The 236,872-nt window shown below is 41.0% G+C and overlaps 5 protein-coding genes and 1 pseudogene across 9 annotated transcripts; 3 read left to right on the plus strand and 3 right to left on the minus strand.

Moving 5' to 3' along the window:
- Positions 1 to 32,321: 32,321 nt before the first annotated feature.
- On the minus strand, positions 32,322 to 118,569 carry LOC102778968 (mediator of RNA polymerase II transcription subunit 13-like). Of its 3 annotated transcripts, none has more exons than XM_087843726.1 (32): positions 118,316 to 118,569; positions 116,916 to 117,540; positions 97,976 to 98,213; positions 64,621 to 64,705; positions 61,808 to 61,891; positions 50,953 to 51,098; positions 48,829 to 49,035; positions 47,486 to 47,650; positions 47,222 to 47,378; positions 47,014 to 47,118; positions 46,199 to 46,855; positions 45,859 to 46,072; positions 44,282 to 44,360; positions 44,049 to 44,170; positions 43,739 to 43,835; positions 43,381 to 43,598; positions 41,971 to 42,149; positions 40,399 to 41,324; positions 39,992 to 40,171; positions 39,641 to 39,870; positions 39,345 to 39,543; positions 38,960 to 39,227; positions 38,624 to 38,876; positions 38,352 to 38,540; positions 38,003 to 38,226; positions 37,766 to 37,908; positions 36,180 to 36,338; positions 35,703 to 35,867; positions 35,302 to 35,456; positions 34,812 to 34,976; positions 34,489 to 34,598; positions 32,322 to 34,175 (listed from the first exon to the last, which is right to left on the minus strand). In XM_087843726.1, exons 2-32 carry the CDS (start codon positions 116,985 to 116,987, stop codon positions 34,043 to 34,045), a joined length of 6,324 nt encoding a protein of 2,107 aa, XP_087699852.1. In that variant the 5' UTR covers positions 116,988 to 117,540; positions 118,316 to 118,569; the 3' UTR covers positions 32,322 to 34,042. The 3 variants fall into 3 exon arrangements, with proteins under 3 accessions (XP_087699852.1, XP_087699851.1, XP_087699853.1); XM_087843725.1 differs by having other exon boundaries at positions 117,926 to 118,569; XM_087843727.1 differs by having other exon boundaries at positions 43,381 to 43,595; positions 116,916 to 118,569.
- A 17,978-nt stretch (positions 118,570 to 136,547) lies between these two features.
- mtfp1 (mitochondrial fission process 1) lies at positions 136,548 to 144,732 on the minus strand. The gene is made up of 4 exons (XM_035906873.2): positions 144,614 to 144,732; positions 140,672 to 140,799; positions 139,146 to 139,378; positions 136,548 to 137,686 (listed from the first exon to the last, which is right to left on the minus strand). The coding sequence occupies exons 1-4, from the start codon at positions 144,681 to 144,683 to the stop codon at positions 137,620 to 137,622; spliced, it is 498 nt and encodes a 165-aa protein (XP_035762766.1). The 5' UTR covers positions 144,684 to 144,732; the 3' UTR covers positions 136,548 to 137,619.
- A 9,859-nt stretch (positions 144,733 to 154,591) lies between these two features.
- On the plus strand, positions 154,592 to 160,275 carry LOC148102198 (uncharacterized; annotated as a pseudogene).
- A 27,766-nt stretch (positions 160,276 to 188,041) lies between these two features.
- Positions 188,042 to 195,768, plus strand: lman2la (lectin, mannose-binding 2-like a). Of its 2 annotated transcripts, XM_006788938.3 has the most exons (9): positions 188,042 to 188,288; positions 188,576 to 188,694; positions 190,944 to 191,061; positions 192,763 to 192,845; positions 192,950 to 192,982; positions 193,306 to 193,467; positions 193,579 to 193,693; positions 194,548 to 194,673; positions 194,756 to 195,768. In XM_006788938.3, the coding sequence occupies exons 1-9, from the start codon at positions 188,042 to 188,044 to the stop codon at positions 194,896 to 194,898; spliced, it is 1,146 nt and encodes a 381-aa protein (XP_006789001.2). In that variant the 3' UTR covers positions 194,899 to 195,768. The 2 variants fall into 2 exon arrangements, with proteins under 2 accessions (XP_006789001.2, XP_006789000.3); XM_006788937.3 differs by lacking the exon at positions 192,950 to 192,982 and having other exon boundaries at positions 188,080 to 188,288.
- Positions 195,769 to 198,800: 3,032 nt separating this feature from the next.
- wbp1 (WW domain binding protein 1) lies at positions 198,801 to 208,241 on the minus strand. The gene is made up of 4 exons (XM_006788936.3): positions 207,997 to 208,241; positions 206,806 to 206,908; positions 205,573 to 205,740; positions 198,801 to 204,612 (listed from the first exon to the last, which is right to left on the minus strand). Exons 1-4 carry the CDS (start codon positions 208,057 to 208,059, stop codon positions 204,092 to 204,094), a joined length of 855 nt encoding a protein of 284 aa, XP_006788999.2. The 5' UTR covers positions 208,060 to 208,241; the 3' UTR covers positions 198,801 to 204,091.
- Positions 208,242 to 209,181: 940 nt separating this feature from the next.
- LOC102780299 (ADP-ribosylation factor-like protein 3) lies at positions 209,182 to 213,174 on the plus strand. 2 transcript variants are annotated; one of them, XM_006788939.3, is made up of 6 exons: positions 209,182 to 209,652; positions 210,774 to 210,917; positions 211,032 to 211,148; positions 211,231 to 211,281; positions 211,495 to 211,680; positions 212,876 to 213,174. In XM_006788939.3, exons 1-6 carry the CDS (start codon positions 209,650 to 209,652, stop codon positions 212,924 to 212,926), a joined length of 552 nt encoding a protein of 183 aa, XP_006789002.1. In that variant the 5' UTR covers positions 209,182 to 209,649; the 3' UTR covers positions 212,927 to 213,174. The 2 variants fall into 2 exon arrangements, with proteins under 2 accessions (XP_006789002.1, XP_087699848.1); XM_087843722.1 differs by lacking the exon at positions 212,876 to 213,174 and having other exon boundaries at positions 211,495 to 211,896.
- Positions 213,175 to 236,872: the final 23,698 nt, after the last annotated feature.

A 236,872-nucleotide genomic window follows, 5' to 3' on the forward strand; every position in this document is an offset into this window, starting at 1 on the left:
AAAGCCACGAAGACCATTGCAGCCTGATTTGTTTAAGAGAGCCTGAGTTTTCCCGTGAGGTGTCTCCTTGTGTGTGTGTGTGTGTACGTGCACCTGTGGGGGACAATGAGTCAGTCAACAAGGAAAAGAGACCAAAGATAATAAGGATATATTTAATTGCATGGCATGTTTGGCATAAGTCCTCGGTGAAGTGGCAGCCCGGATGAGACCCACGGCAGACATAGTGCACGCATACACACACAAAATCACGTATGCACGCATTTATCCCTGGAGTGGGTCCCTCCTTGTCAGGCAAGTGGTGCTACGCTTTGATCTTGACACTGTGGGTCAATCCAAGCCCACCTCTCTCTCTCTCTCATCTCTTTTTTTTCTCGCTGTCTCTCTTACACTTTCTCCCTCTCTAGCTGGCTCTGTCTCCCTCCCTCTAGCCGTCTGGATGGCTGGCCCGACGGCCTTGGGGTGTTTAGGTTCTGGAGGTATCCCAATTTCCTCTTCTAATCATGACATCATCTTGCCTAAATAGGTTAAAGATGTGGCCAGGACATTCCCCGCTTCCTCTTTCTGGCTTTGCCAGCCACACCAATAGACTCTATTAATTTTTTGAAAAACAACAGCTGCTGGAACAAATGGAGGAATAATGCATGTAAGTGCTGTTCTGTTGAATGGTTAAAATCATGCACAACTGTACTCAATATGTTAACATTTTCAGAATGGGCTGTTTTTGCATTCTGTTAGTGTTGCGGGGTAAATAAGTTTTAGTGCGGTCCATATTCAGATCATGAGGTAATCCAATAGTCCATCCGTTCATCAGCAGTTTGAAGATTGTGTCCCTCAGACTTGATTAAAGGCTAAGGCTGATTAGAGGTGAAGAGTAGCCGAGGCCTGCCTGGCCTGTCAATAGCTGTTAACTTCACCTCCACCAGCTCAAGTAATCACACCAAGAGTGGCTCATCTGGCTTAGTGAACATCTTCTCTCCTCTCCTCTCCTCTCCTCTCCTCTTCTCTTCTCTTCTCTTCTCTTCTCTTCTCTTCTCTTCTCTTCTCTTCTCTTCACAATTTTTCACCTCTTTGCTACAACACTTTACTACATTAAGTGAGTAATGAGAGAAGCCCAGATTACAATCAAACTCTTCATTCTCTGCCAGGCAAACATCTGTGCTCCTCCATCAAGCCCATTATGAAACAATGTTAGTGGAATGGTTAGATCCAAAAATTCCAGCTGAGCAAAAAAAAAAACTTTAACTTTACAGGATAAAGTTTATATTTTGTGTTTGTGCTTTGGATGAATGCTTTCTTCGAATATCTACATGTTCTTTAATGTATATAATTAAAGCAAAGCAGTGGTGTGAATTGTGTAATTAAAAAACAGGGAAAGACGTGGAAAGTGAACTACTCTTTTTAGCCTCTGAATTCTAAGCCAAGTGAAGAGAAATTGTACATTTTTCCATGCTGCACTCTGATACCTTTGTTGTACTTGCACTGTGTAAACAGAAACCTGGATGCGTCCACAGGTGTGAGATGACTGAATGCTCAAACTTGTCACAGTGTTTATTGTGATTTATTGTGGCTTCTTCTTTTGTGAATACATGCAACTGAATATGTGCAACTGGTACTGCTGGAAGTGACATGCATACTTATTGTTCTCAGGGGGCAGTGTTGGGAAGGTTACTTTTAAAATGTATTCCATTACAGAATACAGAATACATGCCCCAAAATGTATTCTGTAACGTATTCCGGTACGTTACTCAATGAGAGTAACGTATTCTGAATACTTTGGATTACTTAATATATTATCATGCTGTTTACAACTACATGAATGTACTATTGCTGTGATTTATTACTGTTACTGAAGGTCCGCGGCTCCAAACCGTAGTAAAGGGACCTCTGGCTAATACGGTGGGTTCTGTGTCGGGCTCGTAGCTGAAAACTAGCTTTACTTTGTTGTCTGGGTCACTTTGCTAGCGAGAGACAGAGAGAGGCGTTGAAAGGCTGCTCCAACAGAACTTATTGTTTTTGGAGGAAAACACGAACACGGTGTACAGTCGAGTCTTAATAGCTTACTTACAACTGGGCTCGTCAGGCTCTCTTCTTGGCTGCAGTGGTTATTATTATATTTACATGCTTCCAGCTCCCGTTTTTGCTGGATGACAGCTGGTACTTTCCCTTTTTCTCCCCCCCTCGCTCACAGACACATAACGGGTATGGCAGTCCATTCTCCCTGCAGCACGGACTACACTGCCCATGATGCTACATTCTTTAGAGCTATACCTGTAGCATTCTGCCTATTAGCTTAGCACAACAACAACAAAAAGGCCTCTCTCACCCAGGAAACACGCAGAGAGAGAGCGTCACCCTGTAACCATGGCAACCGTAACTACAGAACGTAGCTGTCAAACAAAACCCAAACACTCCTGACCCGCCACAATATGAAACAGGGAAGTACCGCCGTGTAATCCATTTATTTCAACAAAGTAACTGTATTCTAAATACCACCTTTTTAAACGGTAACTGTAACGGAATACAGTTACTCATATTTTGTATTTTAAATACGTAACGGCGGTACATGTACTCCGTTACTCCCCAACACTGTCAGGGGGAAACAAGATACAGTACCTGCCAAAACTGTGGAGTGCTATGACACAGGCTTTTGTCGCAGTCTTATAGTCTTCACTCTTCTGAATAGGGGTTAAAATAGTTGGGGTATTCCCATAAATATTAATTCTACTCTAAAACATGGAATGTATTGTCTGGTATTTTCTGATAATATTTTTTCTCTAGTGGCAGCTTACTGCTTTCAGCCAAGTTTATACTAACTGTATTGCTCTAAAGTCATGCAACATAATTATAAGGAAACTCCTCCCAGATCAAAGAGGAAAAGAAAAGCACAAAGCAAAAGCATAGCAGTTAATTCCATTTCTAGATCTCTACCGGGTTATCTTTGCTGTTTAAGTACTTAGGAAAAGATTATTGGGTTTCAGGGTCATATTTTGGTTCTTTATCAAATTAAACAGGATCAACTTTGCTTGTATCCGAACATCCGGGCTTCATGAAAGTAAGGTCACCTGCATCCTTGAATCCACTGAAAGGTTTCCATCACTGTGAGCTCTTAACATTCCTATCCACCTGTTTCTGCTAATTAAAGAGGGTCTCATGGGCTCGAAGTTGGGAAAGGTTCATATCACATCCTACGCTTGGAAACCTGAGCCCTGAATTTGAAGTCCACAGAGGGCAGCTTTCAACCCAAAGTAGGTCTAAAAGGATGTACAGCTCTTAAAGCGATTTCAGTCTTCAACACTTCTCTCCTGAATCCAGTGTCCTAGACTGTTCATTACCTCCCTGAAGACTTTAAATAAACTCTAGAAAGCGCAACACACATCAGGAAGCGTAAGTAACCATAGAACTCTGTGTTGTCATTTCATTTATATGACAATATCAAGTATCTTTTTTTTTTATCTCTGAATTTCATTCGATTTTAAAAGACACACGCCCAATGATTCAGGTTAGACTTTTATCTTATGCGCATGATTTTATCCACCTTAATGTTGTTTCCATTCATCTCTATACTGCATGTGAATGTGAAGATTTTGACACCAAATCCTGGAGCTGAGTCTTTGTAGAGCTGTGACAGTGTGACACGTTGCGCTGTGCTAATAAATTCTTTACAGCTCTTAACTGCAGGCAATGTGCAAACCATCTTGGAATTATTTTCAGACCATTATCTATAATTTAAACCTAATTAGTTTAGCTTCACTGGTGACTACCTTGAAAGCGTTAGACTATCTGTGATTTCATTATTTACCCTTTTTGTTGTCAATGTTGTTTAAATTAACACCTCTTTAGCATACAAGAGGCAGTAATTAGTCAACCACAAGACTAGTACAAAGGAAACTTTTGAAGATTACGTGAAAGTCCCCCCGTTGAAGGCTAGCGCTGCACTATTTCGTAGACTGGCGAGGAATATGCCACAGTGTGTTTCACATTAGGGAATAAGAGAGTGACACTGTGCTTGAACCTGGCATGTAGTAACATTTATGGTGGTATGAGAGGTGGTTAAAGTCAAACTCACACAGCCGTTTTTCATTCTTTTAACTTTTTCATCTTTCAGCAAAGCGTGCTCTGTGGAGATTGTACCTTTGTGTGTGTGTGTGTGTGTGTGTGTGTGTGTGTGTGTGTGTGTGATTACAATGAGGAAAATTGTTGGTGCCTTAGCAACACCTCTAGGATTTACTAGAACAACACAAACACTTATCCACCAAAATAAGCTCACCTGACATTTGCAAAAGACAGTTTTCTGAAGGCATTTCATTAGAACTATAAACGTACCGTAGGTTTGATGACCAGTTAGCATGTGTATTTGTGCACTTACGAGCATATCTCTGCTTTTATTTGCAAAATGAGAAAGGTGGGAGACGTGGGGAATTGGATTCCTTCAAGCCTGCTGTTCCTAGTCAGTGCGGCTGCAGACAGCTGGGCGCCCACTACAGTTAAGATCAGAGGCCTTGATAACCTGGGCCCTGATTTATGGAGAGCAAGCGGCCTCTGCAATCACCTAATGAGGTAGAGAACGCAGAGTGTTTACATGTTTATTAGACGGCCAAAACCAGCTGGGGACAGTATTTTCCACCTTCTCTGTTCTTCTCCTTCTCTCTGTGTCTTAACAGTTCATTAACAAACTGTTGTTGGAGAGCAAGTGATAGTTGAACCAAACAATAAGTAAGGCTAGCTGATGAAAAGAATGATGGGGGGAAAAAAAACACTTCTTTTTTTATTGCTGCCAGTGAATAGTCGCCTGTGAAGAGACTCTTTCTTTCTTCCAAGTTAGTGTGCCTATTTTGTTTCCACAGCAAAACTGTGCAGCACATATTTTGTTGGTAATTCAGTTCATCTATATATATAAATTTCACCACTGCTCAGTGGAAATGAGATCTTACGATCCCTGCTGCTGGCGAGTCTGTTAAAACAAAAAGGAGGAACCAGCGTGTTAAACTAAGGAAAGATATGCACGTGAATTATATGTGTTTCCACACGCACATCCTCTAAAGGTTATGGTAATAAATGATAAAATAACACACCGAGATAAACAGCAGGGCAAACAAAGACACTTTCCCATCAGCGCCTCCGTAATCCCTCAGCACCTGGGAAAAACTCATTGCTGTCCAACAACGTTAACTCACAACAGATCTCCTTCTTTCTCCTTCACTCAATTTTTTCCCCCCATTTGGCCTTGTAAAACACTCACAAATCAAGTTCACTTTACATCACAGTTTTGTAATTGTTGTTTTTGTTAGTGGGACATGGTTATGAGGGATTCCATTGCTCGTCTTTCACCGAGACATAATCCCTGCTGCTGCTTGATTATTATTGTTCTGGGCTGAGCACAAATGGTGAACACAAGCTAGGTACAGTGTCAGAACCTAACCCGAATATAAAGGAGATCCGCAGGGGCCTGGGCTGTTCTAGAAAGGACCTGCAAGACCTGCAAGATGAAGAGGGCAGTATAATCAGACACACAGCGGCTTATGATTTAAATTTACTTAACAATACTTTTTTTTCTATAGCCTCCTGACCCAGGATTATATTACTCCTCATATCGGAAAGTCTCACAACATTGCAGGAGAAACACTACAGAAATTCATCACTGCGTGTTTGCTGTTGGGCCAGTTTCTGTCACTTACAAGTTTTGACAAATCCATGCAGTGAAAGTTTTTTTTATTCATTTCTACAGTGAATGCTGAATGCATTGAAAATGTTAAGCATGAAGCAGGAATTATGTATTAAACAAAGCATGTGTATACTTCATATAAACGTAATGTCCACTTTAGACCAGCTCAAATATTCGATATCACAATAAGCTAATCACATGGCAGCAATTTAGTGCATTTAGGCATGTAGACATGGTCAAGATGACCTGCTGAAATCTGAAACATCAGAATGTGGAAGAAAGCTGACTGAAAGTGGCATGGTTGGTGGTGCCAAATGCGCTAGCCTGAGAGTTTCAGTAACTGCTGATCTACTGATTGTCCACCAAAACCATCAATAGGTTTTCTTTAAATTTATTTATTTTTATGTTGGGGTTATTTTGTTGTCACATCCAACAACAAAGTAAAGAGAAGCAACAGCTGATCAGCCAGTTTGGGAAATGTCAAGAACTCTTTAAGTTTACTCATATGAACTCACAAAAACTGAACACTGAGTCTTGCGCAAAGGTAGCAAGAGTACAGAAAGGTACAGCACTGAAGAAACTTTATTATGCAAGCAAAAGTGAAAAAGTGCATAATAAAAAAGTAGCTCCTTAAAGGAAAATTCTACCTACCATTTTTATACAAAGGTACCCTTTTGCTATATTAATATAATAATAAAATAATATTAGTACATGAGAATGCCAATATTATTCAAATTTAAACTCTATGAAGGACACATGCAGTGAAGGGAACTTTAAAAAATAAACTATTTTCTGTTGCCTACATTGTAGAGAGTGACTTTGCCTCCTCACCTAAGCAAAAAACTGAGAACAGCACGGGGAGAAGAATCACAGCTCCCAATAATTTCTAATGTGAGCTTCAAAGTACAGGCTGTGATCAGCTGACCTGCTGCTTTTTGTGGATTTAAACAACTGAACAAGATATACACAATTTCACAAGCTATTATGGTGTCTGACCCCTACAAGACACTATACTGTCTATACTGTTTTTACACTAGACAGCTGGGATAAAGTTAGAATTCAGTGAATAAATCCAACCATCATCATCTTAAATGCAAATTCATCTCTGCTACACTAACCTAACACTGACCATGAGCATCACAGCCACTGTGCAACAGTCCAACACAGTGCTTTACTGTGAACTGAAATTACCTGTCACTTTTTAAAAAAGCCACTCCCTTCATGCGTCCTCCTATCCGATACCACTAGCTATTCTGAAGTACCGCAAACCCAACATACGGACCCTGCAGTCCTTCCAGCCCACTTCAAATCCCAAGTATAAATGCTATAGATGATACCATTTAACCAAAAGTAACAAGTCTGAGTAGAAAGTACAGATTGTTTTAAAATGTATGGAGTAAAAGTAAAAAGGTTTTCAGGGAAATAAATACTCAAGTAAAATACTGATACCTGAAAAAGTGCAGTTAACTTCCAACCTCTGGTCTTATGTATACTCCCACCATGTACACAATCAGCTCTTCTGCAGAGAAAATGGTCCTTGGCCTCAGAAGTCAGCAGTTAACAGCCTCTGAGAAGCTCATTGCTTTCTATATTTGATATAACAGACACACTCAGCTACAGTTTACAGGAAACCTGGTAAATGAAAGAAACAATTTTTAAGTTGGGTGAATAGTTGGAGTGCATACCATGTGCTGAAATGCCCTCAGCAGCGCAAGGTGAACAGATGTTACAAGTGTGTAATCAGATGATTGGGCTTTCACGAATTCATGGCAGAGACGGTTTAGGCTGAGCCAATGAAACAAACAAATGCTCGGCACATGTGAATATTCCTGCTGGAAATTGCTGGAGAACTACTTAGCCTCTAATTAAATAATGTCAAGAGTGTCCCAAACTGTTATCAAAGTTTAAAAAAAAAAGGGGGGGGGGGGCTTTTTCTGTCTATAATGATCAATTAGTTTTGCTCATCTCAGAAAATAGTAAAAGAATCCTCTGGATGAGTAAAAGAATGAGAAATATTATGGCAAAGATGCACAAGAATAAAACACATCTCTGAGTGATTTGAATGTGAACCTTCACCTGAAAGAGAAACATGTAAGCAGAGCAGCTGAATGCTTTTAGGGACTCACAAAAACTAATAGCATAATAGATACCCTGCGAGTGGTAACAAAGCTCGATCATCAAAGTCTGTTATCTCGTTTTCTATCTTATCTCTCCTCCTTTGCCCTTAGCTGTCGACCGGCCGGCGCTCCATACAGCCCCAGTCCTAACAAATCACTCATTTTTTATACAATTACCTCCCGCTCCCTTCCTGCGCATGGCTGGGTGCAAGTGTCGCTCCGTCTGCCTGCCCATTGTGTGTTAATTTTAGGCCCATTATTTTCTGTAACAAATGTGCAATGGGCAGAGTCACTTTCACATTAATAGTTTGCACCCAGAGGGGAAGTCTTCCCCCTCATCATGGATCAAAGGTCTTCTCTATTGTATCTAACTTCCTGTTTCCCTTTTTAGCCAATGTATGTTGTTTTTTCTCACTCTCCCAAACTGGACCAAAAAGACTCGAGCAGTTTTGGACATTGCTGTGAGTGAAAAGCACGAGCAGATGCCCTTTAACCCTCTTGGTGATTGCAGGAGAGCTGTCAGGTGAATTGCAGAGCTAGGAGGAGATTAGAAGAGATCATGAAGTGAAAGTTCATGCTGATACCACAGATCCATGAATAGGAGGAAGGTTTGGATGCTATTGTTGTGCTGTCAGCAGAGGTGTCTGAATTTGACAGAATGCATTGTCACCTCTGTCTTAACCCCCACAGACTTGGAGTTAGCAGAGCTGAGGAGCAAAGATTACCCCGACCTTGGTTTTTACAAAGTACGCCTTTGCCAAGTAAAATGCAGGAAAATGCTTTATTTTCATAATCCTTTGTTGCCAGTACCCATTCACCGCGTGGGTGTGAAGTTGAAGCCAAGTGCACTTTTAGTTGAAAGAGATCAGCCTTACATATAACCTACAGTGAGACAGCACTTTCGATTGGTGATTTACTGTGTGTCGTGTCACAGGAAGCTGTACAGTGTAGCAGAATGGAAAGACCCTTACATCGCAAGGCTAAATAAATCTAATTTCATTGTGAACCAGTAACCCAGTAGTTGTTGCCTGTGATTCACAAAGACACGTTAATGGGGAAAAACATTCAGTCATAAGTCATATTTATATGACTGTAATTTACATTGTTGGGAATAGTAGCAGGACATGCCATGACAGTCAATCAGATGATGGCACAATTTTTAACAAACCAAGGTTAATGAAGACATTTTGTTAACAAGTCATCGTGTGGGTGTTCCAGTTCCCGTTCAGATACTTTCATTAGCACACTGCTATGGAGTCTATCTATTATTATTATGTCTGTCACATTTCCCATTATAGCTGATTTAGGCAAATTTTTTTAAGGGTTATGACGTAACCTACGTAAGTGGCCTACTTAACATTCATCTTTGTGCGTGGTGTTAATTACCTTGAAATCCTGGCCTCGTGTTTTATGTAGTTCCAGGCACAACAGGAACTAAATTCTGGGACTTTCTTCCCTCGTGGATTCCCACTTTTATTTTTCACTTTTTTTACTTTTTTATTCCATTGCAATAATTTCAGCAATCTCCCTCCAGGAATTTGCTGACATACATGAGTCCTTATATTGATGCTCTGATTATTATTCTGTCACTAATTCCTTCAAAAACTGCAATGATAAAGTAACCTCAGAGTAATGCATAGGAGGAATACAATCACAACCAACATGACATCTAGTTACACTTCCAAGGTTTCACAGGGGTCTGCAATTTCACTGTACCTACCATGTGACCTGGACTTAATGCCCTATGTATAAATTCCCTATTATTCATACAACAAGTAAATTTCAACTCCATAGTTTTGCCTTAAATAATTGAAAGTTTTGTACTAAATCATAATTGAAGCTTTTGACTAAAACTTTCACATTACAAGCTGCAATTTGCAAATATTTAAAATGTCCAGGAATTTCTGTCTAATGAAAAAGTTGAGCTCTTTTAGCTCAGTGGGCAAGCAGGCAATGATATGCTACATGGCCGGAGTGCAGTGGCCTTTTTTCTGCATGTCTTCTCTCTATCTCTCCCTACTTTCCTGTCTATTTTTACTGCTCCACTAGCCACAAAAATAAAAAATGACCCCCCAAAAAAACGTCTATTGTTAGCTAGCTAGCTAAACAGTACTGATTTTGCTAGGAATCCTCCTTATGCAACCAAGGTTTTCCACACACAGCCGAGTATTATATACAAGATGAACCGTACACAAAACAGTCAGGCTATCTGTGTTTGTGCTAAACAAAAATGAATATAACAAGGAAGCAACAAGGAGACATTTCTCCAGACCTACATGCTATGATAAAGGCCACACACGGGCAGAGTTGCCAACTCCACAGTAAGGAAAATCGCTATTGGCTGTCCTAAAAGTCGCTAGAAGTCGCTAAATGACGTCATCGACTAATTTACATAATTGGTCATGCTAATGTAATTGTAACCTACGCTGTTGGAGAGAGAAATAGCATCGTGGAAGAGAGATAAAGTCAATAAAAAACGTCTTAAATCCATTTATAATTTATATCTTTTAGCAATTATTGTTTTTTTAATGTCACAATTCCACCCCTGCTCCTTTATCCGGGCTTGGACCGGCAAAAGTGACCCGAAATAGGCACTCTGGTGGAGTTACTTTGTGTGTGTGTGTGTGTTTATAAGTATTTTAAAACCTTGTGGTCCACAAAACAACATAACAGTAAAAGAACTGACTGCGTTACAGTCAGTGCGGGAGCAGCGGCTTCGCTCATGCGTGATTCATTTGCAGTTTGGACACATAGGTTTGAACGTCTCCTGCCCTGATAGCAGCTGGGGGAGGACTATCCTCCGGCTGTAAGCGCTTTGGCACGGGCGAGGTGCCCATGGCAGCACCCGCTGCTTATTGAGAGCAAGAGCGATACGCGTTTTCACGTCAAAAAGTCATAAATAAGGCTCCAATACCACCAGAAGAAGTCGCCAGATTTGTCGCTAAGGGGGTCTGAAAACTCGCTAAATATAGCGACAAAGTCGCTAAGTTGGCAACACTGCACATGGGTAAAACTGATTGCTACAGGGATGACCTCCTGTGTTACTGAGGATGAAAGCTGTGCAAGCTGCCGGGAGTTTGTCATCTGTCGCCATGTGACGTGTCCATCTTAATGCAAAATGTCCCCAGAGGAACAAGAAAGGGACTGAGCCCTGCAGACTTACAGAATCAGCGGTTTGCTTGTGATACTTTATGTCAAATAGTCTTGTCTCTGCAGTCAAGGCTGATGATTTCACAGTATCTGTGTAGTGAGTCATAGCTAACTCTCGGCTAGTGGACATTTAAAGCAGTCTCCTCTATTCAGAAGCAGCTGAATACATATTTCTCTATGTAGGCTCTCCATCAAGGGCAGTGCCCATTACTAGGCAGGTCTCTCTGTTACTAAGCAAGTCTGTCCGTTACAAACACAGGTGTGGCACTCCATTTGTTTGAGCTTGGCAAGGTTATTTGGTCTTTGATGTGGTCAGGTGAGACAGGTAAACCCTTACACTACATAAGTACAAAATGATTTCGAGCGAAGTGAAAAAATAAAGGTGTCCAGTTTTATCCTCAACAAATGGTATATATAATGGAGGTCTTAGAATATATTATAGCCCCTACTTTAATGTAGACAAACCACTCATCACCAGTGTTTAGGTGAACAATAACATATTTTTCATAGACATCTTCACCGCTACTGCAATCTGTGTTTCACAGGTTCTCACTGCTTGTGACTGAGTTTTACTTACCTCACAGAAAAGTGCTTTGCATGCAGCCATGTGAGGACTAATAGATGACAATTTCTAAGAAACGTCATGTGTACTACAGACATTTTCTTTCTACACCTTGACACCACCCACAAGGTAGACTTTGACAAATCAATTATGCACGCAGGGTGATTCAAAGACCATACATTTGTTTATTTAACTATAGGTAAATCCACCTGGATGTGAATTTCCTTGACAAATTCATGCAATAGAGCCGGACACTGCCTCCGTCTCAAGCCTAGGTGCACGTCTTTTTGTGTTACCCGTGAAATGATGGGTTGTTATAGCTCCGCTGGGCTCTGCCTGGAATGAGCAGACAAATTGACTTTATCCTTTCTGTAAAGTTCAGGGGTCTGACAAACAGACAGAAACACACAGATGGGGAAGAATATCTCTGAGCATCTGTATGTCATGGAGTTATGGGGCATGTTTAGAGATTACAGAGCAGGGTTGAGACACAGTGGGGGTTAGGGCTGTGTGGAACGAAGCAGACCGAGTAGGGGGGCAGGTCATTGTGCCTTCAGGCAGGTGGGGGGGTAGGCTCAGGAGTTAATTGGTAGTTTGGGGGTTGATGATGAATGGTGGTGACAAGTCTGCGTGGCCAGACCCAGTAAGCCCCTGCTGCATATTCACTGTGTCGCAGGGCATTGCAGCAACTGTCACAGCTCACCACGCCCGAGAGATAGAAGTAGCGAAAGGGGCAGGAAGGGAAACAAAGACAGAAATTGGTGGGAAGAAGAAGTAAAGGAAAACAAGTAGTGCAGAATGACTGCATGCTCTTACCTTTTGGATCGAAGCCATGTGCTGCTACTTGAGGTTTTTTCCCAAGTCGGAGCCGTTAGGAGAGAGATGTGACAGTTTCAAGCTAGCTAATAAGTGTGGGTGAGTGGGTGTGAGCTTCCATAGAAGCATGACGCTTAAGTGACTCAGTGAAGCCCTGTTCCTAATTGTGGAAACTATTGTAGCTGGGGTGCAGGTCACCCCGGGCCCCAGGAAGGTTATACTGGCCCTCTTAAACCTGTTGTTGCCTGGCGCTCACATAAAAATTACACCTCGTAAATATGGACAGCTAGGGAGTGTGTGAAGCAGGACAGGGTCGATTACTTCTCTGAACCTTGCCCTTTGAACTTGCAGTCACCTTGGTCCTGCTGCCTGTTGGGTTGCGCACTCACAGCCTGCATGGCAGACTGGCAGACAAGCAGCAACATTTTTATTGCTTAGGTAGTTGCTTTAGCACTTGAAGTAATTCTCCAGCAGACCAGCTCTGCATTATGTATCCCGTGTCCATATCTGCTTGTTCTGTGTGTCACACTTTGTGTTTCATTTACAACCAGAAAACACAAGAGCCAGACAAAATCCAACCAAAACTATGAACACAGTTGGTGATCTGATAGTTGTGACAAGAAAATCTACTGCATTGCTGCTGTTCAGTGCTTAACAATTTTACTGTGTGATTGTGTGTGTCCTTCCACTCCTACGTGTCACTGCAGCCTGAGCATGCCAGATCTCGTCTGATCTTGGACGCTAAGCAGGCTTGGGTCTGGTTAGTACTGAGATGGGAGGCCACCTGGGAATACCAGCTGCTGTAATCTCAGGTAGCCTTGCTCAGGATGAAGAGTGGAGCATCCTTAAATCAGAAAGTTAGTGGTTTGATCCCTGGGTACTCCAGTCTACATGTTAGAGTATTCATGGGCAAGATACTAAACACCAAGCTGATCTGGATGCAGACATGTGTGTGTGAAAAAGGCTACGTTCACACTGCAGGTGAAAGCGCATCAAATCCGATTTTTTTGACCCTATGCGACCCATATCCGATCATGGTATGACAGTGTGAATGGCACAAATCCGATATTTTCAAATCCGATCTGGGTCACTTTCGTATGTGGTACTGAATCCGATACATATCCGATGTTTCAGAAAGCGACTGCTGTGTGAATGATCAAGTCGCATTAAATCCGTCTTTTACGTCACTGACACAAGACAGACGCCAATTATCAGCGCCGGAAAAGCGCCCGAGAAGACATCGTGAACGCTTCCTGGCCATCCGGTGAAACTGCTGGGAAGACAACGTTGGAGAAACGTGAACATTTTATTTGTACTTTATAATCTGCAGATTCTGACAGAAATCTGCAACTATCCTTTGAAGCACCGCTCCTCTAAAACAGCAATAAGGATAATTATTAGGTTATCCACATTATTATGTAAATAACAAAATAACTTAAAGCAAAAATTGGGAAACGTGAGGTCCAAAGTCTTTATATTAAGGGCCATCAGTCAAACAATATTGTTTGTTCTGGGTCTAAACAGAGCGCGTTGTGTGTGACGTCTTCTTTTGCGCATGCGGGCCGCTTTGAGCGTTCACACTAGAGCGCGTTTGCTGTCGCATTTTATTTGTAGTGTGAACGAGCAGACAAAAAAATCGGATTTGATCAAAAAATCGGAATTGAGCATTAAGACCTGCAGTGTGAACGTAGCCTAAGGTGCTTAGGTGTCAAAAAAGCAGCTTTTATGAATGAAGCTTCAAGAACTCAGAGTAAAAAAACACCATATAAGTGACATTACATTTACAATGTAAAAGATGGATGAAGCTACCATGATGTTACTCATGTTCTGACATGATGAGGAATGGCAGGTTTGTACAGTGAGGTCAAATGCACTGCATCTTAAGAAAACACCACCAAAAAATAACAATAAATCTCACAAAACACAACACAAGTGCTTTTGGGGAGACAATAACATGACAGAGCAGCTGCAGAAGGCATAAGTTAACAGTAAAATTTACAAAATGGAGTTATTTCTTATTCAATAAGACACAAAATGAGTGACTGAGCCCATAAACTCATCACCAACGCTTTCACATAGGTCTGGGGGCAGAGGGTTGTTTTCCCAGAGACTTCCATAGGAACACAAGTGGTCATAAGTATCGCCGCCTGGTGGCCATTAAAGAGAATGCAGAGCAATGGAGAAAGCTAGGGTAAATGCAAAAGGTTAGCTAAAGGTTGTAGCAGTGAATGCTAGTGTTTGCGTCTTTGTTTCTTTAACTAAAACCACAATTGTTCACTAACCATTGCCTTAAGTTAACGAAATAGTCATTTTTGAATAAAAAATACTAAGTTATGTCACAATACAAGATGTTACCACTTTAAAGGAACAGACAGCTGCCACTTGTTATTGCAGCTGGTGTTACCGATGGGGTATAGTCCACAGTCTTTGTTAGTCTGATATTGTTGTAGGGCATATTCATTCAGTTTCAATCTTTCAGTTTCCATCTATCTCGCTCTTCCCATTTTCTCTTTCTTTGGTTTTCCAGGAATCTATGTGGGAACAATAGCTGTACAATTAACGTGAACCAGGCACAAGAGAGCCAGCGTTTGATGTTCCTGTCGAGTGGCCTCCTCGCTGAGGGTAGGAAAGCAATGTTTGTCTGTGCTTGAGCTTCACGGTGTTGTTTTCCTTCTTTCTGAAGTGTGTTAGCTCCCAGATTATTAAAATTCAGGCCATAAATAATAGCTGATTGCCGCTGCAATATGCCAGAAATAATGTTTACAAAGCCAAGGCCCTCATTATCTCCCCAAGCCCTAAAGTAGGAAGACAAGGAGTGGGAGGAAAAAAAAGAGAAACATGCTTTTAGCCTCCTGTATGCTCACTTTTACTCTGCTCTTCTTCACTCTCATGTCCTCATGTACCACTTTCCCTCTGACTTAGTGGGAGGAGAAAGACAAAGCAAGTTAGAATCATGCAGATATCTGACTAATGGTAGCAGCAGTAATGGAAATACTTTCCACTAGTTACCCTTTAAAAGCAAAAATGAATTTATACAGTACTTTAATCTTCAAAAAGGCTTGGGGTTTTTTTGTTTTGGGTTTTTTGTGGGGGTGAATATAGTGCATAATATGAAACAGTGCTCCCAGTACACAAATTATCATTTCTAACAGTTCCATTTGTGGTTGCAGCAGCAGTCTTACTGTTTCACCCCTTAAAAAAAAAGTGAGGAAAAAAATCAACAAAAGAAAAAGTGCCTCTATTGTATGTTGTCTGTTAGGTTCAAACGCTGGACCAGTAGAGTATAGCTAAAGTGATACGCTATTCTTTCATCAGCTTTCCCCATTATTATTGCCCACGGTCAACAGCTGGATGGAGGAAATTGTGCCAAAACACAGGGACAGGTTGTAATGAACTGGCCTGAATGTTCATTTTGGCAAATCTTCCACCTCCAAATTCACATTCCAACCTGCAAACTCAAGGGTAAGATTTTAATCTCTTGTGTGCTTATTCAGTATGCGCTCATTTTCACCCAAATGTGCACTTTGCATTGTCAAACCTGGCTTCAGGGAATTCAGTAATTAAGCAAAGGCAGGAATATACAAGCAGCATAATATACAGTTATAACATATAATTTTTAAAAAGAAATTTCCATCTCTCAGCAGTTAGCACTGGAGGTCAGGTTGTCTACTGAGTACTAAAATGTAAAGGATCAAATTTAAGTCAAATCTATAGATAATTTTGTATCAAATGATCAAAATACGATTGCACACCAAAATGCCGCGCCTCTTTCTTCTGAATTTCATGTCTTCAGACCTGTTTTTTTGCTGGCTTCTAATGGTTGGACATTCTCCAGAGACATCATCGAAAAAGAGTAACACAGTAAAACGAGTGGGGGGGGGACTCCATCCGCTGGAGTGGTTCAGCCAAATAAAACCCATGGACATGAGGAGCGCAGCCAATTTATCTTTAAATGTGGTCATGATGAGAAAGGACATTCAACTGAATGCATGCTTTGTAATTGCACAATGGCCATTCTGGGAGGAAAATATTGGTGAGCTTTTGGTTGCCTGCCCTAGCAACTCAAGAAATAAGCAGTAGCGTTTACATGGGCGTGGAGGCCAAGATCATAGAACCTTTACCCCTAGAAGTGTCACAGGTTGATGTAGCACATTTACACACACAGATAAAATATTTCAGAAATATGTAATGGGCAAAGTTTTGAACATTACTTTAATTTCATAGTAATTTACCAGGATTTCTCTGAGCTGTGGCTGCTACAACAAAGAGAAGATGCAATTTGGAGCCCAGAGAAAATACAAAGCTTTTGTGAATGTTGTGTACTGTGTGTGAGTAAGGGTAGGAATAAGCACGTACACTACGCACACATGCACTGATAAAATACACCAGCATACACTTGCACATTTGCAAACATACAAACAGACTTAATGCATACACTTTCAGTGCAGCGGTTGCAGGTGCTTGTTCTAAATTTAGTTGTATTGTCAGCGTCTTTGATCAGTGGGGCTGCTGATGGAGGGCGGTGAGGGCCATGGTGTGTTTCCATAAGAGATGAGGGAAGTAGACAGAAAGCGTGTCACATGAAAGCTTGTTGCTTTGTTGGGAAAGCAAAGTGGAGGGAGTGTATATGGAAGTGTGAACTAATGGGCAGGATGTTGAACCCTCTCAGGCAAAACATAAACAAATGTTAATCCACACTGATACACGCAATGTCACATGTCCTTCAAACACAATGGAACCAGTTAGGAGATCCACAGAATGACAGACTTCACATATATATATATATATATATATATATATATATATATATATATATATATATATATATATATATATATATATATATATATATTCATTCCTCATTTTCCAAAAATATATTTTTTGCCTTTATTACATTCTTTTTTTTTTTCAATCCAAAGAGTATAAGATTTCTATACTACAGAAAAGCTGTTTAATTGGCACCGTTGGCTGAACACAGGAGGTTTCCCTTCTTCAGGATATCAGTCTTACTCAATGCCATCTAGAACAGATGTCACATAAACATGTGGAAGATGCTGTTTTGCTTGAGTATGGTATATAAAAAAGGCATCTTTGCTTAAACTTTCCTTTTCAACAAGGCTACACTGTTGAAAATGTCACTTTACAGTTAAGTGTTTCACTTGTTATTTTACAGTCTGCTTACTATAATCAATAACAATCAATGCTCAAAAAAAATATGGTACTATACAGCATACATGATTTACAGTACTGTTATTTGTTTGATGTCTATTATATGTTCTTTCAGTGTTCCAACCATAATCTCCTAAATAGTTTATTACTCTAAATTCTGAAAGCATTTCCTCAGCCGTGTACGCCGACTTCAATTTCTTTTCTTTCCTAAACAAGATAAACACTTCCTCTACTCGCTGGACCGCACGGTGCTGTCGTACTCCACATTTTATGAAGATGGCAAGAGATGATTTAATGACGTGGGAGTCTTGGGCATGTCTAAAACTTAAATATAGCAATCTCAGCCATAAACACCGGAAAGCAAATTACATATCCCACATCCACAACTATTAAAGCCAAACACAAATAACAATAACAATATTCTAAATATATGATTTCCATTTTAACGTATAAAATCTAATTTTCCCAAATATTTTATTATACTGTGAAAAAGACATCCTGTCAATATTTATTTATTTTTCTTGTTGGATAAAAGCATTTACAGTGCTTCACAATTTTCCATTTCTATGCTTTTTTTTTTTAGAGAAAAATAATTGTTTTTGCTAGGAATTCAGCAAATTTTGTCATCCGTTTCATCGTAATACTAAGCAGTAACAACAAACCACTTGTTGGCCCAGTTGTTAGGAAACAGGAAGAAAACTGAACTTTTCCATGGAAAATGTAACTTTTTACAATCACACGCTTTTCCTCCTTTGCCCCCAAATGAGACAAGCTACAGCAAATTTTAATGAGAAGCAATCCTGTCACTGTCCTCAGTTGTCCGCATGAAAAATGGACTTTACAGTCAAATCGGTGCTGACAAAGAGGAGAGGGATAACTGATTAAGAAAAAAAAATGCAAAGCCATAAGCAGAGATCATGGGAGCTCATGAATAGAGGTAGAAGAAGTAACTTTCAACATGAGTGTTTTTACTCCATTTTCCATCTCTTTAAGTGTGTCCAGGATTTTCCATTTGGCTGTCGCTTTAGATCTGCTTCTTACCTTCAAAAACTCCTCCACCCTTTGTGGCAGCTAATGGAAATGGTGTGGAGGTGTGTCACTCAGATGGGATAGGTAGGATGGTTATAGTGTCAGAGTGAAGGAGATCCTTCAAATAATGGCTTTTAGCAACAGAAAAAATTATTTCTAGCTATCTAGGTCAAAGTATTGCAACATTATTGTGGCACTTTTTTGTGTCTGTAGCTACAAAGTTTATCTGTGAAAAGTGTTTTTGTGTTTCTGTCAGTGTCTTCCAGCATGAAATTAGAAGTGAGGTTCTGTGAAATAAAGTCAGTAATAATAATGGATTGCATTTATATAGTGCTTTTCGGGGCCCTCAAAGCACTGTACAATTCCACTATTCATTCACACTCACATTGGTGGAGGCAGCTACAGTTGTAGCCACAGCTGCCCTGGGGCAGACTGACAGAAGCGAGGCTGCCGTATCGCGCCATCGGCCCCTCTGGCCATCACCAGTAGGCGGTAGGTGAAGTGTCTTGCCCAAGGACACAACGACCGAGACTGTCCGAGCCGGGGCTTGAACCGGCAACCTTCCAGTTACAAGACAAACTGCCAACTCTTAAGCCACGATCGCCCCACAGGTTTTGGGGAAAAATAGAGCTGAAATGCAATAGGGCGATCGCTGCCAGCTGCAGCTCTCTATTTGCAGGTGAGAGGGAGAGAGGATAAATCACAAGTCAAATGTCAATACGCCATCGGGCAAAATCTTTCAACCTGATGAAGCACACCAATAATCAGATTTGGAGACCCATTTTGGGAGCACGAGATCCGGGGAAAAGGGGTATGTTTGGGTGATGATATGAGCAGAACAGACGGAACAAGGAGCACTTTTTCCTGACTGACAGGCAGCTCCAAACAAGGCTGTTCTTTGAGGGGATAAGGGTGAGGGTGGGGGTGGTGCGTGGTCTCTTCCCCAGACGTGATCCCAGCAGCTTAGAAAAAACACAGAGGAGAAAAATGAAGTTCTTTGTGGAAGACCGAGGATGCACTGGTTGATTTGCGGGTCAGATAAGGGTAGAGAAACTGAGAGTTTGACAGCTGAATTAGTCTTGGCAATTTTTGCAGTATCATACATTCATGTGATTGTGTGTTTGTTGTAGATGCGGTCATCTGAATGTATGTTTGTCCATATTTATGTGCACATTTTGTTTTCGTCTTTGTACCTTCTTTTACATGCTCATTTGAAAGAATTCCTCTTCTTTTTTTTTAAGCAAACACAGACTGTATGCACTGAGCTTTTTCTGTTTATGAATACCCAACCGGTGACAAATGTGTGTGTGTGTGTGTGTGTTAGCGCAAGTATTTGATCTCCTGGTTTCTCAGTCCATACAGACGCAGACATAGAAGCCAGTGTAAACAGTTGCTGCTCTGTCAAGTTGAACGTAGAGCACTTCAGGTGTCATTGCATTTGCGTCAAACTCGGCCCTTCTTATCACACACTCGCCATCGCTCGGTTTGCCTCTGACTGTTTTCGTACATTTTGTAGTAATGTGCATTTACCTGTAAAGACTCCATGAAACGTGAGAGTCCTCGTGAATGGGATTTGTAACAGTTTAACTCATGATCCATCCATCACAGGCAGAGTGTGTTTAGACAGAAGAATCTTTCACACGAGTCATAATATTGTAGAAATTTGCTGTAGTCTGAGCTTCATGAGCGGCTGAACGTAAACCTGGAGAGCTATGCAAATCACCCTGCACTGTCTGCTCCTTCAAGCAAAACTCAGGTAAAACAGCAAGTTCATGCAAAATTGTTGAACTCCTGTCTGCCACGCTATGAGATTTCGCTGTGAGTGTGTATATGTTAAAATAGCCATAGTGTGCACAGGTAAGCACGCTTCATATGTTTTACATATATTAATGCTGTACCAGAAAAGAACATGCCACCTGAGCTATTAACATGATTAAAAGAATTGTTTTTTTATTGGGGGTTTTTGTTGTTGCTTTTTTTAATGCATGCAGGTCCATTAACTGCACCGAATAGTTGTAATTAATTTCTAATCAAACTTTCAAAATATTTGCATTCTTTTTTTTTTCTTTTTTTTAACCAAAACAGGTTAGGACTTTAGTCCAGCAGCTTTTTCTGGCTTGACTATTTAGGCTATTCTACTGACCATTGCATCTGGTGCTTCCTGGCTCCAAATTTGAACCATTATTCTCTGAATTTGAAGTCCAGATTGAACATCTCGTTTAATCTGCTGATTGCTCGTCGCTCGTTGCAGTGCTGTTTAGTGACGGGCGCCGGGAAACTGAAGGCGAAGCCGCTGTCTGAAACTGTGGTAATGCAAAGTAACTGTCCCGCACAGTGACAATGTCAAACAGAGGAAAGGCTTTCATGGTGATGTCAACGGGCCGGCTGTTTGTGCGACTCTTGCTGATCCATTCTATTGAGCTCTGTGAATGAGAGAGCAGCAAAAGCAGGAGGAGGAGGGGGGCAGCAGGCTACTGTAATGTGGAAAACACCGGTGCATTTACAATGAGGGACGTCAATTTGCTGTGATGATTTTCCTGTCTTTCAGGCTCAAATCGCTGTAGCACTTTGATGTTATATATTTTGTTCAGGTGTTTGCAGCTGCAGCGCAGAGTGAGTGCCTTTGTGCCTGTGTGTGTGTGTATGGCAGCGTGTGTGGGAGTTTGTGGCAGCCGACCACTGTACAGTCATGTATCCTGCCGCAGCGGCGCCAGGTAGGGAGCAAGTACACAGTCTGCACCGTGCCGGAGCAGAGAGACAGCAGGCCTGAGTCCGACAGCGTAAGCTCACTTGAACTAAACCTCAGCCATCTAAAATGTTATGAAGACGAGACATCAGGCATGTATTTTTTTTTCCATTCATTCATTCATTCATTCATTCATTCATCTTTATGCTTTAAAGGACTGACCAAAACTAACCGAGCAGCGTAATATCCTAATATTTTTGAGTGATTTGTTTCTGTGCGCGTGCATTGTCATTTCCTGATACTGAGACCTAAAACTTCATTTCATTTCTATTTGAAAACGATCTGGAAGTCAAAAAGCGCCTTTTGCCGTTTGCCCTCTCTCTCTCTCTCTTTTTTTTTTAATTTTTGACAATGTAAATACATTCTCAGATTTTTATTGACTTATTTTATTTCTTATTGTTATTTCAAAAATTCTCAATTAAGTTAAATATTTGTATCGTTCTTGCATGTGTTCGTTTGCTTGTGATAAGTGTCCTATTTTCTAGTGGAATGTTCACATAATTTGACCTAATTTATTAAACAGACCATTTTGAAATTATCTGCGTTATTTGTTTATTTGTTTAAAGGAGTCTGCAATGAAAGCGCGCATGCCCTCCTGTCTCGCAGTTCCCTAGCGCCATGCAGTGGCGGGAAAATATTTTCAATTGGAGTTAATTTAAGTCTAAAACTGTCCTGATGTGATTTATTGTGTCACCTTGTGAAATTCACTCCATCCTCGTTTCTCTCTCTCTCTTTCTCTCTGTCTATTAACCCACTGACAAGTCTAAAAATTCAATCATTTTAAATTCCCCCCTTTTTTTCTTAGTCGTATTGTTGGAAGATTATAAAACAACTCTTAAAATAAGCGATTGTTCAGCGACTTTAAACGTCCGACTCTATCAATTTGACCCAACTTTGATCAAAGATTCAAAAGCGTTTCCGCGCAAAATCCGTTTCAGGCGGAAGACTCTAACAGCTTAATTGGGACTATCAAGTAAAATTGATACAACATCCTCTCGCTCTGCTTAAGATACCTACAGAAAACTGTGACACGTTTTTCTTTCCTTTCTTTTTTTCTTTCGGTCTAATGACCCCTGCAATTTTCTTCCACCCAGACTCATTTGCCGGCAAGAGGAGGAAATATTGCACGGGACCATTTGAGGAGATGATTTTTCTTTGAAACCATTTCTCCAGGTCTCTCCAAAGGGGAGTTTGAAAACATGTCGACCCCAATTAGCGCTTCAGACTTCAGACTGCACACCAGAGTCAACGAGTTTTTGTTTTGTTTTTTCAGCATCAACACAGACTTACACAATTTTAATTTACATTTTCATTATCCGTATCGTGATTATTTTCTACATGCTTTTTGGAGATATTGAATACGATATTGCTTATTGCTATTTGTTGTGTCTGTATATTTTTTAAAGTATTTGAATTAGAAAGCTAGTTTTTCTGAATTAATACTTTTTTTAAAATTGTGCAACAATAATACCTTTGGGAGGTGTATTAGAATCTTAGAACCTGTGCGCTAAACTTCGCTCTTAAACGTGATTTAATATTTTTTTTAACCCTCAAAGCCAAAACAAAATGTAGAATTAAAAGAATTAGACACGGTTTAACATTATCACGACGTCATGGAATAAAAAAAAAAATAAAAAAATAAAAATCTCACAGTTTCCCGACCGAATTTTATTTACATATTTATTTATTTATTTATTTATTAAGAGAGACGCACTATTAAAGTACCGTCACATTTGTTTCTTTCTTTCATTTAGCTTTCTTTCTTCCTTATAGGCCTTGCAAAATATTCCACAATAATGACACTAGATTTATTATTACAGGTGATATATATATATATATATATATATATATATATATATATATATATATACACACATATATATAATACTTTTTTCCCTGAAATTAAGATGGCATACTAGTTAATATAAAAACCCACAAAACACACTGCAATATTGCAGAACCATTTTTGTTTGAAACAAAAGGGTAATTCAAATCACCATTCCTGCACCCTGACTTCTCACCCTGGCTTGGAATTATGTAAGCAAAAGAAATGTGATTATCCATTATGTCAATTTCAATAACGTTTCATCAGCAATGATACCAGTATCATAGCAATCATTTGCCCCAGTTGACTATTAATCATCTTCCATTAGGGTCTCTTACCAGGCTTTCAGAGCGGTTCCAGGATCCCAGTCTATGTTTCAGGATAAATTAGTCATCAAGCCAACCACAAAAATACAATAAGTCACTGTCTTTGTGTTCCTATGTGTCACTCCTGCATACTTCTGTGCAAATGCAGGCATTGATTAAAATATGCTTCCCCACTATCAGGATAGGACATGGGACAGTATCCCAAGGGATCACAAAGGTTCGTGTGGGCAGAGCGACAGAAAGGGGAGAAGGGGGGACTCATGTGCAACACTTTAAAAGAGGCGGGTTCTCCATCTTGCTTTGTCAGGAGGCCTGCTGACATGGGGAAACATCTGCTGCGTAGAAATAGAGACTGATGATTCAAATTATGTGCAGTCCGAGGGGCTGCCAGCTTCCAGAAGATGGGGAATGAAATGGCAGAGAATATGTAGACAGCAATCATTCAACTGAATGCCCCGAGATATGTTCCAACCCTACACAATTCAACTCTTCCTCATACGTGGACAGTAAAAAAAAAGAAGAAGAAGATGAAGAAAAAAATAAAGCGATCCAACACAGCTAAATGTTTCTGTAAAGAGTGAAAAGTCAGAGGATAAGCATGTATGTGTTCACCTAAATTTGGAACACAAAGAATGAGGCGCACCTCAGCTCGCGTGCTTACTGGGACGACCACAACAAAACCGGGATCTGCAGAGCTGTTTGCAGTCTGTCTCCAATAATGCTGCCATTTGATCTGGCAGCTGAGAAGTCTGCCTCTGTCTACTTCATGTTACTTGTTGTGTTGGTCCACTTGAGCGAAGATGGAATTTTTAAGGGCACGTTTCACCTCTTGGTTTAGTCTCCAGCAGCAGCGTGCTGATGTTTTCATGATTAGGATGGCTAAATTAGAACCAGAAAAACCATAATCCAAGACAAAAAGCAAGAGAGAAACTATTAAGTGCCAGAGAGGGGATCAGCTCTTTCTGTTACTGACACCATGCCGATGAGCTTTTGTTTTGAAAGGATGAATATTGACATTGTTATTGTAATTATAATCACCACATACAAGGCTCATGGCACAGGGAAGGACTCTGTTCCTTGACAGCATGCCGTTGTTGTGATCATCAAGGCGACCAGGCACAATATTGGATCTAAGAGTGTTTCATCAAATTTCTCCACCATAATAGTGTTGATTTACATGCGACTGTGAATCCTCTACATGAATAACAAAAGGAAGCTGAAAAGGAGGGAAGCGGGAACGCGTGCTTATAGACTCGGTTTCAGTCATGCTAGTAAGCTGATTTATCTTACCATAAGAGGCAGATCTTAAGAAAATGCAAAGAGAGAAAGCTAATGGATCATTATTATGTGTTCCTCACTCCCTATCTTTCAAATGACTGCAGGGCTTTGCAGTTCTGGCTTTGATTCGCAGCCCATTCTCCTATATGACTTGAGTGGACTAGCTGAGCTAAGACATGATTTCCAGAAGATTGCAGTGTAAGTGCCTCTGGCAAAACCTTTTTATTTATTTGGCACTTGATTTTATCCCACTCTCTTGCTTTTGGGAGACGGGGAGTAATGGAGAGAGAGAGGACGTTTCTTTTTACTTACATTGTTTTGGTTTTAAAGGATAAAAATCACTATGAGATAAACATCACAATAAATATTAATAGCCAATAGTTTTGTGTAGCCATCTTCCACATGCCCGGATTATCAAGTTACAGACCCCTGGGTACAAATATCCGGTGTCCTCTAACCAGTTTGTGTAAGTTGGACCCTTTCATTTCTTCAATAGTTAGACATATCATACAGAAACATGTGGATACTGTACATGTACAGAGAAGAGTTTTCAATAGAGAGCGCTGTGGCTTACTGGAAAAAGAAAAGTAACTTTCACAGTGCACTGTTTCACTAAAATCTTTAAAATGTGTCTGATATGAAATGGAAAATGGAGCAAGCAGAGCTTTTTCACATTTTTAACAGGATAATACTGCATTTAATTTTATTGTCTTTACACACACACACACACCTGTTGTTGTCTCCTCCCTGCCTCTCTGTCTGGTTGTCACCCTGATGATCTCCTTCTTTACTTCCTTTCGGCACCACTTGCCAGGAACACTTTGCTCTATCTGCTACACTTGTGCACAGTCCTGCTGCCAGATGAGTGCTAAAAACAATGATTAATGATAAAGTAAAGCTCAGAGAGCTCTTTGGGGGAAAAGCACACTTTTGGGATGTGACCGGTTATAGAAAAAGAATACACAGAGTTTTTTTCTGATGAAATATGAAAAATAAGACGTATTTCAAGAAATATTCCCTAGAAAATTCTCCTGGTTACCTCCCTTTTTAGTTGTGAGCCGCAGGAGTCCTTTAACTGGAGGGCAAAAATGGCCATTTTCACAAAAGTGGCACATCCATTTTTTGGTGGAAAAAGGACCGCTGCATTCTGCCGATAGAAAAGATATACATACATACATAAGAGAATAAAATTTTAGTAAGTTTATTTATTTATTTATGGTTTTGATCTTGCCACAGTCTACAACTGTGGTGGCCCCCTGGACACATACCCAGCATGCCCATCAGATAATCCAGCCCAGATCCTCTAAAAGAAGAATGTTTGCATTTAGTCTGGTCTAAACCAAACTTGCAAATTGTGCTGTATTTATGTTTTCCTAGAAATATGGTTGCATACATAAAGACAAAAGGTCATAGGATGAAATCATTTCCTACTAAGCATGGAATCTTCCATTTACACAGGGAGTGTTAGTGCACCTATAAATCAACAACGTTTGGATCTGAATAAAGGATTCAAAGGATTTTGTTTTGGCATGCGTGTGTACTCAGATCAGTGTGTAATGACACAGAACTGGTTCAACGTCATTTGCTGTTTGCTTGCATGTGTTTGTCCTTAAATACAATAGTCTTCATCACCGTCTGTATCGTGATTTGTACTTAACTCCAATAACTTTGTCTGTTCTTATGTGTTTTCTTGCACGCATAGTTATGTCTCTGCTTGTCATCTGCGTGTCCTAAATGCTTCCTGATGACGGGAGGTCTCATAGAGGACATATTTTGTGCCACACAGGACATGTTTTGTGCAAATGCATGAGTTGTGATCTCTTGACTAACAACTCTCCCTTGTGGGCACAGAGGACATTGCATTAGCAATGAAAGAGGTTTGAACACCTTTACCTTTCATCACTGCTTCAAATCTTGTTGGTTGTGCCTTCTAGACAAGTCCCATCACATCGTCCGACTGCTCCACATATTAAACACGCACACAATTTCAAACGGATGTCTCAGTTGCAGATGTGGCATTTTGCGAGCAGTCTAATCCACATGCTCTAACAAATACAGATAAAATAGCTCTGAATGTATTAAAACACAATAAAAAATATTGCTCGTGTGTGCCACTTACAAATACAAAAACTAATAATGCACGTCTTAGCTTTGGTTGAATAAAGAGCGGTGCCTTTACCATCCCATTAAAGGTTTCATCATTGTACTGTATTTAACTAAATAATGATTAAAAAGCACGATACTCTACAACCAGCAGCAATGCAGGCTGTCGCTAAAGAAAACACTGCAGTTGCTAGGCAAAACAGGAGTGTATAATTACCAGCGTGAATGGCAGTTTTCCATCAGCGTACCTAACATTGAAATTCACTGTGATTCAGTCCCAGGTGTGCCGTTGTTGCGTGTTTACAGCAGCTTCAAACATGTCTCAGCCAATAGCAGCTGCTGAGTGGAACCTCCTCTTAATAATTAGGTCAAATAATTAATGAAATAATGAAACAATGAGCCTGGAGAGGCCGTGTTTTACATCTCAGAGGCGTTGATAGGGCCTCATCGCCATGCCAAGTGGAGGTTGAAGTGTCCGATGGCTTATTGGTTTTAGGAATCAGCCAGACGCACTGTGTCCTTTTGTGCAGAAAAAGATTTTGTAAAAGAAAAAAAAATCATGAAAGCATTCGAGAAATGTTCTACTATCAGTCAGTAACTGAAAAAGAAATTAGTAACAGCAGTGCTTTCTGTGATGTGATGACTGATGACAAACATCTGTTACAAGATTACAGCTTATCATCAGTGACTGTCAGACTTGTGTGGAAAATGTGACAATGCCAAATGTTTCAGCCAAACACGCAAAAGTCGCATGCCCACGCAAACTCTCGTAGCTGTCACTCTGACATCTGTCAGCCAACAGCTGCGTTAGTTTTGATATTGTAACCAATAAATAACCACCAAAAAAAGGGACAAAAAAGGCAGCGCACCCTTTCCTGTAATTACTGATTATAACCTGTGAATAACCAATGACTCCTCAGCTGCAGATACATATAGGCCGTCTTTATCTTTTATATTGCATAATCTTGCTTAATGGCTGTTCTCATTTAATTCTTGCAACATGGAGTGTCTTTAATTGATATTTTGTTTCCAAATATACAGAATGTCAATTTCAATTTTTGTTTGACCTGTCAACGTTGCTAATTATGAGTTATAATATATATATAATAATATTATAATAACAAGGAGTTCATCTTTTCCTTACTGGCTATCTGTGGTTTCTTTAATCTCACTTGCCATTTTTCTGCACTCACAAATCTTTAGTGCACAGTTCTTATCCTCAGTTTTCTCCTAAGGCTACATGCCCCTCCCTCAGCTTTCTTGGATTGTTTGTGGCACGCAGTTGCAAGTGGATTAATGTCCTTCAAACTTTTATGCCTGACATAAATGACAGATTGTGTCCTCTCTAGTGTTTTGATGTGTGTAAGAGCACACATGGACTGCTTTGAAGTCCGCAGAGCTTTTATCTTCCTCTGTTTAGATTGGCTAAAGTGTTAAGTGGAGTTCTCCTTCGGCTTGAAGGATGTAATGCCCCGCAGTGAGAGATTTACAGAAAGGGAAATTGCAAACTCTGTGTGCTCGTTTTGTGGCCTCTTTTTAATAAAAACTATTTATGCAAATGGAAAGTCTGGAGATGGAAAGCAAATTCAGACAAAATCAGATGTTTCCAAAGAGGCTGCCGTACTAAGTTGGCAGATGTTCTGTCGCTTCAGCGGGGACCCCATAAACAAAAGCTGTTGATGGCTCTTCGATGAGTGTGAGCTGCGCCAAAAGCTGCATTTCCTTGGAGCCATCTGGAAGATGGCTGACAATATGCTTGGCTGGAGCTGGCCGAGCACGGGAGAAAGAAAAAGTGAGGGCACTAATTAAAATGAATGCTTATGATCTAATAAAGAGCAACAGAGCTTTTCAAAAATGCCTTCCCCATTATAATGAACTATTGATGGACAACAGAGGTGTCAGGTCAAAATAAAAAAAAATTAAAAATCTCCTATGTGTTCTCACCTTCATTGCATTTTTTCTGATGTTAACAGTTTATGAAGCAACGTAACCTCAAAAACTAAAATAACATTCATCAGCTGTATGTACTGTAAGTTGATGATGATCTATAGCTCGTGTAGGATCGATGTCAACAGAACAGTAAAGATTTGATATTAACAAACCCCACTAAGCCCATCCTCAGAGAGTGCTTTATCAGGTTGGTAGCTTTTGCACTTATCTATCAAAAAGCAGTATTTGAGAAAGTCTCACTTTTGATACATCAGCAGATTTAGTCGTTTAATCTCATCATCAATAACCGAGCAAACCTTCACACACGCCAGCAGGATAATGATGAATAGTTCTCGGAAAGTTAACATTCCTGGAACTTTTGGTGAAGAGCATCTATAGAGATCGTATCAGTGCTCATTATCCTCCCGTTGGATGGTTGCAATCCTGACCTGTACCACCCACAAGCCGTGTAGTGCTCTGAACCCTCCATGACCTGGTGGGCATATTAAAAGCCAGGCAGACATAAGACCTACCACGTTGTCCAACCCCACAGGACTACCGCCATGACAGACACCAGACAGACCAATAAGGTATCCAAGGAGTGAGTGCGCATGTGCGTGCGTGTGTGTTTGCATTTCTTTCATCAACCATAGGAAGATCAGTAGTGTAAGTAGCAGCTACAAAGCTGCGTGAAGATACAGCCGCCAGCTGCCTCCACTTTAAAAAGAGCGAGCGTGTCAAAACAGCACATGGCTCTGCCCTGCACTCTCACGGGTCATCTCCAGTGACAGGCTGGCTGTAGCACTGGCCCCTCTGTGCACCTCTGCACTGTAAGTGCTTTTTTTCTTAGGACTGGGAAACAGAATGGTCAATTTTTTGTTAAAACACACATTTGCAGGAACGTTTGAATTGCTCTAAGCGCAATAACAGTGCTCTGCAAAGTAGCTGCAGTAGACATAATGATCAGTCATTCTGGTGAACTTTAAATTGCACCCAATTTTTCGCTCATCACATGAACTACTCACATTAGTAGTATTTTCAGCTAGCACACTGTGAGTCAGCCAGCAGCATTACCTTTGTGAACTCTTTTATTGAGCTTTCATATAATGGAACTGGCTGCAAGCACCTATCTGCTGCTATAACTTACTGCAAATAAAGTCATGTGTCGTTCTTAACACATAGCTTTATCTGTCGATTTGTGGAACTGCAGATTTTGTAATACCCCAAACATGTTTTAATGCTTGTTAGTATTCAGTAAAAAGGGGAATAAATACAAATTAAAAATGCTATTTCTGCATCCTGTTTCATGATGACAAGCCAAAATAGATCTTTATTAAGCAACCTTGTGATGTCATGTGGTGCACTGTTGACATAAAATGTAATTGACTTCTAATTGTGTAGCACTAATGTTATGTCAAACCAGACCCTGGCCTCCTTTGTCCAGTGTGTAGGCCATTTGGCTGCAAAAAGGCACTTGGAAAGCCAGATAACAGGTGAATGGCCATGGCCTAATAGGCCATCTGTGGAAAACACATTGCAGTCAATTAAGAGTCCACTTCCTCCAGTTGTCATGGCCATTACACAGCCCCACCACGACAAGTGACTCTTCAGTGGCTTTTACTTTTCAACTACTCGCTCTTTTTCATTCACAATGTCCTCGAGCTGCCCAGTTCCTCAAAGAGAGACTTTTTTTCTAGTTTTGTTGTCCACTATGCTTTTCTAGCTTCTTTTGAAATGCAATTTTTTTTTTACTTAGCAATATTATGTGACCCTGACGGTCAAATACAACCTCTTTCACAATCTCTTTTTCTCTCTTGTCGGCACATATTCTCCCTTCTAGATCATACATAAAAAGCAGAGCTCTTACCTCCCTTTGAGAGGACAGCCTTTAGAATCATTACATGTATCCAATGAGCTAATTTAAAAATCCTTGTCTGGAAATGTATTTACTGTTTTTCGTACGGCCTTCCCAACATTTGACACACAAGCACACACATACACGCATGCACCTTTACAGGCGGCCAACTCTCCCACAATCCTGCATTTTTCACTATTTTCAAAATGTAACTTCATAAAAGAAAGCATCAAACCTGCAGGTTTCAACAGCAACTTTCAGCAGTTTACAGCACATTAGCAAGTCTAATACGACACACCTCGAGTCACGCTACAGTGACATTTCCTTCGTCAGTTCATTTTTGTTTTTGAGTAACACTGACGCAGGACAGTTGACGTGCAGAAAAAGCACTTCTGTAATGTGACAAAATCGTATTGACGTTAATTCCTTTTGCAAAAGGAATTTAATCAGCTCTTGTGTTTGCAGGTGTGAGCTGAATACACACTATAAAACTCGACCGTCTTGTTGAACAGGAAGGGCAGATCGTGCGTGATAGTCAGTCAGCACTGAACCGTGTGTTATTTTCATTTGCTCTAATGAACCAGTCGGTAAACGTCGCTTTCTTCAAAGGTTACTTGTAATCTTATTTCCACGTTCAGTTTTATTTCCAAAGAGCCTGGAGAACTTGTTGTCATTGCGCAGACTTAGATAATCCTTTGGTGTCGTGAAAGACGGATGCTGAAAAACAATGATTCACACCTCTTGTCAGCAGCGCAATAAAAGGCTTATCGCGCTCGTCTCACAGCTTGTTATATGATGCTGTCAAATTATGATTGCTCTTACTGTGCACACACTGTTTACAGCATTTCACGTTTGAGCTGTTGCTCTACACAGACCTACAGCCAGCATTTATGTACGTAAAAGGCTTTGAATCAATGTATATCCTAGTCAGAGTCACACTTCCTTTACCAATTAGTTACTGTAAATGATGAATCCTGAATCCACTGCTTGCCTTTTTTTTCTTTTGATACATTCTGTGCACATGTGCATTTGAATTAAACTAAGCATGATTAAAGTACTCTGTCAAGTAAATGAAGCAGACATAGTCATCAGCCATTCACATTAAATAATTTAGAAGTATATTCAGCAAGTGCAACTGTGAGTCAGCCTGTAACATGACTTTTTGAAACTCTGCCATTGAATTTCGCATTATGAATTCAGGTTGTAGCCGCGCAACAGTTTGGCAACCTGTCCAGGGTGTATCCTGCCTCCCAGATAGGCTCCAGCCTCCCACAACCCCGAATTGGATGAGAAGAAGATGGATGCATGGACAAGGTTGTATATCATAGCAGATTTGGCTCTGCAATTATTGGCACATGTTGGGGCGCTTAATACATCCTTGTGTACCTGAGTACTGTTGCTGACCATGTCCATCCCTTTCTGGTTTCTTTAACAGCTGTGTGATGCCATCATGTTAATATGGGCCAAAATCTCTGAGAAATATTTCCATCACCTTGTTGAATCTAGTCCACAAAGAATGAAGGTAGTTCTGAAGAAAAAAGGGTGTGCCTAGTGAAAAGCCTCGCTAAATATCACCAGTAGAATAAAAAACAGTAGCATAACGTGTAACAACACAACTTTACTTAGATGCAGGACTTGTTTACATTTAACCATAAACTGGATAACCCAAAAACGTGTGAATAGTATGGAATAATGTTTAAAAACATGACAAAAAGTCAATAGTTTGTAGTATTCGGTATTAAAGGACACTGAACACAACTTCATTTGCAAGAGTTTTAATAATTTACTAAAAAAAAGAGTGTAAAAGTAACAGATCTCTCCCACCAAAGTGGATCTGTTTGATATTCAAAGTGATGACAGATGTAACAAATTTTTGCTAACTTGCCTTTGTACATTTGTGTATACTTACTTGGCAATTTAACCTCTTGGCTGTAATTAAATGAGTTTTGCACTGTATACTGTATATCAAAAAAAAAAAAAAAAAGCTCAAAGGGAAAAAATACTTTGATATGAATTAAGTGAAAGTAAACCAACCAGCATTAAATGTACAACTTTAAGAAACTCCAAAAAACACATCTGAAAAGTGTATATACAAACATGCTAGGAATCTAACAAAGAGCAGACTGAAGGAAGCTGAAGAGAGACGGGCCTTTCGAATGGTTTTCTTGACATCATTTAGGAGAGCCAATAAAGTAAAGCATCATTCGGAAATGTTTCATAATCTCGCAATACCGTGGTTTTTTATTGCCTATTTCAAGTTTTTGTTAGGAGAATAGGAACACTTTATAAATATACAGTTCATAGCGTATCTCCTGTGTGAATTTAATTTAACTTAAATAAAAAGTTAAAATGTTCAGCATCTGTAGAAAACAAAAAGAAACTAAAATGCATCTTTAATAAATGCTCAGACTGTGCCCATCCCCAGTAACATTAAGTGCCTGCTTGAAAGAGGTAATATATATTTATGTATGTACACACATATATATAGATATATATATGTATATATATATCAAATTCTATGACATGATATAATTTGTATAAATATGGCGTCTTTACAACTGCATTAAAATGACAAATTTTTATTTCAGATCCCAAGACGATTAATGGTCGAATGGGAACAAAAAGGCCTTGTTTAAGTTTCTCATTTTCTTGTTTTAAATATTAAAAATAAGTCTCGATTCTTTGTAAATGTATGCCATACATTATAAACAACACATGTTACTCGACTGTACAAATATTTTCCATCGTGTTCATATCTACAACACTTTGGAAGGTACGAGGGGGAAAAAAGTGCCATTATCAAATAGTCCCCCCTTCTGGAGCGAGTGGGAGTTGCTCCTCTCAGAGTGAAGGTAAAAGTTTCTGTAACCAACCAGCAACCGAGACACAAGGAGCTCAGTTCTATACAAAAAATGTAAAAACACCTTTGATGTAACAAAGACACTCGCTTGTGATCTCATGTCACTCTGCTGGTTGTAAAACACGCCATGTGGAGTCATGTGACCCTGCACAGAAGTCCCTTTTGACAGTTGAGGGTGTTTAAAAAAGAACCGTACGGAGCTTCTCTGTAAATGTCGTCCACAGATGCTTCAAAACACAGAAAGAGATGCTGCCCATGTGGGATATAATGGTTTGTTTTTAGTTTTTTTCTTGGATAGGCATAGTTGGGATGGATCTGTCCGTGTTCCCCGAAATGTTCACAGACCCATTTCTGAAGGTACACCCTGCACTGGCTTTCCACTGCGTCGCAGCTGAGTGACGCTGCTGTTGAAAACATTTCGCTCTTCTTTTATTCGTTACATTCCAGGAATGGGATTGTCTGGCTTGTCCTGTCCTTTATTTGGCCATCAATCCATGTCTACCTAATAGAACAGAGGAGCTCTGGTGCCCTCTGGTGGTCGGAAAGACGTGTAGGCACAGGAGGAATTAAGCTAACCCTCGGCCCTTGACTGCTGTCCTGGAAGTCTCACAAAAGCTAAAGCATGTTTAGGATGGCATTGTACATCTGGACTAGTATGGCCAGGTGGACGGGCAGGCAGGATTGGCGATCTTGAGTGGCAGGGGTACACGTCAGCCAAGAGAGGGCATTGTACTGCTCCAGCACAAACCTATGAGTGGAAAATATACAGTTTTATCGAGGCGCTAGGTAAAAACTGTTGAAGAGGAAAAAATGTAACTGCTGCTTTTTCTATGAGATCACACCTAATTCTTAACTCATTCTTCACACTGACAAAAATATGCAAACATCTGCATAATTATCAAGGTGATAATTATGAACTTTTCAAGAACTATAAGAAGAAGGCTTCATATTTTCAGGCTTTATGCAGCTTCCTTCGTCTGAATTGTTGGTGCTAATATGAAACATATACATTTAGCACGCTTGTCGATTTCATTAGCATTTAATGCACATAATGAAGTTACCTGAGCACGTCAGAAGTGGTCTTTGAATCCAAGGGGTGTGGGGCCCTCTTAGTCTTCTCTGACACGTTCTCATCTGACTGTGTTATGGAGATGTGGTGGTGGAGAGAGGCCTGCGGGCAAGAAACACAAAGCAGTTTAAAGTACTGAAGCTTGACTGTAATGAGAATCTGTATGACTTTTGGAAGTTTACCTGAAGATTTTATAAACAGATCTATAAACAAATCAATAAATTTGAGGTTTGTGTCTCTCTGAGTTTCTCCCTCTGTCTCCAACCCTGAAAGCTTTACATTCATTCTCAGCCACACTTGTATTGTTGTGGGTACCTTGAGGAAAAGCGGACACTGTTTCTCAGCCTGCGGGCAAGAGGCCCAGAACCAGTGAGGAAGTCCGTTCGCCTGTGCAGTGGAGACGTAGTAGCCCAGAGCCAGCGGCTGCTGCTTTAGCTCCTCCGGGGGATTGTCCCTTGACAGCAAGCGCTCTCCCTGGCTCTGCAGACAGAGAGAATGCCAGCAAATAAATATTACCTTCATTGCAATCTGGGGTCGTGGCATGTACAATTTATTCATCTGTCAACAGGCTATATTTCTGAGTATGTGCACTGACAGCTGTGGGCTGTCTTCCTTAAACGGAAATGCGTACGTTAGCATTTTATGACAGCCAACTCTTCATTTTTTCAACCGAAATAAAACGGTTATGTGTAAACACAGCTTGTTTACATTTTAAAATATATACGACAATCGCTCTTTTTCTTTTGTTACAGGCTGCCACTTGTTTCAAGCCTCTGCACTTTCTTTCCACTAAACCCTGACTCACCCGGGTGTGCTGGAAATGGGATCCCATTCCCATCCCAGATGGAGACCCAGGCGAGGGCACGGGAGAGGTGTTGGGTGAAGAGTGGAGGTTCAGCATTATGCCAATGCCAATGTCATTCTCCAGTTCATCAGGAAAGGGAAGATCAAACATGTCATCTGAGGAGAAAAAGTAAAGTAAATGCATGCTTTACTCATCAACAACAGCAACTATCTGTGGTCATTAAAAGCCTACTCAAAGCACACAGCAGCACATATCTGAAAACTATTTTCAATGTGACTTTCAAAGCACAAGGACGCTTCCTGTTGGTACAAAAACGCACCATTGTATTTATCCAACTGTTCAAGGTCTACTACTAAATAATCTTATTACTCTAGCATAACTGCTATCCTGGGAGGCGTTACCATTATTGTCTTCTGTCTGGTAGGAGCTGGACGCCAGCTGGGTAGTTGAAGAAGTTGGGAAGACTAGAATGTGTGTACAGGAAGCATCCTGAGGTGTGTTTAGCTGCGAGGTCTGCAAGTTCAAAGCAGTGCTGCGGCCAAACACAGAGCCCATGGTAACCGCATCTGGATCCGCATAAACAGAAACACACAAAGGTGAGGGGAAAACTTAGATTATGTCTTGTATTTATTAGCTATTAAACTAAAGTGGTCAGCACATCTTTAATTATTTATTATAGATGAATACAAACATTTGTTTATGTACACTTTTTCTTATTTGCACACTGGTGCAAAAAAATTTCTGTTATTAATCTGTTACTCTGACTGTTGTGACAACTGAACGCTCAAGTGTCCGCTATTATTAGTGCCACGGCCATAAACATGACAGCTAAACTCATAATGTATTATGCTAACTGCTAAAGTGGGTGAGCTACTTACCAGGCATGACCACGAAGGAGCCCTGTGGCTCCAAGGCGACCAGGCAGGCGCTGAGGATTGTTGGAGAGTCAGCAGCTGAAATCCCACATATGCGGCACGCCTCCCTCAGCTGGCGTCCTATTGAGTGGAGGGAGTGCTCCCCAAGGAGTGAACTCCAGTCTAGTAAGAGAGAAAAAGTAGGGAATATAGAGATGTAGCATGAAAAGCCAAGGTTTTAAGAGAGAGCAAGTTATGACATGTCTTTCTATTATAAAACGTGTGTCTATGTGTGCGCGTGTGTTTGTGCACCAGTCTATGACTATATCTGTAATCAGTACAGGTGGGTAACACGAAACTCTCCATTCAAAAGGTCAGAAAATTAAATTACGATAAAAGAATAAAAGAAGAGTTCATCAGAGAAGTCTGTGCTGACTGAATGGCCCAGTTGTCTTTGCTTAAAGCCAGAAACTGAGCAAGTCCACTGAGTCCCAGTGTCCTTTCAGTGGATTATATGGAGCTCAAAAAATTAAACACTTTTCATTCAGAGTACAGCATCGCATCAGTTAAACTTCTGGGATACTTATGTGGTTAAGTAGCAGAGGGGGTTGTTGATCAGTTTCAGCTGATTTGCTGTTAATGAAGTTAAGAACAGGCGCACTAGAGGGGCAACAATGGGACAATCCCTAAAACAGGAATGGTTTTACAGGTGGAGGCGTTTTTGTTGCCTCATCTTTTCTGGGGGTTTTTTCCACTATTTTAGCATTAGGCTAGGGTCAGTGTCACAACTGGTGGCATGAGGTGATACGTGGACCCTACAGACTTTGCATAGGTACGCTAACTTCTCCAGTTGTGTCTCCCAACACAGTCCCAGGAGCATGGAGGAGATTCCGGGAGAAAGGAAGTTACTCTAGAAGATTTGGACAGGGTCGTAGAAGGTCCTTTACCCATCAGCAGTACTGGTATCTACTACTTTGTGCAAGGAGGAACAGAGCCAGAGCCAGAGCCCTACAGAATGACCTCCAGCAGACCATTGATATGAACGCCTCTGATCAAACAATCAGAAACAGACTTCCTGAGGATGGCCTGAGGGCCTGACGTTCTCTAGTGGGCCTGTGCTCACTTCCCTGTGGGGCATGATTGGCATTTCCCATAGAGTACCAGAATTGGCAGGTACACCACTGGCACCCTGTGCTTCCCAGAGAGAGCAGGTTTACCCTGAGCACGTGTGACAGATGTGAAACATTGGGCTGACTATAACATCATTCAGCATGACCAGAGTTCAGTGATGTCCTGGTCCAGGTCTGGATTGTGGAGGCCTTGAACATCTTTTCATTCCTAACACATTGCCCAGTCCATATCATTATAGATATTACAAATAGATATTTTCTCTCATTGAGATCTGATGTGTTTTCTAATTATCAATTTCATTTTTTTCAGCACTGTAATATTGATAGATTTACAGTATGAAGAGTAAAGGTCAGTTATACCCTAAATTAACCCTCAAGACTTTTTACTGATATCTTGCAACAAACACTATTCTACTTCACACTATACTTCCTCTGCTGAAAACTTGTCAGAAAGAACTGAAAATGAGTTGTGTCACTCACCTTTAAGCTCCCCGTGGCCTAGTCGGCCTAATCGACCAATAACAATCCTCCATGGCAGCGATGTCATCTGAATGATGCCAATGCACCACTCCCACAGCTTCTGTAGTCCCATCTTCCTAGCTGACACCTTAGGACGGCGGGCTCTGAAGTGAGAAGAAATCATGAAAAAAGCTAGAAACCGCCATGTCACACCAAACACTATGACAGGACAGGCCTTTCACTGAAACCGTTTCTCACCTGTTCGGCACATCAATGTTGATAATACAAGTCTCTAAGAGCTCTCCTTGCTGGTCAGTGCAGGAAACAAGCAGCCAACGCTGGTCATGTGACAGGCAGTATCCTACAAAGAGCACGTTGTATTTGGGAGGCAGCTCTGCCCATATTTCTCCTGGTTCTGGCTGCTTGGGACGGCTTGGACCAAGCACAAATGGTGGAGTGTACAGCTGCAGTGGGCTGGGGTGCTACATTAAACAATTAGGATTTTATTAAAAAGGGAAGATGATATATATGATATATATATATATATATATATATATATATACTACAGTTACTGAAACCAAACGTATCATTGAACTGTCGTGCTTACCTCTGGACTCTTAAGTACCGAACTGACAGTGGAAACTGGGCCAAAACCAGTCAGGGACTTGATATGTGTTTGCTGGGGTAGTAGACGCCTGCACTGAGAGTAACAAGAGAAGGCCAGGGAGCGCAGGTGTTGCAGGTACAAATGGCTCTCTCCGCTAGCTGGCTGGAGGAGATACTGGCACGGCACCACCTAAAATATAAATGATGCAAAGAAATGTTGAGGATGGCGATCAAAAATGAATTCTGCTTCCTGCCTCGCAATTATTTTCTTACCTGTAGCACCAGTGCGGGTCTTGTTGTTTCAGGCAGTGTCTGCAGCATCTCTGTGTAGCAGCGGAGAAGCCCTAGCAGCCAAATGCTACTCGACTCTACCTCGTCACCTTCTTCCTCCTCCCCTCCATCGTTTCTCGCTCCGCTTGAGCTCAGGAAAGCGTCCACTATGTAAATAACGATAGCTGGTGGGTTGGCATGGCTGTCCACTGAGTCAGCCACAGTGGGGATGCCTATTCTAGACTGCTCGGAAGAGCTGAAAAAAGAGCAGAGGAAACAAGCTTCAGTGTAAATAAGCTGGAACAACAGCTGATATGTTAAAATCATTCTTAATCTTACAGTTCAGGGTTTTCTGCTGGTGTGTTGGCTGGTGGGGTGGAACTAGGAGGTCCTTTGGAGTCACTGGCTCCTCCTTGGATCTCTTCTGTCTGGCCTGCGGTTGCTCCAGTTGGGGCTGAAGCATTTACTGAACTGGCACCACCTGTAGTTTGTTCTCCTTCTTGAGTGGAAGAAGAAGGCTGAGCTGAGGATGTGTTGTTCACAGGCGGCTGGGCTTTGGGAGGTAACAGAAGACTGCTGTCCAATGGCAGGGCAGAGAGCTGGGGGCCTGAAAGCAATAAAAAGAACACATGCTCATCTTTATTCACCTAAGATAAAGAAATATACCGATTCAAAAAGAGAGCTAATGCGATCCAGTTAGTTTACTCTGTTCAGTGATTCTCACCAAGCTGCTGCTTGCAAGCATAAGCATAAAGTTTGAGTTTGTTGAGGTTGTCAGTGTGCTGCTGTCCAACCCAAGGTCCAGTCAACCACTGATCCACATCCAGCTCCTCCAGCTTTTCTTTCTCCACATCTTCTCCCACACGCACGATGCCATCTCTGGACACCTTGGCTAGTGGACGGTGCTTCCCAAGACGGCATGTCTGGAATAGGAGTTGGGAAAAGGACATGAAAGTCTCAAAGTATGTACAAATGAGTTGAAATCGGACTGTGGCTTTTACTGGGAGTTCAATCTCCTACCTCATAAACAGCACTAAGCTCCAGAAAGAAGGATCGGGCAGCAGACAAAAGTGAGGGGCTGTTGGGACAAACCACCATATAAGCAACATCTCGTTGCCCACCGTAAGGTTCCAGCAGCAACTTCTCCCAGAAAGGCAACGCCAGCGGGGATAGTGCCAAGAAGTCCCGCTCCCGGTCATAACCCAGCAGCACTGTAGGAATGGGCAGGGGCTCCGGAGACTCCTCTGAACCTAAGAAAGGAAAACATCATTGTGACATCTTTAAGATATATATTATGGCACAAAATATACAGGTGAAATTCAACACAAAGCACTAGCTGTTCACGTAAACACAAAGAATGCACTGACTCACCATAAGAACCTCTCCCAGCCATCTTATGAAACTGCTGCCAGGTGAGCGGACCCTGAACATGCTGGATGTTTTCCCAGGTCCGTCCTGTTCTCTTTTTCTGGATGGCATCCTGCAGGAAAGGCTGCAAAGACAGCAGCATACGCACCATATCCTGTGACGACAACATGCTCATATCCACCACTTTCGAGACACACGCACATACACACACAGAAAGTGTACAGATGCACAGGCGTTAACAAGATTCTGAACACCAAAGAAACAAAGAAATTATTAAAGAAATAAAAAATACATCATAGTTTACATATAAAAGCAGCCCAGCATGCATAATAAATATCTTAATTTAAGGGATTTATCATAATTATTTATCATATTAGTCGACTCTTTAGAAGCCAGATTGCAATTCTTACCATTAGTGTGAGGCCAGGAGTGGAGAGCGGTACTTCTGACAACAGATAGATCTACTTTCCCTCCTGTGGGGTTATCCACATACTGAAGTCCCTGCTCCAAAGCATTGTAGCAGGCCGTACAGGCATCACTCCCATCTGCCCACTGCTTTTCAGACATCCAGCTCTGGAGCAGTGCCCCTTTGCGGCCGTGGCAGGAGCAGCTCAGGGGGAAATGAAGTGAAGCAAGAGAAGAAATTGGGTGGGAGCACTGTTCCTGTAAAAGGACCATGACCGCAGGAGAGGCAGGCGCTGCATCCTGCGGTCGCTTGGCCTTGGAGTCTCCCATAGTCGGGTCCCGTCTGGAAAGTGCTAACCTCCTCTCAGCTGCTCGCCCTACTTCAGAGGTTCGACCAAAAATGTCGAGCTCGTCCTCCAGGAAGAGGCCTGTTCCGAGGGCCAGTCGCCTGTTCACGATGGCGCTGAAGCCACACATGCAGCGATACTGATCTTCACCAGTGGAATCTGGGATATAAACCCCCACATCTGCTCCTTTGACATTCTGGTTGCAGGCACAAATACAGCAGCTGTCAAAGTTGCGATCCTTGAAGACACTGAGGACAGAGTCTGAGAGGAGGAGGATTGTGTACAGGCTGTGGGCCTCAGGCAGAGACGGGCCCGGCCGAGCTAGGGGCTCTACAGAGCTGAGAGGCAGGCTCGTAGAAGGGGTGGAAACTGGTGAGCTAAGCTCAGTACCATCCTGCTTTACTGAACCCTGTCCAGAGCTTGCAGTGTTAATACCCCGTGGTGTACGTGGAGTTCTTGGGGTGGGCACAGAGAAGCGTGGGGTGGCAGGAGATGGGAGGATGCCAGTAGTGGTACTGGTAGAGGCAGTAGCTCCACTCATCTGCACATAGTCCTGGTCAGCGAGGGGAACACTGGGAATATTTCTGGAAAAAGAATCGAAAAAACAAAAACAAATAGTGAGACAAACAAGATTAGTGTTACTGTTTGGAAGCATCTCTTAAAGGTCGTGCAGTTTGTTCCAAACACAAAAGGAAATCCTCAAAACTAAGTGATATCATGCTTAGAGCACTACACTCTTTCCAGTGAGGCTAAAAAGTGCCCACAAGCCATCCTGCATGCTTAAAAAAACCTTTAAAATGAACTCATTAAGTATCCTTGGTAGATTAAAATCCTTGCCGCCAGGGGGCAGCGTTTCACCAGTGTTGCGATGTTTTGGATGTGTGCTGTACTTTAAACTACCCATTTTCCCCAGCCCCCCCCCCCCCCCCCCCCCCCCCCCCCCCCGGCCATCATTGCAAATAAGAATGTGTTATTAATGACCAACCTGGGTAATTAAAGGTTACAGTGACAGGTACAAGCTAAAACTACTTGAAAGTAGAGCTGGGCCCTAATTCTCTCCAACACAATAAGCGGATGTTCTACACATAAAGTCAAAACAGTTGTGTCTTTGCATTCTGTTGACAGCTTAATTTCAGAAGCTTTAAACTATTTTAAACAGTGATTTATAATTACAAGACAAGCACAAGATGAAAGTCGTTTCACTCTCTAATGTGATAACTGATTACTCACATGTATCCATCCTTGGTGAAAACAGAATTCTGGGGATGCATGACTGTGGGGAAATGTTCCATCTTGGGCAACAAGGACCAGGAAGGACGGTAATAACACTGTTCAGGAATCTTGAGTGGTGGAAGATTCTGGCTGGGTAGGCAGGCTAGTGGAGCAAACATGGAGGAGCCTATCAGCGGCTGGACAAAGAGAGGAATAAATGTTATTTACAAATATAAAGACATGTTTCAATATGCTGAATAAGTGGTTGAAGAGCAGAAGTTGAGGAAAAGCTTCTTTCTACTGTAGGTGCAATTAAAAGGGCTATTTAGAAATCAGGCTTGCAAATAAATTAACTAAGACAGCATTTTTCCAGATTTTTGGAAAAAACAATTCAGTGGCCACATTATTGAATGTGTGTCCCCAGCATTGTTAGCAGTCCCTACCTTGAGTTTCAGAATTGTTGCTTATCTACTAATCACAGATTTTCAAATTATAAATACCTCCTGAAAATCACTGACATGAATAAACCAGTGATTCCACAAAATTAATGCCTCCATCCAGTTCAGTTCTGCTTATCCAGTTCAGGGTCACGGGAGGCAAAAGTCTACAGTCATAAATCTATATGCTAATTTTCTTGAAAAGCATAAATAATTTCTTGAAAGAGCAGAGAACTGCGGTTTTTAGCAAACATCCCCTGTCTGTGGTACTCTGTTGACTATTTAAAGCAACAGGATGGCTTGGGGATTATATTAATATGTTTTTTAGAGCAAACAGAACAGTGACATTTTCTCAGCTTTAGCTGCGTAACTGATATGTTAGCAAGATATTCCTCAGTGATCTTCTGTTTGCATTAGGGACTGCATTAGGATTCTAAGAAACTGTTAAAAGCAGATGTTCTCCTTGAATTATTCACACGTTTAAACATTCAATAACATGTCATAAGAAGCAGGATGATGACAACCCTTATCTGCCTTAGATCACTATGTATGTCAACTCATCATGAAGTCATATTCACTCAAATCTAATATTTATGTATTTCAGTCTTCCTTCTCATATCGAAGCTGCTCTAACAATATGATTTGCTTGGAGTAACTTGCTTGTGTTGTCAAGAATATGCACTCAGTACGGAGCAAATGCATTCATAATGCATATGATTAGCATTCCCAGCTCACCGAACCTGCAGTCAGTACAGCTCTCTAACATTAAAAGGTATTAGTGAAACACTTCCAGTGTGATATGAGCTAGCACCAAGTCAGCCAAGTCAGACATTTAAATAATAACAAGTAAAATGGACAATTTATCTTATTTCCATCCATCTGTGCACTTTTCTAAATTGATGCCTGCTGCAAAAAGCTAATGACATGTTTTCATACTAGAGATCAATTCAGAGTGTCAGATCTAACAATCTTAACTACCGCTTCTCCTCACCTTAATATCCTCCTGCCTGGGACTACCAATGTCATCCTCCACCTCCATCCTGTGTTCAGTCAGCTGGGTGGAGGCTGCTGTAGGAAGGTGGTCAGCTGGTCCAGTGGGCGCAGGGGGCTCTTGACTAGGGGTGTCCCGATAGGTCATGATGGGAGAGAAGGCTGGGTGCTGCTCTAGAGAAGGCGGGGTGGGAAACATCCGCTGGAGATCTGCTACTGCTGAAAAGAAAAAGAGATGGACAAGGAGACACAGAGAGCAGGGGGAGGTAAATAGCTGGTGAGCGGAATTAAGAATATTTAACACCAAACTGAGGGAGCTTTTGAGATTTTAAAACTAGATACTCATCAGAGTGACTCACTTGATGGATAAGGTACTGCAACTCTTCCTTCTTTTCCAATAGGACGATCTTCTGTTGACACTGGTACCTTAGTTGAGTGCTGGTTTGGGTAAACAGTCTAAAAAGTATTACAGGGTAAGTTATGTGACTAAAAACTTTATTCTTTAAAATTCTTAAATCGTTAACTAAAAAACTGTTTATTTTCTAATATGATGTTTGGAGTTTTGTTCTTTTGTTTGTTTGTTTCAATTTAAATTAAAATCAAAAATTACATAGTGTCATACCACTGTTAACATTGTTACAAGAATATAGATAGAACATTATATTTTACCCCCGGGTCTTCATCGTCTTCATCAAGTATGTTGTCTAGATCAGAGATGTTGACCACTAGATCTATTTCTCTGGTCAGAGAGGGATTGGTTTTAGCAGCTCCGTCATCCTGGCCTGATTCGTCTAAAACAACACGAAACATCGTTAGACTGAACAAAAATACTCATGTGTGACATGAATTGCTGTTTTGTAGAACATGTAAATTATGTTTATGTCTGTGATTAGGAACCCCACCTGATTTTGGAGCAGAGTTAAAAATGGACATAGCATCTTTTCCATCAGTTAACGCTCCATTGCTGGTGATTTCTTCTCCCTAGTGGAGGGATTCAAATAAAATGAGAACATTCGCAGGTTATGTTCAGCACAGATTCAATAAAATATGTCGAGAGCCTCACTTCATTATTATAATGTACGCTTTGTGCTACAAAATGCCTCATCCTGATAAAATGCCACATTCTGTAGCAAAGAACACAAAGTATTAGCATTTTAGCATTTTCAATATTAATTGGCAGTTTCTTCCTGTTAAAAGGGAGTTTATTCTTCCCACTGTCACCAAATGCTTGTCATGTGATTGATGCGGTTTTCTCTGTATTATTGTAGAGTCTTTGTCTGATAATTTAAAGTACCTTGAGGCAACTGTTGCTGTGATTTGGTGCTATATGAATAAAACTTTATTGGATTGAATTAAATAGAACCTACTTTGGTATATCTCAGACAAAATGATGGGTTAAAGTTTACTGTTCAGTCTCCATTTAGCTTTTTTTGACTTGTCCACCCTACTAGTGGCTTATCCAAGTCTTTAGCTGCAAAATGCTCTGTTATGTTCACCCTCTGGTTCACGGTTGTTAAACTAATTTTACTACATGAGCTGCATATATTTAAATTTGAACTTAAGTAGAGTAGACTTCTAATAACGTATAAAGACTATAACCTATATACCTTTTTTAGTGTTAGGAAGTGTTTCAGAAGTTCATTCTGGAAATGTTTGGATTTCATGAACTAGTTTTCTAAAACTGGTACACATTAGTGTTTCTACATTTGACCAGCCTTAATAAATTATACAGACATGTTATTGTAGCAAATCAGCAGGATCAGAGAGTTACAGTCAAAGATATACATCTGTAAACTGAACTTACTTCATGTCTAGTCCTAATTAAAAAAAGATTTAATTTAAAATTTTTCTTTCAATTCAAAGGAAATGCCCTTTTTTCACTGTAGACCCATACTGAATAAAATAGAAAATTCTCTATTAATTCATTCTGTTTGTTTTTTTTATGGTGGGTCTATTACTTATTTAGGTGTAATAGACCTGGCAGGTCAGCAGTGAAGTCTATCGGTACGAAAGCTGTAAAAATGACGATGATTCAGATCTCTGGACCCTCAGTTTGGACTTTCATGATCAGTGATCAGTTTGAGCTTGAAAACCAGAGGAAAATCTACATTTATACTTTACGTCTTTGCAGTAGTCACATTTTGCAAAGTGGAATGGATGGCCTGATTTTGACCGCTGGGATGTACCTTTGAAAGCCCAGACCTGGTTGATAACTATGTCTGCTGTTTGGGTGACTGGACAGATAAGATTGATAGCTTTATTTATTTTATTTTTTACTCTAAACAATTACCTGTTTCAGCACGATTGATGGCAACTGTAAAACTAAATTAAACAACAAAGCTACTATGAGACCTCCTTGCATACAAGTGGTCATGCAATCCATAATTAATAGATAAATATTGATTTTAACCACGTTACATTTTCCCTGAATCCAGTTTTTTTGTTTGTATTTGTATTTTCAAACTGTGTGTTGTCCTACCTTGGCCTTCTTGCTGGGTTCTCGCCCTTGACCCTTTAATCTCTTGGAAGTGGAGAAAGTGTACTCAATGTCTCCTTCCTTAAAGTCATAGGGATCGTCCCCATTATCCCGAAGTGCCTCCACACCTGGCTGCTGGAACAGGCCCAAAGTTTGGATGTGTTGCCTCACTCTCTCCTCTGAGATTTTAAATCTCTTGTGCGCCTGTGCGTATAGTCTAAAGGAGACAAAAAAACAAGGTTATTCTTCTGCGTTCTCATGTACCATACAAATGCACTAAATTCCCAGTATTTTCAGTATACTTCCAAATATTATTTCACCAACACTGGTGTAACTCTCCTACCTTTTAAGCGAAGCTCCCTCGATGGTTGTGTCTGTTGTCACTTCCTCTAGTTTATCAATGGGGAGTTCAGAGGGTCTAAAGTCAGTCTTATCAGTCCTGGGAGTCCTGAAGCCTCTCCACCAGCCAGCCCCGCTCTCCCTCTGCCTCAGCAGAGCTGCATACACAGCTGTCTCGCTAGTAATCACCCCCAATCCTGAAGCTCCATCTTGACAGACGGGCATATCCACAGGCCCATCCATAGCCTCTGGGTCTTGTACCCGGGGATGCGGGCTAAGGGTGGGTGGAAGTGGAGATACTGGTGAATGGAGAAGGGACTCGGGGGCTTTTCTGCCATTAGAGTGGGGCTTGGAATACTTGCAGGTTGGCAGAGTGGCCAGGGACTCTATGGGTGGATCCAGCGCCACGAGGCCACCGAGCTGGGGCCCTCCTGGAGAGTCCTGTTCCAGAGGACTCTCCTGTGTGACAGACAGACGATGGTGGAAAGGAATAACAGCTGGCCTCTTGGACTGTTTGTCACCCTTTTCTGTCTTGTCACTGGTCTTGTGTTTGGGCAGGGAGGGAGTGTATAATGATGGGCCAGAAGACTGAGTGGGGTTGGCACTAGTTTGGGAGTTGGCAGCGGACGCAGTGGTCAGATTCGACTTCTGCTGCTTTAACCTGAAACAAAAATAAATAGCAATCTACTTAAAATTCTATGAAAAGACTTCCAACTAAATTATATACCTGAAAAGTCTGTTTTTTAAACGCATCAGCATGAAAACAAGAACACCTGAATCTAACACATTTGGAACAGCTTGGGTGCAATTCTGGAGTACCTAGAGCAGCTGCAGGGTGCTCTCGCTCCCAGATCGTTGAAATCCCACGTGGTAACTCCATTTGGCACTTCCTTTCGAGGCGTTACTTCAGTTGACTGATTCGGTCTGCGGGGAACGAACAGATCCATGAGGGCGCCAGCTCAGCTGCATCGCTGCACTTCAATTATAATCCAGCCGAAGTCAGGGAGTAAACTCCAGATCTACTTACACATGTTGAGGCTGGTTGAGATAGCACTCCCTCCAGGCCTGATGGACCACCTGACAAGTCAGCTTCTTCCCAGAATGCTTTGGGCTGATGCTGGTGATACTCATGCTGCTGTCTGGTGTGGGCACACTCGAGGCCGAGGTTACGAAGCCGCTGTCCGCTGAAAAAAAAGAAAAAAAAGAGTGAAACACCGTCAATGTACAACTGTGTAGTTTTAACATTTCAGCATGTGTGTACAACGCTGCGGCATGTCTGTGTCCCTGTTACCGGAGCATGGCTGCTCTGGTGATGTTGGTGGCGTCAGTGGCACGCTGCAGTGGTTCAGCTCTTTGTTGAGGCCCTGAGCTGTGGGAACAGGTGGAGGCTGCTCCAATGGTAGGTCTCCTTGGGCAATTAGCACGAAAGCAGATGGGTAGGTCATTCTTACTCCACCTGAGAATACAAGAAAAGAGGATCTGCTGTTATAGGATACATTTAAACGCTGGCTTAATTTTTTAAATGGGCACCATTTCTAGATATTGCTAATAATTAGCCTTACATAAATAAAGAGGCTGTATAATGTCTGGTGCTTTTCTGTTAATGTAATTACCCACTTTCGTACTCATCGGTCATGAAAACATAATCAAATCTAAAATCCTTTTGTACTCACTCCTTCGGTATTATTTCTGGCTTTCCTCTTTAGATGCAAAGCAGTTTTAATTGTAATCAGGTCAAACCAAAGCTGTGGAATCAGACTGATTAGACAAAGCTGTTAGAGTAACTCCCCGGGGTTTTCTACCTCAACTTCACTTCACTATTCTTCCTTTCTGTCAGTCCTGCTCTCTCCTCCCCTGCCTTCCAGTCACTTCCTGACTTCTGCTCTTTGATAACTGACTGTAAGGATCATTGCAGTGTAAGCACCTCATCCACTAATACCTCAGCTCAAACTGCCTGGGAGTCTACATGAGGACAGAGGGTAATTAATGTGATGCTGATCTCTTGGTGTTTGCTCTAGTTCCTTCTCATTCTGAAAGAACTGCAGTCCTCTTTACTAAGTACTGCTTTTTGGTAATATTTTATGCAGGATATGAGTTTAATTGCAGACTGACTGCACAGCAAAAGTTTTTTTCCTTCTTTTTTTTTTTTTTGCATTGATTAGGTGACCCTGAATCCTCCCTTAGTTATGCTGCAATAGGCCCAGGGTGCTGGGGGTTCCCATAATGCACTCAGTGTTTCTTCTTCACTCACCTCTTTGACTCTCTATCTGTTTATACACCACTCTGCATTTAATCATTAGTTATTATTATTTTTTGGCTCTCTTTCACACCCTCAGCAGGCCTGTCTCCCTCACCTCACCCCCCAGACAGTCAGAGCAGATGGCTGCCCCTCCCTAAGCCTGGTTCTGCTGGAGGTTTCTTCCTGTTAAAAGGGAGTTTTTCCTTCCCACTGTTGCCAAGTGCTTGCTCACAGGGGGTCATCTCTATATTATTGTAGCATCTTAGCCTTACAATAAAAAGCACCTTGAGGTTAGTGTTGTTGTGATTTGGTGTTATATGAATAAAACTGTACTGAATTGAATTGCATACCATTTTAAATCCAATGTCTTTTTCACCACCATTGCTTTTCCATACCTACAACGACCTCCACCGCCACGTGACTGTTGCGATCGTAGGCCTGGCTTGTTTCCTCTTTTTCCTTCTCTCCACCTCCCTCTTTCTGCTGAAGTACCATGGGGTAGAAGTAGCTCCACTCCTCCATCAGCTTCCGCACTGCTGGATCACTCATCTTATAGGCCTGACCTGTAAGAGTGCCGCTCAGACCGTACGGACTCAGGATCACTGCATAGATAAATTAATAATGTAGAGAAAGAAACAAAGTTCACACATCAGTAGCTCTGAACCATTTTATTTTTTTTTTCTGCATTGATTTTTATTTTCTTTGCACAGCAAACCTTTGGTGATAACTGCAATGCTGAAATACTTACTCTTGGTTTGTGCTATTTATACTTCTACCACTGGTAGAATTGGACTTTTTACACAAGCGAATCTCAACGTTACGTTTTTATACATATAACACACAAGAAGAAGCACCTAAAATATAAGATATTACTTTTAACGAAGCAATCTGAAAGTACAGTATGTAAAATACTTTGTAACCAACGGGATCCTCACTAGGCTATTTAACCTCTCCCCGACTGGTGCCACTGTTCCCACCTGTCTGAAGGCCTCCACTATCATTCCTATCCCCAGAGAACTAGTATAGACAGCCTCAATGACTACAGACCTATAGCCTTTACGTCTGTAGTCATGAAGTGTTTAGAGCAGATAATGTCTCAGCACATCAGAGACTGTCTACCCCCTGTCCTCAACCCCCACTAGTTTGCTTACAGAGCAAATCGGTCCATGGAGGATGCCATCACCATCACCCTTCACAGAGCGCTGAGCCATCTGGAGAACAGGAAGAGCTACATGAGGATGCTCTTTGTGGACTACAGCTTCCTAACCAGCCGGCTTCAATTAGTCCGAAGCTGAACGTCCTTAAAAACAAAGAACTCATAATCGACTTCAGGAGGCACAGACAGGTCCACTCCAATCTGATTATAAAGGGAGAACAGGAATCTGTCTCCACCTTCAGGTTTCTGGGCACCCACATCTCTGCTGACACCAACAACCTGCTGAAGAAGGCCCAGCGGTAGCTGCACTTCTTCAGTGTCCTGAGGAAGAATAAGCCTGACCAGAAGCTGCTGCTGGTCTTCTACCACTCCTCAGTGGAGAGCGTGCACTCCTGCTGCCTGGGTGTTTTGGTAGACAGGGACTACAACAATGAAGGGTGCTCATACAGTGATTAACACAGCCCAAAAAGATCACTGGCTGTCCTCTGTCCCCCCTGGAGGCCCTCGCCAGATCCTCCTCTATCAGGAAAACCAGGGCCATCACAGGTGATAGCATGAACCCTACTCACCACCTGTTTGACCTGCTGCCCTCAGATTGGCGCCTCAGGTCAATCAGGTCCCACACCTCCAGACCCTAACCCTAACACCCCAACCCTTCCACTAGACCATTTGGACTGTTAACAAACACTGTTAACAAAGCCATGGTCTGAGTAGCCCCCATCACTCAGGCCGCTCTATTCAGACCAATTCTTTCTTCTATTGTGTGCCTTTTTCTTGTTTTTGTATATAGGATATATATGTTTATATTTTATTGTGGCTAATCTATTCTATTCTAATTACATAATGATTTTTACAATGCACAAAATAGTGTCACACTCACAAGACCAAAAATAACTATTATTTGTGCATCACAACAAATTTTGCTCATTCATCCAAGCAATAAGCAGTCATGTGTCTTTGTTATTACAACTGTGTGGTAATACTAAAAACACATGACTGAACCACACTGCTGGTCTGAGTGATGTTTCATTATTATAAACAGCATGGGCACAATTGTTTATTCAGAAACAACTCTATGGGCTACCAACAGCGATCACTTTTATTTCACTTAACTGTGGTTTCTTGAAAGTGAAAGTGAAAGCAAAAGCGTTCAAGTGTAAAAGATTCAAATGCTTCCTCTCTACCTGTTGCTGACTTGACAGCCACTGTCATCTCATTTTCCATTAAGGAAATTAAGAGACTTCCATTTTTACATAATAATAATCACACTTCTGTTGGACATATATCGAACATGAGGATTGCTTTGTTTTACATGCATAAGCACTAGAAGAAAAAAAACAAAACATCGGGTTTGTGGTGTTACCCTGTACTGGTGTGACGGAGGTCTGCGCGAGACGGATGTGGTGTTCTGTGATGTGGTACGCAGGCTGGTGCTGGGCAATCTCCACACTTGTGCACACGTTGCTCTCTCCATGGAGGAAGAAGGAGAAGGAACACGACAGGTGTTCGCTGAGGAGAGACGACAGTGAAGATTCAGATGATGGAATCAGGGATGAGCGTAAACAGCGTAGAAATGTGGCGGCACGCTCACTGCGTGTGAGTACGTGTGTGTGAAGTGTGCTGACCACAGAGACATGAGAGCGAGCAAAGGTACACAGCCTGAACAAATAACAACACAGTTCACGCTGTCCATTTTAATTACATGTAAACATTTTCAGTGTAAAGCAATTAATTTTAAATTCAATTACATCATTACGTTACTTGAGACTGAATAAACCCAAAGATTGGATCTTGTAGAAAAAATGTTTAAAAAGTAAAACATGAAGTTGCCTGCCTTTTAGGCCACAGAATAACAAATGATAGCATTTCTGCAAATAGCAATTTAGAGAGCAGCCTCAGAATGGATCTTAGTAAAAGCCCCGCTGAGCTCCACCTTCATTGATCATCTTCATCAGTTACCAGATATGCTCCTTATTGCAGGTATAAATCCTCATTTGCTTATGAGTGATTGTGGTGACTACATGTTTACATTATGCAGCGCTCTCTTTATTACACAGCCTGGGCATAGTTCATCATATTTTTCTTTTTTTTTAATCACAGAGGATAATTGCTGGGGCCTTATTACAATCTATGTACCAGTGGGCGGGCTGGACATCATCTCAAGTACCTCGACAGCTTCACTGATGTATATTTTTAATCTTTAAACTTCCTTGCTACCTTGGTTTATAGATATCAGACTGACAATAAAGTCAGCAGGTACTGTAATCTTCTTGCGATTACCCTGCTGCCTATGCAATATCCCTTCTGCCCCAAGGGAGCTTGACCTCCATTTGAGTCGTAATGGATCATCAAATTCAATAAAATGGCCAGCTCCACAGTCACTCATTTGGGCAGAGCTTAAAACGCAGTCTAGGGAGACGGCCTCCAGATGGCGCTGAATGCACCCTAAGACAGAGCAGGCCAATTTTTTTTCCGCTTCATAAACATTCCTGATGCTCCTGGAGAAAAAAACACACATACCCTCCTAACAGCAGGTGGTTTGAACACAGGTCTGCACAATCACAGGAGAAGAGCAGAGCTGAAGCACATGCATATGCATGCACTGGGCTGCGACAAACGGGCGCACAGGCGCATGTCGCCTCCACACCTACAGGCGCTGCCCCACTGTCTCCCTCACGCACGCACGCACAGACAGACAGACACACACAGTTCATCATCTCTGCAATTCACATCTCTGCAAGACATGACTCAAAATGATTTCAATGTCACTGTCCTCCAACCTTGTCCTCACTGCATCATCCCACCATATGAAGAGCTATATATAGCTGCATGGGGAAGTTCAGGCAAACAGCTGCAAGTCATGAATACCGCTCATGCACATACGCAAACAACTACAATTATCACTGAGGGATCTTTAGTGTCTCAACTCTTACATGCTTTGATTCTGAATGTGTTCACTCTTTCACATAGTTTCAGCACTTGGTTGGATTAGTAAGTTTTTATTTATTTATTTATTTAAATATTTTATGGTCCATCAACTGTCTGATTGGCTGATTGACTCTTGACTGGTTAACTGTACACAGTCCTGCACAAATAAAATAAGGCTGTTGAAGGCTGTTTATTGCCCTCTTATGCTTGTAATTTATTTTATATCATTATTTATATATACACAAAAATATGACTCCCTTAAGGACTCTTATAGACAGCCGACACCTAATCGCAGGGAATCACTATAGAGAAATATCTCTCTTTAACTATCTGTCTGTAACTCAGACATTGATCCAGCATAATTAAGGGCTGGATCCTTCTGATATCTCAGCTCAATTTACTGTGCACTGATACCGACTTGTTCACAATGGGGCAGCCGAGTAAGTGCACTCGAAAAAAGTGAAAACGTTGCAGGGAGACGAGGAAATATTTGCTTGTGCAAAACATGCCGACCGATAAAGCAATCAATGAAGCCAATAACTAGTGCGCAACAATTGCAACAAAGGAACTCTCGTAACGGCAATAAATATGCGATCATATGCAAGTCAGGGAAAAGCAGAACTACAGAAAGAGCATCAAGCTGTAGGGCTGACGCAGCTGGGAGATTGATGCTCCCTGTCCTTTTACAAAGGGCATTTTCCTGCACAGTAAGCGACTGTGAGTGTGTGTGGACGCACTGGGCTTCTTGCATCCTCTGGGGCATTTGTGCAGTCGGCAGGCATGTGTGTGCAAGAGAATGGGAGACAGAGATGCGAGGCAGCTCTCTGTGCTGGGCTGTATGAGTACAGGTATTAATAAATGAAGAGGAGTGATGGTTGAGACTTGCCTAAGGGCTGACAGTACAGGAGGAGAGATAGAGAGAGGAGACAGAGAGAGTGAGAAAGGGAAGGCTGAGAGTGGGATGAGAAGAAAGAAGCGGGAGCGTGAGGGGGAAGAAAAGGGAAGACAGAAGGAGAAGAAGATGGAGAGAGTGAATTAAAGCCGTGCATGGGTAAAATTGAGACAAAAGGGGGGGTGGGGGACGGAAGGATGGAGAGGAAATTAGGAAGACAAGGAAAAGAAAGATGGAGTTAAAATGAGGAGTGAGAGCAAAACAAGTGTGTGAGAGAAAGAGGAAGAAGTGAATAATTCAGCGCCACACTCTGCAATTGCTGCACACATATCGATGAGATCAGAGTTTTAATGGGTGGCTACTGAGCATACTTTTATGGTGAAATCAATCAGGAAATGTAGAGTCAGACAACACAAAGAGACACACCGCACACTGTTTGTGCGGTTTCATGTGCATGTTATGTGCCCACAATAAGAGGTAACGGTATAAATGTAGTTGAAGCGAATGTATTATGTATGTGCAAACATGCAAATGCCTTATGCATGGCATTAAATGCAAGCACAGCTAATGCAACAACGACAACATACGGTCTAAATGCTGCACGCGTGTTTGAAGGGATTGTGTTTTGGCTCGTGTGACAACGTGTGTCTTTTTACCCGATCACAACAGTACCAGCCAGCCAGCAGGGAAGCTGGTTAATGTCTGACATGCATCATGGACTTGACACAGACACACACACACACATCTGTGCATATAATCACATGCACACAAAATAATAATGTTTATCTCGGTTGTTGGGCTGCTCTCATGTCTAACCCAGGAGACACAAAGATAAAGCAAGATTAGATTAAAGGAGATACAAAGCATTAAGCATTACAATCACAATGCGCAAGGCACAAAAGGCTCCTGTTTCCACTCTTAGATGCACTCCCAAAGCCCATGATGTGATAATTATGTTTAGATATAATCAACTGTAGTTACATGCACAAAACACACATATCAGTATTTTTCTTAAGATTCTCTGAAATCTAGAGGGATTAATCTGCACTCATACTGTTTTGTCTGTTACCAGCAAAACTGAGAGTTAAACTAACGGTTACCCTGTTCCTTCTCACAGTCTAACCTTTCCCACACAGTTGCACGAGTGTACACATTCCTCTGGTGCACACAGGCCACTGTGGAGGATGTTTGCACTCCTGTGAGCTCTTGTTAGGAGCGTGTACACACACGCTCCGAAAGTCCTTTCACTGCTGAATTGCTGAAATTACGGCAAACAAATCTAACCAAGCCACCTACCATGCATAACGCATAACAGACTCAGGCGTATGCTGCTGCATGTACAACACCACTATTAAAAGTAACATAGGGGCACATGCGGTAAGTTTGATGTATTATTCAGCAGCCCCTGGTGAGTGGCCTTAGCTAGTGTTGCTATCACAATCTTTGTGTTCAAACAATCCTCAAATGAAAAGGTGTGGTGTAGACAAAAAAAAGCACAAAGATTGATTGATTGTTTGGGGTTTTTTTTTTTTACAGAATCGCTGCAAACGCTTAATCCAATCATTACCAAGTAGCTAAAAAAACTTCAATGTGAGCCAATACAGGCTTTTACTTCATATCTATGATCTAATTAAAAACAGAGGGAAGGGGTCTAGTTTTAGGTTGTTGCTCTGATGTATCACCACCCGCTCTATTGATCTGTATGTTTTTTTCTCTCCTCCTTCTTGAACTCTCTTGCATGCTCTCTGTGGTTTCTCATCTGGTAATATAAGAAATCTGGGTTATTGCGCATCGCATGTTCTCTGCATTTTGTCCATAGGGAGGCTGAACACGCACGTGGAAAACGTTTCAAAAGGAGAAAATACAAACCTCTCAATAATCCAAATGATTAACTTTACAACTTAATACCACACTTAATTCTGGAAATGATACTATCAGTATCATTGTCTGTTAAATTAATAATTTTATGGCTCACAGTGCATTTAGTCAACCAATGAGTCATTGTCTAGACTTTTAGCTAGTTCATGAAAAGAAATAGAGACAAGAACATTAACATAAAGTAGACAAAATTCATGACTGACTGCTGAAGTTTAAGCGATTAAGCTTTAATCGCTTTTGTTGTCAATTTTCACTACAAACAGTTGTTTCAGAGTCATTTGCAAGCCAGCCATTATTTTTCTCCAGTGCAATACTGTACCGTGTAGTAAAATATAATAATTTGGCTCTAAAATAAGTATGGAAATACAGTGGCTCAGAAACAGTTGCATGAACCTTTGAGTTTTTCCTGCATACAAAAATAAATAAATAAATAAACTCAAGCATTGTGGAACTTTTTTTTCCCCGTATTTTCCTGATAAATAGACTCCAAAGCTACAGGAATACTACTGTAATTATCATCTGAACAACAGCTCTGAACTTCCCGCTTCCACAGTCCTGGTCATGTGGTCTAGCTGCTAAATCTTTAACACTCATCTCGGTCAAAAACACAAACAATCAAAGCCTAAGATACTAAAATACGATTTGAAATTTTGCCATTCATTCACTTTTTTGTGCTCGCCCGCGCAGAAATGAGAAAAATCGACAGCAAATTATTGGATGAAATAAGTATGAAGGGAAAAAGTACCGAAAACTCCCAGCAGCTAAACTGTAAAGAGCCGATATAAACAAATTAGAATACAGTGATTTAATTTAAGCAGCTAATTCGCCTGAAATGATCCCACATCTGGGATGCAGACTTCTTCCCAGTTGCAGTTTTACATATATGATCAGTTTTTTTTTTAAACTTTTTTTTCTAATAGCTCAAAAAACAAAGAATATATATGTGCAAAAAATTCAAAGCTGATCCTTTCCCCCACTTTCACATTAGTATTACTCTCCACACAATAATGAGGATAAAGAATGTGTTACTGTGTCTGTTGCAGTGAGGGAGGGGGTGGTTGCATACTTACAATGAAAATAAATTAGGTCATCAGATTGTTTATATTTGTTTTTGGGGGTTTTTACTAACTTGTTTGTGAATGAATGTGACTGAACTTATTTATTTTTAAGCTAGGACTCCATAAAACCCAATTCCAGCCTCGCTCCTCTCCTGCTCATGCAGTTAACCGTGGCATCTGAACTGTGCATAAACATAAACAAAGACTGGTAAATTATTTCACAGGTTAAAACTGAGATGTAGCAAAGGTACATTGAGAATTTTCAGAATGTGAAGGATAAGAGATGACGGGGGGGGGGGGGGGGGGGGGGGGATCTTTTTTCTCCTTTCATTTCTTTATGTTATGTTTTTATTTCTGGAGATTCTGTGACCTTGTGGTGTGGCCTAACACCAGATGTCTGTTGCCTAGGAGATGGCTCATATCTCAATGTCACTTATCCCTGAGGAGAGGAGAGGAGAGGAGAGGAGAGGAGAGGAGAGGAGAGGAGAGGAGAGGAGAGGAAGAGGGGAGGACCTGCAGTGTGTTTTAAAAAGCTTGTTCTGTCAGGTCAGGTAAGAATTTCTGAGATTTAAAAATATATATATTTAGGTAGGTGATGCAGTTTGTGTCTGTTTTATAGCCATGCTACACTAAAATAACCACATTATTTATGCATGAGTATATAACCATTAGTGAAATTAAAGCACCAATATTAACAAGCATACTGTGTACTGCACTTGACATGCATAGAATTGACTGAACTAATGAGAGAGACAGACTCTAATACAACCATTCAGCCGTCTATAGTAATGATTAATTTATGACCCCCTACTTTCACTGAGCCCCACCACACACACTGAGCCTCCACCCCACTCTTCCTCCCTCTCACGCTTCTCCTCTCATGCTCTCCCCTGTAACTCTCTCCCCTCAGCGTCTGATGCAATGCGTTACCAACCCAGAGTGCTTTCCTCTCATTCAGACACAAAGAGAGCAGGAGTGTTGGGTTAAGAAAGGAGGGGTTGACGTTTGTGTTGTTGTTGGTGGTGGTGTTGGTGTTGGTGGGAGTGGGGGTGGGTGGGAGGAGTGGGTTTGGGAATGTTCTCCTGGATGCACCGATTCCCGCTGTGCCCCAGGGACACGTACGAGATAAACACCAGATAAGCCTGACAAAGGCAGCAGCGCCAAGGCGCAGGAGTTGGCATGAAGAGGCAGCATGCCATTGATATTAGCACCAAAGCGCCCCCTGTTGGGGATAAAAAGGCACAGAGTGGAAGTGAAGAGGAGACAAAGGAGGTGGTAACACAGCTGAGGCGGGAGGTCACTGTACGCCTAACTGAACAATGTCCCCCTCATGGCACGAAAACACTGATGGCCAGAGATCTGCAGGGGTTTTTAGGACTCACACTGTCAAGTGTGGGGCAACAGTGCAATTGTGGGAACAAGGGATGGTTTCTGTGTGTGTGGAGAATGAGGGAGGGGGGAGGCTGTGTGCTGGAAGTGAGCTGTGGAGATATGTGGCAAGTGCAGGCACAAAATGTACAGACATCTATAAAACACTTGTATTTGTTTGTGTGAGCGTTCAAGTACATTTCTCTCCGTCTCCGTCTCTGTCGTCCCTCGCAGGACTTGTAATAATTCACAGAAAGAACAAGTCAGGATTGGCATAGCAGGGGGGCGTACCAGCTGACAACATATTCAAACAGAGCTGTCGAACTCAAGAGGAATTACATGATGTGCAAAAGTCACACACACACGCAAATACACAAAAAGCACGGCACATGTTCAAACGCCGAATGTGTGTCTATGTCCATTTACAGTAGGACACACGTAACAGCATCTTCACACCGCCCTACTGCCCACATATAATTTAATTTATCTCCAGTAACGAGATATGTGATCACTGCTAGCTCTACTTACTAAGATGTACTGTTTGCATGGGTTGTTGATTTGTTGTATACTTGTACGTCATTTGTATATTGTACGGTTTTATGGTGCCATCATGGGGTCTACAGAGATAAACGTATAGTTTTGCTAAAATTGGGCATCTTACATTAATATGCAAAAGTCTTGCGCAAACCGTGATTTATTTATATTCTGCATCTAAGGAGCCACTTTCCTGTAAGTTTGTAAAGTGCTCTCCGTGCCTTCTTTGGACACTCATTTGACTCATTATCGCTTGAGTTCTTGTACACGACCATTTCTAGAGGAATGTGTTTTGTTTGTGTTGTTTGCTCGTCAGTCTTTGACACATGAATCATTTAAGCATAAAACAAACACCTAACTCAAGAACGGAGTCAGAATCAGAATTACGTTTTCATGCCAAGTTTGCCTGGTACAGAACGCTGGTACAGAAATAGAATATAGTGTTGAAGAGTGTCTACACATAACCCATTTTGAATTGTATCTTTTGTATTATTTGTATTTTAATAGTACATTTGTATTTTTCTATACAAATGTATAGAAAAATACAAATGGGATTCACTTTGTAGTCTAACAAAGTGAATCCCAAAGAGCAACTTGCTGAAAATTATGCAAATCTTGGCATGGTGTGGAGTGTATTCTTAAAAAATTTGTGGAAACTGGAAATGTGAAGGATAGAAGAGGAAACAGCTGGACTGAAAAACTGTCTGCGGCAGATGAACAGAATCTGAAAGTCATGTTCTTAGGAAACAGGAATAAAAATCCAGCAAAGACCTGACAAGGTACTTGAGAAATGCACCTGACCCTTCAGTTGATCCATCTACTGTTCACTTAAGCCGCATCAGAGATGATCTCAATGAAAGGGTGTCTGTCAAAAAGCCACTCTTAAGGAAGGGAAACAGGAAGAAAAGGCTGGCGTTTACAAAATTACACGAGAAATGGATTAAAAATCAGCGGCAACAGGTCTTTTCACATTTTCCGAGATCAAAACTTTTGCACAGTATATATGGATTATACTGAAATCCACTCACATGAACTGTCCCTGAAAAAAATGCATTTTTTTTTTAAATTTACCACATCATTACTTTGTAGTCGCCCTTTTACCAGAACAAACGCAAACGTATAGCATTTGTACAAAACAGCTGTTACCAGATGTTTCAAATTATTACAAAGTCACACATCAAAGGCTCTGACTGGACTGGAGGATAATAACATTTGTTGGGGGTTTTCTTGTTTACAGCAAGCCATAATACATCACCAGTATAACACATGACCTCAAAAAAAGAGGAAGAAAAAAATGTTAAGAATCTATTGCCGAAGCTGCATGCCTTTATAGCTGGACTCTTCTGCCCTGAATGCATTACCCCACTGGGAGAATTTAAACAGGCCCTTGGAAAGCAAACATCCCCTCTGAAACAAACCTGTACTACTTCCAAACATTTGAACCAGAGGCAGCAAAAGGTTTGCTACACAGTATCAAAGTATCTGGTAGTACGATAGAGCCAAGTTATATGCTCGTGGAGCTCAAGCATGGCCATTCATACTTCATTAAAATGAACCAATAAAGAAACAATTAAATGACGAAATGTTGCTGTTTTTTTTTTCCTTTTTGGTTTTTTGTTTTGTTTTTCCAGCTGAAAGTTCTGAAAACAGACATTTTTCAGTCAGTTAGCAAAATCTTTCTGTTTTATAATTAAACAGGCCAATCAGCTACCAGAACGTTTTCTGTAATTTTACACATTTATTTCTTACAATTTAAGCCCAAACAGACTTCTATTTTTATTTATCACATAGAAAGCATTATTGAAATTGCACTTCTTTTCTTATATTAATGCATCTCAGGGATTAAATGTGTCAATAAACTTCTTTACACTGACAGAAATGGGGGATTTCAGCTCTCTGGCACATGTGAGATCAAACAGAGCTTTATGTGCACATGATGTACAAAGAGTTTGGCATCCCTGACTTAACGTTTCTATTTCTATTTCATTTATAGTTTTTGTTTTCAATTCACTTTAGTTCATTGTCCCTCAGTTCCTATAAAAGTTACTGCTACTTTAGAGTCTTCCCCCTCCTCCATGCACCTCAGAAGCTGCGCCAGAAACTACTACTGAGCCAACACAAGCCCCCAGACCAGCTTCAGTGCTCATTCTAATATGTTATTTATAAGCATTTTAAAAAATATTAGAGGGACGAGCTTGTTATAGAAGTTAAGAGGTTTTATCTTCATATGCACAGTGGAAATATACACAGCAACCTACACTGGGAAAATTGTATTTCGCCCTTCACAGAAAAAAATTCTAAAAATTCTAATGAAAATAAAAATAAATAAGAAACTTTGGAAAAGAAAGTGGAAGTCATACATGTGCAAACAACGAAAAGAGTTCAAAAGACCTGCGCTTGAAAAACTGAGTTGTACCTCAACTTTGTGCAAGTGTGCAAACACATCTGTATAAATCAGTGGAGCAGCAGATAGCAACAGTCACAGTAATACTCAGCAGTCTCATTCAGGAGTCTGATGGCGGTGTCACAAGCATTCACATTCTCTCCATCTTCATAAAATCATTCAGCGAAAAAATCAAAACATCCGCATTCTGAATTATATCTGATTCCTCCATTACTTTATCACCGATACATACAGTACGTTCTACCAGGAGTGCTTTTTGGTACAAAGATGTCACTGCCGCGTCAAGCTTTCTCACAGTGTTTCACAGATATATGCAATACAAGTGACACACACTCCTCGAGATGTCACGCGGCATGCCTCGCTGAGAGGCTTCCACCTGCTCTAAACAGCTAAACCCAAGTTTGCCTCAGCACATCACAGCAGAGTGCACTCGTGTCAGCAACTTTCTACAGGAAGAGTTTCCTGTGCATTTGTTCCTACGTTTGAATGACAATGCAATTTACAACTTAACAATGTCCAAATATATTATATAAACGCATGCATGATTTGTGCGTGTGTGTGCTCATGTGTGTGTTTGCTGCAGCTACGCAATATAAAGCAGATTTCCAAAAGGAGCTGTTTGACAAAGCCACTTACTTATCCACTCAGCGTTTGAGCTCTGCTATGTTAGAAATGTAAAGAATGGTGCCTCCTCACCAGCAGGAAAAGCTGAAGTGGGCTGACCAAGCTGTGTGAGGCAAGTGTAATGGCTGCAGCAACAAGTTGAACTACTGTCATCACACCCACCCCTCTTTTTACTCTGTTTCAGTCTCAGTGACTGTCTCCCACACTGCCTACACAGCGTGATCCACAACCCTTCCCTCACCCTGGGAGAGAGAGAGAGGGGGAGCTGTGAGAACTCAGCTATGCTCTCACCTTCCAACACTGCTCTAGTTTTTAATAGTCTCACACCACGGGCCAGCTGCTGAAACATCAAGGACAGACGACACTACAAAGTGTGACACAGCTATTCGCACAGCCAAGCTGTGTCACGCTTTGCAAACATGCATTTCTCAGAGTCAAACATACATGAAAGAGGAATAAAGAAGAAGAAATCCTATTAAAAGTAACCAAATGAGACGTGTGCATGCACTTTTGTGCCAAGTGTTCGACTTACGTGTTGCCTAAAGACTTCTCCTCCAGCTCGTGCGGCTTGAAGAACCATTTTCCAATCCTCACGAACCCCTTATCCGTCAAACATCTGCAGCGATGAGCAAGAGAGGAAGGAAACCCCAAGGAGAGTAAGAGAGCCGTCAGTTTTCTCTCATCATCAGCAAGCAAGCGATTGATTAACTGCAACATCTGAATAGCATTGTGCGCTTCAATCAAAGCATCAAGTAACAAATAATATTGTTGTAAAGCTGAAAGAGTTTTTGAGTTTGTAAAAGTGATGTTCAGAATGAACTTTAAGGCAGCTGCATGATAGCGTGCAATTTTAATCATTTTCAGCCGAATAGTTTCACAGTTACAATTATTTAAAAAAAAGTTATAATTAGCCAAAAAAAATTGTATTAGCTTTCTAATCTTCCTGTCTTGAGCCATTTTACTTTGGCTCTTTGCTTCTCAGAACTGTCTACTATTTTACTTATTATTAGTAATGCTGATATGTAGTTTGCAAGTGCACAGGGGAAGGAAGAGTAATTTTCTGCTAATCTGTTTCCCCAACCTGATTTGCACTTTTGCACATGGCTTGCCAAAACCACTTCTTTCATCTGAACAAAATATGATCACATCAAAGTTCAGTTCAGTCATCACGCCCCCTGTTTGGCTGTGCAACCAGCCCTTTTAGAAGTTTTTGACTCGTCTCTGTGTGCACGTGCCAGTGAATCCCCCGCTGAAATCTCTGACCGGGGTCAAGGAATTACAGTGATTTCAAGAAGTCCACCTCACTCACCCAGACTCAGCTATCCAAAACTTTCAGTCTCCAGCTGTACCATCTTTGGTGCATTCTGATTAATACATTTTGTCATCTGATCATGCCTTTCCATTACATATAAGCTATTTCTGAGTTTTACAATAATATTCATAAGGAACAGATTACTATAATGACTGTAGGGTATGTATGTCTCTTTTCTTTTCCTAGATTTATTAATCAATCTGGATGAAACATAAACTGGCTGGGGTACCAGGAGCATCAACATCTATACAGCATTTGGGAATTATATTTATAACACTGACATCCTCACAAATTGTGCGTAATTTATGTAGTTACTGATCTCAAAATGAACTGTATCAACATTGCATCTGTGTGTATGTTGTTGTTTGTAAATGCATTTTGGCAAACTATTTCTTGACTGAATTGTGTTGTCACGTCATCGCCATCGCCATCGCATACAACTGCATGCTAAAATGTAAAATGTAAAATGAGGCCTTGCCTTTTTTCCTGTAAATGTGGGGAGTTGATATTTTTCTCTCATTTCCCTTAACTCTATCTTGACACCGCTGTGTTACCAATATCTCAATTTACCTGCAACAGCGACTGCCAAAAACTGCGCAGGAGAAAAACAGCAGGAAAAACCCCCCCAAACACACTTTTAACTTTTTTTAATCATCTGGCAAACTAATCACTTGTGATTATGCTGTACAAAGTGTCGCTATTGCATTTTATTTATGATCATATTTTCTGATTCTGCCCACTGCGTTGTCTTTATTGGAGCCAACCAATACATTCATCTTCCAGTAGATCAAGGGTATGAGGATCATTTATGGTAATAAATAACAATAAAATAGCATCCATCCATTTGAGAGTCGGGATATAAATTTAAATCTATAAATCTGGTGGTTGATGTCACACTTTGATTCTTTATTCAGCAAAACGTCTTTACTGTGATTGGCCGATTTCCTTGTGACACTCTGTCTCTTACAGCTCTTATTCTCATGCCAACTTAACGAGCAGCAAAACAGAGTTATTGTAACATCTTAACTTTTTCATTAACTTTAGCAAAAGTTATATTTCTGTCTTTATGCTATTCAATCCTTTAAATTAAAAAAACTGCTTGTAAAAGAAAAAAACTGAAGTTTTTGATGACAATAATCATAATTAAAATCGGAGCTACAATATCGGCAGCCTGAGACAGAGGTCAGCTTGATCTGCAGAATATAAAAGAGAAAGTGGAACTGATACCTTTAGTGTTGAAACAGTGAGCTATTTAAGGAGTTAGCTTCAAGGTAATAGGAAGGTTAATTCAGCATGCCCCCTATGATGATCACTGATGCTTCACTTAATAGAGAGCAAATATGTGCTGCTTCATTTAACAGATGGCTCTGACTCAGAAAGGAGAGCTTTGGGTACTTGAGCAAGTGATTCAGCACTCAGTTTATAATTCCATTAAGGTGAAGCTCATGCAGGAAAACTAACGCGCTCTGTCACTTTGACTTAAAGTTGTTTTTTTTATTTGTTTGTTTGTTTGTTTGTTTATTTGTTTGGTGACTTTCACAATTCAATTCCCAAAACAGGAAGAAATACACCCCTATTTTGCATTTAGAAGTCGCTGCGTAAATATTTAGGAAATGGGAATCTGAGGACATATTGCACTATTATTTTACCCCTATCACTTTGTTGTTGCACCTTTGAGCTGGGTGCAAAGGTAATAAAAAAAATCTAATCTACATGTGTGTAAAAGGCTGAGCTGGCATGAAGCGACGCTGCTGTGTCAGACGTGAAGCCCTTCTGTGTAAACTCTGGTGGCATTACACCAGCTCGCTGTGGTTCAGCGTAAACAAGCAAAGGCGCCATAAAGCGGGGTCTCCGTGGACACCAGCATGGTGAAATCTCTGTGTTAAACAGGACTGCTCATTATTTGCCTCAACAGGCTACACTTATGGGTGCCACAGTGGAGTTATCCAGCAGTACGCTTGTTGTTAGACACCATTTATTTACATTTGTTTACAGCTCTCGCGGTGGACTGGAGAAAGCGCTGATGGTTTTACCTTTCCAGCAGGTTGTGTATGGCCTTGAACAGAAGGGTTCTGCACTCGTAGGAAAGCCCACACTCCCACAGGCCCTCCTCACCAACTGAAAGAAAAGGAAACAAAAATATTTGTCAAGATTTTTTTTCTTTTTTCTTTCTTTTTTTACTTTTTTGTTAATGAAGATTTGTAGTTGTATCAATCAACCAGCCATGGAGCGACATCCACCAATTTCCAGCATGCTTATCCCTAACCAGTCACAGGCCTAGCTTGCAACTAGCACATCTTTTGCTCATTTGCCTCAGCTCTATCTTGGCACCGCTGTGTTACCCAAATCTCAACTCACCTACAATAGCAACTGCCAACAAGTGTGTAAAACTGCAGTAAACCCCCCCCCCAACGCACACTTTTAGCCTTCAAACTATTCACTCATGATTACCCTGTACATTATTATTTATTATTTATAGCCATTTTTCGGATGCTTTGCTCTGCTGTGTCCTTATCAGAACCAGTCGAGGCCCTAATCTTCAAATAGATCAACGATATAGAGGTAATACGTTCAATTACGAGCCACATGCTAACATGCTGTTAGTGGGGAAGCTGCTCGCTGTTGATAACAACAAACCCAATCAAACACTTAAAATCACCCTCAGCTGATTGATCTGGACATTATAAAGAAGCTAATAAAGGCAAAGTACAATAAAGCAAAGTGATTAAAGTTACCCAGAGCCTCGGTATGAGCATCAAAGCTGGTGAAGCTATAAACATAGTGAGAAATTATGTACACTTGACACTTGTTTTGTTATCTAAATCTGTTGGACCTCTATTTGCTTGATGTAAGGTGAAATCTCTCAAGCAAAGGCGCGTGAGCAGCAACCCATTTTCAGTTCATTTCTTTTTCCAGTAGCAGACTACTTAACTGTATATAAATGTATTCAGTTGTGTAAGTGAATACGTTTTGCAGTTACAGGCATTACAGGCGTATGCATGGAAAAAAGCAGAATTTGGTTTGTATATGCTGTCAGTCATAGTCATTAGAAAGAAAAATCAGTATAAGGAGGTCACACTTTGCAAAAAGATCCAAAACTGGAATCAGCCAAGAAAATTGTGATGTGGCAGCCGTGAATCGGTGCATCTCTAATGAGAAAGTATTACATTACTGTTATCTCAGTAAGTAACGTCATTTACTGTGACAGTAGGACATCTGCACACGCCACCTTGACAATAATAAACAGCACATGGTCAACACGTTAATGAAATTTTGTTTATGGATAACTCTGTCAAAACATGCTGCATGTGCTGATGAGATAATTTACACATCATATTTAAAATCAAGATGATGCCCGTGTGTGTGTGTGTGTGTGTGTGTGTGTGTGTGTGTGTGTGTGTGTGTGTGTGTGTGAAGACAGAGAGTTTCCTCGGCTGTACAGCTGTCACATTGGCTGCAACGACGGCCCAGTCAAACCCCATGCAGTTGTCAGCCCCTGTTAGCCTGAGAGTGAGAGCATGCCTGTATCTATAAAGGCTGACACACAGGCTTCACCCTGCTCAGGTTTTTACATGAATAAAGAGTTTTAACTCCATTCACTTTTCCTTTAAAAACGTGTCTGAAGACAAATTAAGTCAAGTTTGTCTAAGCAGTTTGGTCTGCAGTATGCTGTGAACAATCCTTCTGCCTCCTGATTTCTTTACCCCCCACTCCGGCTCCCACCCAAAACCTACCCTGGCACCAACCCCCACTGCCTTCCTCCCAAAAAAAAAAAAAAAAAGGAGACACACTCTCACACACACACTGTCAAATGCACACACAGCGGCCAGTTAACAGTGTTTCTCTTTGTTCTTTGCCATATACCTGCAGGGCTGCTGGAAGAACTGGAGGATTGTGGGTGGGTGTTGTGTTTGCTTATAGGGTGGTGGCAAACAAACCAAGCATCACAGAAATACACAAGGAAAAAAAAAAGGAATGAGAGACAGAAGCAGAGGCAGATCGCCGGGGGGATGGGTGGCACAAACCCCAGAAGAGGTTTCCTCTTTCTCTCCTCTGTCTCCTTTTTATCTCCTCCCTGATTTTCTTTCTTTCTTTTTTCGCCGTGTCTGTCTTTCTTCATTTCTGTTGCTTTGTTGATATTTCCCTCCTATTTTTTCTTCTTCTTCTTCTTCTCCATACCAGAGTGAATGAAATTTCCTTACTCGCCAGAATTACCCTGTAACCATGGAAACGCTGGCGGTGAGAGCATGGCGCCCTGGCATTCAATTTCAGCACTGGTCCCTCCCACCCCTCACCCCTCCTCCTCCTTCTCCTCCTTTTCTCTGTTCTATTGCTTCCAACACCCCTCCACCGTGCCCCCGCATCCCCCCCCCACTCCTTCCGCCCTCCCTCCCACCCACCCCTCATTTACTCCTGCTTCAGGGCTCAGACAGGAAGCTCGCTCATGCCAGCTCTTCTACAGAGGAGAGAGAGAGAGCGAACACCATGAGCAGAATGCCAAGTCTCCACAAAATCCAGCTCATTAGCTCTCGCTGTCTCTATATCTCCCCCTCTCTCTCCCGCTATTAAAAATCCCACAATTTTTTTACCTTCCCAAACTCTGGCAGTCCTGTACAACCCATCTTCATTTACTCTCCTCATGACCAGCTCCACAACACGCTCCTGACCCCTATTACTCCAGAACTATGTCACAGAGTCCTCAGCCTCACATTTTCCAGCACTTCCACCCAAAAGTCAACAAACTGAGCCACCATCTAAAAGGAAACATTGCCACATTCGCTCCCCTAATGCATGTAATTTTGTAGCTAATAAAAGAGAAGAACGTGTGTAGCAAATCCCAACGGTAGCGCCAGAGTACGCTTTAGATGCCAGAAAACACGCGATTCACACTGGACTCTCACGTTTATAGTGTAGTTGTCAAAGAGCCAGCTCACTGCGCCATATCAACACGAGGTGTGACAAATCACTGTTGCAGGGAAACAAGGTCAGGCATCCACACAAGCACGTGCACGCGCTATTAGTGTAAATATAGAAAAAATGGAGTGTGAAATAAACTAGCAGTGATATCAAAAAGGGGATGAAGAAAATACCATGAAACTGTCATTTCACCAACAGTCGGCTGATGACCATCACTACCTTTCCATTTTTAACTGCCTGTTTTATTGGAGGAGAAACACGGAAGGCCTGATGAAGAAGCACACTGTCAACGCTAAATGCACAGCTAAGTGCAATACAGCTTTACAGCATCATGATCAATCATTCATCCCATCCCGAGCTACAGGGAACTGCATCACGCCTGAAAGATTTTAAAGGAGCTGGGTGCAATCGACCTCGGTCTCCATTAGATTAAACTGACTCATCAGTTTTTGTTTTACTGGGTCTGACTAATTAGCGCTCAGTTTTTAAAGAAGCAGATGCAATTAAAAGCTGTTTTCACATTGATTTACATCTTACACTCACTTCAAATTTATGTCGAAGTAGAAAGACAGTAAAGAAAAATGAGGGGAAACAACTGCAAAAAAAGAGTGTGTGTGCAATCTACCTAAGTAAACAGCAATAATTAAAATTATATGTTTAATGATATGATATATCATGCATGCTTCAGGATCTCTTCATTTTTCATTACGATGCATCCTTACAATAATAGAGAGAAAACCCCAACAATCAGATGACCCTCTATGAGCAAGCACTTAGTGACAGTGGAAGGATAAACTCATTTTAACAGGAAGAAACCTCCAGCAGAACCAGGCTCAGGGAGGGGCGGCCATCAGCCGAGGGTGAAAGGAGGGAGACGAGACTAAGGCTGTGTGAGAGGAACAAGGAGAAAGTATTTTTGCCAGAATCAAGGCTGACTTTTTTTAAACCCTTAAATTCCAATGATGACGAACTGTAAGCTCCAATATAACGACATTCCCTAAACACTTCACCCGCAGATATCATACGACGTGAACAGCATAGCCAAAGTACAAGAACTGCCCATTTAAAGAAATGTAAACTCAACACCACTGTTCATTTGGTCTCTAGCAACAGACGTGCCAAGTGTGAAGAAGAAAAGTGAAGAGCACATAAACAAACAGCGATTCATCTGAGAAACTGGAGGAAAAAGTCAAAAATAAAAATCATGTGGAAAAATTACACAATTAGCAAAGCAGCTGCTGTTAATCATGGCAATCAGGCAATCATTTGCTCAACTGATATCTTTATGAGCGCGTGCGTGGGTGCAAGTCTTTGTGTACATGCATGTAACGTGAGGTAACAGCCACACAAATGCATGTTTATTTCACGCAGCCTTGCCACCCTCAATCCTCGTGCCACAATGCTCTTAACTGCTGCGCCACGTCAAACACAAACAAGCAGTGATGGAACTGGGTCGCCACTACCACTCTGAACACTTCTCCCTCTCTTTTTCTCCATTCCACCCTCCGCATCTAACCCCAGCTTTCCACCTCCATCTGTCCATCAGTCCCTCTTTTTTCTCTTTGTGTGCTCTCTCTCTCGCCTTCTCTTTCAGCTCCTCAGACTGTGTTGCCCTGGCACCACTAGAGGGACTGACCGCTCACTATAACTCTGAGCTAATAAACACAAAGACGGTATTGATCCAAAGTCTGGCGGTGACATCACGCCGCCTTTCATACGGTGACCTTTTTCCACGCTTGAAAAAGTAACACATTACTGTAATCACATTACATTTTGTCTGCAATCTTTCAAATACTGTGGGTAAAGCACATTATGGTTAATACTGAGCTCTTTAATGATCCCTCGTGCTTTGTGAAAACAACATGTGAGCAACTCTGTGGCAAAGATGGGGCTAAAAATGGCAGAGCAATCTACAACTTTCTAAGGTTTGGAAATATGCTGTATAATTCAAATGTATTGTGCAAAGGGACCGAGAACGTGAAGGTTAAAGTGAAGAAGGCTGGATACGCCCTTATTAGTATAGGGATTTGTGCTGATATGTAGACATAATTATTAGCACAAATGTCACTTGGCAATTATGTAACAATGCGTCTCATGACGATGCAAAAGTAATGTAACGAGAAGTGTGGCAGATGACTTCCTCCAGCTGAATTACTTCATGAAAAGAAACAAAAGGTGAGGTCTAATACATGACTTTCTTAAGCATTGTTGTTTCTCCCCCTCCTGCTCTCTGTCTTGTTTTGGATCAATAGCACCAGCAGTTCTGCTGTCCACCGGTGTCTGTGCCGTGCGCACACTATGAGCTCTCACTGGGCAGCGTGTGTGTGTGTGTGTGTGTGTCTGTGTGTGTGTTTATGTGTGCAATTTCACACAAACCCCGCTGCCACTTTACTAATTAGCTGGCCCACTGCATGTCTGAGCAGAGGTTGGTCTCTGTTTACTCTGTGTGTATGTGTGCAAGCATCTATGTGTGTGAGTCTGCAATGCTTGGGTATGCATGGCAACACAGTGTGTGTTTTCATTAATATGAAAGAAAAGAAACATTACAAGGCTGCACAGATGGGGAGAAAGTGAAACAGAAGAAGACGTGGCACAGAGGGGAAAAAGGGAGGAGGACGATAACGACACATCTCAGAAGAGGATAACAAATCTACAAATGCGGGTTGGGGATGGAGGCAGTTTTCATAATTATCCCCCCAAAAAATTATTTATAACTGTTCCCATATTTACTGCGGGTTTTTTTTATCACAGTCAAACTGTTTTACTACTCTTTTTGTAACTATTTAAACATTTTTATTAAAAGAAATAATTTGAACTTTAACTGAACTTCACCCACTCAGCGGACACTTCATTAGGTACAACTTTATTAGGTTTAACTACTTATTAAGGCAAATATTTAATCAGCCAGTTACACGGCAGCAACACAGCACTTTTAGGCATGTAGACATGATGTCCTAATGACCTGCTGAAGGTCAAGGTGAGCATCAGAATGGGGAAGAAAGATTATTCAAGTGACTTTTAATTAGGTAATATTTGTTGGAGCCTGTCAGGCTGGTGTGGATATTTCAGAACTGCTAATTTTCCCACACAACCATCACTTGAGTTTACAGAGAATGGACCAAAGTAGAGGAAATATCCAGTGGGTGGCAGCTTTTGGACAAAAACGCCGCATTGATGCCAGAGGTCACAGGATAATGACCAGACTGCATCGAGCTGATAGGAAGGTAACAGTAACTCCAATAACCACTTGCTACAAGGGATGTAGAAGAGCATACAGTGTGTTGAATGTCAAAGCAGATGTTAGGAAACTGAAGCTACAATTCACACAGGCCCTTCGAAATTAGACAATAGAAGATTGTAAAAACACTGCTGAATCTCACGAGCCTTGAGTTTTGCTGTGACATTCAGATAGCAGGGTCAGAGTTTGGTATAAACAACATGAAAGCATGGATCCTTTTACGACCACAGCGTACCCGTCTTCTGATGGCTGCTTCCAGCAGGATAAGGTTACCAAAAGAGTAAGAATACTGAGAGTTGCATATAGCTGTAATTGAACACAGACAACATCTACAGCGTGTATGTAAATGTGCTGATGTCATGAAATGCTCACAGTACAGTTTACGACAATGCCTGGCAGTCACACACAAGAATAAGCGCTAACGCTTGATGAGGTCTAAAGATGTCACCCAGGAAAATTAAAAGGCTGTGAAAGCGGCCCATTTCAACATGCCTGCAGTGATCTTTTAGATCAGCACAAACACAAAGTTCAATTCTTTTTTATTCATGTATTGATCGGCACATTTAGCCCATGACGCTATCCCACTTCAATTTATTTTTCTCCCCTCTCCACATAAAGGGGAATATTCCAGCTAATAATGTGTGATTTTGTGATATGACGCAGCAAACTTCTATCTTTTATATTTCTTATTTAATACTCACACAGACATCATAACAATAAAAACAACAGTGTGCAGGGAGAAGCCAGATGCCCACAGGGGATTACTAACAGCGCTTTCCAGTACAGTAACAGTAGTTTGCTGTCTATTTGCTGGCTGGCGATGTGGCACTGCTGCAGCATGAGCCAGAGTTCATGCAGCTTATACCCTAAGTATAGTCATAAACAAAGAAAGAGAACTGTCCATCACTGTTCTCCTCTTTTTCCTCTTGCGCTTTATTGAGTAAGCAGATCTGTGAAAACGCAAATCACTCCCTGTCTCCCCCCTCAGCCGCTTGCCCGGAGCCAGCCCAGCCATTCCTATCATTCGCGAGCCCCATTCATTCATAAGGTCTCCTGGTAGATGAAAGGAGACGCAGCACTGGTCCACACTGCCAGAACGTGTGTTTTTTCTTAAGCTGGAGATGAAAACACAGTTCTTAATTTGTCAATTAGGAGGTCACATCTGAGGCATCCAAACCTGCTACAGCTCACAGGTGAGGCGAAGCGAGAACCTGTTGCAGTATTGGAAACTTCTCTTGTTTGTCTTTAGACATACTGTAATTTTCTTGGGAGCGATTAGCATTGCTAATTCTTGGATAATTAAAATATTAAAGAGCCCCTTTTTTCCTCCACAGCTTTTCTGTTTTACATGGTCATTTTTTTTCCCTCTGCATGAGTTTGACATGGTGTGGCTGTCTTATGTAACAGCAGCTAGTTCTCTTCTCCGGCCTACTCTTTCTGGTTGTAGGTGTGCAAATGTGTTAAAATTAGCTGTACAATTTAGGTAGAAAGGAATCCTGCGTGCATTTCCATGATAACTGGCTGAAAAGCAGTGCTATTTTTTTCATTGTCTTCAGTAAGCTACATGATGTGAATGACACACGAGAATAAGATGAGAGGAAATCAGTTAAACAAGCAGCAGCTGACATTAGTGGCACAAAGGCTCGGCATCGTGCAGTGCTTTCTTTTTATCCTTGTAATACTCACATTGGTGCTTTACTGTGAGATTTACACATTTTAAAAGTTATTATGTAATATGCTTGTAGGATCACAAGCTTCAAATCCAGCAGAGGTTGTTTAGATGTGAGGTAACAAACACAACAAGGATTTCTGAAATTAAAAGAAACTTGGTTTCTGTGCTTGCTGCTTGTTTGCAGTTGGGGTGCTTTAGAGATCAACACCAGGTTTCTACTTAGACATTCATACAGCTCACTATGTAACATTACATTTTGTATCAACACACGCACAAAAAAGGAACATATTTCCTTTTCACCTGATTTCAGTTTCATACTGTGCCCTCAATCCCTCACACACTCTCATGATCTAGTGACACCGTTCTCCTAAACCCGTTACCGACACCTGTCACTCCAACGCAACGGACCAGATCTCTAAAACACCCCGCTAACAATGCAGGATTCAGAAGGCGGTAAACAGGAAGCACTGTGGGCTTTTGAATTTTACAGCTTGCAAATTGTTTACAACCTTTAAACTGCTGGCACAATGACTTCTGTTTCCCTTATTCCACCCTAGACAGTTTAGATTTACAACTTCTGGTTAAAGCTTTAATTGTCAGCTGTGCGCTTATCATCATATTTCACTGAATACTGATTGTTTCCCATGAACCTTCAGGTGAAAATAAATTTTAACATAGTATACGACCTGAGGAGAAACACCTTTATGATGTTTGCGTATGCAAATTCATAGGAAGCAGACAAAAAGAAAAGGAATGTACACATGGAAGGCACTCAGACCCAGGAGGTTCAGAGAGGGAGCGAGGGGGCAGCAGTGACAGCTAGGAGGAGGAGGAGGCTCTGAGAGAGTGAGGGGTTGAGGAGATGGGGGGAGAGAGAGATCTGGAATCAATTAGGTGACTGAGCTGAAGTTGCTTGCATAGCTGTGGTGGGGAGTCAGGCGGAGGGGAAAGAGAAGGGACCGGGGTGTGAGTGTTGTGCCATGAGCGAATGTGTCTATATAAACACAAGCTCGCAAAAATAGGTGCAGTATGCGCTTGCTCGTTTTGATTGGACGGCATATCTAACTATGCGTGTGAGCCTTTTTACCTGCTAGCCCTGACATCATCTCTTTAACCAGTAAAGTGAAGCCGCAGTAAAGCCCCTCGTCTGCTGAGCGCTCCGGAGCTAAGGTCAGAGTGGGTCACAAGAACGGATGGCTGGCACAGACCCAGGCCATGTCAACACAGCAGCTCTCACTATTCCCTTACGCAACTTCCCCTCGTTACTTCTGCGTGCACCAGATTCACACAGTGTATTCCTGCGCTGGCTCTGACACTGGGGGAATTTGACTCAACAAAGGAGGGAAAAAAGCAGCAACACTGTGAACTTTGTAGTCCATGTTGTTAAAGAAAAAAAAAAAGAAAAGCCGTGGTTTGTGAATGGTTAAACAAGTCACAACCTCAAGTAACGCCAATTGAGGTTTTTTCACATGATTTCAAAAGCATGTTGTGCAGCGTCACTGATGGCCGGATGTGAACCCTCTGAACAAGAAAAAAAAGAACATCTTTCTTAAGAGTATTTTACAAACCTTGGATCAAGGATAAAATGTCTTTTTTTTTTTTTTTTAGGAATTTGGAGGAAAGGATTGCAAACTGTGACTCAGACATAATCACTTATATAATCATTACAAAATATGTATTAATATGTATTTTCTACTACACTAAACTAAAATAAAGCAAATCCTCACAATCACATATACTATAAACTTTTTCTGTCAATAAAAGCAAAATAAGTTTAAAAAATACACACTAGCGCTGTTTAAATTGGTCAAAAAGTGCCCAAGCTAGGTTGTTTGAACTTGGAGTATGATATGTATTACAGTATTAATATTTTCAAAATGTTACACAGCTACAGTTCAGCGTCTGGGGTGTTGGGATATGAAGTGCTTGTGTACATTAGGTCAGGAATAGATGGTGAAATGTTACAACTGCGGACTGAAGAGGGTTCGGAGAGCCTGGAGCACCTCCGCTGGCAAGCAAAAGGCATATTGATGAGAAGAAGGAAAGTTCAGAGCGCAGAAAGTAAGAAATGAAAGCACAAAATGTGAGGGTTACTGTGTGTGTGTTTGTTTGTTTGTTTGAAGGTTCAAAGTAGACAGTCAAGAAAGTCTGAGTGAAAATTCTCTGAGAAGTCAGCCTCAGTGTGAGCGGCACATTTTATATACTCAACAGGGGGCATGTCGGAAATGGGAAAGAAAAATAATATTAACAGAAACACAAAGAACATCTTTAAATTCACAAACTGCAACCGTACGCTAAAACTGAAAGACGCCAGCTGCTGCAGCTCAGATTTTCTCATCAGCTCAACAAAACAGACTCCAACCCATCACTCATTCAAAGTTAACTGGCGATCGGTTTCTTATGCATGTTTCTACATTTGTCGGCTTCTTGACTTTTTTTTTTTCATTTATTTTTAATTCAGTAAACAAATGGGGCGCATACTGTAAGCTTCTTGATTTATTTATCATCTCACCAGTCAGGCTGGCGCTAATTTGAAGCGATGCTGTGCATGATTCTGCAGCTTTTAATCGGGAAGAGCTTGTCGACACCATAATTTATAATTTACAGGATATTTACCGTATTAATGTAGAGTCAATGGTGCAATCAGAGTGACTGAAGAGGACTAAGCCCAGGCTATTATGTCAACAAAAAGAACAATATAAGATTTACCACTTTATCTCTAATATAACCTGCTAGAAAAAAAATTGGGGTGTAGATGTGCGTTTATAGGTTTAGTGCATTTGTTGGTATAGAGGACAGAGAATCAGGGGAAAAGACTGAAACACAGGCAGGAAATAGGAGATAAGGAGCTGAAAAAAAAGCCTGGTATGTAAAATGCACTTGTGTTGTTGTGTGCATACACACGCTGGCCTCTTGCCAACCCTGACAATCAAAAAAAGAAAAAAGACCCAAGTCTGCGGAGAAAAGCCAACAGATTTATCCCACACCCTTATGTAATTTGACAGTCACTTAGTTCTCTCAAACCAGTACAACACACACACAAATCAGCGGCACACACTAATCTTTTGATGTCTAGGATGCAGACGATGGATGGATGGATGGATGGATGGATGGATGGATGGATGGATGGATGGATGCTAAGCACTAAGTGCCAAGTGTTGTCCCATAAGTCAGTGGGAAATATATAAATGAATGAATGGGATGTGGCGTCCCAACTATTTTTCACGCGCTGCAGTGAAAACACATTTTGTCTCTGTGGACACACATAATGACAATTAGCCTGTTAGGTTTTAGCACAGAATTAAAAGCAAAAAAATAATAATGGAATTGAAAATGAATCCCAATCAAATCTGCACGCGTCGGTGTCTCTGCTGAACCGCATTAAACGACTATTAATCAAGACAGATAAACGCCTGTTTTCTCAAACGTCTGGATTATTCCTGTATTGACTCACAGATTTTTCATCTGCATTTCTGTAAACCTGAATGTTTACCATCAAAACTGGCCTGTTTGAGTTAGCACTTTTACACGATGTCTCTTGCATTCCTTTAGATATCCTACTGCATAAAGAGCAACGCACGGTAACTTTCTCAAGGAACTGTGTATTCAAATGAGAGGTGTTTGTGCACGTAGCTCACTGTGAAGTCTTTACTCAGGGATAATTATTAGCCAAGCATATTATTACACTAATGTGTATTCCCTTCACAATTTCAAGTTTATGGACTTCAGACTGCTGCATGAATAAACTGTCAATCATCTCATCCATGCTTGCCGTCTAATGCATCCTCTAAGAATTAATCCTATTTGGCTGAATACACAGGAAGCAATAGCAACTCTTTCTATCAGCCCGCAGAGCTGAATGCAGTGTTGATGCCTCATATTTACAGTTTGCTCTTCATATAAGCAGATGCTGATGAGCTATTGCACTGTTGGTCTGTGTGACTGTAGCGTTTACACCTAGATTTATGCCTGCTAGCGTTAAATAAAAGCATATAAATGCATAAAAGATACACAGTTCCACAAAAAAAGATTAAATTAAATACCGACATGAGAAGTGGACAGGGCAGAGTGTTAAAGGGGCTGCTTATAATGTTCAGCCTTCAAAGAATTATGACTTTCCTTTGCAGTTGCTCTCAGCTTTACAAAGCTGAAGCTACACAAAGCTGCAGAAGCTTTCTGTTCATTGCTTGGCGTGAAGTGGGTATGGATGTTGGACTGACAGGTCCTGAAGGTTACAAAGACAGTCGAATATATCCCCCTGCAACATCGTGTCAGAGAGCGAGTAGTATTCTGGCAGGTTCAGTGTCCAGAAAACCAATAAATAAATACCTAAAAAAAACAACAAGTTGAAGGTTTGATAAAAAATAAATATTCAGTGCCTCAACAGAAAGGCTTCAGCAGTAATTGAAAAGCACACAACCAGATTACTATAAAGCAGAGAGGCAAAAGTTTTGAAAGGCCTTTGAAAGTGGTTTCATTTTTTTTGCCTGTGCAAGACTCCGCCCTCTACCACCCACCTCGCCCAGCTGCCGCTGTTGTTGAGCTCCGATAATTTATTTATTTAGGTTATTAATTGTGGTGTCAATGGGAAAAGTTGTGGCAGCTCAAATACAGACAAACAAAGGTAGACTTCGAGTCTCCACACCTCTACTACCACATTTACTTGCTCAATTAAGTTTCTTTTTCTTCTTCTGCTAACCAACTAATCTTTGATAGCTGCCCCTGACGGCGAAGCATGCCTGCGCTTGTCCGTGCTTGTTTTAATCCACGCAATTAGAAGAAGGTGAGCTCGCTTTGGGCTCACAAGTTATGGTGTAAAAACCACACACAGCCTGTTCACACCATATCGGGGAAAAAGTTATTGGCAAACAATCAAAAACAATTTGTCTGATGTCCACGGTTTCGCAGGAAGTGTTTGTGAAGTGGGACGCTGGAGAGTGACTGCAGCTGAAGGGGTATTTGTTTGTTGTCAGTAATGCCTTCTCAAGTGCATGAGGTCTGATATTTTGAGAGTTGCTCAGGTAGAGGGAAGCACTGCCTTTTGATCCCCATTCATCCAGGGTGCATCTGCAGACTGTCAAAGTAAGGTGTCAAGCGTCGAGCAGCCAGTTGTGCTGGGATTTGTATGAGTCAAGCATCGGTGCTACAGTAAAGAAAACAGTTTATCTTTTTGTTTTTTTGAGACGGCTGAGGATTAAACAGAAGTAGACTTTGAGTAATGTAGGCATAGTATCATGCAAGCAAGTGTTCATTTATAATGACTTAGTCTGGTGCACGGAAAATAAAGTGTGACAAGCATTTTAACTGATGCCTATTAAAATGAAACGCAGGCAGATTAAAATATAAGAGCATTTAATCTTTAGCACTCGCCAGAGTGGAGAAGGTAGCGATGTAAGAGGGACCATTTCTGTGTGTTGACCCTCAAGTTAAGCCACAGACACTTGAGCACCTCATTAGAAGTGAATGGGCTTCGAGGTGGGAGGCAGGGCAGCCATGGAGAGGCTTAGCGGGCCTCCACAGAGTTTCCTAACTGCCACTAGAGGGGAGGCGAGAGAGTAAGAGTTGGAGAGAGACAGAGACCGAAGCGCTGTCTCTTTCTCTCGAGGATGTTGGAGAAATGGATTGCTCCTCCTCCCTTTCCAGGGAGCATTCATGACAGTATTTGTGCTGGTCCCTTGTCTGGTCCACAGAGTTTAGGAACTTATGAGGAAATATTTCAGTGAAGTATTTTAAAGTACTCTCAGAGATCAATAGTTAGATGGTAAAAAAACAGCCCATCAGCAAATATGCCCGGTCTCTGAGATCATCACACCACTATTCATCAAACTGAATTAAACATCTCAGTGGAGCCACACGAGGGCTGCAGGGACAGAGATGCTCAAATGGGAGCCATCAGTTTACTCTAATGAGTGTCGGATACACAGGAATCAAGTCTTTATTCAGTTTTAACCATTTTCTTGCCTTCATTGCCAGGCACTGAGACGCCACCACTTATCAGCTATCTTAAGAACAGCAGCTTAATTTAGAGTTTATTAAATATATATTGCAAGAAAAAGTGGATGTGGTTCATCATGGACATTGTCGCACTAAAATTACTGCAACCGTCAACTTTGCCTGAAACGGTTGTTCCAAAGACACCCATCTTTTGAAACTACCAACCAAGTCCGCGACCATTCGCCGTCAGCTGCCGCTGTCTTTACACAGATTTCGGTGATTCAAGATGATAATAAAAAGGCAATAAAATGAAGTCAGTCTGCTTTCAGTTAGTAACTGCAACTACATGCAATTTGTTTCTCACAATATGACAATAAACTATCATAAATTGGCGGAAATCACAAATGTTGTTGTCTAAATACACCGAAATTCACATTAACTACTTAGAGTCCACCCAGAAACTCATAAATCTGAAACAGAAATTCCTTCATAGCGATGTAGTTGCTGCAGGACAGCAATTTAACTACAATCAGTTGGCAACCAGTTCAGTTGAGTCCTCATCTACAAAGAGGCACATCACAGATTGTACTCATCGGCACAGACTGGCTCACAGCGACTGCAACATGTTGGCAGTCGACCTTTAGATTTTAAATGAGATCAGAAATAATTTGCAAACCTTCACAAATCTGTCTGAAAGTGATTGCAATTTTATCCAAAACAGTTTAGACATCTTTGTAGAACGTACAACATAAACTATGTAAGCGGCCGATACCGTTGCCAGCATTCATGCTTATGTGTTTCACCTGGTGGTCGTGTCATGCAGTGCGAGGATTCCTTCCATGATCCTCTGCTCCTTGTTTTTGTCTTTTTTCTCTCACTTCTTTGTAAATTCACTCACATCAGTTCTTTCAATCTCTGTCCAGGAAATAATGACATCTGCGAGTCCTTATATTGAGGCTAGGATTATGGTTCGTTATACTGAGGCTGACAATTATTGTGCACTTAATGATCCATTCAAAACTGCAGCGGAAAATTAGCCATTATGTTTATTACTTAACCAGCGCTTTTGGGCCTGCAGCCTTCATCAGGGTCATCAAGAACTATACTGCAGACAGCACTTTAAATATCATGCTGTGTAGGGTATCAGAGGAGCTTGCAGTTATGACGTACCTACAGTTTAGATTTAGCATAGAAGCATAAATCCCCTCTGAGGCCAAGAGAGTTGGCCATGGCAGGAATCATGAGCCATGCATAGCTAAGCTAGCACAGCACAGTGTTAAAAATCAGGAATTGGACATGAGTATAATAGTTTTTCTTTACTGTGCCAGAATTATGATTATAGCCAAAAAAAAGATACACATACTGATGATAAAAAACTACAGCTTGTAAGGAACCTGTGGGAATTCATTTTACAGGCAGTGACGTTATTCCCACCTGATTACAGCAAAGTTTTTTTTTAAAAAAAGCACAACAGTAATAGCATAATATACCAAAGTAGCTAAAAATACTATTTAATTATTCTTCTGGCCGATGTGTAAGTAGCTTATGGGCATTATTGAACACATTCCTAACAAAGAGCACATGTGGAGGTGTTCAGTATCCAAAAAAATGTAGTCTCCATGATTGGTAATTGTTTTAACAACCAGCTCTAGCCCCTGTAGGAGAATCGCAGGCTATTGTGGAGACATTGATTGTCTGTTTACTGCAACAAAATCAGCATTTCTCTGCTTGTGATAAAAACGCCAAGGGAAAAAATCAATTTGGCCATTGCAGTCACTTGATGCAGGCTGAGAGGCCTCGCAAACTGCAGATATCAAAGGCAGCTGGCTCATCGTCAGAAAGGAGGCTCGAAGGAAACAGCAACAGCATTCATACCATCTATTTTAAAATATAAGCATATATAGCTTCATTTTTGAGTCATGTTTGCTGTTAAACAAATTTGGCTTTAGTCTGCACTGCATAATACTCGTGTCCTAAAGCGAAATAGAATTAATCTCAAAAGTCACAATGGAGGAAGATTTGGAGCAGTGCTATTCTTATTTATTTCTTTATTTATTCGAACAAAGCATGGTGTCTTGTTGTTGTTGTTTTCTGCCTTTTGTTAATGATGTTTTCCCCACAGTCAAGTCAATTCTATGCATGTAGTCTAAAATAAAATAAATAAATAAATGAAAACACAAAATTGCCTCACAGAGCTTTAAAATCTGTACAACATAAAACACCATCTACTGTCTACACCAATGCTTCTGACACCACAAATAAACTTTTAATGTATCATCTCAAAGCGCACAGCAGAACACTGAGAGAGTGCTTTAGCTAGCGAGCTACATACCATCATAATATATGTATATATATATATATATATACGGTATACAGAGAGAGAGCGAAAAACAGAGAGAGCTAGCATTAGCTAATGTTAGTTAGCTAATGCTAGTTAGCTAATGCTAGCTAGTGCGAGTTACCTAAATTTGGCAGCAAACTATTTCCATAATATATTGATCATATTGTATAAATTGTTAAAGAAAACATCTGAGATTCTTACCATTTGTTCCAGAATAGTGTTAAATATGTACTAGGGCATTTTTTTTCCTTTGCTTTTTTCCCAAAATTGCAATGCTAGGACATCATGAGAATGCCATTGGTCAATTGCAATGTTGATCCTAAAGCAACATTATTATGGTCATGCAGGAACAACACAAACATATATAGATAGATTTCTTGTATCTTGTATCCATGCATGCAGAAAAGTTAAAAGTGGAGTTTAGCAACTGTTCTAAGTGCCACTGTCTCCTTTTATAGTACTGCCACATCATCAGATAAAGCGCAGCTAAAGTTCAACAACCTTCCTCAACGTAATCATAAAAAACAGATTCTCGGCACAGCTGCCTTTGCGAGGAGTACACTGGTGAAAAATGCATAAACAAAGCTTTGTTGTTTTTTGGGGATTTTTATTAAATCTGCTGTATATTTCATAGCAGCAGCAAACTGTTCATGTCTTTGAGGTCAGATCGAAAAGTTATACCGTGTCCACATTTGCCCAGATTAGTTTAATCCCACAATTCCCTTACAGCCTCTCTTCTTTCTCTGTCTGCTTCTGTAAAACTCCTTCTCCCAGTCTGTCCTTCATTTTGTCTCTCAATCTCTTTTTCTATCTAAGACACACGCACCCACACAACAACACACACACACACACACACACAAAGCTTTCATTCTTTCAGTTTGCGGTTTTTCTTTCAAAACTGAAAGGTTGTGAAGGAAAAGCGTACACTCCCACCCCTTCTCCGTGCAGCTGGGAAACTTCACCCCTACCGTCGCATCGCTCTTTCTCACTCATACTCACACACACACACACGCACACGGGGTGAGGAGGTCACGGGCCACGCCCTGAGAGCCCACAAGGGGAGGAGAGAAGAGGAGGAGGGAAATCAGAGATTCTCTGTCCTTCCCCACAAATTTGCAGACAAGTAAACACGACTGTGGCAATTTTTTCCTTGTTTCCTAACTCATTTTCCCTCCTCCCTTCGTGTGGCGTGTGTGTGCCTCCATCTGTCAAGTAAAAGCCAGAGGATAAAGTTTCTCCCCCCACGAAAGCATGTTTTTCTTCTTTGCGTTTGGAATTTGCAAGTAAATTTGTCCATCCTGTTAGAAACAGTCATAGCTGAAGAACAGACTGATCCTTTCTCACATATTCGAGATAAGAGAGATGTGAACAGGAGGTGTGAAGTGACCAATTTTAAAAATGAGTGTATGTTGTTGTTGCTGGCAGCACAGCAAATAAGAAACCAAAAAAGAAAAAAAATGGAGAAACATGTGCAGAACACCACACCAACTGCATATCTAAAGGCCTAAAGAGAAATCGCAGATGTTCTGCTCTCCCTCCAAACAAACCACCTCTTTTCTTCTTTCTGAAGCATGAATTCCCGTCTCTCTCACTCTCTCTCACACACACACTCACTCCCGCCGTTCCTCCCCTCTCTCACTATATGTATCTCTGCCTTGTCCTTTCCCTCCCTCTTCATCTTCCCACTCTTCCCACCCCTCCTCCTCTCTTTTTCTTGCTCATGTTTTTTTTTCTCCTATGATGGAATTGCTGCTTTCCACATGTGACTCACTTTTTCACCAGCCAAAGCCAGACAGGGGGGAAAAAAAGTCAAAATGCATGAGTCTTATTGCCTCTCTGACTCTAGTAAGTCCCTCTCACTAGGTGAAACAGCATTCCTTAAGGGGCCTCTTACAACCTCCATAGGTCTCCCTCTTTCAGCGAGGTTGTTTCCTATTGAGACATGTGTCAGCCAGCGACCTAGTTCACGATTCGAGCAAAATTTGGGAGGCTAATTATTCACCCCCTCTGTTCGAGTCTCGCTTCTGAGAGCTGCTCCTAAGACAAACCGTGAAGGAATAAAGAGAAGGAGTAGGCCCTGATTGGCAACCGTACACCCACACCTTTTATTTGCCAAGGAACTAAGCGTGCTCGCAGATATTCGCCACCTTAACATCACAGAGAGCAACCCCGAATACAAGGGAGGAGAAAGGAGGGGGGAGCACAACAAAGCTCCAAAAGGAGGAGGGTTAGCAGGAGGAGGAGAGATGGCTAGAAAAGGAGAGCGTCAGTGCATAGAGCTAATGCCAAGTAAAACTTGTTGACACAGAAAAGAGGCTACCAGGGAGTCATTTAAGATTAAAGATAGATTTAATTTCTTTCTTTTTTTTATTATTTTACTGCTTTATTTTTCTCAAAATCAAACAGTTTTAGATGAAGTGACAGCAGATTTCCTCTGCTGTGAGCCAATAAAGTGAAGTTGAGCTTTTGCCTCTAAAAGGACACATTTCAGTACAGTCATATTATTGAATCTATGGTAAAGGTTGGTTATGATAAAAGCAAGCTTTGCAATGTATGAAAAATGTAGCAGGTTACTGTTCTCGCCATGAATATCTCTCTTTGAAACCGCCCCATAAAGATGTCTTTCCACACTCACAGAAGTGACTTTTATCGACTTTCTTTCATTCACTTCCTGTCTCTTTTATTTTACCCCGGCTTAACCCTGTGGCCTTTGTTTCGTTAGTGTTTAACAACCTCCACCTTCGATTTGCCAACTTCTGGCTGCAAGTCGTAAATATCAAGGATTTTCTAAAGCTACTTTTCAGACGTGAACTCTTTTCCATTAATCTGACGGCATCTGAACATGTCGCTTTCATGCCTGAATGCACATCGTAGTCACTTTACCACAAACAGTCTCAACAGCAATCTTACTACAGTGAGTCTAGCCTAGTAATATTTGTGTGTCACTCTGAACTTGGCAGAAGTTTGTTTTAAAGAAAGGCAGACACAAGATTGTGACTGTGCACATGTCTCTCTTACATTCTTTCATCTCCCTGAAGGCACGACTGTTTTGGAGAATACCCTAAACGGCAATAACGTAAGAAATGAGAGGAAAAAAAAAAACACTTTTGGCACGTGATATCCTCTTTCGGTCTTCATCTGCCCGCACTTATCTGGCAGAAAACCTCAAAGATTTACCAAAAAAGTAACATGTTTATTTTCTCCACACAGGTTAAAGTCTGAACATTTTAACATTTTGTCTCCTACATTGGTTCATCAACATCACAAAGACAGCACAAAACAGAGAGTTTGCATTTCTTTAGTGGCCAGAAGCACACAAGCACACGCACACAAAGTCTTCCCCAAAATCCCAGCACACCGCAAAGTTGAGCTTTCCTGGCTCACTTAACCCTGCAAGTTCACACTAAAGCTTGATTTAGACTTATGCTGGGAATCTACATCCTAACTTACGACGTAATTGGAAGCAGCTTTTAGCCCTACGCTGTAACCTTTCACGCCATTCAAGTCATCGCGGGCGGCATCGACGCAACATGTAGTTAGATTTCTCCGGAGGTGCACTCCTGATTAAGGATTAAAAGGAGTTTCGGGTAATGTCGATTATGTCGGTTCTTTAATGCTGTGAAAGGTCAAGTTTACAGGATTCACAAGTAGCGAACTTAATCCCATTTTTGAATTTTAACTGGCGTGAGTCAGTCTTCTTGCTTCCAGCTGATTTTAGAAGTCTTTCTTCCCAGTTTATTAGAAGGCCTGCTGCATCAGACGACAGCAGAAGCCACCCTTGAGCTCCTCCCAAAACAACAAACGAACAATAGCGAAAACTTCATTACGGCAAGCATGACGACAGGATCAATCGACATCTAACAGCTAATCACTCTGTGTTCCTCACGTCAGGTAGCTGTGCTGTCTGTCTGACAATAAGCCACAGTTTAAAAACTGGTCTGTCTGCTTAAGTGTGTGGATGTCTTCTCACAAACACAAAGGATGTGGCTTATTTAATTATCATAGCAATTAAGAAAACTCTGACCTCAGTCACTATGTCACTTGAATTACTGCCAAATCTCCAGAAGAGTGCACAAGATCGAACGAGCGCTGCAAGTTATGCTTTCAGCAGAAAAAATATAAATATATACACCATTTCAAGGGGGTTTAACAAAACCTATGTGGAAAGAAAGCTCCACTTTGAAGCCCACATTATCAGGTCGGAAGCACACTCTCTGCTATGCGCACTGGCACCTGTTTTCTGCGACAGCATTCAACATTCATCCAGGGAGGACTGGTTCATCGTGTTTGCACACAGCTCTTAAAAAATGTTGCTGTGTATGCAGGGATCACTTCGGCACATTGCTGAGCAGGGAGAGCATTGTCGCGAGCTCTTCACTCCTCCTCACTTCTTTATTTTCCACTATACGTTATCATTATGATGATATGGGGAACAATGGCTCGGCTAAAACAATATGCAAAGAGAAGAGACGGGAGAGCAGAAGAGAAAGAAAAGATTATATCTGCTCAATCTTTAGATTTTATATACAGTAATAGATCTGAGTGCCATTGGAGCATAAGGTTATGTATTCAGCTGCTCGCTGCCGTCATTAAAATGATCAGGTGGTCACAGCTCAAGCTAAAAAGTGAAGAGGCAGCACTTTAGGATCACCACCTTGAATCCTGGCTGCAATAATCAGAGAGGTGAAACAGATTCCAGTCGGCTAACAACTGCTGCCGAGATGCACTTCAGCAAAACGCTTAATCTGTCACTGATTCGAAGAGGGTCTTTAGCCGACCGGCTATATTCTGCAGGACACAATAGTGCTATTAGGTATATGATGCAAATATCTGTCTCTGTGTTGGAATGATGGCACAGATTGCACATCTACTCTGAACAACCTCAAAAAACAACACATAATGAAACTACTTGACAGGACACTTTAAACACAGCAGTACTTCCTATTTAATGCAAAATCTTTCAAATGTTTAAAACACACACACAGAGTGGTGCAGTGCAATAAGTTTGCAAGTTCTCATTTTATCAGCGTGGGCTTCCTCCCACAGTTCAAAGACATGCTTGTTCGGTTAATTGGCGATTCTAAATTTGCCTTAGGTGTGGATATGAGCGTGTGTTGTTGTGTCTCTGTGCAGGGTGTACCTAAAGTCAGCTGGGATAGACTCCAGCTCCCCTCACCTTGCGACTCTGAAAAGCAGTTAATAAAAGCTATTCATCACACATTCTTCAGCTGATAAACAACAATTCAGAAAGAATTTTTCCTAAATTGTCAGTATTTCTTTAATGAGACGGCTTTTTTATGTTTAGCCGAAGAGACTGAAACTGTGCAAATACCTGCTCCGAACTAATTAAGTTATCTTATGTAGTTCCAGCAGACAGTAATCTAGTTTGCACATTAAAGAAAAATTGTAACTTTGAAGTTCACACTTGCTGTCTCTTTATTCTTCTCTAATGCAGAGAAATAACAAGTACAAATGTTAGAAATGAGGCAGAACAAGGAACTGTCAAAGTCCATCACTTTTAAAAGACGTGAGCAGTGACAGTTGGAACAAACAAAGCATGTATCTCAGTTAAGGATGACATTTGTTCCATTACCAGTCACCTCATTGTTATTTCAGGTGGGATACTGGTGAGAAAAGCATGCTCCAGTTCATGCTATAGTCAATTTTGAGGTTTTGGGCTACTCTATTCTGAGACGTCTGTTGGATGTTTGTGTAAATTGGAGCATATCTGCATGTTTAAAGACGACATTTCAGAAAACTTGATGAAGTATGTGGGGAGGTTTTATGATGATTCTTGTTGCTTGCATGTTATTCTGTTCCAATCAAAACCTAGAGTGGTTTCACAGTACATCAACAGCTTTAAAGACTGTTATATCCAGTTTTATTACTATCAATATTTATAGAACATCTTATGGCGTAAAATCATTTTTTTTTTAATTTATTCAGTATTTTTAGATTCATGAAGGTGATGAAAAGATATTAAAAACCACTGACTCCGATATGTTAACAAACCAAGAACAAGAATCTATCTGGTTTTTTATCCAGCGTTCAGATTCTTGTTCTGGAAAAGTGAGCACAGCGGTGCATAATTGATAAATAATATGCATCATTTGCACATTAAAACATAATATTGCAGAAAACTAATCATAAAAATTTTTTTTTCTTATTTTATTATATTGTGCCTCGTTCACCTGCAGTGTCTCCCCGTTGAATTCCTCCAATAAAATTATGAGCTTGCTCCACGTGTAAAATGCAAATCCAGGACTGTCAGGCAGAGCTGCGAAATAACCTGGAAATTGTGTATGTATGGCACTCTAATAACTGTGCATTCCTGCCGGCAGCTCCATAACAGTAATAACCTAAATCTAACCTGTATTTCTAAAGCAGGTGGCAAGTGGTGAGGAGGGTTTGTCTCCACAGGCCAGATTATGAGTTCACAGCCAGACGTGGACAGATAGAGGCAGAGGTTAGCCCTCCTTCCTGCTCTCTTCTACGACACACACACACATTTTGGCAACCGTTTTTTCACAGGACAATTACCTTGCGACCTCTGCCAGCCCACACATGCACATACACACTTGTCCAATTACGGACAGAGTAAAGGAATGATAACAGTCACAGTCGAGCAATACACACACACAACCTGTCATGATGGGTATACACACTCCACAACCCCTCCAGCGCCACAAAATATGGCACTCTCTTTCTGAAGGGCACAGCAGCACCCAGCTGCAGCATTCAAACACACGAGACACTAAGACTATCAGACTCCCCGTACACATTTGGCACAGATTTCCCTGTTTCACCTTGTTTAAACCAACTGCCTGCGGTAATGTCCGATTCACACACACTCACACTCTTCTTTCTCTCTGTTAATTTCATTAAGTCTGATTATTTTCTCATAAGCATTTCTACTCTAATCCACTCGTTGGGTCGCGCATCTTTGTAGCAGCAGCCAAACACTGAGCTGATAATGGATATGCACAATTGAGGGTGTTTTTAAAATTCACTCCTGCTGTGGCTCACACATTCACTGGTACTGCAAAAATATGCTGAATGATGCTGATGACATTTGGATGTAAGATAACGTATATGGAGTATATGGTGTATAATTATCTCTCTGCCGCCTTGTTTTTCTTTGCTCTTTCGTTTGTGGTCTCTTAAGATCGTTTCTGAATAAACATGTACATAATTTCCTTGAGACAGTGCGGTGTTAAGTGTTAAGACAGTGTTAAGACGCTCGTCTCTGGAACAACATTCACCCCCAGCTAGGATTGATTCCAGTCAGAGTCTTTTTCTGCTGGATCCCCCCCACCCCTCCAACCTCGACTCCTACTTTGTATTCCCCTCAGCTTTACTACAGTTTCAAGAAAGAAAAGGAAAATTCAGGGTGCTGGAAGTCGTCCTCTTAGTTAAAGCTTAAACAACAACATATAGATTTTCTAGTGTGACTTTCCAGCAGGAGCCTTAACGCCAGGGAAATGCAAATATCATAAATTTGCCTGATTGGGATGCACGTTATAAATATTTCAGCAGCCTCAGATGAAATTATTCCGATCATACAGCATAGATTAAATTGCAAACACCTGCTACACCCGCTTAAGTGAATATCCCTCTAACTCTTCCTCCTGCAATCACCTTGACCACATGCTGTTTTGGTGGCACACCGGAGCACCGCCTATGGTGTTATCAAAGTCATCAGCCTTTCGTTTTCCGCTGCAGAGTGTCCTAACTAGATAACGCTCCACCCACACACCCTCTTCAGCAAATCCATAATCAATCCCATTATAGGTTTCTTTGCCCGGTTGTTAACCGAACACATTTGTGGGCTGATAAAGCAAACTGACATTTTCATTTTAGTGATCAAGCTGCTGCTTTTATACGGAATAATTTGTGACCGCAGCGGCAGAATAATTTGAAATTCATAAGCCCACTGTTAGGGTTCCAAGGTTCAGCGGCTTTACAGCACATGTAACACTTGTTACCGAGTCTTTTTACAATATATATATATATATATATATATATATATATATATATATATATATATATATATGAAAGCCGTGTTTGATATTTTTATGTGTTTGTGCCAGGAGAATGGAAAAACCATGAAAATGTCTCTCTATGAAAGAAAAGAGATCCTAACCATCACATCTGCACTTTCCCTGAGACTGAACAGACCTTCTTTTTTTTATGCTGTAAAACATAATCGGCAGTGAAACAACGTAATTTAGGAGGTTTAATAAAAACTGGGCCATTACGCAGATACAAAGATGTGACTCAGATGCAAGTTTTTTTAAGTCGCAGTGGAGGAGAAGTAATGACTCATCCTCATCCAACTACTGTGGGAAAGTCATTCCACCACAGGAAAGGAAGGAGACTGCAAGGCCACTGCAGGGAAAGGGATAAATAATTAGACAATTGCACCAGAGCAGAAAGCGAGGTGTCTAGGTCACGACCTGAAAGTACAAGTTTTGTTTTTAAAGTCAGTATGTATAGCCACGGCCATAAATAGACACAAAGGACAATTCTGACAGCAGCTGTATGGATGAAAAGAAGGAAAAGGTTAGCAGGATGCAGGAGTGGATACAGTGCGATTTGGGAGCTGTGGCAGGCCGAGATGATTGCTGTGATTTGGGTTAGGCAGGATGGAAGGCATGAACGTGGTGAGGCTGAGAAAAAAAGTGTCATCATTATTGACTGTACTAAAAAGATGGTTGTACACACTCGGTCTTCACCACTTTTTTTTCAATCAAGTCTTTTCAACCACAAAGCAGTCATACCAACCCTGCTTTATTGTCTGAGTAATTCTAAATGTGACATTATATAATTACATAATTCTTAAAACTAATGATAGAACCATAAACTCTTTAGGAAATCTCACAACTGAAATCAAAGACCAGGTAACCCAAAGGGTCGTTTTCACATAGAAATTTATAGAATCCAACAGTCTGGCAACCTTCAGATAGGATGCACTTCGTTTATACATAGTTTATGATTAAATATCCCGTCAGCAAATATTGCTTCATCATAGCTGACTGCATCTCAAAAGGCAATATTTAGTGGTAAGAATGAACAGTTCTCTTTGATGGAGGAAAAATGACTAAATGCATTTATCATAGTTCCTGTCTTCTTATGGGAGCATAAGAAGACAGGAACTATACCATTCGTCATATCTCACGCGTTAGGTTTACACTTTAAAAATGAACCAATCACAATGGACACTGAACAATGACGTTGAAGGGTAGCCTATGTGTTATAAAGTGACGCCAAAGGGAAGTGACCAAGCGTCAGCATGTGATGCACTGGGAATGAGACTAGGTCCTCCTTGCTCAAACAAGTCTAACAGGAATGGCAGGAGGCCCACTAGTGAACCCTGGGTAATGCCTCCATGTAAAAAACATGTACCATTGGAACAGAATAACAATATAGTCGTTCTTTCAGCTGTGCTACAGTAGATCATCTGTCTCCATTTCATCCTATCCCTAGAATCCTCCTCTCTTCGTGTCCTCCTTTACTACATCTATGTCCTTCTCTCTCAATCCCTCCTAACACGCCTTCCCTCTCTTCTCTTCCTTTGTATTTGGCCAACAGAAGCATAGTTTCCACCGGCATCCTGTCGGCCAACTGGAGGCAATCATTGTTAACCCTGGGCCCCATGGTGGGGCCACAAGCCAGTATACTCCTAGTGCCAATCCCAAGCCTGGATAAATGGAGAAGGTTGCATTGGAAGGGGCATCTGGAGTAAAAGCTTTGCCTAGTTGAACATATAGATCATCAATAAATAATAATAATAAAGGAAGTGATTAAAAAGTCCGGGGAGTTATAAGAAAATGAAACCCAGGAATTCACTGTTAATATTTCCAAGACGTGTGACTCCTTGTGGAAGATAGAGCTCTGAAAAGCAATCGCACTAGTCTGAATCTTTCATACAGATTTATACCGACTGTTTAATCGTGAGAAAAACTTATTCCTAAAAAGATTTTCACCCCTGCCTCTTGTGCTCTTGCTTTGACTCCTTCAAATCAAAACAAAACAAAACAGTAAATCTGAAAGCTTTCACTCTAAAACTAGGTTATAAGAGTATAACCACCATCAAATTATCACTTTCATGTAACAGATTTACAGCAAATTTGAGCAAACCAAACCGTTTCTTTGTGTTTTGCTTCAAGAGCGATAAATCACCACTTTAGTTTAAAGACCACATGGGGTATAAGTTTAAGATATTATTTGATGTACTGTCTTGGTTTGGTTGACTAATTACCGTAGTAATTACAGTGGACACAATTTTGACACATTTTTAGCATGCATCCTTCAGAACTGAAACATTTTAACCAGTGCCTCTATGCAGAGCAGCTCTTTACAGGTCTATGAGCCATCACCCTCACACTCTCACTCACACACACAAGAGTGGCTCGAATCATCTGTTTGACACTTGTGATTACATGTGTGAACGTGTGACTTAAAACCCACCTACTGACTGCCAGACATTTTAACCATTTGAACTGATCTTTTCTCACTGTGGCTGTGTAGTGACATGTTGGCTCTCTGTCATGACTTACAGGGACATTTCAAGGGAAGAGAGCCATCGTTAATGTTGCAGATTTTTCTTCCCTCGTCTGGCATATCAAAGGTGGGGAAAAAGACCAACAGAACCAGACAGTAAAATGCATTACCTCGTTCTTGCATTATGACACCTTGACTAATGTGTTGTGATTTCATTCAAACCAGTTCTGTCCCTAATCACCTCAAGGTATATTCAAAAACCAAGTGCTGTTGCCTCTCAGCAAGTGTCTTCTGGTTCCCTGAAATGTAAGTTACACCAAAGAAACATCCACACCAGGTAGTTGATGCTGCTTCATGAAAGCTTCCTGGTTAATTCTGTTTAACCAGGAAGCTTCTCTGGTGCTATTTACAATTACGAGCAATTGTTATCGAGTAATTCATGCAACAATTCTTTTAAAGATGCGACCGCACTTTCAGCGTTTGTAATAAATTATTTCATCACCGCCATGTCCCGCAAACAGACAAAAAAGAGAAGTGTGTGTTTGTTTGTAGCTGCTGTAAAGAGACAGTGGCACACACACACACACACGCACGCACACAGGCTTCTTTGTGGCTCTGTATGAGTATGTAAATCTCTTTGGTAGGTGTTGCTTCTGCTGGATGATCATAAGGTCCAGATTGTGTATTCAGCCACCACTTTGACCATTATGCATGTTTAAGTATGTGCATATGTGTGTGTGCGTGTGTACACGACAGCCTGTGTGTTTGTGTGTATGTGTGTCACTTTCTCTTTGGCTGTGCTGGCAACACGCTGATGACTCAGCCCATTCAGCACACTAATCCTGTTTCCTCACAAACTGTACTCAGCCCACACTGGGTTTTATTATGCTGTATACATTATAGGCCAATGCCGTCTGATTTTAGGACAGCAAGTCACCATGAGTTGAACATGATGCTTTAATGCCTGTCATTTAACCAAAGGCAATACCACAGAGTGCTGCAGTATAGTGAGGAAGTAGAAAAAGATGCAAGGCTGGATCTAACAGTAAGCTGCACATGCTGCTGGGAGTAACTCAAAGCCGCAATTAATTAAGACTAAACAGCAGGTGAAAATATCCATCACTTTGAATAGTCAGAAGCCCATATCGATATATTTTTGAATTGGGTTACTTTGTGTATATTTAAACAAATGAGCTCAGGGGAGTCGGCTAAACCTGTTCTGTTACCTTAGATCACCAGAACATCAAAAATATTAAAAACAGCTACTTGGTGCCAGCCAGTGCCTAGCAGGACAGCCAGAGGAGATGTCTGTCCTGTATCAGAATGAGTTTGTAGAGTTGTCCAGCAGTGGGTTAGAAAATTTAAGTGTGAAAAGCACTTAAATCAGTTCTACTTACGTAGAACATAAACGTTACAGTGTTTGCTTAGACAACAAATGACCAAATATAATTCCATCTATTTTTCAACCCTTTAAGCCAAATGTATATATACAACGGTTTTTGGGACTTCTACCTCATCAGTGTGATTTTTTCCCCAAAACTAACAAAATAAGACATTTTTAGTTAGATGTAGTAAATATGATACAAATTAGAACCAACATTATTATTATTATTATTATTATTATTTAATTTTATCAGATGGGTCAAGAAACACTATTTTCAATTAATTTAATTAGCCAATTAATTCATGGTTCAGGCTTTAAAGGGTTAAGGTTGTCTTAGGTAGTCCTAAAAAAAAAAGGAAAAAAAAGAAAAGATTTTTAGGCTTTTTGAGGTAGTGCTGTACTTCTGGTAACTTGGCTCCACAAGTAAGACAGGCTGCCACTGTTTTTGGCTAGCTGACATTAGGCTTTTCTTAGCCTCAATCTGGGACTTTACAAGAAATACAATCACTTTTAGACACAAATAACTTTGTTATCCAGTTAAATTAATAACACTTATTATAATGTTACAGACGGGCTGGGCTCCTACCTTAAAGTTATCATTTTATTTATAGTTATTAGCCTTTAGCCGCTACCTCATTGATAGCACACCAGACAGCTTAGGGCCCTTTCACATTGAAAGCAGCATGCACGACACTAAATTTGTGTTCAAGTAGCCACTACGCGCTACCTGTACTACGTTGTTTTGTGGCCACTCATGGTCTACACACGTAGTGTATGGATAACTAAACATCTGGCAAAGCGCTTGTGCCTGATGCAACCTTCCATATACCAACACCGCCACTGGGAGTAAACGAGCTTGTGACCACCTGATGGTGGGTTTGCAGCTTTCAGGTAACTGCTAATAGTTAAATGGCTAACACTGACGTATGCACAGGCCAGGTTAATATTTATAATACCTCTTCAGTACTTCAATGTTGCTGAAACTGAAGCTTCATTGACCTTTCCAAGTGTTGCTTAGTGTTGTAAAGGTCAAAGTTCAACTGCTAGTGATGAGACAAAGACGGTAACATTGATATTGACCCATATGGAAAAGATATATATAAATCTTATAAAGTTTGTATCTGTCTTGTGTGAAACTTGTATGAAAAGCATACAAGAGTGAAAACAGATATAAGATCCCTTGAAAAAATTATATAAATGAAACGTGTATGTTTTAGATACTTACTAAAACAATATATGAAAGTAATGAGAAAGTGGCCACTTTCATGAGTAAATCATATAAGTTTTTACTATTTCTTTTCCATATGGGGATGCTGCTGTAAACGAGTTTCTAATCGAACAGTAACTTTTAGTTTTGACAACGAGTGAGTATGGATGCAAATGATATGTTACTTTAGGTTTTTTTTTTAAGCAAAAGATAACATTAAAGGTAAAATCCAATCACTGTACAATTCTGTGTCCCTAAATTATGTTTAATTACTTGACAGTGACTTTCAGGAACGTTTCACCTCAAGAAAGACAATCTGCTTTCTTCTAAATTCTTCTAACACCTACCAGCATGGGTACATTACACGCAACATGCTTTAACAAGATGACTTTCCCAAGATGATGCATTTGTTTAAATGATCTAAGAGTCCTAGCTCCTTGCCTGTTTTTACACTGTTTACAGGGTGCTACAGTTTAGTTCAGCTATTCCAATTAAACTCTACAGTCAGTCTCTTTTTAAGCTGATGCGTAAGGGATGTTAAGCATAATCGTCTTCTTAACCATTACAAGTCTGATATAGCTTCTGAAAATTTGAAGGATGACAACCTCTTTGAGTGGAGCAGCCAGCTAATATAAAAACATGTCAGAGCACACTGCTTTAATATCTGCTGTATGACTCAAAACATAAATACTCTAAATAGCTCTAGCTGTTCCTTCAAATGTGTATGAATAAGTCTTTTTTTTTTTTTAATGAATTCTTGGATTTTAAATTTTGTTATATGAATCTGGAAATCATGTCCATTTGGTAGTAAATCCATTAAAATAAAAAGAGTTTAGATTTTCTTTTCTTATCCATTCGTCCCCTTGTTCCAGATGGGAGTAAGTACGGAATGGCTACAATCTTTGTAGACTATAATGGATTAATCCCAGTGGCTCTAATTATCCCCTCACTTTTCCATTAACACCAAAATAAGTATGACATACATGGTACCCTGGAGATTCAACGTAATAACTTTTATCCCCTATTTTTATAACTGTTCTTTTCAACTGAGGTGAACTTTTGTTTAATACTTTGGTTTACGACTAAACAGCTGCAGCACTAGTGACATTTCCACCAGCCCATATTGTTATTTGCATCTAGTTTGCATTAGCAGTAATGCAAACTAACTGCTCAAGTACAAAGGTAGGCATAGCAGCTTAAGGTCCGTTCAACAGTGTGTTGAATATATGAAGGTGTAAGGCTCGGTCAACTAAGAAGGAAAGCAAGGCGAGCAATGTGATGTGAGAAATCACATGACTTTCGCATGTGACAAAAGTGAGGACAGAAGTCAGAGCAGTGAGTAAGCAAGGCAGAGAAAGAGGCGCAGAAAAGGGAGAAAGCTAAGATCAAGCTTTTCCACTGTGAACAGATATGCAGGTGTGCAGCTTTTTTAAGACTTCTTAAAACACTGATATCCCCTGTGTGTGTGTTACAACTGATTCTAATTGGGAAGAAATCCAGCTTCACTTTAATTAACAATTATCAACCACTTCTTACACCCCAAGTGCTATTTTCAATGCTTAATAGGAATTATGCATAGGAGACCTGTGAGATTTTACAAATAAGAAGTGTTATCATCATAAGTGTATGCTTGATGTGTGTGTGAGTATGTGTAGGCTACATTTGTTGTGCGTAGAAAGAGATCCCACAGCACTAACATTGCTCCAAAACTGGCCTCTATAAGATAAAGAAGTGGAAGTACTGAAAGTCAAAAACATAATCCAGCAGATTCTTACTTCGTAGATTGAGACTACCTGAAACCTGCTCACTTGGACTTAAACAAACAATTGCGAGATCAACCCCTGCAACACAAGGCACTGCTAAATCAAATGGCATATACAGCAAGACATAACAGTGACTATAATAAGAAATAGATATATCAAAGCTCAATGAATGCATCATTTTTCAGTTGTGTGACGCTGTCGTTGTGTTTCAGCACCTTATCAATATAAAAAAATGAAATATTTATAGTTTCAGGATTCAGTTACTCACTATGAGAAGAGTGTATAGACTACAACAGGCTGATGCACAATTAAAGCCATTAACAGGCCATTTGTGAACATAAACAGCCGGCCAACATTGTCACCAAAGCAAGCCTTGCCACTTGGCAGCCATATCTAAACATCTCTGGGTTCTTGTTTGGGTAGTTATGTTGAATCTAATTCAACCTGAATATTTAGAAACAAGTCTACAGTTAGAAAAAATAAGCAGAAATAATAACGTGTGACTTTCGTTGTTGATTATTACATTAACACAATTTTTTAAACAAAACAATGGATGTGTAAATGTGTAAATGAGGCTTTATCTTTTTTTCTTTTTACATAACAAAGATATGATCATTAGATCAATTTGTGCCTTTAAACACATGTAAAGCAGAAAAAATATATTTCAGACTTAAGAAGTAAAAATGTTTCATTACAATTATTTTTTCATTTTGTTACTTACTTTTGCAAAATAAGGTTTTGTAAAAATGCAAATATGTTGTATTTTAGTACATATAAACGTGTTTACACCGTATATAAAATATAAGAAATGTACATTTTGGTCATTTTCTTTCTACTACTCTAAAAGAAAGCCTCCCGAAATCTCAATATTATGAAATGTTACCTTGACTTTCTTTTAAAGTAACATATAAAGACAAATGTCTAACACGTGTTAATGTGCAGGATATATCTTTGCATTGAAAAATAGACAAATAGTAATAAAATTCTTAGAACAGTGACACCACTGCAACAGGAAGAAATCAATAACCATAAAATGTAATTAAAAAGGCTTAGATTGTTATCAGCTTTATTGGACCTTAGTGTGCTAGTCAAAGAGAGTTATTATCAGTGTTTTAGGCTGCCGTTAGCAGCTTGTAAATTGGTGAGGTAATGCTAAAATTTCACGCTCTACATGCTTGTTTTATGGCTTCAGGTAACTTTTTTGCTCCGAAAGCCTAAATGCTGCCACTGTTCTCACTACACTGACTCAATGTGTTTGCGTGATCGTTATCAGCTTTCATAGATCTTCTTAAATCGATGACGATGGGGAAAAAATACCATTTTCACAAAGGCCAGATTATATCGGAGTTGGATGATGTGAGTAGATATAAAAGTGGAGTTTGGATGCTGGCAGTTTGGATAGGGGAGGGGTAGCAATGAAAAAAAGGTGAGTTTTCTCTGTGTCAGTGATGCAAACGTAACTCAGAATATACAGCGTATCTTTCTCTCTTACACATGTTTGTGCAGAGTAAAAGGCTCTCCCCAGCAGCGGCAAAAACATCTGTCAAATACCTACTGCAGTGCCTGAAAGGCCTTTTCACGTCAAGTCAGCTTTAATAGATAACCGAAAAACTGAAATTTTCGCTATCGCTTCCACCTCTACATCCAATATTGTCTTTCCCAGCTCCCGACTCATGTCCTGCTGAACCAAACCCAACGTAATCCCTCTCCTGTTTCCCCGCTTCCACAGGCTCGGTCGATACGTTAGACTTCCACACACGTGCACAGCGAGATAATGCAAATGTTGCTATAAATAGGGACAACAGTGCTGACAGTAGCACTCTCTCAAGTGAGATATCTCGGTGTAATTTTCACCAGCACACGCCGCCACACATAGTCACGCTGGCAAGAAAAATCTACTCGTTTGCTGCGCTTCATCATAGTGATAGTCCTGAAGCAGCATATAAACACTTGAGATGCAAAAGCAAACACAGATATGAGCTATAAGGGGCTCAGAAATAGGACTGCTCCACACAAACCGGATCAATATGCCCTAAACATCTTAAACAAATGTGCAGCCGACTAAACAGCCTGAATCTGCATAATACTCAGGTCTGCTATATGAGAGCCCCTGCGGCTCATGTATAACATACAGGCATTATGCCACACTATGAAACCCTGCGTTATTGTGTATATGTATCTCACACACAACACATATTTCACTACTTCTCTGACAGTTTTTCATAAAATCCACTAAAAGCACAAGAAGACTGTATTCCACATGATAACTCCCCTCTATATAAAGCAACTACAAGCCCGTAAAGCTTACAACCTCAACTTCCAGAGCACAATGGAAGCTGAGGCGAAGACCGATGGGATGGAAAAATAATTGAGATGGATAGAACACAGGAGCGACCCTCATCCTTCATCGCTTTCATCCTCTTTCTCACCTTCCAGCTCTTGATGAATGACACCAGTAAGGTTGGGCTCTTCGCCCCACCAGAAGATCCACAGCTCCTTGGCATCGGGCTTGATTTTGCGTCGCCACACGCACAGCAGGTTGGACTGCACGCAGCGCATGAAGCTGCGCAGAACCGGGTCGTCCTGGGCCGGGGCGGAGATCACGGGCCCGTACTCCCCGCCGCTGGAGAACCTGTAGCAACGCCATTTAATGCCCGTCAACTCCGCCTGGAAGAGAAGAGCAATTAAAAGAACCTTAAATCTTGTATTTGTAATGCATTGTTAATACTTACAGTAAATAATAGAGTCATTTCCCCGTGGCTTCAGTGCAATCACAGTTAAATGCAATGTAAAATAATTAGTTCATTTATAAGTTAATTTAGCAAGTAATCTTTTTAACAATTCTTTAATCATTTCACCTTTTTTTTTGTCTTGTTCTCTGGTGCAAGGCTCACCAAAGCGAACGGATTTGCCGTTTCACGCTTTTTTTTATACTTCTGCATTGAATATTTTTGCATTTCAGGCCAGACATTACAGGATGCTGTCTTGGCTTCAGTTAAAAAGCGACGGTTGGTTTTCTTCTTTTCTATTTTTGACACCGATATGAGTTTATATCAGGAGGAAAATTAACAATTTTGCAGTGTGTTGCACAGAGAGCAATCTACTGCTTGACAACAACAAAACCAAGAAACTGATTGTTCCACGATTGAAAAAAAAAACGGAGGCAAAGACATACACGAACACACAGCAGCAGAGCTGAGCTGGAGCATGTGAACGCTTCTAGATTCCTGGGAATCGTTAGGACACCGACATGACACATTTACACCCTTGGAAATGAATGTTCTTCCTAAATCACGCACAAGAAAAAGTCATTTGGAAACATCACAAACTTTGATAGGTTGTGCACAGCCCAGGATGGGAAGGCTCTGCTGCATGTGATTAACAATGCTCATAATATCATAGGTACCGATCTAGCGAACATCAGCGATATGCTAAATGACAATGCCCAACCCAGCCGCAGCCTGTTCACCCTGCTGCCATCTGGCAAGCGATACAGATGTATCCACTTCCGTGCCACAGAAAGTAGTTTCTTTCCCCGGGCTGTGAGATTACTGATTTCATCCTCCACACTTCAGCACAGATAATAGCTTTACTTTTCATGACTAAATTATTTATTCATTCTTTTTCATTTACCTTTTGTTTTGTTTTGTTTCGTATTTTGTCGGCAGCATAAATGAACTACAGCTGAACGTCTTGCAGAACGATGATTAAAATGATCCTGAGTTTAATAAATGTCTTTTTTTTTTAATCATTTATTAACTAATAGTTAATGTGCAATACTGTTGTAGTGAGGATTTCTAAAAACATCAGCTTCTAAAAAAAACATCATTATATCGAAGATGAATTAAAACGAGCATTATGGATGAACCCATTAGGTGTGGTTTTTAACAGTGACCATATAAATTGTTTTATCACATCAGACATTGCTGATTTAATCAACATCTGCACATGTGCCGTCCATTCATTTTCTGTTTTCGCCGACTTCCTGTTTACACGGCTATAATCGTTGTGTAAACAGTTAAAATTATTTAACGTCTCCCTGTTGTGTTGTTGTAACCTTATTTAATCGATGCTTTCACTCGCCGCTCTCGCCGCTGCTGGTGCTGCTGTAAAGATAGCATAAAGAGTGTGTAACTACTGCAGAGAGACGAGCTGGAGAGTGACAGGGAGACGTAAAGGATGGCCTTGAGTGAAATGCATGAATGAACTACTGCAGGAGTGGCGGCACTGAAATGCAGGCCAAGCCAAAAACGAGAGAGACGTGAAAAGAGGAAACAAGTGTCAGGTTCAATGGTTGGAATCTCGCCCAGCAACTGACATCTTCTCCATTTAACCTAATGAGATAAAGGGTGTTTCTGTCACCTGCTGCAGACTTGCAACTTTGGAAACGTCTCCTCCATCAAAGCCTGACAGGAGACATAATCCTGTCATAATGCTGATTTTTTTTTTTTTTTAGGAGCACACACATAGTGTGGGTAAAGAAACCAAAACACACAAATGTCAGCGATCCTGTGATGATCACGTGTGCTCCGGAAACTATATTCTGATCTTTGTTTGTGTTTTCGTGTTTGCATTCGAGCATGAATGAGCAGAGTGCACAAAGGCATTGTTGAACAGGACAGAGATTTGGCAGGCAGAGGGAAAATCTCCGAGTGTGCTGCGCTGCCCTCTTCTCCTCCCCTGTGTTCACCCAGCTGTGAGGATCATGTTTGGCACACTGGCCCAGGCACCAAGCCATCCAAGGCCAACGAAGGGAAGAAAAATACTGACCCACTTTAACGCAGAGACAGGTAGAAAAGAGCAGCTCAAAGGAAATTAAAGCCTGCGGTGTCTTTGAGTGGGTGAAGAAAAGCAGGCTCTACAGTTGTGATGAGTGTAAAAAGAGGGGACAAGGAGGCTTATAGAAATGTTAAGTGTGTTTGCAAACTGCCGACTACTCTCTGCACCCAAATAAGAAGCTAAAAAGAGAAAGCAAAGACTCTGAGGAAGGGTGTGTATATGCTCAAGTATTCCTAACGAACATATCCACATTACCTACTGGCACACGTCCTAAATTGTGAGCATACAATAAAGTATGCATTTGGCACGCAGGAACATCCTTGCAGCAAAACTAACCCATAATTACGAGCGCGTCCCTTCTATAACGACAGCGCGTGTAATAGAAGATATAAACATTGGCGCTGTGATAAGCTGAGCCCTAAAATTAGCCGTGACAAGGTCAAAGATGCTGTTTGTCCCAAAGCAAAGAGGAAGACATCTGCTTGCACTGCCTCGTCACTCCCAGTCAATGTCAAAAGTTCCTCCACTGTTTGGCACAGCTGTCTGCTGCTTCTACTGCATCAGGAGCTCTGAGATGATGGAAGCAAAGTGTCAGAATATATATTTACAATGGCGGCATACCAGCGAAACGCACGCTCCCGTGAACGGATTCTTCAAACGGCCCTCTTCAGACATGCTCCGCTTAGAAGTCTGCACAGCAATTTATAGCAAAAGTTGGAAGAAGACACCTTAATTTCTGCCAGTATAATTCTAATCAACTCAAGGCGCTTTAGATTTTAAGGTAAAGAGCCAACAATAACACAGAGAAACCCCCAACAATCAGACAAAACCCACTATGTGTGGAAAAGGCTGAGGTTTTATCAAATAATGAACTTTTTTGGTTTGTTTTTTGTCTTTTTGGGCCAGAGTGCGCAAAAAAAGGTGCTGTGTACTTCTCGGCCATGTGGCAAGTGCTGCTGAACTCCTGTGGAGGATTAGCTGTGGCACAGTTGAAGGAAGGGGGAACAGAGCTGCGCTCACACGCTGGCGGGCACATCCAAACACATGCCTGCACACAAACACTGGCATGCACACACACCGCAGCTGTGATGATGTGCAGACCAGAAGTGTTCGAAATAAAAAAAAAATTACAAAAAAATCACTGGCATGCATCGGGAGGCGGACATATTTTCCGACTGATGTCCAGTTATTTTTCAGACGTGACAGCTAAGATCTGCTCATCTATCTGTCTGCGCGCGCGCGTGTGTTTTCGTTCATTTATCGGCCTCGTGCGCGTTCATCAATATTGTGTCCGTGTTTTTCTTTAATATATGAGTTGTACACCGAGGCAGTGATAGCTACACTCTTGCTGGATGATAATGATCTCTCAGCACTCTTCACCTTCACTATCAGACCTCCGAAATCAGTAGTAGTGCTAACAAACAGCGAATTCTCATATTTGTATGAATAAATTACCACTTGTAACACATAAGACAAAATCTGTCAAGCATGTGAATTCAACTGATATCACAACTGAGTCTGGAGACAAAGAGCGGAGCTATTATTTGCTACTCCACTGACAAATCATGGTGCTGAAGAAAACCCAGTCACAAAGGACAACAAAAAAAACGGTTATTTGACTCATTCAAGTATAATTCTGTCATCGCCGCTCTTTAAAGGAATGGGGGGTTAAGTTCCTGAAGATCACACCAAATCAGAGAATGGATTTCAACAACAACAATGTGCTGTATGAGTAGAGCAATTTTGGTGCTAAATGAGGCAAAACTGTAAAAACATGTTATAAAAGAACGGATTACCCAATTGGGATTCGACTCTCATCAATCTGAGAGAAATTAACTAGGACAAAAATGTCCTTTTGTGCCGTCGGCGCACTTGGTTCGACTGTCAGTCTGCAAGCCGGCAAAAAGAGCACAGCAAATGTGTATTTGAAAGCAGCAAATTCCTCATCACCCTTCCGAGTAGAAAAGAGCAAATCAAAGATTATTCCAGGCTGCAGTCTCTGTCTATTTTAAACACTACCACGGGGAGGGGAAAAAGGCAAAGGGGTCAAGAAAAAAGATGGAAAGATTTTGTTTCACTGTCAATAAAACCCTGCACTCCTCCGAGCCCCTTGTTCTCCAGGTTGGCTGGTTCAATTTCTGATTGAATGCAGGACCAAAAACAAAAGCTTTTCCTTCAATTGCTAAGACGGACCAAAGCCTTGACCTTACTCTCACCTCTATTATCTTCCTCGTCTTCACTCTCCCACTCATCTCTCAGCACTTTCTCACCTCCACAGATGCCTATGTAATACATCCCGGCAGGTGTGTCTCATACTTTTTCTCTTTGCCTTTTTTTTTATTTATTTATCCTTTTATGTGTTTTTTGTTGTTTTTTTTTTATTTGTCTAGAAAACACAGCTTTAGCTTTAGCTATAGCTGCTTTAAAATCTTCCCACCATTCGCACAATGGGGTGGATTCTATCTTTTATCTTTGAAAGGTGGTGTCGGAAAGAAATCCAAACTTTAAAGCTGAGAGTTTAAAAGGTATTTCCTGGAGAAAAAAAGGGGTGGGGGGGGCTCAGAATAACAGAATCTGTCTCCAAACCAGAGGTCAGCCTCAGTACACCAGTCCCGCGCTTGTAATCACAAAAATATGGAAGTCAGTGCGTTAATCTTTAGCGCACTGTGCTTGAACACAACATGACTTAAAGAGGAAAAGAGAGAGAGAGAAGTGGATCCCATTTCTAGAGATGTTTGTCATACGACAGCTCAAACAAACTGGAACTCGTGTGCATATGTTGTTTAAAGCCCGGGAGCTTTACAATGAACAGGAAACATTCATTACTCAGATGGCAAAGCTGAGAGGAAAACACACTTGACATAGACTTTTCAGGAACGTCTCCACAGTCTGAAAATATTTTCACTCCCCTCATTTTTCTCTTGAAAACTTGCAGACCTTCTGAATGGACCTCTTGAACTCCCCGAGTAGTACTTTGATGCAGGAAAACACACACACACACTCCTTTGGCCCAACCCTAGAAAAAGAAAGAGCCGTGTACTGACAAAGCATTCAGACATGACTCTGCGGAGCACTTCCTTTCACTTTCAGGACAAACGACTGCCGTGAAAAGCCATAGCACATAAAGCCGCAGAAGACAGAAGAGATCTTTGAAAACACGCGTTTACACCGAAAGTTAAGAGGAAATATATTTAGTCTAGGTCGACTAAATGTATTTGGCAAATGCCTGAGACTCTAACAGGAACGCAGCCGATGTGATCATCTGAGAGGATAAGCGCCTAATACTCTACCAAAGTTGACAGAAAGCACACAGAGAATGTCGTCTGAGAGAGACGCCACTTCTTTAGGAATCTCAGCGCAAGAGCCTCGCAGGCTGACAAAGGAGCCACTTTAGGCGATTGAGAGACAGCTTGGCTCAGCAGTTTTACCTACTCTGGCATATGCCGAACACTTAGTCTGTCTTAGAGTGGCATAGCTTTCTCATCAATGTCAAATCTGATTAGCCGCTTGCCAAGCTGCCAATACTTGGGGTGTGTTCAGATCGCTTGTGATGCCCGTGAGTCTTTAGATAAGACTTGTTGTCTTTATCAGACAAACACAACAGCATCCATCTCCCTTTGATTCAATGTCAGAGGACTTTATTTGCTCTCTGAAAACGGGTCCTCGCCGCTTTAAGTCAAGTGTCTTTTGATTGGCTGCCTCTCGCAAGCAAAAGGTTTGATGAGCAGGTGGGCAGGACTTCTGCGCCTGAGATGATCACAAGCATATCTGCCCTCACTGACATCACACAGTAGAAAAAAGTAGGAAAAAACATATGCTGTATACGAATGAGAAGCAGTGGATTTTGGGTAATCTGGGTATTCTGGGTAAAGCCGTGCGTGTCCCGTTATTTGGTAGGTGTTTGGTTGTTTTAGGACCAGTGATGAACTAGAATCCTCTCCCAGGTGTGTGTAAACCACTAGCTCTGTATCAGCTGGGACAGACTGTCGCATTCCCACAACACTAAGTTAGATAAGCTCTTAAGAAAACACACATAATGTTGTTACATGTAAAATGTGAGATTATTTCACATTGTTTCTTACATATTGTATTTGGGAGTATAAAGATTTTCATGAATGGTACTTGCAATAATTGGACTTTGTTTTTGTTTTCTTGACATGACAGAAATTAGCTGTGCATGCAGAATAAAATTAAGAAACTCCATCTATGGAAATCCCCTTTAATATTTACACGTATTAATTCCCCTCATAGTCATTTTTATGGCATGTGGCTGTCACATTCAGGTCAATGTGAACAAGATCACATCCTCTTATTCTCTTAGAACTGAAAGCATTCACGTTAAAAGCATGCAACTGGGAACGCACTGGATACGTTCGTGAAGGAGTTAAATGAAACAAAATGTAATTTTTTTTCCCTTGGTTAGCCTCAAAATCAATCTTCAAATCAAGAAAGCTTTAATCTGGGGCATTATTGACAGTTACACAATACCTTAGTTTTTCCCTGCTTCAGTTCTCTCCACTTTCACGGCTCTCTTTCTCCACATGCTGCCTGGTTCTCTTCCCTTACATCGTCAGATAAAGAAATAGGTTGCCACTTCTCTGCTGTTCTGCTTGCAGAATGAAATCAGATTCCAATTTTTTTGTGCGGCCTGATGAGGAAGGTCAATTACTGATCTGTTTGGCTATGCTGCGAGCAGACGTAGTAGCTGCCATTCTTTTAGTATTTTCAGCAAAGTAACTGCTCAGTGATTGTTGCAGAGCCACACTTGGTTCTACAGTAGATGTCACAATTTAAAAAAAGGAAGTGAAATCTTACAACTTTAATGACAGTTGTTTTTTTTGTTTTTTTACGTGTGTGTGTGTTTGTTTATCGCTTCAGCGCTGAAATGCTGAAGCAGTCCAACGGAAAATCAAGTGCGGAAATTAAATATGAACAAAGACAACGTGAGCTCTGAGGCTGCGATTGCTAAGTCAACACCGAGAAGGCACCAGTTAGAGGAGCCAGTGGCAAAAATCAGAACAGGCAACGACTCCCCCTTCATCAATTAACCCGCTGAAATCAAATTAACCCACAAGGAGTCGCGCTCCCTTCTGGCATTTTACAACACAAATGAAGAGCGATGCACATTACTGCACTTGCGAGGAAGCGAGAGCGACACCAAAGCGCCAAACAGGTGTAGAAAAAAGGCCTCTGGGACACTAAACAGATGCCTTTCCTCTGCCTTCTGCCACCACCTTTACAAGCCCCTGCAAAACAAGGGACCGTCATTTGATCTGTGCTCTGCTGCAGCATCCAGCCCTGGGAGGTGAGCAAGCCAAGCGACCTAATTAGAGCAGTGAGAGTCCCCAGGGCTGAGTGACGGATAGACCTGCCAATCACGCCGCGGAAAGCCTCCATCAAACCCTGACTTCTCACCTGACACAAAGAGAAGTAGGAGGTAGGAGGAGCAGCGGCGGAAGACCAACAAAGACAGCTGGACACTGCGTACAGTAGCGAAGCCACATCTGAAAGACAAGATCCCCTGCCATTTGCAAAATGAAACAACACAAGCTGCAGCATTAGGCTGCTTTCAAAGCATTAAGGGACAGACTAAAGCAGCGGTCCAGCTCCGACTGAATTATTAACGTGCAAATAAATAAACCAGCCCCTGCTTTACTAGTGTCTCTGGTGTAACTTAATTAACTGTGACAAGCCACGGGGAGGGAGAAATGAGCAAAAGACACAAAAGACAGAAAAACGGAGAATCACAAGAGGAAGAGAGAGAAGTAAAAACAGTTGCTAGGCAACATACAACATCTGTAGGAATTCAGCAAGATATTCAAGTTTGGAGATTTCTGTCTCCAGGGTTACAGTGAAAATATAACATTACAGTACTGTAAAAATCTCAAAATCACAGAGCCGCATGCTGCACGTCCCTCCTGAGCACAGCTACACCTCCCAACACTTCATAACAACCACTGTTAATAAACGCTAAATTGATCATTAATTAGTTTTTTTAATTTACTGTTAATTACATTTTTTTTAATAGTTATTTCCTGTTAATATGCAATAAAGTGTTTACAATATTAGATATTATTAAGCTCAAACTGACATTTATGGCACTTTGTTTAAGAGTGTGTGGGGGTTATATGGCACATATACAGAATACAGTGATATGCCACCGAGGGAGTCTAATACGTGACGCTGGATCTCAGACCAGTCTCACTATTGCTGGGACAGTTGTGTCACAGCTGCAACACCAAAGGCCGCCTTGTGTGGATCTTTGGGACGCCAGTGGCTTTGGAAAAACGGCGGTTTGACACCCTGGGAATGAGCTAGGCTCGCTAGTGAGTAATGACATCTTTATTTTAAAATGAGCAAAGCTATCTGCTAATCATTAACAACTAATTAGAAATTTGTTTTTCATTAAAAATAATATAAAATAAACTGTTTGTTGGCACATTTCAGCACAGTGGAAATTTTAGTCTTTTATCAGATATGATACAAGACATATTATAGGACAGTTCAGTCAAATTAGTCAAATGAATGAACGCCAAAGTCTCAGATTTTATATTGTTAATAATAATTAGCAAGTATTATTGCTCATCATATCACTATTTACAGCTAAATGTTATTTACAATTTCATTAACACTGAACTTACAATAGATTAAGAATATTTGTTATAAATTACAGCATTACTCACCCTTACCCCCCCCCCCCCACCACCACCACCACCACCACCACCACCCCCGCCCCGTACAACTGGAATTCATGAGCTCCAATGTGACTGAACATTACCGTTGTACAGGATTACACACTGAGTTTTTGTGCAGCAAGAATGACTTAAATTGTATTAAAAAAAAAATTACTCAGTGCAGTAATTGTACAATTAGCACTGCATGGAGGCTTTTTGAAATGCCTACAAGTAGTTAATAGTCTGATTGTTCCTGAAATTGGGCAAATGGAGCATAAGCAGTATGAAAAATATCTAATTTGGCTTGTAATTTCCTGCATTGATTTTCCCCCCCCCCCCCCCACAGGGATGCCGTTTCAGATAAAAAGACAGCCCTCCATAAGTCAACATGACTTTTCAGTTGTTTCATCACAGCAGATAAACAGAATTTAAGGAAGGAACCTGGAAAGCACGAAACTGCATGTAGGTGAGTGGGTGGAGGGCTAAGGCATTGCCAGGCCATTAGTATCTCAGTAGGTCACACCTGAACAGGTTCCAACCTGCAACTCACCCGACTGCTGTCTCTAATCCATTGTTTTGCTTACTAAGTGGGCGTGGTAGCCAATCAGAGCTTTTACACTAAAAGTCCTCTGCACTCCAGCACATGCACTCACACAATCTTACGTAATCCCACTCAAGTCCTCCTCGTGCATCCATTCACTCTTTACAACCCGATACAACAACAACATGGCATGAACGCTTTCAGCCCCGTGTCTTCACACTCACTCAGTCCTGTCTGGTAAATATTCCATCAAACCTCTTTGTGCGTCGCTATTACACTGCAATGTCCATTTATTCCATAAAGCAAGCCGGGACTGAAATTGAGCTGTACAAATTTTCATTAGCATTTGAAAAATCATGAGTGTCTGCCTAATTCAAGATGAGAGAGACCGCGCCGTTTGGCAGAGCAGTGAGAATCAATGCACAAACGGTCGTGAATCAACAGTCTGCACATAATGTGTTTGTTCTCATCAAGTACCCGTCTGATTGGTCGCAGATAATCTCTCAATGGAACATGAACACACGATAATTAGAATTTGCAACAGCGCGGCAGACAACATTAATGTTTTCTCTCTCCCCTCTTGTTTTGCAGCTCTAAGAGAAACCCTTTAACCTAAGTGCGCTCTAACAGCAATTGAATCCCAGCCAGCCATGATATTGGCAAAGCTGTCTGGCTTGCAGAAAATATTTGCCCAGTTACAAGCAGGGCAATATCTCCCTTAAAAGAAATTCTCTTTGTCAATTGGCCTGCAGTCAGGTGGAGAGATAGCAAACAGATCTCCCCGAGGAAAGCCCAGCACGCCTGTGTGATGCTACATGAGACCTGCGGCATCATAAAACAAAAGTTTGACCGGTTTCTGGAATATGTCTAACAATTAGGTACCATCCTTTGGAATTTGTGTTGAATCCAGATGTGGAGGAGCAAAGTGAAATTCATGTGTAGCGGAAAACAGCAGAAGTAGGTGGAAATGTGACTCTGCTGGGGATATCTTTATTTTTTTTAGATAACAAATAACAACTTAATTGATGGAAACTGCATTTACTTAGGATCTATAATTAACTACAACGTCAACTTGTTTTAGGAAAGTATGCATGGCTCCTTATTTTCCAAAGCATAAAACATTTAAATCATGGCTTTAATGTATATCAAGAGCTGTTTTGCATCATCCAAGTTACAACCTCCAGGGCTGAAAAATGAAGCCAATGCTGAAGTGCCAAAAACTGCAGTGCCTCCAATGTCCATTTGTGGTTGGCTCTAAAAGCAAGTCAGTCCCCACAGACCCTCATGTTAAAATGTCCAACCTTACAATAGAGTTAAACGTCTTTATAGCGTGGTAAAATACAGCTTTGGTTTTTATAGCTACTTTCCCCTTCATAACAGCTGCATGAAACTGATTTTTATTTATAACTGGCCCATTTAAATTTCATTATGGCTAAAATATATGCATTACTAGAGGTGGGACCACTCTGAGTGGCAGGTAGAATAAGTATGAACTATAGCTCACAGCTGTCTTTGTGCTCTTTTGTACCTTTTGGATTATTTTTAATGTAATTATCATACAAATAATATAACCTACTGTGTAATACACAGTATCCATTTAGTCTAATTTTTTTTTTTATATATATATATATATATATATATATATATGTATGTATGTATTTTTCTTCTGTGAATAAAATGTTTTCTTGTGCAAAGCTAAGAAAATGTTGTACTTTTTATCCCAGTATGACCAGAAAATTGGCAAACCAACACTAAACAATGATGTTTTCAATACACATTTCTCTAAAAGTCTATCAGCCTGTTCGCCAACCACCTACCAAACTTTCCAGCTGTCACGGGCAGCTGATGGCACCAGCTACTGCCCATTCCTGCCAATCCTCCTTCCCCTCTCAGACTTCTGTCGCCCTACACACATGCAGGAGCACCAGCGGGCGCTAAGAATAGAACACAGCTGGCACTGCTGGGTTTACATATTTCACACTCAAGCCACCGTGCTCCAAAATACTCCTGCACCATCCTGTCCCATATCCAGCTCTGGGACCGGCGGCGCTTCCTTCCCTCCCTTCCCGCCCACTCTGCCTTTGAACCGTTCTTCACCTCTGCGGCAGGTCCCTGACAAGCCCTCTGCTCAGATAAGATCCATGACTACACTCGAGAGTATTTACGAGAAAAGGGATGTGTAGTGAAAACAGAAGTACGAGCGAGGCGATTCCCGTCTTCCTGTTTTCGACTCGTACTCTATCCTATTTCTGTAACTACTACACTGCTCATTCACAACTTATTTGAGTGCAGCATGTGTTTCTGACACAGAGCATGCCCCGTCCAGGCAGACAGGTGGGCCACTGCTTGAACAGGACCTATTGCCATGACAAAGGATTCCCTCTGCGGCGGCGGTGGCAGATTAGTGGGAGGTGTCGCACAGAGACTAGGTGAAGCCAGCGCTACCTGTCTGAACTACAAGCGAGCAGCCTGGAATGATCACTCCTTAATGCTGTCCTGGCTTCAGTGTCGCCCTTAAAAATCTTTGTATAAAAAAAGCTGCAGCGCATTTATTTAAACAATGCTGGCATCTGATATCGAATGCCTAGATTAAGGTTTGTTTACTCATCATTTCATCTGACAGATCCTGATTTTGTAATCATCTTTTTCTTTTTTATATACACATAGATTTGAAAGATGCTAAATTTATACTGACAACTGTATGTGTAGACAAGCCTGGAATGACTTAATCCCTTGTGCTATACACTTGCATTATTCTATAACAAAACACACCAGTGGGCAGTTTCTTCCTCCGCTTTTATAATGTTCACCAAGGACAGCGTGGAGTGTCTTCCATTAAAAACACACAACTCCACAGCTTAATGTAGTCTTAACCAAGTTTAACACTACATATGTCGTGGCTAATGTTTCTTAAAGAGAACCATCTCCACAAAAAATTCCTTTTCCTTTTCCTTTTCTTGCTTATTGGGTAATTTATTCTTTAAAAAACGCTTGTGCTTACACAAGGAAACAAGTCATTCTGCGTGCTATCACTGCATGTCTTTAGCTACAGTTTGAAAAATTGTTACTAAAGACTGGTTTATGGCTAGACTCCCATGATTTTGGCGGGTAAATAACTGTGACTGAGACGTGCACTGAGCAGGCCATTTACAGCAGAAGAATAAACAGCATCATGGTGACACTACATCTAATCTATTACTCACATACTCCTGCTCTTTTTGTATGTTTTGCTACTTATTAGACGTAGGGGGAACCTGATGCAGCATAGTTTCACGTAGTGATAGTGTATCGATACAGGACCAACAATCCCAAAAGGGAATTCTCTGGGAATTCGATGAATAAGAGGGATCACCTCATGTACCACCATCCTGAGATAATGTTAGCCAAGGAAACCGAAAAAACATCCAACACCAGCACAATCACTCACACTTTTGATCATAAGGCGATTGGTACATGTCACCTGGTAGGAGGCAACCTTTCTGCAAACAGTTGCAGTCTGACTTGGACTGACTGCAACCGCTCTCAGCAAGATTGTTGAAGGTTTGCAAATAGTTGCAAGTAGGGCTGGGTATCGTCACTGATTTTTAGAATCGATTCAATTCCGATTCACAAGGTCCAGAATCGATTCGATCCACGATTCGATTTAATTCGATTCGATTCGATTCACTTCGATTTGAATATGGGAAATTTTGACAGTCAGAAATATTATAATTCTGATTAGTACGTTTACATATTTTTGTATCTATAAAAAGGAAGCTGACACACACAAGACTTTAACAGAGGTGTGAGCGTCACAGCAGATGCCTTTGTGTCAAAGTAGCTGAAGATAAAACACAGAAACACATGAAGGTGATTTTTCCTGGCCTGGATTTTATAAAAATATTCTGCAGTACATCAAAAACGAAAGAAAACCATTAATCAACACATGAACATTACCTCTGAAGTTACAGCGGTTTTATTAGAGACACGGCTAAGCATTTTGCATTTTGCATAATTTTAAAAAGTTTAAATTTGTTCAGCATTGAACGGCAGAAATTAGGTTTTCTTTTCGGAAGTATATAAAACAGAAAAAAAAAAGTCGGCCGATAGCGATGTAAACAATGGTAGACTTGTGCATAACAAGCAAGCGAATAATAGAGAGAGAGAGAGAGAGAGAGAGAGAGAGAGCGATGTGCATCGTGGTTGAAGCAAAACAGTAAAAGTAAGAGTGAATACTTGACGATGTTTTTGTGAAGCGTAGTTTGGATCTTCTTTTGCTGCTGGTTCGGTCAATATTGTTTGGAGAGACATCAAACTAACAGCTTTAGAATCAGCGCATAAAGGGCGTGAACACAAAGCGCAGACCCGTCGGCTTTCAGCCCCAACTGTGAGAAATTCGACATCTAACTGATTCTGATCCGCGGGCTGCGCTGTGTGTTTAAGTCTTTGTGCAGAATCCGTGTTCCTGCTCTCATTTACTGTTTTAGCTGTTTGGTGATTGTTGAAATTTTGTGAGATTTCACCTGAGATTCTGGCATTTCGGGCAAAATAAATTTATATTAAAAAATCGATTCAGGATTTTAATGAATCGATTTTACGTAATCCAAGCCAGAATCGATTTTAATCGATAAATCGATTATAAAAACCCACCCCTAGTTGCAAGTAGTTTATAAATACAGACTGCAGGCATGTTGCCCTCAGTCTGAATGAATCTTTGTCAATGAGCAGAATTCAAGGGGACTCGACTCAATTGGCTGCCAGCTGGTTGTATTCTGGTTATGTTACTATAGAACAGGAATGTTGCTGAGTGCAATTGTAATAGTTAATAGGGAATTTCTACACAGACAGCAACGGACAGGTGATTTTTGACATCACAATTAAAGTTATCACAGTTAATTGCTCTATCATCAGAAACAGATTGAATGTAACTGCCACCTTATTGTTTTATTCAGTTGTACACTGATATCAGTCTGAATTTTTTATTCATTTATAGCAGGTTCCAGTGACAGCGTTGGTATGCTTGACAATCTAATTTCATTTTGCAGCAAGAGAAAAACTGAATGACATATCTTTTTGGTAAAACAAATACTGACAAAATTTAACTCACAGTTTTTCATCCTGCAATCAGCGAGTTAACTGTCTTACTACAACAGGCAGCCAAGTGGAAAGGCATGCGGTAGACTGAGCTCAGCCGCAGGCTGCCGCTGAGAACCACAACAACATATTTTTTTAGGTGATCATCATTTGCAGATGTTAAATCTCTGAATATCTCAAAATGTTAAAAATCGCAATAATATCTATCGTATTGAGAGGACCGACAATATACTACTACTAATATACGTGACATTATTTGCTAATAATTATTTATTTTTAGAGGTTGTTATGGTAAAAACAAACAAACAACCTACATATATATATATATATATATATATATTAAACAGCTATGCATTTTTCATTCTTAGAGTGTACCAAATACCAAAAACAGTAGTCTTGCTGTATAGTTCAAACACACAATTCAAATGATGCCCAGTTTAACAATTTCTTGGCTCAGCAGACCACGACATGCACACTATCCAACCACCAGCTCTTTTTCATCCCTAAGCAACCTTGCAATATTCTCTACCATTAATAACAAGCAGACGCAAACAGCTTAAATTAAAAAGGCACCGCTCCTGATTACCTGCTTCTTCTTACAAGCCATGGCCACTCACCTGCCATAAATCAAGACACCGCTGTTAATGCTATTCCCTCAGCCTCATCTCTTAGCATTTTTATGTCCACGCCAGACAGTAGCATCATCATTATACAAGCAAGATCTCTATTGGAATACAGTTTGGCTAATGAGCACCTTTTAGTTGATCACATTAGACCTCTACTTGAGGACACTTAATTACCAGTGTTACACTCCACGTGCCTCTGTCGAGGGGGACAGGAGAAGTCCTTTAATTAAGGTCTCTCCATTCCACATATGTTTGCACTGGGATGTAGGATACATTCGCACCCCGGATGAAGGCGACGAGGTCCATGGTGTGTACGCGCACGCAAGAGTGGGAGGACTTTAGTGTGCCCGTGCACTTTTGCGATGCATATGTTTGAGTGTGGGAATGTGGGTGTTTATTTTTCTTAACCCACCCCCCACCACCACCTCTCTTTTTGTGTTGCTGCTTGTGTTTGTGAAAGCATCTCCGGGTGTGTTTGTCTGCCTGTGTGTATAATATGACGGGTGTTTGAAGTTTGCCTCCAGAGTCTGCATGGTTTACAGTGTGCCCAGTGCAAACACACACACACACAGGCTTCCTGTGTTGTGAGGCTCTTAACTGTCTCCTCCTTGCGTTTCATATTCAGGCTGGGACTCAGTCTTATAAGAACCTGCCCAGTCCACAGAAAGATGACTGTTCCCTCTCTCTCTCACTCTCTTTCCCATTACATTCTCCCTCTTTAATTTTCTCTCGTGCTCTGTCTCACTCTTTCACTCTCAGTTTCTCGCTCAAATAGGCTGAGGCTAGCAGTCAGGAAATGCACATCAGTCATAATACTTTCCTAAAATGAAAACAGATTCTGCTTCAGTCCATCAGCCTCTCCCTCTCTCTCTGCTCGCTCCTTTAGCCCAAAACATTCCTTTTTCTCCTATTCTCCCTTTCCTCCACCCTTCCCTGTTTCAGTGCCACTTCGACTTAGCTCACCGTGTCACTTCTTTTTCCTTTCTTTTTTTTTTTTTTTTGCCTCCCACCTAAAAGGTTCTTGTTTGCTTTCTGTCACAGATGGATGATCTCCAGCACACAAGACAGTTGTTTTGTGGGTTGTGTGATTGCAGCAATTTCAAGAATCTGACACGGGCCACACGGAGCTCATGACAGTAATCCTACCATGCCCCCATGAAGTTCCCACATTATGGGAGCTTATGCTTCCTAAGGTACCCTTGTTTTTTTACTGGTGCGGGTTGCAATAACAGTAAGCAAGTCGGTGTGAGCGACAAGGTTAATGCATGCTGGAATGCTGTTTAACAGGCTGTCAGAGCAGGAGCGCTCAGTGATTAGCCACTAGAACACAACCTAGAGGGAAAGATAAAAAAACACAAACATCCCACCTCAGAGCCAGTTTTATTGTCATGAAAAAGAAAAAAAAAACCTGATGCTGCCTTCGACTGATTCATAAAATCAGAAGAATAGGAGTAGCTGGTTCATCTAATCTACAAAGCAATAGTAACTAAGCTTCCACTCTACCTTTGTAGCTTTGTAACAGTTACCAGCTACTTTCCTCCAAATGGTTGTTTCCTGATGTGCTTATAGTTCAGACAGAAAGACCTCATCTCCAGCATGCCTGCATCTAGTGGTGAGTTTAAAAGCAACATAAAGAATGAATGCACTACAGGAGACCTGTGGATGTTAAATGTTATGAGTATTTATATATTCTACATTATGCTGTAGATCTTGTATTTTAAGTTGTATTTGTAGCTTTCTTTTTTTGAGTATATTATATATTTATTATATTGTGATTGATTACCTTGGCCAAGCCTCCCTTGTAAAACAGATCTGATCTCACTGGGACTTCCTGGTTAAATAAAGGTAATAATTACTCTCCTTGTTGATCAATATTCCATCCACTAATCAATAACCGTTTCTGCATTAAAGCGACGCCTGCAGGAAGCAATAAACGTGAATATGCTGAAGTTTTTGTTTGCTGATTCATTTAATCCCCTTCGGGTGATATTAACAGCACCTCAACCTCCACCTCTGCCGCATTTTGTCACATGAGCATCAAAATGCAACTCTTCATTGCTGTCTCTTTGTCTCCATCATCCCCTCTAATCAGGATACTCGGTGTCTCATTAGTGTTTTGTCCCGTCTTGGACTTCCCTGCCAGTGAGCAACCACTTAGGCACCAGCCAGTCATAAATATTCTAAACAAGTCAGCTGATGGATGGTGTCTTTCTCCCTGCGTTTGAAAGGGATGTTCACGATGGCCAATAATGCCACAGCGAGTGAATGCAAGCTCTCTCCCCCGACACACACCCACGCACACACAAGGGAATATCCGCGAATGACACGGTGACAGAGAGGCAATCAATGTTTTCTTTTCTGACAGGCTGACTTCTAGCGTAATGCCAGTATTTCTGTGCAACTGCAATCCAAACAAGCGTCTCAAATAGCTCGAGATTCCCCCCTTTGTTCCAGTTACAGACACCAATATTACTCAAGTACACAAGAAAGAAGAAGTGATGATTCATTTTGACTTTCTGTGCTAACTACAAAGTCTATTCTTCCCCTATCTCCTGTTTTGTGTTGTGCTTTTTAAATCATGTGACATGTGCCCCTGTAACTTCTGTATGTAGTGTAACAGGGTCCCAACTGCTGTTGCAGGTCGACAACCTGCATGATCACCTAAAAAAAAGCCCCCAGGACCCATATGTTGTTGTGGTTCTCAGCGGCAGCCTGCGCCTGAGCTCAGTCTACCGCATGCCTTTCCACTTGGCTGCCTGTTGTAGTAAGACAGTTAACTCGCTGATTGCAGGATGAAAAACTGTGAAAGCACCGCCGCTCGGTTCCCTTCCACCCTCTGCAAAAATGCTGCTGCCTGGAGAGTCAAAAACACCTTGTTTTCAGTGTGAAAGTGCTGCTTCCGTTGTGTGCCTAATACATGATGCTGCCTGTCGAGATCTCTCTTGCTTTGAAAAAAAAATCTCCTGTGAGACAATTATTCCACAATTCTCAGATCTTCTATTTCCAATTTATGAGCTAGGTAGCATTTTTTTTCTAGTAGCGCCATGCATAAAACTATTATTTTCTGAAAATCAGAGGGTTTTTTTGTTTTTTTTTTTGGGGGGGGGGGGGGGGGGGGGGTTGTCGGTTTTTTGGGGTTTTTTTGCTTTATTCTCTGGTTGTAGAGATATCTGACAGTGGCAGCAGGGCTCCTTTCCAAGTTAGTTGCTTGGCAATGCATTAGAGTTCCTGCAAGATTTCCAGTGAAATGATTATTTAAAGGGGGTGGAGGATAATGGCCACTGTGCTCTTCATAGGGAGAAAAGAAATGACTGTTTATCTATTGTTTACTTGCCAGATACATGCAAATACACAAATAATTGACCAGTCAGTTGTGGTAGCACTTGAACCCTGCGTTTTAAAGCGCCACGAGATTTGTTTTGGTTTGAAAATGTGATAGCAAAGTTGAATTATCCTCGTTAAACCCTCCTTTTATGATATCAGGCATACAGTGGTGAAATATGCTGTTTATTCCGAATCACTAACCCGTGTTAATGATTGTCTAATAACAACATCAGCGATTGGTTCACCTTCGTACAGCAGACACACATTAAAGCGTGCCTCCCCACTGTCTTATGACTTGTCCATCACAGCCGCCTCGCGTGTCTGTGACGAACATGATTTATTAATACCGTACCAGAGAGAAGATGTTGGAGTGGCAGTCCTCAAGGCTTGCCCCGTTAGCCACCCAATTCGCCGATGTAGTCATAATGGTCCGCCTTTGGGGTCGTCAGCGCAGGGCATGTCGAAATCCTACATCGGTTATCAAACACCGAGCAGGGGCTGACAAATCGGTTCCCTCACGAGTCTGCCCCCCAAAAAATATAAAAAATAACAATTTATATATAAAAATGAAATTAAAAAAAAAAACAAAACAAGCCGGCTTATAACCTCACAAGAGGTCCGGATAATAGGCTCGGAGTGGTCGGATGGGCGTTTTCAAAAAGAAGTGCAGAATGCATTAAAAAAATAAAAACAAAAAAAAGCCTGTGTTGTAGTGTTGATATATCCAAGCGTGTGCGGGGGATCACAACATTGTTACAATCCAGGTCGGGCGATTCCAAATCTGATCACTGTCAACAGCCGGAGAGCGCACAAATGTATCCATTTCAATCCCGAGGAAGATCCGCCTGTTTCCAAATCAGTCTCTCCGCGGATAGTTTCATCATTAAATGACCGTAATCCATTTGTAAGGGGGGGGGGAAACGACTCCCTTTTCTTCCTCGCTCTGGGAACAGCCTACCTCCTCTCCTCTCCTCCTCCTAAAACAAACAAAAAAAAATTAAAGAGTCAAAACTTCTTGAAATATAATCGCTGCACTGCGAAACAATCAAGTTGAGGAGCACGCAGGATATCTGATTCCGTTTCCACAAGCTGATGCACCACTTGTGATAGTTTTCGAGAATCGCGTGTGCTATTTATAGCCGTCTTTCTTGTCACAACCGTTCCTCTCACAATAATGTAACCCCAGTGTGCGTGAAAACACGCACACACACACACACACACATTCACACACACAAACGGGTGGTGCGGGCAGGAATGTTTAATCCCTCTGTTGCTCTTGAATTAAACGGGAGCGCAGACGGAGAGGTCTCTAAAAAAAGCTTCACCCTCCACACACACACAAACACACACCAGCCAACCAACCAAGTGCTTCTCCGCGGCAGGACGGACAAAGTCGAGCGGGTTCCTCAGTTAGCCTGAATCATGAGTCAAAGCGTTGAGACAAGAAAAAAAACTATTCTTGCAGGGCTCACTCCACCAGCAGGAAAACGACAAACAGGCGTCTGTGCAGACGGAGGTTTGAAAAAATCCTTCCTTCCTTTCAGCTTTGTATCATTACGAAACGTCCTCTCGCGACCACAACAGCCTCAGTCTTGCACACCAGAAAAAAAATACATATATCAGGTAGGATTTCTTTAAAAACGCACAGTTCAAGCAGAAGTGGCCGTCCTTGTCTGGCGCCCGTTGCTGACATAAAGAATATGTTGCATGCTGCAGATATAAAGATATTTGAAATGTCTCATAAAGCACCACCTCGGCATTTAAAAGCGCATCCTCCTGTTTCTCTTTCGCTATTGAATTAAATCCTCAAAGGCGTGTTTGGTTTCCTCGGCGGCGACTCCTTCCTCATTGTTTATCTCTCAGACGGCGTTATTATGCAGCTATGGAAGTGTATGCGTGCGCGCAGCCCGAATGTGTCACTCTCACCCTCCGTGTCTGTTTGTTTTACGCCGAGCGCTGTGGCGTTTCTTCGCGCACGATCGTCCAGCCCACCGCGCATTGTAATGTAATGGCGGTCGGAAGCGTACTACCCGAGACTCGCCTTTTCCATTTGGCCAAGTTTGTACTCACGTGATCAAAGTCCAGGATTACAGTAGTTGAGTGTATTTGATATTAGAGGCGGACGCGACAGTGCGCTTTGTTTCTGTGATCTTTTGTTCTGCCTGAAACGCGCAGTGAAGGGTTATTATTTTACTTATTATATATATATATATATATATATATATATATATATATATATATATATATATATATATATATATCACTGCACGGTGTCATTCTGTGATGCATTGGTTACATAATGTATCTGTGCTCTCACAACAGAGGATGTGACAGAATAGAGGTCAGAATGACTTACTGAGCACACTGTGTTTCATAAGAGATATCTATGTAGGTTAGTCTTAGTCTCATGTGCATCACATACAATCTGAAAACATTTCTGAGGCTTGTCCCGCGCGAAAAAATGAAAATACTCAATAGGACTCAAACTAAAGATTGGGAGTTATTTAGAGTGGTTGTATTCAGGGCCGCAGCCAAGATTTAAAAGACACACAGGTTATCACGAGTCAAGTCCACCATGAACCCCACCCTAGCACCAAGGTCTAAGACGCCAGAACCAAGGTCATGTTGAGTTGGCTGTTTAACTGTATATCTACTTACTACTATATTTCAACTATTGTTTTAGTGTATGGTGTCAAGACAGTTAAATATTTATTTTTAAAAACATCATCATCAATGAATTTTCAAATGTACAGTTTTACAAAAAAAAAAGAAAGAAAACAGTCAAGCACATTTTTTTAAAATTAAGATACCGAATTCCTGTTAGTTATTAAGTTATTCGCCTGGTGGTGAACAAACTCTGGTGAAGGGTGTTTCTTTCATCTCTTTGCTTTTTACAGTTTTATCTATCGGGTGTTATTAATGATAGATCAACAAATAGCTAATATTGGGAGATAATAGTAGCCTGCTGATATTCAGGCTTTCGCAACTGGGCAATAGTTTGCTAAAGCTTTTACTATACATTAAAACAGCATTAAACGTGAAAGTACCTCTGTAATTTGCTTACAGCTTTACATATTCCAAAACATTAAGGCCACACATTTGATAAATGCAGGTTTGAATAGAGATTTGTTGGTTTCCTCTCAAGATCAACAATTGTGTACACGCTTAGCAAATTCTGTCATTGATGCTTTTTTCTTTGTAATATGTGTAGTTATTTTTTTAGCATGAAAATTGATCAAATAAATAATTTCAAAAGAATCTCATGCTATTGTTAAATTTTAATTTCAAATTTAAGTAAGCCAACAAACTCAACCCACCACAAATACTTCGCTCTGAACGGATAATTGGAGGTGAGCTTCCCTCCCTCCAAGACATCTACAGGAAGCGGTGCCTGAGGAAAGCGGGGAGGATCATCAAGGACTCCAGTCACCCCAGCCATAAACTGTTCAGACTACTTCCATCAGGAAGGAGGTTCTGCAGCATCCGGTCCCGAACCAGCAGAATGAGAGACAGCTTTTTCCATCAGACTGCTGAACACGTCATAGACACCTCACCTCCACTACTGGAACTTCAACATTAACATTATGCACTCCACACTGTATATAAATGCCTCTGTTTTGCACATGTCTCAACCAACTCTGTATATTTTTATATATTTTATTTTATTGTTTACTCTATTTAATTTGTAAAATATGTATACACACACACACACACACACGTAGAAAAACATATTTAGTATACACATCCAGTAATGCATATATATTGTACATATATTTATTAGTATCAGATTTAGCCATTCTTATATTTTGCTTGTTTTACGTTATTGTATTTTTGCACAACTCTGTTGCTTGTGAAGCTCGCACACAAGAATTTCACTCACATGTACTGTACCAGTGTACCTGCACATGTGATGTGACAATAAAAGTGATTTGATTTGATTTGATTTGATACTTACTCGGGTTTCCAGGGAGAATACCAGAGACATGAAATTGCCTGGAAATATTCCAATTTTGCTTGATTTAATCTATCCAGTGGAAGCGCATTATAATAATATGTACTGATTATTATTCTGTCAATGCAGTGTACACAAGTTATATTTATATTACAAGTGTACTGTTAGAGATTTTGTAAACTCCATCCATAAACATGCGGTTCAGGTCCTGTGTCAAGCAGTCTCCTTTGAGGCTTAAGAACAAAGCATTATTATGCAGACACTCTTTCCTTGTACTGCAGAGGCCATTCAGAAGTCAGCACATAAATATTTGTGTTACTGCTAGTGACTCACATGCTGTACATACATTATATTTCTTTGGGTTTTCTTTATGGTTGGATATCAAAGTTAACTGGATTCGGTCTTTAATCTTGCTCAGCGGTTACTTAGTTATGCTAACCTGATGCTCTTTTTTTCCCGAAAAGAGTCTTTTCTGACTACACTGAAGTAACTGGGCTGCTCTTGCTCAAAACAGAAGAATATGCAGACCTTTGCATGTGGATCCCCCTAGAGGCCTTAAGATTCAATAGTTACTTTATTTAGCCCAAAAGCTTTTCATCTCTCCGCCCTCAGAAAAATTAAATATGTCATTGAACACTGACCTGATCTGACTTTTTCATTTGGAGTCATATAATGATTTTTAAGTGCTTACACACTGCAAAACCACCTGCCTGTGTATTATTTTCCCTCTATTGAACTGAGATGTTATCTTTAGAGAAAAAGCAGCTGAGGAGGGCCACCAGTGTCTCGCAGCCTTTGTGTGACTCATTAGACGCATTCTAAAAGTGACATATATGAATAATATATATAAAAAGAAATTAGTAATATAAAAAAGTATTTGTAATAATACTAACAATAACTGACTGATGTAGTGTTTTGATTAATGTAATCATCTGAGCGATGACTGTCAGGTGGACACGTGATGCAAACTTTTCACGCAGCAGCTTTGGGAAATTTGCAGCCATCTGAACCTTATTTGAAGTGTATAAACAGTTGCTCAGTGGCACTTCCAGGCTAATCAGAAGATCCTTTCCACACAAGAGACGTTACCTCTAATTCCAGATCTAACAGAGCTATTTATGGATGTCTGTATATTCCCTTTGTTGCCTTATGTTTCCAGTGAAGATCGCAATATGCTGACTTATCTAGTCCATCCTGACACTGGTTCAGTTCTCACATTAATCACCACATACAGCTTTATGTATTTGAGAAAACAGCCAGAAGCTGGTACATATTGCCACAGACCAGAAGCCTTTAGTCTGGTGATTCCTCTTATATCTGCACAAAAAAAAGGGAAAAAAAAGCAGAGAGAGGGCAAGATATGAATCAGATGGATGAGCGAGAGGAGCTTAGCCTGGTGGTTATCGATCCCTTTGCTCCTGGAATGATCCAGAACTCATTTGGACACTTTTCCCCCTTCTTTTGTTCAATACACCCTTAAAGGCTTTGAAGACAGTTTGGCCCACTTGGTGTGAAGCTGATAGGATGAGATGCTATCAGTTTGAATAAATCTATTTCAATATGCCACACATTTCCCCTTTGTCAGGCCCCTGCTGACCGAGGAGAAAGGAAGCATTACTGCTGTGATTAAAGATAATATGTTTGTTCGGACAGTCTGTTTAGATGTGCCGTGCATCCATGTGCGCTTTATTCAGGAAGTGTGTCTCCTGACATGTAAAAGGATGCTTTATATCAGTTGGGACATCAAGTTTTATTAAAGCTCCTAAAAAATGTGTTTGCAGTTCTTAAATATTTATCAGTGATATTAAATATTCATGATGAGATATAATAGCCAAAGTTTAAGTTGGAAAACATCCTTATTAGTAAGATTTTTTTTTCTGTTGCTAATACGCTTGAAAAGGTTTGCACCACATGAACAATGTCAAACAAAGACATTTCCTATAACTGTGAAACTGCTGTGGAGCAAATAAAAGTTGTTCACAGAAATCAGCCCTGTCCCCTGTGATACCAAAACAGCTCTGACTCATGTGGGCACAGACACAGGATCTCCCATGGGAATGTGGGCAACAGAGCCTTTGGATTCATTGGGTGGTGAGATATCTGTGCATCCCTCCTTTTGTTCTGGCAAATCTCGCGGTCACTTGATCTGATCGGGATCTTTGGAGTCCAAATCAGTACTTTGTGCTTTTTGCGGTGTTCCTGGAGGCAGTACTGAGCGGTGTTTATATGGCGCGCTGGGTCACCCTGCTCCGCTGCCGAGGCAGCTGACACTTGGGGAAGGGGCTGCCTTTGCCAGGGTAGGTTAGGTACATGTCAAAAAATAACATCCACATCCACTGCGTTATTTTAGTCACGTTTATAATCAAGAGTAGCACACGGTTAATAACAAATTTGACATGTTAAGAAGCGTGATTGTAAAATATATACTTTAATTAGGCTATTTATTTAATATGAGGGCCGAAAAATGGTCACATAAGGGTGTGAATAATAGAAAAACACCAATAATTGTCATCTTGTTAAGCCACCTCCATAAAACTATTTTCTTCTGCTCATCCAATTTAAGGTTATAGTGGTGGTGGACACCCCAGCTGTCACAGGGCGAGAGGCACGGTACACCCTGGGCAGGACAGCAGTCTGTCGCAGGGCTAATAGAGCAATCCATGCTTTCTCCACACAAATTTCCCAGTCAGCCAGTCAGTATATTAAAACCCACAACCTTCTTGCTGTGAGGTGACAGTGCTAATCACTGCACCACCCACAGGAAATGTATTTTAAGGTTGTGATACAGCTTGCACATGTAGTTGATTGCTTTTGATAAGGCAGAACTAGAGACATTCCTAGCCATGGATTTACACTTCATGAAGATGTTACTCTGAATGTGATTGTGAAAATCAGTTTTCAGGGACAAACACTGCTGTGTTTTCCAAATGTTTCACACAAAGGCCGCCATCCACATTATTATTAATTCAAGACGAGCATATTGCAGGGGATTATGGGCATCAAAGGGAGTTCATCATTCACAGCCAGAGAGGAATGTGTTTCTTTTGAGAATGAGCAGTCGCCTCGCAGTATCTTCATTAGCGATTGATGAATTACCGTGTGCTGAGTTAACATGCACCTAGCAGCAAATCCTCTCGGTAAAATCAGATGGGATTCTCGCCTCTCTTCGTGGGTCCAATACCACTCTGGCATTTCCTGGAGCGCGGAGAGTCTGGCTGAGAAGAATAGATAGTGTGCATTATAATGAACATGGGCTGACACCGCCTCATCCATCATTTCACCCGGGAAAATTATAGCAGTGCCAGAGAGAGAAGGAGAGAGAGGGACTTTAAAAGAGGGGATGTCTACAGGTCTGACTTCTCCTAGGCTGTCATCGGCTCGTTGTTGTTATTGTTTTTAACTGCTCAATCTGATTTTGCTTTGATTCTTAGGAAGATACTGTCTAGCTGCTGGGCTCCACTTCAGGTTACTGCTTATTAACTTGGCCATCATAGGCCCAGAGCCAAATACTCTAAGGACAAACCATTTTAAATGTCTGCATTTCTAGGCACGTTGCATGTTGGTCAGTCACTTGATCCATCACTGGTGTAAATATCTAGAAGACAGTAAAAGCATCGCCATTAGATTTTGCATACACATTTCCTCTTAGAGGATGAATCCTAATGACTGAGACGATACCTTTCCTTTTATTAGTGCACCATCGGATTATTGAAAGCCAGGTGATCAACATTTACATTATCAATTGGCTCAGTTATTTTATACATACATTCATATTTCCAAAAAGATGAATCTTACTGTCTTTATTAAATTGTTTTGTGACTTACCTGTGCAGGTATGAATATGTCTTGGAGAGAGGGCAGTGGGCAATCCTGGAGAGTAAGAAAGGGCTGAGAAATGGAAAAGCAGTGTACAGGGTACTGATTTTTTAAAAACAAGGCTGATGTGCAGAGTAGTAACTACAGAGGGATAAAACTGAGGAGCCATATCGTGAAGCTATGGGAAGGAGTTGTTGAAGCTCAGTTACAAACAGAGCTGACAGTCAGTTGGCTGAGAAAGAGCACTGCAGATGTGATGTCTGCTTTGAGAGTTTTGATGGAGAAGTATAGAGAAGGTCAGAGGAAGCTGCACTGTCTTTGTGGATCTAGAGAAAGCATATTATAGGGTGCCAAGAGAGGAACTGTGGTACTGCATGAGGAAGTCAGAAGTGGCGATGGTGAGGATGGGGCAGCGAGACAGCGGTGTGGAGTGCAGTAGGACTGACACATGGGTTTAAGCTGGTCTGTGCCCCTTCTTGTTTGCTGGTAATGGACAGGCTGACAGATTAGGTCAGGCAGGAGTTTCTGTGGACTGATGTTTATAGACAACACTGTGAACTGTAGTGAGAATAGGGAGCAGGTGGAAGAGAGGCTGGAGAGGTGGAGGCATGCACTGGAGAAAAGAGGAATGAAAGTCAGTAGTCAAGTAAGACAGAATATATGTGTGAGTGAAAAGGAGACAGGTGGAAGGGTGCAAGGAGAAGAGGTAGGGAAGGTAAATGAGTTTAAATACCTGGGTTCAACGATCCTAAACAATAGACAGTGCACAAGATACCCAAAGGAGAGAGTCCAGGCAGGGTGGAACAGGTGAAGACGAGTATCAGGGGTGATTTGTGTGATAACAGCAAAGACTGAAAGGAAAGGTTTACAAGATAATAGAGAGACCTGGTATGATGTATGGCAGAGATGTGAAGATTGGAAATGAGTCTATCAGAGGGACAGCTCACGTGGGCAATTTGGAGACAAAGTCAGAGAGACGTGGCTGAGATGGAGGCAGATTATTTTATTTTATCATATCAAGGGATGCAGATTTTTTGTTTATTTTTGTTTATTTCACTTCTCAGTTGTCATTCTGAGCCCCACTCCATCGATGTAGAACCACCATCATCCATATTTTATTTTCTCTGATGCTTTGGTTTAATGCTTTGCTTTCTGTCTAGTGCCAATTTGCAGACATTAGCATGTTAAACATTGTGCTGTTCCTGCTCAGCGTCAGAGTGTTACCGTTATTATTATGAGCTAGCTTGTGTTAGCATTTAGCTCAAAGTCTCACAGATGCATGGTGGTTGATTCTTCTGTTGTCAGTAGTAAAGCAAATAATTTCAGTAACTGCCACTTACTAATCTTTTAAAGGGTTGCAAAGCTGACGGCCGACTTATGGGAAAAGGTGGCAGTACAGTACAAACAGGTCACCAGGCCATTACAGGGTTGACAGAGAGAGACAACCATTCATAGTCATTCATTTGCACCTAGAACTACTTTAAAATCACCAGTTAGTCATTGCATATAGAAAGGTGATGAATGAAAGGAAAAAACAGGATCCTCTGCTCCATCTGTGTGGGAAACTGGAGGATCTGGGAATTTTGTTTGCATGGTTTGGGTCAGATAGTCTCCTTAAAATGAAGGGTCATTGTAAAAAATAAAAATAAAAATAAAAAAATTAAGTAAATTGCAAACTCTACTTAATGTTCTTGTTGGCCGCCTTTGGCAAACAGCCCTGATTGATTACCTTCATCCAATTATGAAACATCCCTACCCTGATGGAAGTGGTCTCTTCCAGGATGACATCAATATTGCACGAGGAGTCACCGAATGGTTTGATGAGCATTAATATGATGTGGATCTTATGCAACCCAGCTGAATGTCCATGGGAGATTTTAGCCTGATGCGTCAGACAGCGCTGCCTACCATCATTCATCAAAGCACCAAATGAGGGAATGTCTTTCATGAGAGTGATCCTCGTTCTCCCTCCGCTAGACTTCCAGGAACTTTGGAATCAGAGCCAAACCCCATTAAAGTACTCTGGGACTCATCATCTTACCCATGCAGTTCATTCCTGTTTTTCCTTTAATTTGTCCTCATGTGAGGGACTTTGGACTGTGGAAGCATCTACATGTGAGGAAACAGAGCGGCTCTACCTGACCTGCTTGTCTCTTAAACCCACTTTTTTGCAGTGAGGGGACAGCACTGCCTGCATGCTTTAATATTTTTCTGTTTTATTTCAATTTTTTTCCTACTACTAAAGGCAGCACTGTGCCTTTCACCAACAACATCTCTCTGACCCTATGAACCCACTATAATTCATCCTGATACCGGCGCCGATCTCCTGATTACCTTTTTTTCTGAATGTGCAATGAGACAAACTTAAATTACACACCGAAAGTCGAATTATTCTTATTATATGCAAGGACACGGGAGACGGTGTATTTGTGTACCTGCGTGTGTGCTTTTTTCATCTCAGATCTCGAGTGATTCACTCAAGCACGCTGTGAAGACTGTTGTAATGGTGTTTCCGCAGCATATTGATTTCACGATGAGCAGATGATGTCTTTGTAAGATGACTCAAGAGATGGGGAAATTAGATGTTATCGCGCAACAACAGAAGATGAGGAATCATATGGTAGGTTATCTGATTTTTAGAATTACGTCGAGCTGTCACACTCACCGCTGCACAGGGTGTACGCAGCGAGCCTCTAACAATGCAGAGAAGGTGATTAGCACACTCAAGTGCGAGACGGTAAACAAAATATAGATTTTAATTTACATTGCAAATAGCAGCTGCAAAGTTATGCAGGGTAGAAGATAGCCCGGAGGTTAGAGCGAGGCCTTTAATACTCAGCGGCCACTATAGAAACGTGGTTTCGTTGTGGAAGAGTATGGCTGGAGTCATGTGTGGCTCTTTCATGTAGAAAGATTACCACAGATAGTGGATTTGAAGTGACCACGCCAACATTTCCACTTGGCTGCACCCTCTGATGCCACCTGAACAGAATTCAGCAGAAGCCTTCAAGCGCTCTCATACATAATGTATCGCTGAAGGTCTGCTCAGTTCTCATGTTCTCCTAATTCATTTCACAAAGAGAGAACGAGAGAGAGCTCTGCCAGCATACAGAGCACACAGACTGTATCACACGGTAGTGCTTGGCAACACTGATACCAAGTACATACAGGACCAGTATCACTGATACCAAAACCAATATTCTTAACCTATAAAGGAGGTTAACATGGAGGCAAGGAGTGTGTCATGATTTATGAGATTAATCATATGATCAACTTGCAAATTCTGAACAGCTTTCAATGATGACTAAATAACTGTGAGTTTTACTTTCCACAACAATAAGTCGACAAAACACATTTTAGATTTTCATGTGTTTTGAAACTGGGTTTGTTAGAGACCTGGAATGTAACGCGTCTGTTTCTAAAGCACTTTGGATCAACTTCTGTTCTTTTAAATGTGTCATAGGCTATTAATAAAATAGACGTGACGGCCAACAGAAAAAGGTGCAGGCAGATTTCACAGTGTGTCTTTGAGGTGTATTTTTTTCCATTTCCAAAAAGGTAATAATTTATTTAAAACAATTAAGTGAGCTATGCTGAACGTAGAGGATAGAAACAACGTAGCAGTTCTGTCATGCTAGTATTGAGCCAATACCAATACTAGAGTCGGAATAAATACTGAACCACATGAATAAATGGCAGTGTTGTCATCATTTATCAAAATGAAGACCTTTATTTCCCTGTATATAGCAGAATGTAGGTATTTTAATGACACCATATAGATTTCCTAGCTGTAATATCTGATGTTTGTTTGTTTTTAATGATTTAGTGTTGATTGCTATTATTGTTTCACCCCACATTTTCAAATCAAATACTCTCTTTGGACTTTATTTTCAAGTTGAAAATAAATCAGCAACTACACAATAGCAACAATGTGCTAACACCCCCTTCTTCCCCCCTTCAACACTTGTAACAGCTTAATCCAGCAGAGTTCTTCACGCTCTTTGTCTTCACATGTCCAAGAAACAAACTGATATTTATTAGCTTAACGCTCTGTGACACGGCTCTGGCCGTGGCCTTCATTTTTTATGTCGCCTCCCCTTATTTTCTTTTGTGGCCGTGATTTGATGTGCTGTGATTGTCTTTTGTTTCTCTTTTGCTCACAGCATAAAATCATTCATGAAAATCAATCCAAACACGACCCGCTCTTCTATTTTTCAAAACGTAGCCTTCCCCTGACCTCAATAAATCGACCGGCGAACGTTAAACATTTCAGTTGGTGCCCTTAAAATGGCCTTTCCACAAACATAGTCCTCCACTAAAAGGGGGGCACTAAGAGCCGCGTGTGTGCATTTGTGAGAGAGAGTGAAAGAGACAGAGTTGTGTGGCAACCACCACTTTTTAGGCTTTTTTTTAAATGCTTTTACCAGTAGTGGGATATAATTATGGCCCAGTTCTAATCATTTTAATTTTGTCCATTCGTTTTAGTTGATTTTATCTTAAAGAGAACAGACTTTTTTCCTGCACTTTTATCTGAGAGTCAAATGAAAAAACACAGGACATTTCCGGTGTTCAGAGAAATCATCATGAATTTAATAAATGTGGTTTTAAAGAGAGCTATTTCTGTGAAATTTGGTTGACTGGCTATGGTAAATGGGCTGGGTTTTTTTCACTCTTGCGTAACGATACTTTGGCATACAAACCAGAGCAGCCAGGGATCGAACCACCAATCTTCCAATTAGTAGACATGCCCTAACTCAAGAGAAGTCAGCAGTAAATATGTGCTGTGCAACATGCATGGACAGACTTGTAAAAGGCTTCCAACCCCACCACTTCTAGATCTTATGCAGTGTAGCTCTGAAACCTTAATTATCTTGTTGATTGAAACCTATATCATCATTCACTAAACAAGAAGCTGCTTTCCATAGCATCTTATTGTAATTTTCTAACTTTTTCAAGCTCAACGCACACACACATACCACAGCAATGCATCAGCATCCTTTTTCCCTCTTCTTATTTGGCTTTTTACCCTTTATTATGACAGGACATTTTAGATTTAAGACAAAAGCTGGGAGAGAGAGAGAGCAGGAAACAGCCTGGGGCAGATTCACACCCGGGCCTCTCCAATAGCCTTATGGCACATGGGTCATCTGCTCCAGCCAGTGAGCTAAACCGACACCCTCACTTTCAGGCTTTATTGGGCATGACTGCTGCTTTAACTCCAGTCCACCTACTGAGTGTTTCATAGCGCTCAGCAGCACAGTCTCCTCGCAGGCACAAGATATCAACCAGCAGCTGATTGGATTTTAGTTTGTTATCCACATGTAGCATAAAACCTGTGAACACATCTAAGCTTTGTCCAGTGAATGGGCTTCAAACATCGGAGCCTTTAGCAGCTGCTTTTCAAGGGGCAAGCGCGTTAGAGAAACCACACAGAGTGAAAGCTCTGAGCCAAGATGGCGGCCTTGGCAGCCTTCAAGTTTAAGTTCAAACAGGTTATGTGCCTTGTGCATCTCAAAAGAGGGAAAGTCGCACGCCTTACTGTCAATACAATGTTTTTTAATATGGGATCATGAGGAGCTCAGCAAAGTCAATCTGAGACTCTGAGGCAGAAGGTCAAAGCAAGAAAGAAAAGTTTTTTTTAAGACAAGAGGGCCAAAAAAGGTACTCATACTCTTCCACTTTGTACTTACATGGACTGTACAGTTAAAGCAGGAAAAGGGGATTAGGGGAGACGTTATGACAAGAAATGAAGGCATAACACCACTATCTCTGCTTTCAACTCATATTTCAATGGAACGTAATAATGCACATAAGCTCAGAGAGCACGCGCCAAGCAAAAGAGTTTGAGTTTTACCTCGTAGCAAAAGTCACCTAGTGTACACATATAAAGTAAAGATGCTGTACATTTTTAGATGTCTTTCTAATGCCTGACATAATTTATATTTGCCTGGTACCTTCTGTTTATGAGAGGAATGAAGCTGGCCTAAAGGGGAGATAAAACGTGTTTGTTTCGGAAACTCTGGGCTTCATCTAGCTCCAGTATATATTTTTACAGGAATTGCATGAAAGTAACATAATTAGTCCATAGCTGTCGTTTTGATCATGGCATGATGTGTTGCACTTTGAGACCTTTTCGTGTGCCTCACTTTGTAAGACAGGTTCTATTTAAGTGAGGTTTGATGGTAATCAGGCCGGGGCGCGGCAGTGACATTGAACTCAGCTGTCGAAGAAAATAAAATATGGTTAATTATAGCTAATTTATGATTCAGCAGGGGAAGGGCAAATACTTTTTCCGCATAGGCCCAAGTTGGTTTAGATCATCATCATTTAGAAACTGCATTTTGTATTGACTCGCGCTATTTTTGTCTTATATTAACACTTGTTTGACCATATGAAGCAGTTAAATGTGACACGTCCAAAATACTTAGCTTGGACAAATACTTTTTCACGGCACTGTACTGCCAAAGAGCACAGAGAAGTTAAAACCTGAGCAACATTTGGAGTATAAAGAACAGCTTTTATTATCTGATATATATTAAAAAAAAAAAAAAAAAACCCAAAAAAAATACATTCATGGCGACAATGCAGTCGAAACTTGCATTCTTCAAGGTTTTTTTTTTTTTTTGGGGGGGGGGGGGGGGGGGGATTCTGCTTCAGACTGTGTGGATATCAGAGTGGGTTATGGGGGTGTAGAGGAGCAAATGAAAGGCTGGGGAATCATGGAGAAAACACACACACACACACACACACACACACTGAGACATGTGAGAAGGAGAAAGGCAGGTCTTTTGGCCACTTGTGGCCTTCGTAACCCAGGCACAAATCATAGAGGGACATGGCAATTGGAGTGACAGATGAACAATGCTCCCCTTTTCCAGCCCCCTGTGAACAGGCCCATCCATCACAGCGGGGGAGATTAATTCAATTCATCAGTGTTTTGTCTCCATGGGCCCCCTAATGCCACCTGATATTGCTCAAAGGGGACTTATAAATGTTTGTGGATTTGATGTGAGCTTTGCTGCTTGACACCGAATTAAAACATTACTCTTTACTCGTAGCAGTACACAGTTTTTGCCAACAGCCTGCCATCCACCTCTGCCATAATTCTGATCAAGATTAATTCTTATGAAGACAAAATTGTTTGCCAAAGGCGGCCAACAAGAACATTAAGTAGAGTTTGCAAAGAGAGGGGGGCTTTAGTAATGGAAGATTGATGGTTGCAAAAGAAAACACAGGTCAGGTAGATTTTATTAAGGCATTCAAGATGTACAGCACCTTGAGGCATGTTGGCACGAGACTGCCTAAGCTCATTTACACAGTGACCAATTTGTCCTCTATAAGAATGGGCGTTTTTGTCTCTCCTGGCCAGCAAACACATTATTCACAAAGATCTTAATAGAGGCAGAAGCAATGTTTGTGTTAAATTAAAAAAAATAAAATAAAATTTAAATTAGGCTTTAACGGTGCATAAATACAAAGCGCTTAACGCCAGACTTTGAGTCATGAGTCTTATGGACATGCAGCACAACAGAAAATGTCTGCGGTTCAGACATTACCATATGTAACAGAGTACAAGCTCACAATGCAACAGCATGACTGCAATTGTGCAGAAGCAGTTCTTATAGTTAAACAGCTCGAGCCTTATCCAAAAATTGTGTTAGTGATGACACCCAGTGGCTGCAAGATGCACAACAAGCACAGATGACTTTTTTTTAATAAATGTAAATGCTCAGTTGTGATCTGATAAGGCTTCTCTCGAGATGCCGTAGTTCATTACAGTTGAATAGTATCGCTGTGGAGATGCCCGCCTTGTGCACGTGTTACAGAATTGGCATTGGATCTGTAGTGCGTACATAAAAACCCAAGTTCAGGTTTACAAATATCTTGCAGGTTCTATTTTTTGTTCCTTTCCATAAATTGTGGTACAGAAATGTAAAGTAGGAGGCCCAATGCTTAGCAAGAATTGCTGCAAGTTTTCATGGCATAGATTCGTCAAGTTATCGGAAATACTCCTTGAAGACCAACATGAGGGTATCACAGTCTCGCAGCAGCTTAACCCTTGTATGGTGTTTGGGTCTGTGAGACCCGTTTTCATTTTTTTTCAAAAGAAAAATTAAACAATTATTTTTTCAACCTGAAATTCATTGGCTTTGGCTTATTTTCTGTGAAGAACTAATTTTCAATGACCTCATACTGTACCTCCCCCCACGCATTTACATTACATACAAGGTGTTCGGGTCCACTGGACCCAGGTCTAATAAAAGTGTTGAAAGTGTAGGTCCTGTGTTCCCACACTCTGTCTTCCTCCTTTCTGGTGCTGCCGATAGTGTTTTCTTCCCCTCCTGCTCCCACACAAAGTTGCAACATTGTTGAAAATTCAACTATCAACACCGTCTGCTCTTACATTCCCGCACATTTTACCCTCTTTCTTGAGGGATCCAAATTTTATTTTCTCATACCCTGTCCCACCTGCAAATTAGGGGCATAATACTATAAATAAGACTTTGCCAGTGTGGTTCTTTATCACAACTGATCAAGATGGCAAAATATTATCTGCTGCGAGGGCCATCCAATTGATTTTGGAAGAGAGGGGCTTCGGATGATGATGTTAACAAAGAGGTTTCAGAATATTTCACATTTCTGAAAATTCAGAGTCTGACAGTGACTTTGAAGAAGAGGATGAGGTTGAGCACCATTTAGTAACAAAACGAAGACGAGTACCCCATCTGCAGCCAGCTCCAGGACCAGAACAAGCCCACCAGACAGCAAGTGAAGAAATATGGATGTCAATAACTGGTGAAATTGAATGGTCTTCTTGCCCAAGAAATGAGCCACCCTGCAGAGCTGTTACTGTGATAAGCCAGGGCCAACACGGCTGACAGTTACTCATGTGCAGGACATCAAGTCTTCATTTGACCAGATTCCATCCAGAAAATTATTCTGGATTGCAGTAATCTAGAAGGAAGGTGTGCTTTTGGAGAGAGGTGGAAGGAGATGGACCAAATTCATCTAAGAACCCCAAAGGCCTACTTTGGGGTTCTTATCCTTGCAGGAGTTTTCAGGTCCAAAGGGGAATCCACAGAATCCCTGTGGGATACAGAAACCGTCAAGAACCTTTCCGTGCATCAATGTCTCTGGAAAAATTCCACAAAATTTCCAGGATTATCCGTTTTGATAACAGAGACGACAGACCAGCTCGACGGCAGAGAGACAAGCTAGCTGCCATCAGGACAGTGTGGGATAAGTCCCCTGTTTTACAACCCTGGGCCTAATGTCACCATTGATGAGCAGCTGATCCCATTTAGTTGTGAAACACATTGCTTCACGTGTAAATGTGTTTCGTCTTTCCACTCACTCCACTTGATTATAACTGATTTATTTTTTTTAATAACATTTTATAAAAAAAACAAAAAAAAACAACAGAAGCACATTAATTCATAAATGTGATCTAACAAAGGTAAAGGGAAAAAATTAACCACATTTGCTGTTCATATGGCTTGTAATTGGGATGAAGTAAACAGCTGTTGAGTAATTTAACATAAAATTGTTTGATAGTGTTAATTTGGAAAGCCACTCACTCCACTTGATTATAACTGATTTATTTTTTTTAATAACATTTTATAAAAAAAAAACAAAAAAAACAACAGAAGCACATTAATTCATAAATGTGATCTAACAAAGGTAAAGGGAAAAAATTAACCACATTTGCTGTTCATATGGCTTGTAATTGGGATGAAGTAAACAGCTGTTGAGTAATTTAACATAAAATTGTTTGATAGTGTTAATTTGGAAAGCCAAAACTCTAGCGAGTCCGCCAGACCCATGAACACTGGCTGAGTAACAAAAACTGTTAAAATATGAACACCACACAAGGGTTAAAGTAGCTCAGCTGACAAGCAGTTAAAGTGTACCTAACAAAGTGGCATGTTGGCACGAGACTGCCTAAGCTCATTTACACAATGACAATTAAACATGTGCAGCATGTGGGCTAAAGAATGATTTTTAGAGCCTGAAAAGAGCAGACAGTGGTTTGGTGACCACCATATCACTTTCATTATATGTAATCACATTGCTTTTTATAGACTTCATCACTGCCTCATTTTTAGGCACCTAGTATGAACAAGTAACACCGAATCAGGTATGACTTACAAAACAGCAGCGTGTTGCAAACATAATCCACAAACAATTGAAATTAGACAAGGACTTGTGGGAGTTACTACAAAACATTTCCTTTATTTAAGCATAACCCTCCTTCTGAGCCTGATAGTAGATTCTGCCTCCTCTCCAGACACACAGGTAGTAGGCCGTGCTCAGCAATCCCACTACAGACACCAGCAGGATGGCTACTACCAGGGCAATTTTCCACACTGCTGATCCTTCGGCTTTTTTGAAGTCTAACAAAGCAGAAGTGTCACAAATCAAATCTTAAGTGTGCAGGATGACCAAAAGAGGTCATGATTAATGCTGTTACCGATCGTGTTATAGGTACGAAACCTCAACCCACCTTGTTCCCTCACAAGAAATTGTTCTGGGGTAGTTGATTTTATCTGGTCCTTGGCTTCCAGTGTTCTGGCAACTTCTGATGAACTTTCAGGCATGCCGTCCTGGACTGCTACAAACTGTCCATCAGCATCAACATACTGTGGATTCTCAGTGATAAGCCACTCTTCCTGGGTGTACTGAAGCATGGCTGCAAGTAGATACTCAAAAATATAAGCCAATTTATCAGATCCTAACCCAACAGTAGACGCATGCTGCTGTTTTCTTACCTGAATGACCACCAGACACGGCCAAAAACACACACCAAAGCACAAACATGATCACAGAAGCTCACAACCAGCTTTCCCTTGGCTTTTTTAATGCAGCCACCTTATCTACAGAAGTGACATCAGCTGTGTTGTCCTGACTCAATCAAGGCAAATTACAGCAACTGAGCTCTCAAATCACCTGCTTCGGTGTCCTTTAGAGAGCCCCCATTTCAGTAGTTAAACTACACCTCTTTCATCAGAAAGTGACAGTCAGTCAAACAGAAATTGACCACACAAAGAGCAAGTTGTTATGCTGCCACTTGAAACAGCAGAGAAGAGTGTTCTTCCAGGAAGGCCTCGCTCAGACAGTGCATCGTAAAATCCAATATTTTGTCTGAAGTTCAGAGGTGGATACTCGGAGAACGTTAAAGCCATAAATATAAATAACTTGAGAAGCAGGTGTGATGAGATTAAAGCAATCACTGAAACAAACCATGAACAGACACAGATCATTTATTTCGTTACAGCTTTGGTACAGAATAACAGGACTGCTTAATATCAGATATCCACTCTAATGAATGGAGCTTTAACATTCATCACACTCCATATTGTGAACTACAGTAAACGAAAGTTTGAGGTTTGACCTTTTATTTTTTTGTCAGTTAAGGCTGAAACTGTGACTCATTATTCCCGCTTGTAACACACAGTCACACAAATCACACATACATTTTAAAGAACCCCTCCCCCCTCCTTTTTTTGCAGCATGCAAATCAGAAATGTTGAAACTGAATAAGAGCATTTTCACAAGGGTGGCACCGGTACACTTTGTAATCGAGGCAGGCATTTTGACATGTCACAGCAGGAAAAGCACTGGTGTAATCGATGACATCAATATGTCATTCAAGTGTCCCGATTCCCTTTAGCACAGCTGATCAGTACATTAACTGCAAGCAGACTTCAGAGCCTCTACGCTTCCTGGTATTACAAATGAAAATAAGACTAAAATCAGGCTGAAAAACACCACAAAGTAAACGTGCTTACAGTAAGATGATAACATTAAATACTGCACATCCTGGAGATTTGAGTATGTGTTTTAATGGAAACCCCCTCAAACAAAACAAAGCAGTGCTTAGGTGATCTTGTGACTGGCATCACTTCTTTGTGTCACCACGTGAAACATCACAGGCTTTTCCCTCACTGACAAAAATAACACAGCATGACACAAACATGTTAAACAAAAGTTATTGCTGATGGCCTTTACCTCAGTGTTTCAGCTAAAAAAGTGACATCTAATCAAAGTATCGCGCTACATTTTCATCAAAATTTGTGCGCACTCACGAGACGGGAAAACGATGTCCATTTACTGGCAAGTTACTTTTTCCCTTGCATAGTTCAGCATGAGATTCAGCACACGTCTCTTGACGTCTCAAAGAACTATGGGCTCAAAATGTGGTCATAAATACTTTGTACTTGTAAATCAGGATTTGTCTCTGATTGGATTGTTACATTTGTGATTGACATGACATTGACCAATCAGATGAAAGGAAGAAAAATAGGGTCAAAATTCGTACTTGTAACTTGCAGCATTTTTTTTGGCTAAGTCCACGCACAAATCTATTTTACACATACAAATCTTTTTTACACACACACAAATTTTTTTTACACATACAAAACCGATTTACAAGTACAAAATTTTTATGACCACATTTTGAGCCCATAAAGAACTGCTTATAAGCACAGAGTATCTGCATATTTCTGAATCCCTTAAAACGTTTTTAGCAAACCTATTACACTGGCCCTTTGGAAAGTGATCATTCAAAGTCTGATCAATCAGTTTAATCCGAGGCCTACAGGAATCAACACTCTTGGTGCCAGAGAGACATGTAGTTATAGATCTAACATCTTCAGACTGCAGTAAATTACACTGTAGTCCACACTGATCTGGTACTGTATACACAGATGGTTGTAAAGAATGCTTTCACTAACTTTCCAAGTAAGAAAACCCTTTCAAAAAGGACAAAAACAAAGTCAAACTTTAAGTTGGCAATGAATAACAGAATGGCTTTTTGGCCTGTCATTACAGTACCGCTGAATATGGCTAATAAATACAACAAGTGAAGCCTCAGAGTAACAGTTCACATTGTGCTGTGTCTCTATAAGATAACAGGAGTATGGTAAAAATATATATATGTATACCGCTCCCAAAGAGCAGAGGTTCACTGTACTATGTAAAGTACTTTTTTTAACCCATCACACCCATTTAAATATTTTGCTGTCACCACCCAGCTCGCCCCTGAGAGTTTTAAATTCCCCAAAAGGGATATTTCACACAGTCGGTTTTCACTTCTTATCTATCTTAACTAATGTAGTACATTTCATAGTTCTGCAATTAAAAAAAAACTACAGTATTATAGTTTATCTGACTAACTGTGGACTAATGTCATTTCATGGATCCCTTCTTTATACATCAGCAATGGTCTGCAGACAGACTGGACTCCTGCTCAGTTAGAAGGGTGACAGTCTGTCCTCCGTGATCCCTCCTTATTTGTGCTTCTCTTCATCACCGTAGACCTTCCGAAGGCTGGAGTCCAGCAGGTAATCCACTGACCTGCAGAAAACATGGGAGTGAAAATGCTTTTATTTACAATGAAATTATTTCTGGTTCCATTTCCTAAGCAGAAGTGCTGCAAAGAACACTTCTGCTTTCAACGGCTGCTGTTATGCAACGTTTTATCAGTGAGTGATAGCGGCTGAATTTGCTTATAAAGAGAAGGTAGTTGTACATGTAATATTGTGCAGCACCTATATTTTAAATAAATAACCTCTCTTATTTTATCTGCTTTTTTTAACTTACTGAGATTCTTATTCTGTTCTGCTGTATTTTATTTAGGTTTTTACTAATGAGATCCTTTCCTTTATGTTAATCTATTTTTTCTGTTTTAATCAAGTTCTTTATTTGGGGAATCAACCTGGGTAGTGTCAGAAAGGATGAGATTGCCCTTACAAGTGGTGGGGCTTCCCCCCAAGGGAGGGACTCTTTCATTATAGACAAGCTGAAGACATTAGTTGGGGAGGGACTCAGACCAGAGTGGTGCTCCTCTGCACCTACGGGGGGAAGTTAAGGTTGTTGTGGAATCAGGCCAGGATGGCTCCCGTATGCTAGATGAGGTGTTTCAGGCATGTCCACCTGAGGATCCTCCTGGAGGTGGTGGCCTCGGAGAGTTGGTGTGAGCAACTCCGCTCAGACTGCTGCACCTGAGACCAAGTAACTATCAGAAAATAGATGGATATTTAAGGCTCTTTTTTTTTTTTAACTTTGTGTTTAATGTTTTGGTTGTAACAAAGAAATTCCCCAAACTTTGGGATAAAATTAATCACCAATTAATATTCCTCTTTTTTTATTATTAATGACCACTATACATTGTGCTTAGGGTAGTGTAAACTTTTCAGGCTTCATCAACAAGGGATGATATAAAACATTTCAGCTCTTTAAACTAAAAGCTTTAAACTATTTAGGTGTCATTTTTACAAATATTTCTGAATTTTTAGCATGACTTTTTTTTGTATTTTTTGCTTGTTTTTTTTAGGTATTTTAAGGAATACATCTAGCATTATTCTAGTCCAATGAAAAAACAAGCAATGCATTTCTTCTTTCATGTGTCTCACATGTCTCAAAACACCTGGGCCCTGTATATTTTATCCTTTATTTAAGTAGCAGTGAATAGGACATTTGTTGGGGAAAGACAAATCCCATGAAGACATAATACTGCTGAGCCACTAAACGTTTTACAGTAGAAACATTTGAAAAATCGTGTTAAAAACAATCTATTTAAACATATACAACACAGGCTTTAATAAGATTTAATATGATGTCAGTCCCGGAAGGCTATCCACAAGGTTTAGGAGTGCGTTTATCATTCTTCCACAAGCCCACTTGTGAGGTGTTGGAAGATCCATGTTTTATGGACCTTCCTTTGTGCACTGGTATGCAGTCATGTTGGAACAGGAAGTGCCATTGAATTCAATGATTTGGATGAGTGAGTGAATATACTGTAACTTGTGCTTACCTGTCTATTGGAGTGATGATGAAGGGGATTGTAGAGAGACCTATAGCAGTGGTGGTCCACTTGCGGACAGGTAATGGCCACCTCGTGGTCCTTCCTAACAGGTACAGCGACGTGGCACACACACGGTTAATGGTAAACCCTGGGATGATCACGGATGCAAGAGCCTGCCACACAAATGTGTCCACCACTGCCACAGCAACCCTTGTTGTCCTCCCTGGGTTGTCCCCATGGGCCTTGAGACACAGTTGGATATTTGGAAAAATGAGGGTTGTCACAGGTTTTAAACACAGTTAATGATGAAAGTTTCAAGAAGCAGTGAAGGGGATAAGCAAGTTTAGCTGGACTTTTCAATTGAACCAAAAGCTACAAGCAGCAATATAAAAAATGCATTCTCTTTTAGTCTGAAGATCACTTGTACCACCTTTTGCAAAAAATGAAGAAAAAAGTTTCCTTTATTCCTTTCCTAATTCATTTATTTTAAACTATGATCAAATTCAATTTTGCAGTTGCAACTATGAGGTGTTACAAGGAATGCACAGTCTCCCTAGATCTCGTATTAGGTGGACATCATGACACATAGACATTTATTGAGATAGTAAATGTTTGCTTACAGCTGTGCCAAATGGTTATAAGAGGGAAAAAAAGGTGCGCCAAGTCTATGTCCCAAGTTTGGTTTAGCAAATCAGTGGGACAAATTTCAGAATTTTTTGCCTTGAGGTTCAAGAAGAAAAAAGAATACAAAAAAAGAACAATAAGAGGAAAGTAGAAACATGTCTGTGTTTCTTTATGATCCTTTCAGATAGTGGACACTTGTGGGGCTTATAACCCATTAAAACATATATATTTACTTGCCAGTTTTAGTATGTAAAAGTCAAACTGTTCAAATAAAAACACTTATAAAGCACCATGCCTCAAGATCAAATCCATTCCAGTGATCTCGGATCAACTAAGGTCTTTTTCACATCTATGGTTAATTTATTATGGTCCAATTTAGATGATGAGTTCGCAAACTTGTAGCTTTTCTCCGTGGTTTGGTTTCTGTTCACACAGAAAAATCCAAGGGAACTCCAATCAAACTAACATGTGTTACTACAAACCAAGTGAGAATGTCCAGTCTGCTTATTGGCCAGATGTATCTGGGGCGGGAGGAATAAAAGTAAATACAGGAAAGAAAGTGTTGTGTTCTGGACTATTGGAGAACATGAGCGAATTTACATTCATTTTCACAGCTAGTTGCAAGCCTGTACAGACCTTTGCACATCTAAATTACCATGCTGGATCCTGAGCACATGTGACTAGGGCTTGCTTTTTTACGCACAAACTTGCAATGTACACCTGGTAGTTGGTAAATATAGAAGTCAGACAAACACAAATGAATCTCAGCAAGGGGGAAAACGAATTAGAATTCAACTTAAAGTGACTAAAAGGTAAGATGTATTTAAACCCTTTCCTTGTTACATAAAAATGAAAATGTACCCTATAAGGTTTATTAATGAAGATACAATAAACTAATGGCAATATCTTACCACAGCTGCTTTCTTCCCTTTGTCCACGGCATCAGCAGTAACATATGCAGTGGCCACAGCATAGCTGCCCCATACCAAGCTCACTGGCACAAGAGCACGAAAGGCCTCCCCGACTTCGTTGGCATACCCTGTGGGAACAGAGATATAAATGCATTCTAAGTCTGCTTTACATACACAATAGCCTATCAGGTGCTGAAGCTCCAGAGCAGAAAGCTAATTAACAGTTCTAAACTTTTGTTCATAATAATAAAGAATTTATGATATTCAAAATAGAGGATCTCTGCAGTATTTATTTATAAGCTAGATCGCAGGACAGGATACAAATCCTGAAACGAAGGGGCTAATAAACAGCTGTATCTCATTCCATTTCCATTCCAATGATGGTGGAATGACTTACACTTCCTAGATCTTTTATTAAGAAGTCACCTGCGCCATATCCCATAGTACATGAACATCACTGGTACAATTAACACCAGTCACACAGAAGCATTATCTTTGGTTCAGTGACAACAGAACCAGTGGAGCGTGGTGGAGTCAAATTCTGCTGCCGCTGTATGATTACATCAAGGGTACTGCGGGCAAAACTGAAGCTACTGTTCAAGCACTGCCAACATGTCTGTCACAAGCTTTGTGTTTTAACACATCAAAAATCAGCTAAATCCCATGTAATCAAAAATAGTCTGAGTATACACGATGTAGTGCTTGTTTTTGTCTCGACCACATGTCACATAAAACTAAAAGAAAGAGCAGTCAGAGTAGCAACAACTGTATACAAAAGACAGAGGTTACCGAATACCAAGCGATTGATTGAAGTATAGGCAAACATCATGGATTTTCTAATGTTACGATTGGTGTTTTCACAAAGAACATAGGCCACAAGACGACCTTCTACAAAAACCAGCCATGGCAAAAGTTGATGAACTGGAATAAATGCCTTGCAGTCTGAACCAGTTCCAAACACACCCGACAGTGATCACATCATAATAGAAATAAAAATCAGTCCAAACAAGAACTGCAACACTTCAAGTATATGCATAATTGGTTTGGCTGCAGCTTTTAACATAGCTCACACTGGTTTTCAGTCATTTCAAGGTTGTTTTGGGTTTTGGTTTTTTGACAATATCCACACAATTCCACCTTCTTAACCTTTTCCACCTACTAAATTTGCTTTCCTGCTACTTCCTCCACTTACCCAAACTGAAAATGACTGTTTTGACAATCCAGGACTTGCTGAGGCACAGGTGCAAGGAGACACACTGAGACTGCAGTGAGATATCTAAAAAATAACTCAAACTGTCATTTTTCACAACTCATCTCTGTGTATTTTTCCATTTTGATTCTGTCTCCTAAGGTTTAAAGGGGAGAGAGACCATTTGACTTCAGCATCAGCACACAGTTCAAGAGCGTGCATCTCTTATGGTATGGGGGTACATTACTGCCTATAGAACTGGCAGCTGGCACATCTGGAAAAGCATTACCAGTGCTGAAAGGTTTTAGAGCAACATGCTCCCATCCAGACAGTGCTTGCATACTTCAGCAGGACTATACTAAACCACAAACTGTGTCTATTACAGCAGAATGGCTTCATAGTCAAATAGTCCAGGTGCTGAACTGGCCTGCCTGCAGTCCAGATTTTCTTCCAACTGAAAAGACAATTAATGCATCATGAAACGAAAAATACAGCAAAGAAGACCCAGGACTGCTGAGCATCTAGAGTCCTATATCAGACAAGGACAGAACAATATTCCTCTCCCAAAAGTCAAGCAACTGGTTTCCTCAGTTCCCAGACATTTATGGACTATTGTTACAAGAAGGGGGGATGCTCCACAGCAGTAATCATGGCTACGTCCCAAACTCACAGATTTCATCACATGGTACACTTTTTCATTTTAAATATTTGACTGTTACTGCCCAGATCAGCAACTGGATTTGGACCAGAAGGTGAGGGTAACATTAACCAAAAGATAAGAGCCCTTCTTTTTTCTACAGTGCATGCCATCAAATGGTGTACTGATGAGGTAATCTAAGAAAGCACTGTCTAATAAGAAAATATGCCATGACTACTGTTTGCCTAGCAAGACAGGAACGTTAGTTAGAGAGATTGGGTGTGTTTTATGTGCTCACAAGATAAGATAAGCAGCAGAGATAAGGACCACAAATGCTGAAAAAGATAGCAGGACGTGAGTGATAAAAGTGACGTTTAGAGATTTCCATGAACAATTAGTGAGTGCTCACGTATGCAGCGGGGCAATTCTGCTGCATTATTTATTAGCATCAGATTATAAAAGTAAATTGATATTAATCTAGAAGCACATCAGACAAGCCACTGTCTCTTCTAATGCCATCCACCAATAAATAGCCTCCCGTGTTTCACTGCCAAAACACTTTGATTTGGGGGGGGAAAAGTGTGCCATTCAATACTTTGTGGTAACATGCTCAAAATATCTCTAAAACAACCAAACGTAAGGAATTTAGGTAATCTCAAAGGTCATTAATGGATCTTCCTACTAATTTAACTGATTATTTTGTTATAATTAAGATCAGTTAAGTTTGAGTTGGATAACCACCACCTGGCAATTTCATCGCAGTATGGAGACATGTAATATTAATAATAATTTCATGTAGAAATGTGTAATGTTTCTTAACCTCCTATAACCCGAACTCTTCCACAGCATGCATTTTTAAGTTCTCTTTGATATTTGGCCATATTGAAGCCCGATGAATGTAAAAACAAAGAATTACCAGATTTTTTTTTTTTTTACCCGATTTTTGTTTCTAAGAAAAATGAGATCCACATATGCAGATATTCATTTAAAATTTCGATAGAACAGTAGCAGTATAATGTCCTCGTGAGTGGATATCAGGCCCTTGTAGAGCAAAATTGAGTATTTTGGGCTAAATAACCCAAAATGTGATGTCCACATATGTGGACGCCAGGTCCTAGGGGGTTAATGTACAGAATAATATAGCTGGAAAACAAAAAACTGATGGTTAATATTTTTAGGTCACCCTCGTGCTGCCAAAACAGCTCGGACCTGACCTCAGGGGGTGTCCTGTATTTTGTCACCAGGAAATTATCAGCAGATTCTTTGTGTCCAGCAGGTTACTCTGCCCGTTCACCTTGGGAGCTTGGGGAATCTGGACGCTGGGACAGTATCCGCCTCTGTTATTCACGTTCCAGTCAACCCTCAGGTTTTTGTCAGGTGGAGGACTGCTTTTGCCATGAGTGGCATGCTTGACCTTCAGTGCTTTTAAGTTAAAGTCAAAGTAGCATCCACATGAATACCGGCACACATCGTAATAAGATCATTATTGCAGCTGAATTAACATGTAGGTGCTTTCACTGTTGCGGCATATTGACACATACAAAAATGACAGGAATGCACATTACGCCGCATACACACTGCTACTACCGTGTTACTGCTGCCTAGTATATGTTATGAAAGCTGAGGAGGCATGTAGCCTGTGGGAACAGCTGCAGAGTTGATGCCCTTCAGGACTGGTTGCTGCTCGCGCCCTCCCTCGCTGTAATAGCTGGTAGAGATGGGGAAGTAAAGGGAGAAATACACTAACCTTTCATAGGATCACGCGTTGCCGTTTCTCAGTGGTTGAGTCACTGTCTCAACTTGCTCGTCAACTGCCTTCACTGAGTGATTTTAAGGGCTAACCGGGACAACTTCACGCCGTGGAGTTAGTAGCGCACTGCGTCTTACATAACAGTGTGGAAACAAAACCGCGACACTGCCGAGCATACCTTCAATGCTTCAAAATTATACCATGCAGTAATAAAACGACCTTGAACAAGCAACTTTACTATAAATAGATATTGAGGAGAGTGGTTAGCTGCCTTTGCTAACTCCGAGCTAGTTAGCATTTGGTCCACACTCTGTCCTGGCAGTGAATTTAGCGCAAGTAACCAGAAACCAATTAAACAACACATACCCAGGAAGCGGACCCAGGTATCTCGATAAATGTCCACCGTTTTCTCCAGCTGTTCTTTAGTGGGATCCATGGTTTCCTGCCTTCCTTCACACCATGCCCCGCTGCCAAACTCTGAGAGGGGGCGTGGTCTCTTTTACAACATCCACTCCGCCGACCAATCTGCTGTGCCTGCGAGCCAACACAGGGCGACAGCAACATATTACAGTGTAGGTTTTCAGGATTTTCCATGCGATCGCAGAAGGTAATAAAATGTGACATTGTCAGACTATATGCCACCGACTGGCTGGACAGCGGCGTTATTTGTAATGGAAAACCATTCGAGGTTGGCGTATCGATCCGAGTAGGTACTATCGGAAAAGGATCTGCAGTTTATCATGACCTGGATGACTAAGAACCTACAAACGTGGCAGTGTTTCCCAAAGTGTAGGCCGTAAAGGTACTGCATGTGTGCAGTAGTAATAACAGAAATCTAGTTTGAAACTACTCACAAGTTACATATGGGGGGGGGGGCACATTGACCTCAACACTTATAATTGGGTATAGTGGGCATATAACAATCATTAGCAATTTATAGCCAGGTTACCAAGCAGCCTGTTTTTTTCTTAATTAAGTATTGTTCATAAATTTACATGCACAGACCTGCTGTGTATGCTGGCTGCCTTAAATGGAAAGCCAGTATATGCAAAGACTCCCCACACCCAGGACACCACCTGCTTACCTTCAGGGAAGAGATATTGGACCATTAAAACCTGAAAAAACAGACTAAAAAGCAGCTTCTACCCTAGGGCTTTGTCACATATTAGGAGGACATGGGAACAGAAAAGGGAAAGAAGACAAAAGGACACACACAAACACACATAAACACAGGCAGAAGTTGTCAGGTCACCAGTTCACCTCCTAAATCTACTAACCTTTACATGTGCTTTTGTGCTAGAAATGGAGTGTCCACTGAAGACTGAACATACTTAATCTCTACGCCTTGCCATTGATCCCCTTGTGCCTTCATCTAGACATCTAGACAAGAGACATTTACTTGACCACACTCTCACATGCTCTGTACCTACGTCACCATCCCTGACAGCTGTAGCTTGGCCCCTAAGAGGGAAAATCATAAGAATGTGTTACTTTGCAAAATGTACGTAGGGTTCCTAAATCACATATGGCACTGAGGACATTTCTTTTGAATACTTTTTAATAATCCCTTTTTCTGAAATGTAAGAACCTCTCCTGGTTTTAATGGCACTTTGGATTTCCTTACTTTCTGTTCCACTCCCAACCCCAATTAGATGCTGACAAGCTGACACAGTAACATGGAAGAGGGAAAGAAGTTGGCAAGGACTACTAAAATTTTTTAAATGATTTCAAAGGCAATAAACCTAATGCCTAACAATGAAAAATGCAAAATAATAATAGTAATAATAATAATAAAGATAAAAGATGAAGTAACATATGTCTTCTTTAGTTTTTTGTTTATTCCAGATGATCATCCAGATGTCTGGCTGGCTGATCATCTCTAAACATGACTGGGTAGAAAACTGCATGAACACCGTACGGAATATGACAGGTGTGGTTGAACTGCATGAAGTCTCTGAAGTTTCTCTTCTCTTCTGGCAGGACAGGAATGTAGCCTTGTCCTGTGAGGACGTACTTAGAGTAGAACTGGACTGTCACCGGCCTCAGGCTCTTCACCTTTTCAAAGACAAAGCAGTCATTTAGATAAAATTTTAGATATTGTTTGCCTGTAAGAGCACAAAGAGAATTTAGAAATGTAATTATTGACAAAAGTGAACAAGCACTGATAGTGTAATCTGCAGCTGTGGCCAAACGTTTAGAGAATGAGAAGTGTGTTTTTTTTTTCACAAAGTTTGCTGTTTCAGTGATAGTATAGCATAACAGCTGATATATCATATGCTAGCTAGTCCAAATTTTGATGGGAATGTTGGACTTAGCCAATTTTCACAGTTTGAAGGCATTGTCTTGTGTCCCGTATACTGCTTAACTAGCACCAAAATTAACTACTTGTAGCATCAAGTTTTAGCATGTTTTATGTTATCTTGTTTTTTTCTAAGATTAGCATTGTACAAGAACAATTTTACTGGGTTCTAAATTTTTTAGAGGAATATAGGCTGCATGTTAGCTTCTTTAGTTGAAACCTAATTTTTTAAGCCATTTCACAGCTCAATTAGGGTAGGGGTATATAAAAAACGGCCTTAAGCAACAAGTAGTTCTGCATCACACAGCAGTCAGAGAGGCAGATCAATGAGCACTCTGTGTGTCCCAATTCATGGGCTGCACAGGCCGGGTGAGGCTGTGAAATGGGATGGTCTAGCCTTCAGATTTGCGTCACCAGCTGTTCCCACCCTTACCACCTCTCCCCATTGGTAACAGTGGGAAATGATGGATGCCGAAACTCTAATGGCTCTCTTTCTAATCTTTTTATTAATTACAGAGCTGTCCTGGACAGTTTTTTTAAACAATGAGGACACTAGACCTGATTTTCGCCTGAGCCAGGGAGTCTCGGAAAGTGCTGTTGAATCTGATTAAACAGGATCAGACACATGGTTGTGGTGCAACATTTGAGGTCCTTGTTTTTCTTTTCTGGCTGGCAAATGGAGCAGCCTACAGAGTTGTTTCCAGAGTGTTTGCAATACCTCATTCCACTGTTCATCACATCATCCACAGGGTCCCAGAGGAGGTGGTGGCTATTCGCCATCAGGTCACCCCCCTCCCTCAGACCCCTGATCTGCACGACCTAGACGTCGTGTCTCATGGGTTTGCAGGGCTAGCAAGACACAGAGCCTTTTTGAAAGCAGCTGGTGCAATTGACAGCTGCCATGTCTGCATCAAGCCTCCCAGTGGTCCTGATGGTTAGTGCTACAGGCTACCACCTAGTGTCCAGGAACAGAAAATTGTTCCCATCAATAAACCTACAGGCAGTTTGTGACCATAAGGGACGCTTCCTTGATACATATGTGGGCCGGCCTGGGTCAGTGCATGACTCCAGGGTGCTCCGCAACAGCCCACTGTACAGGCAGGCCCATTACCCTCCTCCAGGGCATTTCATCCCCGCAGATGGAGGGTACCCATGTCTCCAACATCAGCTCCCCCTAATTACTCCCTACAAGAGGCCAGTCCAAGGTGTGGGAGCCTGTGCGCTTCAACTCATCATTCCATGGCACGCTCTATTATCCGGTCTTTAAGTGACGTATGAACCCTGCTTCCAGGTCTAAACTACTCTGCATTCATCAAGGCTGTTGTAATTTTGAACATGTTCTAATGCTTTGTATCTTGTTCTATTCAATCTGAACAAGCCCCTAAAAAAAGCCAGTGATCACTGTCGGCCTCTCTTGGTTTTTACTACCACTATTCATTTTAAAGCTCAGTTTTTAAAATCTTACAAGTAAGTACAGCCCAGCCTATGCAGCAGTATAATTCCACGGGGTGGAATGGACAAGTTTAACTTTAAGTGTTTTTATTTTGAATGTGTTGCTGTGTTTTATTAGTTTTTATCTTTTAATATTGTACAGTGTTTTCTTCTTATGGTTTTACTGCATGTTTTTATTGTATTTTTTTGTTAGCTTGTCTTGGAGAGACTCCGCCCTTCCCTGATTACTAACTTAGCACACCTGGGAGGTCACACAGGCCCGGAAACAGCTAATGACAGGACTTCTGTCAGCACTTCCAGTTGAGTGAATGCTGGTGCGCCTGGCTTCCGTTGCTCACCTGTTATTATTATTATTATCATTATTTTTATTATAATTTTTTCAGTTGCTGACAACAATTTGAATCAAGTATCTAAGGTGCAACCCTGTTTTGACTTGTTTTTGCAATATTTGCAGGTTTCTATTTGTCACAGGGTGGAATGGACAAATTTAACTTGGTGTTTTTATTTCCTTGCATGTAGTGCTGTGTTTTATTCTTTGATCTTTTATTAGCTTGTAGTGTTTTATCTTGTGGGGTTATTGCATGCTTTTTGTTTTCTAATATGTGATTTGTTCTGGGGGGATGCCCATTCCACCGCCCTCCTGATCATTAACCTGACACACCTGGGACCAATCAGAGGCAGCGGGATGGTGCCTTATGTCCCTGGGACGGCAAGACCATGGCTACGCGTGTGAAGCACAGCACAGTGGCGGGCAGAGTTAGGAGCTCTGCCCATCCGGGGTAAGTCCCGATCAATCCCATCTAAGACAAGTCTCCGGTGAGATACAAAGAATGGTGACTGCCGCTGCCCCTCTCTCCTTTTTAGTTGGCACCAGAACGAAGAGGCAGACAGGACAGCGACGATTCTGCCGGTTTCTGAGCCGTTTGGACTTTTATGGGATTTTATCTTCGTGGCTGAGACCATTGGATTTTAGCTGTATTATTTTAATGTTTTTAACTTTAACCTTGCCTGGTTCACCTCATATCTCTCAGACTGCACTCAGTTTATCCAATTTAAATCCCACTCTTCAAGTCTCTATCCTGTTTCTGCTTGTGTGCCCCAAGGTTCAGTATTAGGGGCCTCTTTTATTCATTATTTACATGCTCCCTCTTGGTCATATATTTTCCGAAAATATAATACAAATTTTTCACTGTTATGCCGATGACACCCAGCTCTACATTTCTTCTAAACCCAATTCATCCCTCCCACCTACCTCCCTCTCAAACTGACTTATTGAGATTCGATCTTGGTTCTCCTCCAGTTTTCTTAAACTTAAAAGTAATGAAACTGAAGTTTTACTTGTTGGTACAGCCTCTATCTTAACCAAATCCCACAGTTTTTCCATTAACATTGAAAGTTATCCCACCCTTCCCTCCCTCAGTTTAAGAGTCTGGGTGTCATACTTGATAATACTCTTTCATTCCAGTCTCACATTAATTACATAACCTGGTCTGCATACTGCCACTTACGTAATATTAACAGACTCCGTCCCTTCCTTACTCCCCATGCTGCTGCCATCCTTGTCCATAGTCTTATTACGTCCTGTACTGATTCCCTCTTATTTGGTCTCCCTAAAAGGTCCCTTCATAAACTCCAACTTCATCAAAATTCTGCAGCTCGGGTCATAACTTGCACTCCGTCAAGAGCTCATATTACCCCAGTTCTTCAGCAGCGTCACTGGTTGCCCATAGAAGCCAGGATAAACTTTAAAATCTTACTTCTCACGTACAAGTGTATCCATAAATCTGCTCCTTCCTATTTGTGTGAACCTGCTTCATATCGCCACTGTTTCCCGCCCTCTCAGATCCTCATCTGCTATTCATCTTATTGTTCCGTCCGCACATCTTAACACTATGGGGAACAGAGCCTTCAGTCGCTCTGCCCCTCGGCTCTGGAACTCTCTTCCTCCACCCATAAGAAATATAGACCAAGGTTATTATTGTTAACGAAAACTAGAAGTGAAAAAACATTTTCGTTAACGGAAATAAAAATAAAAACAAAAAAAGGAAAACTAACTAAAACTGGAATGAGTGTTCACAAAACTAACTAAAATTAACTGAATTTATAGCAAAAATGTGTTTAGTTTTCATTGATGTGTGCGTGTCATACAGTAGTCAAGGGTGAAAATGAAGTTTAGTTTCCAGATTTTTTTCTTGCTGTCTAATTATGCCAGCAGGTGGCAAGTACGTTAGTCGAGTCGTCTGTGTTGCTGCTCCAGCCACGCGCAGAATCATGTCAGGAAAAGTCGGAAGAAAGCGCCAGAGTCCAATTTGGGATTACTTTGAATATGACTGTGTTTTGGATAAAGCAAGTGTCTTGTAGTGGAAACAGACAAATTATGAGGGACATTTCTAAAGGGAAAAAAAAATCCCACAAACCTTAAAGTGCACTTGAAAAGCTCACACAAGAAGGCTAACCTAGCTTACCTTGAGAAGGTAAGGGAGCACACTCAACCCTCATCCCCAGAAAACAGAAGCTAACCCCAGGCAAGGCAGCGTGATGCATCCCGAGACAACAGGACGGGGATATCTACACAACTGTGTGAGTCAATTACCTTCAAAAAGTTTATCAATTCACTTGAACCAAAATTACGAACACCCGGTGCTGCAAGAGTTAATAGTCTCATTGGGGCCAAGATATACATTTTATAGTTGCCTGGTATCAATGGTTTTTCATCTGCCTTTATTTATTTATTTAAAGAACCCATAGGTCGGAATGTGAGTTGTCTGTCTCTGCATGTTAGCCCTGCGACAGACAGGCGACCTGTCCAGGGTGCAGGGTATGGTAGCTGGAATAGCAACATACCCAAGGATAAGCAGAAGAGAATGACTGATATGATGAAACTGGGATTTTGTTACACTTAATTATTGCAAACACAACTAAAACTATAACTGAAACTAATCAAAACTAAACTGAAACTAAGGATTTTCAAAAAAATTAAAACTAAACTAAACTAGCAAACAATTGGTAAAAACTAATTAAAACTGATATAAAATTGAAAATCTGAAGTCAAAACTAAATAAAAATAAAAACTAATGAAAATTGCAAAACTATTAAAACCCTGATATAGACTCTCTTCCCGTATTTAAGTCACAGCTAAAAACACAACTGTTCAAACTGGCTTATTCACCTTAGTGGTGATTTTATCTGTTGTCAAGTTCTGCTTTGCAATTTTCACTTATTTTATGTATTTTACAACTATTGCTCCTTTTATTAATTTTGTTCTTTGTAAGGTGACCTTGGGTTTCTGAAAGGCGCCCTCAAATAAAATGTATTATTATTATTACTACTACTTAAACACTCGATAGAACGTGCTTTTGGAATGATGAAGATGAGATTCCAGGCCATCTTTCTTCAAGAGTTGGAGGTGCACCAAATCTTTGTACCTCATGTAAGTCATTAGAATATAGTGCCAGTGTTTTCTGAATAACTAAAATAAAATAATGAGAACTTTAGTTTATGTACGTGTATAAACACCTTATTTAAAAAAAATCTGTTGCAGGTCATAACAGCATGTCCTATTCTGCATAACATCTGCCTCAGTGCTGGTGACGTCTTGGCCCTGGAGGATGAGCCCAAAGAAGATGTGCCAGATGAGGGGGAGAGTAGTTTAGAGGCAGTCAGTGGTGCTCTCTGGCAGTACCAACCATCTGTTGACTGTCTGCCCTGGAGGAGGTACCCCTGGACCATGATTATTGTTAACAGGCAAGTATTCTGTTTGTAGTGAATTTTTAAAGTGCTAGAATATTACTTGTTCTATCTTTATTAACAGCATTGTTTGCACCACTTTGTTTTGCATCTTTCTGAATGCATCTTAGTGACATGGCAGCCATCAATTACATCAGCCCTGCAAACCAAGATGATGCAGTGGACGGTGGAAACAAGCTTCCCTAAACACCATCTGGAGACCACCCTATATGATGCTCCACTTACTAGCTGGGGACACAAACCAAGGTGGTTTCACTTGTGGCACCTCCTTCTGAATGAGCTGGACCAAGACCAGAGACTTCCTGCTCAGCCAAAGTTCAGGCCTGGTTAAAAGTAACCATGCTTACTGGGAAACTCCGGTTAATCCTGGACTTTGGTTAATAATCCTGTTGTGTGTGTGTGTGTGTGTGTGTGTGTGTGTGTGTGTGTGTGTGTGTGTGTGTGTGTGTGTTTGTTTTTTTGTTTGTTTTTTTCAGTGGTGTACTTATGTTTACACGTTTTAATAATTGAGTTCAAAATGTTTTTTATGTTGTACATAGTTGGAAAAAAATAATGCAAATAAAGTTTAAGCATTTACAATTATTTTTATTTACAGAACTTTATACGTTTTATTTTTCAACAAGTTTTTCCAGTAAGCCGAACAGCCTGTCCAGTCTCACTCTTGCTTCCTCTGCTCTTCTTTCCTCCATTTCCCTCTGCAATCCCATATCCTTTCTGATCAAATCAAACAATTCATCCTCCCTGTCCTTCTTTCTCTTTTCCCTTGGCTCCAGCTGGCCCTCCTCCTCCTCCTCTTCCTGATCCTGCGCTTGGTTGCCCACTGCTGAACTGGGCCCTGGAGTGTCCTCCTGGATGGAGGCAATTAGGACTGGAGGCCTGGTAGAGGGCCCCTGTCCTAACACCTCATTCATAAGGGTAAATACTGCCATGTAGCAGCAGTGGGCTTCCCACTCACTCCCTCGCCTAACCCTCGATACTTGCAATCCTAATGGCAGAGCAAATCAGAAACAGTACAGGTTACATGAATAAGTTTAATAATTTATAGTTTAAAATACATATTTGAATACTACTGTACTTTTTTGTTTTTAACTTGTCCCATTTTGGGGGAGCCTGCAAAGGGCCCCTGCAGGCCCATCTTCTCAAGAATTGCACTAACAGACAGAAAATAACAGAACACATCAATCATGTTAATCCTTGAACAGCATCCACAGCAAAATCATGTTATTAGTTGTTTATGCTAAGTAACTGTATTTAATGATGCGACACTTGCCGCAGAGTGGACACCAGTGATGCGGTTTCTCAAAAATGATAAAGCTAGCTCGAGAAAAATTAGCAGCAGAAGAAGACAAACTTTCTGAGAGATTAGTTCACTGGAGTGATACAGGATCAGCATTCAATTCTGCAACCTTTTAAAGATCGAAGAGTTCAAATAGCAGGCGATCAAGATTCTCAAGTAAGTTGTCTGTAAAGAGGCAAGAAGCAGCTGCAGAGCTTGCTGCTACTGAAGCAACTCTGAAGATTATGGAGGAAATGGAAAGTGAAAGAAAGACACTTGAAATCCTTGAAGCAGTGAATGCTGAGAAACAGAAGGCATTAGAGCAAAAGCGAAGGGAGCTTGAAAGGCTAGAAACAGTAAAGAGAATGAATGGTGCTAAAGCACGTCTGAAAGTGTACAATGAAGAAGGAAACTCAGATGAAGAAATATCAGACTTGCATGAAAGGAGCAAACGGAGAAATGCCACATCTAAACCGATGAATCAGTTTGCACATTCGCAACTTAATGCAAATGCAGAGACGTTTTATATGTCACAAGCCACCTCAAGGTCACAACCAAGAGAATGCAAACAGGAACATAGTACCACAACATGTTTGCATGAAGAACGAGACAAAAACTCAAGGAAAAGGAAAGAAAAGGAAAGTGACAAGGAACCACAAATGAAAGACATGGAAGACAATAAAGAGAGTAGAGAAACCAAACCCAAGGAAGCACCAAGTGAAGCGATATCAAACCATGTGATTCAAAGTGACAGAAGTAATCTCACATCTACAAACATTCAAGTTTGGTTATCCACAACAAGCAATCCTGAACATGAGATTCTTCTCTATGCTCTTCTTGATAGCCAAAGTGACATGACATTTATCTTGAAAGAGAAGGCAGATGCTCTGGATGCAGAGAAGAAATGTGTGCAGTTAAAGCCCCCGCAGTTAAAGATACTTTAGTACCAATTCAAAGGCTGTCTGGATTACAGGTCAGAGGTTTCTATTCTTCAAGGAGAATTCCTCTTTCTGTGACATACACAAGAGAGTTTATTGCTACGAATTTGAGTCATATTCCCACACAAAGAACAGCATGAGCGTGGCCACACCTAGAGCACCTGGCTGAAGGTGAAGTAGGCCTGCTCATTGGTTACAATTGTTCACAAGTGCTGGTACCCAGAGAAGTTGTGGCAGGAAAAGATAATGAGCCTTTTGCCAAAAGAACAGACCTTGGCTGGACAATAGTTGGAGGAACTAATCCATGTGTTAACTATGGGGACGCTATAGGATGTAGCCACAAGATCATTGTCAAGGAAGTGACACCCAATCAGTTGGTCAAAGAAGACCGAACAGAACAAATGTGGATAGAACAAATAGATTCAATCCCCCCCTGGATGAGAAGGATGTTCTTAGAGTGGGAGGTAGATTAGAGCGTTCAACATTGCATCCACACGTCAAGCACCCAGTCGTCTTACCAAAGACTTGCCATATTGCTAAGTTACTGATTGATCACTAGTATCAGCAAGTGAAACATCAAGGATGGGGCATGACGATAAATGAGCTGAGATCGAATGGATATGGATACTAGGATGCAGTCAAGCAGTATCATCCTTTATCTACAACTGTGGTACAACTTAAGTGCAGGAAATTCAGACATCGAGCAGAAGAGCAAAAGATGGCAAACCTACCAAGTGAGAGAATGGAGACAACTCCCCCCTTCACGTATTGTGGGATGGATTGTTTCGGCCCGTTCTACATTAAAGAAGGAAGAAAAGAACCGAGACGTTACGGGCTTTTATTTACCTATGCTCTCGTGCGGTGCACATAGAGCTACTCGATGATATGTCAACCGACGCTTTTCTGAACTCACTACGTTCTCTTATTGCTTTGCATGGAAATGTAAGTCAGTTGCAATCAGATCAAGGCACAAATTTTGTTGGAGTCAGACGTGAGTTTCTGGAAGCAGTAAAGGAAATGGATCAGGAAAGTCTGAGACAACTAGGCTGCGAGTTTGTGATGAATCCTCCTTCTGCCAGTCATATGGGTGGAGCCTGGGAAAGACAAATTCGTACGATCCAAAGTGTATTGACATCCATTCTGGATCAGTGCGTTACTTACCTCCCTCTTCCTGTCTCCTAGTCGGTACCTGGACTCATCATCCAAACCCTGCCATAGCCAAGCTTCTGGATTCCGGTCAGCTGCTGCTTAATCCCTTTTAGGCAAACTGCCATTCACACCTGCCTGCCTCCCTCCGCACCGGTAAAGGACTCAGTACTCGCCCGGACCTCGCCTCACCTCCACCTCCAGCTTACTTGCCCGGACCTCGCCTCACCTCCACCTCCAGCTTATCCCCGCCTGCGAACAAGTAAGCCATCTCAGCCTATAAAACTCTCACAACTCCTTGGACCATTCTGATTATCCTCTCCTTCGTTTCAGTGACCCTGGTCTGCCACAGTTTCCACCTGCCCCACTCCAGCCCTCAGCAGTTTAATGCCCTGACAGTTCATGCTTAGCCTAAGCCCAGCACTTCACAGACACCACACTTTTGCACAAAGTTTAATCTTGTTTTTGTCTTGAGTATCTAAGTTAGAAAAGTCTTTGGTTCTGCGCATGAGTCCATTCCACTTCATGGGCCTCTGAGCCATAACAGAAATAAATAGTAATTCATGTTTTGTTGATTAGATTTATATGTTTAAATGTGTATTTTGTGCTAATTGTGCAATTAGATGGGAACCTCTGTTCCGTCTGTTGTTGCTAAGAGGGCATGTTTTTGGCTGTCACACTCAGCAAGCTAATTAAGAGAGGAGCCATGAAGTTTGCATGCCTCCAGAAAGTTATGAAAGAATGCTTTTTTTGGATCTTCCCACAATGTAAAGATGAAAGTTTTATTCCCTTTCAGTGAGGCTAATGACAATTAAAATAAGTGGAGGACCTATCTGTAAGAGGTAAGTGTGTTAGCCTAACTATTAGCCTAAAAATCCGTCAGCAGTATTATATGAATCATGATTAAATTAGAAGATTAAAACACACTTACCTAGCATGTTTTGGTTCCTGCAACTGGTCCGTTGGGTTATTGTCTCCCCAGAAACTCTTCCCTTGTGCTTTTGGAAATCTGTTTTTTCGTTTCGTTTTTATCTATTTCCCTTTTCATTTTTCGTATTTCCGTTTTGTTTTGTGATATGCGATCTTTAAGTGTTTACTGAAGCCTGGTTTGTGCATGCACACTGTTATTTTAATTAGTTTCATTATGTCTTGGATTTGTCTGAATTTTGTGCCTGCTCCTTGATCAGTCTTTGCTTCCTGCATGTACAGCTTGTGTGATGATTGGCCAGGAGGGTTTGCAGTTTCTCGAAACATGAGTTGTTTGCTGTTTTGATTATGACTTCAACTAGCTGCTGCTTATAAATTGCATAGTCAGACTATTACAATAATATGTTTTTAATATCTGTAATAATATCTGTATAACATCTGTATATATAATTTTGCTCTTGGACAGTTTAGTAAGTCGTGGCAAGGGCTGTGTGGTGTTTATTTTTTGTTTGTTACTGCCTGGAGTAATCAAAGTGCAGTTCGACTTTCCGTGCTATGGCCTACAAAGAGCACTAGGTTGGGGTGTCACCTCTGAATGAGTTGGGTGTGGGGTTAGTCTCAGGTTTTGTGCTGGACTATATGCACCTTGTGTGTCTGGGGGGAATCGCAAGTTTATTTATCTTTGGTTTAAAGGTCCCTGAAAGTGCAGACAGTCTCTGAAAATTATAATATTTGCCTAAACGTTTTGCAAGGAAACAACGGTCAAATTAGCATGTGGAAATCAACTGAATTGAGACCATTTTGCTTAACACAGGCCCAGTTGTTATACTTAATATACCAAGTATACCAAGCCAGATTTATATACACTTTATACTTTTATCTCTATCTATAAGAATTCTTCTGGATTTGTGTATTGATAACTGTGATTATGTAGAGAATGTTTTGAAGCAGTTTGCGAAAGATTTTGGTTTGATTTATGGTGTTAAATTTTTTTGCTATAATATACAGTCTTTATGACACCTTGCTCAAGGTGCACAACAATTTGGCCCTTTGGACAGCATTTCCTGTTTCCCATTTGAAACCCTCCTGGGAAAACTGAAGAACATTGTGCGGAGGCTTCAGAAACAAGTGGAACAAATTCTCAAGTGCGTCTATGAGAAGCAAAGTATTCAGGGGAAAAAAGAAAATAGATATGCCTGTTCCCTCTCCTTTTAGACAGCTTCATAACGCTGGACCAATAACAAGAGGTCTTGGAACTTGTAAGGGGTTCAGAAATGATGGGCAGACATGTTTCTTGCTCCATGGGAAATAACTGTTTCACAGTGTGGGGGAAAATTCTCATTGTGACAAACATTTTACAGGATTGCCAAGTTGCCAACGCACTGTGTCAGGTCTTCATCTATCCATTGAACTCAACATGCCTTGGAATTTACTTTGTTTTGAGTCTGTCTAAACACGTTGTAATAGTTGATGAATTAAAACAGAAAATGCATCAGGCCACAGTATAGAGTTTGCATCTTGGGCAAAGCTGGTAAAAAGGCATTATTGTTTGTTGTTAGGGTTTAATGACTATTTAATCTATAAGCAGGTAAGAAAGATACCACCCTCTACACAAGGGGCATCAAAATATAAGGCCTGGGTGCAAGAATAAGCCTGGCAGAGACTCCAATCCAGATATAACAATTAAGAAATACAAATGTGCCTGTTTTTTTGTTTGTTTGTTTGTTTTTTCATTTGTTTTTTCACTACCAACTGTACAAGGATATCTTTTTTTTAACAGTATGTCTACACAAAAAGATACTTTGCTTTGTAATTGTAGAGCAGTCTAGGAAACTTTTTCTGTTATTTTACAGTGTTTCAGCTTTACACATTAAAAACTGAAACATGCTTATTATTGTTAGAAAATTGCACTTTTTTATATTAAGAAAAAGGCATGAAATGCCAAGGATTAAATGTGCTGATACACTTCTGTTCACTGACATAAAGGCGGACATTTGTGCTCCATACTGTCATCTTTAATAGTCGGACATGCTTTCCCCCCCCCCCCAATTTATAAAACAGGAGATCCGAGGAGAGGGAGACATAATCGGGTGAGAGGACGCCTTGTTCAGGAGACGAGAGACATGGTACTTACTTCAGCCTAAGGCAACGGCGGGCGGAGTTCGGAGCTCTGTCCTTGCGGGATGAGTCTTTCCCAGCAATTGATTAAAAGGCGCTCGGAGTACTTTTAAGTGGAGGAGAGGAGTGGTGGAGCTTGTGCGTCATAATTTTAATGGACTATTCTTGGGACTTTTAGTGTTTTAGCGGACTATATTAATATTTTATTTGGCTCTTTTATTTTATTTTAATAACTGTTGTCCCTGGCCAGGGTATTTTACTATGGTTTTGTGTGTGCAATAAATTAGATTTTATGAACGTCCATTTTATATTTCCTATTGTTTTTGTCTCCGCCACTGCTCCTCCTATTTAGAAGGGTCCCCCTTGTTAAAGTAGAACCTGTCTTCCCCGGTTGGTACATGTGTGTAGAGAGTGACAACATAAAAGCCATACAAAGAGCCACAGAGTTGTGTTGGGTCCTGTTTACACCCTGCTACTCCCCTTTTGGGCCCCACGTGTGTGTTGGCTAGGATAATACTTTTTATAGGCTGGACGTCACAGCTGACCCTCAATAAATCCTTCATGTCTCCCCTATTTTAGCACATTGTGCTAAGTCCTCCACGCACAGCTTTAACTTTGGTGGTTCCCTTTCCCTCTCAATTGTTTTTTTTCTGATATCCTTTTATATTTTTTAATTGTCTAGCAATTTTTGGTAGCACTCACCAAAAACTTTGTGGTTTGCATTTTTGCTCAGCACGGAGGGCTTCAAACTGCAAAGCTTTAACTTCCAGAGGCCCCCCCCTGTGTTTTTTCAGTGCAGCTTCAATGGTTATGCTTTGAGCAAGAAAACTTGGATTTTTTTCATGAAATCATATTAATTCTTTCTTTTTATTCTAGTTGTCTTTCATGGCATTCTAAGCCTGCCTGTTTTTCTGATCTTTAAATCACTACCAGTTTCAGTCAGTCTCCATACTGATGTCCTTTTTCTAGTTCAATCATTTAATTCGCTGCATTCTTTAAACCAATCTACTGCCCAGTGTTGCCAACTTAGCGACTTTGTTGCTATATTTAGCGCCTCTTAGCGAATTGTTTTCTAAAAAGCGACTAGCTACAAATCTGGTGACTTTTTCTGGTGTTATTGGAGACTTATGATAACTTTTTGACGTGAAACCACATATCATTCTTACTCTCAACACGCAGTGGGTGCTGCCGTGGGCACCTTGCCTGTGCCAAAGCGCTCACAGGCGGTGGATGGTCCTCACACAGCAGCCCCCCCAGCGGCTGTCAGAGCAGGAGATGTTCACCTCTCCAAACTGCAAATGAATCGCGCATGAGCGCCCTGCATTGCAGTCAGGGAGGGAGCAGCAGTAAATGTACATTTTTCTTTGTCTAAACTAAATCAGTGCACTAATACATCACTCCAATGACACAGTCCCTTGCTCACTTCGTCCACTGTGTGTGTGTGCGCTTCTGTGTGACATAAGCTAAACATCTAGCTAGCTAGTGCGCTCATCTAAACTATACAGTCAAAAATACAGCAAAGAGTGGGAATCAAGCCCTGAATTTAAGGGCTGGTTGAAGCCGTTTATTGGAGATGATTCACATGCATAGTGCCTGTATTGCAGGGCTGATTTCTATGCCAAACTGAAAAAACTAAACTAAAAATAACCAGACTCTGCAAAAATGGCCGAAGCCACAATGGCATCAGCTTTCGCTGAACATTGTTCTATGCTGGCACTTGATCATATTGGAGAGCTGCTTTCTCAGACTCCACTGCTGCTATCCATTTCAAAATGCACAGGACAACGTGCACAGAAATGATTAATGGAGTTCTGGCACCATACTTTCTGAAAAAGTTGTTTGCAGATGTGGGTGATCAGCGTTTCAGCCTCCTCCTCAATGAGTCCACAGATAGAAGTGTTTTTGGAGTGAGGAGATGCCAGATCTAGAGCTCGTGTTGTTGTGGCTTTCCTTGAGAATTGTTGTCTTAAAAAAGACTAATTCTTAGGAATAGGGACTGACAATGCATCTGTGATGACAGGGATTAACAATGGGGTCCATAAAGTGCTGAAGGAGGAGTATGACCTCAAAGATCTTTTTCTTCTTCTTCTTCCTTTTACAGACCACCATCAAGAGCCCCAGATGAGGGGTCACCCAGCAGCCACGGAGCAGAAGCCAGAGGGAGCTGCAGTGGTGTGCCCGCGGGATCTTGTTCTTATTCGCTGTGTATGCCACTCTATGCAGCTTGCTATAAGTCATGCTATGAATGACACCATCCCCCATAGTGTAGAGTACTTGGTATGAGAGACTTACAACTGGTTTTCAGTGTCTCCAAAGCGCAGGGAGGCCTACAAGGCCATTTATGAGACCATCAACTGTGGGGAGAAACCTTTACAGATACCAAGGTACGTGCCACATGTTGGCTCTCCATTGAACCTGTGGGATGAGCTCAGGCTGCATTTTGCAGTCACCAAGTCCAGTGAACACTGCTACATGGCTGAAGTTTTATACTCCATGTACAATGATCCTCAAAATATCTTGTACATGACTTTTCTGAAGTCAGTGCTTGGAGAGGTACAGACCGCCATCAAGGCTTTTTTTTGGGTCACTTTTGCCGGTCCCAAGCCTGGATAAAGGAGGAGGGTTGGAATTGTACATGGAATTGTAAATACAACAAAATAAAACCAGTAACTGTACAAAAAAAAAGAAAGAAAAAGAACTTGCAGAAACTCTTTGAGTTTTCACATCTTTTTGGCATGAGCCGTGTTTTAATTGTGGCTTCAATAGCCAGGTTTTGCGAGTGACAAACCTTGAGTTTTTTTTTTTTAATTTCTAACTAGGGCTGGGCCATATCATACCGTTCACGGTAATACCAGTATAATGTTGGGTGTTACAGGCCTTCGATGGGGTCTGTTTTTAAACAGTTTTTTTTTTTTTTTAACAGAAAAGCAGAGACAGAAGACATGAGTTGCTTTCGGTCTGCAGGCTCTTCCTCGTCTGATTTATTAACAGAATTAAACAGTTACTTTCATTTAGACACACACATTTCTCTTTTAACAACACCAACACATTCAATTAGGTCCATAGCTCAAACCCTTTTGGTTACCTTGCTTTCTCGCAAGAATAAACTTATAAAATAATCATTGTATATGAGTGTCCTTATTTACAATAAATCTGTAACCAATTCTACTGCTGTTCAGTAGTGATGGGATTTCTGGCTCTTTTTAGAGATCCGGCTCTTTCGGCTCGGCTCACTAAAAAGAGCCGGCTCTTTAGGTTGTTTTGTTGCTTTAATTAATTTATCATTAACAATAATATAAAATTATGCAGAAAAGGAATTACTAATGTAAAAAAAGTGGTTTTATTTACATATGTTTATATATGGCCCCTAGAGACAAAGCACGTACAAACTCCAAAACACATTTCTAGCGTTAACTGAACTTCCAAAACAGAGCTACCCAGATCACTTAAATTACACAATTGAAAGCATGTGTGTATTGTTTGTGTATTTATAGACAAGCACTCATATTTATTCAAATAATTAAAAAAAAAAGTTCATTTACCTGTTACTACCACACACCAAATCCGGTTGTTGATACTTCCTGGCTTGTGTAGCCACTAGGTAACAAAAGCTCAGCACTGCGCCTAGCATTCTGGAACACTTCTGTTGTCTTTTGTACGTGATTCTGAGTTTGTACGTGCTTCGGGGTTTGTGCGTGTTTTGGAATTTTTGTGTTTTGGAGTTTGTACGTGCTTTGTCTCTAAGGGCCACCATAAATATACTTTATTTATTCACTCCACATAAAATGTAATAAATAAATAAACAACTATTTACATTTTAAACTTTTAACTATTTAAATTTTCAGCTTTTTCCTTTTAAACAAATTTAACGTGAAACAACACAAAACACTGCAAACCACAACACAATTAAATATATATTAAAATATTAAAACAAAAATAAGATGCACATTCTCTGTCATATGGGCCTGCATGATTTCTGAATCCTTTATCATTTGCAACTGAAAAGTGGATGATTACTATACCTTTCTAATGTGACGTTGTTGTCCCTCGCTCTCTTTCTCTCGGGTTCTGTTCCTGTGCTACTGCGAGTGTAACTAACGCCCCTCCCCCTCTTCCCAGCGCAAAGTACAGGCCACACGTGCAGAGTTTAGCAGAAAAAAGGGCGAGAGAGAGGGTGAGAGAAAGAAAAAAAGAGAAAAAACAAACAAACAAACAAAAAAAAACCCTCACGGCTCCCAATAAGGAGCCGGCTCGCGTCGTTCACTTCAAAGAGTCGGCTCTAAGAGCCGTTTCGTTCGCGAACGACACATCACTACTGTTCAGCATCAAAAACATTTCTGTGCAGCTCCATTAACACGGCAATTAACCTGCTTATGTCGCCATTATACTTTCTTTATACTTTAACAGATTCAAACAATATATTACATTTGTAACCAATAAACAAAAATATTCTACCATTGCTCACAAACAGTTTACAATCATCCACAAATAGTATACATCAGACTATTTACATTTGACACATAAGAACTGGGTAGGTCCTAATTAACTGTAACTTCCAATAATGTCAGGATAAAAGAATTGTCCAAGTACAGCGCCCCGCAGGGGACATGGGAGAAAAAAAAAGTTAAGACGGACTTTTGTGAGATCTCGCAAAAGTTTTGCGAGATCTCGCAAAACTAACTCGGGATCTCGCAATACTTTTGCCAGATCTCGCAAAAGTTGAATTCCAACAATGGCGGCAGCTACTTAGTTGTAATATTACTCTTTCTGGGTCACAAAATACACTTTTAAGATATTTTGAGGCGTGAATGTAGTTGTGTAAACGTCAGATACCTGCTCGGTTTACAAGACATCACATATTTGCAAAAGTGCTCCAACGTTTTCGGAGATCTGACACCCACTAGCTCGAAGCTAACGGGAGGTCGAGACCTACTACAGCCGGGAGGAACACCGCTTTCCCGGCACATCGTTCCTCGACCTCCCGGTCGGCTTTGAGCCGGCGGCCTCCGAAGAAAGCGGCTAAAACTTTTGCGAGATCTCGCAAAACTTTTGCGAGATCCCGAGTTTGTTTTGCGAGATCTCGCAAAAGTCCGTCTTAATTTTTTTTTCCTCCCATGTCCCCTGCGGGCCTCGTATCTAAGAGCTGCATTTGTCACAAAATAAAACAGGTAATAAGACCAGCTACCTATTTAGGCTACAAGTGGAATGGCGGCTTCCATTACAAATAACGGTATAGTTAGCCTTCTCTCAATCGGTGAAAACACACTCTCTCACAACATTCGCGGTCTTTAAACTAAGGCTACGTCCACACGTACACAGGTATTTTTGAAAACGGAGATTTTTCGTTTTCGTTTTAAAAAAGAATCCCGTCCGCACGTAAAGGCAGAAATGAAGGAAAACGCTGCTAGGAACATGGCAAAGCAACAGGTGGCGATATATTCCTAACCGTGCAGAAATGTTGGCCAATCAGAAGTCTAGAAGCCTCTGTGGGAAAATAAACAAAGCTGGGGCATAGAAGCAGAACCGAGTCGTATGTGTGGAGGGATAGTAACTGTGTGTGTATATGTAAGCATTTAAACACTGCAGAGTACAATTAACAGTAATAGTATTGTAGAAATTAATTTCACCGAAACAATAACATGGCGCACAGAGTGATGTCAAAAAAGGCACACACCTTTGACGCTGCATTTTCTGTGTTTTCTCCGTTTTTCTCGTCCACATGTAAATGCAAAAACTGAGTTTTCAAAAATATCCACCCTGGCCGGAGTTTTTAAAAATCTCAGTTTTCAGTGACCGAAAACGCCGTTTACGTGTGGACAAAAGGTGCAAACGCATAGAAAAATATGCGTTTTCAAAAATACCCGGGTACGTGTGGACATTGCCTAAGACAGAAAAAGGTTTCTTGCCTTTATATGTGCATTGCAGTGAGCAAACTTGAACTACTAACCTGTTTTTTTTTAACAGAAAAGCAGAGACAGGAGACATGAGTTGCCTTCGGTCTGCAGGCTCTTCCTTGTCTGAGGCAGAGAAGCATTGCAACGGCCTATCGCACTCACCACTATCTCCCCCTTGTGGCAATGCCACACAATTACATTGTCCATAACTCTAAATGAAAAATGCAATACCACCATAAAAATCAGGTCTTTTACATCAAAAACAATTCACTCTTTTATAGTGCATTTCTCGGCTTTTAAAAAAACGTTATGCGTCCCAGGTGTTTCATTAGATTTGAGGTGTTACCTCATTTGCTAGTGATGGGTTGTTCGCGAACGAAATGGCTCTTAGAGCCCGGTCTTTGACGTGAACGACGCAAGCCGCCTCCTTATCGCGAGCCGTCACGTGGGTTTTTTTTCTTTCTCTCAGCCTCTCTCGCACTTTTTTCTGCTTCACTCAGCACGCGAGCCTTGTGCTTTACGCTGGGCAGAGGGGGGAGGGGCGGTAGTTACACTCAGTAGCACAGGAACAGAGCAGTGTTGCCAACTTGGCGACTTTGTTGCTATATTTAGCGAGTTTTCAGACCCCCTAGCGACTTTTTTTCTTAAAAAAGTCGCAAAAAAAAAGACGTGAAAGCGCATATCGCTTTTACTCTCAACAAGCAGGGAGTGCTGTAACACAGTCAGTTCTTCTTTTACTCTTTTACTGTTATGCTGTTTTGTGGATCACAAGGTTTAAAACTACTTATAAACACACACACACACAAAGTAACTCCACCAGAGTGCCTATTTCGGGTCACTTTTGCCGGTCCAAGCCCGGGTAAAGGAGCAGGGTTGGAATTGTGACATTTATGACATTTATATTTATTTTAGCAATTATTGTTTTTTAAAAAACAATAATTGCTAAAATAAATTTAATTTGTAGTTCTAAATAAATTCTAAATGCATTTAGGACGTTTTTTACTCACTTTATGTCTCTTCCACGATGTTATTTCTCTCTCCAACAATATAGATTACAATTACATTAGCATGACCAATTATGCAAATTAGGTGATGACGTCATTTAGCGACTTCTAGCGACTTTTAGGACAGCCAATAGCGATTTTCCTTACTGAGGAGTTGGCAACACTGGAACAGAGCCAGAGGGAGAGAGAGAGAAAGAGAGCCAGGGACAACAACGTCACATTAGAAAGGTATAGTAATCATCCACAACTATTTTCAGTTGCAGATGATAAAGGATTCAGAAAGTTTATTCATGCAGGTCCATATGACAGAGAATATGCATCTTCTTTTTGTTTTCATATTTTAATTTATATTGAATTGTGTTGTGGTTTGCAGTGTTTTGTGTTGTTTCACTTTAAATTTGTAAAAGGAAAAAGCTGAAAATTTAAATAGTGAAAAGTTGAAATGGGAATAGTTGATTTTTGTATTATGATTTATTTATTACATTTTATGTGGAGTGAATAAATAAAAGTATATTTACGGTGGCCCCTCGAGACAAAGCACATACAAACTTCAAATCACGTACATACAAACCCTGAAGCACGTACAAACTCCAAAACACGTACAAACTCCAAAACACGTAAAAACTCCAAAACACGTAAAAACTCAAAACACGTACAAAAGACAACAGAAGTTCTCCAGGATGCTGGGCACAGTGTTGAGCTTTTGTTACCTAGTGGCTACACAACCCAGCAAGTACCAACGACCGGATTTGGTGTGTGATAGTAACAGGTAAATGAACTTTTTTTTTAAATTATTTGAATATATATGAGTGCCTGTGTATAAATACACAAACAATACACACATGCTTTCAATTGTGTAATTTAAGTGATCTGGGTAGCTCTGTTTTGGAAGTTCAGTTCATGCTAGAAATGTGTTTTGGAGTTTGTACGTGTTTTGTCTCTAGGGGCCACCGCATATATTTATATATAAACATATATAAATAAAACCACTTTTTTTTTACGTTAGTAATTCCTTTTGTGCATAATTTTATATTATTGTTAATAATAAATTAATTAAAGCAACAAAACAACCTGAACAACCGAAAGAGCTGGTTCTCTAAAAAGAGCCGGAAATCCCATCACTATCATTAGCACATTATTACCTCTAAGCATTTGTTGCAGGCTGCTGAGTTTATATCTTTTGCTGTGAAGTACAGCCACACTCTCGAGCGCTTCGCCTTGGGCATTTTAGCTCTGCTCTAAAAAAAAGTGGGCCCGCCTACTATCCTTGGAAAGGTAAAGTGATTGGCTAGATTTCAAAGTGTATGACATCTCAGGGAAAAAAAAGCACCGAAATGTGCGCTGCTTTTCGGCCTGGTTACTACCGTTTATGTCAGAACCGGTTCCACAATGGCACCGGATACCGATACCCATCCCTAATTACCATAATGTGTGTGTATAACCTCTTTATAAGTTTTGTGGATATTACACATGGTTATGCTGAGGATATGTCAGCCAATTTCCACTGGAAATGCCTTTGGTTAAACTGTCAGCAAGGAATTTGCATTTGCACTGTTAAATTTTTATATAACTTTAATGCACGTAAAAAACAGCTGCTTGTTTAAGTGAAAATACATTGATAGTTTTTTTTTTTCACTAATAAAGTTGTGGAGTTGTAAAGTATTTTGTCTAGTGTCAATTATATCGTCAGTTATATTGTTATCGCAAATTTTCAAATGTATATCGTGATAAATATTTTTGGTCATATCGCCCTGCTCTATTTCTAACTTCTTTATCTTTTTTTTGTTTAATGAAGCATGGACACTTGGTTTTATGTTTGGTTTTTTTTGTTTTGTTTTGTTTTGTTTTTTGAGGGGGGGGGTTGTTGTTGTTTTGTTTTTTTACTTCAACCCAGCTACAGACTACACAGCCGCCACTCATGGCATGAGCTTCTTCCAGTTGCTGTCATTCAGGGCATTCCAAGTTTTCTCCCAGAGCTGTATTTTTGTAGTTGCCATCTTTGGTACAATAGTAGTCCAAATGTAACAAGGTAGGGGGAAAAAGGTAAACCAATTCCCAAAAAAGGAGCTGCCTCGTTACCATTGGGAGCAGGTTAGCCTAGTTTAAGAAGCCCTCCTGCTTATTGCTTGTGGATGAGGCCCAGGTGAGACGCAGGAAGCTCCACCCCTAAGGGGTGGACAAGAGGCTGGCAGATACAGGTGGAAAAACCCCAGACACTCCCACGGACCATCACATTTATTTGTTCCCACACTACCTGTCTTTTACATCGCACCTGTATTTCTAACTGCTCTTTTTTCATGGAGTTCCAAGTTTTCCACTGGTATTCTGCTACATTGCTTTTTCCTAGCAGGCTTTGGTGAGAGTACTGGACATTTTGTGGTTTGCCATGAGCCATGCTTCAATGGCTCATGTTTTGCACACGAGAAACCTGGATTTTGTTTCTTTAATGTCTATCTTTTTTTTTTCTTTTTTTGTGCGAATGTTCACCCGTGTTTAATGAAGTCTGGATGCTTAAAATACTTTAAGTACCTCTCATATATGTGTTGTATATTTTGCGGTTTGTTTGGTTTTCTTACTACTAATTTGTTTTTCAACCCAGCTACACATTACATGGCTGATGGCTAATATAATTAAAACAGCGGTCACTCGTTTACCACGGTTGCCTTTCACGGTGCAAAATGTTTCGTCGACCTTGTTGTGTTTGTTGGGGAGAAAACATACAAACATACAGTACAGCACTTCAGAGTCACACTGCTAGTAATCGAAGATTTATGTAAATTTGACAAGACTGAACGCATTCTGTACTGTACAGGAGACATGGCACGAGATTGATTGACAATTGGTCTACAGCCAATCAGGAGCAGAACAAAATGCGCTGTAAGGGGGGGGGGAGGGGGAGCATGCACCCAAAAAAAATCCATGAAACAGCGAGGCTGCGAAGGGTGAACCGCGTTATAGCCAGGGACCACTGTACTTCTAAAAGTTTTTTTGTTTTTCTGAAAAGGCAGCTAATTTTGCGTTACTTGTCAAGTGCCTTCATCATTTCAAATGTTAATAATCAAAGACAGTATTTTGGCTTTTGTGTGGACTCACAACTTAGAAATGAACAAAACGCAATAAGCATACATAAATTTAATTTAAAAAAACAAAGTTATTCAAAACTGACGACCACGTCACAGATTTGGGTCATGAGAGCATCTGTGTTGAATGAATAACGCTGCAGAATGCGTGACGTCAAAAAAAGGCGCACGCCTTTGACATTGCGTGACTAAATCTCCGTTTTCAAAAATCAACACCCTGGCAGGAGCTTTTAAAAACCTCAGTTTTCAGTGATGGAAAATACTGTTTACGTGTGGACGAAAGGCCCAAATGCATAGAAAAAGCTGCGTTTTCAAAAATACCCGTGTACGTGTGGACGTAGCCCAAGTCTTCTACCAGAACTGTATATTTTGTAGACACTTTCTGTGGTTCTACAATACTCCAAATGTGACTTGCTGCACAGAAGTTTAAGTTACAAATTCAAAATGATGAGGATGATCCATTTCTATGATTTCCAATTTTAAATCTTTAATAATACATTTAATTGTTCCACTTGACCTTCTCAAACAGGATTATTTCTACTTCGTCACAAAGGCGTTGGTTTTCGGTGTTGTGTTGCCAAAATTACAAATAGAATCTTTTCACTTGGCGATCAGGATTTTTGAGCGGTGGTTCTTGTGGCGTTGCATGAAATTATCCTGAATCCTCATATCCTCATCCAAAACAACAATACTGTGTTTGCCAATGTAGCCATATAAAACTGGTACATTTTTACATTCTGCTTTTAGATACCGTGGGTTGTGTTGGTTCTCAGTAGGGCTGGGTATTGTCACTGATTTCTAGAATCGATTCGATTCCGATTCACAAGGTCCTGAATTGATTCAATCCATGATTCAATTCAATTCGAGGAAATTTCGGCTCAGACAGTCAGAAATATTATAATTCTGATCACTTATCAATACATATCTATATTTTTATATCTATAAAAAGAAACCTGGCACTTGTGAGACTTTATCAAAGGTGTAAGCATTACAGCAGATTCCTTTGTGTCAAAGTAACTGAGGATAAAAAACACAAAAAAACATGAAGGCAGTTTTCCTGGACTGGGTTTTTATAGCAGATGACCTTAAAAATATTGTGCAGTCAAAAACGAAGTGAAGCAGAGCAAAGTTACAGAGGTTTGATTAGAAACACCGCAAAGCATTTTGCAGTTTTGCATAATTTTAAAAAGTTTTAATTTGTTCAGTATTGAACAGCGGAAATGAGGCTTTCTTGTCGGAAGTAAGAAAAAACAACAACAAAAAACAGCTGCCGACACCATAGACTGGTGGGTAATAAGTAGGGGTGGGTTTTTATTATCGATTTAGAGAGAGAGAGCGTGCTCTACATGAAGTGTGATTTTTATCGTGGTGGAAGCAAAACAGCAAAAGTAAGAGGAAATTCGTGACAATGTTTATGATAAGTGCAGTTTGGATCATTTTTTGCTGCTGGTTCAGTCAATATTGTTTGGAGAGAGATAAAACCAGCAGCTTCAGAATCTAGCGCAAAAAAGACGTAAACACAAAGCATGGACCTGTCGACGCTTCAAAATCAGTGAGCTGTTGGCTTTCAGCCCCGAAGGCGTGTCCCTGTACGTGCTGTCGGGTGAGAAAGGCGACATCTCACTCATTCAGATGCATTGGGTCCGCGTTTTGTGTTTACAGCTTTGTGCAGAATCCGTGTACCTGCTCTCATTTACTGTTTTAGCTGTTTGGTGGTTGTAGTTATTTTGTGAGGTTTAACCTGAGATTCTGGCGTTTCGGGCAAAATAAATTAATATTAAAAAATCAATTCAGGATTTCAATGAATCAATATCACGTTATCCAGACCAGAATCGATTTTACTCGATAAATCGATAATCAAAACCCACCCCTAGTTGTCAGCTTCCTGGTGACGAGATCTTAAAGGCCTTCCTTTTTTTTGGATATTTTCTCAAGGTCAGCAGGTGCATGCTTTTCTTCCCCAACTTTCCCAAATATTTCAGTTATATAAAACTTGTGAAATTTGATTTTATGTACTGTATAGCATGTATAATAAATAAATAAATATGTAGCCCAATAAGTATAAAACATCCAGAAAGCTACACGGTGGGTCATTTACAAACACAAGTCTAACTTAACTTCCACTCTTTTTTTGTTAGAAAAAAAATGTAATTGTTACTTGCTTAAATTTACACAACACATCAAAAATCTGGAGTCATGAACAAAAGCTGAAACCTAAATTTTCAGGATTTGTTGGGTTAACCCTCTGTCATTCAAAATATAATTGGCCATTTTTCACTACTTTTGATTTTACCTTTGTATTTCATCTTTAAATTGTTTTATTTATGTTTGTTTTGTTTTTTTCCTCGCCTTGCTTGGTATCATTCTTTTTAGCTCAACTTCACATTTTTTCATTGACATACTGTATTAACACAACTGATCTTAAATCCCACAAAAAAAAACAGAAAATCCTAGTAGTAGTTATATATTTTTTACTGTAAAAACCACAAACATGTTAATTATTTTCATGAATTGAAATGGAAATATAAATTGTAAATTTTGAAAACTTGTGCATAAATTTTGTAACAGCTAAAGTTGTATACAACTATTTATTTAAAAATGCAGCCAATGCATCTGGTGTTTGTTTATTTTTTTCGTACAACCATTTCAAATTACTACTGAAACTAAAATGACAGAACAAATCGGGTGTCACAAAAAGATGTCCCACAAATTATTTGTTACAGTAAAAAAAATCTTTGTCCACCACAAGACAGAGGAGACCACCACAGCGATAAAACCTGCAGGTCTGACAGCAGCAAGCGCATCACTCGTCCGGTTTTCCACCTCAAGACAGTGTTTTTGTGCCTTTGTGACATTCATTAGTACCCTCACTGGCATACAAAACAAAACAACGTCTACACAACACACTAACTATACACTCCACACTAAACATCACAAATCTCTCACATCTCAAAAGGCTCTCTCTCTCTCTCTCACTCGCTTGCTCTGTCTAGCTGCCATCACTCACAAAACTATCCCCTCTTTCCAAACAACCAAATCCCACGTGTTGCCATTTTTAAAAAAACCAAAAATTTTAATAGACTGTGTGCACGAGAAAATGCTAACTTCCTGCTTTAAGACCGGATGCAGAGTTGTATATTTTCGGTAGCTTTATTTTGCGGTCAATCGCTACTGCGAAGATGGACCCAAAAATCATGTCCAAAACACGAAAACGGAAAGATTGTGTTAAATTACAAAGAGCAGAAGGTGGGAACACACAAATGATCAATTTTGACCAGTGTTGCCAACTCCTCAGTAAGGAAAATCGCTATTGGCTGTCCTAAAAGTCGCTAAATGACATCATTGCCTAATTTGCATAATTGGTCATGCTAATGTAATTGTAACCTACGTTGCTGGAAAGAGAAATAACATAGTGGAAGAGACATAAAGTGAGTAAAAAACGTCCTAAATGCATTTAGAATTTATTTAGAACTACGAATTAAATTTATTTTAGCAATTATTGTTTTTTAATGTCACAATTCCAACCCTGATCCTTTATCTGGGCTTGGACTGGCAAAAGTGACCCGAAATTGGCACTCTGGTGGAGTTACTTTGTGTATATGTGTGTGTGTGTTTATTAGTAGTTTTAAACCTAGTGATTCACAAAACAGCATAACAGTAAAAGAAGAACTGACTGCGTTACAGTCAGTGCGGGAGCAGCGGCTTCGCTCATTGGACGCATAGGTGTGAACGTCTCCTGCCCTGATAGCAGCTGGGGGAGGACTATCCTCCGCCTGTGAGCACTTTGGAACGGGTGAGGTGCCCACGGCAGCACCGCTGCTTGTTGAGAGTAAGAGCGATACGCGTTTTCACGTCAAAAAGTCGTCATAAATAACTCTCCAATAACACCAGAAAAAGTCGCCAGATTTGTTGCTAGTTGCTTTTTAGAAAAAAGTCGCTAAGGGGGTCTGAAAACTCGCTAAATATAGCGACAAAGTTGCTAAGTTGGCAACACTGATTTTGACGTTTGAAGAGTGTAGACCAATTGGTTGTTTACATCACTCAACACAAGCAGAACTGCATTACAAAATCAGAATACACATCGTCCACAATCAGAAGCACATCTCTGTATAGTGACAGTTCTTATCATTTAAACAGGCAAATGTTCAGCATTCAAACTACAGGTGAACAATAGTCAAAGCCAGATGTTTCCCCGTAAAGTCGATATCAGCTAGTCAAGTACACACCAATACATCATGCCAACAAACCGTGAAAAAAGCCACAGAAAAATTAAATGAACGATTGCTAGTAAGGGCGTCTATATATTAGTATTTACGAAGGGTATGTTGTGACTTATCTTCAAAATTACAGTGGTCCCTTTCGCGGGTTTTTTTAGTGCAATTTTGCATGCTTTTTTTTTTTTTTTTTTACACCGCATTGTGTTGTGCGTCCTGATCGGCTGTAGACCATTGTTGATCTCCTCCGTGCCATCTCTCCTGTGCCGTACAGAATCGCTAAATCGATTGCTAGCAGTGTGACTCTGAAGTGCTGTACTTTTCTTCCCAACAAAAACAATGTCGACGAAACGTTTTGCACCATCAAAGGCATCTGCGGTAGCACCCAAAAGGCAGAGGAAGATAACCATCGCTCAAAAAGTTGGACTTCTGATTCATTGATTCATTAATGATTCATTGATGTTGAATTCTCTCGCAGCTGCTCTATTCCCGTGTTCTGGACCTGAAAACAGGGTTTGATCTTTGGTTTCATTCTGTAATACTGGACTTATTTTTCTACAAAGGTTTGAACTTTGAGGGTGTTTAAACAAGAGAGAAAAGTGTGAAAATGTTCATGTCTGTATGAAAAAAGTATGTAGTGAGGGGTTTTACAGTTTTACAGCCTTTACGCGATTTCACCTATCGCGGCTTATTTTTAGAACTTAACACCCGCGACAAACAAGGGACCACTGTACACAAATACTGAGAAATCCTTTCTTTGAATCCTTTCTCTGTTTTGCTCTGAGGCGCGGGGGGAAAATATCGCCAAGTCGATGAACATCATCTACAGATATATTCGGTAAATGGCCAAGACATCTAGTTGCTGTCAGCTTAAATCGGTCACGTGATTTTGAGGTGCAGCATGTCCCAGAGGGTTAATAACACTCACCTTCATTCCATTTCCAGAGTGTAACAACCAACTGTCAGCCAACTATCTGTTTTAGTGTAACCTGTTTTATTGTGAAAGGTTTAACAAGGCGTGAACATCGGATAGACCGGCAGCTTGCTAAGGAGAAAAATGGTTCGGGGAGCCTTTTGACAATAAAGTACGAGTTTGAGTTGCTCTACAAACTGTTGCTTTAATCCTTAAGCCTCAAAACATGGTGTCAGACGGGGAGCAACAAGCACTAACTGAGCTTCCGCCCAGAATCCAGTGGTTCCGACTTAGGCTTATGAGGTACAGTTATACTATCTCACACACTCCAGGCAAAGCACTCCTCACAGCGGACACACTGTCTCCGGTTAATGAAGACCCTGATTCTAAGGCTACAGCTGAACTGCTGGATGACACAAATATATATGTGGATGAAATAAGCAAAAGCATGCCTGCTTGCTCAACTTACATCACAAAGTTAGCCCTTTAAACCCTATTATATTAAACAGGCTGCCTGGAATTATTTTGTTATTTTAGCTGTAAAAATCTCATAAAATCTGCTGTAAGTGTGTGCCTTTGTCCCTTTTTTTCAGGACTACTACTTCTTTCAACATTTGGTAGTTTGTTTGTTTTTTGTTTTACTGTATGCTATAGATGTGTAACAAGGGAATAATAACGGGAAAACACAAAAAATAAATTTAAATTCAATCTTACAGATTTTTATTGAATAAGAACTCAAAGTGTACACAAATAAAATATTCAGAATTTGCAATTTAAACTTTGAACTATAAAATACTAAACAACAACAAATATATGAACTTTGGGACTATACTTTGCTTCTGGGGGTCTCTGTTTTCTATGCAAGTCCAGGTATTTTTGGTCCCTGGTGGAACTCGAAAAAACAGTTCCTCTCAAGCTGCAGGCAAAGGCCTACATTGCACTGTTGGCATTTCCAAGGAGTGCTTCTCTTACAGACAGTGCACTGCTTCCTTCCTATGCTTGCCCTCTGCCTCTTTCCCATATCCACAGTGCTTGTAGGGACAGGAAAGTGTCCTTGACTTGGGGACTCGGTATCCAAGCAAACACCTAGGAGATGTGCAGCGAGCTCCTCCTGGAAGGCCTGGCGAGTCTTGTGCTTCTGTTGCTTGCTGATGCACAACTCTTTGTGAATGATGAAGCTGTTTGTAACTGCAACGTCCAGAAGATGCTGCAAAGCTGTCCCATCTTCTAGTTTTGCGATGGTCTAAATTTGTTCCCAGCATCTGGTCTGATGTGTCCACTCCTCCCATGTATTTATTGTACTCAGTCACAGCTGTCGGTCTAGGGACAGAAACCCTCTCAAAATGACCATCTTCCTTTCTCTGCCAGCGTAACGCTATGTCCCTACTGGACACAGGGTGGACGGTAGTACTGACAGAGACTTCTCGACCGTCCATCCACTTTACAAATAAAAGGTCACCATCCCTGATCCACCAAATGGGGCCTCTTGGTGATCTTTTATGTAGAGCATTTTCCTGAGTGGATTGAACACCCAGCCTGCCCTGCCTGTATGTACCACAAGTCCCAAATCCCTGGTTATTCAAGTGTTGAAAGAGAGCTGGGCTGGTGTAGAAGTTATCACAGTAAAAAATTTAATCCGATTCCAGATCGTCTTTGTCCACCAGTGATGTAACCACATCAAAAGAGGGTCCTTTCCCTAATGAAAACTTTGATTTCCCTGTATACAGCTTGAAGTCTATTGTGTAGCCATTGACATCAGCAACAACAAAATTTTTTAGTCCCCACTTGGTGGGTTTGGCCTTCATGCATTGCTTGATGGCTAATATTGGCTTTGAAGAAACCATCCTCTCATCAACTGAAATATGCTGCTCTGAGTGGTAATTACTTATGCAACGATTTCTCATCATCTCAAGGAGAGGCCTGACTCGGTGGAGTATGTCATAGTCCTCTGTGCCCTTTTTCTGTCATTGGCCGCATCTTCTTCTGGATCACTGATACCAAGATTAGAAGTGATGGCCATAAAACGGTCTCTGGACATTACAGTGGCAGGAAAAGGAACATGAAAAATTGTGTTTCTTCTCCAAAAGTTTGACATTTCTGGAAAATTGCAGACTGTAAAGTGTAAAGTAAACAAGCCCAGGTACTTTTGTAGCTCTTCTGGTGTTATTTCATTCCAGTAAATTTTTTTACCCTTTTCGTTATTTTTTGCAGCATTTTTGTTTGTGTTTGCACACAAGCATTTTAGTACTTCATCAACAAAAAAATCTGACAGGTCAACTCCTCCCATGAGGTTGTAGTCCTTTACAGCTGATGGCTATGGCACCTCAACTGCTCTGTGTCGTCCTTCAACCTTGCAGATCTTTTTCATAGTGTCCCCGGAGATTTTTTTGTCAGGGCGTTAACTTTGGTTTTTGGTACTCCAACTCTTCAGTCCTGAAATGTGCCATATGCTCCAACCCCCAGGTCATGAAGGTGGTGAAAAAGTGCTGGACTGGTATAAAAGTTATTACAATAAATGTGATATCCCATTCCCAGGTAGTTTTTGTTTATAAGTGCCATCCCAGCAAATGACAGCCCCTTCCCAGTTACCACAGTTGACCCCCCTGTATAAATGTTAGTCCACTGTGTAGCCTGTGTTGTCAGACAGCACAAAAAGTGTTATCCTCCGCTTTGTTCGCTTGATTTTTATGTATTGCTTCAGGAAAACTCTGGCTTTGTTATAGACCATGAGCTCGTCGTGGTTTTGCTGTGGGTAGTATACAGCTTTTCAGGCTACACGCAAACGTCATACGGGGAACGTACTCTGTGCAGGCAGTCATAATCACCAGTGCCTGTTTTTCTGTCATTGAGAGCATCTTCATATGAGGATCACTTATATGAACATTCCAAGTGATGGTGAGGAACCGGTGTCTGGACATGACCTCAGAAAGATATTCCACATGAAAAATCGAATTCACATGCCAAAAATCTCTCATTGTAGGCAGCTTTAGAACCCCCATGTAGAGTGTTAGGCCAGTGTAATGGTACATTTCAGCCTCTGTGAGCTCAGTCCACTTGAATTTTTTGCCTGCAGCAATATTTTTAGCTGCATTTTTGTTTGTGTTGGCACACAGTGTTTTGATAGCAGCATGGTCAAAGTAAATCTTGAACAGTTCAGATGGAGATGGACTGTCCACACATACTGAAAATGGCGGCTCCACATCTGGCTTTCTTTTTAGAAAGAAATTCGGTAGACAGGTTGAGGCAAGTTGTTTGGGTCCTTATCACTCTTCCAGGTAGCTGTGCATCACTGGAGAGTGACTCTGACCTGAAGCTCTTGCCTCTTTTTGCCAGAGGACAACTCATCCGACTCCTTCCTCTCCCTCTACTTCCCTCCGGAGTAGAGGCTGCTTCAGTCGAGCAGGAGACTTCAGTTCCGTTCCCTCCTCTTCAACATTATCAACACTATACACAAAAGAATTTAACACTGTGTTCAATTTGTCCAGCACAAAAGTAATATAATGATGCGTAATTCGCACAAAAATGTTTTGCGGCGCAAAATTCCTCTCCGCACAAAATTCTTCTTACTTTTCTCTAACATAAAACTATTTTTTCAAACAATATACATACTTGTTTTGGCAAGGGTCAATCCCTTTGATGAAGTTGGATTCATCCCCACTGTCGGCAGAATCAGGATCTGACAAATGGCCACCGTCTTCAGGCAGGGCGTTAATGAGATTCGAAGCTTCACGCAAGGTTTGGCGTGTCCGAGAGAAAAAAAAACAAACATCACTTCCTGTTGTTGTTGGACAGGTCCATGTGATAGGTCACGCTGATAACATGATGAGATATAATCCACCGTAGGAAGTGACAAGAACAGCTGATCAGATCGATAAAGAGTCTGGCTTCGGATCATAGGGTTTTTTTTGTATTTGTCCACTGTTCTAGTGAGCCTTGACCTCCCAGTCAGATATCGAGCTGGTGGGTAACAGACATCTGAAAATAACTTAAAAAGTTTATTTTGTGATCCAGAAAGAGTAATATTTAAAAGTTTTTGGTGGCGCTCCTCCGCCATTGCCGCATTTGAGTTTTGGACAAAATGCATTCTGGGATATTTGGCTGTACCAAGTCCACACAAGTCACCACTGATGCATGCTCGAAAAAATGGGAGGAGCAAGAACACATCCAGGAATTTTTAGCATACTCGGCTTGATGAATACTTTGAATTGGAACAGTACTTGGTCTCGGACTGACGATGTATCACAAGTCCACGAGAACGCAAGTACACAGCCAGGCTTAAAGTTTGTATTTGGACAGCTTGCCCTTACAGTGACTGGCAAATTAAACGTTCAGCTGAGCCGATTACTTTTACAGTGCCTACAGAATAGTGATGGGATTTCCGTCTCTTTTTAGAGAACCGGCTCTTTCAGCTCGGCTCACTAAAAAGAGCCGGCTCTTTCGGCTCCGAACTGGCTCTTTAGGTTGTTTTGTTGCTTTAATTAATTTATTATTAACAACAATATAAAATTATGCACAAAAGGAATTACTAATGTAAAAAAAGAGTGGATTTATTTATATATGTTTATATATAAATATATGCGGTGGCCCCTAGAGACAAAACACGTACAAACTCCAAAACACATTTCTAGCGTTAACTGAACTTCCAAAACAGAGCTACCAAATCACTTAAATTACACAATTGAAAGCATATGTGTATTGTTTGTGTATTTATACACAAGCACTCATATATATTCAAATAATTCAAAAAAATGTTCATTTACCTGTTACTACCACACACCAAATCCGGTCGTTGGTACTTGCTGGCTTGTGTAGCCACTAGGTAACAAGAGCTCAACACTGGGCCTAGCATTCTGGAACACTTCTGTTGTCTTTTGTACGTGCTTCTGAGTTTTTACGTATTTTGGAGTTTTTACGTGCTTCGGGGTTTTTACGTGTTTTGGAGTTTGTACGTGCTTCGGAGTTTGTACATGCTTCGGAGTTTTTACGTGTTTTGGAGTTTGTACGTGCTTCGGGGTTTGTACGTGCTTCGGAGTTTGTATGTGTTTTGGAGTTTTTACGTGTTTTGGAGTTTTTGCTTCAGGGTTTGTACGTGCTTTGGAGTTCGGACATGTTTTGATGTTTGTATGTGCTTTGTCTCTAGGAGCCACCGTAAATATACTTTTATTTATTCACTCCACATAAAATTTATTTAAATAAATAAATCATATAATACAAAAACCAGAGCCACAGCCAACCGTGGCTCAACCCCTGAGCCACCGTGGCTGAGGGAGCCATACAGGCTTGGACCGCTACTGGGTACAGCATCAGTCACCAAACGACAATGACAAAACCTGAATGTACCTAAATGTAATGAGGCCAAAGGAGAAGGAAGAGGGAGGTCTTTTTCCATTGGGTGGAGAGCAGCTAAAATAATAAAATAAAGGGGTCAGTGCACCCAAGAAATACAAAACTCAAGAGTAGTAGATAACATTTGTCTCAATCATCCAGGTAAGTAAATCTCCAAAAGTTGATTCTGTTCATCTGGACGTAGCGTTTTGTGGGAGAAACGTTTTGTCGCTCATCCAAGTGACTTCTTCAATCTCAGCTGACTGCAGGTTTCCCAGATCTTATAAACAGTACACTTGCATAATGACTGAAACTATCACAACTTAAGTGTACCGGAAGCTGATGCGTACCGGAAACCTATGCATACGGATCAGTATTTAAGGTTTGACTCTCATCATCCACTGGAGCATAAATTGGGTGTCATCAGGACGCTACAACACAGAGCAAACACCATCCCCACAGACACAGCGGCCAGGGAAGCAGAAGAACATCACATCAAGAAGGCCCTGAGTAAATGTGGTTATCCCAGCTGGACATTTGCCAAAGCTGCAGTATTCATGCTTGTGCCACTTTTGTGCATACTCTGTCACTCCTCTCCCAACTGCTCTGTGACTCTTCTTGACTGCCCTCACCTCCCATCTTTTATGCAGTGTGAACAGGTGTGGAGAATTGCTTTGATTATGGTGTGGGTAGGAAGAAAAAAACCCTTAAAAATAAAAGCATGCAAAATATATATAAACATGCATAAAACCATACTACAGAATATAATATTAAAACTACTTCTACCCCCGTAATATAAACAAGGGCATTTTCCACAAGGACACCCAAGTGGGTTGGTAGATAAGTATGGTCACACATAGTTTCAGGAATGGAAGCTCTGTGGAGGTAAGCATCGACGACACAGAGCTCTCAGTTCTCACTCCTTCTTTATTCGTCTCCAACATCAACTGCACATATCGTGCCACAAAACACAGGAACACACTTCCTCAACACTGGGTGTGAGTGGAGCCCTCTAGTGGTCCACCACACATGCCCCCCCCCCCCCCGAACACCCAGCAGAACTAGTCCAGGACCCGGGGCTTAAGCAAACGGCCGGAACGGCTGAACCGCGGGGGTGGGGAACTGACAGAGGGCAACACAGCCCGGGAGCGAGGCTGGCACTGGCGGTCAGAAAAAGCTGCAGACGACTCGGACTCCGTTGATTGTGGGTCGCTCCTGGGGGAAAAAACAGAATCCATCAGGCCGGTGGCAGGTGGGCGGCCGCGGCGAGGGGCCTGGGCCGGGACCACCTGATCCTCTTGCATTACATGTGCAGGCTTAAGTCTGTCCACAGAGACAACCTCCTGCCAACCCCCAAAGTCCAAAATGAAATGTTTGTTGCCTGGTTTAAGAACCCTGTATGGCCCGTCATATGGTGGACGCAGCGGAGTCCTATGGGCATCGTGCCTGACGAAAACAAAACGAGCAGAGTCCAACGAACTTGGAACAAAAGTGTCAGGCAGGCAGTGGTGCACAGGACCAGGAACAGAAAATGAGTCTCTTGGGGGGCGAAAAGGCAACAAAGAGGTATCGAAACATGGGGGAGGGCTCTCAGGTAAGAATTCCCCGGGGACCCGGAGGGGCTGGCCGAGGACCAGTTCAGCCGGGGAAACCCCGAGGTCTTCTTTAACTGCGCTACGCAATCCCAGCAAAACCCACGGAAGACGGTCGACCCAGTCGCCACCTGTTAAGGAAGCCCAGAACGCGGCCTTAAGTGACCGGTGAAACCGTTCGCACATTCCGTTAGCTTGCTGGTGGTATGCTGTGGTGCGGTGGACCTTGACCCCCAGGCCGTCAGCCATAGCAGACCAAAGCTCAGAAACAAACTGGGGGCCCCTGTCCGAGGTAATGTCAGCAGGGGGACCGAAACGTGAAACCCACATTGACAAAAATGCCCTGGCCACCGTCACCGCTGTCGTGGACGCCAGGGGTACCGCCTCCGGCCACCCGGTCGTGCGGTCCACCACAGTCAAAAGGTGCGTGAAACCCTGTGACTGCGGCAAGGGACCAACCAGGTCCACATGAACGTGATCGAAACGCCTACCCGGGACACGGAAAGGTTCGAGGAGTGCCTGTGTGTGCCGGTGGATTTTTGAGCGTTGGCATGGGATACAAACTGCCGCCCATTCTTTCACCGTCTTGCGAAGGCCCGGCCACACGAACCTGGCGCTGACCAGCTTGACCGAGGCCGGGATGAGAGAGGGCATGCACCAAGTCAAAAACACGACGACGCCATGAAAGGGGAACCACCGGGCGGGGGCGGCCGGTGGAAACGTCGCAAAGAAGGTGCGGACCGCCGTCCCACACCGGGGTGTCCTCCAGCACAAGGCCCGTTTTTGTTGACTGAAGGGCAAGGACGTCCGGGTCAGCACGTTGCTCGGCGGCCATGGCAGCATAGTCGACGCCGACATACACTGGAGAAACCAACACACGTGAGAGACAGTCAGCGACGTGATTGGACTTACCAGCCACATGCTGAATGTCTGTGGTAAACTCTGAAATGGCCGCCAACTGGCGCTGCTGGCGTGCGCTCCATGGGTCAGAGACCTTGGACATCGCAAACGTCAAAGGTTTGTGGTCAACGTACGCAGTAAAGTTGCGACCCTCGAGGAAAAAACGAAAATGTCGTGTCCCGAGGTGCAGGGCCAGCAACTCCCTGTCAAAAACACTGTACTTGCGTTCAGCATCCCGGAGCGTACGACTGAAAAAGGCGAGCGGTTGCCAGAGACCTGAAACCCGCTGTTCCAACACCCCACCCACTGCCACGTCGGACGCGTCGGTAGTCAACGCAATCTCCACCGACGGAAACGGGTGTGCCAGCAGGGCGGCGTCAGCCAGCGCAGACTTGGCTGTGGAAAACGCATGGACACGTTCCGGCAGCCAGTCAACCGGATCTTTGGCTGTTTTACCTTTTAAGGCAGCATAGAGTGGCTGTAGCAGGTGGGCAGCTCTGGGGAGAAAGGGGTTGTAAAAATTTATCATCCCCAAGAACTCCTGCAATGCTTTAACCGACGTGGGACGCGGAAAAGCCGAAACGGCCTGGACTCTGTCGGGCAACGGAACCACACCTTCAGCGGAAATGCGGTGCCCGAGGAAATCCAGAACCGGCAACCCAAATTGGCACTTGGAAGGGTTGATGATCAGGCCGTGCGCTGCCAAACGCTGGAAAACCTGGCGCAGATGGGACTCGTGGTGGCTCGCTGAGCAACTGGCCACCAATATATCGTCCAGATAAACAAAAACGAACGGCAGTCCACGCAAAACGGAGTCCATCAGCCGCTGAAAGGTCTGGGCGGCACCTTTCAGGCCAAACGGCATGCGCAAAAACTCGAACAAGCCGAAGGGGGTAATGACAGCGGTTTTAGGAATGTCTTCGGCGCGCACGGGAACTTGGTGATACCCCCGCACCAAGTCAATTTTAGAAAAAATTGACGTTCCGGCGAGATTGGCAGAAAAATCCTGAATGTGGGGGATGGGGTAACGGTCATTCTCCATGGCATTATTTAAATGGCGGAAATCTCCACATGGCCGCCACCGACCGTCCGATTTGGGCACCACATGAAGCGGAGAGGCCCATGCACTGTTCGAACGCTGTACAATGCCAAGCTGCTCCATGGCTGCAAACTCTTCCCGAGCGACGGACAGTTTCGCGGGGTCGAGGCGGCGCGCGCGCGCGAACACCGGGGGCCCGACCATGGGAATATAATGCTCAACCCCATGCTTCGTTACCGTGCTAGAGAAATTAGGGACAGACAGCAATGGAAACTCTAAAAGCAAACGCTGAAAAGCATCCCCGGAGGTCACTACATTAGCCCGAATCAGGGGCTCGGCGGCCCGAGTAAAACAGGGTAGCGAAGAAAACGAGAGAGCATCAATTAAACGTCTGTTAGCAACATCGACAAGCAGTCCATGAGCACACAGAAAATCAGCACCTAAAATAGGTACAGAGCTAGCGCAAACAACAAAGTTCCACTGGAAATCCCGGCCATGAAAACAAACAGTCACCAACCTTTCCCCAAACATTTTGATGGGAGAGCCATTAGCTGCAATGAGCTGCGGCCCACAGTTCGCTGCTAGTCCGTCGGCAGCGCTAGGGGGAAGGAGGCTCTTCAGGGAGCCGGAGTCCACTAGAAAACATCTCCCGGAGCGCGAGTCCTCTATGAAGAGCAGCCTTTCTGTATTGCCAGCGGTCGCGGCTGCTACGGCGCGCTGGCGGGTCCGTTTCCCTGGGCCGTGAAAGCGCAAGGCGGCAGGCAGCAACGCCACCCAAGCCTGACAGGTTGAGGAGCTTTTCGGCTCGTTCAGCGTCAGAGAGGGCATAGTGCCGAAGAAGCAGCTCTTTAATGGCGGCGAAAGAAGCTGAATGGCTGGATGTCATAATGACAATAGTTACCATAGAAAAACCCATTGGTGAGTTTAGACCCTTTGGGTACTCAAGTGGCCCTAAATTATATCAGAGCACCCCTAAAAATAACTATTAATAGTATTAATTACATTTTCCTAACTTTTCTACTGACGACAGCACAGGACAGAATGAAAACATGTTTTCTGTCCAGGGTTGTTGATGTCATGATGTTACAGTGCGTTCACACAGAGGCGTTGCTGTTTCAACAGCGTGTTTTGTCATTAAAAGCCTAAATAAGACTTTTGTTGCTGCAGCAAGAAAAAGATAAAGAGATAATTTCATGACACAAATCAGTGATGCAGATTTAAAACACACTGTAACTGAAATATAGCAAAAGTTCAAACTTCTGATAATGCAGGGACATTCCTGTGACTAATAAAGTGCCTGCTTATTTTTATTTGTTCTCTAAAAGTGTCAGAAACGTTAGCTAATTTAGCTGAAATAACTAAAGATTATCAGCTAATTTTAACCTTCTGATCCACTAGTCTGCTGGTATGTTGTGAGTTGCCAACCAACGAATGTATGAATTCAAGAACTTTAATATAAAACAACTCTATTAACCTTGCCTCGTGTACAGGTCGTTTTCCAGTGTCTGCATTGAATATACTGAATAATGCTACTTTAAGTGCTTGATGATTTGGTGAACTGCCTCTGTGATTAAGACATTGAAATAAATGTTGTGCATATTTCTCATCTTATCATCTTCTTCTATCATCTTATCTATCATGTTTAACTTCTTTAATGACTGAGTCTTTGCCTGGAATTTGATAACTAAAGGCTCCAACCTAAAACAGGTGGATCAGATTCAAATCTCTGATAATTCACCCTAAATTATTCTTAGAAAGTAACTACAATTGGTCATCCAACTAATTAGGTTGCTTTTGAAGGTAACATAGCATTTTTTTATTCAGCTGAACTGAGGTTTGCAAATGTTAATAGGGTTGATTACATTTGTAAACAGCGTATTCCTTTAATATTTATTACAAGGCACTGTATGCATGACATGATAACTGGTAGCTGAGCAGCCGTAAAAGTTTGAACCTAGAACTGCCCCAGGTAATACCCATACATAGAATTAAAATAAATTGCTCAATCTTACCTGTGAAAGATAATCCCATATGATCTGGTTTCGACTGTAAAACAACTCCATGCAGCACAAGCCACCTTGATGTACTTCCTCCATCATTTTTCATTAGTGTGTTTGACTCTATTGGCCCCTGTATTCTGGAAATAATTAATACTTCTCTTTATACTGGCTCAGTTCCCAGCTATTTTAAACAAGCTATTGTTGAACCAATATTAAAGAAACCAAATTTGGACCCATCTCTTCCAAGCAGTTACAGGCCAATATCAAAATTACCATTGGTGTCAAAGATCTTGGAAAAAACAGTTGCAGAACAACTTAACAACTTTTTGGAAAAGAACAATGTTCTGGACATTTTCCAGTCTGGTTTCCGCAAATTGCACTCTACTGAAACCGCTTTGCTTAAAGTGTCTAGTGACATTCTGATGGCAGCAGACTCTGGAGAGTACACCGTTCTGGTTATGTTGGATCTCAGCTCTGCTTTTGACACTGTTGATCACAACATCATGATAAATAGGCTGAAGGACTTGTTTGGGATTACTGGTGTTGTTTTAAAATGGTTTATGTCGTATCTATCTGAACGATCCTTTACTGTCTGTATAAATCATGTGCTGTCGGAAACATCAGTTCTGCCTTCTGGGGTACCTCAAGGATCTGTTTTAGGTCCTATTCTCTTTTTGCTGTATATACTCCCTCTAGGCCACATTATCAGACGTTACAATAATATTTCTTATCATCTCTATGCTGATGACATTCAGTTGTACTGTTCTTTCAAAGCTTCTGAGTTGTATAAATTGTCTTGTTTAAATAATTGTCTGTCAGAAATCAAACAATGGTTAAATGACAATTTCCTTCAGTTAAATGCAGATAAAACAGAAACTTTGATTATTGCACCTGATCACATGCTCTCAGAAATTAGGCAGCATATAAGTTTTTTAGACTCTTCATTTCAGTCGAGTCTCAGAAACTTAGGTGTTATATTTGACAGTTCAATGTCTCTTGAGAAACATTCTAAACAACTTGTCCGGAACTGTTTTTATCATCTAAGAAACATTTCTAAACTCAGACTACTGGTGTCAAAGGCAGAACTTGAGATGATTATTCATGCTTTTATTTCTTCTCGTTTGGATTATTGTAACGGTCTTTTTACGTGTCTTAACAAATCAGCTCTGGATCGCCTTCAGTCTGTACAGAATGCAGCGGCAAGACTTTTAACTGGTACAAATAAGAGGTCACACATTACTCCAGTTTTGGCTTCTCTTCATTGGTTGCCTGTAAATTTTAGGGTTCATTTTAAAATTTTAGTTGTAACTTTTAGAGCTCTACATGGTGAAGCTCCCCAGTATATCTCTGACCTGTTGAAACCTCATGCTTCATCCCGAGCACTTAGGTCTTCAGGTCAGAGGCTACTGGTGGTCCCACGTACTAGGTTTAAAACACGTGGGGATCGGGCTTTTCAGGCACTGGCACCTAGGCTGTGGAACTCTCTGCCGTTGTCTTTACGCTGTCTAGACTCTACTGACTCCTTTAAAAAGCAGCTGAAGACATTTTTATACAAACGGGCTTTTAATTAATTTTAACTTGTATGTCTGATCTTATTGTAAAGCACTTTGTGATTTTTATCTGTGAAATGTGCTATATAAATAAATTTTACTTACTTACTTACTTAAGAATGAGTTATGTCTGTCTCCTCAGCAGTGCTGCAAACCTCATGAAATATCCTTCCTGCCCTCTTGCTGACAATTGATAAGTTCATTTCATAGCAGCTCGATTTAGCAAATAAACAAGTTTCCGTGATGAGTTTCATGTTGCTAACCAGCTTGGCCAAAATGTGTGATGTAGAGAAGATCGAGTTTGAAAATGCATTAGCAAGGAAAGCTGTGAGAATTATGGAGAGGGGATGGCAACTCTGACCATTTCTGGTCTAATAAAACAAGCAAGTTGACCTGTTGCAAACTGTATCTTTTAATCACCCCTGTAGATGACTGTTAACCATGTCACATGCTGGTCTAATGCTGAACATTAAACATAATATAAATTATTTTTTAAAAAAACATTTAACATTGATAGAGGACATTTTTCTGCAGAATAATATTTTTACTTTGATACTTTGTGCACAATTTTACAATTATATAATTTTATGTTTGGTGAGGTGTTTTCATAGTGTTTTATTGCTTCTTTTTGTAAAGGATTGGTTTGCCAAAAAGCATCGTCACAACAAATAAATAATCGATCACACACAAATTTCCTTATTTTTTTGTGCTAACTTGTAGCTGCTGCATGCTGGGTGTGCTATGTTTTTATGCTTTGTGGTCGTCTCTGTGTAGCCAGAAGATTAGCTATGTTGTTAAGTCTGTCCATCACTCAGGTCTCCTGCCTTGGGCCTGCAGATTACAGGGAAATGCCACACATCTGTCTGTTGTCACTGCTAGAATATTTCTTTTACAATTTTCTTTACATTTTTAAAATTTTAGTTAGATATTTTTCTATATTTGCTTATTTTCCAGTCTTAATAGTGTTCATAAAGAGACTAGCAAGAACAATATTAAAGAGCTGTTTTGATAAACAGTGCACAAATACTGTGATAAAATACTGATGATTAGCTTTTTAAAGCTGTGGAAGTAGTATCTAATCCTAGATTCCTTTATGGGAGCATTAAATTGTCCAAAATATAGTATCCTATACTTTATATTTATGTTCTATAAGTTGTAACACCACAGTATATGTAGAGTCTATAAAAATAGACTTTTACTGAAAGTACAAATGTTCTGGAGTAAAATATACGTCAAACTCTATATAATTATTGAGTCTTTAAAGTGTGAATGTAATCGGAAGGTTGCCGGTTCGAGCCCGGCTTGGACGGTCTCGGTCGTTGTGTCCTTGGGCAAGACACTTCACCTACTGCCTACTGGTGTTGGCCAGAGGGCCCGGTGGCGCCAGTGTCCGGCAGCCTCGCCTCTGTCAGTACGCCCCAGGGTGGCTGTGGCTACAATGTCGCTTGCCATGTGTGAATGGGTGGATGGGTGGTGGATATGTAAAGCACTTTGGGGTCCTTAGGGACTAGTAAAGCGCTTTACTAGTCCTTAGGGACTAGTAAAGCGCTTTATAAATACAGGCCATTTACCATTTAAAGAAAGTTCAGTGAATAAATAAATCAAAAATCAATATGAAATGTGTGTATGTGGTGTGGTCTTATACATAAACCCTGAAAAATCCATTAATACTTCATTTTTGATGCAATTATTTATGTATCCCTGCTCCTAACCTGCTACAGTTTGCATCTTAGCATCTTCATAAACCAGTGCGTGATCTGAAATGACAAAACCGCTATGAAAAGTGCAGAGAGGTTTGAATATGGACAGGGGTGTGAAACACATCTGAGCCACACACACGAGCGAGTGCCATCAGTCATGTAAACAAGTGACACATGCAAAAAATAAATATATAAATAAAAATACACAAAAGCAACGTGATATCAGACTGGCCAACATAACCAGAAGCAGATACACACAAAACAGGTCCGAAGAGTAGATCTGTCAGTATGGGTGGGGAATTGGCAGTAATAATGTTGGGTGAAGTTTGGAATATTATTGTTTGTCAGAAAGCGTCACTGGATTATATTCCAGTGTTTGTTGAGCTGTCTAATTCATCCAGATTTGCTTTCAGCCTTTTCTAATATGAATAAATATATTTCTACAGTCAAATAATGCACAAAGTAAGCACTTTAATGCATAAAAGTCTCCCGAATGCTGTGAAGTCTTGTGAAGTGAAGTATTTGAAGCATAAATGTGACGATTAGAATAATATTTTCACAATATACGATTCCGTTAATTATTTAAAACAACTGTATAGTCCTATAGCGTGTCAAAACCGTTTCTTTTGATTGACAGCTAAACCGAGCAATGGTCACGAGCCATGCAACCCAGCGGACCAATGGGAGTGAAGGTGACGGTTCAGTGGGCTGGGTTTAGAGCAACGATGGCCGCCGCCAGCAGCAGCAGTCTCTACAGTGGCTCCAAATTACTGCTCGGTTTTACATGCAAAGGGAAGAAAATGCCTTTGAAATTTCGCTGGACAATCGCTTTTCTGGTTGTTACTCTAAGCCGGTGTTTTGCCGACGATGACCACGAAATGGAGGAGTTCCTGAAGCGGGAGCATTCCCTTTCCAAGCCTTACCAAGGTACCTGTGGTACAGGAGGGGGACGCGGGCTGAGGGGCGAGGACAGATATTTCCAGAATAATGTACTCACTCATGAACTCGTGCACGCACTAGCCGCTTTTCTAGGATGAAATCACTCTATTTCTCACGCAACTCGTCTAGTGGCATTGTCATACTCGCTTTATATTTTGTGCTTTCTTATCTTTCATGCACGTGTCCCCCTCCCACTCACTGACAAAGCACTTTGATCTCAGGCTCAGTGAGATGTGTTTTGCTGTCATTATAATGGGTGCTGATTGTTTTACCAGGTGTGGGCTCCTCAAGCTCCTCCCACTGGGAGCTGATGGGCGATGCCATGGTAACCACCGAGCAGGTGCGCCTGACACCTGACATGCAGAGCAGACAGGGGGCGATATGGAGCCGCATTGTGAGTAAAGGCTGCACTGTGTACAAGTTTGCATACTCCCAGTATACTGCATGAGCAGCAAGTCTGGTGACTGAGTTATTTCCTTGACTTAACTGCTTTAGGTGTTTAAAAAAAAAGTTACAATCACTTTTCATCATCTAACTTGATGCTAAGTGTCGGATGCAGTGGTGTAAAACACGCTCTCTGGAATGGATTCTCTGTCTGGTAATCCGATGGTAATCCGAGTCTGGGTTTGGCTGTTTCCAGGAGAACGGTGATTGTCGGACTGTATTGGGCCAGGTATAAAGGTTGGTGGAGGGGCAATTATGGTGTGGGGTTGTTTTTCAGGAGTTATTTCCAGTGAAAGGAACTCTTAATGCTTCATCATACCAATCCATTTTGAACTATATCATGCTCCCAGCTTTGTGGGAACGTGACTGCACACCAGTGGATAAAGCGAGGTCCATGAAGACGAACGAGTGTGGTCTGGATGAACTTGACTGGCCTGCGCAGAGTGCAAAAATCAGTGTCTGAGCTCACAAATGAGCTTCTGGACGAATGACCAGAAATTCCCATAAACACTCCTAAACCTTGTAGAAAACCTTCACAGAAGAGTAAAGGCTGTTAAAGCTGCAACAGCTGGGCCAAAATCATATTAAACCCCTATGGATTAAAAATGGGATGCCACCCAAGTTCGTATGTGTGTGAAGACAGACGACCCAATACCTTTGGCAATATATTGTGTCGTTTCAGCTGTACTTGTAACAGCAGGTTCAAATAAAAAAGAGAGGAGCTACCTCTGTATTTACATTTACAGTAAGAGCCAGAGACACAAGCTGCAGATGGAGAGGTGAGGGTTAGTTTGAAATCCTGCAGGATAATTTCCACTGTGTTGCCTGATGAAGTTAAACAGACTCGTGCACTCTGTTTCCTGTTTATAAGGTTTACTTAGCCACAGCAACACAGGCTAACACCCCATCCCTGCAGTAAATCCTGATTATTACTACAGTAAATAAGCAAGATATACTAGGGTTAGAAATGAGAGATGTGTGAGAGCTAATGATTGTCATGCTGTCATGCCAATATGCAGATCCATACTTTGTGGTGAAGTAAGGGAGCATCCAAAAGTACCCAGTCATGAAAATGTTTTGCTAGATTTCTCTAAAGCAGGGATGTCAAACTCATTTTACACCAGAGGCCACCTACAGTGCACTGTGATCTTAAGTGGGCCGGACTAGTAAAAATCCCTATATCTCGCTATAAGAAAAAGAAGTGTAATTTCAACAACCGCTCTCACGTATTACTATTATTATTTTATTGTGAAGACATTGTAAAAACATTCATTTCTGTTGTCTATTCTGTTATTTAATTGTTTTTCTCTTACTTGTGTGTAGTATGAAAGACTTTGGGTGCAGTTGTCATCAGCTGTAAAATTTACGAAAATACAGTTAAATGTATGCCCTCCTTTACATTTTCCAAAGAGTGGGCCAGATTGGAGTCATTGCTGGGCCAATTCTGACCCGTGGGCCTTATGTTTCACACCCCTGCTCCATAGTAAAGCACAAATGTTTCTTCCACTTTCAGTAGTTGCTGCAAGAAACATTGAAGGTTTAGACCTATAGTTATTGTACAAATGCATGCTGTGACTGTGTGGTCGTGATAAGAGCTGCTGTACACTGATAACCACAGCCTGTCTTCAGTGGGCGAGGCTTTACTACGTTTTCAGTTTAAGTTGTTTTGTTCTGGAACTGTTTTGACTTTAAAAAATGGGCTTTTGACATTGTTATGCTCAGTCACAATATGATGGTAATATTTGGTTTTAACAATTGGTTAGATGTGGTTCATTACAGTAAGAAGCTTCAGTCGCTGGCTTTTGCTTTCAACAAAGGCTTGCCTGCTTGTCCACTATCATCTTTACTGTAACCTTGCTGATTTTATCTCACACTGGTAAACAAACATCCTCACCGTCTGCTGCTTGTGACTGTGGTTGGGTTAAAAACCTCATGCATCTACCTCAATCTTAGTAGACTCACTAAAATGATGAAGTCTGCTTCTATTTTCCTTTCCTCTTAGCTTAATCTCAACCCATCCTTAAGTGTTGTCCAGTGTTATGCAGTCACCTCACCTACACGTAATAAAGCTCTAAATCAAATGTAGCAGGCAATGAAACATTATTTACTCAAAAGGAAACCAGACTGTGGAACAGGACTAGGCCTACCAATGACTTTTAACTTATACTTCTGTAGCTTATTGGACTTGTTGTGTTTTAGCCCTGCCATCTGAAGGACTGGGAGGTGCAGGTGCACTTTAAAATTCACGGGCAAGGAAAGAAGAACCTGAACGGTGACGGGTTGGCCATTTGGTACACGAAGGAACGCATGCAGAAAGGTAAGCACTACAGGATGCAGGGCTCTAGAGTGCGACCAATTTGGTCGCAAATGCGACCAAATTTTTCAGTGGTGCGACTAAAAATAAATATTTGGTCGCACCTGTGCGACCAACTGTTTGGGTAACAAAAAAAAAAAATCTCTGCAACTCTCCGTGTGGTCAACAACAGACACACATTATGCCCCTATCGTGGACTAAACCAATCAGAGATAGTCAGGGGCGGGACCTCTCTGATTGGCCGTGGTCCAGTTGAAAGTGCAGGTGGAAGAGAGAGGTGAGTAGCTTGAATAAAGCGATATAAATTCATTAACGGATTCCACACAAAGACGTGAACACAGAGCGGACCCGACGCATCAGAATCAGCTTTGTCTTTCTCGGCTTTCTCACCCGACGGCCCAAACACGGACACACTGTCGGAGCTTAGCGATTCTGATGCGTCGGGTCCGCGCTGTGTTTACGTCTTTTTTGCGCTGATTCTGAGCTGCAGGTTTTGTCTCTCTCCAACCAAAATTCGCCAGCAGCAAAAGAAGCAGCAAACTACGCTTCACATTTGATCAATGTCAACATGAATTCCCTCTGACTTTTGCTGTTTTACTTCCACCACGATAAAAATCACACTTCATGCACAGCTCTCTCTCTCTCTGCGTACTTCAGGAACAGTTTCCCGTCTCAAATCTGTTTTCTGCATTATTCATTCGCTTATTACCCACCAGTCTACCGTTGTTTACAGCGCTGTCTTTTTCTTTTTTCACTTAAATGACCTCGGACAAGAAAGCCTAATTTCTGCTGTTCAATACTGAAGAAATTTAAACTTCTTAAAATTATGCAAAATTGCAGAATATTGCAGAATATTTTTAAGGTTATCTGCTATAAAAAGCCAGACCAGGAAAATCTCCTTCATGTTTTTCTGTGTTTTATTCTCAGTTACTTTCACACAAAGGCATCTGCTGTGATGTTCACAATTCTGATGAAGTCTCATGTGTATCAGTACTGATAAATGATCAGAATTATAATATTTCTGACTGTCTGAGGCTAAATTGAATCAAATCAGGAATCCTTTCGAACCGGAATCGAATGGATTATAGAAATCAGTGATGATACCCAGCCCTAGTGAGCAGCCTAGGCCTGAGAGAAGTGGATGTAGCTGTGGGTAATAAGAAAAGATGAAAAGAACGATTGATAACTTTTTTGTTAAGTTAAGGCCTGATCCTTCTGAAATTCATAGCCAGTGCTCTGACACGGTGCCATCAATCTTTGAATGCTGAAAAAGCACAGTGTATCCAGGAAACACTGCCCAAGTGTCCCCTCTCCCCACTGCCTTTCAGCAGCAGACAGCAGCAAACAGGTCGTCAGAGGAGCCAAGATGATGATTAAGTTTAACATTTTCTACAATATTGACAAAACACTTTAAGCACAAGTTTGTTAGTTAATAATTTAGAAATGAATATTGTCTGTATGGACTTTTCCCCCAAAGAAAGTGCACGTGTAAAACTGCGGTGTTAAGCGATGCGGTTGAAAAATTTGAGTGCGCCTAACTTTTGTGCCAGTACGCCTAAATTTTTAAAGTTAGGCGTACCGGTGCGCCCATGTCAAAAAGTTCGGGATGGGATGGGATGTAATTTAAACCTAACCATGGTGCTAAATAAACTACAAGAACTAGTGTTTATATGTTACCAGCACTGTCTTTAAATCCTTTTCCAGGGCCTGTTTTTGGAAATAAGGACAACTTCACCGGCTTGGGCGTTTTTGTGGACACATACCCCAATGAGGAGAAACACATAGAGGTACGCTGCTGTGGTTCTGATTACTGTGTGGGTGCACTGTGGGATTAACAGTTTATGTAAAAGGGGCTGTATTTTTCTTCTTTTGTGCACACAATTGGATACAGGCGCAGAAGAAGAGATACACTCCTCGCACACAGGTAACCAGTGTTTTTAACATCTGACCCTCTCCCTATGATCCAGCCTCCACTTTCATTTAACCCTTTTTCTCCCCTCCCCCCGTGGTTTGTTTGTGGTTACAGCTGGGTCATACTTAATAAAATGTTATGAAATAACACAAAACAATCACATAATAGAAAGTGAGCCTGCATGTCCTAATTGTTCTCCATTTTATTATTTCTTCTTCTCCTTTAGCCCTTTTTCTTTTTCCCAGCTTGCTGCTGTCACTGTAGACATACTAATGTGGATTCACTCTTGTTAAAATGCCCTGTTCCCTCTCTGCTTTTCCTCCTGTGACCACAAGAGGATCTTCCCCTTCGTCCTGGCAATGGTGGGGAATGGCACCATCAGCTACGACCACGAGCGGGATGGCCGGCCCACAGAGCTGGGTGGCTGCAACGCCATGGTGCGCAACCTCAAGCACGATACCTTCCTCTTCATCCGATACGTCCGCCGCAGGCTCACGGTGAGAGACACAGCCTTTGAATCATTTTGGCGTGCAGGAAAAATCAGCTTGTATCATATAAGTTGTTTCTAAGTGGTGAACCTTAGAAGTTAATGGAAATGTGTCGCCCAGGTGATGATAGATATCGACGGGCAGCATGAATGGAGGGACTGCCTGGACCTACCCGGCGTGCGGTTGCCACAAGGCTATTATTTTGGCGCTTCAGCAATCACTGGAGATCTCTCAGGTAAACAAGTGCAGAGTAATGCAATGGCTGGTTTTAGCTTTATCTTTATTTTTTAAAACTGTTGTGTGCGTTAGAGGCCATGTGTGGCGTTGAGCCAACTGCAAGACGCAGAAACAATGGAATGAAGTGACATTGAGCCGTTATTTAAGCTAGTACAAAATAAAGGAAAAACATAGGGAGAGACAGACAGAAAAAACTCAGTGAACCAATGACACTCTGAGAATAATGGATTCAAAAAAGAGACGGAAACACAAAAAAACAGAGACCACAGAGGAGGTTAACGGATGCAGTGAAGGCCGACATGCAGAGGGTTGGTGTGTGAGGAGAGGATGGTAGAGATGGAGACAGATCTGCTGTGGTGAACTGTAAAGGGAGAAGCTGGAAAAAGAAGTTTAAATGTGAAAATCCACTTCTCCAAAGAATTAGGGAAACATTTAATCATCACAGTCTAACACCAAGTAGCAGACCTGTCAGTTCTCACGCCACCATCATGCAGACAAGAGTATATTTTGTAAAACTGTAGTAAAAATGAGATTAGGAAACGTAAAAATATGAAGAAAAAAGAAACTAGATGCTGTTTATTGTCGTTATCTGGCCTTGTGTAACAGGACACTCTACATAGATATTAAAACTCTAAATTATGGCCTCAGGGCTGTGAATATTTAGCGCTGCGAGCTGGGATTTTAACCTTTAAGTCAGCAGTTCAATAATGATCTCACCATCGATTCACAATGCCAGCTTCACTTGAGCTGAATTACAGTGCAAGACGATTCCTAGAACTCCATATTAGCTTCTAATCTCTGGGTTTCTGTTTAACTTTTTCACATTTCCATTTGCTGATTCTTACTTAATAGATAACCATGATATCATTTCTATGAAACTCTACCAACTGACGGTGCTGCGGAGCAAAAAGGAAGAAGAGGAGGAGGAAGAAGACGTGATAACCATACCCAGTGTAGACAACATGGAGCTCATCAGATGTGAGATGACACAGTCACGCATCACTTAGTGGAGTTTCCATCAGAGGGTGTGCTTTTCGCTCACTGCTGTGCTCTCTTTCAGTGGGTCAGAGCGATGCGGGGATGAGCGGAATAGCCATTTTCTTCACCGTGCTCTTCTCCATGCTGGGGTGCATCTTCCTCATTGTTATCGGCCTGGTGGTGTACAGCCACTGGAATGAGAACAGACGCAAGCGCTTCTACTGAGGACAACAACAAAGCAGACGCCGATTGTAAAAGCTATTGTGGTCCGCGGACACAACTGCACTGAAAGTGAGACGCTGCTGTCAGCCGGCACTGGTTTGTTTTTGTTTTGTTTTTTTAAAATCCCAAGGACAACTCAGTTTGACAGGAAGTGGAGTGGATGTATTCCCTGCTACACAAAAAGCCATATTCCAACTTTGCCATCAGTAGCCATGAACCAATAGGAGGATCTCAATTCACACTTTGTCCCCCCGCCCCGCCCCGCCCCGCCCCCCCGGTTGACGTGCACCAACTCGGCCTTACCATCTCCACCTCTGTACCTGATACAAAGCAGATGTGCAGCACCGTCACTGACTTCTCATGAGCAGCTATTTTTTTGTGTTTTGGTACTGTTTGCTGGATTTGGAGGATATTTTTTTCACTGGTTTTCACATCACTGATGTTGATTTTGCAGCTTTAAGAAATCTACTTAAGTAAGCTGATGTGTTCCTGCTTGCAAGTCCATTAACTACCTGCAGTACAAGGCGCTAACCAAATTAGCAAAAGCCACTGATCCGCTTCTTTGCATTAGAAAAGCCTCTCAGTTTATACTGTGCTGTATTATGTGCTCTATATTCTTATTGTTGTTTTAGCATGCATGGCGTTTGTGTGGGTTAGTCTGTGATCTGCTTTGTTAAACATCATGTGTGAGCTTTTAGCCGTTCGATCTACACATAGCATGTGTCAATGGCAGCGATCGGTGTGTTTCAGGGAAATTATCAATTTAAGTCAGTTGCTTTGTCAAAATGTTTATTTATATTTCATACCTTTACCCTAGTCTGTGTGTGCATTTAAAAAAATGTTTTTTTATTTTCACTACTGTTTATGTTTGTTTATGTTTATGTTTGTTTTATTTTATAAGAAGATGGTTCTTTCAGCCACTTCTCTGTTTCTATTTAGCACGTCACACCCTTCCTGACACCACACTCTCATTTACACCACACGTCATCATATCTCTTAGGTGGTGCTTTTTATTTATTGTGCAGTCTTTGGAAACTTCATTTGTTTCTGTAACCCAGCGGTCCCCAACCTTTTTTGCGCCACGGACCGGTTTATGCCCGACAATATTTTCACGGACTGGCCTTTAAGGTGTCGCGGATAAATACAACAAAATAAAACTAGCACCGGTACCGAAAAAAAGAAGATTTATTCATAACACACGTGAAAAGACCCAAGAAAACTGAGTTAACGATAAAAACGATAACAAAATAACGCTGAAAACCGATAAAACCCCTGAAAACTATACATTTCACACCTGAGCCTCAACTCTCGCGGCCCGGTACCAAATGACTCACGGACCGGTACCGGTCCGAGGCCCGGGGGTTGAGGACCGCTGCTGTAACCACTTTATCCACCGCACTACCTTATTTATGTTTTTTAAATTGTTTTTTATGAAACTGTGCCTCATGTATGCAGTCAGTGACTTAGGATTTACAATAAATTTAGCAGTTTTTATCTTGCTTCTGTGTCTTGAAGTGTTTGATGTATTTAATGTCATGGAGGGTAGTGAGCACTGTTACGATGGCTCACTGCATTTTAAGGTTTTTACACATTTATGAGTAGAGCCCTACTATTGTCATTGTTTACGGCTATGCCACCCTGAACACGCCCAATCTCAGAAGCTAAATGATAAATGAAGTGGTTCTTGTATAGTGCTTTCTAAGAGCTTTCTATCTAACATTCACACTCCAATGGATGCATCAGAGAGCAGGATACCCAAGGATACTTTGGGACGTGGCACAATTTTCCAGTGTTAGCAGATGACTCGCTGTACCTCCCCAACCAGATTTAGGCCTGGTTTGTACTCTGATGGGAGACTGCCTGGGAGTACCAGGTGCGGTAAGCTTGGGGTGGCTCAGGAGTGTGTCATCAAGTGTGAATGTTAGATAGAAAGCTCTTAGGTCTAGAAAAAGTTCTTATGTGAATGAGGCAAGTTGTATAAAGTGCTTGGAGTGCTCGAGTAAAAAAGCACTATAAAAGAGCCCACCCTTTTACCGTACTATTTACATATGTCTTTAGCTGGGCCACAGAAAACCAATTTTTCCTTTTTTTCTATTTTATTTCTGACTGTAGGAGGGTTTCTTTACACACCATTATTCTCCAGGTATCTAAAAATCAAGGATCATAAACCTTAATGACTACAGACCCAATGTTCTGACCTCTGTAGTTATAAAGAGTGCCTTTTGCTGTCATATCTCCCTGACCCCATCTCAGACCCCCTGTAGTTTGCCTATAAAGCCAGCATGCTGGTAGATGATCTCAACGAGTATGCAGTTAACATGGCACTGCACTTTATTCTCCAGCACCTGAACTCTACAGGAACTTTTTCCAGGTTACTTCATGGACTATTTCCACTTCCAACACCGTCATGCAGGACAAGCCGTCCCAGTTGAATGTACCTGCAGCTGCATCGCTGACTTCCTGCCTGACAGGAGGTAGAAGCATGTGAAACTGCCAGACATATGATGGGCTCTCCGTCTGTCAGCACTGGTTCCCCTTAAGGCTTAATATGGTGATCTGTTGTAAATACAACAACCTGGAGCTTAGTGCTGTCAAAACAGTGGAGATGATTGTGGATTACTACCAGCGCCTACAGACTTCATCTCTCTATATCGCTGCCCAGTTGACAGTGAAATCTTTTCACTTCCTGGGAACCGCCATCTGCCAGAATTTAATGCAGGAGCTAAAAATCAGCTTCCTCATCAAGAATGCACAGCAGAAGATGCACTACAAACGCCAGGGACTAAGGAAGGCTGCAGCGTGTTATCAGTTTTGCCAAAAAGGTGACTGGCTACAATCTGCCTTCTCTATAGAGCTATACACCACCAGGACGCTGAGATGGGTCAAAGTTTATGTCTGTTTAAGTTTATTCCTCCTCATGACACCGATCAATGCAAAAAACTTGAAAGGCATGTTGCTACGGTAAGGGTTACTTTCCAATTCTGAGCTCTGGTATAGAAACTGTATTGACTTTAGTTCATAGTGATTCAGCTATAATTTAATATATAATTTCAAAGTCTGTTCTAAATGATAGAACATCATATCATCAGTGGGGAGGTCTGATGCCTTAATGTGACTGGGGTTCGTTGGCACATGTCGGGATGTCAATTTGGTTGCTAATTTGTGAACTGAATTCATTTCAATGAATCAGTTTCATTCATGAACATACAATTCAGCATTTAGAAACTTTGTGAAACATTTAAAATGATCTTGAAGGTGTCAAAATGGAAATAAATGACTGAAGAAAAATGGCAGACAGGACAGACACCAGCACAGTTTATGCTACAGCAGGCAGGCAAATGAGGACTTCAACATACCATTCAATACACTAAGCAAATACAGCCAGAGGATCAGACGGGAAGAGCATACACACACTCACACCACCCTTATACAAATGATTTGGTTAAAATATGCATAAACTGTGTTGAATACTTGCCTGTTCTCTGGTTCTGGTATGAATTAAATACGTAACTTTTGCATTTTCAGTGTGCCAACCCTGTGGTAGGGAACAGACTTTAATCATGATTACAATTATTTCAGCAATCATGTGTGAATATGAGCTTTATATATCGTTCAAGATTTCAGTTGGTACTCGTTTGACTATTTTAACTTTAAAGAGTCACAAGTGTGCCAGCTAAACCCTGTTTTCCCAGTGTTTGAGGCTGGCTGTGCGTTACCCTAACAGCTAAATGACATTCATCAATAATTTAGACTGAATGCCTGAGGTGCATTAACTCAACCATGTGATCATCCTCCAAATCAATATGTGGGTACAAGAGGGGACGGGGAACCTTTTGTAGCCTTTCAGGTTTGATTGATCCCGAGGAAAACGGGATTCTGCAAAAAGGACAAACTCAAAGTCGATCAGCAGTCCGCCAATGTTTGTTTTATTAAAAAAATAAAATACAAATGATGACCCAAAGAGTACACAGCAGACTTCTTACAAAACCAAAGCATTTTTTGTCTGTCAGTCAGTGCTTATTGTTTTTCTATGTTACTTATTTTGGCTTTTTTTCTTTTCTTTTTAAGTTATTAGGAAAACAATGTAGAAAGAGTCAAGTTGCTTTTTTTTAAATAGATGCCTTCCCTCTCAAAAGTGGATGATTCCCATTTTGGCAAAAAAAAACAACAAAACAAAACAGAAAAGACAAATGACACAGATCAAAGACATGTGCCTCCCATCTGTTTGGTATAATCTATGTTTGAGAAAAAAAATAGTACAGTTCACAGGTTTGATGGACACAATCACACTGAAATGTTTTCAGTACAGTGTTGAGGGCTCAGCAAAGTATTACTAATAATGGCTGGTCTGATCCACGCTGACTGTGTTCCATATTGAGGTCTTTCATGTGTATGATATAGATAAAAAAAACTGTGGTTCTGTATTAACTGGGGATTAAAGGCAATGTTTACATATTTAGCCTGTAATTTCATGAAGATGGAGAATAAAAAGTTGAGGGACAAAAAAGTGTCAAACAGACCAAATAATAATAATAATAATAATAATAATATAATCAACTCTTTCAGCATACTCAACTAAACGTGTTTTATCTGTAAGTTTGTAGCAGAAGTGTTAGTGGTTGAAGGAAGCAGAGAGAAAAAGCCAAAAAAATAAGAGGGGAAATGGTATATATATATTCATATATATATACATATATATATATATATATTTAAAAACTAGAATGGCATTTTAACTCAAGCCCCTCAATAGACACTCCCCACATCACTGTAGTAGCATTACAAGTATTTTTCTTTCTTTTTAAACAGTTTTTCTTAAACAAATAGATAAAACACAGACCAACCGAAGTAGATTACAGTATAGTGCAGTGCCACAAGTACTGAGAGTTATATTGCTTGTACTGGTGCCCACAAACAAAACGACAGAGAGACTGTAAAACAGGGGCGGAGGGGTCGCAGCATATAACAGTAAGTTCATGTTTTTGCATAGCCTAGATCAGTATGTTTCACAGAGATACGTGATGCAGACAAGAAATATCAAGACAGTAATAAAAGCGAAACAGTTGCTTTGGCTTTATGAGACTCGTGGGTGAAAAACGTGTCGATTTCAAACTACAGCGCTGCTCGCTAGAGGTAACCCTGAGAGTACGAAACAGTGATGAGCCGTGAAGCGCGAGAATGGCGAAGGCTTTGGTACGTTTACTCTGTCGACAAGCTGAGGAGCAGTGCAGCTGAGAATAAAACGAGCAGCTACAGTGTTGGCTACACTTTCTGTTATCGAGACGCAGCCTGGTGGAGGTTGGTGGAGTTGCAGCCCATAAATGGCCGACGGAGCAAAACATGCCGCTGCTTTGGGGGGGCGGAGGAGTGTGTGTGTGGGGGTGGGGATCGGTCGGTTACGCTGCATCACGGATCTCTGTTGAGGTCGACAAAACAAGAAGGCAAAGTTAAAGCCTATAAAACAAACATATGTGGTCGTATACAATCAGCTATTAAGAGAAATACGAGCTCCACTGCAACATCACAAGACAGCCAAGTCCAAACGGTGATCATGCGACTCGCTTCTGACCGCGTTCAGGTAGTGGATCTCGGCATCTGTGGCTTTTAAAGAACAACGCAGAACAGATGAATCGCTCGATGAAATGGGTGGACTTGACCAATATAGCCCTTACTCTCAGTAAACATGTGAAAACCAGGGAGGCATAGCAGTTGTTTGGCAATGGGGAAAACCATGAACCTCCAGTTCACTCCTGCACAGAAGAAACCGCTATTCCCTTATTCATTCCCCACCCTCCCACCACCCACCTGCCCTGCTCTGTTATTACCCTAAATATGTATACAAATAAGAAAAGATCCACCTTAGCAACAAACAAAACTCTTCTGGAGTCAGTTTTTGTCCTTCAAATGGAAAACAAGCCATAGAAAACAAGAACGAGGACATTTTCTACTCTTCTCATGCTTTCAACTGAGTATATTTCACTAAATAAACCAACAGCCACCTCAAAGAGAGGAGAAAAAAAAGCTAAAACAGACTGAGCACAAACTACATGGTCTGAACATACTCCATCAGTGCCACAGCTAACTACACACAGATTTTAAAGTCACTACAACCGCCCCTCCGGTAACAACGCTGTACAGAACAGTTCAAATCTTGTGGCTTTTTAATGTTTACCCACCACATCCTTTTCTAAGACACAAGCACACTTTTCTCAGAAATGTATATTCTAGCTACAGCAACCATGCTTCAAAAACAAATGTTACCACAGGGGGGAAAAAACCCTGACTATTAGTCTACTTTAATAAGGCAGTATCACATCTGCTTCCGCACAAAGAGGTTATAATTTATATTTTACTGTGCAGCTCCTTAATCAAGACATTTGCTCTGTATAAATGCACCAAGGCAGCTCGAGGTGTGTTGGCAAACAAAATGTCTATTATCATTTATGCTAATGGGTGTGCAGCCATGCTCACAGTGTGACTGCTCCTCTGATAAGGTCGCTGTCGTGTTAGTATGGCTTCATGTTAAAGCACCAGCTCGACCGCACAGCACACAGACTGCGAACCTCTAACTAATCTTGTATAACGCCATCACAGCAAGTTTAAAGACGCCCGTTTACATGAATATGAAATTTCAGGCAGCTGTGCATTCACATATTTTCATTCTGCTCTCAAACGCCTGACGCAGTGGCCCACTTGTTTTCGTTTTTTTTTAGCATGCACAGCCACAACCAGAAGAGGCTTCTGCTAGCTGGGGGGAAATAACAAAACTGATTCATGAGCCACAGAGCTGCCTAAAATTACATATTTGTGCACAGAACTCAAGTGTTGTGTTCTGCTAACAGGGCCAACAATGTTCAGTTCAAATGTGTCCTTGTCAGAGTTCATTCAGCACTGAAAATAAAGAAGCATTCAAAGCCGCATAAATATAACCAGCAAGCTTGAAATGCTAGCCTTTGTTCCCCGCTTTGCCAGATGGAAATGTCTTCTAACTCTATGGTATTTAAAGGAAAAATCAAAACACATGTGAAGATTGTGAAGCAACATCAGACAGACAGAGTGCATGTGAACTATTGTTACCCTTGGTGAAATCATCTAGAACAGAGAGTACTGCACCGAGACGTTTACTGGTGATAAAGGCCAAATGGAAGCAGGACTTGGTGAGTGCGTGTGTGAAGCAGACTGACTGACCTGAGTCTCTACACTGTGTCCTTTTGGACACGTGCTATCAGAGCAGACAAAAAGTTATTCACCGTTGTTCCAAAATAAACTCTCAATGAAATATTTACTAACTTATCAGTTACTGCTCATCTTGCACAGACAAGAATATCTAAATCTGACTACAACCGGTTTGACTGGCTATGTTCTAAACAAAAACTGCACGGTGTGCGGCGCAAGCAGCATGTAGTCAATCACAATAGATTTGGCTGCTGTACCAACACCGAATTGACTGCAGAGGACAGCCTGCATCCATCTCAACCTGCTAATGCACCGGGCCCTCTGCTGCCAATGGAATATACCACTGCAAATCCCCTCACACTGCCAAGAGTTACAGGGGCCAGATAGAGAGCCAAGGCAGCCTGAGCTAACAAGCTATCAGCACGACATGGCTCACACGGTCAAAACAACACTAACATATTCGATCCAGACAGCTAATGTTAAACCTCAGTCCCTTTCTTTCCCCCAACATCGGTGCTCAAACTTGTGCAGTCATTATTACTGCAACAAAATAATAAGCAAAGCAAGTAGCACAAGTACTAGGAAATCCTAAAACGCTACTTTCGGCCGTCCCCTTATTCACAAGGGGGTCGCCACAGGCGGGTAGCTCCTCATGTTTGATTTAGCTGATGATTTCTTTCTGACAGAAACCCAAAAGAGATCCACATCTCCTCCCAGGATACAAATGAGCTCATATATAAACACATATAAACCATGCCTCATGCAAAACACCAGTGCTTTTAATAGTAACCTCACCTCAGTCTTTTCAACCAGGCAACACAGCACTTTGAAAGAAACACACAGACACACATCTCAATGTTTCCCTACTGCACTGAAACACCCAAGCACTACAACCGCTACTACGACGCACTCCAGCAGCCCCTGTTTGGAGCTTTGTTGCAATTAAAAGTGACACCTGTGGCATTTACTGAAGCACAGCTGGCTACGAAATGAAAACCGCATTCTTTTATATGAACATCCAAACGACGTACTGAGCACGGCAATACAGAGCCACCGCAAGGCTTTTTTATTAAGTAATAAGTTTGGTGGCATCACTACTATGGATTTAATGCAATCTACAACCAGAGTGAGATTACATGCACACAATCCATAAACCGCTGAAATGCTGAGTATCCCAAATGTCATGGTGACTGTTGGTGACATGGCCGAGGAGACTGCACAAAGGGTGAGGAGAAAGTCGTCTAAAAAGGGGGGTTCGTGTGCCATTCAGCATCCTAAGAATGAACTAAACTCTTTGCTCTTCCACCAGTGAGTGTACGGCCTTCCTTGCTCGAGTCCCAAAGTTTTCACACCAGATGCTGGTGATCATGACCTCAGACGTGACATCACTACGCAGCTGTGCCCTGGATTTCACAGCAGAGGCCGCAGTCTTGCACACACAGAGCTTTGGGGAAAATGAAAGATAATCTGTTGTTGATTTCATCCAGTCTCATCCTACAGTTTCAAAATGTTTGCTGCTGCTTCCTCTGCTTAGTTGTAGCTTGGGTGGGGGTGGGGGTGGGGAATACGAGAGGAATGCAGCTGACTGCGTTGATACGCTCCTGAATAATCGCCTCCACCGGAGATAAAATGTCAGACAGGAGGGATGGTTGGAGATGTTTTGACCAAGGCCTGAAATATGACAGCAGGGCTAAAGGACAGTCACAATGACGTCAATTCTGGTTCACAATCAACTGCTGTCTTCTAACCACCCAATAACTTTCTCATGGTTAGTACTAAATAAAAACACCTAATGGGGCTACAACACATGATTGCTTGCTCCCCAATTAGAAAAGCAAAGAAAAAAAAATTGTCCACACATTATAATAATTTTTCCTAATCTGGAGCTATTACGGATTATTTATCATTATCATCATCACCTAGATGTCATGTCTAAGTTAGTTAGTTTAGAGAATTAAAACACAAGACGGTCTCCCTGTGGTTGTGGAAGCTGCACCAGTTGGCTGGTTGGTTACGCTGTGGATCACACCACGTGGTCTCCATTGCTGGTGCTAGTCTGGCTAGGCAGCTCTGAGGCATGCTCCTTCTGTCTTAAGGTTTGCTGTTGGGGGGCGGAGCAGCAGTCCCTCCCGGCGACCTTACACATACGCTGCTCCTCTTCGCTTTCCTCCTCAAGCCCTGAGCCTTCGTCTACGTCAAGCTGGCAAACGCACACCTCAATCCCTGAGTCGCCGGTTACGTGCCGACGCCGAGTCACAAGCTCCTCGTCCTCCTCTGCCGCCTCTACATTCTCCTCTGCCGCACACTGTACTTGGATTGGGAGCGACACCGCCTCCTGGTCTGATGACGAACTGGAGGCCTGACAGTCCACCCTCGGCTCATCCTCGGCGAGGGGTTGTGGCACAGAAGAAGCATCCGGCTGGTTCACTTGTGGAACGACTACAGGGATACACTCAGGAGGATTTTCAGAGTAAGGAGGAGGAGGTGTCGGAGGGTGGCCAACTACCTCTTCATAGTCAGGAAGCTTGCAGTCATTCCAAAATCCTGAAAGTGAGCAGATACAGAAGCTTCAGCTTTGAACCATCATTATAATCAACTAACTTCAACTTTAATCTGCTAACTGGTAATCATAAACTTGTCAGGAAACACTCACTACAAAACCAAATCTATCAAACTGTTGATTAGACAGGAAAAAAGTTCACTCTCAGTCACTTTTGGGTCTAAACTAACAACCCAAAAAGCACACACTGTGATGCACACTCTGACTCCTTTTTAAGGCTTTCACCTTATATAAATGTGGATCCCACGAATCTATGAATTTACACAGAAATAGTTTCTTATTGTGCCGACACTTATCTGAAGTGAAAAGCAACTACACTACATGTTGCCAGGGTCCCTGTGCAAGTGAGTCACTGTCTAAGTATGCACACAGTTAGAGTTGTGTTCACATTCTTGATATAAAGTCAAGCATGTTTGGAGTGGGCTTCTGGTAAGTGTACACCTTATCCAGCTCCTATTTGTGATATCAGTGGACATATCATGTTCAAGCTGAGGTACAGTGATCGCTGACATTAGAGTGGCATCTCTGCTGTGGCTCGGCCAGCTTCAGACCATAACTATGTAATACACGCTTTGTATAACAAGATTAGCATGATCACCTTCTCCAATTCTAAGATCATGACTTTGAGAAAAAGGCAGCTGCTTAATCTGTTAGGAGGAGGGGAGAACATGGAGTATTATGTTTTAGGGATAAAGATTCCAAGATGTGCTGCTGCCCCATGGACATATGTGTGGTAGAGAGCAGAGTTCAATGTACCACCTATGAATACAGAGTTTGAGCAGTGCCCAGAGAAGCTGCAAATATTAAGCCTGTGAGATTTTCATGACTCTGAGAATAGCTAAATATCAGCGCTGGGATGAATTAGAGGTTCACAAACAACATCAGGTTGCAAAACCATAGAAACCTAGACGACTATGTTCAGCACGAGGAGGAAAACTACTCACTTAAATTGAGAGGTGGAGGTGAAATAAAGGAGCTGGAGGCTCCTTGGTAGGCCATGAGGCTGATCTCCCGCTGGCGCTGCTCCTGCTGAAGACGCATTTTAACCCTCCGGTGTCGATAGGCACAACAGCAGCTCAGCATGATGATTAAGGTCCATACCAACCAGAACCCTGTGAGAAGGGACAAACTCAAAAGTCATTTCTCCAATGAGGGGATGTGGGGCACACAGGAATAGCTCCCTTATAAGCCTTTTGGAGTTTTTTAAATGTTTTTTTGTTTGTTTATTTTCCTGCAGTGTAGGACTTCAGAGGTGAAGGAAATAATTTTGCAACAGCTTCAAATACATGGTGGAAAATTCATCACTGCTGATGGTGGTGTCTAAGAAGATAAAACAGAGTTGACAAGAGTCTCTTTTCTGAGTTTAACCAGTTAGCACTGAGCTTTGCCTAGATATTTTTAGGGAGCTACCCTAAAATGAGTACTTATAACTCTTTTTCACTAGTCAACTCAACTCTATTCAGTCTTTAGGGTTTTCCACTAGGTGGTAGTAACTGGTATGAGGCTCTTTTTTAGCCAGGGTCCCGAGCAATCTGAATGGATCCAAAAATGTGATTTCAACAGCCTGCATGTCAGTTGGATAGTAAATGGTGTGACTCGATGAATCAAAACAGCAAAAATGCTGGGTTTCAAATGGCTACTCATAAACCAACACCGTGGTCCCAGAGTCTGAAAACTCAATCATAATGGAAAACGAACAAAACCGAGCAGAGTTGCGTTGTATCGAGCGGAGTAGGTACTAGCTATTTGTCTTCCTCAGTGAACCCAAAAGAGACCTTTCAGGTGAGGTTCCTGCTAGAAGAACAGGCACCAAAGCTGCAGTATGACAAAAGTCACAGCCTGATTCTAAACATCTCCACATTTACGATATCAAGCACACCTAAAACATCCACAACAATTAAACATTGTCTTTCTGCACTTAAAATAAATCAGGACATTTTTTTCAGTCACAGGCTTATTTCCCTTTTACTTCTCAGTTCACGTAGGTTCATTTCAACACTACATGAAAACTAAATACATTTAACAGCGAAAGTAAAGCCAACTCCAAAAGTTAAGCAGAGTCTGAAGAATTATACATACATATATTTATCGATCTATCTATATATCACACATGGTGCTATGTATCTGAATTAAATGATGAAATGAATGAATAATCAGAAAATAGTAATTATACTTACACCAGAGTTCATAGTAGTAAGTGCAGCATTCTGTTTCACCACAGCAGTACCCCATCTCACAGCGGTACTGCTCATTGTTTACCCCAAAACAGAACTCCTTCCCCTTAAATACACAAAGGTAAACAAAGCAAAGGCTTCAGTCAACAATCAATTGCACAAGTTAACAAGAATATGCACAGCAAACTCTTGAGCAAATGCCCTGTTTCTAGGATTTCTGTTTAACCTGACTCACTCACATTTCTGTGCCAGTTTTCTGTCCTTCGTGTAACCTATATTTAGACATTTGAAAGTACACGCCACTTAAATGCACCCCCTTTATTCTGAATGCCATTGTCAGAGCAGCAGATATAGTGGTAATAGTAAAGTAATAACAATATACGTTATGTACATACATCATTTTCCTTTACGTTACAAAGTCTAACCAATTCAAAGCATTTCAGATAAGACATAAGGAAAAGCTGAGGCTATAAAGACAACAACTGTTAATCATGAAGAAATAAGATTATGATAAGAGAAACCTTTACAATAGCAATACAGCAAAATAATACAGATAACACCAGAAATGTAAAATAAACTCGAGGATGGGCTGGTTGGTTTGTGACAGTAAGACGTCTGGCTACGTCTAATTTCGCTTTCATTTTCATGGTAAACTGTAAGAAAATAATACCATTGGGCTATCAAAAACTAGGCCGAAAAGCATTTATAAATAAATATATTCACAGCAAATTGCTTAAAAGCTTTAAAAAGTTCAAATCGTTTCAGTTTGTTTGGTCGACATTTAAAATAGCGACTCTGTAAGGGAAGCCAGGCACAAACTGCGGCTGGCTGGCTGCCCCGTCTGTGCTGCTAAAATCAACAACTATGAATAAATACGTCCATTTGCCGGGTATCAGTTAGCAGCGGCTAATGTTAATCTCTACAACCTCGACCCAAACTGAGAAACAGACAAAATTAAATATTTCTCTCAAGCTCCCCCAGCTTCACCAACCCTCAAAACAATTTACTGTCGAAATTTTATCGAAAAACTTTTACTAACTGACGTCATCCCCAGCAATACAGTCGCGAGCCGTGCCCAGTTTCCTTTGTGAAGGAGACAAAAAGGCTCGACAGAAAGCGGCCTTCACCCAGCCCACGAGCAGCGGCCTCGCCTTTAAGCATCCGCCGACCTCGCGAGCTCGAACGGAGGCTTACCTGCACAAGATAGGTCCCGGTGCAAAGAAGACCAACAATGGATCCCAGTGCTTTCTGTGCCATCTTTCTGGGTTGTCGGCCGTTGTCACGACGGGAATCATATATCAGTCCGTCGAAGTGACGACTTGTTGCGGTGACAGCAGTCGGCTGTAGCTAGTAACGGTTCAACCTCTAGGACATGTTTTTGTTGTTCTCAATCTGAGGTACCGCGCTGGTACTGAGGCGAAAAGGTGCGCAGCCTTGGACACCAGGGGGCGCTGTGTGTGCGGAACAGAGCCCGTCGCGGTGCAAGAGAAAGCATATGACTTCACAGAATGCGGGTTCAAGTTCACTGAAGAAAATGACTTCTTTCAAACAAAGAGTAAAGTTTTGTTGATCAAATTTTATATATGTATGAGTACTCTTCAGCCACAAGATAAGATCCCTCCAAGCAGCGATAATCAGCACTACTCATTCATTATTTATAAGCACTGGGTTTTGAAACTTTTTTTCAATCAACATTTTGAGGTCATAAAAGTTTAACGCAAAGCTTAAAGAAATACCATGAATAAGCACCTATTCATTTCATAAAAGACAAACTTCATACTTACCATGAAAGTAAACTTGTTAAGGACTTTGACTTAAAAACGTTTCCAAAAATGATCATTTAATTTAAAGAATTAATAGATTTAATTCAGCGCTTTAAATCTTCCTGCAAAAATAAGATATAGATGCTGATATTCTATAGTTAATTATTTGTACCTGCTTTTTTTTCTTTTTCTTCTTTGTATTTATGGTGAACTGGTTTTGTGCTGCTGGAACGAAATTATGGTCCCTCCCCAAGGGATGAATATTCTATTCTGCTCTTTTTGTGACATTTGCCCAAAGACCTGATACCATTTATTTTGGTCTTATTTTGTAGCACTGACTTTAGTGAAAAAGACTATAGAGCATTTTACCATATTAGGCTGATGAGATAAAATGTAAGTTCTCAAATTATTCAGTTGAATTTAATTTACATAATGCCAAATTACAACAACAGTCACCTCAAGGTGTTTTATACTGTAAGGTCAGAAGCCTACAATAATAGAGAAAAATCCCAACAGTCATACAACACCTTATGAGCATTTGGCGACAGTGGGAAGGAAAAACTCCCTTTTACCAGGAAAAAACCTCCAGCAGAACTAGGGCAGCCATAGGCAGGACAAAAGACATATTATAACTAATGATTGAATGTAGAATGGTGCATAAACTCCTAGTGTGAAAAAAAAAGGTGAGTGAAGATTTATTTAATTTGTATGCTATTTTTTTTGTATTCTAATCTTTGAACTCTGTAGTTCACAATTATCGCTAATAATAATAATAACGATAAAATAATGTTATTAAAATTTTATCAAAATTAACTCAAAATCAGCTCTGAAGTGAATAACCAGAAAAAAAGAAAATTAACTATTTATGTTCTTTTTATTTTCTAGAAAGATACTTTTATTTTTTAACCTCGCGCCACAGGAGCCCTCTTGCCCAGCGATCACGTCGTTTACGCTGACGTCACCGTTTCCGTAGCAACAGAGCCTGACAGCCGTTCTGCCAGGAGGCCAACAAGCACGTGTGGTCAGAGAAGATGTTAATCCACTCACACACTGAGCGAGGGCCACAAAACCACCCGAGAAAAACATGGTGAGTTATAATGATTCACGGCGGCAGCGGGTTTTGTTTGCGTTGGGCAAAATGTCTTTATTTTGATTTTGTTTTATATTTAAAACAAAATTACTGAAATTACTTTTGGCACCTGGTAAACATTGGTGACAATGGTCTAAAAACAGTTAAATGATGTGTCACCTTTAGCCAGTGGGCAGTGTATGTAATACTGGTCATTAAACTGGCCATTTTATCCCTGAAACATAATACTGTTTCACTTTCAGTCGTTGATATAACTCAAACGTTTTTGTTTGCCAGTGCCAGGATTAAACTATATATATTTATTATATCTGTTTATTTATATTTAGACTTGGACTTTCTTTTTCAACCCAGTTTATTTTTTACCTATATATAACTATCACCTTAAGGTACTTATTGTAAGGCAAAGAGTTTAAACCAGGTATGGAGACGTTTGTTGAAAGGTAAACAGAAACACTTTTATAATTTTATATAAACTAAATTTATATATGGAGTACCTTTCAAAATTGGAGCTAAAACAGACTTTATATGGGGAGTAAAGCTGACGTAAAAGAGATGGAGAGGGAAATTTATGATAATACAAAAATAAAATGCACAAATTACAAAAAAAGTAGTGGCTCAGAAGATGGATTTTAAAAGTGCTATGTGTATTGTTTTGTCTTTTCAGGGCAGATTTTGTATGGTGAGGGGTCACTGTCGCCTTAAAAGTAAATAGCATGAGCCAAAGCCTTTCCTTATTTCCCTCCTCTGGACAGAAGCCACTCAGTAACTTACTAACCTCGGATGGCTAAAGAGGTCTTTAGGGCTGGTACATTTATAGGTCACTGCAGCTAAATCCTCAGACTCTAGATGATTCTAGCTGTTGGGTGAGAGTGTAACATGCTGTGTGTACTGTGTCATGTTCCTGTGACAGACTCTGCCAACAGGGTGGTGTACTGTAACTGGTGCGAGCTGAAAATGATGTGGTCCAGCAGCTTATTCAGGCTTTATCTGATAAAACGTAGGACATGACTCTGGAAAAGCAAGAAAATGCTTGCAGGTTCCTCAGTGTTATGACATCTCGTAAGCTGCTGTTCCTTTAAGACTAATCAGCTCTAATATGTGCTTTGATCCTCCTGCAGGGCCTTTTGTCCATCCTTCGGCGGCTGAAGCAGGCTCCAGAGCAGGAAGTACGCTTGCTGCTGTTAGGGTTGGATAATGCCGGCAAGACCACTGTGCTAAAACAGCTGGCAGCCGAAGACATCAGCCACATCACCCCCACACAAGTACATCACACATCCACACTCTCTCACATGCACAGAAATGTAGAGTCCTGTCATTTTTAGAGCCTTTGAATTCTCCTGCTGCAGATATTAAGCATCTGCGATACCTTTCTTAAGGGCTTTAACATCAAGAGCGTGCAGTCCGCAGGCTTCAAGCTGAACGTTTGGGACATTGGAGGTCAGCGCAAAATCCGACCATACTGGAGGAATTATTTTGAGAACACAGATGTGCTGGTACATACGTAGTCTTCATAATATCATTTTTTTTTCTGTGTTCTGATCAGTTTGTTAATATCTACGACTGTATTGTGTGCAGATCTATGTGATTGACAGCTCAGACAGGAAACGGTTTGAAGAAACAAGTCTGGTGAGCTCCATAAATACTTTTACATTTTAAGGAGGCACAGTAGTCATCTTCTGATAAGGTTGAAGGTTAGAAGGCATTCAGGAGCTGTTGGAATTAGAAGCTGATCAGGGATGATCGGCAGTATGATGTTGTGTTGCTTCTCAACACGTCTCAGTGGTTTTTCTGTTGGCAAACACCATTAGAGCAAGTGTATGTGACTGCACCGTGTTACAGGAGCTAGCTGAGTTGCTGGAGGAGGAAAAGCTCGCCACGGTGCCGCTGCTAATCTTTGCCAACAAGCAGGACCTGATGACAGCTGCTCCAGCGTCAGAGCTGGCAGAAAGTCTCCGTCTGCACACAATACGGGATCGCATGTGGCAGGTGCAGGCCTGCTCGGCGCTCACTGCAGAGGGAATTCAGGTAAACATAGAAACGGACACAGTCTGCAAACGCAACATCGCACACACAGCAAGGGTTGGGATAGTTGCCTGCAGCCGCTTTCGGAAGTCAGGGAATGCTGGGATTTATTTTACCTGTCCTGGTCTTAAAAAACAGGCTAGAGGGGCTGAAGTTTGTTTAAGTAAATCACGTTACGATAAAATAGAATCATTTAACCGCGTTATGGTAGATTTCTAAACACAACCTATAATACCTTTAGATAGTAAAAATAAAATCAGTACAGTTCAATGGAGTAAAATGACACAAAGGAAGCACAATAAAATAGAAATATGCAGAATAATTAATGAATACAAATCTAAATATACCACAAACTTGGATATATGTTCTTTTTTGTGGCAATGGAGCAGAGACAGATGTTTAAGGAGGTGTTCCACTGCAGAGGGTGGTCTCGATTATCCATGATGGCCTCATATCCTCCTCCCCAACATATCCACAGTCATTTAGAAGACCTCGGCATCAGCTAATGAAGGAATCCAAAGTGTGCTGAATTCAAACAGGGAAAAGAGGAAAAAGAAGCAGATTACTTAAGATCCATTATTCCTTTAATTACCATCATAAAACACATGCTTGTATAAGAAGATTTCCAATCTGGGTGGATCAGTTATGTCATCTTTCTAAAGACTAAAGAAGCTCAGCTGCTTTGTGTTATCATGTGCATTAAAACAGTTTGCTACTGCCAGTCTGCGCGTTTCACATCACTGCTTTGCCTCAATTTCATGGGTGGGATGGTGATGTGTGGAGCGTGGAGTTTGCATGCTCTCCCTGTGCATGTTCCTTACACCTAGCACACACATGCTAGGCTAAGTATTTTTTCCAAATTTCCCATCTGCAGTGAGTAAAGTAGATTGAAGGCTTGAAGTGTATAGGATAAAGTGCTGTGTGACTGCGTGCTTAAAAATATGACTTGTATTCTTATCAATTTTAGTGGCGATAAGTAATCAGTAGCACAAAAGTCCTTGTAAGAAATGATGTTAAATGCATAAATAATAAATCACAATGGTTGTCTGGAAAATGTGATCAAACAGCAAAAAAATCACACAGTACTTCTGGAGATATATTTTGAATGCTATTTTTAGGTCCACTTAATTTTTACTTCTCTAATTTTCCACAATTACAAAAATATATAATTCTGTGTATTTATTTATGTGTTTTTCAGGATGGGATGACCTGGGTTTGCAGAAATATAAAGTTTCGGAAGAAGCCATGAAAAATCGCATCTTACTCCTGGAATATCCAGTGTTTCATGTTCAGGACAGGAGACAACATCATGTCGAAATTCTTAAAGACACTTGTGTCTTTTTTCCTTATGTGGCATCAAAATAATTAGTCACTGTCAGCACAGTTGTCCAACACAACCCTCAGCCCTGTATTACATATCTTAAAATGTATATACTGTAAATAGGCTGTTTTATTTAAACTGTACACGCTTTTTTTAAAAATAATTAAACCATGTTAACTCAGTATTTTGTAGACAATGTGTTTTTTTTAAATAAGCATTTGGTGTTGTGCAGTGGATTCATGAAAAATGGAGGTCTTGTAAGGCTGTAAGTCTCTTCAGTCGAAGCTAGAGGGCGATATGGTGCTAGTCTTGTGTATCAGAGCCTTATGCCAAATTATTACATCTCTTACTTTCTGTCAATGACAAAGCCGGGGGGAGGGCCTTGACGCTGGTGGTGCAGTGTGTGTGTGTTTGGGCAGGTGGGGGATATATAATAAGCTGTAAGGATAAAGTTTTTCATTCATCCTGTCACATTCTAACACAACTCAAGCCACAGGCAAGAATAAACAGCCAAAACGTAACTGAACTGGCCTGTTACTCAGGCACAGGCAACACAAAAATTGCCTGTGCCTGGAATCTGTCGGAATATGTTACTCGGCCCAAAAGCCAAATTTGCGCAGCATATAACACAGTCATGTACCCTTCTACAGCAAAGGTAGCTGTATGAAAGGTTACCTTCATCAGAATGCGCTGATATAATGATCCAAATGTGACTTGGTGCTCAAAGGTTTAGGCGATAAAAGCTCATGATGGGCACTGAGGAGATGTTGTTCAAAATGTCTGTGATGGCATTCATCAGGGACCTGTGTGTGAGTCTCTTCTGCGTCATGGTAACCATGTTTTTAACTGCAGCCTGGAAAATGATTACTCAGATGAGGCCAAGAGGGATAATTCCAGGAGTTTTCAGGGGGATGAAACTCCTGTTAGGCTCTTTTTGTCAGCTGGTAGTTAAAAAAAATATATCTTTGCACATTTATATGATAGCTGATAGCTCACTTTGAAATGCACCAGTTTTAATCTATTAGTGACTTCTGTTTAATGTCATTTGACCATGATGCTAGGTGTTGTTTTTATTATTGTTACCTTTGTTCTACCAGGAAGTCCCACTGAGATCACAATCTCTTTTAAAAGAGAAACCTGGCAAAGACAGCACTCATGCAAACTCAGAACAAAAGTCAACAAAATTCTCCTTTACTGGAGCTTATTATGCTTTTAAAGTAATCAATATTTAAAGAAAGAAAGTCAATTTTCTGTGCTTTACTCATTTCTTACAATTTCGTAATTCAGATATTTCTCAAAATAAACCAATGACAGCAGGAATAGTGTGTGAAGTGTTTTGACAACTTTATTTTTTATTTTTTTGCATTAAGGTGGGGGTGCTATGACATCTGCCTTTTGGAGGTGGTGGGTGGGGCTTCTGCTTCCCACGGCCTTGACCAGTGATGTTGCATCCTTTGCCATGTTTGATTTGTCACTTACATAATTTTTTTTCTTCATACAATGTTCTACAATTTCAAAGTGTGCTTTAAATGTCTTGTTTTGTCACAGCGCTGCTGCGCTCAGGTACGGAAGCTCTACATCATGAGCAAAATGACCATAAAACACGCACACCTGTGTCTGCACACAGGAAACAGACCTCAACACATCTCTCTTGCATATGCAATAAACCATACAGAAACACCTTGGCCATTCAATTACTCAACTTCTCACCTTGTTCACCATGATTTACCACAAGGCAATTGCATTTTCTGTCTATTTTTCTTTTTTGTCTTCTGCAGCACATTTGCCACAAACCCCACTAATCTGAACTGGATGAGTGCTCCACTGTGGTCCTATAGGGCATTTACATACAAACCTTTTCTAGGACTAATAGCTCTCTCCAATACAATTTGCATTTATATAGCCCCCTTCATACCCAACATGATTTGGCACCTTTGCCCATGATAAAAATAAACCTCCTCCTTTGGCCTTGAGTTACTGCCCTGCTGCCGGTTGTGTGTGTGCACTTGTGTGTCCCTCAACATATACAGGGTTGGCTGATTTTAATATGCCAAAGCTGCTTGGTCGTCAGATGGAGACTGAAACAAGTGCAAAGCCTTTAAAATGGACCTCATAATGATTTGGTCTCATTCCCTGTGTGTGTTTTCTGCTATACAGTATGCACGAATTGTGTCGATATAGCAGTGTGGGGCACTAGAACACACTAGAAGACACGAGGTAAATATTAAACCACAACAGATCTTGCTGGACAAACTACAACAGAACACGTACAGCACTGACCCAGCCCTCATTTATTTATCTTTTGCTTCCAAGAAGCAAGGTCCTTCAAATGTTTTCTTTGGACATTGGCTGCATTTTCATTCATCTTCAATCTAGTCTTCATGTTGATGTTTTGGCTGTTGAACTAATTGAAACTGACCTGTGGACCATTCAAACATAAAAAGTTACCTAACCAAAGAGAAGAACCAGCGCTCTATGTACAAATTACACACATTTTAGCAAATAACCAATTTTAAATTGTGTCTTTAGGCACTTCCCTATCACAAAAGCACTTTTCACCCTCAACCTACCAAAACGACAAAGATAAAACTGTTTATCAGAAATAAAACTGTATTTTTACACCAACAAAGTGACTCCCAAAGAGCTGGTAGTTGAAAACTTGGAAGCTGGACAAGTGGAGGACAGAAGAAAAAGTGGCATGTCTGAAGAAACTACTACTGATGGATCGTATGTGAAAGTCATCTCTTTAATTAATAGGAAAATATCCAATTGATCCATTTACTGTTCACTCAGCTTCTCAGAAAAAATGCTGTTGTGATCCTGTATGAAAAAAGTGAGAAGAGAGGCACAATAGTGAGTCGCTACAGAAATCTGTAAAGCAAGGTGGAGGCTATGTCATAGTTTGAGGCTACGTTTCAGCTAATTGTGCTGGAGATCTTGTCGAATTAATGGAATTACAACCACAAGAAAGTACCATCAGATTTTCATCCACCATGCCACACCATCTGGAAAGCATCAGACGGTGACTTAATTTTTTTTTACCATGACAGTGATCCCAAATACACTGCCAGTGCCACAGAAGTGGATAGAAAAACACACAATGGATCATTATCAGTCATGGACTGGCCTCGTCAGAGCCCGGACTACAACATTATTGGAGCAGTCTGGGATCGTGTTGACAGAGAACAGAACAAATGCATTGATTAGCATTTAAATAAATTATGAGAAAGCTTGCTTAAGAGAGGTCAGTGTGTGTTGAAGATGAAAGATGGTTATGATAAAATATTGATTTTTTTTTCCAGATTTCCCTTAAATACTATATTTTCTTGATGTGTTTACAGGTTTCAATAAATTGCTTCACATATTTCTCATTTCCTAGTAAAATATAAAGAAACTAGAGGGGGGTCAATTTCCTGAAATAAATCTATCAACACTAAAAACAAAATGGAAAAACAAGTTGAAAGTCTAACATGTTAGATGATAAAAGACCACCTTTCTCTCTGCACTGTTTAATCATTAACAGTTTTACCAAGTGATAGTCATTCACCCTGTAAAACATATACCCAATTATACATATAAGGAATCGGACAAATCTTTCCTGATTTATCTACAAGTTGTCTCAAAATCAGATGGCAAAGGTTGTGGAGTAGCTTTAAATCCCCAAAATTAATAAAACAGAATTTAGCAAATAGGTAATTGGATTGGAGTAACCAGTCTTTGTTACCTTTGGCTCTATCATCAGTGAGGTGAGAGGCAGTCAGGCCTGCAAAAGGCCATAAATCACAGGACTTTCCCAGCTTTTCAAGCCGGCACTCCAAGCCTCCCACACAGGGGAAATGAAGGGCAGAGGGTCTAACTGACTCACAGGGCCTGTGAAACCAGGAGAGAGCTTCTGTGACTTAATTAAACTGTTGTGTATCTGGCAACTCATACCCTTTTTTTTCATTCAAAGATATTGAATCCATACAAGAGAGTGACATTTAGAATGGGACTTCCTCTGAACTTATTTAAACCATTCATATTTATATTTTATCTCCATCCTTTGAGTTCTCCAACAGGACTACACTGCTAAAATAGTGATAACTTGCAGTGGTTCAGTCAGTCAGTAGCCATACATTAGAAATACCACAAAGGGCTGCTTTTTCAGAAATTAGTGAGCCAATCATAAACCTTTCTGCATCTTTGGGGTAAGATCATTGTTGCTGTGGCACTAAAACACAGGTAATCTATGCACTGGTTGGGTAACATATATACACGAAGTGGTCCCAAAAAAGTGAATCTTTTTGCATACATAGCGTTAAGACTTTGCTTTTACTTTGAGATCCTTTTAGGCCTTTGAACAGAGTGAGATGTAGTTGTATAACAATCAGTAAAATGTAGTAAAAGGCAAGAAAAAAGCAATTCTATAAATAATGAGTCCGTAATAAAGAGGTGAACATCTAGTTTTATTTCCTCACATATCTGACTTTGAGCTTTGCACCATTACAGAAAAATACAAACAAATGAACTGCCATACAACTAATAAATTGCCAAACAGCGAGGTTCATCAGTGAGTTGGTGTCCTATTCTCAACCATTCTTTATTATCTATATATATTGATAATATATCATAATGTGTTAACTCCTTACATAATATTCTGTAAGAAAACATCCTGCGGCACGTGTTCCTGTTCAACTCAATAAAACAGGGATAAACTCATGTAGACTGGTCACTCAGGCGAGTCTTTACTCTGATAGCAACACTCCATACTTTTCTAGGATTTAATTTTAAACCAAATTGGAGCCTCTCATAGTCTTTTTTTCTTCTCCTCTTCAAATAAAACTCCCATGCAAGCAGCTATAACCACTATGAATCTGGCACATCCCTCTAGTAGCAATTACTGTGTTGGGAATAGTTTGTTTGGCCAGCGCGGCGTCCATCCTGCCTCATTCCCAGGCCAATCCTTTATGATTAAGCAGATAAGTGGTGGTACTGGATGATAAAGCAAACAACAAATGCCCACATTCCTCTCATAGCTCCTTTGATGTGTGTGTGCCTCTGCAGGGCTCCTACCTCTCCGAGTCCCCTTTGCTATAATCAAACTGCAGAGTCATAAACAGCGAGGGATGAGGTCTATAAAAATCGTGAGTCTCTATCAGCCAGGGGGACAGAAGTTCACACCTCAGAGCGGGTCAGTTTCAAAGCTTGGGAGGGGGGTCAGCTCAGGGGTTGGCCTGGGAGGGGGTCCAGGGCTCTGTTTGATGCACCTGAGACAGAAAGCAGAGGGGTAGAGATTGTGTCAGGATGAACTAAGAAGTTGTGTAGTAATGCAGCGGGTGCTATCAGAAGCTTTTGTTGGGCTCCTGGTCCAGATCATGCTTCTGGGCCCCGGTGCTTTTATGAACATGAGGCATTTCCTCTGAAAACACTGCTTTGGGGGGGGATAAAAGCATTTTATTATTATTATTTTTTACGGCAGTCACAAAAAACCTCAACAAAGTGACTTTAAGAAGGTGACACTGTATGATTCCAGGAGCTTAAAGAGCTTTTCACAGTTTGAGGAATAATTAGATAAACAGATCTTTACTTGTTTTAATTCACTTTCACAGGAAATCACTAAAACCGTAAACCAGTCTAGTCCGATAGATAATAACATGGGTAAACTGAAGAGCATGAATCAATAACCCGCTGACCGGTCTCGTTCTTGTCAGTAGTTTGAGGTCAAAGGTTATAATCTTGACCCCTCACTGACCCTTGCACTGGGAGGAAATAACACTTTCCCTCGTCTTCCCCTGATTAACTGATTGCCCTTATCATTTAACGGATCTGGTCCAATTTTCTCTCCGTGTCGCTGCCCTCCCTCCTCCCCTTGCACGCTGTCTTGTCCCTCCCCGGCGTTCATAATTTGACTTTTTATCACCTCCTGCTGAAAGGGAGACCCGGCTCCATCCGTCATTACAGCACACGCTGACAGCTCCTCACACATGCCTGGATTTTTACATTTGACTCAATCCAGGGGCTTACTTTACTGTAACCGATTCAATATTTCTCAAATGAGCCGGCCGATCTGTATACACGCCACAGTGGATGGGATGATCTATGGCATCGCCTTAATAGATTTCCCAGGCCTCATAGCCAGGCTAGTTTAGGGGAAAAAGCCATAATCTGTGCAATAAAAACATGATTATTCATGTGAATTGCTTGATAATTTACGTTACTCGCGTGTTCCCAGACATTAAACTAAAATGTGTGTGTGTGTTTGTGTGCACACACTCATAATTGTCACTGTCTCTAATTTCTTATCCACTAACTAGTTTCAATAAGTGATTAAAACTTTTGAAGTGTATGGGTATGTATAAAACACTATGTTATGAAATTTGCTATCAAATTTCAGTTTATTTTATTTGGATAGCCCAATATCACACTAAAGACTATTCTTATAGAGTTCAAAGGGCTTCACAGGCACAAAAACATATCAGGAACTGAAGTTCCAACAACCCATCAGACATATATAAATACACATGCACCCCTAAACACACATTCATATAGTAATAATGCAATCACAACAAAGAGAAATATAAATCTTAGAAGTAAGTTATGCATATGGTCTTATCTGCCAGATTATTTAATGTGGCTGAACTCAGATAGTATGGCTGTATAGTGGTATTATTATAATTATCAGGCCTAAGCTCTCGTTTAATGTCAGATTAAAAAGGTATGTCGTTACCAAGTTCTTGAAATTATCTGTAAAGTTTGCCTCCTTAATTTTTCAAGGAATGTTGTTCCAGAGATGTTGTTTCCACAAACTAGGAAAGTGGCATCCCCAATTTTTTGATAGCTAACAATTTCACAGTGGAGGATCTAAGATAGCAAGTCGGGACAAAGAGTCACAGACATTCAGAGATATTAGAAGGTTCAAGACCATTAAGGACTTCATATGCAGTATAAATAAGAGTATTTTTAAAATTGGTTCTGTATGATACTGGAGGCGAGTATAGCTCTGCTAAAACTGGACCAATGTGTTCTCTGTTATAACATAGCTGTGCATCATCTGTGAGATTAGAGAGTTTATGATCAATTGTGTCAAAAGCTGCATGTGAGTTGAATAAAGTAAGGATTTTATTAGCATTGAAAGCCGGTCCTAAAAAAGGTTTGACATTAGCCTGTATTCTGTATTTAAGTGTCCAGGCTTGGCTTCTTTAAAAGAGATTTAACTATGTTTTTTTTAAAGGAGAGGGAAAAGTAACCTTGTGCAATCAAATGAAGGGGTGGAAACAGTGGAAAAGTCCTTTCTAAATGTACGCTTTTGTCATTCTTTCACATACATATTTTAAGAAATTTGTTTGTGGTATTCACATAATCATCAAGTTAGGCTAACAGTGAGCTAACTGCTATTATTTGGTCAGCAAGCCTAAAGGGTTTTTGGCTAACTTTGACATAAAATTATGATATTTTAGGTATTTCTATTCCAATTCAATTTTTTCATTCTAATTCAAGTAAGTTTTCATTTTTGGCATTCATAAACAGTAAAAGTTACATCTGGCATTTAACTGGTACTGACTAAATACAAAGATACAGCTAATTTCATTATAGACTAATATCTTTCTTTGCTTACATGAAATAACTTGACTTAGTTATAAATCATGTGCATCTCCTCCTGCTACCCCCCCAAAAAAAACCCCATCTCCATAGACTGTGTCAGCTTCCAAAAAGACAAAAAACAAACTAAAAACCAGCAACAAACAACTTAAACATAAACAATTACAAAGACAGAACAATACAGGATCCACATCTGAACCAAAGATAAAACAGTGAAATGTGGATTATTAAATATTAGGTCTCTCTCCTCCAAGTCTCTGTTAGTACATGACTTAATAATTGATCAACAAATTGATTTACTCTGCCTTACAGAAACCTGGTTGCAGCAGGATGATTATGTTAGTTTAAATGAATCAACACCCCCGAGTCATTCTAACTACCAGAAATCTCGAAGCACAGGTCGAGGGGGCGGTGTGGCAGCAATTTTTCACACCAGTCTATTAATTAATGAAAGACCAAGACAGACTTTTAATTCATTTGAAAGCCTGATGCTTAACATTGTCCACCCCAGCTGTGAAACTCAGAAACCAGTCTTACTTGTTATCATCTATCGTCCACCTGGGCCTTACACAGAGTTTCTGTCTGATTTCTCAGACTTTATATCTAATTTAGTTCTGAGCTCAGATAAAATAATTATTGTGGGTGATTTTGACATTCATGTAGATGCTAAAAATGACAGCCTCAACATGGCATTTAATCTGTTATTAGACTCAATTGGTTTCTCTCAAAATGTAAAAGAACCCACCCACCACTTTAATCACACTCTAGATCTTGTTTTAACATATGGCATAGAAACTGAACATTTAACAGTGTTTCCTGAAAACCCTCTCCTGTCTGATCATTTCCTGATAACATTTACATTTACAATAATTGATTACACAGCAGTGGAGAGTAGACTTTATCAAAGTAGATGTCTTTCTGAAAGCGCTGTAACTAAGTTTAAGAATATAATCCAGCCACTGTTATCATCGTCAATGCCCTGTACCAACACAGAGCAGAGCAGCTATCTGAACGCTACCCCAACAGAGGTCGATTATCTTGTTAATAATTTCACCTCCTCACTACGTACGACTCTGGATACTGTAGCTCCAGTGAAAACTAAGGTCTCTAATCAGAAGTACCTGACCCCGTGGTATAATTCTCAAACACGTACCCTAAAGCAGATGACTCGTAATCTGGAGAGGAAATGGCGTGTCACAAATTTAGAGGATCATCATTTAGCCTGGAGAAATAGTTTGTTGCTTTATAAGAAAGCCCTCCGCAAAGCCAGAACAGCTTACTACTCATCACTGATTGAAGAAAATAAGAACAACCCCAGGTTTCTCTTCAGCACTGTAGCCAGGCTGACAAAAAGTCAGAGCTCTTTTGAGCCAACCATCCCTTTAACGTTAACTAGTGATGACTTCATGAACTTCTTCACAAATAAAATTTTTATCATTAGAGAAAAAATTACCAATAATCATCCCACAGATGTAATATTATCTACAGCTACTCTTAGTTCCATTGATGTTAAGTTAGACTCTTTTTCTCCAACTGATCTTTCTGAGTTAACTTCAATAATTACTTCCTCCAAACCATCAACGTGTCTTTTAGACCCCATTCCTACAAAACTGCTCAAAGAAGTTCTGCCATTAATTAATTCTTCTATCTTAAATATGATCAACCTATCTCTAATAATCGGCTATGTACCACAGGCCTTCAAGGTGGCTGCAGTTAAACCTTTACTCAAAAAGCCATCTCTAGACCCAGCAGTCTTAGCTAATTATAGGCCAATCTCCAACCTTCCTTTCATATCAAAAATCCTTGAAAGAGTAGTTGTCAAACAGCTGACAGATCATCTGCAGAGGAATGGTTTATTTGAAGAGTTTCAGTCAGGTTTCAGAGTTCATCACAGCACAGAAACAGCTTTAGTGAAGGTTACAAATGATCTTCTTATGGCCTCTGACAATGGACTCATCTCTGTGCTTGTCCTGCTAGACCTTAGTGCAGCATTCGATACTGTTGACCATAATATCCTATTAGAGCGATTAGAACATGCTGTAGGTATTACAGGTATTGCACTGCAGTGGTTTGTATCATATCTATCTAATAGACTCCAATTTGTGCATGTAAATGGAGAGTCCTCTTCACACACGAGGTTAATTATGGAGTTCCACAGGGTTCAGTGCTAGGACCAATTCTGTTTACATTATACATGCTTCCCTTAGGCAGCATCATTAGAAGACATAGCATACATTTTCACTGCTATGCAGATGACACCCAGCTCTATCTGTCCATGAAGCCAGATAACACACACCAATTAGTTAAACTGCAGGAATGTCTTAAAGACATAAAGACCTGGATGGCCGCTAACTTTCTGCTTCTTAATTCAGATAAAACTGAGGTCATTGTACTCGGTGCTGAAAAGCTTAGAAATATGGTATCTAACCAGATTCTTACTCTGGATGGCATTACCTTGGCCTCCAGTAACACTGTGAGGAACCTTGGAGTCATTTTTGACCAGGATATGTCCTTCAATGCACATATTAAACAAATATGTAAGACAGCGTTCTTCCATTTGCGCAACATCTCTAAAATTAGAAATATCCTGTCTCAGAGTGACGCTGAAAAACTAGTTCATGCATTTATTACTTCCAGGCTGGACTACTGCAATTCATTATTATCAGGATGTCCAAAAAACTCACTGAAAAGCCTTCAGCTAATCCAAAATGCTGCAGCAAGAGTACTGACAGGGACTAGAAAGACAGAGCTTATTTCTCCTGTTTTGGCTTCCCTTCATTGGCTTCCTGTTAAATCCAGAATTTAATTCAAAATCCTGCTCCTCACATACAAGGTCTTAAATAATCAGGCCCCATCTTATCCTTAATGACCTTGTAGTACCATATCACCCTATTAGAGCACTTTGCTCTCGCTCTGCAGGCCTACGTGTTGTTCCTAGAGTATTTAAAAGTAGAATGGGAGGGAGAGCCTTCAGTTTTCAGGCCCCTCTTCTGTGGAACCAGCTTCCAGTTTGGATTCAGGAGACAGACACTATCTCTACTTTTAAGATTAGGCTTAAAACTTTCTTTTTTGCTAAAGCATATAGTTAGGGCTGGACCAGGTGACCCTGAATCCTCCCTTAGTTATGCTGCAATAGATGTAGGCTGCCGGGGGATTCCCATGATGCATTGAGTTTTTCCTTTCCAGTCACCTTTCTCGCTCACTATGTATTAACAGACCTCTCTGCATTGAATCATATCTGTTATTAACCTCTGTCTCTCTTCCACAGCATGTCTTTTATCCTGTCTTCCTTCTCTCACCCCAACCGGTCGCAGCAGATGGCCGCCCCTCCCTGAGCCTGGTTCTGCCGGAGGTTTCTTCCTGTTAAAAGGGAGTTTTTCCTTCCCACTGTCGCCAAAGTGCTTGCTCATAGGGGGTCATATGATTGTTGGGTTTTTCTCTGTATCTATGAAGCGCCTTGAGGCAACTTTTGTTGTGATTTGGCGCTATATAAATACAATTGAATTGAATTGAATTGAATTTTACTACCTGTTATTACATTATAGCTAATTGTTGATGTTTACAGTTTACTCATTGCTTTTGAATGACTTTGGAAGGCCAGCGATCCAGTAACAGCAAAGGGAACAAATATGTTATTCCACAAGCAGGAGGAAGCAGTGCCCTTAACTAGTCTGCTGGGTTTGAGCATGTAAAAGCTACTTCAAGTTGTTGGCTACCTTGTCAAGTGTCATAGCGAAAGACATGTTGACAGTCATTGTAGGATCATCAGAGAGACAGAGTAACTGGATTCTGAATATGTGGAAGAGGAACAATTTATTTTTTGAGGACCAGTAAGGTAAATTATAAAACTAGCAATAAGTTGTTTTTTTTCTCACAGCGGATGACATTTTTTATTAAAGTTAGCTTGCTAGCGCTAATGGCTGTTACAGGGATAATATCATACTGGCTGATATTTGGTGGTAACGACGAGCTATCTTTACTGCTCTCTCTTCAGTGCCCCAAAAAGGTTTTTACTGCTTAAAGTAGAATTCTATAATTATAATAATATATATATAATAACTGATAAGTCACTTCCTTGTTATTATATTCAACTTGCACAGAACAATTCAGCTTAAATGCTCTTGTCAAATATGTAAAGGCATAAAAAGATGTAGTCACAGCTTTTGTTTTTGATTTTGTTTTTATTTCTATGTTGATATATTGACCCAAGTATTGTACAGTATCTAAGAATTAAAATTCCAATGTGTACAAGGAGGAACTAACCCATGTAAAGATTGTGTTGTCATAAATCTGTGGGTTTCAAAAATTCAGTTATTTATTGACTAATTGTTACCCGTACTTACATATACCTCAATTTGAGGTATTATTCTTTTATGTGTAAGACGATGTCATACTCCACCTAAACACCTTAATAAACTTTATACAAATAAAATGTTAAACCTAAATAGAGCCAAGAACAGAGGTATACTGAATTGCTGGCATTTATTATTAAAGGACAACAGGCCCTGAAAAACAAAATGGAAAATAAATAAATAAATTCATTTTGGTGCTCACGTCTGTGGAGCTAAGAAGAGACAGATGTAGTTCAATAATATTTCACCGAACTGAGGACAACATTTAAATAAATATAACAAAAGCTTCCCAGCAAGTTTTAAACCAAATCATCCTCCTTCTTCTCTCTATCTTACATAAAAGCCCTCTGACTAACATAAGATATATAAAAGCAGGAGAGTGAAGGTTAACAAAATATTTGCATTTTTAAGTCATATAAACTCACTTTGACCACAGTCTGCAGTTAGTGGATTATTAACGTTTCTTAGTCTTGTACTTGATTTGTGGTTTGTTGTTTTATAAACCAGATGTGACAGCAGTGTGCACCCATTTACTGCGAAGCCTCCCTGGTGATGATCCATCCTACTAATATCTACAACACTGCTAAGTTTTTATTAAAGGAGGGCACAGAGCTGTGTCGAAATTTGCTTTGCGTTTAAGGACATCAACAAAGCATTAGATGATGAAATTAATGCAGATTATTTATTATATACACATAAATTCGGAATAAAGATGGACATCAGCTATATACCAACTTTTACACATCTTTTGTTTCTTTCATTTTTTTGTAAAGCACTTCAGGATTTCTGACAGGAGGAGAGACACCAGCACAAAGAGGAGCCGGGAAAGCACTGATTCACAGCTGACCTTGTTCATAGAGAGAAGAGTGATGTAACCTACCTCAGTTACTGGACACAGCCTGATTTATAACAACTGAAATGGTAAAGTAGTACTTAATCACAGCATTTTCCTGGCTCCTTAATTTCTTTTTAACTTCTTTATATTTCTTTCAAGCTAATAATTGATCATGCCTCTCCCTGTTATGACGTTCTTGTATTTGCAGGTTTGTTACAGTGATGACACCTGGGCACAAGTATCTGTTGGGGTGCTGGCTTTCATCGATTAAGCTGTGCCTTTCTGTCCCATCGCCACTTTAATCCAGTGTCTGCTGACGTTATTATCAAGGGAGGTATTTTAACGGTTTCAAGAACTTACCTCAAACTGTTTGGGCTCCTTTATACCTGATCTACCTTGAAAAACACCTTCAGCTTCATTCAGAGACTCATTCAGACTTAAATCTTATCTCCAAAGTTTTATAAATCAAAGCTTTTAGAGTTAGGTGTAACAGAGTAAAAGTCTGGAGCAGCACACGTGAAACCAAAGTGTGCTTTCTGACTTTTTTAAATATCTACACAATTACACACACACAGCTAAACCTGTTTTCAGTACCTTGTGCCTCATGTATAAATTATGTTACCCCCAAATCTTTTGAAAGCAATCCGTTTCATGCTTTTACTAAGATTGGCACGTTGGAGTGCACATTGCAAGATCTAGGTTATTACTGATGCACAAACGATCCCCCAGTAGGAACGCAAACGTTAGCTATAGCTAAGTTGAAATGTAGCAGCAGCCGGTGCTGCCAGTGCTCGATTAAATTTGGCAAAGCGAGAACAAATGGCTTCGTGTAGCATTTTCAAAGATACCTTATCTTTAAATAAGGTATCTTTCCGAACCGCCTATTATAAAAACATTTCGGAAGAGTGCCTAAGGAGAGGTGTGTATTTGTGCTCAGAGGTCTCCTCTGTGTGACAGAGTGAGAGAGAGTGTGTGCTGGAGAGAGGGGAAAGGGAAATATTGTTTGTGTTTTTATTCTGTTTATATCTCGCTGTATTTTTATGTCCTACACTCAAGCTTTGCAAGCAGCAGAGAGGCTGGAAAAAAAAACGAGGGAGAGTAAGAGAGTATTCTCAATTTCCTTCTAAAAAGAAAATTCATTTGCAGTTGCTAATGTAATGTCATCGTTGTGTTTACTGAGCGTGGATGATGTATAGGGGATGTTGCATTGAGTGAGACTGCTTAATGATGCATAGAATTAAGTCTGTGGCTTTCAGCTGAGCTCCCCTCTCTCCCTCTCTCTTTCTCTTCCTCTCATACACTCCTCTCCCTCTTCCTCCCTCCCCTTCTCTCTCACACACTCACTGACTCCCTGCTTCCTCTTTCCTTCCCTTCCTTTCACCTCTCTTTTCGTTTAATCCCCCCCCCCCCTCCTCCTCCTCCTCCTCACCACACCAGCCTCTCTCTTTCCCTCTCACGCAGGCTGTCTTGGACTGTTGGCCACACGTTGCTCTGTGTACTGTTGCCTAACTCCATCAATCACCACGAAGGGAGAGGAAGAGAGCGTGTGGAGGGAGGGTGATAAAAAGAATAAAAATAAGATATGGCTGGGGAAAAAAAATGAGCGAGATGAAAACAGACATTGTACAGGAACAGCTTTAGGAAGCTGGAGGGGAAGTGAGTAAACGAGTGGGAAGAACACCTCGATACATTTAATGATCCACCGAGAGCGCCGACAGTCCAAATAAGTGCTTGAAAACTGCGAGAATATATGGACATAATTGTGTTATTTCTGGCTCTCGCTATGATGATCCTCTGCTGGGATCTGAGGCAATAAAGAAAATGATGATTATGATGATCTCATTTCAGCACTTATGTTATTACCTGAGCCAGATGACTACCTGAGTGGGAAGCCCTGCCGCTGTGGAGGAGTGCAAGAAACAGGAATAAAGAGGATTTTTTAGTATTTAAACTGGTGTTTTCCATCTGCTGATATTTACATCGGTTTATTACGATATAGGTGCTCGATGTATATATGTTGGAGGTAGCTTTAGTTGAGGATTGCAGATTTAACATCTTTGTATGTTGATCCTGCAGACATCTGTGGCATTTGGAGCTTTGCTCAGATGTCTAGATAACAGGGGTCAGCAGTAGTCACCAAAGTCACCTTTAAGATAAAATGATGAACTTTTTACAAGCAAGTAGACATTTACAGTTAATTTATGAGAATTTTTATATCTTCTGTAGTTTTCAATGAAAACCTGCAAAAATTTAGACGTGTGTCTTTGGCTTGGCGGTGGAAGGGGAGGTCAGAGATTTAAAACAACAAAGCTACATGTGAAGAACCATCAAAGGGCGCGCAAAGCCACCGGATATAATCCAAGAGCAACATAATTTAGTGTTTGCTAAGTTTAGGAGCCAAAAAATTTGTATGTGCTTAATCTAACATCCAGTAGGTATCTAAAAAATGTGAGGTAGTTATAGAAAAACATTTTTCTTTGGTGGTTGTGGTTAAGTTTCACTTTATTTATTAAATTATTTTGTAGTTTCTGGGAGTTATATTTCAAATTGAGTTCAGCTTTTTTCCTTTTATTTGTTTGTCAGAGAATTTCTTTTGCTTTTCTTTGTCACTGTGGCTTCAGTAATTACTCACCAAGCCCTGTAAAAGTGTCACTACATGTGATCAGATGAAAAGGGAGCAAGAGATAGAGGTAGAGATAATGTTGTTTTCCTAGTTGTAGAAACAAAACCTCATGTAGTAGAAGCGCAACAGCAGATGCAGCAAGCCCCTTTTTTGAATTACCCAGCATAAGAAAGAATAACGTCTGTGCACACTGTCTTAAAAAAATAAGTGTCAGCTCATTCAAATGCTGGCTGCTGTGAGTTTTACTCAGAGATGACTTAAATTGTAGTTTATGGGAAAAAATTACAATAGTTACACTAGTGACAGTGATGAGAAATGAAGTTAAAACAAAAATCCAATGAAAGTTTTCAAAGTTTAAATCTTAGAAGCTGTTAAAATGCTGTTTGTAAAAGAGCTGGTGAGAAATGTTAAAACTTTAATGATGTTTTTAAGAGAAAAACCACTTCATTAGGTACACCTGTTTAACTGCTTGCTATCTCAAACATTTAATCAGTCAATGACACACCAGCTATTCCATGCAGACATGGTCAGGATGACACGCTGTAGTTCAAAGTGAATGGAGAAACTCACACTTTAAGTGAATTTAAACCTTGGATCATGGTTCAGTGGTTCACAAACTGTTGATCCACTGGGATTTCCCCATGCAAACATCTCCCAGGTTCAGTCTGAAAAAGAGAACATATCCAGTGAGCGGCAGTTCTCTGGGTAAAAATGCCTTGATGATACCAGAGGTCAGAGGAAAGACCAGACTGCTTCGGGCTGATAGGAAGGCGCAAAGCTCAAGTAACCACTCATTACAACCAAGGTTTGCAGAACAGCATCCCTGAATGCACACCACATCCAGCCTAAAGCAGATGGGCTACAGCAGCAGAAGACCACACTGACTGCTGAGCCTGTTAGTTAAGAACAGGAAACTGAGGCTGAAATTCACACAGATACTACAGAAGATTAAAAAGACATTGCCTGGTCTGATGAGTCTGCAGTGACATTCAGGTGGTAGGAACAAAATTTAGCATATAAAACATCAAAACACAGATCCATCCTGGTTTATATGTTTATATGAGAAGTTCGGGCTGGGACATTTTCTAGGCACACATGGGGCCTCTTAGTACCAACTGGGGATCCGCCACAGTGTACCTGCCGACCATGATGACCACAGTGTACCCATCTTCTGATTGCTGCTTCCAGTGAAGATCATAGAGAAGATGTGGTGGAACAGGAGATTCAAATCATGTATGTGAAACTGGCAAATCTGCAGTAGCTGTGTGACAATATAGACCAAAATCTCAGAAAAATGTTTCCAGCAACATGTTGAACCTCTGCAATAAGAATTAAGGCAGCTCTGAAGGCAAAAGGACATCTAAGCCGAACTATTTGTTTGCTATATTTTTTGAGGGGGTGTTTATTTAGTGCAACATACAATAATAATCAGAGACCTCAATGTGATATGTTGTTATCATCCAATTTTTTGGCAGCATTTTGAGAACTCCTACACTGCAAAGTCAGGTAGAGAGTCGCCCCCACCCACCTTTTCATCCAGCACCTGTGGGATGAATCAGAGCTGTGACTGAGAGACAAACTTCTCTCACAACATCAGTGAGCAGCCCCGCTAATACACTTTTGACAGAGAATGCATTTTTCTTGGGAATTGTTCCCAGGAGGAGACTGAAGCCTGTTAGCGGCACAATCCTGATATGAAGTGTCCAGTATTCAGATATGGGTGTGCTGTTTAGGTCAAATGATCTCATGTCACAAAGTTAGCTTATTACAAAACATATAAAACCTTTTCTTTTTTTGCTTGTTGATTTTGCACTTTCTTACTCACACCGTGCCACTTCATCTCTCTCTTTCTCTTCTCTCTCTCTCTCCCTCGCTTTCACTCACTCCATTGCTCTACTGTGATCCAGCTGTCCACCCCCATTCATCATCCCGCCACTCTCCCCCACACAGAATTATTATTTCTTTGATGTGTTACCAGTTGAAAACAAATCCATTTTTCTGGCCATCAATTTATCATTTGGAATGGGGAGTCACACTTGAGTTGTAGGGGCAGCCACATTTTCCCAATTCCAACTTGGACTGGAAAGCTATGTGTGTTTGTTTGTGTTCATGATCGAGTGTGTATATATGAACATGAAAGGCATGTATCCTGTTGTAATCAGAGCTGAGATGCAGCATGAGGGAAATCAGAGGTAAATAGAAATGATGGGATGAAATAGAGGAAGTAGCTGTTTGGATAAAAGAGAGAGACGAGAGAGAGAGAGTGAGAGAGGGGGCTTCCCTCTTCCTGTCGTCCTCCTTCACCTAACGTCTGTGATAATTTATCACTCCTCCTAGCTTGGCTGACAAACTATTTGCAGGAAAATGAGTTTTTCCGCCACGGATTTGTCCTCTGGGAATAGAAAGGGGAGCTGCTGTGGTTTTATTCCATCACACACACACACATGCGCACACATATCCAGATGTAGGGTTTTTCATGCACGCACACACTCTCACGCGTGCACTCTGAGGTCTCCAGTATTTATTGGGGGGAGGGGGAGGTGGTTAAGATAAATGAGGTAAATTAATAGAGTCACTGAGGGAAAAGATCCGCTTCCACACGAGCAGATCCGCAACTGACACACAAAAGATAAGCACACGCACCGCCGCTGTCCCACCCTCATATCCTTCCCTCTGTTTCCCCCACCCTCGTACACCTACCAAGCCCCCCCCCCCCCCCCCCCCCCCCCCCAAGCTCTCCCTCACTTGGCTCTCCAGTCCCCCTGATCCCTCGTTTGCCCTCCCACAGATGACAAATGTAACACTCAGACAAACAGCGATCATTGCCATACAGCATAATGTCAGCTTAGATCAACACTGGGACAAAAGCAAATATCACAGCATCAACACTGCATTACAAGCGCCGTGTATGGGTGTGCGTGTACGTGCATGTGTGCGTGCATGTGCGCGCGTGCACCGTTATTACAGCAGCTGGCCCGGGTCACTGGATTCCAATCTCACTTTCAACCTCATCAACCAAGATATTGACAGTGTGCTTGACAGAGAATTACACGACAGTAAAGGCCTAATTACATTGCTATTACCCTGGGCTATTCATAATAGTCAAACACAAAGCATCAGTTGGACATCGCCGTTGTAAATCTACAGGCAGACAGTCTGTCTCTCTTAATGCCTGTTAGTATTATGACATTCGCTTTTCTTTCACTTTATTGGCAGCTGACAACAGGTAATATACCAAAATCAGAGATACCAGGATACTGCAGGATGAATATCCCACTGTGCCCCATGTCTACAGTAATTTTTATGTCCTGCTGAACCTGTTTACCATTAAGCCATCATGCTGCGTGGGATTTCTGTCTGCCTGCACTGACAGCACACTTGAACCTCTTATTTTAGCTGCTCACGCTCTGTTCAATATGCCAAACTTATAAGGCATAATCAGCCGACCTAAAGTAGCAAAGCAGCTAAATTGCTAAATAATGTCACAAATTATATATGGGTCTACTTCTTTTTAGGTGAGGTGGTTTGGTGTTATGTGTACTCTACAGTGTCCTTTGTCCTTTATCACACCCAACACAGACCAACCAGTGGGAGCCTTCTTCCTGTTAAAACAGAGTTTTTCCTTCCTACTGTTGCCAAGTGCTTGGTCACTGGGTGTCATGTGATTGTTGGGTTTCTTGCTATTACTGTAAGGTCTTTACCTTACAATATAAAGCGCCTTGTGGTGACTGTTGTTGTGAACTGGCACTATATTAATTGAATTGAATTGAATTGAATTGAATCATTCCTGTGCCACATCTCGATGGACAAAAGGGATTTAAAACATTTGTGACTCATTAAATTAGTGAGTATTTAAACATTTCTCCAGTGATTGCTTGAGGTTGGCTACAAATCCAAGTCCCTATGGACTCCCATGCTAAATGAAAACATAATTATGTTTACAGCCTAGTTAAAAAAACATCAGTTTTCCCTTTAGGATAACAGTAGAGAGGTAAACGTTTATTATTTTTATTAAATTTGCCCATGAATAAAGGAAGTGTTTGCTTTGGTGACAGATAGGTGCAATTTTGTCCTGTTCAGCATTTTTTTTTGTACCCTAGTAAACATTGCTTTTAGGTTTTCTTCTGAGCACATTTTGTTACTGGTGAAAATATGCACAGCCCTTAATGTCATAATTAATACAAATGATCCTTGACAACCAAGCTGGCTATCCAGATATGTTTAAGTTCCAGTTTAACAAAACCAGGATGACTAGGCTTGTCCAGATACCCTGTGCAGCTGCTCTTACGCGCAGCATCCATGAGTCTAAGGCATGCTCATAGTATACAGCTACGATCCTGTTCACCATGTGCATCATTTTTAGTTTAGCTTGGTAACAAGCTAGCATTTCCTAATCAGCCATGAACATGAAACTCAGCTGAAGCTGGAAGAATCTGAAACTGACATCGTGATGGACGGTGCTGCACGAATGTGGAGAGCAGATCGCCAACGTTAATACAATTCATGCTGAGAGGCAACATCGTGTCTGCTTCAAATCCACACAAAAATGGTAACCTTAAACATCCCGTATAACACTCCTTTGTAATCCATTCGTGACAGTCAGGTTGTATTTGTAGAAACCTAGCAACTTAACTGGAGCTATAAAATCATTCTCCAAGGACACTTCGCAGGGATACTATTGGGTTAAAAAGGGAAATAGGAAACTAACTTTTTCTCCTTGGCAGTTTTGCACAGCACAAGTTCTTCTCTTAAGTGACCCCAATGTGCCATGTTCCTGTTGTCACGTCTCTTCAGCAAGTTCATCAGAAGCAGGAAGTAATAAGGCACTAATCCAGAGGATGACACAAAGTGCTTTATTTTTCTTGATTTTTCATTTGCTTCACATTCTTTGATATTTTCTGCATTATGGCTACATACCACTTCGAGGATAACGAGGCTCTTTTACTTTACGTACGATCAGCTCTGCGGTCTCACTCTTTTTTTCTTGCAAGGAGAGCACCTGAGTTCCCCTGAGGACACTCGGCTCTACACCCCTTCAACTGTTGCAGCCAATTGCCAGCTTTGTGATGCACGTCTCCTTGGTAATCTCTTCTGAGTGACAGGTATGAAGACAAGGTCCACCAGCTGCTATGATCAAAGTCTCCTTCTTTTACCCAGAGAGTGCTGTTGTCAGTTTGTGGCCTGTATCACCCACCCTCCTACTTTGTGTAAATTATTAAGGAAATAACTGCACGTTTTAATAAGTTCCTCCACTTTTATGTTGTTTTAGGGGGGGAAGAAAGAAAAATACTGGAGAAAAACACTCAGAGGAAATTAAAAACTTGATGGTGATCGGTCATGAAAGTGAAAGTTCCTATCTGACCACCGGTCCAAGTTGCATGTGGGCTAAACACAGCTCAACATTACGTTCAAGCCAAGCCCCTCTGCTGCTAATGGCTATTACTGCCAGCACGCCATTGTACGTCTCACAATAGCAATCATGCTGGGATTTTGTGTGGAGCTTGCTGGCAACAGTTATTAGCCCTCCGAAAGAAACTTAAAAGAGGAATCAGTCAAGAGAAGAACAAGAAGATTTGGGGTGCCAAGTTGTGTGGGGTGATGGTGGCGGCGGTGGTGGTGATGGAGGGGGTCAGCAGGGTGGAAGGGGGTGAGGTCAGAGGGTAACAGCAAAGCGGAAATGGGGAGGAACAAGGGAGAACAATGGACAGGGATGAACTAAGACAGACAAAGCTGGAGGGAGGGTGGACAGTGCACAAAACACAGGAAGATGGGAAGAAAAAGATGAAGGGACAGAATGGAGGGGAGCTACAACAGATGGTAAAGGCTGGTTGGAGAGAGAGAGAGGAGGCACTGAAAAGCTGCTGGCAACACATGCATCACGAGAGTAACAGCAAGGAAGGAAGGCTTGACACCTAAACATGTCTGGATGCCATATGGTAACATATAGGCTACACTGTAGATCACTAAGGTTCACATGTCTGGAGCTTTGTGGGGAAAGTGTGAATCAAACTCCCCCCAATGAATGTGTACTTCTATAAACCCTCTCATGGCCCCAGTGACACACCTGAGGAGCTTCAGCTTAACAGAATAAGCCATCAAGTCCGAATTTGAGTGAATAAACATTTCATTATAACAGAAATACTTCTTATGTAAGCAGCAGTTATATTTTCTTCAAGCGTTTATCAGTGTGAGAAGCCCCTTGTACATAAGATTAGGGTAGAAAATGTATGTTTTAGAAGTTGTGCGCTAAAATCGTTGCCCTAATGGGATCATCAATACTGAGATGTTTCTCCAGCTATTATGGCCTAATTATGTGGCTCATCTCGACTCGCTGACCGCAAAGAGACAAGCGCCCACCGGGCTTAGATTTATTAAAGTTGTCATTAAGTGGATGTTTTTTTTCTTCTTCCTCTCCCATTTATCTTTACGGGAGCGCGCAGAAGCACAGAAGGCAATTTCTCGGCGCGTGCACAATGAGACGGACACCCGCACACTTAATCTGCTTAATCTGAGTGAGAGAGTCTGAGCTGTTAAATATTTGTGGAAACTTTGTTGTGTGTGCGCGTGCGTGCGTGTGTGTTTTGATGAAATGACGAAATCGAGCTCGTGCCCAGGCTGACTGTGCGTCCTTGGCATTCGGCGGCTCCTTGCACACCTGATTTATCCCGTGCTACCCACCCACCCTCCTTTTCATGACATATTTTAGCGTTGAGACCAGGTTTATCACCTGAATAACCTGGAGATCGTTTCCAGGTCCAATTTTCTTCACAAACTCTAGGATATAAAGGAAATATAAAGTGGATAGTTGAGGATGATTTCCTATCTCTGGAGTCGGAAATGCTCGCTCTGGCTGACCTTTTACCCCCAACTTTTGTTGCCACCTGTAGCCGCAGGTCACCAGGTTTCTTACAGGGACACACACTTTACTCAGGGAAATCAGTCCGGAGATACACAACAAACACGACACACCCGGAGAAAAATAAAATAGTCCTATAAGTGGAATTTTTCTTTTGTCGTGAGTGCGCCTTTTAATTTTTAACCCAAACAGACCGAGCTGCTCTTGAGTCCCCCCCCCCCCCCCCCTTGCGTGTGTTCCACTGAACATTTTCTGCACGTTTCAGAGACTTCCCACAGTTATCGCTCAGGGTAAATAAGTACACTTTTTCTAAATTGGCCAGCAGAGCAATCAAGAGGGAAAACGATGAGTTCCAGTGACATGAAAACTGAACGAGGAAGCAGAGAGTTGCTTAAAAGTCTGCCAACAAGCCTTTAGCGAGTCTTTATGAGGAACGATTTAACATTTGTTCACTTTGGGGATATATGAGGGGTGATGTGAAATTCATACAAGTGCACATCTTGTCTGGCGAGGATTGCATTTGGATAGCCTTGCAGTTATAACACTTATTCAAAATGAACACAGTAAATCCAGCCTAATGCGCCAGTCTGCGTGTAAATAGAGTTTTAGCAGTGATCTTGTTTTATCTTGTAAACAGACTGGATTTAGTACGTTAATTACACAAATACAACCTTTTGATGAGCTGTTTATAAAGTAAAGCCAAATCTTCTTCTTGTACAATAAAGTATATTATATTTTTCTATAATATTTTTACACCTAAATGCGCAAAAATTCAAACTGAATTTATAGTTTAAGAGAAAACATTTGGATTGTAAATCTTGGACCTTCGCATTCATTTCTCTCCTCTTACATCTTCCATGCGAATTTATGTTTTTCAGTAATTTATGTTTTCAAATAAAACGCAAAACTTTTGTGTTTTTATGCTTTTTAATGATATCTTACAGCCTCAACTTTGACATTCTCCAGCTGGGGAAAAATTAAGATTAAGAAACTTGACATATTTAACAGTAACTTCTTCATGTCGGTCTTCCTGCGTTCGGAGAGGCCGGTGGATTTTGGGGCGTGTATGAATTTCGCCCCTTGGCAAATGGAGTCGTATAATTAAAGGCTATTTTAATTCAAAGTATGATCGCGATAGATACCAATCGTTGAGTTTTAATCCCTTGTTAAACTCTCGGTAACCTCTCTGTCCCTCTCTCCCTCTCTTCTCTGCCACCTCTCCCTTCAGGCACTTGTCATTTTCTCTGCGCTCCGATCACTTTACAGAGGACTGTTTCTGCTTCCAGCTAATACTACGATTCCTTTAATGTGCTGGCGTTTGTGTTTATTTTAAAACACTCGACCCTTTGTCCAGCAACGGCTCTGACCTGACCATGTGCAGTGGCAGAGCTTTTCAAAGACGACGAATGAACGATTTCCAGAGCGCAAAGTTGATTCTTTCTTTCTTTATTTCCCAGATCGTATTCTTTTAAGTCCATATGACCGAGTAAAGCCACTTGAATATGAGACAGACGACACGGTGTCATTGGTGTCTGTTATAAGAGGTGTTGTGTTTGTTTTACAGGCTCATGAGAACAACGTTTAACAGCGTCTTAAACTCACCGGGATCCTGACACCCTGCTGTCACATC

This window comes from Neolamprologus brichardi, chromosome 7 (genome assembly GCF_056152115.1).
Source record: "Neolamprologus brichardi isolate AB-2024 chromosome 7, ASM5615211v1, whole genome shotgun sequence".
Classification (NCBI taxonomy): domain Eukaryota; kingdom Metazoa; phylum Chordata; class Actinopteri; order Cichliformes; family Cichlidae; genus Neolamprologus; species Neolamprologus brichardi.

What these genes read in the sequence shown, in the direction of transcription:
- wbp1 (XM_006788936.3), bottom strand. Translation starts at nt 208,059, where the DNA reads ATGGCACAGAAAGCACTGGGATCCATTGTTGGTCTTCTTTGCACCGGG. An exon ending in CCGGGACCTATCTTGTGCAG is followed by an intron (nt 206,909 to 207,996) that starts GTAAGCCTCCGT and finishes TGTGTATTTAAG; the next exon opens with GGGAAGGAGTTCTGTTTTGG. An exon ending in ACCTCCACCTCTCAATTTAA is followed by an intron (nt 204,613 to 205,572) that starts GTGAGTAGTTTT and finishes GCTCACTTTCAG; the next exon opens with GATTTTGGAATGACTGCAAG.
- LOC102778968 (XM_087843726.1), bottom strand. Translation starts at nt 116,987, where the DNA reads ATGACTACATCGGCGAATTGGGTGGCTAACGGGGCAAGCCTTGAGGAC. An exon ending in ACCAGAGCAGCCATGCTCCG is followed by an intron (nt 47,379 to 47,485) that starts GTAACAGGGACA and finishes CTTTTTTTTCAG; the next exon opens with CGGACAGCGGCTTCGTAACC. An exon ending in GAGGGAGCTTCGCTTAAAAG is followed by an intron (nt 46,073 to 46,198) that starts GTAGGAGAGTTA and finishes TGTCTCCTTTAG; the next exon opens with ACTATACGCACAGGCGCACA.
- LOC102780299 (XM_087843722.1), top strand. An exon ending in TTGAGAACACAGATGTGCTG is followed by an intron (nt 211,149 to 211,230) that starts GTACATACGTAG and finishes TATTGTGTGCAG; the next exon opens with ATCTATGTGATTGACAGCTC. An exon ending in GGTTTGAAGAAACAAGTCTG is followed by an intron (nt 211,282 to 211,494) that starts GTGAGCTCCATA and finishes ACCGTGTTACAG; the next exon opens with GAGCTAGCTGAGTTGCTGGA.
- lman2la (XM_006788938.3), top strand. Translation starts at nt 188,042, where the DNA reads ATGGGAGTGAAGGTGACGGTTCAGTGGGCTGGGTTTAGAGCAACGATG. An exon ending in GATACACTCCTCGCACACAG is followed by an intron (nt 192,983 to 193,305) that starts GTAACCAGTGTT and finishes TGTGACCACAAG; the next exon opens with AGGATCTTCCCCTTCGTCCT. An exon ending in AATCACTGGAGATCTCTCAG is followed by an intron (nt 193,694 to 194,547) that starts GTAAACAAGTGC and finishes CTTACTTAATAG; the next exon opens with ATAACCATGATATCATTTCT.
- mtfp1 (XM_035906873.2), bottom strand. Translation starts at nt 144,683, where the DNA reads ATGGATCCCACTAAAGAACAGCTGGAGAAAACGGTGGACATTTATCGA. An exon ending in TACCTGGGTCCGCTTCCTGG is followed by an intron (nt 140,800 to 144,613) that starts GTATGTGTTGTT and finishes CTGTTCCCACAG; the next exon opens with GGTATGCCAACGAAGTCGGG. An exon ending in ATCATCACTCCAATAGACAG is followed by an intron (nt 137,687 to 139,145) that starts GTAAGCACAAGT and finishes TGTTTTCTGCAG; the next exon opens with GTCAGTGGATTACCTGCTGG.